This window comes from Bos indicus x Bos taurus, chromosome 3, assembly GCF_003369695.1.
Source record: "Bos indicus x Bos taurus breed Angus x Brahman F1 hybrid chromosome 3, Bos_hybrid_MaternalHap_v2.0, whole genome shotgun sequence".
In the NCBI taxonomy this organism is placed as follows: domain Eukaryota; kingdom Metazoa; phylum Chordata; class Mammalia; order Artiodactyla; family Bovidae; genus Bos; species Bos indicus x Bos taurus.
In genome coordinates, this window is record NC_040078.1 from 15,659,566 (window position 1) to 15,935,107 (window position 275,542).

Here is a 275,542-nt window from a genome sequence, read left to right on the forward strand (position 1 = left end):
TTCATGGGCTCTGGGAGGGAAGCACTCCTTTGGGGAGCACATGGGCAAGTGACCTTGGAGGGTAGGGTGGATGGGTGTGGGGATTTGCAGGTTGAATGGTTTCTGGTGATGACAAGGCCCAGGGTGTGCCCATGAGAGCTGGTATCCTGAGGAGGAGAGGAAGAAAAAGCCTTTGGATGTCTGAGGCCAAGGCTTTGAGCTGTTGGGGTGTTGGTTGGGCTGACCAACAGTGAGGTCACCAAGAATGATGATGGGAAGCCAGTGGAAAAGAAGACAGGCAGCCAATGGCTGAGACTCAGGATGTGAGAATGATCACCAGCATTGGTGGTTGTCAACAATGAGGAGGGGAAGAGGGCAGTTCAGGCAGGTAGTATGAATCTTAGAGGAGCCACAGTTTTCTAAGAAGCAGGGGAGGAATGGCCTGGAAGCTGAAATGAAGTGGGAGGAAGGCCACAGACACCGAGTTTACGGAAGCTTAGCTCTGAGGCTGCCCCTGGGAGGGTAGTAGGGGACAGCGAGGTTCCGCCAAGGCAGGGAGCAGGAGGGAGCTACTGAGAAGAGACTGGGGCATGGGGGATATTTTCTATTCACTGGGCCTTCCAGGGAGCTTCATTCTAGGAAGGGTTGGGGAGAAGGGGCAGGGGTGTGGTTGGGTCAGGTGAGGGAAGAGACTATGGGAGAAGATCTGATTTCTCATTGGTGACTCAGGACGGCAGGAGTATGAGTGCAGTTAATCCTTTTTAGTCTCTGCTGGCAGAGGTGGGCTTGGTGCTTTCGGTGAACTCCCAAAGAAACTTGTTGAAGGTGACCTGAGAAATCTGATCCTGCATTGGATTGTAAACTCTGAAACTGAGACTTCCCTGGTGGTCCAGAGACTAAGACTCAGCTCCCAATGCAGGGGCCCAGGTTCGATCCCTGGTCAGGGAACTATACCCCACAGGCCACAACAAAGACCCAGTGCAGCCAAATAAGTAAATAAATATTAAAAAGAAAAATGAACTCTTGGAATCACACATCAGAATAAATAACAACTCCATATTTGAAATCTTTCTTATTTACTTATTTATTTTTGGCTGCTCTGGGTCATTGCTGTGCCAGGGCTTTCAGTAGCTGCAGCAGCAAGCAGGGTGGGCTACTCTGTTGCCATGCACAGGCTCCTCACTGTGGTGGTTTCTCTGGTTGCAGAGCACAGGCTCTAGGTGTGAGGGCTTGTAGTTGCAGCACTCTGCCTCAGCAGTTGTGGAGTGCAGGCTCTAGGGCTTTTAAAGGTTGTGGCACACAAGCTCAGTAGTTGTGGCTTGCAGGCACAAGAGCCTGGTTGCTGTGTGGCATGTGGAATCTTCCTGGTCCAGGGATTGAACCTATGTCCCCAGAATTGGCAGGCAGACTCTTATGCACTGCACCACCAGGGAAGTCCAACAATTCCATATTTAGATTGTTGTTCAGTCGCTCAGTTGTGTCCGACTCTTTGCGAACCCATGGACTGCAGCATACCAGGTTTCCCTGTCCTTCACCATCTCCTGGAGCTTGCTCAAACTCACGTCCATCCAACCATCTCTTCCTCTGTCGTCCTCTTCTCCTCCTGACTTCAGTCTTTCCCAGCATCAGGGTCTTTTCCAATGAGTCGGCTCTTCGCATCTGGCACTTAATAATAAATGAAGCGCATTTTGTCATATATTTTCCTCATTTCCTTCTTAATACAACCCTGTGAGATGGGAACTCAGAGTGACTTGCTGAAGGTCACATTCCTGCCAAGTGCTGGGATGCCAAAGCTGGGATTACAATTCCACTGTAGGCTTCCTTCGAAGTGCATGCAAAGGTGCAGTGCTTTCAGAGTTGCTTACAAGAAAAAAAACCCTTCCCAAAGTCCATTCTTTTTGTATCTGACCACTCATCATTCTATTTTCCTTAGCTGCTTCTGTGCCATCTTTTCCATGTTCAGAGAATTAACGGTTTCTCCCAAAGGAGATTTGCACACCTCACTTCTCTTTACATGACAGCATGTAAAACAGAAGCAGTAATGGGTTGCAGGCTGTTTTGACAAATTCAGAGAGATACAGGGCAGCGAGCCATAGCTAAAGACAACTCCACTTCCTTAACTGGGGCTGGCTGGAAGCGGCTGTGGGCAGAGTCAGAGCTGGGAATTCAGGGTAGAGACAGGTCACTGCCCCTTATTTTGCCCCTTGAACTCCTAGTTGAGAGCTATACTTCAGATAAAACTAGATAATCTAGTCCAGGAGTGGCTTCAAAGAGTCTTTTAAACTTATTTTATTCTAAGCTCTCTGGCTTCAGAAAACTTTTGGAGAGGAAGCCGCGGCTAGAAAACCAACGTGAGTTTTCTTTCCTAGCTTAAAGGTTCGAACTGCAGTAGCCTCACTGACTATAAAACCTATTTAACAATAAAATACAGCATGTTTGACTAAGCCCCGCCCACCATGACATCACAAAGACACGCCCCTCGAGTCCTCGCCTTATTTCGCATCCAGAAACACCTATTTTCACTGTGGGGGGCATATATGGATTTGCTTTAGCACATGCATTAAAATGAACAGATAAACAGGGAGTACTGAAAGCTTTCGCAATATGAACAAGTTTATTCTTTTTTGGGTGTGTTTGTAGGATTATGTGGCAGGCAGTGTGAGGTTCAGTTAGGAAATTTTAAGACGTCACCACCCCGGGAAGAGAATAGTTGCGTTCAACTCCCTCCTCCCCACGTGTCACGCGTGTCAGCTAAGAAGGCGGGGCCGTGACGTCAGGTTGTGGGCGGGTTGGACGATTCCAAATGAGTTCTGGTAGGGGAGCTTCTTTAAGGGAGAAGGCTGCCCTAGGAATTAACATTCTTTCTCTCCATATTCCACTTGCGCAGGCTTTAATTTAAAACCACGGAAGCACGTGTGCTGGCTGACTGTCGTCTCCACGGCTATGAAGAAGACGGCGGCGGGGGCGGAACCCCTCCTTGTTGCCGCTCCACCGAGTGGCCGCGTCCATTCTGGGCCGGTGGTCGGATTTAAGGGGTAGGGAAAAGTTAGCTTTAGGGATCGCAAAGCGTGGTGACCCCATGGCCCCGCTGGGAGGCGTACCGGGGCTGGTGCTGCTGTTCAGCGGGAAGAGGAAATCCGGGAAGGACTTCGTGACCGAGGCGCTTCAGAGCAGGTGTCCGTGGGGTGGGGAAGGAGGAGGACCGGGAGACCCCGAATCATGTGACACGAAGGGTGTGTTGGGGTGTGATGGAGTGAGCTTTGGAGTTGGGGTCCTCAGGTTGCAGGGCAGAAGGAGCACTGGGTGGACAGAAGTGGAGGATTGTCACCGTCAGGAAAAACAGCAGTCTACACACACCCACCTCAAAGAAGCAGGCGGGCTATAGATCTTTCAAGAAGTATTAGTAACAGTTGCTACCAAGGCGCTTTTTATACACCATTCCTAATCCTCCAGAGAGTATTTTGAGGTAATGTACAGAAGAAGAAACTGAGTCACAAAGGATTTGCCTCAGACCACACCCCAGGTGTACCTGACTCCACAGACAAATCCTTAGCTAGCACTCCACCTAGTTGATGGGATTTATTGAGCCTTTATTGTCTGCCAGATACTGTTGTTAGGTACTGTGTGGTATTTTCAGTCAGTATCTTCATTTTGCACATGCAGAAAAGGAGACTCTGAAAAGTTCAAATGACAAACCACCCAAATCTGCCAGGAACACAAAGTAATTGGTAGATCCAGGACTCAAATTCAGCTTTCATCTAGCTTGAAGGAATGAGTTCTTTTTGCTTTTCCCCATTGCTTCTTTAATACTTTTTTGTTTAAGTGTCTTTTTTTTTTTTTGGCCTCTGCTTGCATGCTTTTGAGACTTAGTTCCCCAATCAGGGATGGAATCCCAGCCCTTAGCAGTGAAAGCGTGGAGTCTTAACCCCTGGGCCACCAGGGAATTTTAGCAGGTTTTCTCCCAAAGGAAGATGTTCTGTGTAGGAGCATTTTTTTCTGGGTAAGGAGAGCACAGAAGCCAGAGAAGGTGGAGTGGGGCTTCTCTCCTGTTGAAGGCCAGTGTGTTGAGGGTGCTAGGAGGCTGCTTTTGGGAACCATGGGGAGTCTAAGAGGTTGTGGAAAATCCAAGGCAGAGTTTGCCACCTGAATCTTTCACTACTAAGTATCTGCCACCTTTTTCCAAGTTACATTTCTCCACCCAGCACATCAATCAATTTGTGGTCAGAAGCACAGACTCGGGAAGTAGACTGCTGGAATTCAAATCCTGACTCACGACTTTATTCAAGTATGATCTTGTCCAAGTTTCTTATGCATTCTGTTCCTCAGTTTTGTCATCCATGAGTTGGAGATAATAGGGTGATTGTAAGGATTAAATGAGATAATGTGCACAACTCTTAGCACCTAGTTACAGGTATGGCTTCCCAGGTGGCTCAGTGATAAAGAATCCGTCTGCCAATTCAGGAGACACAGGACATGTTGGGCTTTGATCCCTGGGTCTGGAAGATCCCTGGAGTAGAAAATGGCAACCCACTCCAGTATTCTTGCTTGGAAAATGCCAAAGACAGAGGAGCCTGTTGGGCTACAGTATTTGGGGTCACAAAGAATTAGACATGACTTAGCAACTGAACACACCTGCACAGGCACTGGGACTAAACATTGGCTTGTATTTTTATTTTACCAATGTGTGCGTGTGTGTGCTCAGTCGTGTCCGACTCTCCAGCACTCTGAACTGTAGCCTGACAGGCTCCTCTGTCCATGGAATTTTCCAGACAAGAATACTGGAGTGGGTGCCATTTCCTACTCTAGGGGATCTTCCTGATCCAGTGATTGAACCTGTGTCTCCTGCTTTGACAGGCGGATTCTTTACCACTGCACCACCTAGGGTGCATTTTACAATACTGGCTTTGTTACTAGTACTTGACTTGCAGTGGCCCTTGGGGTGAGTCTGTTTTCCTCCCTCAACCTCAGTTTCCTCACCTGAAACATGGAAATAAGAACACCCACCTCACCATGTCAGTGTTTAAGTGAATCTGTGAGCATCTCACAGTCAGGGCAGAAGTCATGTATCTTTTTTTTTGGCCATGTGCAGGCAGGATCTTAGTTCTCTGGCCAGGAATTGAACCCCCTACCCCCTGCAGTGGAAGCATGGAGTCTTAACCACTGGACCAATAATGAAGTCCCCAAAATCGCATAGCTTATTCACATTTGTATCACCTGGATCCAAATACAATATCCAACAGATGGCTGGTTGAGTAAATTGAGCAAGTGAATGAATGAGTTGTTATGTGTGCAGACCAAGTCCTTTAAGACTGAGATAGCCCTGGCTATGAGAGAACAAGTTCGGGAGCCCAGCAGTAACCTAATCCACCCTGAATATTCCTGGGGTCTTCCCACTGTAATTATACGTTTATTTGTCTTACTTGTTAGTTTCAGGGCTTTTTCACATTTGAGTTTCATGTTAATCCTGTGGGAGACAGAACAGACATTGTTACCCCATTTTACAGATGAGGAGATCAGGGAAGTTGAGACCTGACAAGGTTATATGGGTACTGACATCTGACATGGGGCTTCACTCCTCTGGGGCCTGGAAGCCTTAGGTTAATGGGGTCCGGCTCTCCCTGTCTCACAGGCTAGGGGCTGATGTGTGTGCTATCCTCCGGCTCTCCGGTCCACTCAAGGAGCAGTACGCTCAGGTAGGTGGCAGCTCTGTGGCACCTGGTGGGTTGGAAGGAGCCAACTCCCAAGCTTTGTTTACTGTGCTGTCGCTTGAGTCACTAGCAGGGTCCCTATGACCCTGTGCTGCAGGGTGACACACAGCTCTCCGCTTTCTATAGGTGGACCTATAGGGTGGCGTTTTCCATTTAAGTTTCTTTCCCATTGGCCTTACTCACTTCAGGCCACCTTCCCTAGAGGATGTTCAGGAAAATGTGTCCAGAAAAGGCTGTAGATGTGAGTTGGCAGCTCTGATGCAGTGTTATTGGTAACAGTCTGTACCCTTGTTCAAAAAATATGACACAGATCACCTCCCTCGCCCCCTCTAAAGTTGGCCCGCCACAACCCATGGAATTCTCCCCTTAGAAATTTAATCACATGACTTGTCAAGTTATATTGTTACGTGAAAAAAAGCAAGATGTAGAACAGTGTATAGAGAACACTGCTGTTGCTAAGTCGCTTCAGTCATGTCCAACTCTTTGTGACCCAATGGACTGTAGCCTGCGAGGCTCCCCTGTCTATGGGATTTTCCAGGCAAGGATGCTGGAGTGGATTGCCATGCCCTCCTTCAGGGGATCTTCTAGACCTAGGAATGGAATCCACGTCTCTTACATCTCCTGCATTGGCAGACAGGTTCTTGACCACTAGTGCCACCTGGGAATACCGTAGAGAATGCTGCATTTATATAAAAATGGGGAAAATTGTAAACATATTTGCTCATATATTCAGCCATTCAACAGATACATACGGAGCGCATTCAGCACCATTCTGGATGCTTGGGTTGTGTAAGAGCCTGGGCAGGATACATAAGAGACTGGACTACTGGCTGCCTCCAGGAGGGGAGCTGTGTGGCTGGGGAACAGAGAACGGAGATGCTTCACTGTAAACAATATTTATTTTTTGAGTTTTGAACCACGTAGATTAAAAAAAAAATAGGACTGTAAAAAATAAACAGGAATCTCAGAACCTTAGATTTTAAAAAGGGAGCCTGGAAGTTGGGATCAGCTGCCCACACCATGGAGAGCCTGCGCTTGGCTTTCGCTTGCATTTCTGCCCTTGACCTCTAGGTGTGTCCTTGTACTTACGGTTCCTTGGTCAGCTGGCCCGTGTCTGGGCGGCTGAGTCCACGCAAAATGAATCTGTTCCCTCTGCCATTGGTCTTCTCCCACCAGCACAACAGACGCATTTGTAGGGTGGCAGCCTGGGGGGTCCTGGGGTAACAGAGTCAGTGGTTTTCAAAATCTTTTCCTCATTGAAACCTTTCCCAAATGAAATTGGATGCAGAGATTCTTTGTATCCAGTAGACAGACTGGGAGCAATTTTGAGTGAGGGGGAGGTACTCAGCCTTCCCCAGTGGGGCTTGACACTTCCAAATCCCAGGGCTCAGAGGAACAGTTTAAATACCACTGGTCTGCTTCCAGACTTCCCGAATGAGGCCCCAGTCCAGACTGCCGAGCCAGGCTGGAGGGTGGGGTAGGGCCAGTGGGCAGGAACTGGCGTTTCTAAAACCTCAGTAGGAGACTCTGATAGGCCAGCCTGCCCCTGCTGTTTTTAAGTCCAGCACCACTTCGTGCCTTACACCCATTACAAAACAGATTCAAAATGAAACGTTAACGCATTGATTTCTTCAGTTGCAGTGGGGACTGTAAGTGACAGGCCGACCATAATGCCCCTGGCAGCTAACCTTCTCCCATGGTAGAGTTCGTGGGAAACTAGTTTATAAATGGGAGATGGCTGTTGGCCTCACCTTGGGACTAGGTGGTAGTAGTGATTTGACTGGCTGGGCCACGGCCCCCGCAGTTTGCCCATGAAGAGACTGAGTGGGGAGAGGGTCTTGCTGCATTGAATGCCAGGGGAGCTGAAACCTGAACCCTCCCATTCTGGGGCCCTCTGATGGACCCCGTTGCTTGCAGTGTCCCTGGAGAAAGGGAGGCCTGCCTGGAAGCAGCTGCCCAGGGCGTCAGAGCTGCCCCTCCTGCCTCAGGGTTCCAGGAGTGCCCGGAGCCAAACATAGGCTGACTCAGCAAAGGTGCCCGGAATTGGGAGTGAGGAAGGGGATGGGGGGATGGGAGAGAGACAGGGAAGCCGGGTCTCCTGGGCTTTGGGATGGGGACAGACAGTGCCAGAAGGCGTAGTGGAAGGACACGGAGTGCAGTGTTTTAAGACTTCCCACTTCTGGGTGAAGGCTGAGCCTGTGTGCCCAAGGGAGGCAGACTAATTCCAGGACTAGTTTAAGCCAGAAATAATTGGGAAGGTAAAACCGTTGCAGAAGAGAAAACCACATCACCCATTTAAAGGCAAGCCAAGACAGTTTCTGGATGACCTCAAGACTTTTCTTCCATCTATCTGCCAGTGCTCGGGATTTCTCAGTTTCTAGGCTGCTTTCCCTTGCAGGCCTCTGTCCTGGCGGCAACCTCATGAGTCCTTGCAGCAGCCCTCAGGGAGGGCGGGTCAAGGTGGGGGTGGTGGGGCACCCTCTTTCTGTTTTAGGGGAGACCAGCGAGGTTGAGAGGCTGGTGGCATAAACAGAATGTGCATTGGGCAGGAGCACGGCTTGGACTTCCAGAGACTTATGGATGCCAGCACCTACAAAGAGGCCTATCGGAGCGACATGATCCGCTGGGGCGAGGAGAAGCGCCAGGCTGACCCAGGCTTCTTCTGCAGGAAGATTGTGGAGGGTGTCTGCCAGCCTGTCTGGGTGAGTGGGCTCTATGGTGGCACTGAGAAAATCTGTTTCCCCAGCCCTCCGTCCCTCCCCAGGTATGTCCGTTTCTCTCTCTCCACGGCCACCTCCCTGGCCCAAGGCCCCGCTCTCTCTCACCCAGACAACTGGAGTAGCCCCCACACTGGCCCCTGCTTCGGCTCTTGTCCCTTGTGATCCATTCATCACACAGCAGCCAGAGTGACCTTTTAAAAACACAAACCAAGTCATGTTTGGAACCCTTTGTCCTGCCGTTCTGATGGAGGATTGAAATCCTTAACATGAACTTCTGGGCCTTGATTGATCGGCTCCTGCTGCCCTTCGAGCCTCCTTGTTCCTTCAGCTGCAGCAACATGGGCTTTCTCTCTGTTCCTGAAATAAATCAACCTCCTTCTGGAATCAGGGCCTCCACCCGTGTCCTTCTACCTGCCTGGAGCGCTCTTCCTTTCTCTCTTCACCTGGTTCGGTCCAGCTCAGCGTCCGTGGCGCCTCCATCGGGAAGCCTTCCGTGATGCCCAGGTCCTAACTGGTGCTCCCTCTCAGGTGCTCCTGTAGCTCCTTACCCTTTCCCTTCCTCATTCTTTCAGGCAGCCAGTGGCACCTTCTTGTACCAGGACTGGTTCCAGGTGATGTGGGGATACATCATGTGAAAATCTGAAGTCCATACTCTCAGGATACATACATTGTGGCTGGGGGTAGAGGGAGTTAGGCCCTAAATAAATATAGAATATGTGGAGATAGCTACTAAGGGGCAAAAGAAAGCAGGCCACAGCTATGAGGAGGCCCTGGTTGCTGCTTTGTTAAGGGTATTAGGGAATGCCTCACTGACATGATAACATTTGAGCAGGACCTGCAGGAAGTAAGGGGTGACCTAGATGGAGTTTTGCAGGTGAGAGTTGAGTGGCAGGAGGTGAGGTCAAGTCATGCAGGTTCTCTGGAAGAGCCTGGAGTTTGCTCTGAGTGAGATGGGGACTCACTGGAGGCTTTTGAGCAGTGGAGAGGCATAATCTGATCGTAAGTTATTTTAAAGATGATCTAAGATTTAAGAGGTACTTCCTGGCTGTTGGGAGGAGGGCAAGAGTGGAAGCAGAGAGGCCAGGCCAAGGATCTTTCCACAGGACAGCAAAGTGGCCATGGCTTGACTCGGAGTGGCAGGGGAGTGGAGAGAGGGGTAAATTCTGTACAGGTTTTGAACATAGAACCAGTAGGATTTCCTGATATGATGGCTCTAGGGTGGAAGGACAGGCGACAACTCCAGGGATTTTGTTCTGAGCAGTTGGGCAGCTGGAGTTGTCATTTTCTGAGACAGGGATGATGTGGCAGAACAAGTTTGGGGAGAAAACCAGGAGTTTGGTTTCACAGTGTTAAGGTCCAGGTGCAAGCTGATACGTGCTGTGATTGCCCGGTAATTAGTGAGGCTGCTGGCTTAGAGTGTCTCTCCCACTGGACTGTGAGCTCCCTGAGGGCAAGTACCAGGTCTGCCTACAACTCTACTCCAAGAGTCTAACACAGTGCCAGGCACACAGCAGGCGTTTGACAGGTGTGTGTTAGTCGCTCAGTCGTGTCTGACTCTTTGCGACCCCAAGTACTGTTGCCTGCTAGGCTCTTCTGTCTATGGGTTTCTTCAGGCAAGAATGCTGGAGTGAGTATTCTTCCCTTCGTAGTATTTGTTTAATAGTTGGCTGAGTGACCATGCCCGCAGCTTGGACAAGAACATCTGGTCTCTTTATTCACTGATCATTCATTCATTGACTGTGTGCTCCTGAATGCTCCCTGTGGGTCAGGCGGTGCTATGGGCCAGGGACAGAGTAGTGAGTAAGACACAGTCCTTCCCCTCATGGAGCTACTCTACAGAGCAGGGATCAGACAATCAACCCACAGAGAGAGAATGATGGTTTAATGAATACTTAGTGGTCAGAGAATAAACAGCGTATCAGAATTGAGAGGGACAGGAAGGGAGCCAGGATGGTAGGGTCAGCTTGTCCCAGAAGGTGACATTTGAGCAGAAACCTCTCTGAAGTGAGGGAGCCAGGCAGAAGGAGCAGGAAGGGCAAAGGCCCTGAGGAGGAGACCTGGTTGGGATGTTTAAGAAAGGGCAAGGTTGTCAGCTGGACGCAGCAGAATGAATGAAGGGAAGGTGACAGGAAATAGGTGTCAGATCTTAAAGGGCCTTGTGAGCTGGGGTGAGAGTTTTGGATTTTATTAAAATGATGGGAAGTCTTAGAGGGACTTAGGGCAGGGGACTGACAAGGTCATATATCCATTTTGAAAGGTGTTGGGGGCAGGGACTGATTAAGGTATCTTTGTTTCTGGCCTGGGTTTGTTCATCTGTAAAATGACTGGCCGATCTGATTTCAGAGCCTGAGGCCTCTTCACCTCACAGCACACAGGGTGGGAAGAGCAGGGCTCAGGCTGCATTGATCAGGGAGGGATGCCTCAAGGGAGGAGTGGCTGTCCCTTCCAGCTGGTTGGGTGATCACAGGGAATGGGGCTACACTTGTCTGGGCTCTGAGGTCTGGGCTCCTGCTTACTGGGAGTGGGGCCTGGTCTCCCTCGCTCCCCTTTGGCTCCAGCGTCCGGTCCTGCTGCTTCCTGTTGGTCACTGGTTCATGTTCTTTTCCTGTAGCTGGTGAGTGATACACGGAGGGTGTCTGACATCCAGTGGTTTCAGGAGGCCTATGGGGCTGTGACACAGACGGTCCGTGTGGTGGCCACGGAGGAGAGCCGGCAGCAGCGGGGCTGGGTGTTCACGCCAGGTGAGCTGCTCACAGCCTCTGCCCCAGGGCTTAGCATGCGGGCTGGCTGGCCCCCTTTGACCGGGCTACCCACCCCTACATTCCCGGTCTTCCGCTGTCTCCCTGGCAGGCTGGGGAGTGTGAGCAGGGGGTTATAAAAAGGAGTCTGAGGTCTGGGCTCAGGAGTGCCTCCAGATTAATAAGTGGAGTTGAGTAGAGGATGGTGTCCTTGGGGTAAGGGTTTCCCTGTGACCTTGGCCTGGTTCCCTTACCTGGGTTGTCTTCTCTAGGCCAGTGGGCTTCTGGAGGTCTGGCTGGGACCCTCTGCTGCCCCTGGTCCTTCACCTTTGTGTTCCAGCCTGGAGGGGGCACTGACAGTGGGTCAGAGGGCAGGCCTGACAAACCTCACTCCTGTTTGATTAACACAGTGGGGGATGGGGAGAGGAAGCTCTCTAGATGGCCCTAGTGGTGCCAGCCCAGGACCTGCTCTGTGGCAGTTGAGGGACATAGCTCAGGTGTCTTCCCTGCCCCGGGTCACTGTGACTTGAGGGATCAGTGGGTCTGACTCTTCCTAAACAAGGTGAATAGCTTCCTAATGGCAACCCACTCCAATATTCTTGCCTGGAGAATCCCATGGACAGAGAAGCCTGGTGGGCTACAGTCCATGGGGTTGCACAGAGTCACGACTGAGTGTCTAAGCACACTCATCTCCTGGGCACTCACTCTGGCCTGGGCTAAGCGTTTTGAACACATTATCTCACTTTATAGTCACAGCGGACCCACCAGGTAGATGCCCTTGTTACCAGCCTCACTGAGAATGGCACATGCTGCCTCCTGAGGGGCCTGAATTGGAGATGTCGGGATAGAAACTGACACGACCGGCTTTACATAAAATGAAAACAAAATTGCCATTTGGATTGTCTGTGGTTTGAGATGGCAGTGACAAGTGAAGATGTCAGTGGGCCCCTCTGCGGGACTCAGGTGCTGTGGGCCGCTGAATCTGATGTCCCGGTATTTCAGGAGTGTGGGAGTGCCCTCTGGGGTGAGTGGTGCTTAGCTCTGAGGGGCTGAGGAGCATTCAAGAGAGGATGGCTCCTTGTGGGGCCCGCAGGCCTCGATGCCCTGTGTTTGTTGGGAGGGACGGGCCTGACCTTGCCATACCTCTCTGCAGGGGTGGACGACGCTGAGTCAGAGTGTGGCCTGGACAACTTCAGGACCTTCGATTGGGTCATTGAGAACCACGGGGATGAACAGCACCTGGAGGAGCAGTTGGAGCACCTAATAGAATTTATCCGCTCCAGACTTTAGCCGGCAGCTTCTAGGAGCAGGCCAGGGGCCGCTGGGCTGAGGGTCGGCTGACTGTGTTGGACATGCGGTTGCTGATGCTGGCCAAGGTTGGAGAGCAGACAGAGGGCCTGGGTCAAGCTTTCTGGGGGCTGATAGGTGTCAGACAGGAAACCGCCAGGGACCTCATTTTGTCATGAAAAGGACAGCCCTGCCTCTTTACGAGGAGACTTAAAGGGCAGAGGGAGGGAGTTGGCTGTGTTTGAAGCAGAAGCATCACCATCTCCACAGGCGCCAGGCCTGTCAGCCTGGGGTGGCCGTGATTCCCTGACTGGATGTTCTCAGCCCCTTGTTCTGAGCAGGAGTCTGGGGCTCCCCAGTGTGGATATAATAAACCTCTTTGGAGCACCTGCTCAGAACTGGACATCTCTCTTCCCAGATGACAGCTCAGCTTGCGTGGGGCTCCATAGTGTCTGGGTTGACCTGGTGGCTCTGGGTTCCTGCTCTGTCTCCCCCCTGGGCTGCAGCATATCCTGCAGAGGCCGACCTTGATCTGGGCCACTCGGGTAACAGGCCTGTGTATGTCTGAGGCAGGATTGGAGTCTAAGGGTCTCATCTGCTGGGATGGCCCCAAGAGAGGCTCAGTGTTCCACAGAAAGTGCCACCAGCAGGTACCCAGAAGGGCTGGGGTGTCATAGAAAGCCAGAGGCACCAGATGGCCAATGGATGGCCCTTGGTAACCATTGAGAGGCCCTGGGCAAGTCATGTAACCTCAGCTTTCCCATAGAAGTCCTTGGACTTGACCCCGCTTATTTATAGAACCTTATGTGTGTGTGTGTGTGTGTACCAAGTCACTTCAGGCATGTCCAACTCCTTGCGACCCCTTGGACTGTCACCTGCCAGGCTTCTCTGTCCATGGGATTCTCTAGGCAAGAATACTAGAGTGGGTTGCCGTGCCCTCCTCTAGGGGATCTTCCCACCCAGGGATCAGACCCGCATGTCTTATGTCTCCTGCATTGGCAGGCAGGTTCTTTACCACTGGTGCCACCTGGGAAGCCCATAGAGCCTTATGCTGCTGCTGCTGCTAAGTCGCTTCAGTCGTGTCCGACTCTGTGCGACCCCATAGACGGCAGCCCACCAGGCTCCCCAGTCCCTGGGATTCTCCAGGCAAGAACACTGGAGTGGGTTGCCATTGCCTTCTCCAATAGAGCCTTATACAATATCTAAATTTCTTCCAGATTCTTCACAGCCACTCTGTGAAATAGTCAAGGAGGACATTTTTATTTGCATTTAGCAGATGCCAAGGACTCAAGAGAAGTAAACAACCTGTCCAGGGTAGAGGATTAGTAAATGTTGGCACTCTGGCCAGGACACAGGCCACCTGACCCCTGACCGGGGCCCTCGGCCATGTACCTTTGGGGTTTGGTGCAAAGCCGCAGGGCCATCCTGGCCATCCTACTGCGTAGCCTGGGCCCGCCACCTCTCTGGCACTGACTTTGTTCTCCTATAAATTCTGATGGTTCACGCTGATAAGGGGACAACCAAGGAGATTCCATCAATTTCACTGTGACCCACAGTGAACTCTACACATTCCTGCCCACATCTCCTTGCTAGATCACCTCTTCCTGAGACTAGTCCCCTGGCTCCCCCACAGGCCTGAAAGCCGTGGACTCCTCTGTGTCCCCTAACCCCCGGCTGATTGGTCTCCAGGTTATGTTAATCTGCCTTGCCTGTGTCCGTTACTGAATGCCAGTCTGTGCCTGACACACAGTGAGGCCAGACAAGACTGAAATGTCAGAGTTTGGAGCAGAGAGAGGTTCACTGCAGGGCCACGCAAGGAGTCGGGTGGCTTCTGCCTTAAAAGACCCCCAACTCCCGGAAAGCTTTCAGCAAAGCTCTTTTATAGGAAAGGAGGGTGGCGTGGTTAGTTGTTGCAAGCTTCTTGGCATCAGATCCTTTGTTCTTAAGGTCAGGTCAAGGTCCGGTCACAAGGTTGCTGGAAGCCTCCACCAAAACAAATGTTATTTTCTGTTCTGACAAAGAAGGGCAAAGTCCCAAGGCTCAACTTTTGCTCTCTGAGGCCCAGGCTAAGAGGAGGAGTCCCTGGGCTGGCTGGTTACTCTGCCCCAGAGCGTTGGTCGAGTTCCCAGTCTGTGTCCTTCCACCAGTGTCCAGGCCCTGCTGAAGAGGCAGATCTCAGCGGGTGGCGCACTCAGGGGCAGGTCCCCATAGCCTGCCCAGCCCTCATCACTGAGGGAGCCAGGCGCCCAGCACACAGCCAGCCCTTGGGCTTTTCATTTAAACTGGAGCGAATCATTTGGGTGGGATCAGTAGGGATACATGTTGTAGCAAATGCCCATCGGGTTAGTTCCCAGCTCACAGCAGCTGCCGTTCTATGAGAACAGCTCCACCCATAAAGATAGACCTGAAGTCATGATGAGCAGTGACCTTGCAACCTAAACTTGACCTCTGGCCACCTCCTAGGGGGTAGACAGCTGATCTCAGCTATATCAATTTTTGAAATGTGAATGGAGACACTGAAGCTGGTTGAAGCTGTGACCTTAATGGCAGTGTCCGTGCACTCCAGTGCTGAGGGAAGCCTCTGTGGCTGGTGACCTGTGGAGACCAGCACCACCATTAGGCCGCAGAGGGGGAATGGAGGAGAGGACGCAGCTGCTGCAAGGCCTGGGCCTGGCCAGCAAGTGGCCGTGGCGAGGGCTTTGGAGCTCTGTGAGAGACAGCTCTCCGCCTGTCCCCGGGCCCCCCAGCTCACCCACCAGCTCTGAGGCTAGAGAGCCTGGATAGCCCCAGGGAGAAGGCCGAGATAGCCTCTCACCTACTCTGCCGTGAGGACCACTGCCCGGCTGACTGTTGGTGAAGTGGCACCTCTAACCACAGCACTAAGGGTCTGGAACTCATCACTGAGCACCTGCCCCGCCCCATCACATGTCTTCCCTCTGGGATTCTCACTGGAAGGTAAACTCCCTGATGCTCGGGCCGTGTAGTCCTGTCTCCTAGAGCTGTGGGTCCACAGTGGGCATCAGACAGTGGATGTGATTGGAGGCAGGGTGAGGCAGGACTGAGGGAGTCACGCTGGGTGGAATCCTGGGGGTGGTCATTTCATGCGTTGGATGTTTCTTCACCTCCCAGCAGAGGCTCTGATCCAGGCCCCCTACCACTCCCCCTGGGCCTGGAACCTCTGCTTCCTGCTGGTATTGAGGCTGCTGGGGTCCTTTCCAACAGAGACTCTGGCTCCTTGGGCCTCCCCTTAGTTCTGCTCTTTGTGAGGGCTTCCCTGATAGCTAACTTAGTAAAGAATCTGCCTGCAATGCAGGAGACCCTGGTTCGATTCCTGGGTAGGGAAGATCTGCTGTAGAAGGGATAGGCTACCCACTTCAGTATTCTTGGGCTTCCCTTGTGCCCCAGCTGGTAAAGAATCTGCTTGTAATACGGGAGACCTGGGTTCGATCCCTGGGTTGGGAACGTTCTCTGGAAAAGGGAAGGGCTACCCACTTCAGTATTCCATGGAGAATTCCATGGACTATACAGTTGCAAAGAGTCAGACAAGACTGAGCAACTTTCACATCACTTGTGAGGTCACTTCCGCCTCAGCATTGTACCGGACTCAGAGATGACTGATTTGTTTTTCTTTCTTCCTAGCTTTAGTGAGCTGTAATTGACATATAATATTTATAAGTTTAAGGTGTACACATGATATTTTGATATATATTATCTATTATGAAATAATTACCACAAAATTGGTGAAGAGCCGACTCACTGGAAAAAGATCCTGCTTCTGGGAAAGATTGCAGGCAGGAAGAGAATGGGGCAGGGGATGAGATGGTTGGATGTCATCACTGGCTCAGTGGACATGAATTTGAGCAAACTCCAGGAGATGGTGAAGGACAGGGAAGCCTGGCGTGCTGTAGTTCACGGGGTCACAAAGAGTCAGACATGACTGAACAACACCACCTCTGTCACCTCACATAACAGTCATTTGTTTTGGGTGATGGTGAGGACGTGTAGCAACTTCCAAGTATATAATACAGTATTGCTAAGTACAGTGACTATGTGGTACGTTAGATCTCCAGAACTTGCTCATCTCGTAACTGAAAGTTTGTAACCTCTCACCAACATCTCTCCATTTCTCTAACTCCCAGCCCCTGGCAGCCAACATTTTACTCTTGTTTCTGAGTTCAGTTTTTTTTAGATCCTACATGTAAGTGAGATCATGCAGTATTTATCTTTCTTTGTCTGACTCTTTCACTTAGCATAATGCCCTCAAAGTTCATCCATGTTGCTGCCAAAGGTGGGTTTTCCTCTTTTTTTTTTTGGTTGAAAATATTCCATTCTGTGTAAACCTAGCACATTTTCTTAATCCATTCACTCATTGATGGACAGTTAGGCTGTTTCCAGGTCTTGGCTAGTGTGATTGATGCTACAGTAAACATGGGGGTGCGGATATCTCTGAAATAGTTGTTTTCTTTCCTTCAGATGTCTGCCCAGCAGTGGAATTGCCCTATGATCACTGATTGTTGTTAATTAAGTTTAAACACCAAGAAGGCAGGGATGAAGCAGAGAAGGGAACGTGGGGTTGGTGGTTCTCATATGTCCCTTGTAGGGGTGCTGACCTGGTTCCTGGCTCGGAGTGTTTGGAAGAGTCACAGGATGTGACTTGGGAAGCCAGTGAGTCTACTCCCCATCCTTCGACAGGTTGGCACTGATGCCTCTTAATGTGGGAGGACCCAGTGGCTAACTAGAATCACTTCTACTGGACTTGAAGATTCTCTGCACTTTAAAAGAAACCCTGAAATTTCTCTAAATATCAAAATCAGTAATAACCCTGAATTTTGATGCCCTATGTTAGGATGAGAGTTTTAACTCCTTTTGTTTCAAGACATTCTCCCCACCCTCCTGTTAATTTTGTATATGGTTATGATCTCAGAATATTGCTCTTAGGTTATTTTTAATCTTATATATATCACTAACATTCTCTTAAAATTTTACTATTCTGCTTTTAAACTGCTAAATGGAGGTATAATTGGTATTAATTGCACATATTTAAAGTACACAGTTTGGCAAGTTTTGATATTTGTAAATGCCCATGATCACAACTATGATGATCATACCCAGGACTTCCCTGGTGGTCCAGTGGCTAAGACTCCGAGCTCCCAACACAGGGGGCTTGGGTTTGATCCCTGGTCAGGGAAGTAGATCCCATATACCACAGCTGAGAGTTCTCATGCTGCAGCTAAAGATCCCAGATGCTATAACGAAGATCTGGGATCCTGTGTGCAACTGAAGACTGGTGCAGCCAAATAAATAAATATTTTAAAAAAAATGGACATATCCATCATCCTGAAAAACTTCACCATGTCTACCCTTCCTCTCCCAACCCTTGTTCCCAGGCGACTACTGCTTTGCTCTCTGTCTCTATAGATTAGTTGTCATTTTCAATAACTTTGTATAAATGAGCTATACACTGATAGTCTTTTTTGGTCTGATTTCTTTCACTCAGCGTAAGTTTTGAGATCCATCTACATCACTGCAGGTTCATGTGGGTAGTTTGCTTCTTTTTATGCTGTTGTGTGGTATGAATATATCACCGTCGTCTGTTCATTCACCTGTTGAACATTTGGGTTCTTTCCAGTGTTTGGATATAACAAATAAAGAAGCTATGAACACTCAGGTAACATTTTTGTGTGTGGATATGTATTTTCATTTCTCTTGGATAGATACATTCTTAACTTTTTAGGAAGCCATCACATTGTTTTCCAAAGTGGTGGTAGAACATGCCCCCCAGTACTGAATGAGAATTCCAGTTGCTTCATATCCTCACCAATGCTTGGTATGGTCAGTCTTTTTAATTTTATCTATTCTAGTAGGTATATAGTAGAATCTCATTAAGATTTTATTTGCATGTCTCTAAGATTAATTTGATACAAATCCTATGTTCAATTTTGATAAAAATCTCTCAGCAAACTGGGAATAAAATGGAGCATCCTCTACCTGAAAAAGAACATCTACAAAAGCCCTATAACTAACAGCATACTTCATAGTGAAATACTAAATGCTTTCACTCTAAGACTGGGAAATGAGGCAGGGTTGTCCACTCTTATTACCTATTCAACATCATATTGAAGAGTCTAGTCTGTAATAAGAAGAAGAAATAAAAGGCATCTGGATTGGGGTGGGGGGAAGTGTAAAAATGTCTTTATTCACATATGACATGATCATTTATATAGAAAATTTGATGGAGTCTCCAAAAAACTACTAGAATTGATAAGTGAGTTCAAGATTTCAAGATATAAGATCAATGGATAAAAATAAATTGTATTTCTATTTATAAGCAAGAATTAAAATAGGGTTTCACTGGTCCAGTGGTTAAGAATCTGTCTGCCAATTCAGGAGACAGAGATTTAATCCCTGGTTCAGGAAGATTCTACACGCCTCGGGGCAGCTAAACGTATGTGCCACAACTACTGAGCCTGAGCTCTGGAGCCTGTCTGTGCCCTCCGACAAGAGAAGCTACTGCAGTGTGAAGCCCTCACACCACAGTGAGAAGGAGCACCTCATCTCTGCAACTGGAGAAAGCCCACAAAGCCGCGAAGACCCAGCGTAGCCAAAAAATAAATAAAAATAAAAAACTAAATCTTAAAAAGTTTAAATAATGCAGATTAACTATAGCATAAAAAACATGGAATAGAGGTAAATCTGATAAAAGATAGCAAAATCTGTACACTGAATTCATTAAAGATGACCTAAAAAGCAGAGATTATACCATATTCATAGATTGTAAGAATCAAGATATTCAATTTTATTGAGACATCATTACATACAGTGAAATGTACTGGCTTTAAGTGTACAATTTGAGTTTTGACAAATGTGCATATCTGTTTAATAAAAGTCATTTATAAAATAGAAATGTTTTCTTCCCTCTAGGTTTCTTTTTCATCCTTCCTAGGAAGTCAACCCCTGTCCCCCCCAGAAACAACTGTTGTTGTAATTTCTTTCATATTAATTAATATGAATGAATTAATTCATTCATATTAATTCATATTAATTTCTTTCATATATTAATTTTGCCTGTTGTGGAATTTCATATAAATGGCTAACATCCAGTGTGAAAACACATTTACAACAATTATTTTTTATTTTTAAAATTAATTTTTATTGGAGTATATTTGCTTTACAATGTTGTGTTAGTTTCTGCTGTACAGCAAAGTGAGTCAGCTACATATATATCCATGTGTCCTCTCTTTTTTGGATTTCTTTCCCATTTAGTTCCTGAGCTATACGGTGGGTTCTCGTTAGTTATCTATGTTGTACATGATATCAATAGTATATATATGTTGATCCTAGTATTTATTATTTAGTGGCCATGCCATGCAGCGTGTGGGATCTTAGTTCCCTCGCCAGGGACTGAACCTGGGCTCTGGCAGTGCAAGTGGAGTCCTAACCACTGGACTGCCAGGGGAATTCCCCAACAATTTATTTTTTAGACTTAACTGGTTTACTGCACACTTTTGAGTTTTTCCATGTTACCTCAACTTCCTCATTTTTGAATTGTGTATTTTACTTCCTCTTCAGATGCCTTCAAATACTTTTTTCAAAAAGGGCATGTGGGTGGTATGATTTTCTGAGCCCCTGTGAACGCGAGAGTGACATTCTGTTGCCTCTACACGTGGACAGTGCCTTGGCTGGCTCAGGATTCATGACCTGGTTCCACTGTTAGTGTTCAATGTTGAGGAGTCCGAGGTCACCTTGAGTTTTGTTCCTTTGAAGGTAACCTCCTTTTGCTGTCTGGATGCTTTTATTTTTTTTTCCTTGGCCTTCACTTTTGAAATTCAAATTCTGGCATTCTCCAAGGCAGAACGTGGACATGTTTCAAGAGAAAAAAGTTGGTGCTCATTGTTCCCTGTAAAGCATTATGGAGAAATGAGATGGAAATTTAAACTGTCTCGTATATCCAAGAGCCAGCCTGAAGGATCCCCCTCAACAGAGAAGTTGTCTCTATCAGTGTCTTTACTTTGAGTGGCTGGACTCCACCGTGGCAAATTCTTGTCCCCTGAAAGAGGATTTTGGTTTTGGAAACAGCCAAAGGAAATTTGGTGCTAAATTCTGCTGAGAGAAGTGAGGTAAGAGATATACTTTTTTTTTTTTAAGAGATATACTTTTTGGCTAGAATAAATAATGCCTATAGTTCAGTTCAGTCAGTCATATCTGACTCTTTGTGACCCCATGGACTGCAGCACGCCAGGCCTCCCTGTCCATCACCAACTCCCGGAGTATACTTAAACTCATGTCCATTGAGTCGGTGATGCCATCCAACCATCTCATCCTCTGTTATCCCCTTCTCCTCCCGCCTTCAATCTTTCCCGGCATCAGGATCTTTTCAAATGAGTCAGTTCTTCACATCAGGTGGCCAAAGTATTGGAGTTTACTCCCGGAGTATACTTAAACTCATGTCCATTGAGTCGGTGATGCCATCCAACCATCTCATCCTCTGTTATCCCCTTCTCCTCCCGCCTTCAATCTTTCCCGGCATCAGGATCTTTTCAAATGAGTCAGTTCTTCACATCAGGTGGCCAAAGTATTGGAGTTTCCGCTTCAGCATCAGTCCTTCCAGTGAATATTCAGGACTAATTTCCTTTAGGATGAACTGGTTGGATCTCCTTGCAGTCCAAGGGACTCTCAAGAGTCTTCTCCAACACTACAGTTCAAAAGCATCAATTCTTCAGCTCTCAGCTTTCTGTATAGTTCAACTCTTGCACCATACATGACTACTAGAAAAACCATAGCTTTGACTAGACAGACCTTTGTTGGCTCTGCTTTTTAATAAGTAAATAAATAAAATATCTCTGCTTTTTACTGTGCTGTCTGGGTTGATCATAACTTTTCTTCCAAGCAGTAAACGTCTTTTAATTTCATGGCTGCAGTCAGCATCTGCAGTGATTTTGAAGCCCCCCAAAATAAAGTCTGTCACTGTTTCCACTGTTTCCCCATCTATTTGCCATGAAGTGATGGTACTAGCAGAGAAGGCAATGGCACCCCACTCCAGTACTCTTGCCTGGAAAATCCCATGGACGGAGGACCCTGGTGGGCTGCAGCCCATGGGGTCGCTAAGAGTTGGACACGACTGAGCGACTTCAATTTCACTTTTCACTTTCATGCACTGGAGAAGGAAATGGCAACCCATTCCAGTATTCTTGCCTGGAGAATCCCAGGGACGGGGGAGCCTGGTGGGCTGCCGTCTATGAGGTCTCACAGAGTCGGACACGACTGAAGCGACTTAGCAGCAGCAGCAGCAGCAGATGGTACTAGATGCCATGATCTTAGTTTTTTGAATGTTGAGTTTTAAGCCAACTTTTTCACTCTTCTCTTTCACTTTCATCAAGAGGCTCTTTAGTTCTTCTTAGCTTTCTGTCATAAGGGTGGTATCATCTGCATATCTGAGGTTATTGATATTTCTCCCGGCAATCTTGATTCCAGCTTGTGCTTCCTCCAGCCCAGAGTTTCTCATGATGTACTCTGCATATAAGTTAAATAAGCAGGGTGACAATATACAGCCTTGATGTACTCCTTTCCCAATTTGGAACCAGTCTGTTGTTCCATGTCCAGTTCCAGCTGTTGCTTCCTGATCTGCATACAGATTTCTGAAGAGGCAGGTCAGGTGGTCTGGTATTCCCATCTCTTTAAGAATTTTCCACAGTTTGTCGTGATCCACACAGTTAAAGGCTTTGGCCTAGTCAATAAAGCAGAAATAGATGTTTTTCTGGAACTCTCTTGCTTTTTCAATGATCCAATGGATGTTGGCAATTTGATCTCTGGTTCCTCTGCCTTTTCTAAATCTAGTCTGAACATCTGGAAGTTTACAGTTCATGTACTGCTGAAGCCTAGCTTGGAGAATTTTGAGCATTACTTTACTAGCGTGTGAGATGAGTGCAATTGTGCGGTAGTTTGAGCATTCTTTGGCATTGCCTTTCTTTGGGATTGGAATGAAAACTGACCTTTTCTGGTCCTGTGGCCACTGCTGAGTTTTCCAAATTTGCTGGCATATTGAGTGCAGCACTTTCACAGCATCATCTTTTAGGATTTGAAATAGCTCAACTGGAATTCCATCACTTCCACTAGCTTTGTTCGTAGTAATGCTTCCTAAGGCCCACTTGACTTCACATTCCAGGATGTCTGGCTCTAGGTGAGTGATCACACCATCGTCATTATCTGGGTCATGAAGATCTTTTTTGTTCAGTTCTGTGTATTCTTGCCACCTCTTCTTAATATCTACTGCTTCTGTCAGGTCCATACCATTTGTGTTCTTTATCGAGCCCATCTTTGCATGAAATGTTCCCATGGTATCTCTAATTTTCCTGAAGAGATCTCTGCTGCTGCTGCTGTCAAGTTGCTTCAGTCGTGTCTGATTCTGTGCGACCCCATAGACGGCAGCTCACCAGGCTCCCCCGTCCCTGGGATTCTCCAGGCAAGAACACTGGAATGGGTTGCCATTTCCTTCTCCAATGCATGAAAATGAAAAGTGCAAGTGAAGTCACTCAGTCGTGTCTGACTCTTAGCGACCGCATGGGCTGCAGCCTACCAGGCTCCTCCATCCATGGGATTTTCCAGGCAAGAATACTGGAGTGGGGTGCCATTGCCTTCTCCAGAAAAGATCTCTAGTCTTTCATCTATTTCTTTGCATTGATCACTGAAGAAGGCTTTCTTATCTCTTCTTGCTATTCTTTGGAACTCTGCATTCAAATGGGTATATCTTTCCTTTTCTCCTTTGCTTTTCGCTTCTCTTCTTTTCACAGCTATTTGTAAGGCCTCTTCAGACAACCATTTTGCTTTTTTGCATTTCTTTTCCATGGGGATGGTCTTGATCCCTGTCTCCTGTACAGTGTCACAAACCTCCATCCATAGTTCTTCAGGCATTCTGTCTATCAGATCTAATCCCTTGAATCTATTTCTTACTTCCACTGTATAATCGTAAGGGATTTGATTTAGGTCATACCTGAATGGTCTAGTGGTTTTCCCTACTTTCTTCAATTTAAGTCTGAATTTGCCAATAAGGAGTTCATGATCTGAGCCACAGTCAGCTTCTGGTCTTGTTTTTGCTGACTGTATAGAGCTTCTCCATCTTTGGTTGCGAAGAATATAATCAATCTGATTTTGGTGTTGACCATCTGGTGATGTCTATGTATAGAGTCTTCTCTTGTGATGTTGGAAGAGGGTGTTTGCTATGACCAGTACATTCTCTCGGCAAAACTCTATTAGCCTTTGCCCTGCCAATAGTAGATCAACTTTAAAACTTCCTCAAAGCCAATCCTAGAGACAAACTTAAAAAAATTGTCTTATCACCCATCCCTCTGTGCCTTTGCATATGCCATTCCCTCTGCCTACAGTGCCCTTCCCTGTGGCTTGCAACTAGCATTCAGGCCGCTCCACTCCCGGAGTGTCCTGTGGCATATGCTGTCTCACTCCTCTACACCTTGTGAGCAATTCAGGAAGTTTTTGTTTGATTTTGTTTTCTTTTGTTTTTGAATTTTTGGTGCCTGACATGTAGTAGATCTCAGTACATGTTTGTGGAAATGGAAAAGTTTTTTTTTTTTTTTGCCATACCATGTGACATGCAGGATCTTCCTTGACCAGGGACTTGAACTTGTGCCCTCCTACATTGGAAGCGCAGAGTCTTAACCACTAGACTGCCTTAGTCCTGAAAATGTTTCATAAGTGTTAGGAAAGAATATAACTTCCCAAGCTTACTGTCTTGAATTAGCCAGCAGTCATTTGGATGGATAACGTTATGGTAAGTGTGTTTGAAGCAACAGCATGCCAACTCCTGTTGCACTGCTTTTATTTATAAACAGTGGTGTGCTGGTAAATATTGAAAACTTGGCTCTCTGGGGGGAAAAGAAGCCCTCTTTGATGGGCTTTTACATTTCTGAGATGTAAATACTCCTGCTATAGCTGATTTCAAGCTGCTGCTGCTAAGTCGCGTCAGTCATGTCCAGCTCTGTGCTACCCCACAGATGGTAGCCCACCAGGCTCCACTGTCCCTGGGATTCTCCAGGCAAGAATACTGGAGTGGGTTGCCATTTCCTTCTCCAATGATTTCAAGCTACTAAACACAATATTAACTGGCTACCAAAATTCCCGAATATTTAAAAATGAGCTCTTGCAAGCTCACTCCAGTACACGGTACATCATGAAAATTCTATACCACTTTTGTTTTTTCACCATTACCCAGTTTGTTTGGGTGATTTTTTTGCTGTTTATACAGCACATGTCTCTGTATTGTATACTTTATCTCTTGCATCAATCCAATTATTACTCTTATCCTCAGAGACTAAGAGACTTCTCCAAGGTGGCAAAGCTTTCCTGTCTATTCCTGGGTTTGGGCTTTCTGTCTGGAGCTTGCTGCCAGCACCACGAGGGGCTAGAGAGATGTGTGCTTTGCCCAGTGTTCTGTTTGCTGGTGTTGCGGTGAGCTGCTGGAAGGACCCAGGGATCTGTTCTTGGCCCAGGATATACCTGTCAGTAACCAGACTGTGATGAAAGCTGGTCTTTGTTATGTTCCCTTGTGATCTGATGAACAGGTGACATGGAGGCAAATTTATTATATTTTGGATGAACAGCCGTCACTTTCATGACCTCATTCAGGATCTGGACGGTGCCTCATTGTCTGACAGGCGAATGAAGTGATGAGCTCCCCTTTACAGTTTAGAGTGTTAGCCTGTTTCTTTTAGGTGGGTTCAGGGAGAGTCCCGCCGGAAGCTGTGTTCCTCGGGAGCCTCAGCTGAGGGCGGTGAGGGCTCCCCCAGGAGGTGAGAGGCGGACCTGCTGCCTATTCCTGCTTGGCTTCCCTGGTGGCTCAGATGGTAAAGAATCTACCTGCAATGCAGGAGACCTGCGTTCGATCCCTGAGTTGGGAAGATCCCCTGGAGGAGGGCATGGCAACCCACTCCAGTATTCTTGCCTGGAGAATTCTGTGGACAGAGGAGCCCAGCGGGCTGCAGTCCATGGGGTTGCAAAGAGACAGACATGACTGAGTGAGTAACAATTTCTGACTCAAATGATGTCCAGTTTCAGGGTCTGTGAAGCGTCTGTGTTGGGGACTGTATGAGGCTTTATGAGGGTGACCATGATATGTGATGTCATAGAAAGCAAGTGTTATAATGGGTCTCAGTGATCTAGTTTCAGACCCTTGGCTTACAGATGAGGAGACAGGACCAGCAAGAGGAAGTGCTTTGCTCAAGGTCATACAGCAATCCTGGCAATGCCAGGCCCAGGCCCCGGGGCTCCTGACTCCCCACCCAGGGCTCATCCCCTACCCTTTGTGTCCCTGAGGGTGTGTGAACCTTGTGCCCTTTATCAGAGGCTGGCAGAGAAAGCCCAGCTTGAGCTCTTGGGAGCTCGGCCTGCTTCCTGGGTTTTTCCAGACTTCCCCGAGGAGGCTGGGCCACCTGTCTACACCACCTGGCATGTTCTGTTTAGATGAATCAAGCTGTACCAGGACGAGGAGGCCACAGAGGCCGCTTCCCAGGAGGGAACACTCGTGGCGTGCGAGGGACAAGGAGGGGAGAGATGGGTGTAGGCCCGGACCTGCCTTCCTCAGAGGCTGGGGCTGGGGTTCTGAAGGCAGAGGGCCCTGCCCAGCACCATGGCTGCTTTCCACCTGGGCGTAGACAGTGTCTCCCAGGTGGAGACATTCCCAGCAATGTCCCCGTGTCGTGACAACTCTGGTGAATTTCCAGGCACACCCAGTCCTGAGCCAGCAAGTACTGTTGGCACATCAGGTCTCCAGCTGCCGTGGCTGGCTGGTCCTACAAGACGGTTTGGAGGCTCCAGGACAGCTGGCCAGGGTTGGACATCCTTGTTCTAGCAGATCTGCAATGTTCCAGGAACTATGATAAATCCTGTTGAGTATTGGCCAAGCAAGCCAGGAAGGGCAGGGAGTCCAGACCCTGGCTCGGTTTGGCAGAGTCTTTCTCAACACCTGCCCTCTGAGAGGTGGGGAGGGGGAAGCAGCAGGGAGGGGAATGGCTCAGATTGTGCCCCAGCGCGGGGAGGGGCACGGGGAGGACAGTAACGGGGGCATCAGGCTTTACAGTTTACCATGTGTGTTTCTGCGTATTATTTCATTCCATTCTCGCAGTCGCTTTATTACTGTTCCCATTTTAAAATTGAAAAAATAGGGACACAGAAAGGTGAGTGACTTTGCTCAGCACGGTCTGTCATCAGGTTTGAACCCCACCTGTCATTATCCAGCTGTGGAACCTTGGGCTGGTTGGGTCACTTTCTGAGCTTTGATTCCCAGCTTTGCTACTCACTGCAGAGGTTGTGCAGGTAGCTGTGCTTGGCTTAGCCCTTGGGAGCTCAGTTCCTGAGACTGTTTCCTTTCCCAGCTCCCCGCAAACCACACAGCCGGCAGCCAGTGAGTTGGGCCTGGAATTGAGCTTCTATTCCATTTTTTAGGTAGTTTTTTTTTTTTCTCCCCTCTACCTTCCCCTTTGGTATGTGTAAGCCAAACTTTCCTTTTTTGGAAAGGGAATTCCTACTAAGAAATAAAGGAAAACACAGGACTTGCCCGGGTGGTCCAGTGGTTGAGACTCCACACTCCCAATGCAGGGGCCCAGGTTCAGCCCCTGGTTGGGGAACTAGATCCTGCATGCTGGAACTAAGAGCCTGCATGTGGCCACAAGGATGTGGCACAGACCAAAAAAAAGAAAAGAGAGAAAGAGAAAACTATCAGGCTGGCTTGCCTGGGGCTCACCACACCTACCTCTGGCCCTTTGTTCCTCTCTCCCTTCCCTCCCTCCCTCCCTTTGTTTCCTCTGCGAGTGCAGACACTGACTTGCAAGGGCCCCTGGCAGCTTCTCCAGGGCCCTTAGACCTTCCCAGAAGCTCCTCCCCCGTGCACTGGGACTGGGCCCTCAGGGTGGGCTCACTAGTGCGTGGTCTGAGCCCACCTTGAACCTGGAGGGAGGGCTCAACTCGAATCAGCCCTGGAGAAGACTCAGCTGTGCTCTTTGGTGTCTCTGGGGCCCTGAGCAGCTTCTCAGCACACCCCAGGATGCCGACCCCTTCCCACTCTGGCTCGGAAACTGTAGACGTTTTTCAATTGATAACCCACACATCTGGGAGGACCACTCTCAAGATGGTACTGGACATACAAGCAGAAGTCAGGTGCAGTTCAGGGCTTGTTCAGACCAGATTTCCCTCTGTCAATCCTTCTTCAGAGGCCTTGCTCCCATGACATCGATGGGACTAAAGCTGATCAGCTAAAAAAAAATGTCGGTTATTTTCAGCTTCCATTAAGCCAAGCTGGTACAGGCTCTCTCCTTCCTTCTTCCCTTCCTCTCTCCGTCCCTCTCTCCCTCCCTTTCTTTCACGTTTCTGATAGTCACTGATTTAATCACTGCAGCAATTCCCTCCCTCCCCACCACCCGCTGGCAAGGGTTATGGATTTTATTCAGTACACAATGTACACAGTTGTTTTGGTCCAAGGATATAGTGACCTGTGGAGGCTGTACTTGTAATTAGGTAATTATTTTATTCTGTTTTTTTTTTTTTTTTAAATATCTCAGGCAAGCCCTGTTCCTATGGCTTCAACCCCATCCCTTGAATGACTGTTCTATGCTCTGCTCTCCAGCCACCCTGACCTTTCCGATCCCGGTTCTTGGAATCACCAGGTCTTGCTCATTTCTGTGTCTTTGAGTGATCTATACCCTCTGCCTGGAACACCACCGCCCTTGCTGTTCTCTTGGCTCCTTCCTCCTCCGGCCTTGGTTCTTAGCTTATGTGTTGCTTTCTCCCCTCATGCTTCCTCCCTAAGGTGAGATGTCCTTGCTCTGGAATTCCATATCCCCTTCTGTCTAGCCTTACCACACCCTGTGAAGGTCAGCTTCATCTTGCTCCCTGCTGCTCTCTGAGCTCTGTGAGGGCAAATCCGGGTCCCTCTGACTTTTGTAACTCCCAGCATTCAGTGAGGTACCCATCACAGAGTAGGGGGTGGTGAAGAAAGTGAGTGTTGGTTGCTCGTGTCTGACTCTGTGTGACCCTATAGACTGTAGCCCGCCAGGCTCCTCTGTCCATGGAGTTCACCAGGCAAGAATACTGGTGTGGGTAGCCATTCCCTTCTCCAGGGGATCTGTCCGATCCAGGGATCGAACCTGGGTCCCCTGCATTTCAGGGCAGATTCTTTACAGTCTGAGCTGCCAGGGAAGCCCAATATTGTCAAATAAGTGAATGAGAGAGTGAATCATGGTTGGTCAGGAGGTATTTATTATGACCATGGAAGTGACTGGACTCTTGGGCATACGGGTCCTTTAGCTCAGATGCCAGACACACAGTGGTGGTTCGGCCATGCTGACCTTTGTTTCCAGGCTGGGGAGGTGACAGCAGCCGCAGTGGCTGAGCCCCAACCTGTGTCGTCTCCCCCCTCAACTCCATCCTCCTCCTGTCCCTCCTGCCTTGGGGGTGGGGGGCCTGCCCGGTTCTCGGCAGGGTTGTACTCCCACTAGTGATCCATCCCGCCATCGAGGACTTGGCTGCCTCAGTTAACTCCCTTCTGTTGGATTTCCCAGTTTCTCCACCTTCGCTTGTCCTAAAACAGCTTCCCTTCCGTCTACTGACCCCTCAATTACCATCTCAGTTTTCTCTTCCTTTTACTCCTTCACACCCTGCAATCGGATCTCCGCTCCCGTCTCTTCTGAAACGGCTTCTATAGGTCACCCACCGTGGACACATGTCTTCAGTGCTCACTCCTGGCCTGCCTGCATCCGCGGAGATGACCACCCACTCCCTCTCTCTTGAATTCACTTTTCTTGGTTCTCCTGCCTCTCTGCTCCTGCCTTTTCTATTTCTGACTCCTCCTCTCCTCTTGTCCTAGAAATACAGGTGTTCTTCAGGCCCTCGCCTTCTGTTCTCTCTCTTCCCCCCTCCCCTTGGTGAGCTCATCTTCATGTGGATGACTCCCAAATTTTATTGCTTCGCTACACATGCCACTAGTTATACTCAAACCAGCCTTGTCATATCCAAGTCTGCTCCTTCCCTTCCGTGTTCCGTTGCTCAAACTGTAGCAGGGTGCTCTGGCTGAGACCGATCTCTCAGACTTTTGAAACCTTGATGAAAAACTCTCTGGAAAGGTCACAAGAAGTTTTGGTCTTTAGAAGCGATGACTTCAATTCTTTTTGGAGCAGGCAGTTCCTTTGTTTCAGAAAAATTACTCAAAGCAGTCCCTTCATTATATGCGTGTAAAGTAAGCATTTACCCATTGTTCTCAGGGAGAAGTGAAGTCATGGGGTCCTTGAGTGCATTCCCAGCTGTCCAGTCATTCTGTTTGGTAATAGCAACTCTTGCATATAGTTGAGTCAGAGCTCTGCCTCTGAGACTTTCTTACTTTCAGGGGTGGTGGTTGGGGTGGGTGGTGGTTGGGGTGGGTGGTGGGGAGTTGCGGGAAGTGTTTCTTGAATCTTTGTGAATATGGGGGACCCTGAGCAGCACACTGCTGTTTGTTCTTCAGCGTTGGGTGTTCTTGTTGGGCCAGTAGTCCGTGGGCATCCAGAGCCGAGTGAAGACCAGCTGGCAGGATCCATGGTCCCCACAGCTCACCGGGAGGGGAGACTGAAGCCAGAGCAGTCTGGCCCTGGTGCATCCCACCTGGATTGGATGGGCTGCAGGGCCTCTATGTGTGTGACTGTGGTGTCACTCCCTCACGAGGCTGAAGGCAGCATGAGGGCGGGGACTCTGCATCCGTCAGGTGAGGTAATGAATGGATAAATAGTGTGTTCTGCTGTCTCTGGGGTCATAGAGCAGGAGCACCCTCTCTTGGTAGGCTGGGGTTTCTCCCAAGGGCCCATCGTCCCAGGAAGCGGATGCTCCTGGCTAAGGAAGGCAGATATCTGCCCAGCTACGGGGGAGTTATCTTTTTTCCCTCTGCAGGTGGGCCGGGAGTGCGTTATGGAGGGACTGTAGGCCCTGGGAGTGGCCCCTTCTCTGGTAGCTGGGGTGGTTTATCCTCTGTATGCTTGTCTTCCATCACCCTCAGAAAGAGTCTGAAGGCACAGCCAGTGGACCTGCCCATCGGGTTTGTGTTTGGCTGAGGGGAGAGGCCTACATAATATCACATGGCCAAATGTTTAAAAGTTATAAGGAAAACAAACTGTTTTCTTTATAAATAATAAAATACCTTCTAACCTTCTACTTTGGCAAATATAACTTTATAACAACAAAACTAGGAAATATGTAACTCAAAGTTGGCAACATAATCAAAACTGATTGAATTTAATTTTGTGCATGTCCGGGTGTTCTGTTAATGGGCCAGAGATGACTGGATAAGTAATAAAGACAAATATCATTCAGAAACTATTATATAATTTCCATAGAATTGATTTTTCTTGTCTTTATTTTAATAAAATCACTAATTATATTGATTTGGTTAAGATTTTCTGTAGTTTGTGTGCTTGTTGATAGCAATGAACTAAAGAATAAAAGTACAAAGAACACTTTCCAAAAAGTACAGACCTTGAATTGTTTCGTTAATTCAATGTAAATTGAAGCAAATGTAAAAACTATAAAGTGAAAATTAATTACCATATATTTTCAAAGAAATCCCTTTTCTTCCAAAAATCATTAAAGTGCACACTACTAATTTAAATAGAAAAATAAAAAAATGTAGAGCAAATATTTTGAATAAAGCTGATGACTTAAATTTTTATTTTATAAAAATTCAGTAAAATCTTTTTTTTTCTTTGGCTACACCTTGACTTGTGGGATCTTAGTGCCCTGACCTGGAATTGAACCCAGGCCACACAGTGAAAGCTTGGAATCCTAACCACTAGGCCATCAATTGAATCTTATTACATGCTTTTATAAGCATAAAACTATTTCCAGCTCTAGTAGTCAGCATTCTTCTGGTGGCCAATGTAAAGAATCAGTACCAAGCTGTATGCATTTCCATCTAGACCTCCACATTTACAAATTGAGGAGTAATACGAATGATTTATTACTGAAAATATTTCACAAAAATCACATGCAAGAGTTGAGAATACTCTGCTCATTCCTGAATACTTTATGATTGGAACGGGAAGAGAAGCAAGAACATCAACACCCCCTTCCTGGGAAGGATGTATTGTCACATGATCTAAAAGGAAGGATCTGGCAAGTGGATTGCTTTTTCTTTTCATCTGCTGAAGACTTCCTCAGGACTGTCTTCCTTGCCCTCTAAAGCAGGCCCATCTCCAGCACTGGCTGCGCCACGGCCACCCCTTGTCCTGACCCTGGGCTTAGGTGTCTTTGACAGGAAGCCATGGGGCGAGAGACATGAAGAACATGGGTCACAGCAGACGAGGCTGACGGTTGCACGCTGCACTGCGTGTGCCCTGAGCTATGCTTCTGAGAGAGGGAGGTGTCTGTGTGTGTGTTTATTATTAACAGCTGTATTCTAACAGTATTTACACACCATACCACTCGCCCATTTCAAATGAATAGGTCAGTGGTTTTTAGTGTGTTCACACAGTTGTGCAACCATTAGCACCAATTTCAGAGTGTCTTTTTTTTTCTTCTATCAACTAGAAAAGACATGCTGCACCCATGAGCTGTCGCCTCTCCTTCTCCCTTCTCCCAAGTCCCTGGCAACTACTAGTCTACTTCCTTCTGTATGAATTTGCCTATTTTGGACATTAAATATAAACAAAATCATAACATGTGCCTTTTTGTGGCTTTTTTTACTTAGCATAATGTTTTCAAGGCTTGTCCAAATTGAAGCATGTATCGGCACGTCATTCCTTTCTGTGACTGAATGAGATTCCAGTGTTTGGAGAGACCACATTCTGTTTACCCAGTTTCCTGTTGATGGACATTTGGACTGTTTCCACTTTTTGTGGCTATTGTGAATAATGCTGCAGTGAACATCCATGTGCAAGCTTTTGTGTGGATATATGTTTCTGTTCTCTTGGAGATGCACTTAAGGGGGAATGGAATTGCTGAGTCACTCGTGTTCTTTAACAATATTCTGTGTATGCGTGTGTGTTTGGGTATATGCATGTGTGTGTGTGTGTGTGTATGCGTGTGTGTGTGTGTGTGTGTGTGTGTGTGCATGCGCATGCAGGAGGTCCCAGGACAGGGCTCCTTGCCCTAGGTCTAAGAATGGCCCTGGCAGCCTAGTTTCTGCAGCTCAGTGGGGAATGAAAGCAAAGGCTTTTGTCACATTGGTGCTGGGCGGCTAGAAAGGCATATAGGACCAGAATCCTGGCAGTCAGTCAGTTGCAATTTGGGTAATTTACATGAAATGTGGTCGACCTTATTCTGCGGTCCTAGTGTGGTGAGGTGTTACCCCCCTGGTTTAGGGCCATTGCTCTCCTCATCACCTAGGTTAAAATCTGCAGCACAGCTTCTGTGACTCTTGTCTCATCAATAGCTCTCATGCCTGCCCTCTTCTCTGTACTCCCTCTGCCAGTGTCCTAGTTCAACTGCCTGCCATTTATTACGTCTTGTTTGCCTTCAGTATTTTCTGGTCACTGGCTTCCCTAGTGGCTCAGTGGTAAAGAATCTGGCTGCCAATGCAGGCAGATGTAAACACACGGGTTCAATCCCTGGGTCAGGAAGATCCCCTGGAGGCGGGCACAGCATTTTTGCTGGGAGAATCCCCATGGACAGAGGAGCCTGGAGGCTTGCAGTCCATAGGGTTGCACGGAGTGGGACACGACTGAAGTGGCTTAGCACGCATACATGTATGCCAGTGCAGGAGACGTGGGTTTGATCCCTGGTCTGGGAAGATCCCACATGCTGCGGAGCAAGTAAGCCTGTGCACCACAACTATTGAGCCTGTGCTCTAGAGTCTATGAGCTGCAGCTCCTGAGCCCAGGCGCGCTAGAGCCATATAGTGAAACGACTGAGCCCGAGTGTGGCAACCACTGAAGCCTGCGTTATCTAGAGGCTGTGCTCAGCAACGAGAGACGCCACAGCAATGAGAAGCCTGTGCGCCACAACTAGAGTATCCTGAGCAGCAGTGAAGATCCAGCACAGCCAAAAATAAAAAATAAATACATTAGAAAATTTCTGGTCACAGAAATAATGTATGGATATACAAACCCAACACATTGCAGAAATATAAAATCTAAAAAGTTGCACCTCCGTGCATACAGAATCCCCTCAAAATAACTGTCACAAACAGTTTAGTATATTCTCTTCCAACATTTTTATACACATATTAACATATTTTATTTCTTTTTAAAAACAAAAATAGGATAGTATTGTGTATATAGCTCATTCTGCAACTTGTTTTTCTCCCCATTGGACTATATTAGATGTCTTTTCTAGAAAATACAGATAAATCTGCCTCATTCTTTTAAGTCTATTGTGCAGTTATACAATAGTTTATGTAACCAGTCCCCTATTTATGGACATTTGAGTTATAGCCAAGTTTCTGCCGTGATAAATAGTGCTGCAGTGCTTTTGTATACATTTCTCTTTATGCATTTGTGGGAGTTTGTCTGCAGGATAAACACCCAGAAGTGAAAATGTTGGGTCAGAGAACACAGACATTTAATATTTTAAATAGATACCACCAAAGTTGCCTCCAGAAGCATTTGTTGATCAGTCACTCAGTCGTGTCCGACTCTTTGCGACCCCACAGACTGCAGCACACCAGGCTTCCCTGTCGTTCATGATCTCCCAGAGTTTGCTCAACCTCATGTCCGTTGAGTCGGTGATGCCATCCAACCATCTCATCATGTTGCTCCCTTCTCCGCCTGCCCTCAATCTTTTCCAAATCAGGGTCTTTTCTAATGAATTGGCTTTTTCGCATCAGGTGGCCAAAGTACTGGGGCTTCAGCTTCAGCATCAGTCCTCCCAGTGAATATTCAGGGTTGATTTCCTTTAGGATTGACAGGTTTGACCTCCTTGCAGCCCAAGGGACTCTCAAAAGTCTTTTCCAGCACCACAAGTCAAAGGCATCAATTCTTTGGTGCTCAGCCTTTTTTTATTGTCCAACTCTAACATCCATACATGACTGCTGGGAAAACCATAGCTTTCACTATATGGACCTTTGTAGGGAAAGTAATGTCTCTGCTTTTTAATACACTGTCTAGGTTTGTCATAGCTTTCTTTCCAAAGAGCTAGCGTCTTTTAATTTCATGGCTCCGGTCACCATCCACAGTGATTTTGAAGTCCAAGAAAATAAAGTCTGTCACTGTTTCCATTCTTTCCCCATCTATTTGCCATGAAGTGATGGGACCGATGCCATGATCTTTGTTTTTTGAAGCATTGCATAGTTTACAGTGTCATTATCAGTTCATGAGAATGCTGGTCTCCCTGCCCCTGCCAGCCCTGGATATCTTTGACTGTTGCCTTTGATCAGTCTCGGCAGCATGTCTTCTTGCTTCCCCTGTGGCATCAGTTTCCTAAAGCCCCCTCTATTCCCAGCTTCCCTCCTTTTGCATGTCTATCTTCCATTACCTAGTTTTAATAATGACCTTGACAACTTAAAAAACCCCTCTAAAAAATAGAAATAGGCTGGTCCAGGACACCTTTATTCAGCCAATCAACACGTAGTCATTGCCTATTAATCAGGTGCCAGGCACTGTCTAAGCGCAGTACTGAATGAGAATGATAAGGCCTCTGCCGTTGTGGAGTTTAATTCTTGTAGTGGGGGATGGATCACAAAGGAAGAAGCAGAAAATGATCGAGCAGTTAGTCTGCATGTGAGGTCACTTCAATCTTATGGACTGTAGCCCCACCAGGCTCCTCTGTCCATGCAATTCTCCAGGCAAGAATACTGGAGTGGGTAGACATTCCCTTCTTCAAGGGATCTTCCCAACCCAGGGATCGAACTCGTGTCTCTTATGTCTCTTGCATTGGCAGGTGGATTCCTTACCACTAGCACCGCCTGGGAAGCCCAACAGTCAGTTTACTTACTAGACAGTTAAGTGTTATCCTGAGAATTAATACAGGGAGACGTGATGGTTACTGGGAGGTTGGTTGAGGCTGAATGGTCAAGAAAAGAACTTCTGAGGGAAAAAACACATAACCCGAGCTCTGAAGGACAAGAGAAGATTGGGGAGGAGCATGCTAGGCAGTGGGAGCAGCATGTGCAAAGGCTGGAAAGTAGGAAGGAGCTTGGCTTCTTGGTGGGGGGCGTTGAGAGAGAACGATGGATGAGTGGGTGGAGTGTGGGTTGCTGCCACTGCCCGACAGTTTTGCTGTGGATGGGGAGGAAAGCTTGGGGCGAGCCCCTGGAAGGGGACATGAGACTGTGGGAAAATGTTTATGGACACGAGATGCTGAAGCATGCTTACGTGCTGATGGGTGGCTTTGGGAGAAGAGAAGCTCGTGATGCAGGTATGAGGGCCTGGGCAGGAGCCATGTCCTTGGGGAGCGGGGGAGTGTGGGATCAAAGCACCTGGATGGACCTAGGACGTTATCCCTCCTCACAGGAGGGAAGCGGACAGGCGGTCTTGATGTGAGTAGGCCAGTGGTTTGTGGTAAGGAGAGGAGCGGGTTCCTGTCAGATCGCCCTAGGTTTTTCCCCAGGAAGTAGAAAGCAAGGTCATTGGCGTGGTGGTGGTATGAAGTGGCAGGGGTGGGAGGAGAAAGTGGGAGGTGTGAAGAGTGAGAGGAGGAGCGTGTATATCACTTTGGAGTCTGGGGAAATGTCATTCTGAGGAGGCAGACGGGGCTCACTGAGCATGCGGGTGCCCATTTGAAATGAAAAAAAAATTATTTGGCTGCGCTGGGTCTTTTGTTGCAGCACGGGGAATCTTCCCGTCGCAGCATGCGAACTCTTAGTTGCCACACGGGGATGTGGAGCCTAGTTCCCTGATCAGGGATCGAACCCGGGGCCCCTGTCTTGGGAGTGTGGAGTCTTAGCCACTGGGCCACCAGGCAAGCCCCCCATCTGAGCTCGACTTACAGCTGTGCCCAGCTGTTGACTTGGAGGGAAGCCTCTGTTCTTCCAGGCCCAGCAGTCCCACTCCTAGCTTCGCTCGCTCACCACCTTAGTTGGGAGCATGAGGTAGGAACCCGGGTGAATTCTGCACCTGAGAGCTGGCAGGAGGAGGCAGCGAGGAGGGAGGGCGAGCAGTAGAAGAAAATGAAGCAGGCCCACGTCCCCAGCTCAGGAAGTCAGTGGCCCTGGGCAGCGGCAGGAGCCCTGGCATGCCCGGAGGCTAATTTTAGAAGGCCTCCAGGTTCCATTGTTCCGGGTGAAGCTGGGCAATAGAGGCGGTGGCTTGGGGCGGTGATACCAGTGTGGGAAAGGAAGCGAGGCTTCGTGTGAGAAGGATGGAAACTCTGAGGGTGGTGTGCAGGTTTCGGCCCTTGGGGACGTTCTGCCCCGGTTCCCACGGGCCAGGTAGGAAGCCACCCCTCCCCTGACTCCTTTCTAACGTGGGTAGCTTTTCCATCGTCCTGCTGAGCACGTGGTTGGCTAGAACCCTTGGCTCCCACGCCCGCTCCAGCACTGTTGACCCCGGCCAGCTCTCAGGCCGGGGGAGGGTAAATGCCAGTCCATCAGAGGAGCCCAGTGACCCTGTGCAATTGTCCCCACTGCTGATGAGGCAGCTAGGTCCACTTTATGTGGAGGGATTTGAGGCCCATATGCAACGAGTGACTGCCCAAGGTCTCACTTGGGTGGCTGCGCCCTGTCAAGATCCACCGGCTGGTGGTTTAGTTGCTGTTCTGTCCGACTCTTGCAACCCCATGGACTGTAGCCCGCCAGGCTCCTCTGTCCATGGGATTCTCCAGGCAAGAATACTGGAGTGGGTTGCCATTTCTTTCTCCAGGGGATCTTCACGACCCAGGAATTGAACCTGGGTCTCCTGCACTGCAGGCAGGTTCTTTACTGACTGAGCTATGAGGGAAGACATGATCTACCGGGGGATTCCTAGATTTCTGGAAGGATATAACACTTGTTGCCCTGGTAAGGTTGGCTGCTGTTCGCATAGCAGACTGTAGGCACAGTGGAGATGCTTTTCTGAGGATTCGTGTAAGAAGAGAGGCAGTGCAGGGGTCCAGGAATGGGCCCCCACCAGGTGCTAGCTGCGTGACCTTGAGCAAGCTATTTAATCTCTGGGTTTTAATCCCAGGTCCTCATCTGCTATGTGGGCCCCAGAATCCCTGGCTGGTTCTCAGCTTGGATGAGATAATGTGCTGGAAAGCACTGCGCAAGAAGGAACTCTTATCAACATGAAGCTCTAAGGCCACATCAAAGGCTGGATTTTTATCTCAGCCCAAGGGGAAAAAGTTTGCTTCTCAAAAGGGGAAAGGATTCTTTGTAAGTAGGTGAGTGCTTCATGGCTAGGTGGATCTTGTTGTTAAAGTCTCATGACTGAAGGGCACACAGGGGAGAGGGATGAGGCATGCCCAGGCTAGGAAAATTCCAGACCCCGTTGGTCTCCAAGGTCCTCTCAAGGTGGAGAGCTCTTACAGGCAGGGAAAGCCATTCAAGAAGGCCACTTGCATGATTTAGAATTCTGAAGATGACTTCATAGCTGGGTATGTTCTTTGTTGCTTAATGGGTTTTTTCCAGTTAATCCTCCTGGGTTCTTTCCATTTCCTGGGCAGAAGGAGTCAGCTTTAATATATTCCCACTGGCAATAAGCTGCGGCCTGATGAACGGAGGTGAGAAGGTGCAGATTCGAGGGGGAGAGAGGACTTAGGGAAAGGATCTCATCTCCAGGCTTGGAGGGAAGTCAGGCTGTCCTCAAAGTGACAGATTCAGCTGATCATTCTTACTTCTCTTGTTAGCTGGCGAAAGCCTACTTAGCCTATCAATCAAAGGTTGAATGGTGTCCCCTCTGGGAAGACTTCCCCAGTATTATCAGACAAAATTAATGAGCTCTCTTCTATGCTCCTTATCCATAAGGAGGCTTTTAGGTGCAAGTAAGAGGAAATTCCATTCAAATGGACTTAAATAATAAAGAGAATTTATTATCTCAGATGCCTAAGAATTTTTCATACTGTTCATACTGTTCATGGGGTTCTCAAGGCAAGAATACTGAAGTGGCTTGCCATTCCCTTCTCCAGTGGACCACATTCTGTCAAATCTCTCCACCATGACCCGCCCATCTTGGGTTGCCCCACGGGCATGGCTTAGTTTCACTGAGTTAGACAAGGCTGTGGTCCTAGTGTGATTAGATTGACTAGTTTTCTGTGAGTATGGTTTCAGTGTGTTCGCCCTCTGATGCCCTCTTGCAACACCTACTTTACAGCATTGGACCTTGCTTCTATCACCAGTCACATCCACAGCTGGGTATTCTTTTTGCTTTGGCTCCATCCAAAAGAGTCCGAAATGCAGTACTTGGATGCAATCTCAAAAACGACAGAATGATCTCTGTTCGTTTCCAAGGCAAACCATTCAATATCACAGTACTCCAAGTCTATGCCCCAACCAGTAATGCTGAAGAAGCTGAAGTTGAACGGTTCTATGAAGACCTACAAGACCTTTTAGAACTAATACCCAAAAAAGATGTCCTTTTCATTATAGGGGACTGGAATGCAAAAGTAGGAAGTCAAGAAACACCTGGAGTAACAGGCAAATTTGGCCTTGGAATACGGAATGAAGCAGGGCAAAGACTAATAGAGTTTTGCCAAGAAAATGCACTGGTCATAACAAACACCCTCTTCCAACAACACAAGAGAAGACTCTATACATGGACATCACCAGATGGTCAACACCAAAATCAGATTGATTATATTCTTTGCAGCCAAAGATGGAGAAGTTCTATACAGTCAGCAAAAACAAGACCAGGAGCTGACTGTGGCTCAGACCATGAACTCCTTATTGCCAAATTCAGACTTAAATTGAAGAAAGTAGGGAAAACCACTAGACCATTCAGGTATGACCTAAATCAAATCCCTTATGATTATACAGTGGAAATGAGAAATAGATTTAAGGGCCTAGATCTGATAAATAGAATGCCTGATGAGCTATGGAATGAGGTTTGTGACATTGTACAGGAGACAGGGATCAAGACCATTCCCATGGAAAAGAAATGCAGAAAAGCAAAATGGCTGTCTGGGGAGGCCTTACTCCCCAGCTGTGAAAAGAAGAGAAGCGAAAAGCAAAGGAGAAAAGGAAAGATATAAACATCTGAATGCAGAGTTCCAAAGAATAGCAAGAAGAGATAAGAAAGCCTTCTTCAGCGATCAATGCAAAGAAATAGAGGAAAACAACAGAATGGGAAAGACTAGGGATCTCTTCAAGAAAATCAGAGATACCAAAGGAACATTTCATGCAAAGATGAGCTCAATAAAGGACAGAAATGGTATGGACCTAACAGAAGCAGAAGATATTAAGAAGAGATTGCAAGAATACACAGAAGAACTGTACAAAAAAGATCTTCATGACCCAGATAATCACGATGGGTGTGATCAGTGACCTAGAGCCAGACATCCTGGAATGTGAAGTCAAGTGGGCCTTAGAAAGCATCACTACGAACAAAGCTAGTGGAGGTGATGGAATTCCAGTTGAGCTCTTTCAAATCCTGAAAGATGATGCTGTGAAAGTGCTGCACTCAATATGCCAGCAAATTTGGAAAACTCAGCAGTGGCCACAGGACTGGAAAAGGTCAGTTTTCATTCCAATCCCAAAGAAAGGCAATGCCAAAGAATGCTCAAACTACCGCACAATTGCACTCATCTCACACGCTAGTAAAGTAATGCTCAAAATTCTCCAAGCCAGGCTTCAGCAATATGTGAACCGTGAACTTCCTGATGTTCAAGCTGGTTTTAGAAAAGGCAGAGGAACCAGAGATCAAATTGCCAACAACTGCTGGATCATGGAAAAAGCAAGAGAGTTCCAGAAAAACATCTATTTCTGCTTTCTTGACTATGCCAAAGCCTTTGACTGTGTGGATCACAATAAACTGTGGAAAATTCTGAAAGAGATGGGAATACCAGACCACCTGATCTGCCTCTTGAGAAATTTGTATGCAGGTCAGGAAGCAACAGTTAGAACTGGACACGGCACAACAGACTGGTTCCAAATAGGAAAAGGAGTACATCAAGGCTGTATATTGTCACCCTGTTTATTTAACTTATATGCAGAGTACATCATGAGAAACGCTGGACTAGAAGAAGCACAAGCTGGAATCAAGATTGCTGGGAGAAATATCAATAACCTCAGATATGCAGATGATACCATTCTTATGGCAGAAATGAAGAGGAACTAAAAAGCCTCTTGATGAAAGTGAAAGAGGAGAGTGAAAAAGTTGGCTTAAAGCTCAACATTCAGAAAACGAAGATCATGGCATCCGGTCCCACCACTTCATGGGAAATAGATGGGGAAACAGTGGAAACAGTGTCAGACTTTATTTTTCTGGGCTCCAAAATCACTACAGATGGTGACTGCAGCCATGAAATTAAAAGACGCTTACTCCTTGGAAGGAAAGTTATGACCAACCTAGATAGCATATTCAAAAGCAGAGACATTACTTTGCCAACAAAGGTTCGTCTAGTCAAGGCTATGGTTTTTCTTGTGGTCATGTATGGATGTGAGAGTTGGACTGTGAAGAAGGCTGAGCGCCGAAGAATTGATGCTTTTGAACTGTGGTGTTGGAGAAGACTCTTGAGAGTCCCTTGGACTGCAAGGAGATCCAACCAGTCCATTCTGAAGGAGATCAGCCCTGGGATTTCTTTGGAAGGAATGATGCTAAAGCTGAAACTCCAGTACTTTGGCCACCTCATGCAAAGAGTTGACTCATTGAAAAAGACTCTGATGCGGGGAGGGATTGGGGGCAGGAGGAGAAGGGGACGACAGAGGATGAGATGGCTGGATGGCATCACTGACTCGATGGACGTGAGTCTGAGTGAATTCCGGGAGTTGGTGATGGACAGGGAGGCCTGGTGTGCTGAGATTCATGGGGTCGCAAAGAGTCGGACATGACTGAGCGACTGATCTGATCTGATCTAAGAATTTCAGAAGTAACAGCTTCAGGCATGGTTTGATCAGGACTCCGGCTCTTTTCGTCATTCGTTCTCTAGATTCTAGCCTCTTCAGACGTGTTGGCTTTGTTTTCAGATTGACTTCTCTCAAGGAGTCCAGGTGGCTGCCACCAGCGATAAAGACTACATTCATCCTTCTTGACTTAAGGGCAGAAAGACAGAATGTGTTCTTCCCCAGCCATAGGGCAAAAGCCTTAAACCCCACTGTGGTTAGACTGACATAAAGTGGACAAGAGAATCCATGCACCGGTTAATATTATAGCTTCTCTTCCTGAGTCAGTCAGTGTGTGGTACAAACAATGAAATTATGCCACGCAGATCACCTTGGAACTGGAGTGCGAGCAATCTCATCCAAGCACGTGGCTTCTACAAAGTAGGAGTGGGGTGGTTCCCAGAGGGAGAGTTTTTAGGACAGAGATGAGGGCAATTATTGCCGGGAATGTAACCAACTAATGCCCACTATACTCCCACGGCAGTTGGCATACTGTACTAAAATCGGGTGCATTTTGTTAGGCTCTCCAATTCCCCTCAATTGTGTTGAAGTTCAGTTTATCTTTTTTTTCTTTTATAGACTGTGCTTTTACTATTGTATCTGTTGATCTATAGATTCAGTACAATCCCAATCAAAACCTCAGTCTGACCCAAGGTCACAAAGATTTTCTCCTGTGTTCTCTTCTAGAAGTTTTATAAATTTAGGTTTTATAAATTTAAGTTTTATAAATTTAAGCCTATGATCCATTTTAAGTTGATTTCTGTATGTAGTGTGAGGTATAGATTGTTAGATTTTTTTTTTTTTTTTTGCCTATAGATATCCAGTCGTTCTGGCATAATTTATTGCAAAGACTATCTTTTCTCTACGGAATTGCCTTTCCACACTTGTTGAAAACCAGTAGTATGCATATGAGTGTGTGCTAAGTCACTTCAGTCGTGTCCGACTCTGTGTGACCATATGGATTGCAGCCCACTGGGCTCCTCTGTCCATAGGATTCTCCAAGCAAGAATACTGGAGTGGGTTGCGATGCCCTTCTCAAGGGGATCTTCCCCACCCAGGGATGGAACCTGAGTCTCTTAAGTCTCCTGCATTGGCAGGCAGGTTCTTTAACCACTAGCACCACTGGGGAAGCCCTGTGTACACATATGTCTAGGCCTGTGTCTGGACTCTCTATTCTTTTCTGTTGATCTAGTTGTCTACCTTTTAAAGCAAACTCCACACTGTCTTAATTATTTTAGCTAGATAATTAGTCTTCAAACGAGGTAGTGTAAATTCTCCAACTTTGTTTTTCAAGGTTTTTTTCCAGCTCCTCAACGTCCTTTGCGTTTCCAAATACATAAACTTTAGAACAAGTTCATAAATATCTATAAAAAAGCTGCCTGGGGTTTTGATTGGGATTGCATTGAATCCCATAGACACTTTGGCAGAATTGGCATTTTAACATCCTTGAGTCTCTGACCCATGACTATGGTATATATCTCTCTACTTGTTTAGTTCTTCTCAGCCGTGTTTTGTAATTTTTAGTGCACAGATGTTGCATGTCTTTGATCAGATCTACCCCTACGTCATAGTTATAAAACTATTATTTTGTTGTCATTACTTATTTATTGCTAATAAGTAGAAATACAATTGAGTTTTGTATATTGATCTTGTATCCTGCAACTTCATTGAATTCACTTATCATTTCCAGTAGCTCTTTTAGAGAACTTCATCAAATTTTCTGCATTGATGATTATGTCATCTCTGAATAGAGACAGTATTTTTGTTTTTTGTTTGCTTTGTTTTGTTTAGTCACTAAGTCATGTCTGACTGTTTTGAGACCCCCTGGACTGTGGCCTCAGACTCTTTTGTCCATGGGATTTTTCCCAGGAAAGAATGGTGGACTGTGTTGCCATTTCCTTCTCCAGGGGATCTGCCTGACCCAGGAATAGAACCCATATCTCCTGTGTCTCCTGCATTGCAGGTGGATTCTTTATCGCTGAGCCACCAGGGAAGCCTACAGGCAGTTTCACTTCTTTCTATTATGGATGTCTTTTATTTCTTATCTTGTTGTGCTGACTAGAAACTTCAGTACCATCATCAGAATAGGTGATGAATTTGGATGTCACTCATTCCCAGTCTTGGGCAGAAAGCCCTTAGACTTTAACCATTATGTATGCTGTTAACCATAGTTATTTTTGTAGATGCCTTTTATCAGACTGGGTAGGTTTGTTCTATTACTGGTTTGCTGAAGGTTTTTAATCAGGAATGTATGTTGGATTTCATCAAATACCTTTGCCACATCTAAAAATATCTTTTTCTTTTTACGTTTGTTATTAATAACATAGGGAATTATATTGATTGATTTTCAAGTGTTAGACCAACTTTGCCTTTGTTGGCTAAATCTCACTTGATCGTGGTATTTTATCCTTTATATACATATATATATATATATATATATACACATACACATACACATATATACATATATATATATATATATATATTCTTTTCATATATAGCAAAATTCAATTTGCTAAATTTTGGTGTAGAATTTTTGTATCCATGTTTGTGAGGAATTTTGGCCTTGTTTTCTTTTCTTATAATGCCTTTGTCTTATTTTGGTATCAGAGTAATTCTAGCCTCATAGAATAAGTTAGGGGTACTTCCGCCTCTTCAATTATCTGGAAGAGTTTGCGTAAAATTGGTATTATTTCTTCCTTGAATACTCGGCAGAATTCATCAGTCAAGACAAGCAGGGCTGGAGTTTTGTTGTGGGAAGATTTTAAACAAGGAAATTCCCTTAATAAATATAGGATTATTCACATTATCTATTTCTTTCTGTATGAACTTTGGTAGTTTGCGTCTTTCAAGCCATTTGTCCATTTCATTTAAGTTGTCATATTTATTGGCATAGAGTTGTTTTCAATATTTCTTCATTATCTTCTTAATACCTAAGACTATGGAGGTTTGTTACTTTCTCAGTCCTGATGTTGATGAATTTTTGTCTTTCCTCTTTTTCCTGATTGATTTGGCTAGAGATTCATCAATTTTTTAAAAAATATGTTACCAGTTTATTTAAGGATATACAGAGATACACGGGGCAAAGTCTGGGAGGGTCCCAAGCACAGGAGTCTTTGTCCCTGAGGAGCTGGGGACCATTGTTTTACCACAATATGGTGTGTTCACCAACCTGCAAGGTCCCCAAACCCCGTGCGATTGGGATTTTATGGAGGCTTCCTCATGTAGGCATGATCAATTTTAATTAACTCCATTTCCAGCCTCTCTCCCCTCTCTGGAGGATGAGGAGTAGGGCTCAAAACTTCAGGCTTCTAATCACAGCTTGGTATTTCTTGTGACCAGCTGTTATCCTGGAGTCAGAGATTCATCAATTTCATTAATGTTCTCAAAGATGCAGCTTTTGGTTTGATAGATTTTTTTCCCCTAATTTTTTAGGTTTTCTATTTCATTGATTTCCACTGATACTCCTTTCTTTCATTTGCTTAGGTTTTTAATTTTCTCTTTTTTCCTTAACTTTTTCTTTTAAAATATGGAATGCGTTCACCAGTTTGCCTGTCATCCTCACCCAGGGGCCATGCTAATCTTCCCTGTATTGTTCCTGCATTGGCAGGCGGATTCTTTTCCACTAGCGCCACCTGGGAAGCCCTGTATGGTTCCAATTTTAGTATATGTGCTGCTAAAGCGAGCACCCCAACTTCTTAACATTAAAGCTAAAGTCATTTGTTTGTGATTCTTATTCTTAAAAAAATTTTTTTTTGGCTGTACCTTGCGGGACCTTAGTTCTCTGACCAGGGATTGAATCCGCACACCCTGAAGCGGAAGTGCAAAATCTTAACCGCTGAACGATTCTTTATTCTTTTCTAATACACTATTTGGTGCTATAACTTTTAAGTATTGTTTCATGGCAAATTATAATTTGTGTGTTTTCTTTTCATCCAAAATACTTTCTGTTGTCCCCTTTGATTTCTTCTTTGACCCATGGATTATTTGGAGGTGTGTTATTTGGTTTCCAAATGGTTGCGGATATTGCTGAGATCTTTCTGTAATTTTTTTTGCACTTTGTACTGGGGTACAGCCGATTAACAATGTTGCGATAGTTTCAGATGAACAGCCAAGGGACTCAGCCATACATATACATGTATCCATTCTCCGCCAAACCCTGCTCCCATCGAGGCTGCCACATAACATTGAGCGGAGTTCCATGTGCTATACAGTAAGTCCTTGTTGGTTATCCATTCAGCGGTGTGTACATGACCATCCCAAGCTCTCTTACTATCCCTGCTGCTGCTGCTGCTAAGTCGCTTCAGTCGTGTCCAACTCTGTGCGACCCCATAGACGGCAGCCAACCAGGCTCTCCTATCCCTGGGATTCTCCAGGCAAGAACACTGGAGTGGGTTGCCATTTCCTTCTCCAATGCATGGAAGTGAAAAGTGAAAGTCAAGTTGCTCAGTCGTGTCCGACTCCTTGCGACCCCATGGACTGCAGCCTACCAGGCTCCTCCACCCATGGGATTTTCCAGGCAAGAGTACTGGAGTGGAGTGTCATTGCCTTCTCCACTTACTATCCCTACCAGCCCCCATCTCTTGCAACCGTAAGTTCATTTTCTAAGTCTGTGAGGGTTTTGTTTGTTTGTTTGTTTTGTAAGTAAGTTCATTTGTATCATTTCTTTTTAGATTCCACATATAAGGTATATCATATGATATTCCCCCTTCTCTGTCTGACTTCTGTTATTGATTTCTAAGTTAGTTTCATTATAGCCAGAGAATATTTTTATGTGACTTAAATTCTTTGAGACTTGCTTTAGGGCTCTGGATATAGTTTGTCTTGGTAAATGTCCTACGTGCACGTGAAAATAATGTGTTCTACTATTGTTGCCTGGAGGGTTCTGTAAATGTCAATCAGGTCAACTTGGTTGATTGTACTGTTTAAGGCATTTACATCCTAACTGATTTTTGTTTGTCCTCTTTATTTTTGTCTCTTTCCCCCTTTTTTTGTCTAGTTTTGGATTAATCAGTATTTTAAATAATTCCATTTTCTCTAATTTTTTTGCTTATTCACATAGTTACCAGTTTTGATGTTCTTCATTCCTTTGTGTGTGTGTATATATATATATATATATACATATATATATCTATACATGTTATCATTTTCCTTCTGTTTGATGGACTTCCTTTAACATATATAACTATAGTTCAGATCTCCTTTTGATGAAACATTTTAGGTTTTGTATGACTGAAAACGTCTTTATCTTCATTTTGAAGATTTTTCACTGGGTATAGAGTTCATAGTCTACGGTGCTTTTCTTCTTTTAAAAATATTTATCTATTCATTTTTATTCCCTTCGGCTGTGTAGGGCCTTAGCCGTGGCATGTGGGATCTGCGCTGCGTCACGTGGGGTCTCTTGTCCACGGATTCTCTAGCCGCGGCACGCGGGATCTGCGCTGCGTCACGTGGGGTCTCTTGTACACGGATTCTCTAGCCGTGGCACGCGGGATCTGCGCTGCGTCACGTGGGGTTTCTTGTACACGGATTCTCTAGCTTGGCGCTCAGCCTCAGTGGTTGCAGCCCGTGGGCTCAGTTGCTCCCCGGCATGTGGGATCTTAGTTTCCCCACCAGGGACTGGACTTGCGTCCCCACTAGGGAAGTCCGATAGTGCTTTTCTTTTAATACTTTAAAGATGTTGTTTAATAGTTCTCTGGCTTGAATTACTTATGACAGGAAGTCTGCTATTACACTATCCTCTTTCTTCTGGATATAACGTCTCTAAGTTCTCTGGCTTGAATTACTTATGACAGGAAGTCTGCTATTACACTATCCTCTTTCTTCTGGATATAACGTCTCTGGTTGCTTTTAAGGTTTTCTGTTTAGTCCTCTCTGATATTGACATCTCTGAGCATCAACCTTTCTTTCTTTTTTTTTTTTTTTAACAAATTATTTATTTATTTTGGCTCTGCTAGGTCTTCCTTGCTGTGCCCAGGCTTTCTTTAGTGGCATTCTTTAGTGGCAGTGGGCGGGGCTGTTCTTTGCTGCAGGGCTCAGGCTTCTCATCGCGGTGGCTTCTCCTGTTGGGGAGCACAGGCTCTAGGTGCATGGATTTCAGTAGTAGCAGCACACAAGCTCGGTGGTTGTGGTGCACTGGCTTTTCATTGCTCCGTGGCATGCGGAATTGTTCCAGACCAGGGATTGAACCCGTGTCTCCTGCACTGGCAGGCGGATTCCTATCCACTGTACCACCAGGGAAGTCTTCTGAGCATCAACCTTTCATTCCAAGTACTTGACAAATTGTTTCTGAACTGCATACCTGCTGGCTTCTCTCGAGCTCCGGGCCCATTTAACATGTGCATTTGGTTTGGCTCATAGACACCTGAATTTCAACATATCAAATAAGTGGTGTATCATCACCTTGCCCTGATCTCTTCTTCATCCTGCATTCCTTATCTTAGATAATTTGCCTTCACTGAGCTCCTCAAGACAGGAATTTGGGAATGACCCTCTTCTCCATCTTAATCTATTTTGTCACCAAAATAGATTACCAAAATTGTCACCTTGTCAATCCTATCTTCAACACCTCTCTAATTTTCCTCTTTCCCTCCTTTCTCTTCTTACTGCCTTAGCCCAGGCCCTTATCAGCTTCTTGGATTACTGCAGCAGCCTCCAAATTGATCTTCTTGCCTCCAACCTTGATACCATGCCATCCTTTCTCCATACTGGAGCCAAAGTGTACTTTTTTTTTTTTTAATAAGGTCACTCTCCTGTTTAAATCCTTTGATGCTCTCCATTTCCTTATCAAACTACCTCTCTTGGTTATAAAAATCCTTCAATCTATCTCCTGCTTAATTCTTTTTTTTTTTTTTTGTCTTCTGCCATCTCTCAAAGTGTCTTGCACTCAGGTGAATCCAAGCCATCTGGGATTATTTTCAGTTTCTACAAAACCATCCTCCAAAGCTTTATCTCTGCCTAAAGTGAGAATCTCTTCACTCTAGCCCCTGGTTGGCTCACCTCAGCCCCACCCATTTTTTAGGGATTGATCCAGGGGCCTCATCGGTGTCTACTGTCACAGCTCCTAGCTCTATACTATAATTGTCACTTAACAATTTAAAAAATTAATTAATTAATTTGGCCACATTGGGTCTTCGTTGTGGCATGTGAGATTTTTCTTTGTGGCGCGTGGGCTTCTCTAGTTGTGGCACACAGGCTCATTAGTTGTGGTGCCTGGGGCTTAATTGTTCCACGGGACATGGGATCTTATTTCCCTGACCAGGAAATGAACTCATGTCCCCTGCACTGGAAGGCAGATTCTTAACCCTTGGACCAGCAGGAAAGTGTCTTACTTAATTTTTGTAGAATTTCTGTGCTCCAGGCCCTAGATTACCCGGCACCCACTCTTTGGAGTTTCTGTTTTAGTGAGAGTTGGGGTAGAAGGCTCCAGCACTAAGTACATAGCCTCTGGTTAGAATTGAGCTAGTGCCAGGGAAGCTGCTGCTGCTGCTAAGTCACTTCAGTCGTGTCTGACTCTGTGCGACCCCATAGACGGCAGCCCACCAGGCTCCTCCGTCCCTGGGATTCTCCAGGCAAGAACACTGGAGTGGGTTGCCATTTCCTTCTCCAATACAAGAAAGTGAAAAGTGAAAGTGAAGTCGCTCAGTCACGTCTGACTCTTCACGACCCCATGGACTGCAGCCCACCAGGCTCCTCCGCCCATGGGATTTTCCAGGCAAGAGTACTGGAGTGGGGTGCCATTGCCTTCTCCGGCCAGGGAAGCTAGGACAGGGTATTAATGGAATGAATAACAGAGAACCAGCCTTAGCCTAGGGATCAGGGATGGCTTCCTTAAGGAAGCGATGGCTGCATGGGAGCTCTAGGGATGGGGAGGGGTTGGTGGTCAGGGAAGGAAGATGGTGGGAAGGGGTGTTGGTGGTATTCTAGGCAGAGGAACATCATGGGCACCCTGAGTGGTGAGGTCACCTGGCTCTCTGTAGAGCTGGAGGAAGCCAGTGAGGTGGGTGTGTGGGAGCAGGCGGGGAGAGATGAAGGGTGATGTAAGGGAGGAGAGTGAGGTCAGCCCCCCTGGGCCATGCTGCTGCACTGAAGAGGACTTTGGCTTTCATCCCAAGGGCCCTGGGAAGCCATTATGGGCTTTTAAGCAGAGGAGCAGGGCTTCCCTGGTGGTTTAGCAGTAAAGAATGCATCTGTAATGCAGGAGCCGCAAGAGATGTGGGTTCGATCCCTGGGTCGAGAAGGTCCCCTGGAGGAGGGCATGGCAACCTACTCCAGTATTCTTGCCTGGAGAATTCCAGGGACAGAGGAGCCTGGTGGGCTATAGTCCATGGGGTCTCAAAGAGTCAGACACGACTGAAGCGAATCAGCGTGCATGCAAGCAGTGGAGCAATATGATCAGATTCACATTTTCAAAGGATTTCTCTGCTGCCCTGTGCAGGTTGGGTGTGAAGGTGGGGGAGGTGACAGTCGGACCAATCAGGAGGTGTTGGGGTCATGGCTTGGACTAGAGAGGTGGAGAGGAAAAGAGGAAGATGTTGTAAGGCGTTTATGAGCCTGGGTCGGCAGGATCAGAAGCAGGAACTGAGAACGGCTCCCAGCATCTGGAGGGGCGTGTGGGTGGTGGTGACGGGGCTGTCTCTGCCTGAGATGAGGAATACGGGACAAGGGGATGGTTTTGGGATTGCAAAACAGGAGCCAGGTTGGGACAAAAGGGTGAGTTCCTTAAGGATGGACTCATCTATTGTTCACCTTGAATTCTCGGTATTAGGCTTAGCAGGGGCCCGAAGACTGTACATGGAGTGAACAGCAGAACAGCCGCTCTCAGGCCTGCTGACCTGCTTTGTCGGTTGAACGGCCAGCAGACAAGTGCTGCTCCTTGGATGACGGGGAAAGCCCTGTTATGTTCTTTCCCACCCAGCAGGTTATCTGCCCAAACAGACTGCTCCGGTGGTTACCCCAGATGAGAGCGGAGAGGCTCATGTGGGTAGGAGCGGGTGGGTGTGTGGGTGTGAGAACACGTGAGGGACACCGGGTGCCGGGGGAGCTTTGTACTCAGCATCTCATCACCATTCGTTCCCTTTGCTGCTCAGCTGGGGGTAGGGTCCGGCTGCCGCAGGGCGGCACTGCGGACCACAGACTTGGAACACTTCCCTGCTGCTAACACGTACCAGTCCCAGATTTCCCCAGAGGCTTGGGGCTCTGTTTTGCAGTCAGGGAGTATAACACACAGGAGGCTGAGATGCTGCCAAGGCATCTAAGCACAGTTCATCCACCCCCACCCCCATCTATGCACCATTCATGCATTCATTCATTTGCCCACTGTGTGCCAGGATCTGGGCTCCAGGTATATCATGGCAACCTGGCCCCAGCCCCCTGAGCTCATACACTTCACCTGCAAGCACACACCAGTGGTGCCACCATCACCACAGCCACCTTTAGGGTCAGTTAGCAGCTTCCAGAGCACATTGTCCTTGCTTCCATCTAAGCTGGCTGACATGCAGCACTTCCGGAATCCATCGATGATGCTGTTATTAGAAGCTTTACCTCTAACCACACATACGTGCTTGCTGGAGGTTCAGAGCAGTGATGCTGATAATGGTCAGAAACTGACAAGCACCCCAAAATAGTGAATGACTGAGCAAACTATAGACATAAGATGGGAGAGGAAGACTAACAAAAACACCGAGTAGGTAGGATTACGGAGAAGGCAATGGCAAGCCACTCCAGTACTCTTGCCTAGAAAATCCCATGGACGGAGGAGCCTGGTAGGCTGCATTCCATGGGGTCGGTTGTGACCGAGCGACTTCACTTTCACTTTTCACTTTCATGCACTGGAGAAGGAAATGGCAACCCACTCCAGTGTTCTTGCCTGGAGAATCCCAGGGATGGGGGAGCCTGGTGGGCTGCCGTCTATGGGGTCGCACAGAGTTGGACACGACTGAAGTGACTTAGCAGCAGCAGCAGCAGGTAGGATTATACTTATTTGTAGTACGATGGAATTTAATGTGTTGGTGAGATTTCCTTTTATGAAATAAACAGAACAGAAAGTCAGATACATACTAATTACAACTACTCTAAAACCTATGTACATACACCACGATCTCAATTTTATAAGGAAAACAGTCCATCGCAGAAGACTGGGATATGCCAAACATCAACAATGCCTGATTCAGATAGAGAGTATATACATGATTTTTTTGGCTTCTTTATTGTCTTCTATTCTTTCTAAACCTTTCATGATGAGGAAGCCTTTCCTATGAAAATTCAGAAAAGAAAATAAATGAAAACACTGGAACCTTCCTGTGTCTACACATTTACATAGATTAGTGATCTACTCCCAGGGATGTAAGAAGAGCTTGAATCTTAGGTGATTCCTAGATTCTATTGTTCATGTTTGTGATAAAACTGATATTTGAGAGCTGGACTCGGTGGGTGCTAAGTGCTCTTTGGCTCCAGTGTTCTGGGATTCAGTTTGATTCCACACAAGTTGAGCAGCTCACCATCTAGTCAGGGAAGCAGACTTATTTATTTATTCATTCATTAAGTCAACAAATATTTATGGCATTTCTGCTATGTTTGTGGCATTGCCCAGTTACTGGGGAACATAAATACATAATTACAATGCCATGTGAGAAGTGCCTCAAGAGAATTCCTTTTCAGAGTGTTAGGGGGCACCTAGCAGGGGATGCAGCTGACCCTTTGGGGGGTGTAAAGGGTCATGGAAGGAGGCTCATCTGAATAGGGTCTTGAGGGGTGAATAAGAGTTCTTTAGGCAGCAACTAGAGGGAAACAGAGCTTTTGCTAAGTTGACAGTTATTCCTGGAGAGGGTATGTGGGAAGATGGAATACACAGATTGCTTATAGACGCTTGTCCTCATCCCATCCACGGAAACCAGGATAAGAAGTGAGTTCAGATGTCAGAGCTCACAAAGTGAGAATAACTCTTTTGAGTCCCGGCTGTTTCTTCTTCCACCTTTAACTAGGAGTCAGGCGTATTCAAGGCCTCTTTGAGTAATGACCCCTTGACCCTTCAGTACAGCCTCGTTCAGGAACTGGAAACATCTGGATCCTGCTGGCTGGAAAAACATTGTGTGACCCCCGGATTTCTGTCCTCGTGCAGAAAGCAAAGCCAGCTATAAGAAGATTACCTAGGGCTGGAAATTCCAACCAGTAAACAAGAATCCTTGAAAAAGTGATCATTGGACATCTCCTGTCTGCCTAGTTCTGTGGCTTGTCTTTCTTCCCTTCTTTTCCCAGTTTCTCATCTCCTTTTCCTCCTTTCTCTCCCCTTTGTCACATCTACTTTCCTCCCTTTCTCTTTTCCATCTCTCTTTAGTCTCTTGTTCTCACTCTCTGCTTCCTGTTTCTCCGAGTGTTTTTGTCTCTCTTGCTTTGCATATTTTCTCTTTCTCTTTTCCCTTATCTCTTGCCTGTCTTCAGGTCAGGGTTTTCTGACCTGAAAGGGGTTTTCTCCATTGAAAGGGGCCCTGGCCTGCCTTTGAGGGGCTTTGGAGAGGGCAGAGTTGATGGGCTACTCTGAGTTTGTTTGGCCTTCTTAGACAAGCATCTCTCTTTAAGGAGTCTGAATTTAGAGCATGACCACATAAAGAGCCCTTTAATTCTGGCTCTCATATATCCCTACTTGAGCTGAGACATTTCCAGACAGATAATCATCAGGCTTCCTACAGGAAATTAAAGACCTTGATGCTGCGTAGCTGCTTGCCTCACCTGTGTGGCCTGTTAAGTTTCACAAAAGGCTTTGCTTCCCTGTTATGTGATAGAACACATCTCTGATAAGATTTCTTTTCCAAATCTCTCTAATGAAGGCGGTTGTGTGTGTCTTCTAGATAAGCAAGCTCACAATAAGGCCAGTGGTTTTCATTTTGGTGCAAGCTGGTGCCTCGCCCCTTTTTATCGGCGTTACAGGGATGCTGAGTTGGTGCATGTCCTCAGGTCCACACTCAGGGCAAGCATCCTTTTAATGACGTACATTTGGATCTTTGGCTAGCTTGCAGATACAGTACTTGACTCACGTCTTTCATGAATTCCCACTTTGTCCACACCCTCTGGTCAGCACCTTCCTTACAGGACAACAGGTCCCAATCTAGACAGCATGGTAATCCCACTCCCATGGGATTTCTCAGTGATTGGCTTAGGTCTGAGCATGCAACCCATTTTTAACCAGTGAGAAGTGAAGGAAGACTGAGGGACTGCTGGGACAGTTTTTCTCATTATTAAAAAGAGGTCCAAGGGACTTCCCTGGTGTTCCACTTTCCTAGTGGGCTCTGCTAAAACTCCTGGCTCCTAATGCAGGGGGCTCAGGTTCGATCCCTGGTCAGGAAACTAGATCCTACATGCTGCAACTGAGAATTCACACGCTGCAACAAAAGTCGAAGATACTGCATGCTGCAACTGAGCCCTGAAGCAGCCAAGGAAATAAATAAATGTTAAAAAAAAAAAGAGAGAGAGATCCAAGACAAGAGTGCTTCCTTTACTTGTCTTTGCGCTTTGAAGTGTAATGGTGGGACGCCTGGAGGGGCTGCAGCCATCGTGTGACCATGAGGGAGTGGCCAACATGCAGAAGACAGAGCAGAAAGTCAGAAAGAACATGTTCATGGTGACCCGCACCATCAAATTAATGGCCCTTGAAAGTGTCCTACCTTTGGAATTAGTGTGTGGGATACTAAATGTCCTTTTTTTTTTTTTTTGCCATGTGGCTTGTAGGACCTTAGTTCCCCAAGGAGGGACTGAATCTGGGCCATAGCAGTGAAACTGCCGAGTCCTAACCCCTCGGACAACCAGGGAACTCCCTAAATGTCTTTGTAAACTCTCTTGAGTTAGGGTTTCTTTACTGGCAACTGAAAGTATCTTAGCAAATACAGACAGGGAGGTCCAAGACGGGCCCACTGTGTCTTGTGAGGGAAGCGTGAGTTCGCTGAGAGAGGGGTGGGGTGGGGAAAGGAGCCTTGGGGTGAGCCTTGAGGCCCGCTGGCTCTGCGCTAGAGCACCAGCTTTGTTGCTTCTGCCTCTGACAAGTCACGGGCAAATCACTTAACCTCTCGGAGTTGTAGTTTCCTTGGCTCAGAATGAGTATTGAGTCCCACGTGGATGCTCAGTGATTGTCACTTCCCTTCCCACTAGGTATGTTTCTCTTCCAGTTATTTTTAAAGGGACCAGGAGGGGCCAGGCGCAGAGAGTTATTTCATGGCATTTCAGTGCTAGGGGGAGTTCATACAGAGACCGTTCTGAGTCCTTTCCCACAGTTGCTCCAAGTACAAATCACATCTCTAATGCCAGCAAGAGCGCTGAGGGGGAGGCAAATACACCCAATTCTCAATTCTCCATGGTGATGAGGGACGTGGATAATTGAAAACAGCAGATAATCCCCGAACCTGCTTTGAGTCACTGACTTCCACCACCTCCCCCACCATCACTTTTTCGGTACAGCTGACAAACTGCCGCAAGGATGCCCGTCTCTGCTCTCCTCTGGTGCATCACTCGGCAAAGCCGCTTCAGTACAGTCAAGGCCAGGGCGATGGGAGAAGCAAGGGGACTGACACCTCCCCCGCCCTCCGCCCCAGCCAAGAACAACTCAGAAGCTGCGTGACTAAGCTCGCCTTGGAGTTGGGCTCTGTCTACACTTGGGCTAGTTTCTCCAAGCTCCTCCAGGTGGAAATGAGCCCCATAGATGCAGGTTCTTCACCTCTGATGGGCCCTATTCAGGCCAGACAGGGCAAAACTACACGTATGCTCAGAGATCCTCCCCTTACGTCATCATTTCTTAGGGCCAAGGGTGACTTTCCCCCTCCCGAACAATGGCATGAACTAAAATGAATTAGATGCATTGAATTTAGAGCTTTTGGATTTTTCAAGAAAAATTTTGGCTGTGTTGGGTCTTAGCTGTGGCACGTGGGATCTTTCAGTGCAGCACGAGGGCTCTCTAGTTGTGGAGCACAGGCTTAACTGCCCCGAGGTCTTCCCTGGTGGCTCAGATGGTAAAGAATCCGCCTGCAATGCAGGAGACCCCGGGGTCCATCCCTGGGTCGGGAAGATCCCCTGGAGAAGGGAATACTCCCTAGAGAGGAGCCTACAGTTGCAAGGAGTTGGACACAACTGAGCGATAAAGCACACAGATGGGATATGAAACATTAAGTGCAACTGCAAAGTCACTCATTTCCCGTCTTCCACTACATGTAAGATCTTCATTCCCTGACTAGGGATCGAACCCACATCTCCGGCATTGGAAGGTGGATTCCTAACCACTGGACCACCAGGGAAGTCCCCTAGAGCTTTTGGATTCTTTAGCCAGGTGACAGAACCCTTTTATTTACCAAAGCCTCCTTTCCGTCAGTGAAACACCTTCATATGAAAAGGATGAAAAGTGAGGCAAGAAAGATGAACATTTGAGTACCTATCACATGCTGTCTCTGTGCTAAGCACTTTGCATCTTTTACTTCATGGGGAGACCAGATCTTTCCAGTGAAAACTTGTCTAGCCTGAAGTAGGAGATACTGGCTGCTTGCTTGTCTCTGGTAACCTATTCTGGAAAATTCCTGCTTTGGTACCAATAACACAAAAATAAATCTTCTCCAGTCCTAGACCTGGGGTTCAGGTCTCTCAGGCTCTCTTGCAATCTTGTTCTTCTTCTCTATTCTAAAAATTTGATCGGACGAGATCTGTGGGTCTAAAAGAACTGGGCAAACTGAAATTTCTTGGTTGGGGGGCGGGTGCTAACCTTCTTGGCTTTTATTGGGAGATGCAGAAGTGCCCCATTGGCCAGAATCAAGGTTCAGAGCACAGGAAGCAGCTATGATAAGATCTAGGGGGCCTTCAGGGTAGGCTCTCATCCCTCTTTCTCATCTTTCCCTTCTATGGCCCTTCTGGGTGGTTTAGAAGCTCTCTAATGGAAGTAACAAGAAGTAAGTAGGAAGCCACTGGCCTTTCTCACCCTCTGCGGCTCACATCTGCCAGTTCCTGGAGCCACCAGGAGGCTTAATCACTAGGTTTGCAGGAGGAAAAAGCTATTATGCTAAGAAAGACGATTAGTGCTCACCAGGCCTCCCCGGGGCTCCCACCATGGGCCACAGGGATTGCCAGAGACGGTATTTGTCATAAAATCAGTGCTGGGAACATAGTTTCAGAGCAATCAGAGGAGGCAAGGTTTCCTAAATTGTGGGAAAAACTCCCCAGTTAGAATAATGGATTATTTTTGGCACATACTCTTTCTGAGAGGGCTTCCCCAGAGGCTCAGCAGTAAAGAATCCACCTGCAGTACAGGAGACATAGGAGACAATGGGTTTGATTCCTGGGTCAGGAAGATCCCCTGGAGGAGGAAGTGGCAACCTGCTGCAGTATACTTGCCTAGAGAATCCTGTGGACAGAGGAGCCTGGTGGGCTGCAGTCCCTAGGGTCATAAAGAGTCGAACACAACAGAGGGACTGAGCAGCAGCAGCAGCAGCTTTCTGAGACGCACAGCCTCGTCTCATTTCCTTTCTGTGTGTGCCTTTCAACACCAGATGGGAAAACAGCCAAGATGAGCGTGCCGGGCCTTTAGAGTCTGCAACTCAGTTATTTGATCTTGGGCAGGTCCCCTAGGCCTCTTGTTTCTCTTTGTTTTACAAGTTTTATTTGTTTTATTTTTGGCTGCACTGGGTCTTCGTTGCTGCTTGTGGACTTTCCCTGGTTGCGGCGAGCAGGGGCCGCTCTCTAGTTGCTGTGCTCGGACCCCTCACGGCGGTGGCTTCTCTTGCAGAGCACAGGCTCTAGATCTGTGGGCTCAGTAGTTGTGGTGCACGGGCTTTGTTGCCCCAAGGCATGTGGGATCTTAGTTCCTGGAGGGATCAAAACGGTGTCCCCTGCATTGCCAGGCAGATTCTTAACCACGGGGGCACCGTCTTGTTATCTGTATGATGGGGATGACAGGAACTGCCTAACAGAGGATCACCAGCTCAGTGAGAAGTGGGTTGCACAATGCCTGGGGCTTGGTGAAAGTGAAAGTGTTAGTTGCTCAGTCACGTACGACTCTTTGTGACCCCATGGATTGTAGCCCACCAGGCTCCTCTGCTCATGGAATTCTCCAGGCAAGAATACTGTAGTGGGTAGCCATTTCTTCTCTAGGGGATCTTCCTCATCCAGGTCTCCCGCATTGCAGGCAGAATCTTTACCGCCTGAGCTACCAGGCTTGGTAGGTGCCCCCAAACTGTTGTTAGAATTGGTTTCTGAACTATGGCTCAGGCCTGGTATTGTGGCAATGGAAGGAGTATCCTTGTGCAGCCCACATGCCCTTTCTCCCCATCCAAACGATGGGCGGCCTGGAAATTCAGAAATAAATTGTTCTCTCTTCTCTTGACCCTCCTGAGAGTCAACCGAGCCCATTATCAGGAAGAGAAGATTTCCAAGGTGGAGGGCAGAGGCCAGGACTGAAATGACTAGGCTGGCAGCCCACCTGATCTCATGGGGGTGTCCTATATGAGGTCTCCCCCCTTCTTTGGTGTCTTTCCTTTTATTAGAAAAACCTACCAGAGGCTCTGGAGCAGAAAGAGGAGTCCAGGCTGGGCTGTGGTTCCCAGCAGTGGGGACTTTGTCACAGTACCAAGTGTCCAGCCAGCGGTGCTTGGGCCTCCGCCTGTCTGGCACTGTAGACCCTCAGCATTCTAGCTCCAGCGTCTGTGAGAAGGGTTATCTTTGAGTGACCCTTGCTCCAGGATGGGGGGTTATTTGTGGTTCTCCCGAGGTGTCAGATGGAGTTCCACTTGTCATGAAGTCAGCATTGGAGAGAGTCACTGCTGGTATGTGAGCCCAGCTGGTTGTCCTGCATCCATTTTCTGGGGTGACCTCGTGCTCTTGTTTTCAAGGTAAGTCTTGGAATTTCCATTACAGGTCTGGAGGATAAACAGCTTTTCTGTTCTGCTTCATTGTATTTAATGGCTGAAATTGAAAATGAGAGAAATAGTGTAAATGTGGGGATTTGGAAAAGTTTTTGATCCTTCCCTTAATCAATCTTTTTCAACCTTTAAAAAAATATATATGTATAGACACATATGTATGTGTATGTATGTGTGTAGATCTCTATCTGTATCGTCTATATCTATCTCAAGCATCTTTGGGGGTAGAGATGGGGCTTCCCTGGTTCATTCACAGGCTTCTTCCAGGATATGGGAAGGGTTTTTTTTTTAGTGGTGTTCAGGGCACAGCTTCTTCACTCTCCTCTTTCTCCCATTAGAGTGGTATTATTTGCATATCCGAGGTTGCTGATATTTCTCCTGGCAATCTTGATACCACTCTAATGGCAGAAAGCCAAGAGGAACTAAAGAACCTCTTGATGAGGGCGAAAGAGGAGAGTGGAAAAGCTGGCTTAAAACTCAACATTCAGAAACTAAGATCATGGCATCCAGTTCCATCACTTCATGGCAAATAGAAGGGGAAAAAGTGGAAGCAGTGACAGATTTTATTTTCTTGGGTTCCCAAATCACTGTGGACGGTGACTGCAGCCATGACATTAAAAGACACTTGCTCTTTGGGAGGAGAGCTATGACAAATATAGACAATGTATTAAAAAAAGCAGAGGCATCACTTTGCTGAAAAAGGTCCTTATAGTAAAACTATGTTTTTTTTTTTCCCAGTGGTCAAGTATGGATGTGAGATTTGGATCATAAAGAAGGCTAAGCACCGAAGAATTGATACTTTCAAATTGTGGTGCTGGAGAAGATTCTTGAGAATCCCTTGGAGAGCAACACCAAACCAGTCAACCCTAAAGGAAATCAGTACTGATATTCATCTAAAGGACTGAGGCTGAAGCTGAAGCTCCAATACTTTGGCCACTCAATGAGAAGAAATGACAGATTGGGAAAGACCCTAATACTGGAAAAGCTTGAAGGCAGGAGGAAAAGGGGACGACAGAGGATGATGGCTGGATAGCATCACTGACTCAGTGGACATGAATTTGAGCAAACTCTGGAAAAAAGTGAAGGACAGGGAAGCCTGGTGTGCTGCAGTCCATGGGCTCACAAAGAGTCAGACACAACTTATTGACTGAACAACAATCTTGATTCCAGCTTGTGATTCATTCACCCCAGCATTTTGCATGATGTACTCTGCATGTAAGTTAAATAAGCAAGGTGACAATATACAGCCTTGTCGTACTCCTTTCCCAATCTGGAACCAGTCAGTTGTTCCCTGTCCCCTTCTTTAAAGGTTCCTTGTGGCCACTGGGGGCGCTGGAGGATGAAACTGGCTGTCCTTCCAACCAAAAGCATGTGGCTTTTGGTTGAAAACAGAAAGGATGTTCCACTTTGAACTCTCCTGTTCAGTTGGACCTGAGTCCATAGCTGTATGTAATCTCGCTCATGGTCTTGGTGACCTGGTCTGATGTGTAGATGGGCAGCCGTGGGATGGACACGGATAGCGGAGACAATGTTCTGATGTCGTGGTGGAGAGCCCAACGCCGGAAGAGAGCACTAGTCTCAGGATGGGGACAGTAATAGCAGCGGTGGTATCCTGATCTCTCAGAGGGCATGTTCACAGAGGTGATATGCTCTGGTTCTCACGGCAGGGACAGGATTTGAGGTGACAGTGCTCCTGTCACCTGGTGGGATCCTAATGGGTGGGTGGCAGTGCAAGCTCTGTTCCCATGGTGGGGAAACCAGTATGGTGATGATGCTTTGATCTCTTGGGGAGGATAAATGAAGGGGCTTATGTGGCAGGAGGGAGTTGGGATGCCTCTGCCTACAGGGCAGCAGGGGGCCCAGGAGTTGAGCTCAGAGAAGCTCCTGGACTCATGTTTGTTCTTATGTAAGAGCAAGAAGCCTGTCAAGGTCTTTCCTGCAGACACGGCTCACGCACACAGCTGTGGGGCCTCGCCTCTCCCCCTCTTCCTTTCAGAATCCTGCTTGAGAGACGCTGGCCACAGTGATTAAGTGTCTGATTTGATGGGGATCCTGTTAAGACACTAATGCTTTTCTAATTCTGGCTAAATCGACATTGGTTTTGTCGATCTACCTACAAAGGTTGAGCTTGTTGCTTCCAATTTCAAGTGATTTCCATCTTGTCACTGTGTCCTTCCCCCTTAGCCTGTCTAATCCCTGGGTTCTTCCAGCTGCCTGGTACCTCCTGCGAGGCTTCCTCCTGCCTCTGAGGCTTGGCAATTAGAAACAGACTCCAGCAGGGAGGGCGGCTACGGGATTATTATTGAGGAGGGAGAGCCTGAGCGCAGTGTCCATAGCAACCCTCCCGTTTTCACCTTTACCGGGAGAGGAGGAAGGCAAGGGAAGGCAGGGAGGCAGCGAGATGCCTGCCCTTTTGCATTATTCATATCAAAGTGCTGGGTGCAGAGGCCTTGGCTGTTGACTTTGCCCTGCACAGGTGGTGTGGGGACAGGGGACTTTTCCCCATCTAGTCACAGCGACTTGGAGTGGAGCTTGGGTATGGGGTGGAGTCAGTAAGAAAGCCGGCTTCCCAGGTGGCGCTAGTGGTAAAGAACCTGCTTTAACAACGCAAAAGACGCAGGTTCGAGCTCTGTGGTTCCTTCCAGCCCTCTCAGTCAGCGATTTTATGCTGGCTTCCTTAGGAAGATAATAGTGGTAATATATTCTTTTCCGATGATGAAACAGCTCGAGGAAGCTGCCAAATAGGAGCTACTTCTTCAAAACGTTCACAGAGGTGAATCCTGGCACTGAATGTAGTTCCTGGGTCTCCAAGGAAGGAGGCAGAAGGTTAAGGGCGTGGTTCTGTTTGGGGATCTCCCTCCAGGCTTCCCAAGGGGCCTGGAGTGCAGTGCTATGTGTACATGCCACCAGCAGAGGTCTCCACACTCCTCACAAACCCGCCACTGGTTTCCGTGCCCCAGGTGGGTGACGGGTGAGCATAGGCTGTGGCCTCAATCTCAAAGCCAGAGCTGGGCTGGGAGACACCACGACCTTCCTGCTTGAGCCACCACTGGTCAACTGGAGTCTGGGGAAGGGCTGATGTCATCGGTTGGCTCAAAAGCCTGGGGCCCAAGTCACTAGCCAGCCTCTGGGGACCTGTTCTCCACTCTCGACCCGAACTATAGGAGGGCCATTCATCCAAGGCTACAGAGTGCCTGGGGCCCTGGGCTGCCCTGGTTCTTGGCCTTCTCTTTGGCAGCTCAGGTGCCAGTTCTGGGTTTGGGAAACTGTTAGAGGTAATTTTTTTTCTCCTCTGACCTTTTGGGACTGAGACCAGGAAATGGACTTAATCAGTAAATCTTAATTGAGAGCATGCACTGTGCTAGGTACGGGGGATTCAGCAGTGGATAAAATAGACAGAAATTCCACCCGCAGGAAGCTGAATGTCTAGTCGGGGACAGCGGGGAGGATGCCATCACCTACACTGCAGTGTGGGGCTGGGAGTGGACACATCTACCCCTCCACTGACTTAGCCCTCAGTAGACTGGCCTTTGGACCTGCCCTGACTCTAGGGATGAGGCTCAGATGCTGAACCCTGGCCAAATGGGTCTCCATGGGCTCCACCCCAGCCACCAAAGTCAACCAAGGCCCTTGCACTTTCCCAGTCGACCTATGTATCACTTTACAGTTTGCAAAGTGTGTGCCCTTATCCTAGCTCCCTGTGAGCCTGGCCAGGCAGCATGGTGATGAGATGCTGGTGCCCTGTACCCTTATCTCATGCATTCTTTCCAGAGATCATATCAGCACCTTTTGTTTGACCTCTGTGCATGCCAAGTTGCTTCAGTTGTGTCTGACTCTTTGACTGTAGCCCGCCAGGTTCCTCTGTCCATGGGATTCTCCAGGCAAGAAGACTGGAGGGGGTTGCCATGCCCTCCTCCAGGGAATCTTCCCGACCCAGGGATCAACCCGTGTCTCTTATGTCTCCTGCATTGGCAGACGGGTCCTTCACCACTAGCACCTCCTGGGAAGCCCCAGAGACCTTTAACTCCTCTAAAAAACAGACCCATCCAGACTGACTCATCTGGCCAGAACAGCGAGTTCTCACACCAAAGCCATGGAGAAAGGGTCAGGAGAAGCATTTAAAAATGTGTCTCGATTTTCACAAGACGACTGTGGAGGGAGGCATGACTGGGTCCAGCTTTATGGGCTCAGAGTGGTGCCGTGTGGTCACTGGCAGGAAGACGGTGGCTCTAAAGCAGACAGATTGGAGTCCCAGCCTGAGGCTCCTCTGGCTCCGCCACCTGCCTGCTCACTCTGTCTTCTCTTCGCATCCAGAACCAGCCCCGCCGGCCACACGGTTTTTGGAGCAGAATCGTCACCCTTCCTTCACCCTTCTCTGTGAAGCTGCTTTTATGAAACTTCCCCAGGTCCTTTTGTCAGAGGGGGTTTCACGGAGAACCTGGTTAGAAGTGGAGGGCGGGAGGAATTGTCTTCTGGAAGGGGACGAAGCCCGGTGGCGGTGACTGAGTGGAGAGGTGACTTGCAAGTGGATGGTCCAGTTTGGCTCAAAGCATGACCTCTTGCCTTCTTTGACAACAAGCGAAAGCCAGTTGACTTCCCTGGAACTTAACTCAGTTCCCCCATCTGTAGAATGGGGCTACTAATTCAACCTCACTGGCTTATGGGGACCACACAAGCACAGAGCAGGCTTTCAGTGAATGCACCAGGGCATGAGATGTTAAGCCGTACATCTCTTTTGTAGCGAGATCCATGCAAAGCACAGAAGTTTCAATTTTTCTTCGGCAAAGCAGGATCCTGGAGGAGATGGTATATGCTGCCGTAGATGGCTAAGAGCGGCTGGTGGGTGCCCTGGAAGCAGGTAGGGTGTGCTATGGTCTTGCCTCACTCTTTCTGCCATGGCTTGGGGGAGGCTGAGTAGGCTTGAGTTAGGAGAGCCCTTGTCCTGGGTCTGGATGTTCAGGGACTCAGAGAAAAGCACGGATGAGGGATCTACACCTACAGATGGGACCTCACAGTGGCCAGGGGTGCAGGTAAGAGGTAAGCACTGTTTCCAGGGTCACAGTGCCCTGGACTCTCACTCAGGCATCAGTTCACTCACTCACCTCCCAGTTCAACACACAGTCTGGGTGCGAGGTGCGGTGCGGTGTGGTGTTGTGTGTGTGTTTTACAATTCACACTACAGGCTCCTGTCACCGAGCTGCTTGTGGGTGTAAATTAAAAACAGGGGAGGAAAGACATGCATACAGAGGACTCCAATACAAGGCAAGGGGTGAAAAATATCCCCAGAGAGATACAAATAAAGTGCTAAGGGAATTCAGGAGAGGGAGATGGTGTCAAACTCGGGGGGAGAAGCTGAGGAGGGGGTGTCTGGGAAGGCTTTGGGTGGAGGCAGCACTGTGCTTTCCTTAAATTCCAGTGGGATTGGACACTGAGTGGGCTGGAGCGGCCTTCCAGGAAGCACGAATGGGGAGCGTGAAAGAGCATGAGTCTGGGGTCAGAAGGATCCAGGTTCAAATCCATGACTAACTTACGAACTTGAGCGAGTCACTTCAGCCTTTCTGCATTTTAGTTTATGGGGGTGAGAGTGTAAAGGCTGGAGCGATAAACCCTTCCTGGCTTACTTTCCAGGGCTGCCAGGAAGTGCAAATGGAGTACTTTATGTGAAAGCAGTTGGAAAACTATAAAGTGCTATGAAAACGCAGGGGCTGTTTTTATTTTTAAAGCATTAATTGATTCAGCAACAAAACTCCTAGGTAAGAACACAGTAATGACTGAACCTGGATGGGCTAGACAGCAGTTCAGCTCAAAGCTGTCTCTAACCCAATCATCCAGGGTCTGAGGAAGTGTGGTTGATCTTTGTACTTTCATCCCTGGAAGGTTACGGTTAGCCCTTAACCACCACAAACTTTCTCAAAAATCCCACCATTGTCTGTTGTTGTAGATCATCTGAACTCCATCCATCCACCTATTTGTCTGTTCAGCCAGCCAGCCAATTTACCAATCTATCCATTCACCCATTCACCTATCCATCCATCCATCCATACAACAAACCTATAATGAGGACATCCATGGCCAGATACCCTGCTCAGTGTTGGGGATACAGAAAAAAATTAGACCCCTTCTCTGGGCTCAAGAACTCTACAGCTTAGTGGGAAAGACAGCCATATAAATCATATATCATTACTCTTTCTAAACCCATTTTCAGTCAGTTCTACATTTTTGGGGGTAACAAATTCCAGAGACCACAGATTATAGGATTTTAAGGCTGAGTGATCTTTGAACTCTTTTTTATCACACTCATTTTACTGATGGGGAAATTGTGATTATTGTTTGTTGTAGAAAGCAATATGACTTCCTCTTATTTGCCTCCAAATGACCTCTCCAAGCTTTCAAGTTCAGTTCAGTTCAGTGAACCTTTATTAAACATCTATTGTGTGCCAGGCTCTGGGCAAGAGCTGCAGGTGTGGCAGTGAAGAAGATGCTGTTCCTGCCCTCAGGGATGCACAGTCTAGGGACAAAGGGACATGCAGAGAGATAATAGCTCTAGGGCTTGACAAAGACAGGGATAGAGGTGGGCACAGGCACTGAACACACAGGAGAAGGGTCCCTGCTCTGAATACGAGGAGCTTGGGAGAGGCTTCTCAGAAAGATGTCCTGTGAGCCATGTCTTGAAGGGCAAAAAGCAATGTGTTAGATGAAGATGTCCTGGAAAGGCATGCTGGGCAGAAGGCACAGCGTGGGCAAAGGCATGGAGGCTTATTGGAGGAGCTCCCCTGGAGTAGGAAATGGCATTCCACTCCGATTTTCTTGCCTACAAAATCCCGTGGACAGAGGAGCCTAGCAGACTAGAGTGCATAGGGGTGCAGAGAGTTGTACACGACTGAGTGACTGACTATAGACTGGAGGAACCATATATGGTGTTTGGACTTAAGGGAGGAAGTGGTGCAGGATGAATGTGGAGAGGAGGGCAGGGGGAAATGGCAGCACACCCGAGGTGGAGCTGCTATGGCCAAAGGCCACCTCTGCCTTACTGGGTTTGGTGAGCATGCCCTTGTTTACTTTCTCTGTCCTCTCTGGGCTAAGAAACTCCAGCACATTCCCTTGGCCTTCCTCTTTACAGTCTTGGTCACTCAGTTGTGCCCAGCTCTTTGTGACCCATTGGACTGTAGACCACCAGGTTCCTCTGTCCATGGGATTTCTCAGGCAAGAATACCAGAGTGGGTTGCCAGGGGATCTTCCTGACCCAGGAATGGAATCAGTGTCTCCTGCATTGCAGGTGGATTCTTTACCTGCTAAGCTGTCGGGGAAGCCCCTTTCAGTCTTAAGAGGCCTAATTCGTGTGAAGGACGAGCCTGTCCTTCAAGGTGTGGCTTTGGATGTTCAGGAAAAGTCAGCCTTGATTTGCAAGATTTGCCAATTACTATGGTGTAAACACTTCCAACAGCAAGGATTTCAAGCTATCAATGCAACATCACTGGTCATGGAGTTGGGAAGAGAAATACACTGTTGGGTTTTATAAGCCAGTACCAGCCAGCTGCAGCACAGCTTCTGGGCTGCATGTGTGGTCTGAAGAGGTAGCCTACTCCTACTGACTTGCATGATATAGGGACCCTATCACTCCCATTTTATAGACAGGGATCAGAAGGTGGTTGTCCTGCCTGTGATCACACAGCCACTGGCTGACAGAGAGGGGCAGCCTGGGCAGCCTGACTCCAGAGCCTGAGCTCTAACCATGATATTGTTCTCTTCCCATTCCAACAGGGTAGCTGTATCGAAGTGCGTGAGCTGCATCAGTGGCATTAGCCTTCAAGTTCTGGCCCATTTCCAGATGAATCTCCAGTTGACATTTGGCTCTGTATAGTCAGTTCTCCCATCTGCCAGGTGTTTCTCACCCCCATCCATGCTAGAAGGACATACTCTAACAGTCCCCATTCGATCCACATGGCACAGCCAGGGGACCTGGAAGCAGGAGGGGATCCAGAAAGGTCAACTGAGACAGAAGACAGATCATGGTGGTGGAGTGGGCACAGACATGCCTAGACCTGGAGTCTGTCCCTAAAAACTGGTTTTTCACAGCCCAGATGCTGTGTCTAGCACTGAGAAGCAATAGTAACAGCACATTTCTGCTACTCACAACTCAGTAATGGTAATTTGTTATGAAATCATTAAGCCTAAGTATATGATCTGGAGCCTTGAACAAAACAGGTGGCTCTGTTTGGGGATGGAAGGAGGGAAACCAAGAAGACAGAGGGAAAGGAGAGGGCAGGCCGGGCATGCTGGAGGGAGGGAGGTGTGGGAGGGGTACTGGTGGGCTGGCATGGTTGTGGGAAAACACATGAGACCCCAGGCTTGTGTCTGAGCCTGTGTTACGACTTGCAGTGGCAGGGGCGGGGCAGTGTTACCATGTCATCAATAATAATAACACTTACCAAGGTATTGTCTGTAGTTGTAATTATTGAGGTTTCAGGGGTTGTGGCTTACAAGTAACGCTTAACTGTCAATTGTTAGGGCTGATAGGGGATTGGAGAGGTGAGAACTGGCATAGGAAGGGTACTCCGGGCTCTTTTGATGGGAGCTCTGCCCCTTCCTGACCTGGCTACTTGCCGCTCACCATTCAGAACTGCTTTAAAACCTCACTGTGTGTGTGCACGTTTATGGACCACTGAGTGCACACCTATGTATATATGTGCACCTGCATATGTGTATCTGTGTGTGTGTATGTGTGCGTGGCTCTCCTACTCTTCCCCCTTCCTACCAGGAAAGCAGCTAGACAGAGGCCAAGGGGTGATGGGGAACCAAGAGCCAGGTAGGACGACATCGCCTTCCTAAAACCCCAGGTGTGCCTGGGGAATCCCAGGCCTCCTCTTCACTGATCTCTAAGTCAGTTGCAGTTAGAAATGGAAATGAATTCAGCAGGGTCCCATTTCTTTGGAACTCCCTTTGCACACAGTGGGAGCTTAATAAATACTTGATGATGGTTCTGAACCTGGGAAGCCAGCAGCTGTTCCCAGCTCTGACTCTCAGAGCTCCATGGAACAGATCAGGTGGGGAGCAACCACGGGGGTCTTCAGTCTTCCTGCCAGACCCTCCCGTGACTCCAGGTCCAGTGGCAGCCATCGTCCATTTCACACATCCTGCTTTGGGGAGGCCAGTTCTTCCTCCACAACTTCTATCTGGCTCTTTCCCACTCGTTATTTGAGCCACATTTATGGAGCCACCACTTTGCACTGAGCATCACAGTAGAAAGGCATCCTGGGAGATGGTATAGGGGCTGTGGGTTCAGACTGACCTGGGTTCAGATTCTACTACTCTTAATTACAAACGGGGTAACATCTGGCAAGTTACTTATCTGTGCTTGAGTGGTTTTTTTAAACAACGATTTTCATCTGCAGAAGGAGAATAATGACATCATTTTCATAGGGTTGTTGTGAGGCTTAGAAATAACAGATGCTCCTGCACACATATTGCAGGCAGTTCAGTGTCTACCTGGGGTCAGGAGGATGTGACCTTTGCTTCTGTGACCTTGAAGTTGTTACTCAATGTCTCTGAACATCAGTTTGTGAAATGGAAACTTCCCGCCTCCTTGGTATTTGGAGGCTGTAGCTGGATAATAGGTGTGAAATAAGCTATCGTAGACCCCGACCATTAATAACTTCCTGTTTCTTGCCGCCGCATCAGGGTGCACAGTTGCCCTCCGTACGAGGACCTCTGCTCCTCTTCGCCACCACCCCGCGTGCGCATACATCCCGTATCGCCGTGGGCTGACGGGTTTCTGCCATACCTGTCAGAGGAAAAGAGGGCAGCTGCTCAGCTCCCGGGTGGGGAGCCGAAACTACAGTTCCCAGCCCTCGCTGCGCCACCGCCGGGGCTGGGAACGGAGCGCGGCAGGCCCCTCCTCTGGGGAGGAGCCTATGCGGGGGGCGGAGTTAGGAGGTGGTTGGAGAGTTAAGCCAAGCCAATGAGACCAGCTGCTAATAAGTGGGCTTGGCTTACCCTATAACAGTGGCAGGAGGAGGAGAGCAAAGCTATTGAGCCAGCGAGGAGTGAAGCTGAGCCTGGCCTCACACGCTCCTAGAGGACCACCTCCTGAGACAGAGTTCTTTTTCCCCCTTCTTCTTCTTTCTCCAAGCTCCCCTCCTGCCCTCCCTCCCTGCCCAGTACCATGCATTCTTGAGTGGCAGCGTCTGGACTCCAGGCAGCCCCAGAGAACCGGAGCAAGCCAAAGAGAGAGGACTGGAGCCAAGACACTCTGGTGGGGGAGCTTGGATGCCTGGCTTTCTTTGAGGACATCTTTGGAACGAGGGTGGCTTTGGGGTGGGGGGTTGTGCTGCAGGCAATCCAGCCCGGCCCCAAGATGGACACTTCTGGGCACTTCCATGACTCTGGGGTGGGGGACCTGGATGAAGACCCCAAGTGCCCCTGTCCATCCTCCGGGGATGAGCAGCAGCAGCAGCAGCAGCAGCCGCCGCCACCACCGCCAGCACCACCAGCAGCCCCCCAGCAGCCCCCAGGACCCCCGTTGCAGCCTCAGCCTCCGCAGCTTCAGCAGCAGCAGCAGCAGCAGCCACAGCATCCCCTATCTCAGCTCACCCAACTCCAGAGCCAGCCTGTCCATCCCGGCCTGCTACACTCCTCTCCCACTGCTTTCAGGGGCCCCCCTTCATCCAACTCCACCGCCATCCTCCACCCTTCCTCCAGGCAAGGCAGCCAGCTCAATCTCAATGACCACTTGCTTGGCCACTCTCCAAGTTCCACAGCCACAAGTGGGCCTGGTGGAGGCGGCAGGCACCGGCAGGCCAGCCCCCTGGTGCACCGGCGGGACAGCAACCCCTTCACGGAGATCGCCATGAGTTCCTGCAAGTACAGCGGGGGGGTCATGAAGCCCCTTAGCCGCCTCAGCGCCTCCCGGAGGAACCTCATTGAGGCTGAGCCCGAGGGCCAACCCCTCCAGCTCTTCAGCCCCAGCAACCCCCCGGAGATCATCATCTCCTCCCGGGAGGACAACCATGCCCACCAGACCTTGCTCCATCACCCCAATGCCACCCACAACCACCAGCATGCCGGTACCACCTCCAGCAGCGCCACCTTCCCCAAAGCCAACAAGCGGAAAAACCAAAACATTGGCTATAAGCTGGGACACAGGAGGGCCCTGTTTGAAAAGAGGAAGCGACTGAGTGACTATGCTCTGATTTTTGGGATGTTTGGAATTGTTGTTATGGTGATAGAGACCGAGCTCTCTTGGGGTTTGTACTCAAAGGTAGGGGCTGCAGTTTCTCTTTATACCTTTGAACAAAAGGAATATGTAGGTAGCAAAAGAGAGAGAGAGTGGGGGGGAGAGAGAGAGATTGGGGGAGAGAGAGAGAGATGGTGGTGGTGGGGAGAGGCGTTTGCTCAATTATATCGAACACTTAACTTCCCATGGTTTTCCTGCTTAATCCCGGGAGAATTCATTCCTTGCTTCCCTTGGAGGGGGGACATCCCCACACACTGTGTCTAATTTGCAGACTCTGTGTTAGGGAGGATTAAAGAATCCCTTCTGAGAAATCATCTTTCCTCCTGGCTCACTCGTACTAAAGCATAGCCCAGCAGCTTAACGCACCAATTAATTACACTCTGCCTTGATGTGCTTGCCAGTTCCTGTGACTTCCCTCCTCTCCTCCCCTCCCTGCTCCACTCCATTTTCCTGAGGATAAAAAAGAAATAAATGTCTGGGTGGGGGGTGGGGATTCCATGCCAGTCCCTTCTCTGTCTTCTCCCTCTCTTCCTAAGTTTCCATTTCCCTCCTCCTCCCTGAGAGACTTAGGGCAAAATAGAAAAGCACCGGTGATTTGGCGTCTCCTGTGTGTGTGTTGGGGAGGGGGGGGCATGGGGTAAAAATATAGGGGGAGGAAATCAGCGGTCCTTTCCCTCAGGAAAGAGGACTCAGAATAAACCTGCTGCTGCCTCGTAAACACCCCCTGATAAAAATGGCTACAGGTGTTACCCGGGCAGAGCAGATGGGCGCCGCCTTGGCATCAGCGGCGGCGGTGGAGGGGGGTGGTGGTGGGGGGGAGTGCCTCTCCTTGGGATGGAATGACAGGGTTTCCCGGGCGTCCCCGAGAGCCCGCGCCCCCGGCTCAGCCCCAGTTCTCCCCTCCCACCCCAACTCCTTCTTCTCGGGGATAAATAAGGATGAGTGTGTGCGCGAGTGTGTGAGTGCGCGCCCCGATGGAGAACGGCGGCGGCGGCGGCGGCACGGGCTTTATCGAGGGAGCTGGCCCCGCTGCTCCAGCCTCTGTCCAGTCCCCATGCGGAGAAGGGGGCTTCCCTCCCCTAGCGGGCTTGGAAATCGCGTCCTCCAAGGGAGTGGGGCTTGAGGAAGGTGGATTTCTGTCAAAGCTCTGCTTGCTGGGAGCCCTCCTGCTGCGAGCTTGAAGGCTTGGAGACCTGGGGAGTCATTGGGCAAGTGGATTTTTTTCCCCCACTCTACCTTCACCCGCAGTTTACTTGTTGGTGTGTGTGTGTGTGTGTGTGCGCGTGCATGCTTGCTTGTTGCTTGGATTTCTCTACTTATTTGTCATTTTGGGCAGGGGGTGGCTAGGCTGGCCAGCGGGTAGCTGGGAGGGGCTCAGCTGTTGGGGGTTTCAAATAGAGCTTGTTTCAGGCTGGGCACAGCTGCTGCGAGACTGTCACATTCCTTGTTGAAATCCAGCCACAAAAACCTGGGAGGTGCTGATCGGATTTCCCCCATTCCCAGCCTCTCGCTCTCTGAGCAGGGGATGGGCAGATCGGCCTGCTCTAGAAAGGGGTGGGGCAGACCTGTCAGATGGCCTGAAGAGCCAGAATGAAGACTTCCAGGTGGAAGGTCCTGGCTGCTCAGAGGGCATTGCCCCAGCTCTGGGCAGCTCCCACTCTGGAGGTCTAGGATTGGAGCCCCTCAGTGAGCTGGAGCGAGCGGGGTTTCCCCTGGAATCGCAGCTTACTTAGTCATTCCCTGTAATGAGCCTCTGAGTCTGCAGGTCTTTCTGCTTGCTGCTTTCTCCCTCTGGGCGCTCCAGGAGAGGGGGCCACTGGCCTCGGCAGGCCTGACAGCCACTCTGGGCACAACCCCGGCCCCCTCCAGGCTCCCCCTGGGGACCAGGAGCCCTTGCTGGGGGAAACTGATGCAGGCCCAAGTGCTGAGGGGTGGGGAGAAGGGGCAAGACCAGTACCCTCTCTTTTAGTGAACCCTTGAGCTCTTAGGGGAATGGCTCTTCCTTGAGACAGCTCCCAGTGTGGGATCTGTCTGTGCACATTTGTCTTGATGGGGTGGGAGGGTTGCTGCTGGAGCAGGTGGCTCCCTGCTGGAGTATTCAGGGAATGGGGCTTTCCCAGAGCCTGAGAAAGCAGACTCTGGAGCAAAGGAAAGTTGAGGGGATCCAAGGGGCTGGGCTTTGCCTAATTTGAAGTTGATGACCCTCTGGCTGATGGATGCATGGAGGGCAGCAGCAACCCAGAAAGTCTTGCTTGCCTCAGCTAATGAAGTGGCCACTTCCTGTGCACCTTGGGGTTGGTCTTGGTGTGCTGAGCAGGGCTCACTTTCACCTGCTTACCAGCCCTCCCATCCTCTATCCACCAGGCACTGAGTCATTATGGAACAAGTATTTTCTGGGTGTCTGTGTCAGGCCTTATGGGCCTAGGGGTTAGGGGTTAGGGCAGCTATTGTCTCTCCTCTCCTGGAGGCAAATAGGGTTGTTTCAAAGAAGCAGAGCAGAGTCTGAGTCCCAGCTCTGCCATCTCCAGTGTGTGATCCTGGACAATCCATGTAGCTTCTTCGAGCCTGTCTCCCCAGCTGTCAAGTGGGGAGAGTGGGGTGGTCCAGGTAGGACCTATTGTTATTGTTATTGATGATAGGAGGAAAAAAGATGTCTTTTTCCTCTGTTATCTAGCTCTGGCTTTGGAATTAGTTGGGGCCTTGATAGGCTTGGAACCAAGACTTGTCAGTGGAGTGAGAAGTTGTCTTGAAGGCGAGAACTTCGGAGAATGGGCTGGATCTTCTGATTCACATACATGCATGTTAAGTCGCTTCAGTCGTGTCTGACTCTTGTGGCACTATGAACTGTAGCCCACCTACATCCTCTGTCCATGGATTCTCCAGGCAAGAATACTGGAGTGGGTTGCAAGAATACTTGTTCTCTTCCAGGGGATCTTCCTGACTGAGGGATCAAACCCTTGTGTCTTATGTCTCCTGCATTGGCAGACAGGTTCTTTAGCACTAGTGCAACCGGGGAAGCCTGGAAACCACCTATAACATGGGTCTGTTGCAGGGGAGGTGAACCTTTGTTCCCCAGCCTTGCAGAGAAAACAGATTCTGTTGTGATGAGAGGGTTTAGGTCAGAATGAAGAATCACCAGCTGGGGGAATTCAGAGACAGTCAGTGACCCTAGGGATGGATGGCTGACAGCCTCTTTTGCTGGAGAACTCTGGGTCTGGTTGGTTTGCTGACTGGTGTGGAAGCAGGAGGATGGACAGATTGGATTATTCTGTCCTGATGGTTACAGTTCCCACTCAAAGGCCCTAGGGAGAGGGACACACTTTCTTTTCCCTAAGTGATGAAGATTACTAACCTTGTGTTTGAGCTGCCACTTTCTGTAGTTTTCTGCTCTTTTTCATGGGGCTGTGGCCTTCCTGTTTGCCTGTTTCTGTCTGCTGTTACTGGGGGAGGAATTCACCACAGAGGCCTGGCTCTCTTAGAAGAAACAGCGTGACCCCGAGCATAGTCAGTTCATGCTAAAGGGTGACAGCCCAAGGAAGTAAAAGAAGTCAGGATGGAATGGTCCTTGGCCTCCTTCTCACAAGCCACAGGTGATGATGGGAAAGGAAGATGGGCTGAGGTAACAGGAGAGCTGTTTGTGATCACACCCAGGCCATGGCTCCTGATGGTTATTCCCGAGCCAAATGAGGGTGAGGTGTTTTCTTTACACGTGGATTCACCCTTGAGGACTTAGCCCACGGCAGGGCCAGGTCTAGATATCCTGTTGAGGAAGGAGTCTTAGTATACTGCATTAGTGCTGGTCAGGGTTAAGGAATGAGGATGTGGGGATCCTTCTTGGCATGCGTTATTTTCCTCCAGAGCCGGTCTGAGCCACACCTGCTCCGGCATCATACACTGACTGCTGTGCTCTTTCAGGGAGAGCTGGGGGCTTGGTGGCTGCCCCCTCCCCACCTTGCCATCCTGCTGGTGCCTGAGCTGGTGCTTCCGTCCAGCGGGGGAGTCATCATTGGCCTTGTGTCTCAGGGACCTCCGGTGTTGGGCGGTGGGGTCAGCCCCGGGGAGGCTGGAAAATGCTGGGGCAGCAGAGTGGGTGTTTTGCACAACCTCAAACCACTTCCCCACCCCCGGCCTCACAATCCAAATTTCACCTCACAGGCAGAGCCCATCCCCTATCCTCTGGTGCCCTACTCCCACCCTCCCCACCAGCTTCCTGCCTCTCTGCTCTTCCTCTCCCCTGGGGGCCTTGTTGCTGGGGTCACCCAGGCCACGGGTGGAGGCGTGGGTATGCTGGGCTTCCCCGGGCTGCCCTATCTACTCTCATGCGTGGCTTCCTTTCTTCAGGCCGCCTTGTGGGAGGCCAGCCTGAGAAAGGCAGGCTTCTCTGCACATCCTGGGGAGCTTGGTCCTTCCAAGAGAGTGGGGTCCTTTAGGGCCCACTGGTAGCTCTTTGGTGACCTCACAGAGGTCTGCCCCCAGCCTCCAGCTGGAATAATTGAGTGGGTTCACTGGTCCCAGCTCTTCTGTTCTCCTGCCCTCCCTGTCATGGAGGGCTTGTTTGCAGACCAGCAGCTGATGCTGGGTTCTGGGTGAATGGTCTACACCTCCTGCCAGACCCAGGAGCCGCTCTGGGATAGGAGGGTGACTGTGGGGCGATGTCCAGTGTTTGGGAGCAGATGCCGCAGGGTACTCAAGTCTGTGGTTTCCAGCATGTTGGGAAGGTAGGAAAAGGTCAGATTCCTCTCCCTGGAGCCTCCCTATGGGACAGGGAGCAGAAGGCAGGAGACTTTTTTTTTTTTTAATTATTTATTTGGCTGCGCCGGGTCTTAGTTGCAGCATGTGGGATCCAGTTCCCCGACCAGGGATTGAACCTGTGCCCTCTCCATTGGTAGCACAGAGTCTTAGCCACTGGACCACCACGGAAGTCCCAGGAGACTCTATAAGCGATTGGCTGAAAGCAGGCACCGGGGAGCCAGTCACCGAGGCCCGAGGCATATGTTTTACGATCACAGGTCACACCCAGTGTCTTGGCCCAAGGAGGTCAAGAGAGACTCTGGGAGTGTGAAAGCCAGCCTGTTCTCCCACCCAGGGTGGTGGTGACTCTATTTATAACCTTGGTGGACAGTCTGCAGACGAGTCAAACGTTTGCAACCCACAGAAGGGACAGCTAACTTTTATATATGCTTCTCCTTTGCATGTCATGACACTATTTATAACTGTCCCGGGGGAAAGACTTCATAACACATCCGGACTTCCTTTCCCCACAGGCAGCGCTCCCTGCTGCTCTGGCCCTGGCATCATCGCTGGGGCATTTATCGGCTGCATGGGCTCATTATAAGCCTGGTGCGTGGCCTTGTATTTCCCTTACTGAGCTTGCAGGAAGGGGGATTTGTGGGGCCAGGGTCCACAAAGATCTGCTCTAAAGCATAGAAGGTAAAGAAAAACAAAATGAAAAGAAATTGGAGTAACCTCTGTTGAAGCTGAGGCCCGGATGGAGATGTAAAATCAGAACTGAGAGCTTTGGCTTTGTTGCAGTTATTTGTAAAGCACATTTGGGGGAGAAAATGAGTATGTGAGAGGGAGAGAGAGGGAGCGAGAAGGAGAGAGAGAGAAGGGGTGGTGAGGGGCGGCTGTGTACTGATTAAATACTGCCTTCCTCAGCTCAGTGGCAGGCGGACCAGCACGTTCATTCATTCGTAGCTGTTTTTCTTCTCATTCTTTCAAAACCCCAAAGGGAGAGAGAGAAAGAAGAAAGCCTCCTAGTCTTCTTTAAATAATGAGGGTGGGGAATTCTAAGACTGCACTGTTCTTAGGAGCTTTGGGGAGGAAAATTCTCGTGCCTTTTTTTCTGGTGAGGAAAGTCCGGAGGAGGCTGTTGGGTTTTGGGGTGCCCCTCCTCCTCCCCTGTCATTCTACCCCCAGGAGCTCAGCTGGGATCCGAGAGAGCAAGGATGGAAGGGGGAGCTGGGGGCAGGGACCACCCTGCTTCATCTCTGGGGCTGGCCCTGCAGGGGCCATGAGTGCTGGGTGACAGGAGCAGGGAGGCAGGGAGCATCCGTGCCACACTGGGTCACCTTCCACTGGAGAGTCCTGGAGGTAGGGGGTGGTCGCAGCCCCCTTCGTAGGTGACGTCACGGGGCCAAGCTGACGCTGCTGGTGGTTAGCAGCACTGGATTAAGAACCCAGGGCCGTTAGAGTCCCAAGTTGAGGTCTTTCTGCTTGCCTGCCTGCTGCTGGAGAAATTGCTTATCATTCTTAAGAGACAAACCAAGGTTTATGGGCCTGAGAGCTGTGATGCAAAATGTGGGAATGGGAGGTTTTACCAAGGGGCGAGAAGGGGCTTGGTAGAAGGCGGGTACCAGTGCAGGTACCCAGAGGACACAGTGTGGGCAAGGGGGCAGGGACCCACAGGGCAAGGGGGCGGGGCCCTGGAGGCAGCCTCAGTCCAGGGTGACATGTGGACAGGTCCATGGTCTTTCCTCCGCTGCCTCCTCACTCGGAGGCCTGGTAATACTGCTCTGGGGAGATGCTGGCAAAGCTGAGAGGGCAGAGGGTGTGGGGATTACAGGAAGAATAGGAGTGTATCCTGCTGAGGCCTGGACCGGGTGGGCTCCTGCTGCGGCCCTGCAGAGCTCGCCCTCCACCCTCTGAGAGTCAGCAGGACGCTGCCGAGCAGGGCTCCCTGGCCTCCGGGCCCTCCTCTGTGCTCCCCGTCGCCTTCCTTCCCTCTTCTCCAGCTCTGACTTCAGGGCTCCTCGTTGGGGTGACCCGTGCAGGCTCAGCATCTTGCGTCTCACGAGGTATTTCCATGTTCGTTCCTCAGGATCCCCTCCTCAGCCCTGGGAGTCATTACAGTCTGCAGTAGCTCACAGATGAGCAAACTGAGCTGTGGGGGGTTAAGCGGCTAACTCCTGCTGCCCGTGTGAGGAGAGAGGGGTCTAGAATGAAAGCTCAGGTCCCCAGTATCCTACTCACCTCTCTGTTCCAAACCCCACCACAGACCTCTTCTGGGGATTTGAGTGAGGGAAACTTCAAGGGCTTCCCCATCCCTGCTTCTAGAACTTTCTTCTGCCTCTGTGAGTCCCAGTTTCCTACTTCTTATTTAGCTCTCGTCAGCAGCAGTTAGTGTTCAAGGAAGGCCTGTCTCTGCTTTAAAGGAGCCCTGTAGAGGTCCCTCTACCTCTTGCTTCTGGTGTGGCCTTTGTCCAGTCCTGTCACCTCTCTGGGTCTCTGATTTTCCAGCTTAAAAATGAGGGCTGAACTCGGATGCTGAGCTCCTTTCCTGCTCCAAAACTTTCCGATTCCACTGAACATACATTTGTCCCGGCATTATCACCAAGATGCCAAGCCATAGTCTTCCAGCTCCTGTCCTCAAGGGGTGCTGGGCCTGCACCCAGCTGCGATCCACCCAGGCTGGGCTGTGGTTTCTGCCAGTGGTGTTGGGAGTGCTGAGGAAAGAGGCAGTCATTCAAGATGTTGGGGGGCTCCCTGTAGGAGGTGGGATGTCCCCTGAAGGGTTAGACAGACCAAGATGGCAGGGTCGCAGACAGCGGGCCTTTCTGAGAGTGAGAACGTTGGCAGCCAGGGTAGAGGGTGCAGAGTGGGGAGGGGGAAGAGCAGGGGCAGCATGGAGTTATCCCCCATGTGCTGTCCACAGGGGCAGGTAGGGAGGAAAGGAAAATCTGGGATTTAGTATCTAGTTGATAACTATAATTGCCAGGGGCTCGAGTGCAGAATACCCGCAGCTCTTCGTAGAGGTGATACTGATTGGCAGAGGCGGGCTGGCATGGCAGTTGTGGCTGTGGGCTCTGGGCTCGCATCTAGACTCAGCAACCCCCTAGTGGTGGGTCCTCAGGGAGTTTCCTGAACCTGGGGCCGGTTTCGCAGACGTTCAGAGAGAACCATGCCTGCCTATAGCATACATGGAACCCAGGTCAGAGCTGGGCATACACTAAGCCCTGACGTCCATCAGTGGTTGCTTTTGTGAGAGCGGTGTTTAGAAGATGCTCCTGTTATCCCAGAGTCCCCACCACCCCGAGAGCCATGGGGGAGATGGGGACGTGGGGGCACATGTCACCCTCCACACAGGTGGCTGTAGAAAGGGGCTCTGGAAGGGGTGAACACATGTGGAAATGCTGCCTTCTCCTGAAATCAAATGGCTTCACCTTGCGTCCTGTTTCTGACTGGATCCGTGTGGGTAAGTCTGTAGAAGAGGGAAGCAGGCTGTCCCCTGGAAGGTGGGGCTGCGGCTGTGGCTCGGCTTGGGCTTTTGGAGCCTTCTACCCTCATGGGACCTAGTTACTCTACACTCAGCGTCAGCAGTCTGTGGCCTGGGCACAACTCGATGGGTGTGGACCTGCAAACCGGACAGGTGGAGAGAGATCAAAAATAAGCCCAGGGAGCCAGGCCAGAGGCTGAGAGGCCTGGAGGAAGGTCAGGGGGACACACGATGACCAGGCAGAATGAGGCTGAGAGCATGGGGTGACAGGGAGAGGGCCAGCCAGGAAGCCTTCCTGGGATAGAGCTGGGCAAGAAAAGAAAGGCTTGCCTGATGTGTCTTCAAGGGAACATAGCTTTTTTTCCTTCAACACTTGCAATGGGGTACCTTCTTGAATTCAAAAGGTCATAGGGGCTTGTGAATCAATCTCCCTAAAAAAAGTTCTCTCTAACCCTTTCTGCTCTGCATGTGTGCTAAATCACTTCAGTCATGTCTGACTCTTTACGACTATGGACTGTAGCCCGCTAGGGTTCTCTGTCCATGGGATTCTCTAGGCAAGAATACTGGAGTGGGTTGCCATGCTTTCCTCCAGAGGATCTTCCCGAACCAGGGATCAAACCTGCGTCTCTTACGTCTCCTGCATTGGGAGGTGGGTTCTTTACCACTAGCGCCACCTGGGAAGCCCCCTTTCTGCTTTGGCAGGTGGTAACTCTCCCACCCAGGCGTCAAGGAGCAGAAAGAGCAGCTGAGTCGGGGAGGGATGTACCAGGGGATTGGGGCTCGCCCCACATGGAAGCCATTTTTTTTTCAATAGGCCTGGTCGCAAGGTAACCAGAGTTGTATTCTGAGCAGAGCCGTGTTAACACTAAATGAACAACATGCAAATGATGTGTGAAATAATATGCAAATTGGCATCTGTTATTTTTGAGGCAGCGTGTTGGGCATTTTTCTTAAAGGACAGGCATTGTGCTCAGTGTCAAGTGAACAGGAAACTGTCTTATGGGACGCTCCCCAAGTAGCTGAATGGGCTGGTACCTGCCCCTCAGGGTTCATGAGCACCAGACCGGTCAGCCAGCATCTTCAGGAATCATTGGTGTTTAGCTTGAGCTGATAAATGGAAAAGCCCAGGAAGCTGGGGGTCTTGGCCAGGGCCCCCTGGCAGACAAGGAAGGGGAGGAGGCAGGTGATCTGGCTGATCGTGGGCAGCTGGGGAGAAACTGAACTGGGGGCTAATGCTGGCCCAGTTCCTTGCTGCTCCCAGTTCCTTGTTGGCCATAAGGTCAGTGACTCAAAGTCTCTGAGCCTCAGTTTCCCCATCTGTAAATGGAGAGAGTGGTGTTCGCCAGCCCAGTGAGAACTAAATGTGATAATGGTTGGGTAAGTGGCCAGCCCAGTGGCTGGCACACCCCGAGCTGCCAACAAATGGCAGTTCTTCCTAGCGCCTCTGCCTGAGTTGGCACCTGCCTGCATCCTCGCAAGGTTCCACCAGCAGGGATTTTTGCACAGCCTTTTCTCCCTTTTAAGAAGATTTCCGATTTTAACAAATTGGGGCTTAGCCATTTTCTTTCTCTTCTGGCTTCCATCGGGGAGGATGTTGGCTTGCTCAGCCGGTCCCCAAATAGCTCCCACAAGTGGGGATGCCCAGAGCCATGGACAGAGGTGATGTCACCTTCCTCTAGGACGAGGGCTTCGGCTGGGCCCGTTGCTGTAGGTTGAGTTACTGCCTGTGGAGGGGCTCAGAGCTGGATGGCATTGACGGGTTGACCCGGAGAGGCCTCCTCTGAGGACAGCCGCTGGCGTATCTGAGCTGGTGTGGTACCATAGCTCCCTCAAGGGCCAAGCTCCACGGACCCACCAGGTGTGCCAGCCTGCGTGCCATGGCCCCTGTACAGGCCTCCCACCTCTGTGAGGAAAGGGCAGAGACCATCTTCCTCTTTACAGGACCCCAAGGCCCAGAGAAGTCATGTAACTTGTCCGAGGCCACTCAGCATTGTGAGTGGAATCCAGGAGTTCTGTGGTTTAGTCCCACTGAACTCCTGCTGTATGGCAGGTCCTGTTCTAGTTTCCAGGAGAGCAAAGGTCTATGCCCTTAAGGATGCAAGTCAGTTACAGGGGTGACTCCTCAATGAAACGTGTTGCTGTCTGCATTCTCTTTCTAGAAGGGTTCAGACTTTCAACACAGACCTGGATTCAAATCCTGGTCATGTGCTATTGAACTGTGTGACCTTGAGCAGTGGTCGCTTTATCTGGAAAGAGGGATTATAATTCCTTTTGCTGAGGGTGGAGGTGGAGGATTCAACTTGGCACAGACCTGGCTACTGGGGGCTCTTTTGTCCACACTGCTCCATGGCCAGCTTTGCCATGCTGTTTCTTGTGAGAGTTCAGGGGCCATGGGATTGTAGAAACCCTTTAGAGTTGGGCCCATGACTCCCTACCCTTCCTGCTCTGGGCTGGACTGAGCATTCAGCTCTGTCAAGACGCTCTCCCCTGCTCCTGAGGGGCTAATGATGCTGAGCTGGGTGGGAGGACATTTTGGTACAAGACTGTGTGCCAGCGATGGAGAGATCCCTCAAGAGTGAAATGAAATTGATGTGAGTGGAGAGCAAGTCCAGGATGGAGCTTGAGTCATGAGGGTTTCCTCGAGGGTGGAGGGGACCATCTATAATGCATCTGTTCTCAGCAGCTCAGCAGAATGCCCCGCTCTTACAAAATGGAAACTTCTTTCCCCTTTCATAAAAAAGACTCCAAAGCAGAGCTCTTAGTCAGGAGTGTAAAAAGGAGCAGATGGAGGAGGAGAGGACGATGAACATACATCAGGGCCTACTCATCTGATCCTCACAACAATCCCTGTTTTACAGATGACTGACCCAAGGCCCAGAGAGGTTGGTGACTTGCTCAGGATCTTACAGCCAGGAAGTGGTGGTCTTGGAGCTCGAACCCCAAAGCAGCAAAATGCATGCCTTGTGTGGCAGACATGTTTTTGCAGATCACCTCCTGGCCTGGGGCTCCTTCAAGCCAAAAAGCCGTTCTTGTTCTGTCCTCCCTTGCCCACTGTCACTGTCTCTCCAGCCTCCTCGGAGCCTCAGTGGATGATTTGGGCTCTGGAGGAAGGGGTGGAGGGGAGGAGAGAGAAGGGGAGGATGTCAGCTTGGACACAGGGGTCTATTGAACCTTCAAGAGGCCTAGGCACATTGACAGGGAAGACTGGGCTCTGGGGCTGAGGACGGCCTCTGCGGGCTCTGGAGGGGTCAGCTGAGCAGTCAATAGTCGTGCCTTGGTGTTCTTGTAGCAGCTCTGCAGCTTCCTGGCTGTGCGACCTAGGTGACAAAGTTGACCTCTGTGAACCTCAGTCTTCAGATCTGTGAATAGGGATGATGATGTGGGCCATGAGGAGCCAATGAGATGAGACCCAGTGCCGAACTCATGGTAAAGGGCTGAAGCAATGCCAGCTGGTTTTTATCATTAATTTTCTCATTGTACAACCTGAAAACTCCAAACACAGCCTTAGTCTCCAAAACCCAGAGGACTAGATAGAGTCCCCGGCCTTGTGACCCTTCCTGGCTGGACCTTCTGGCCTGGCCTGGCCAGCAGGCATCTCCCTGGGCCCATTCCATGAACAGTCCAGTGACCCCTGCCCCCGACCCCATCTCCCCCACCGTTGGTCCCGCTCCCAGTTTATCCCAGGACCACCCCAGCCCCAGCGTCACAGGCCCTTGGTCTTTTGTGAGTAACTTGACTCATGAGGGTTGACAGGTGCCAGGCTGGCTCTGGGAGTTCAGCACTTAAGACATGGAGCTCCAGGCTAGTGGGGGAGGCAGATGGTGAGCAAACCATGACAGGTATGGCGGGAGTTTTGTAGGAGACAAGGCCACACACATTTGAATCCTCGATTTGACCCATAAAACTGAGACTGAGTCTCCCATTCCTTCTGCCTGTTCCCCTTCCCTCTCTTCCCGCAGGTCCATCTCACCTCACTTCTCCCATCTTCGCTTGTATCTGGCTCCCGGTCACCTCCTGCCTCCTCTCTGTGGCAGCATAGCCTGGTGTTAGGAGAGCAGGCTTTCACATGACAGATCTGCGTTTGAACTTCCTACTGCCTGTGTGGCTTTGGGCAAGTTGATCCAATGCTTTGATTCTCTCTCCTTGGAGGTTCAGCTTAACCCTATTTCTGGGGGCAGTTGTGAGGATTCAATGAGGCACCACTGTATGTAAAGCATGTGACATGGATTTTGGCCCTTGCTGAGCATCAGTGAAGACTGCGGGTGAAGAGAAAGGTCCTGGACTAGGAGGGAAAAAACTTAAAACTTGGTTTCTGGGCCTCTGTTTTGTCATCTGGAAAATGGGAGAAGTGAGGTTGATGATAATTTTTCATTTGGCCACTTAAGGGAGGAGGATCATGAGGACCAGATGGAATTAAGGAGTGAAGGGGAAGAAAGCTGTGATGCCCTGAGTGGAGTGGTGCTTGGCTGCTCACGGGTGTGTTTTAGGGGTGGGGGAGGTGTGCCGGGGAGGTTTTATCTGCCTACCGAGGAGTGAAAACCTGCGAAGGCATTGTGGCTAAGTGGATTTTCTCACTATCAGGAGACAGCTGAGAGACAGACCCTTCTGGCTAGCCTCCCTGCCTGCTGCCTCCTCCCTGCAGGCCAGCCCTTGGCATGAGGCCTGTTCGGCTCCTGAACCCTCCTAGCAGCAGGGATTTAATTACTATAATGTAAGTAGCCGTGGCTCAAGGCCTTCTGGCGGTGGGGAAACAGATTTGTCTTCTCACTGGGAGAATAAAAATCGATAGGAAGGAAAGGCAGTGTACCTTTCTCTGGAGTGTGGGGCTGATGGGCGGCTTTCTTGGAGGTGTGGGGAGAGCGGCCTGCACAGCAGTGGGCAGGAGACACAAGGTCCAGTTCAAGGATCTTTGCTTCTGGCTTTTGTCTTCAGTGTGTGACTCATCTGAGCTGCCTCTGTTTCCCCAGTCACATGTCAAGTACCTCCTGCGTGCCTTGCACCGCCCTTTAGAAATTTCTAGCCGAGTAGGGAGCCCAGGGAGAAAAATAAATAACTTTATTCATTCAGTAAATAGTTATTGAACACTTTAATAATTGTGCCAGGGTTGTTCTAGGTACCACAGCTATAGTAGAAAGAGGCCAAGGAGATAAAAACCCTGGCCTCTGAAACTGACAATACACTATATGTTAATTATACTTTATGTTAGATGGCAATAAATGATGTGAAGAAAAAGAAAGCTGAGATGGTAGGGCTGGGCGTTCTGAACGACTTGTAATCTTAAATACATTGGACGGTCTCACTGAGAAGGTGACAATTGATGGGAGATCTTTAGGAGGTGAGGGAGAGAGCCCTGGGGGAATAGGAAAGAGCAGTTTGAAGGCACTGGGTCAGCAGTCTGCCTGACATGGTCTGAGCAGCTCTGACCAGTACTAATATAGTACAAGCCACATCTGGAGTTTCAGATTGTCCAGTCGCTATATTAGAGCATGGAAAAAGAGAAATGTGAAATTAATGCTAATGGTATTTTCTGTTTATCCCAATGTAGTAAGAAGTGTTACCATTTCAATGTGTCATCAATGCAAAAGATGACTGAGATAGTTTAGATTCTGTTCTTCCTGCTAAGTCTCTGAAATCTGGAGTGTGGTGTATCTTACAGCACATTTCAACTGGACGTGAAATTTTCACTGGAAATACCTGATCTGTATTCAGAGTTCATAAAATTTACGGTTAGAAAAGTAGACTCACAGACTCAGATTGCAGCGAATATATTTAAAAGTTTTCCAATAAATGAATAGAGTGTCATTTTTAAAATATGTTATTGAAAATGAAATACAGTAAATTCTTCTGCACTCACCACACTGCAGGCTTGCAGTGGACACGTGCCCAGTTGCTGCTGTGTTAGACAGTGTGGGTCTTGTGCAGCAAGGCTGAGCTGGGGAGTGATGGGGACGTGGAAGAAGCTTGAAGGGAGTGAGGCCAGAGAGAAGGCGGGTCTGACTGCAGGGCTTTGCAGGCCATGGTGAGGAGTTTGATTTCCACCCTGGGTTAAATGGGGGCAGATGGAGGGCTTTGAGTGGAGAAGTAACGGACTCTGACTTACATTTAATAGGGTGGCTCTGACTGCAGTGATGGGAACAGATGGCGGGGGGCAAAGGTACCCAGTTAAGCTGCAGTCACAGTCCAGATGAGGGGTGGTGGTGCTTCAGAACCAGGCGGTAGCAGTGAGATGGTGAGAAGTGGTTAACTGCTTGGCATTTTTGGAAGGAAGCCTTTCCTGATGAACTGGATGCAGGGGTATGATAGAGGGGGAGGTGGTGGAGAAAGGGAAGGTCAAGGATGAGGCCAAGATTTTGGCCCAAGACTCAACAGACACGAATTTGAGCCAACTCCAGGAGATGGTGGAGGACAGAGCAGACTTTCATGCTGCAGTCCATGGGGTCGCAAAGAGTCGGACATGACTTTTAGCAACTGAACAGCAATACATAAGGATGGAATTTCCATTAATCAGAATGGAGAAGACTGTGAGAGAAGCAGTTTGGGGGAGAAGATGGGAGGTGGGGATTGGACTTGTTAGATTTGAGATGTATCAGTTTCAATATACTGTGGATAGCATGGGCCCTGAGGTTGTGGGAGGTCGGAGGCCTGGAGCATGAAAGTCTTCTGCTGCACCATGATAGATGACTCCCCTCCCATTCCCAGGGGCAGTTTGTGGCACAGCTGCATTTTAAAAACATTCAAATAAATTCTCCATGCCTCCAGCACCATCAATGCTAACTTCCTGAAGGTCACTGGAAGTTGCTAGGGTCTTCTGAGTCAGAGTCGTATTTCAAGGTCACATCTCCCTGCTCCTGGCTGATCCCAGAACAGTGTGATGAATAAAAAAGAGTCATACACGGTCAAGAGCTCTCCCAGCATGCTGGGAAGGCCAATTTTATGGGAAGTTACTAAAACAATACAAGACTCCGAAGCCACGCATTCCTAATTTCCCAGCACTTTAACTCTGCAGGAATGTGGGGGAAGGGATCAACCAGGGGTGGAGAGGAATGACACTCCAGGTCTCTCAGCCAGGGAGGAGGAGGAGGGGCCTGGCCTCTGGGGACCCCCAGCCTCGCGTTCACCAGCCGTGCCGCTGAGTGCCAAGGGCTCTTAGGGACCATGCCAGTGCGGTCACACCTGTTGCGTTTCCAGCTGGGAGGAGAGTTGGGAAAGGGGGCGAGAGTGACTTGCAAGGGCTTCTCCCAATCCTTGTGGTGTCCAGCCCTGCACCTGGGCCTGGAGAGTGAGGGTCCTGGGACCTGTGGACAGAGGCCACTCCATTCTGGCAGCCTAGGCCTGCGGGGCCTGGGTCTTATGACTTGGGTCCAAATCCAGAGACTGACCGTTATTTGGTGAAACTTCAGTGACTTGATCTTTGAGTCCATTAGTGCATCTGTTGAATGGGGATGATGATGCCTGCCTGGGCAGTTTTGTGAAGTGGTGTTAATGAATGACTTTAGTGCTGAGATGTGACACTTAGTAAATATTGACACTTAGTAAATGTTGATTCTCCTCTTCCTTCCAGGGATGTAAGAATTGCCTGTGGAGGGGCCAGCTCTGCGCTTGGAATGGAGGGAGGTGGTGCAGAGGGTCGTGGTGCTGGACTGAGGATGCCCAGTTAGCACTGAGAGTGAGTGAAAGAGAAGGAAGCGCCTGTCTGAATGGGAGAGAGTGAGGACGAGGAGCGGGGCACCTCCTCCCTCCATGAGGTTGGGACCTCACTCTGTGCCTTTGGCTCGAAGCTGCTGAGTGGGGTGGCTTTGCTCCCCAGAGGAATATTTGGCCACGTCTGCAGACGTTTTTGGTCATCATGACAAGGGGAAGGCTGTTACAGACGTCTCATGGGTAGAGGCCAGGGATGCTGGTAAACATCCTACAACACCCAGGGCAGTCCCCGCAAGAATTACCCGGCCCCAGTGTCAGGAGCAACGGGGCGGGGAACCCCTGCTGCAGATGACTCATTCGCACAGGCTTCTTGTGAGGAGGCATGAGCAAATGGATGAGACTGCTTTATCAGCTGGAGCCTGCCACTCCAGCCCCTCCCTCCCCACACCCTTTTCTCAGGGGCAGCCCTGTGTCGTGCAGGACTCTGGACTGGGACTCGGAAGACCTGAGTTCAAGGCCTGACTCGGTGGCGTGTGTCCTTCTGTTTGGTCTCTGTGTCCTTCGCCCTTGCAAGCCTCACGTGTAATCGGGACGGCGGGGGGTGGGGGGGGTGTCTCCACAACGGGGGGCTGTGGGGTGGACCCCGTGGGAGCCTGTATGGGGAAGGCGCTCCATCAGCTGGGCTGTGCTGGCAAACGAGGGCACCGGGATTGGAACCTTTCCACATTTGCCTTTCCGTGAGTGGGCCTTGAGGAGAGGGGAGTCCAGGAGCGCCTCTCTGCCCCTACAGGGCCACGTGGCTGTTCCTGCAAGGCCTGCTCCATCTTGCTTCTTGATTTGTGTGTTCCCGAACAGGTGGAGGAATTGGGAAGATGGAATCTGCAGGGAGATGCAGGGTTATTGTCTCTGTGCCGTGTGAGTGGGAGACAGAGCCGCTTGAGTGGCAGATTCCCTGGCAGGGGAGAGTCAGCTGAGTGTGCCAGCCTGGGCATGGCTAGAATCCCTTTGGGGTGAGTGGGCCAGGATCCCCTGGTAGCCCCCTTGGAAGACTGTTCTGAGCTCAAGACTGACCGCAGGGGAAGACAGGCCCTGCTGACCGGGAGGGTCCACATTGATGAGTGGACTCTCTGAGGGTGTTCTGACAGATTTTCCCCGAGGCCCGTTCTGTGCCAAGCATAGGCCCCAGAAATGCTGGGGGACAAAGAGATGGACAGAACGTGCTTGCGGTGGGTGGCTGGATGGCCAGGCTGCCACTGCTCTGAGGAGCGGCAGACTGTGACAAGGGCTCTGATGAGCTGGGGCTTTACATTGAGGGCACACCAGGAGCCCCTCACATCTGGGGGTGTCTTAGAGGAAGTGGGGGTGCACGCTTCATATGTAGGGAGGGCTTCATGAGGCAAAAGGGAAAGAGCGTTCCGAGCTGGTGTGGGCAGAGGCCCAAAGTGGGAGAGTGCCCGGTGTTCTCAGCGAGGGACAAAGGAGGTCGGTTTTCCTGGAAGTGCTGGGAAGAGAGCACTGGAGAGGGGTGTGGAAGCTGCCGATGGGGCTCACACACCAGGCCGAGCACCAGGCCGAAGAGGCTGCACTTCTCTCTGAAGACACGGGGAGCCATGGAAGGGGTCTGAGCAGAGAGGGGGCATGATCAAGCCCCAGGAGAGGATGGGTTGTTTCTAAAAGGAGGAAGCTTGAAACTGGGAGGCTGGTTAGAAGGTTATTGCAGTAGTTCTACAGAAGAGGAGGTGAGGGCTTGAACCAGGCTGAAGGCAAAGATGGGGAGGAGGCAGGGCTTTATAGAGGCCGAGGGCGTTCACAGAGTATCCTTAGTGTCAGTCGCTCAGTCGTGTCCAACTCTCTGGAACCCCCCAGACTGTAGCCCCCCAGGCTCCTCTGTCCATGGGATTCTCCAGGCAAGAATGCTGGAGTGGGTTGCCATTTCTTCTCCAAGGGATCTTCCCAACCCAGGGATTGAACCCAGGTTGCCCTCCTTGCAGGCAGATTCTTACCGTCTGAGCCACCAGGGCAGCTTCGCATTTCTCCACCCTGGATGTTGTGTGTGAGGGTCACGGTACCGCTCTGCTCAAAACCAGTGCCTTCTTGGAGGATGGGAAGCCGTGAGCCTTGAAGCAGAGTGCCAGTCCCAGGGGGCAGGGTGGCACAATGCCCACACCAGCCACCCTGGCTGGGGGGGCTTTCCTTCTGGAACCCGCGGGGCTCAGCCCTGGCCTCCTGCCAAGCCCAAGGGAGATGGAACACACCCTCTTCCTGCTCGTTTTCAAAGACAGGGGAGGAATCACGGCAGCGGGCTGCGGCCAGCTCTGCTTGGGCTCACATCACAGCGCGGGTGCTGACAGGCTGTGCTCGTGGGCAAGCTGCCCGGTCTCCCTGAACCTCAGCCCGTGCAAGTGTGAAATGGGGGTCACGGTTCTCAGCCCCCGGGGTGTTGTGAGAGAGGATTAATAAGGACGCAGGTGTAAAGTTCTTAGTACATGGCCACGATTTCAATTTACAAGACACAGTGACAGACTGTGACGGGGCGGGGAGAGCAGGGCCCTGTGGCCTGTGATGGAGATGGAGTCCTGGGAAGTGGTTGACACGGTGAGTTCTGTCTTGAGGGTGTCGCCTTTGGAGGGTTGGTCCGGGGGCATCCCAAGAGGGTATCCTGCAGGAATTGGGTGATGCTGGGGGTCTTCCAATAGGAACCACCCTTACTAGATGGCTTGGAATCAGCTTTTCAGAACCTCATTGTCATTGTAGGTGGTCCCAGTAGGAGGCTCAGGAGCTGGGTCAGCCTGGCCTCGGTCCTCAGCGCCTCCCTCCCAGAGACTGGCTCCACCTCTGCCCAGGGTCCTGCTGGGTCTTGGCCCAGCGCAGGCTCCAGAGAAGAGGAGCCCTGCGTTTGGGATCAGTGATCTGATACCTGCCCCGGCTTTGCCCCTTCCCTGTCAGGGTGACCTGGGCAGGAGTGTGGGCTTTCAGCGTGGGGGGTCAGCATCCTCATCCATGATGTGGGGGTGATTGTGGGAGGATCCATGAACTGAGGTCTGGGGAAACCTTCCGAGGTGCCTGGCTCATTGGAGCTCTCAGCAAACATTTGGTGAACGAATGAAGGCAAGCCTGTGCAGGAGGCAGGAAGGGATGTTGAGGGGTGGCCCTGAGGAGAGGCCAGGGAGTAGGGTGGATATCGAGGGGGGGCTCGATCCCAGCTCAACTCCTGGCTTTGCCACTTGCTTCCGGGATGTCTTTCTCATTACTGCCATGTGTGGGTGGTAGGGACAGGAGGTTGGGCTTGGGGGCCACCCTCTGCCCACCTCACCACGTGGCGATGGATCTATAGGGATAAATGGCACCAAGGAAGCATGTAGATTACCCAGGAGCGTGCATTCCTCCTTCAGGAAGCATGGTAGGCAGTTAGGGCAAAGTTGCCCCCAAAGCGTGCTCCCCAAATGCCTTTATTTCCCCAGCTGCGACAGTGCAGAGAGCAGGCGGCCTTCTGAAGGTGAGTGTTCTTGCTGCCCCGGCTGCAGGTCATGGATTCCTCTTCTGAAATGTGAGCCAGCTCTGTAGACACTGGCTGCAGCCACCTTAGGACAGTGGCGGACCACGGCCTGGGAGGGACTGCGGGAGAGCCATCTGCTCCTGTGCCCACGCTGAGGGGGTATGCTGTGTGGAGAATGTAAAAAAATAAGAATAAATAAAACCAACTAGAAGTCATTTTATTACCACCGCACGTGTGCTCTTAATAAGGTTGGTGATCAGCTCCTCCCCATCTAGGGCCAGAGGCTGTTCCCCGCTTCCCCCCACCACCCCCCTGGGACGCCCTGCCTAGTGGTCCTCCAGAAAAGAGCCTCAGAGCTGTGAGTGGCAGGAGAGGAGCTCACAGAGCCCTGGCGAGGAAGCAGAGGTGATCTGGGGAGTAAGGCGTTTATGGTGGCAGTGGCAGCGTGGATTTGGGGCCCAGGAGACCTCGCCAGGAAGTGAGAGGAGAAGCGGGTGGGGAGATGTGGGCAGTGGAGGTGCCCACTGTGAGCTCAGGCTGGGGAGGCATTGTCCAGGCCCTTTGGTTGTGGGCACGGAGAGGATGTGTTCCATCTCCCTCGGGCCCAGCAGGAGGCCAGCGCTGAGCCCCGTGGGCTCCAGAAGGAAAGGCTCCCAGCCAGGGCGGCTGGTGCTAGCTGGTGTGGGTGCTGTGCCATCCCGCTCTGTGGGACTGGCGAGCTGCTGCCCGTCCTCCAAGGAGGGACTGGTCCTTTAACTGGGGAGGGGAGGAGTCGGAGCTGCCCTGGGGGCTGGGGGAGCTGGAGGGGTTTGGAGAAGGCAGGAGACACACTGGGATTCATGGTTCTCCACCTGGCAGAACAAGGATGTGCATGAGAGTCAAAAATGAGCGCTTCTAGGGTTTAATGACCATGACTGAACAGGTTTCCTTGCAGGGTTGAGGGAGGGGCCCATGGGGAAGGATAGTGGGAGCATCTCTCCAGACTGCGGAGGCTCAGTGGATGTTCAAGGGGGGAAAGCTTGTTCCTGGGGCTGGCTGAGGCACAGGGTGTATGAGATTGAGGTCTGGCAGGGCTTGGCCGCCTTTCTCCCTGAACCCCTTCTGAGAGATCGGCAAGGCCCCGGTCTGTTTTGGAACGAGATACCTCCGGCCCCTGCTGCATCTGAAGCAGATGTGTGTTCCTCCACATGGGCCTCTGTGGTCCTGAGTTGGTGGGGCCCCTGCAGTGAGGAGAGCAGAGACCTTTGGGACTTGGGGGCATGAGGGTCCCTCTTTTGGATCTGCTTCCCAAAGCAGGTGCCTCTGGTTCCAGCTGGAGCCTGTTTGGAAGCCGTGAGTGGACTGACGTGTGGCTGTCTGGGGCTTGTGGGTCTGAGCAACCAAGCTAAGCCTAGCCCACAGGCATTTCCCAGAAACTCACGGCACCATCACAGTGTTGCCTGGGTGTTGAGGAGTTGGCAGGAGGTAGTGTAGGCACAGCAAACAGGTGTAATCTGGGTGTTGGCTCTGAACAGTTGGTCCCGGATGCCAGAAGGGCTGTGTTGAGGAGGATCCTGAGGTGCAGTCTGAGCTTGGTGGGAAGAGTCCGGTGATTGATTCATGATGTCTATACCGGGCAAGGAAGGATGACAAGGTGGCAAATGGTAAGCTATTTGCCCTCCCTGGTATGGTGGAAAGACAGCCTATGTTTGATTTTAGGTGAGTAACTTTTAGCTCTCTGGGTCCTTCGTCTCTGAAATGGGAGTGAAATGTGGCACTTCCAACCTGACACACGTATTGTGGGGACTGAGTGAGAGAGTGGAGTGCGGGTACTGCGTGAAATATAAGACAGCGACGCAGGTGCAGAGTGGGGGTTTTGTTGTTATTGAGTCACCCGGGACTCCCAAATGACCTAATAACAGTAGTGTCTGCAGTCACTGGACCAGAGCACGTCATGGTCTGTGCAAGAGCCGTGGCTGATGGGACAGGTGATCTGTACAGCACCTGGCACCCACGCCTTTCATCCCCTCTGGGTCAAAGTGTCAACAACGTGTTTGCTCATGTGTCCAGTTGGGGGTCACTCATTTCTCTCACTGATCCTCTCCCCAACTTAAGGTTTAGAGACTGTTTTCATGTTTAGTAAGAAAAGGAGAGAAAAATATCTCTCCCCTTGACTCTCACACTCCATTAAAGATGGCAAAATTGCTTTATAAAGTCTGAAAGCCTGACAAGAGCACATACTAATAACGCAGGAATTATGCAAATCTGTGTAGTCACTTGATTTGCATAATGGAGGGGCTGGAGGAGGGGTGGGGAGGCGAGAGGGTGGGGTGAAGGCACCAGCGAGATCTGTGTGTAGCGGGGGACACCATTCTCTCCTCCTTCCCCAGAGGGTGACTGTTCCTCAGCCTTCCCCTGCTGGCCCTGCGTCTGTCGCTCTCCCGCCTGGCTGCACAGCTGTCCCTCCCCTTCGCAGGGGTGTCACCGAGGCAGGGGCACACCGCCCTGTGCTCCCCTCTCATGTGGAACTGGCTTCATTAAATCTCACAGCAGCCCCTCCGTGTACAGACAGCTTTCCCCGGGAAGTCCCCCGGGTCATTATTTCTCCAAACTGTTCTGTCTCTCAGAGGTCATGGACTTCGTTAAGTGCCGTCTGGAATTGTAACCGCTGCCAAGTGCCTTTTTTTCCGGCTCTCTGGGAAGTGAGGGTGAGGAGGCGTCTGGAGAGGAGAGCTCACCTGGCCTCCTTGTTTTCTGATCATTGCTTGGAAGGGTTTGGTCCCCTGGCTGTCAAGCGGGCTCCATCTTCTGCTTTTCCCTCCGCCCGCCCCGAGCCCTTGCTAATCTTTGACTTCAGCTTTGATGAGGGCTGAGGTTGGGGCTGGGGGAACTGGAGGCCTGGCTCCTGTGGGTGCTGCCTTGGGAAGCCTGGGCAGCTGGGGCTGCCCAGACTGAAAGGGTGTAGGCACCAGCTGCGGAGGTGGAAAGGTGGGAGGGGCCGGGCTGTTGGCTTTTCCAGAAAGCACAGACACTTCCTGTTCTGGGTAAGGGGGATGTTCTGCGTGGTGGCTGCAGGGACCAGCCCTGGTTGAGGAAGGGGCAGGTGTATCTAGCTTTTGAAAAGGCTGAGCAGCCTGTGAAGGCTCCCAAAAAGGCTGGCGTTCAGCTCAGTTCAGCATACTTATTAGGTGTCTAGCTCTGTAGGCCAGGACTTGTGTTAAGTACTAGAACCATGGAGATAAAACAAGTACTTGCAGTTCTTACTGAGCGGATGAAGAAGCAGATCAACCCCTTGTTTTCGGGTCTGAGGACTTCCCAGGTCTCCCCTCACCTACTGGCTCCGCGGGGCTCCCACCCTCTCCTGGCTGCGCGTGCCCTGCTCAGCATCCGCCGTCCTGTGTGATGCACACACACATGTAACCCTTGCCATTTCCCCTCTCACCTGGCCATCCTCTTGGGATGCTCTTAGGCCAGGGCTTTGTTCTGGAGAGAGTCTAAGTGGAATTGTCAGCTGAAGAAGAAGCAGAACGTGCTAATCACATTACTCCCTGAGAGGTCCCTCACACACACTCAGCCCGCTCTCTCCAGCCCCGCCTGCCCCTGGTATCTTTGCTCCTGCCGGGGGCTGGGGGATACTCTTGAGCAGGAGAGCAGGACATGGTAGGTAGATCTGAAAGACTTGCTGCAGGAAGTCTGGACTCCGTGTTGGATCACAGGGGTGTGAGCTGGAATCCTGACTCCGTCACCTATAAGCTATATGATAAATTTTTTTGAGTGTCAATTTACCTCATTAAGAAAATGGGGGTTTCTGAACCATTTGGTTCAGAAAGGGAATTGATATTTTTGAGTGTCAATTTCCCTTGTTAAGAAATTAGGGGCTTCTGAACCAACAACATTCTGTTCAGCAATTATTCTTCAATTAAAACATTAATTTAAAATTAAAAAAAAGAAAATGGAGGTAATAGTACCTTCATGGTTCCTAAACTTTGCTGCATTTTGGAGTCACCTGGGGATCTTTGTCGTCGGTTAGTGACTACGTCATATCTAACTCTTGCGACCCCATGGATTGTAGCCCGCCAGGCTCCTCTGTCCATGGGATTTCCCAGGCGAGAATACTGTTTCCTTCTCTAGAGGGTCTTCCTGACCCAGGGATCAAACCTGTGTCTCTGGCATCTCAGGTGGATTTTTGCCACTGACCACCAGGGAAACCCTTGGGGATCTTTAAATAATGCTGTATGCTTTGCCGCTCAGTCGTGTCTGACTCTTAGTGACCCCATGGACTGTAGCTCACCATATCTGATTTCCAGCTTTGGACCTTCTGATTTTGTTGGTTTGGGGTGTCACCAACTACTGCTTTTGAAAATCAGTAGTTTCAAAAACTCCCCAGTTGATACTGGGCTGCAAAGTTGGAAACCACTCCTCGTAGAGAGGAGGATTAAAAGAGGTGATGAAAACACATGGGAAAGACTTGATAAATGGAGGTGATTATTTTTTAATTCCATCTCCTGCCTCTTACTCCATTTACCGTGGGATCTAAGGGAGAAGGAGGGTTCTCATTTCTACTCCATACTGAGTCTGCCCTGAGCGCTGGCCCTGCATGGCTGGCAGTGGCCCTTGGTTACTAGAAAAGCCCATCCCTTCCCCCCGTCACTGTCTCTGCAGCCCTGGGGCAGACCCCTGTCTCCCCGACAGTCTCCAGACAGTTCGTGATCAGACTAGGATGCCTGAGAGGGGATCCAGAAGGAGCTGGGGGTTGATAGTACCTGACCCGGCCTCCATGAACCTCCCTGGTGACTTAGGGGATGGAAAGGCTGGTCCCCACACAGGCCTCTGGGAGACAGAGGCCCAGGAAGCTGGCATGTGGGACACTTAAATCTGAATGTGGTGGTCTGCTGTGGGTGGGGGTGGGCTCAGGGGAGGGTGTCGGTGGGGACAGGGTCGGGGAGAGGCCTCTTCCTCGATCCCCTGACTCTGCCCCTGGGCACATTTGGAGGCTCAGCAGACCTGAGGTGGAGGCTGTGAAGGAAGACACATTTCCCTGGATTCCTCAGCTATTCTGACAGGAAGTTGTGCATCACCGGGGCTGACAGGAAGGAAATGGCTCTGCTATTTGGAGAGAAATAGAGAATTCTGACTGGGGCTGAGGAAAAAGGTGTTTGCTTGTAGAAGCTGTTTTTGTTCCAATATAGGAACTATTTTCTCCCCTCAGGCGATGGCTCCCTGTTTATTTTCCTCTAAATGACAAAGATTGAGTTTAGCTAATGAGAAGCTGAGACAGGGAAGTGAGAAGGGGTCCTGTGAAATTTCAGGAGGTGGCGAGCCTTCGCAGGACGTGCGCCCTTCTGCTTTTAATCAGCGTTTCTTACCCGGCTTCCTGCTTCGGAGCTGCAAGGCAACGAAGCGTTTTGTGATCACACACACACACCACTCTCTCCTCCATCCACAAACCGTACCTTGGCACACGGCTTTGATTTCTATTTCTTTTTACCACCCACAAAAAACACAGTGAGTCTTTTAATAGCACACGGCCTTTTGGATCGCTAACCAATCGGTCGCCAAATCTGTCCAAAGTGCGCTCAGAATAGACGCTTTTAATAAAAGAGATTCTCTTTAAGCCAGGGTAAACCTGTGAAATTTGTACATTTCTTTGAGAGCATCTCTACAAATTTTACAATATTGAAATTGCCACCCTGCGACCTTTTGGAAAGTACTAGATAAATTACAAGAGACAAATAGACCAGAAGAAGAAGTACAATTTCCAGCGCCTTGCCTACCAGGTTCCCAGGTGGAGTCTTAGAAATCCCTGGCTCCCTGGGCACCCTTCCCTCTGGCTTGTGGTGGCCTCTGCCTGCCCGTCTCTCTCCCTGCCCACCTGGATGTCCTTGGAGACATTTGCAGCTATTAAGGCAGCTCTGGTATGTGGCTCCCAGCACCTTGTCCCATCTGTGTTTGCCTTTGCGCTCCACCATTCAAAATGCTTCCACTGGTGACCAGAGCCCCCTGAGATGCTCTTTGGGGAGACTAGGGGCTGCTTTGAAAGGCTCGGATGTTCTCCTGGCTGGGTGTGCCCCAGCCACGTGGGAGGTGAGAACCGGGCTGCTGTTCAAGCCTGGCCACCCTCCCTGTGGAGCAGTCTCTGTGTCCGGCTCAGCCCTGGGGTCACCTGAGTGTGGACTGTCCACTCTGTGGATTTCCCTGCCCCTGGCCCCAGGCCAGGTCCCCACTGTCATCTCTCCACATTGGGCACCTTCCTTCCCTACCAGTTGGTGGTGCTCAGGAGATGTAAACCAGGTGTAGTATGCCGTTCATGCTCTGGGTAGGGACAATAGAATTTGGGAGGCAAATGGTTTATCAAGCCACATCACTTAGAGCCCCTGAGGGGTCTTCTGGGGACTCACTGCTCCTTTGGGCTCTGGGATCCATTCCACCTGCAGGGCAGGTACCCAGAGATTTGCAGCCAGGATGGGGGCGGTGCCACACAGCTGGGTCCTACTGCCAGGGGCTGCTAATTGCATAGTCCTTGACGACAGTGGCCGTATGTTGACATGCTCAGTTCATGGATAAGTGAACTCAGCAACCGGGCAGTTGCTTTGCCATCACTCTTCAGTGACTTTTGTTCACATCAGCTGGAAGCATCACTTGGGGCCCCTGGATCTCAGGGGCTGTGTTCCCCACAGAGATACAATCTCACATGACTTTTGGTTGTGGTGAGACCCCACCACCCTCCCACATGGGGAGAAAGGGAGATCAGAGAGAAAGCTGGGGGTTAATGAGTGTTCTGAGTGCGGCTGGCCCTTCTGGAAGTTAAGTAGCTTCACAAGGAGCATAAACAAGGCACTGTCAATGCTGCCCAGGGGTTCACTCACGCCTTAATTTGATAGTTAATTCTGCAAACATTAATGGAGCTTTTATCACATACTGGGCACTATGCTAGGTGCTGGGGGTCGGGGAGAAACTGGAGGATGAAAAAGACTTGGTTCCCACTCACAGCGTTCACAGCCTGGTAAGCAGATACTTAGTGCACTTAGATTGTCTCCCAGAGAGGCCTGGTGTCCAGCAGAGAACACAGAAGAGGCGGTGGCTCAGGAGAGTGGGGCAGTGAGTGGGAGTAGTGAGCGCGCCCTTGGGTCTGGGTTGACGAAGAATGAGACAGGCTGAGAGAGGAAGAGTCACTCCTGGTCCAGGAAGCGTGTGCAAAGGCCCAGAGATGTGAGAGTGCAGAACATTTTGAAGTGTAACTCGAGATTCAGTGTGGCTGGTGTCTCTGGTGTGATGGGACGGAGAGGTAGGCAATGATCAGATAGTCCAGGTGCCTTGCTTAAGGGGTTCATCTCTATCCTAGAGCCTGTGGGGAGCCACAGAAGGGATTTAGGCAGACGTGTGTCCCAATTTGTGTGTTTTTAAAAAATGTCCTTCTTTTAAAAAAATTTTTATTATTGAAGTATAGTTGATGTATAATGTTATGTAAGTTACAGGTGTGCAATAGAGTGATTCACAATTTTTAAAGGTTATGCCTCAGTTATAGTTATTATAACTATTGGCTATATCCTCCACTTTGTACAATGTATCTTTGTAGCTTATTTTATACATAGCAGCTTGTAACTTAATCCTCTTTCCCCATACTGCCCTTCCCTTTTCCCTCTCTCCACTGGTTACCACTAGTTTGTTCTCTATATTTGTGAATCTGCTTCTTTTATGCTGTATTCACTAGTTGTACTTTTTTAGATTCCACATGTAAGTGATATTATACAGTACTTGTTTTTTTCTGTCTGACTGATTTCACTGAGCATAATATCCTCCAAGTCCATCCATATTGCTGCAGATGGTGAAGTCTCACTTTTTTATGGCTGAGTAGTTGGAGAAGGCAATGGCACCCCACTCCAGTTCTCTTGCCTGGAGAACCCCATAGACGGAGGAGCCTGGTGGGCTGCAGTCCATGGGGTCACTAGGAGTCGGACACAACTGAGTGACTTCACTTTGACTTTTCATTTTCATGCATTGCAGAAGGAAAAGGCAACCCACTCCAGTGTTCTTGCCTGGAGAATCCCAGGGACAAGGGAGCCTGGTGGGCTGCTGTCTATAGGGTCGCACAGAGTCAGACACGACTGAAGCGACTTAGCAGTAGCAGCAGCAGCAGCATTCCATTATATATTTGTACCACATGTTCTTTATCCATTCATCTGATGATGGGCACTTAGGTTGCTACCATATCTTGGCTATTGTAAATAATGCTGCTGTGAACATTGGTTGCATGTGTCTTTCTGAATTAGTGTTTTTTTCAGACATACATACGCTCAGGAGTGGAGTTGCTGGGTCATATAGTAGTTCTATTTTTAGTTTTTTAAGAAAACTTCTTCATACTGTTCTTCACAGTGGCTGTACCAATTCACTTTCCTGCCAACAGTGTACAGAGTTTCCCTTTTCTCCACATCCTCACCAACATTTGTTATTTGCAGACCTTCTGCCATTCTGACAAGTATGAGGTGAAAATCTCATTGTGGTTTTGATTTGCTTTTCCCTGATGATTAGGGATGTCGGGCATATTTTCATGTATCTGTTGGCCATCTGCATTTCCTCTTTGGAAAAACGTCTACTCAGTTCTGCCCATTTTTTGATAGAATTGTTTTTTTGATGTTAAGTTGTATGAACTGTTTCTATATGTTGTATTTTAACTCTTTATCAGTCATATCATTTGAAATATTTTCTCCCATTGAGCACAATTTGTGTTTTATATTAACTGCTGTGGAATCTATATGGTGTAGCAAAAGGAGCCCTGGAGTAGGGAGTCTAGGGAGCTAAACTCTAGTTCACGACCTAGCAGCTGATTGACCTCAGCCAGGTCTGGCCTCAGTGTTCTGGTTTGTAAGATATTGTTGTTGTTCAGTCATTCAGTCGTGTCTGACTCTTTGTGACCCCATGGACTGCAGCACACCAGGCTTCCCTGTCCTTCACTATCTCCCGGAGCTTGCTCAAACTCGTGTCCGTTGAGTTGGTGATGCCATCCAGCCATCTCATCCTCTGTCGCCACCTTCTCCTCCTGCCCTCCATCTTTCCCAACGTCAGGGTCTTTTCCAGTGAGTCAGCTCTTCACATCAAGAGAAGACGCCAAGACCTGTCTGAACCCTGACGTTCTCTGCACCCAAGACCTTGTCTCGTTTTGGTGCTCGCACCTTCTGTTCTGGGCTTGTCCATCCAGCTCTGGCCGCCTGACCCATGTCTCCTGGCTGTCCCACCATGCTCAGCAGCTGGTGGCAGCTGGAGGGAGAGGGGCGAGTTCTTCAGGAAGAACATGTCCTCCTGACCCCCAGAGCTCACTGGCCGCCTGGCCTTTTCCACCCCTGCAGGAGCAGCTTCTCTCCCCCCGCCCTAGCCCACCTGGCTCCCCATGGCTCACAGTCCTGGGCCCAGCTGGGTTTCCTCAATGAAGCAATTCATTCCCCTGGGCCTAACCATCCCCCCTCCTCCCTCCTAACCTTCCCCTCCCGCCCCCCACCTCCCGCCGCCCGTCCACCTGGCCCTAAGTGACAAGAGGCAGCTGATTCAGAGTCCCCGCCCGGAAGCCAGGACATCTGCGTGGAGAGATGTCAGTGCCTTTGGCCTGTGTAATCTTTTCCCTTTGCTCTGACGGAGGTTTTAAAAGCTTAGCAAGTCATCAACCTCAGTGGTTGTCTGGGAGCACCAGCATTCGATCTTCCTGGCTAGGGACCCCTGAGCCACTTCTGCGCTGGAAAGACAGGTTTTCCTCACAAGCATCATTTGTTCCACTACGTTTGCAGGGTTATTACTCCTGGTCCTAGAACTTCTCCAGGGTGAGGAGCTGGGAGAAGAGCTTGGCTGGGGCTTCTGTTTTCTTAGGTCTCTGATCACAGCTGTTACATTTAAAGGTTTAAACCATGGGTTCTAAACAAATAAATATCTGTTTAGTTAGTGGAATGAGGAAATTAAAAGTGAGTCAGATTCCATCCCCCCGCCCCCCATTTCTAAGTGCTATTTACTACCTGAATGATCAGACCTGCAATGGCATCATTTTGCTTGATTCTGCTAGGGAATTTGACATGGTCTTTCATTCATTCTATTCATTCATTCACTCATTTGAGTATTTATTGAGCATCCATTACTATGTGCCAGGCCCTGTGTGAAGTAATGAGGACAGAGAGACAAATAGGACCCAGGCCCTGCCATGAAGCAGCCCAGAGTCTGGAGTGACCATTCAGTGAGAGCCTGGGGGCTCCAGCACAGTGAGTTCCATGCAGACCTAGAACTCTAGCCGACAGTCTTAAACCCTGTTTCTGGAAAACAGGGAAATAGAAATAGTGCAAGAGGAAAGAAATGTGAGTGAGGAGAGTGAGATGAGGGCAGAAGAAATAGAGAGATGGAAGAAAGGAAGCAGCAAACTTTCCCATGAGAGATGCTGCAGACAGCCCTCCAGTTCCTTGAGGCAGCTCATGGCCATGGGCAGCAAGAACCCAGCAAGGGGGAACCGCCCCCACCCCGCCCCCTCTCAGCTCAGCGCTGGCAAGCTGGGTCACAGGCAGGGATTTCCAGCTTGGGGCCTCAGTTCCCCTATCTGTAAAATGGGGCTTTGCACTGGGGTGGGGGGGTCTTAGAGATCATTGAACTAGCATGCTGTAACCAGTGCAGGGCAGAGTAGATTCCGGCAGGAGCCCAAATACACACCCTGGAAGTAGAAGGCAGTGTTTGTCTGGCTTCTCCCATCTCAACACTGAGATGCCCTTAGGTGTCTGAGGCCTGTGGGCGTCCTGCCATTCCCGTACTAGCAAGAGGTATCTTCCAGCAACTCCACCCGCTGCCTAGTGGAAGAAGGAAGGTTCTGGGTCTCCGTGTTTGGATATTTTTCTGATGTGGACATTTTTTTCTTGGCATTTCTTTTTCTTTCTGATGGTAAGGTCACTTGAATTGCTTCAGGTACAGTGTGAGTCTGCAGAGTGGGCCTGCAGCATGTGACTCGTTGGACAGGCTTCTTGGCAGGCCTGCTCCAGCTGCCTGCAGAGGCTGTCCCGAACGCCTCAGCGTGAGGCCAGGTCAGACTACTGAAGCCCAGGGGTCACATTCTGGAGGGCTCCGGTGCAGGTCACGCTCATTGATTGCTAAACAAAACAATGTTTTGGCAACACAAGGTTATTAGTAGGAGAATTGGGCTTCCTAGCTGGGTGACCTTGGGTAATTGCTTAAATACTCTGAGCCTCAGTTTTCCCATCTATGAGATGGGAGTGACTGTCCGTATCTCCCGGATATCCAATAGGAAACTGCAAGAACGTGCTTTGTAAATGGAGAAGCCCTAAACTGACACCCATGACACTATGATTCAATAGCAAATATATTCTGGTATTCAGCCTTCTCCATGGTTGTAGCCTCTTCTGTGCTGGTAATTCAAGCCACAGAGGGTTAAGGCAGCTAGGCTCATGATTGAGATTGGCCATAATTGATAGAATAGACCTGAAAGGAGTGACATATAATTGCAATTAATCCATGCACTGTGACACTGACACTGCCCTGCTGAAAACTATCTACGAATAATTGCTTTGATCTAGAAAAATGATGCCTGTCTATGAGCCTGGGAGCAGGGACCCTGGCCAAGGGTCTGCTAACAGCAGCACTGAGCCCAACTGCTGCCACTGGACAAGGTGGGTGGGGGAGCTGGGAGACATGGAAGCAGGACGGCAGGGAGGGGCCCCCAATTCTCTGAGACCCTGTGGCAGCAAGTGCTACGTATGTAATCGTGCAATTCACTAAATAGGGATGTTTTTGAGAGCAAGACATTAATAATTGCTATTCCTATCCATAACTATTCCAGACAATAGGCATAAACCGGCCTCCCCAGAGAAAACCTGCATATATATGGCCCCTGTGTGTGCAGACAGTTTCAAGCTTCGGGGAACTCTTAGGTGGCAGAGCATTTCCACAATCACGATTTGGTCTTCACAATAACTGTGGAAGGAAGAAAGGATTTTTTACTCATTTGATGGATACCAAAGATAGAATGAACGCACTTGAATATTCTTGCCTGGAAAATCCCACGGACAGAGGTGCCTGGTGGACGGACAGAGGTGCCTGGTTCATGGGGTCGCAGAGAGTTGGACATGACTGTGAGTGAGCACAAAGATAGTGCTGGAGCTAAAGCAGTCCAGTTGGGATCTTTGGCCTGGCCTGCCCGGTGGCTGAGCGCATGCGGGTAGAGGACAGCTGGCCAGGATCAGGAAGCTCTGGGGCTGGGGAGACACATGGTGCTCAGACGGAGAGACCTTGCAGCTTGGGCTTCAGAAGAGTAGAGTGACCACACCCATGGGGCGTGCAGGGCACTGATGCCAACAGGGACTTTGCTCAGGTCTTCTCCAGTCCTGAGCTCAGAATCAGAAGACTCCGCCCCTCACTAATCACACGATCTCAGATATTTGTGAGATCGCTGTGGACCCCAGTTTCCTCCTTTCTCAAATGGGGACAATAATTCCTTGTCATAAGGATTAAGTGAGACCCTGTATGAAAACGTGTGGCCTTGGAGACTGACATGCCATCGGTACTCAGTGAATCCTTGCGGAGTTAGAATCTGGAGAGAATTCCCAGCAGCAGTACCCTTTACAGCAGCAGTCCCCAACCTTTTCAGCACCAGGGACCAGTTTGACGGAAGACAGTTTCTTCCAGGGACCAGGGGTCGGGGGATGGTTTCGGGATGATTCAAGCACGTTACGTGTACTGTGCACTTGACCTCTATTATTACATCAGCTCCACCTCAGGTCACCAGGCAGTAGATCCTGGAGGTGGGGGACCCCTGCTTTAGGGCACCATCGGGATCCTTCTACCTTGAATCAGTTCTGACTTGGACCAGGTAGAATGGATGTACTCCAGCCTTGAAATCAGGGCTGCTTCAAGCTTTTGCAGGGAGGAGGTGGATAAGAGAAGTACAGAGGGGAATTGAGAGCTTCCTGACTCCCCTAAGCTCTGACTATCTCCTGTATCCACTGTGTGGGGCGGGGGCTCATCCAGGGAAGCTTCAGGGCCTTGTGGTTCCCTGGAAGTTCTGAACACACAAGCAGCCCATGTTGGCTGGCTGCCTTGGCCATTTAGGCTCAAGGATAAGCTTGCTCGGACATGAGTAGGAGTTACGGCTCCTAGGGTGCCCTGTTGCTGGAATTGATGGCAGCTCAGAGCCAAAGGTAGGCAGGTTGGCAACAGTTTGGTGCTGGTGAGCTAGTGAGTGTGATAAAAATGCCACATCCGGCCTATTAATAGCCCGTGTTTGGTCTCCACCACTTCTATCAACATCGTCCATCACATCCAAACAATTGAAAAGCCTGTGCCAAGCGCCTAGGAGTTAACAACTCATGGCTGTGCTGAATTTCTGAAAAACAGTATTTCCACTTCTTATGCAGCTCTGAAATGCCAATTGTTCCATGCCAACTGGTTATTTTTCCAGACCATTTCCCTTTATTTATGTTTAAGCTTTTCGAGTTTTAAGCAAGAAGATAGAGAACCTGGACTAGGTGATTATTATTTCTCCTGATTTGCCCTTGAATGAGCCATAGAAGAAATAAATGTCCCTTCCCCAAACATGAGCTGAGTATGTGCAGAGGGGTGGGAGAGGAATCAGAGAGGGGTCCCACCCCTTGCAGGGGTGTGTGGCTGATGGGCAAGCAGGATGGGGACGTGGCAAAAATACCAGCCCAGCCCTCAGAAGACTTAGGGCAAGATAAGCCTTTTCTGTTACCTGGTGTGGGGCCTTGACTGGGGACAGAGCCCCTCGCTGGACCCCCATTTCCTTGCCTATAAAGTGGGGCAGTTAGACTAGACAGCTGAGGGGGCCCCTTCCCGCTGAGTCTGTGCGTTGAGTGGAGGACTTGCTGTCTCACGTTTATTGGCAAGAGCTTGGGTGTGGAAGTGGAAGGAGGATGACGCTGTCCTTGGGCTGCTGCTCCGGGAAGCCTGGAAATGTGGCAGGGGAAACACGGGACAAGGCTGCTCCTTATCCGGGAAGCTCCAGCCTTCAGCGATGTCTGTGCAGCCTGCCAGGCGGTTGTTTTTCTCACCATATGTGATTTCTGGGCATCTTAAAAATTTCACTTGGCCCAAACATTGCCAGGCTCAGGGGTTGACTGTGCCGCGTGTGGGGATGGAAGTGGGCTTGCATCTGGGTACCAGGCTGGGAGTGGGCAGAGAATTGTGCTGCGGAAGCCTCTGATGAAGTTGGAAGGTGTCGGTGGGATCATGGTGTTGCTTCTGCTACTGCAGCAGCCTCTGGTTGCAGACAGAGGCAGGGGCTGAAGGGTGAAAAGAAGGAAGAGAACTGTCGGGGGTGATGAGGCTGAAAGATGAGGGTTGGGGTAGTCTGTGGCTGCAGGTGGTAGGAATTCTTATTTTAAAGACTACCCATCTGAAGAGGCGCTTACCCAGCTCATTGGGTAAACTGGTTGACCACAGCTCTTGCAGAGGCTCCAGGAGTCTGGTGCATGTCCTGGGGCTGGATGGGGAGAGAGAAGCCCAGGCCTGGGTCAGACCTGGCCTGGTCTGGTTTGATTCTTGCTGGGAACCCAGTATGTACTCACAAGCTTCTGCAGAGCAAAGTGATTCCTGTTGTTTTCTTGGTTTGGGGGCCACATAGGTTTTAATAAGAGGGAAAAAAAATTACTTCAAAGCAAGCCATCCAGAAAGCAGTTGTCTCCAACATTCTAGAACATTAAGAAAAGGGGTCTCCTGCCACCTGGAGGAACTGTGGGGATGATGGTCTCGGTGAGGGCGGCACTGGATACTTGCAAGGAGAAGCCCTCTCACAGTGATGGCAAACCAAGCAGGCTTCTGGTAGGGCTCTGCCACGGCTGCGGGAGTGAAGTGGTTGAAGTGGTTCTCTGTAGTGGGGGACTCCCAGCTGCCAGGATGCATGTTGGGACTAGGACAAGAGGCCTTCGGTGTGTGCTTCTCCCGAGATGAAGGCGGGGATCGGGGCCTTCAGAATGAGATGCGTAGTGACAGGTGTGCGTTCATCAAAGCTGGAGAAGGTTGTATGGGGCTTTGTGACACCATAAGAGTGATGTAATTGCTGACTGGCCAAGAGCACTCAGATTCCACAAGCAGAGGAGGATGAAAGGTAATCAGGAGCAGATTGTTTATGGGAGAAGGAAATAAAGTGGCTAGGTGAGAGGTTTGGAGGTGACTTCCAGGGTAGGAATCTAGGCTTTTGGAAGACAGATAAGTTTAGAGCTCTTATATCTTCAGAGATGGGGGAGGGTGGCAGGGATAGCTACCTTGTGAGCCTAAGCCTGGGAGTCCCCAAACCAGCTTCTAAGCTTTCCTTCAACACAGGCTGGTGTTTGATAGGGGCTGAGCTGACCTCACTGGGCCTCAGTGTCCTCATGTAAAATGAAGGTGGGGACAAGTTGATTTCCAGGGGTGCCTCCAGGTCTGGTACTTGTATTTTTATTGGTATTTGCCTTGGGGAGGGGCTCGCTTATTGAGGACTTTTGCATAGGCACAGATGATACCAAGATCAGAGTGAGGCTTTACAGAGGCATTTGTTTGTTTAGCTTTACTGGGGGCTAAGAACCTGAGAAAGCTGAAGCCAGGTCTGTGAAAAGGTCAGAGCCTTTCCGACAGAATAGGCTGCCTTGATAGGACGTGAGTTCCCCATTCCTGGAGGCAATCAAGCAGAGACTGAATGACTATATGCCAGGAATCTTACAGAGATTCATGAGCTGTTTAGGAGAGTCATGAGCCATTTAACTAGATGGCTTTTACATTTCCTTTTAACTCTAAGGAATGCCATTGCTTATGCATATGATTGTTCAACAGCATTTCCTCAAGACAGTGATGGCAGCCCCAGCCTTGTGGGCTTCTTTCTTGTGCCCCTAGAGGAGCAGTTCTCATCTCCGGCCTGCACATTTGAATCACTGAAATGTTCTTGGAAATATCAGTGTCCAGGCCTCACCTGCAGAGATTTGATTTAACTGTTCTGGGGTGGAGATCAAGGTCCCTCCGCACTGTTGGTGCCTGGTGGGCACCCTTCCCCCCGCTTTCTCCCTGATGGGAGGAGGAGACTCAATGCCACCCCCTACTCCTGGTTTCATTCTGCCTTGGTATTGAACTCAAAAGTCTAACCTTTCGACATTCATTCACCCAACAAACTTTTGTAAAGTGCTTACTTCCTGTTGGAAGTCCTAATGGGTCCGTTCTTGACTACTTCAGGAGCAACCAGCCGCAGACTGCCCTAAGAGAGACCTCATGATGTATATTGAATGTCCCACGCTTAGCACAGGGCCTGGCACATGGCAAGTATGTAATAAAAATTTTGATTGAATTGCATGGAATCTTTGCCAATATTGTAAGTGGGGCAGGAAGATAAATTATAAGCAGGCACGCAGTAGCGAATTCACGATAGGCCAGTTCCCCTCTGCTCAGACCTTGTAAAGGAAACCATCTCCTTAATTGGAATTATGTTTGTGGCCCTAGGGATGACCCATCTGACTTGATATTTTGGTAGTGTGGTCTTCCAAATGACCTTTTTGTCCTCTCTCGGGGCATTGCACGGCAGGAGAGCCGAGGCTGGTTTCCTCTTAATTGGTGTCCCGGTCATTGTGCTGGCTTCAGTAACCATTACCAAACCACCGTCTGCTCAGACCCGATGCCCTTGTATTAGCTGCACCGTGTCCCTCAGCCATTGGGTTTCATTTCCTTCTGGGAGTGACAGCTTGGAGGGCCGCAGAGAAATGCCCCAGGCCAATCTGACTTTATGAGTTTTATTTTGAGACCTTTGGGGTCCTTCTTTGCACAAGTGTTTTCTACCTGACCTCCCCACTGCAGGCCTGGTCTGGGCTGCACTTACAATGATGATGCAGACCCGCAGACCTGACCTCAGGTTGCTCATACTCTGTCATGGTAGTAAGTGACCGAGGTTTAGTGGTGACATGACTGGGGCCTCCTCAGAGAGCCATGAGGTGGGGGATTAGTCCCCCCTGGGAAGGCTGGGCTGGAAAGCGTGATGTTCTGATGATGGGTGGGCACCCTATATGTCATAAGACTGGGTGGAGAGAGCCCAGAACCTGAGGTCTGGCTTCTGCCTGGGTTAGAATCTGATCTCCACTTCATCCTCACTTGGGGATGGTGAGCAAGCCACAGAGCCTCCCTGGGATTGTCCTGAGATCTAAAGCCATCACACCAGTGCCTGGCCATGCTAAGCACACAGCAGATGCTGGCTGTTATTTTATCTTTTTATATGTAGATAGTTAATTACAGAATGATGTTCAATTGTATGGAGATACCAGTTTGTTTATGCATCTCTGATTGATAGACATCTGAAATGTTCTCTGATTGATAGACATTTGAAATGTTCCAGTTTGGGGCCATAAATTATGCTTTTTATTTATTTGTGTTTCGGCTGTTCTGTCGGGCATATGGGACCCTGATCAAGAATCGAACCTGTGCCCCCTGCAGTGGAAGCATGGTCTTAACCCCTGGACCACCAGGGAAATCCTATGGCTGTTATTTTGATTGTTTATTAGTTGTCATGTATTTGGAAGCTCAGGATGGAAGTGTCTACCTGCTTGACACATTTCAAAATTTTCCCCCCTTCCTTCAAATATTTAAGTTTCGACTAATACTTATTGACCTACTGTGTGTAGGACAATGCCCGAGGCACCAGGATGTAGAAGTGGACAAATGAGATTGAAAAATACTGCCCTAAAAAAAAAAAAAGAAAATACTGCCCTTCCGGGGCTTCCTTCTCGGTGGTGAGTGACAGCCCCTGGGGCCTGGTAAAGGCACACGCGCACCTCCGCAGAGGGCTCAGGAAGGTGGGAAGGTGCCTGCAGCTTGGTCTCTGCTACCCAGGCTGATGCCTAGCCCTGGTGGGCATCCAGCGGGGGACGGTCTCTTGTTCTCCTCGTCTGCACAGAGAGCCTGCATGCTCAGAAGAAAGCATCTTTGGGGAGAAGGCACTCTCTGAAGCCTCCTTTGGTCTCTGGTTACTCTGTAAGCCTCAGCTCACATTCAGGATGTAAGGAGCCACTTGTACGTCTTCTCTCTCAGCATTGGCCTTCTGCCCATTTCTTCCAGGCCCTACGCACCTGCCCTTCATCTGCCAGGTTGGCTTCAGGCTCAGCAGCCCGGGGGTGAATGGGGTTTTGCAAGTACCCAGCACGGGGCCTGGGCATAGTTTAGTGCTCAATAAATATTTATACTGTGAATGGATGAGTGTATGAATGTTTGCCCCACTGCAGACCACCAAAGCTGTCTTTCTGAAATGTCTGGGGGGCATCTTTGTATATTGTTGCAAACCTCAAATGCTGATGATATTGGAGGGGAATTCTGCAGCCCCTCCCTGACCCACAACTGAGACACAGCTGACTTTCCCCGCATTGACGTCTGTGTAGCGAGAGAAATGGTGCTTGGCTACAAGAGAATGTGAGCTTTTCTTTCTGTGAAGAAAGAATGAGTTTTTTTCATATGCATTATTTTACTGTATTCTCCAATACTAATCAGAGTTGATCCTGTTAGATCTGGCTTGCAGAGAAGGAAACAGAGGTGCAGAGAGGTTAAGTGACTGGTCCAGTGGCCCATAGCTAGTGAGCAGCAGAGATATGACTTGAATTCTGGCTTTTTGCTTTCAAATTCCATGTTATTTAGAAAAAGACAATGGTAATTTTCTTTGTTAGCCATCTTGTTCTATTTGAGGAGAAGTTGGCATGAGTGAGTTTTGTTGCTGACTGTTTCACAGTCACAATTTTATCATGTATAGAAATGCTTGAGAAAAGGGGAAGAAAGGAAAAACTGTTGGGAGTGTTCCTGTGACCTGTGTATGTTTCACAGCCAGTGTATGGCCAGTGCCATCAGCCAGTAGGCTTCAGGGACTATTTGGTCCAAGAGTCTCATTTTACTGGGGAGTATTGAGGTCTAGAAGAGTGATGCAGCCTGTCCAAAGCCAGGCATTTATCACGAAGGTAGCTGAGACCTCCTGGGTCCTCTGATGGCAAGCCCAGGGCCCAGCTCAAGACTTCTTGGTTATGAGACACCCTGGGTTCTTGACACTTCTCTCTTCTCAGGCTTGTCAGAGACCCAAGTGCCCTCCGAGACTCCCAGGGTCCACCTCCCATCCCATCATGCATCTTTGCCTGTTTTCCTTATTCTAAAATTATACAGCCAAGGATGCAGAGTGTCTGAGTAATTCCACTCTGGGCCATGAGTGACCAAAATCAGATTCTGGTGGGATCCAGGCTGGGCAGTTACTCTGCAGATGCCAGGAAGAGCCAGGGATGTATTTAAATCAGGCAGCTTAACCCAGGATGATGAGCCTGAGCTAAGAGATGAGCATCAGAGTGAAAGGTGTCGAGGGTGAATGAAAATAAGAGATCATGAGAAAGAGGCAGGATAAGAGCAGAGGAAGGAGGAAGTCAGGGGCTTGATTCTGGTAAGAAAGCACCAGGTTGAGGAAAGAAGCCGAGTCTCAGCAGAGAACATCAACCGAGAATACAGTCTTCCCGGCCAGTGGATGAGGGGCTGGATTTTAATTTGCATAGCATTAATTAGCAAGAGTGTCCAATTAGGACAACCATTATAGAGCCACAGTATTAAGCTGATGCTGAAATGTCAATCAGTTTTGGAGCCTCTCCATGAAATTGAAGGAAAAGTTGACCTTATTAAGCAGAAAAGAATTCGAAATCAATTATTTCCCAAATCGAATGCATAAAACATAGATCTTAATTCAGGAGATACAGACTTTAGATGGTATCACCTCTTCCCCTTTGAGGATTCCAGCCAGTGACAGAGATCATGAATGGGGCTCGTATGTACACATGCATACTCATTCTTGGGGGAAGGCACCTCCCCATTTTTTACCTGATATGTTTCACTTGTTTTCAGTGCCCCTCTAGGACTCTGCTTGCAAGTATGGTTTTCTGTTATTTTCAAATGTTCCAACAATAAAACACATTTAGGACTTCAAAGTCTCTGGGAAGGTCTACCATAATCATTACAATTCTGGCTTGTCTTTGGAAGTTACAAGGCAGGTGGGGAGAGCAGTTTATACGGCTGGCTCAGAAGCCAGGAGCACACTCCATCACACTCCGCACAGCCTCAGGGGAGGAAGGGCTGGAGCGGTTCTGAGAAGGCTCACTGCAGAAACTGGAGGCTGGAAAAGTCTGACCAGCAGGGCAGGTGGGATGTTGATGTATGGGCAGAGCACGGGACCTGAAAGCAGATTATCTGGAATAAGTCCTGCCTCCATTTTTTGGCCACATCCTTGTATAAATTAGGTGACTTCTCAAAGTCTCAGTTTCCTCCTCTGTAAAAGGGGGTTGACGATGCTCACCTTGCATGGCAGGCCCCTAGAGCAGTGCTTTACAACAGATTGTTGTCATCAGTGAGAAGTCGTAGATCTGTGAAGGGCTGGTTCTTGTCTTGGAGCAGAACAGGGACCACATGATGCGGGCATCTTGTAGGAATGTGGTTCGCCCTCCTTCCCTGCTAGGAATCCCCTCTATAGCACCCCGATGGCTGTAGCCAGCCTCTGCTAGGATGACACAAACTCAGCACCTCGCATGGGAGTCTAGTTCATTTTGAAGGCACAGGGCGGGGGGTGGGGGGGAGCATGGTATATAGAAAAATCTGATGTATAGCTAAAATCTGGGCTAGTTGTATGGCCTTGGAGAAGTCACATTGTCTCTATGACCTCAGTTTAAAAAACTTATTTATTTATATTTTTGGTTATGTTAGGTCTTTGTTGCTGCGTGTGGGATTTCTCTAGTGGTAGAGAGCAGAGTCTCCTCTTTGTTGCGATCCTGGGGCTTCTCATTGCCGTGGCCTCTACAATTGCAGAGCCTGGGCTCTAGGCATGTGGGCTTCAGTAGTTGTGGCGCACGGGCTTAGTTGCTCCACGGCATGTAGAAGCTTCCTGCACCAGGAATCCAAACTATGTCCCCTGCATTGGCAGGCAGATTCATATCCATTGCACCATCAGGGAAGTCCGTCAGTTTTCTTTTTAATCAGTAAAATGGAGACATTATGACCTCATCTGTAGGGTGAGGATGCAAAGTAATTTGTGTAGAAGGCATAGTCTGGGACCTGGTATATAGTTGACACTTAATAAACATTAGGTCAAAATAAAAGTACTATTATTAAGAAGCTTCAAGAAGCACTCATTAAGTACCTGTTGTACTCAGAGCATCAGAGGTAATATAGTTGAGTACCCTGACACTTAATAGAATCATACTATATATTTTCTCATTTTTACATTAAAAATAATTGGAAATATATATATATAGTTTTGGGGTCCGGATTGATCACTTGGTATTGAATCATGAGCCTTTCCTGATGTCTTCAAATATTCTTTTTTTTTTTCTTCTTCTTCAAATATTCTTGACAGAAGTGGCTTTGAGTGACAACATAGTGTTCCATCACTGGCTAGAATCCCATTTGCTTACCCACTCTAATATTTGGGAGCGTTTAGGAATAAATGGCTTTGAAAAAACTCTCATCTGTTGAGATATGACTCGTAAGCATTCTTGTGTATTAAGGATTGTTACTCTATTGTTTAAAAGTTCTGAGTTGCAGGGGAGAAGGGTTGATCGGTTGGGGTGATCACAGGGCTTGTGTATGTATGTACACACACCTGTTCGGCTCCCCACTCACTGCCATCCAAGGGCCAAAGGGACTCATAGGGCTGGGAGGGAGTGCTGTGATCAACTCAACCCAGTCCCGCAGGCCCTCAAGCCCTACAGGTGCTTGGATTTGCTTCCAGAGTTATTTCGCTTCCGTGAGAGGAATCTTCCACATGCCCAGCATAAGCTGCCAGGCCTGAGCTACTGGAAGGGGGCCTTCTAGCTCCCTGTCCACGGACTTTGATTTAGTTTTTGGCCCCTTTTTTATCTCTTTATGGCGTGCGGCAGCTAGCCAGCCCTGATGGCTGCCATCATCCGAAGAACCATGTCAGTTTCAAGCTTAGTTGGAGATCAGACGGCAAAGAAAAGATAATTCAGCATTTTAACAAATAGAAAACATTTCTAGTCCAGCTGACTTCTTTGACATATTTTTGGCTATTAAAAATGGTTGACGGTTTATTTTTTATTGACATGTGCTAGAGACTGCAAGGAAATCTGTAAAGTAGCGAGCATTCCCGTTGATCGAGTACACATTCGTCTCCCCATGGGGCTGGAGCTGGCCAACAAGGTTTCACTGGCCAAAACCAAGAAGAGGGTGGAGTTGCCTTTTACGTAAAGGCTTTGAGTTTTAGAGCAAAAGGAAGAGGCTTGAAGGAGAGGAGACAGCATCTGGCCCCTTTCCCTTTATTTCTTCCTCTAAAAATGATGGAAATAGAGTTGGATTCTGATTTCAGTTCATTTCTGCCAAAAGAAATTAATTAGAGTTTGAAATACGCAGCTGGTCCCAAATCCTTCCCTGGGGAGGCGTGATGCTCCCCAGATGTCTTCAGACCCCTTTGAGAAGAAAGTGATGGTCATTTCTGGCTCGAAAGCATTATGATCTGTCCCCAGTTGATTTCTGAAGGGGAAGTGGCCTTATCCTCAAAGTCTGAGTGTCCCTGAATTCACCACCTGCTCTTCAGCCCCGCTAGGTCTTGTGGTTCGGATGGTGTTTCAGGCACCCAATAGTGCTTTCAAAGATCGGAACCTTCCCAAGGGCTGAAACCGTGTTCTGTTTTGTCCTGGGCCCTTAATTGGAGCAGCATAGTACTCCTCGAGACATTTCTGTGCGTGTGTGCCGAGTAAATGATTCCAGGCTGCTCTTCATTAAGTGTAGAACATACAAGAGGCTAAATGAAACATGGCTTATAATTAGACCATCGTCTAGGAAGAGCAAAATGGACATCTTTCCCTGCAGCTGGATGGTCCTACATAGTATAGAAAGTTGGGTTCTGTATATAAGCCAGTTTGGAAGCTTCTGGTAGGCAGAGGATCTCTGTAAATATCCTGTAGTGTCTACCACACTGTTGGACACCTAGGAGATGCTCAAGAAATGAGAAGAGGTTGAAATCGTCATGAAAGAAAGAAAGAATGAGCTCCTGCATGGGTTCTCCCTTGGGTTCCCAGCACTAAGTGGGGACTAACTGTATCACATAGATGAAGGGTAGATTGGCAGACACCAGGGAGAGCTGCTCTCTTTCCATCTCAGCCTGCAAAGGGGATTGAGAACACAAACTTGGGCATCTGGGAACCCTGGGCTCAAATCCAAGCCCTCCACTGATTCCAGTGGCTGCCCCATATTGGATCCCTTGCCCTCTAATGCTGGAGATCTCAGGTACCCCTCCCTCTGTCTCCGAAAGCTTGCTTTCTTGGACAGTGATGTCTCCCCCCTCTCTACTGGAGGTTGCACGTGGTGATTAATTATATCCCACCTTTGGGACCTGGAGGAGGAAATGGGGACTCACTCCAGTATTCTTGCCTGGAGAATCCCATGGACTGAGGAGCCTGGTGGGCTATATAGTCCATAGAGTTGCAAAGAATCGGACATGACTGAAGTGACTTAGCATGCACTCACGCACCTTTGAGACACCTTGCATTATTATCTTGGCATTTGGGTCTGTGTAAATGGACACTTCTCACATTTTTACTCTGTTTCCCACCGAAGAGCGGGCTGAGGACTTGTGGGCAGTGAGTCAGAGGCCTTGGCTTTGGATCCTGGCCCGAGCCACTCACCCCTCTGAGCCTTCACCTGTGGTATCTATAAAGTTGGGTGAAAGGCCTGGGGCTGTCTTGAGAATGGTTGAGAACAAGGTATGAAACCACCTTGTAAACAGTAAGTTGCTTTGTAGACACCAGGCATTTTATGATTCTGGAGCACAGGGACTGTTTCTGGAGTGGCAGGCGTCTCTCAGGATGCATGGGGCTACAGCACCGTGCTTGGAAGTACTGCCGGCTCTCTGCTGCCTTTGTTCAGGGCTGTGTTCCCGCCTTCCTCCGGGACTGGGAGCCGCCTCTGCTCCCTGGCTTCCAAATGCCCAGGCGGTACCAGCCCTGCAGAGAAGGTGAGGGAAATGACGGTAGCCATCCCTCACAGGGCCGGGTACTGGGCTAGGCACCTTACATATTGTTAGTTGCTCAGTTGTGTCTGACTCTGCGACCCCATGGATTTGCAGCATGCCAGGCTTCTCTGTCTTTCACTGTCTCCTGGAGTTTGCTCGAGCTCATGTCCATTGAGTCGGTGATGCCATCCAACCATCTCATCCTCTGTCATCCCCTTCTCCTTCTGCCTTCAATCTTATAGACTGCCTTTATCTTTCACAGCAGCCCTGAGAGGTAGGTACTGCTATTATCCCCATCTGATGCCAGAAGCCACTGAGTGCAGAGATAGAGTGAGCGGCCTGAGATCACATGGCTAGTAAGTGGCTGTATCAGGGGTTGGATGCAGTGGGCTGGTCTGGAGCTCTTGCTGCTAACCATGTGGGTCCCGTAAGCGGCCCTGGGGCTGGAGGACTGCAGCAGAGGCCAAATGACCCACCCTGCCTCCCCCAGCCTCAGCTGAAGGGACCCTCAGAGCCCTTTTCCTGCCCAGGAACTTTGCTGTTCTGTGCTCGCCCCCCTTCCTTCTCCAGGGATTCCTCCATTGCCCTTGCTTCCTTCCGTGTGCCCTTGGCCTAAAATGGGAGAGCCACGACCAGGACATTCTCATTCATTCCTGAAAGAACTCTGCATTGTCAGGATGGAGGGGACCTTGGAATCCTTTGTTAAGAGGAAAGAAAGGCCGAAGCTGGCACAGTATTGATGCCCAAACCAGATAATAGCAGCACAGAAAAGAATTATGTTCATATGACTTATGAGTATGGAGGCAAAAATTCTAAACAACACATCAGCAAACTGGATCTAGCCATGTATAACAAACATAATACATCACGCCCAAGCAGGGTTCATCCCAGGAATGCAAATACGATTTAACCCTAGAAAACAGAGGCTCAGAGGCAGCTGCGGAGACTGAGCCAGCCCAGGGCCCAGCCCAAGGTGCTTTCGGGGATCTGGCTACCTTTGTGCTGTATTCTGCTCCTGGGAGGTGCTGGTGACAGTCTTTCCTTTGCTGTCGCTGCCCCTCACCCCTTAACGTAGCCTCAGAGTGAAATGTTCTGTCCTGGATCTTTTCTAATCCTCTCTTTCCGTTTCTCCTGCAGGATTCCATGTTTTCACTGGCCCTGAAATGCCTTATCAGTCTGTCTACCATCATCCTTTTGGGTTTGATCATCGCCTATCACACACGTGAAGTCCAGGTAGGTGCCCTTGCCCACATCCCTTCATGCAGGGCCGTTCCTCTCCCCCAGGCTGAGCCCACCCCTCGCCCCCTCAGGAACTAGTTGGGGGATCTCACCAGACAGTATCCGAGACTGTGGCTCTTCTCTTTCGTTTTGGGCTCTCATGGGAGAGGTAACCGTGACACTGCTCTGGGGCTTTAGAACCATGGTGATTATCCCAGAGGCAAACATGGCTTCATGTTTTGGGGACAGTCCTGCTCAGAGTCTTCATTTTGCACTGTTTTACTGTAGGACTGACTTTGCTCTTTCTATCTCTTGCTGGATCTTTTCTGAGTGTGAGCCACTGAATCTCCCAAGTGAAGCAGACCTTCCTCCTATGCCCTTGCATGCATGTGCCTGCGTGCGCGCACACACACACACACACACACTGCACTAGATAATACTAGGAGTCTGATGGTGTGTTTACCACTTCCTGGACTGTGCCAGGAAGGAGTCGTTTTCTAGAAAGAATAGAATCTGCTGTGGTCGAGGAGGCCTCTGTTTCTTGCTGCCCAGGAGTCACTTGGCACCCAGAGAAATATTGGCCTGGCGTCTGGGGTGTACTCCAGTTTGGCCGCTATAAGGAGGATGGTTTGACCTGGGCTGGGAAGGGCAGGCAGGAGTGAGCAGGTCGGAGGCATCTTCTCCTGACAATGGGTCTCCTGCGTCACCTGGCCCTTGGGCTGACCTGCTGTGCTGGGGCCCTGGAGGGTTCTATGGTATCCAGATGTTTTTTCTCACTTGCATGCACATCTGAATACAACCCTGTTCTTTGGCTGGAAGAGCACAGATAGATCTACATCTGGGCAGCAGGCGAGAAATTGACAAAGACCAGAACTCAGAGTTGGGAAAGCTGGGGCTGAGACTCAGCCATGACCTCTTCTCACAGCAGGTCTCTGGCCAGCCCTGTGACCTCTCTGGACTGGAACGTGTGAACTTTTCTGTCTGGAACATGGGGCTTTTCATTCCACTGTTTACAGGTTGTTGTGAGGATGAATGGGTAGTGTGAGAGGGCTCTGTGAACTGTAAAACACTTCAAATATCGTATCTCTTGTCACCCAGCATTTCTGGGCTGAGTGGCCGCACAGGCAGAGATGGGTGAGCATCTTCTGCTCCTGGGAGGGTGGTCTGCTCTCCCATTGCGTGCCGGGGGCCACTGCAGCCAGCCTGGGGGAGGGAGCCTTGGCTGCAGGCCACCTCGGCTCCACTCTGTTGATGACCAGAGGACACTCATTGAGAAGGTGGGGACTCTTTAGTCTCTGGAGGGGTCACAGGTGCAGGGACAGAGCTTGTGCTGTGAAGGCTGAGAGTCCCAGACACCACCAAGCATGTTCCTTTGTGGGGCCGACCTGGACAACATGGTGGGCTTTAACCCCAGGAAGGAGCCAGGAGTACAGGCAGGAGAAATGGGCAGGAATGGGAGACGGGACCGGGAGTCACAGTCGGGGCTCCCAGCCAGGTTCACCCCACCCCAAACCAGCTGTGGGACCCAGGTGTTTCCTTAGTTCCTCTGAGCCCCTGCACCCTCATTGGGAGGCATCGTACTACACTATATCACCTTGATGAAAGTGAAGGAGGAGAGTGAAAAAGTTGGCTTAAAGCTCAACATTCAGAATACTAAGATCATGGCATCTGGTCCCATCACTTCATGGGAAATAGATGGGGAAACAGTGGAAACAGTATCAGACTTTATTTTTTTGGGCTCCAAAATCACTGCAGATGGTGATTGCAGCCATGAAATTAAAAGACTCTTACTCCTTGGAGGGAAAGTTATGACCAACCTAGATAGCATATTCAAAAGCAGAGACATTACTTTGCCAACAAAGGTCCGTCTAGTCAAGGCTATGGTTTTTCCAGTGGTCATGTATGGATGTGAGAGTTGGACTGTGAAGAAAGCTGAGCGCCGAAGAATTGAAGCTTTTGAACTGTGGTGTTGGAGAAGACTCTTGAGAGTCCCTTGGACTGAAAGGAGATCCAACCAGTCCATTCTGAAGGAGATCAGTCCTGGGTGTTCATTGAAAGGACTGATGTTGAAGCTGAAACTCCAATACTTTGGCCACCTCATGCGAAGAGTTGACTCACTGGAAAAGACTCTGATGCTGGGAGGGATTGGGGGCAGGAGGGGAAGGGGACAACAGAGGATGAGATGGCTGGATGGCATCACCGACTTGATGGACATGGGTTTGGGTAGACTCCGGGAGTTGGTGATGGACAGGGAGGCCTGGCGTGGTGCGATTCATGGGGTCGCAAAGAATCGGACACGACTGAGCGACTGAACTGAATTGATACCACCTTGACCTGTGCAGAGGGGTCACACAGGCCAGAGAAAAAGGCAGAGTAGTGAAGCTCAGCTGTGATCCAGGCTTGGGGAAGAGGGAAAGGAGCTGGTCCAAGCCTGACGCCTGGGTCCACTCGGCTTGGCTGCTGCTATTTCTATTCCAGGCCTTGGAATTGGAAGAGCCAGGTGTCCCTTCTCTGATTCTTTTGGGGTCCTGCCCTGCTGGATCCCAGGGCTGGCAGCCTTAGCTCTCAGACCTGACCCCACCCAACTGCAGTTGTGACCTCGTTCTTTCCAGGTGGTGGGGCTGGCACCTAGCTGGGCACACTTTGTCCTTTCTCACCTCACAGCTAGTCTCTGCTTCACCCTCATTATGGGCACCAGAGGATGCTATGTCAGTTACTTGTCTTGGCCTGACACAGTTCAGAGCAACGAAGTGAAGTCAGTGAAGGCATTGAATCCTGGCTCAGACACTTCAGTCTGAATGCCCTTGGGCCAAGAACAACTTATAACAACTTCTCTGGGCCTTGGTTTCCCCATGTGAAGTGTGGAAGTCATACCATCCACCTTGCTGAACTTGTAAGAGGGTGGGTCCATTTCCTGTGACCTCTGTCCCACTGCTTCCAGCTGGGCCTCATCTCACAAGCTGTGCCCACCAGGCAGTCACTGTCAGGACCACTCGGTACTGGAAAGTGGTTGGACTTCTCTCTACCCTGCCTGCATGCTCAGCTCCCACCACCCAGTCCGTCATCCTACCTGGCCCACCAACATGTTCGTTGTCACCAGAACGTGGCTCCCTCTGTGCCTCTTACCTGTCCAGTGAAGTTCTTTCTTCTGGAAAGTTCTAATGGGACCTTCTTTGGCCAGAGGGAATCTGGAATGGTTTGGGCCCAGACAGCAGAGCCTTCATACGTACTTACCTGACCATACTGTAGTTTTCTGTGCCGGTCCTTTTCCCCAGCCTCAGGGACAATGATGTTGTGAATCTTTGTATTTCCAGGGACCCACAGCGTGTGACAGGGAGCTGGTTTTCTGCAGGGGATGTTTGGAACGAAAGGGTGCTGGATTTGAGATGTCTGATTTCCAAAGTCATTTTGACCATTTCTCAGCCCTGTGGTCTTGGGCCTCAGTTTCCACATCTGTTCATTGAAGATCCTAAGCCTGCCACACCCCATTCTGTAATTCTCTGACTGAGGTCTGGTGCTAGCCAGCTAGGGAACCTGCCTCCTGAGAGTGAGTGGAGGGAGGGTAATCCCAGGCATGATTGCTTATCCAGAGGGGCTGCTTGGATAACCTCTTCTGTAGGGAGAGCCCAGCCGCCGCTCATCTGTTGGGAAGCCCGGCAGGGACAGGGTAGGGTGAGGTCAGGGGCTTGTGTCAACGATATGCTTGCCACTTCCTTATCCACACCAGTTGCTGGCCACTTGGCTCAATTATAGCAGGAACCGGATGGCCGTGTTTCCACCTCCCCCCAGCCCTGCCCCAGCTGCTCACACCCAGGCCCCTGGCCCCCGCCCAGCACACACAGGAGGCCAGGAGTGTTCTGGAATAGGATTCCTCTTTGTTATATGGACAACTTGCATTTTTGAGAAAGAAGAATTCTGAAACATTATTGGGAACCTCTCAACCAAACTCTGGCTTCAAGTCCTGCCCTGAGGCTTAGAAGCTTCTTGGAGGCGATGGAGTGTACCCCCAACCAGTGCAGGAGGCCCCACTCTGTGGGCCGGCCTGTCCCAGGGCGTCACGGCCTCTTGGGGGAGGCTGTCCCTGACTGGGCATCGTGAGTTTTAGAAAGTCTGCCCCTCCAACTGAGAAGAAACGGGCCTCTCTGGAATGTCCACTCAGCCCGGCTCTGTTCTGGGACAGGGAAAAAAGGTCCCTAAGCTTCCCACGAGGCAGCGCCCGTCATCTGAGGATGATATCTTGGAACCCAGAGGCTCAAAGACCCAGGCATCTGTTCTCCTTAGGCTAATGTGTCCCGAAAAGAAATGAAAAGCCAAATACTTTGGGTTTTGTGTTGTGTATCAAAACTTTGAAAACTGAACTCTCCTGTGGGGAGTCCATGTATTCCTGTGGTTTGGTGATCACCAGCACCTCCCAGATTGGCTGCCAGCCTCCTCTCCCCGCATTGCACAATCACACTTTAGGGGCCATTGACATGTCCCTGACTCGACCTGTTGTAAAGCACTGAACTCCTCTCTCCCTCCCTTTCTCTCTCTTTCTTTTTTCTTTCATTTGAAGTATAGTTGATTTCCAATATTGTGTTAATTTCCGCAAAGTGATTCATTTATATATATATATATATATATATTCTTTTTAAGATTCTTTTCCTTTGTGATTTATTACAGGAAATTGAATACATTTCCCTATATAGCTATATAGTAGGTCTTTATTATCTATTTTATTGTGGGTGGTGTGTATCTGTTAATTCCAAACTCCTAATTTATTCCCCCTTTGATAAGCATAAGTTTGTTTTCTATGTCTGTGAGTCTGTTTCTGCTTTGTAAATAAGTTCTTCTTCTTTTTTACTGTGCTCGGGCATGTTCAACTGTTTGTGACCCCACTGACTATAACCTGCTAGGCTCCTCTGTGCAGGGGGAGGTTTTCCAGGCAAGAACGCTGGCGTGGGTTGCCATTTCCTACTCCGTGGGATCTTCCTGACCCAGGGATGGAAACTGCGTCTCTTGCATCTCCTGCATTGGCAGGCGGCTTCTTTACCACTAGCCTCCCGTAAGTTCGTGTCGTATTTTAGATTCGGCGTGTAAATGATATCATATTTTATTTGTCTTTCTCTTTCTGACTTACTTCATATGATAATCTCTAGGTCCATTTATGTTGCTGCAATGGCATTATTTCATTCTTTTTAATGGCGAATTAGTATTCCCTCGTGTATACACATAATACAATATCTTCTTTATCCATTCACTTGTTAACTGACACTTAGGTTGCTTCCATGTCTTGGCTATTTTAAATAGTGCCACTATGAACATTGGGGTGCACATATCTTTTTGAATTAGTTTTCATCTTTTCTGGATAGATGCCCAGGAGTACAATTGCTGGATCATATGGCAACTCTATTTTTAGTTTTCGGAGGAACCTCCTTTCTGTTTTCCATAGTGGCTGCACCAATTTACATTCCCACCAACAATGTGGGAGGCTTCCCTTTTCTCCACACTGTCTCCAGCATTTATTATTTGTAGACTTTTCGATGATGGCCATTCTGACTAGTGAAACACCGAATGCTTTATCGCTCCCCTGGATCCTCCCTCCTCTCCCCTTCTTATCCATCTAGCTCGTCCATTCATGCAGTGTGTACCTAACGAGGGCCTACTCTGTGCAGACCCTGAGACAGGCACCCAGTCCTCTGTGCTGGAAATCTTGAAATCACTTTTGCTTCTGCAAGGAGTTGTCACTGTGGCCCTAATTAATGTCTTTAGTGACATCCTGAAAGGCAGGATAGCAGGAGGCTGAGAACACAGATTTTTTAGTAGTTCAACGTGGGTTCTGGAAAATGATATTAACAATACCCACCACAGGGTTGTTGTACAGATCAAATTAGATAATATGTGCAAAACAGCTTAGCTTCAGTGAGGATGCGTTTGTGTGCTGACAGCAAGGAAAGGATATCCCAGGCAGAGGCCTCAAGATATACAGAGGCTCTGAGACGGGAAACTGCAGAGTACAGTCAGAATGCCTCGAGGACAACATCCTGGGCAGAGGGCGGGTCCACTCTGGAGCATGGCAGGACCAGCGGGAACTCCTCTGTCTTGCTGAAGGGCTTTAGAAGTGTCCTGTGGGCAGCAGGGAGAACCATGGAAGGGGTTTAAGTTAGGGAGACAGATGATCAGATTTGCATTTTTGCTGCAGCATGGCAAATGTTGCAAGGGCCAATTTCAGAGGCAGAGAGCCTAATTGGAAGCATGTTTCCATGGTCGAAATGAGGGATGGTGACACCCTGAATCAGGGCAAGACCAGAGCTGGGACAGGAGAGACTGTGCCTAAGAGATGTCGAGCAAGTAGAATTGATCAGACTTGGTCACCTGTTAGGTTGGAGGTACTGTCTGTGGGAAATGAGGAGCCCAGCCGTTGCTTGGGTAACTCAGTGGCTGGCAGTGCCATTCATTATGGTTGAAACCACAGAAGGAGGTTGAGGTGGGAAATGACGACCAGGTTAGTTTGGACATGTCCAAGTTCAGGTTGGGGGGAGGGTGGGCATCCAGCTGCCTCCAGGATAGTGATAAAGAGGATAGGCCTGGTGGGAAGGGGGCAGTGGGATGAGAGGAGGAAGGGGACAGACCCCCAGAAGGACATCATCGAGTGAGAAGTGGGAGGAGGCAGATAGACCCACAAAGGAGAAGAAAAGAGTTAGGGAGGTCAGAGGAGACCCCAGGGGAGGGAGTCAGGAAGCCGGGACAGGGAAGGAAGTGCCAGTTCTGTCACAAGGGGCCAAGGAGTCGGACTATACTGGCCCTTTGCATTTGGCTGTGGGCAGGTCATTGTGCCCTTTATCAGCCCTGTCACTGGGAGTGGCAGTCACGGGGGGGTGGAAGGGGAACGGAGGACCAAGTAGGAGGTGAGAAAGTGGAGACTGCATACTGGTCAGTCTTCTGGGAAGTTTGGCTGTGAATCAAGGAAGGCAGAGTGGCCACTGGGCAGGACGCAGTGAGGAGGGAGAGCTGTTGGTCTGCATGTGTGACCTGGAGAGACGGCGCTGTCTGTCAGCTCTGCAGGAAGGAGCCAGTGGAGAGGGAGGAAATACCCAGCAGCCAGCTTCTGGTCTGGGTGCCCCAGGGAGGAAGTGCCCTGGCTTAGGGCCTGGGGGGGCGGGTGGAAAGTGAAGGTACGTCTACATCTGGAGATGTGGAGCCGAGCTTTGGTGTCCTCAAGGAAGCCATAGGGGCGGGAAGCTGCAGGACAGTGCCTGGCACATAGCGGGGCTCAGATAACGTCTGTCAAACTAAAATGGGGAGACTGCTGTGAATCTAGCCTGGGACATAGGCAGTGGCAGATTTCCCATCATCCAGTGTGGACGGAAACTTGAGAGATCATTAATTTCAGTCTGTGATTACTGGCCATATTCAATGTGAAAAGCATCAATCAGATCACAATCTGCTGTTGGCCTCCAGAGCCTTCTAGTCCACTTCAGATCTGACAGAAACAGAATAGTGACAAGATACTTCAACCTCATGCATCTGAAACACAGGAGACCAATAAAAGGAGACTTTAAGTTATGTGTAAATATGGATATTTTTATGAAGTAGCCGTAGAATTCTCAGCTTACAGGGAGATTACTTCAGATTGTAAGACATATGAAATTATATTCAAGAGACAGCTCATGTTACGGAAAGGCTCACATGCCCTGGCACGATGGTCCCGTAGGTTGGAGTACCCTCCCGGGCACGTGAAACCTGCTGTCACAGGGACGTGGGCCTCTGGAACACAGGAGGTGTCACTGGTTCACATGCTTTGGGCCTGTGTGTGCTCAGTCACTCAGTCACGTCCGACTCTGTGACTCCACGGACTGTAGCCCACCAGGCTCCTCTGTCCGTGGGATTTTCCAGGCAAGAATACCAGAGCTGATTGCTATTTCCTTCTCCAGGGGATCTTCCCGACCCAGGGATCGAACCTGAATCTCCTGTGAATCCTGTATGGTCAGGCAGATTCTTTACCGCTGAGTCACTGGGAATTCTGATGCTTTAGGGGTCCGCTGCTAAATGAGTTAGTAGAAAAAAAAAAATAAATAAATGAGTTAGTAGGAGTGTCTTCCCTTCAGGGAATGGACTGAAGGTTCAGGCTGAGTCTTGCTCTATTCCCTTACTCTCCCTTCTCCTTCTAGAAGAAGCCGGGCTCAAGTCACATCTTACCTGTTAGGTGAGGACTACTGTATGTCAGACATGGAGGATCCAGAACTAATTGAGACCTGGTCCCTGCCTTTGGAAGCTGCTTGTCCTAGACGTCGATCCACTGGGACTCAGGCTGATAAGCTTTGAGGTGTGAGGTGTGTGTGTGTGAAACATTAGGTGGCCACAGAGGGCTGGGAACCTCTCACAGGGAGATGACATTTTACCCAAGCAGTGTATTCACCAGGAGCAGAGTCCTGTGCTTGTTTGGGATGAAACTGGCCTGGAGCGCTTCAGGGGCATTAAAGAGGAGAGAAAGGAACGTCTGTCTGTCTTCCAGGGGAGAAGGGAGCTGCCTCACCCTGGTGGGGCTGGGATCTCTGTCCTTGCGAGCCCCTGATAGACATTTCCTAATGGTGTCTCTAGCTGGTTGACTGATGGGTTTGAATGGCCTTCACTGGGGATCGTGGATGGGCCAGTGGCCAAGGTCCTCCTTTAGAGCTGAACAGATAGATTGGGGACCCCTGAGATCCTGAAGCCCCTGGATAGCCCCTCAGCCTGCTTGGTCCGAGGACATGAGCTCCTTCAGAACCTTAGGACTTGACTGGAATGTTCTGGATAGTGGCCTCCTCTGCCGAGCTCATGTCCATTTCTTGCCCTGTGCCAACAACCACTCCCCGGACAGATGGCCGCACACGAAGGAGACTGGAAACGGGGAATGTGTCCAGAGGACGGTGCCGGGCCTCCCAACGACCTGCCTGCACCTGGATGGCTGAAAGGGAAGGAGGAAAGAGGGGCCAGTGCTGCTCAGTTCGAATACCACGAGTCCTTGTCAGACTACCCTTCAAAGACAGAAAGCTGAGAGGATGACGCATCGGCAGCCCCCTCGGTGACGACGGTGTCACCTCTCATCTTATCTAGTGCTGTGTATTTTTTGGAGCGTTGTCGGGTATATTGTCAGACCTCTTGCCTGCCTGACTTTACCCCTTTGACTTTTAGGTTTTTACCTCCTCCAGGAAGCTTTCTGGCCGCCCCCACTCCCTGGGCAAGGTGCCCCTTCTAGAAGTTGGCTGTGTTCTGACCTGGACACTGTTTCTCACCTGTGTCTGCTCTGGCCACAGGTCCGTGGTGGTGGGGACTGACTCGGACTCTCTGCTCTGTGCCACAGCCAAGAGCAGCCAGCACACGGCAGGGATTCGATAACTGGAACCAAATGAATGAACAACGAGCCCAGGGGTCAGACGGGTAGATTGATTCTTTCCTCGGTCCATAGAAGACCAAACGGAGTCTCTTTAAGACTGACAGACTGGCCTGAAGCCCTGGCTTGTGCATCATAAGGGGTCCAGGGTCTTGGCAGGCTGCCCTCTGTGAGCTGGGCTGGCCAGGCCCACTGTGACCCTCTGCATCGCCCTCTTGTCCCTTCTTGTCCCCTCTCATCACAGGCCTTGGTCCCAGAGCCTCTTCACACTCAGATCTGCAGCTGGCCATGGATTGCCATGGTTACCACTCCAGCCTTGGCAGTCTCTGTGTGACATTTTGGTTTTATTTGCTAAATATTTGAACACTTGGCTTTAACCCTTTCTGTCCCAGAGAGGGCTTTCCTGCCATGTTGCCCTTCCTTAGGGGTGGTGGTCTCCTGCTGCCATCTCGGGGCCCCCCAGAGCCCAAGGGCGGCATGCCTAGGGAGCAGCAAGGCTGTTTCTCAGCTGCCTGTGTTGACTTTCTGTTTTGGCAGTTGGAAATGTCATCCTGTGTCATGCTTCTTGACAGGGCGTCTGTTAACAGGTGTGAAAACCATTGCCCTGGGCGTGTTCAGACTTGCCCCAGCCTCGAGGGCCAGTCCCAGACTTCCGGAGTCAGCTGCCTGGAGCTCCATTGACTTCCAGGCAGTCACCTCTTGCCAAGTCCTCCAGAAGCTTCCTCAGCTCCAGGACTCCAGGATGTCAGAGGTGTCCTCTTCCCTTGACCTTGGCAGGGGGACAGAAGGGAAACTGGTTTCGGAAGGAGTCACTGTTTGTAAATGGGGAGGTGGTGTCACCTCACCTCCCACTCCTCTTCCCCTGCTGGTTCAAGATGAGGTGGTGCCTGCGAGGCTGAATCCACCCAGCTGTGCGTTACCTTGGAAACCACACACGTAGCCTTGGGAAACGAGGAGGGCCGAGGCATACTTCTCAAGAAGCTTCCGCTATAATTCAGGGATACAAGAGATCATTGTCCCAACACAGACAGCTAATGAGTGACCGGAGTGGGAAAAGTAGCCCAAGTGCCTGCCCCATCCAAGGCACTTCCTCCCAACAAGCCTCTGCCCTCTTTGCACGGTGCGAGGGGCCTGGTCTGTCTGGGGTACTGATCACAGTGTGAGCTTGGGTAGGCCACTTCTCTCTCTACCTGAGTTTTGTCACCTGTAAAGTAAGCAGATTAGATCAGACGATCTCTGGGGCCTCTGATTGTATCCAGTATTCCATGTTGGAAGGATGCTCATGATAAGGAGAGAAAAATGTAGACAGAGTGGGTATGAATGTTTTTTAAAAAAATGTTTATCTTTATTTATTTATTTGGCTGCACCAGGTCTTAGCTGTGGAATGGGAGGTCTTCGGTCTTCACTGCCACACGCAAGCTCTTAATTGTGGTGTGCAGAATCTAGTTTCCCCCGCTAGGGATTGAGTCTGGGTCCCCTGCATTGGGAGCCCAGAGTCTTAGCCACTGGACCACCAGGGAAGTCCCTGAATGATTTTTGATAGCAAGAACGGATGAAGTTTGCATTCAGGAGGCCCTTGTGTGGGACTGTCCAAGCAACCTGTCCCTTCTCCTAACTGCCTCCCTTTTCTGTCCGCAAAGGGAGCTGGCTATCCCCTTAGTATAGCCTTGAACTTGAAATAGCAAACCATCAAAAGGACAGTTCCTTGGCTCCAACATACTTAAGTTTAAAGGTGACTCCTCTTAAGTCTCTTACAAATATAATCTGGTCAGACATCTTAAAGCTTTTAGGATAATTAAAGTCAGTGACCAAATTCCCTTCCTCAGCACTCAGTTCCAACCTCCTTTCCATGAATACAAACTCCCACTTCTTCAAAGTCACTGGGGAGCACATGTTCAACTTAATAGAATATTCTGTTTCCCTGTGAGTGCAGATGTGCACTGTCCATGACTTTTTCAGTTAATTCATTCCGTTTTGTATTGTTCTTTTCAAAATATTTTTGTATGTATTTGACTGTGCTGGGTCTTAGTTGCAGCATGCAGGATCCTTTAGTTGTGGCACATGGGATCCAGTTCCCTCACCAGGGATAGAACCCTGGGCCCACTGTACTGGGAGCGTGGAGTCTTAGCCGCTGGACCATGCTGCTTTTGTACTGTGGTCGGTAGTTTTCAGATGATGATCTCTTCATCCCTGCTCTACATTAGGGATGGGCGTCAGATCCCCTGTGCCACGTTCTGGACCCTGCAGGCTAGGGAACCCCACTGCCTGGGGATGTGTGTTTGGAAAGCACCACAGGGTCCCAGGGCTTCCTCCTGATTAGGACACGTCTTGCTCGGTTATGAGCTCCACGAGGGCCATGCTTCCTCGTAACCGTCTCAGTGGCTGTCCCTGCTGTGCTTGTAAGGGGGGCTGTATGTAGTAGGACTGCAGTGATTCTAAATCTGAGCTAAAGATAATAGACTCTCTGAGGGTTTGGGAAATTGGAAGGCATGGTAGAATTTTTACTGTTTGGAGACTTCATTGCATTATACGACCAAGAAAATGCTGATAATTCTAGTCTCTCTGTTCAGCAGGAACCTGGTAAAATGACATCTTTTGTTTTTAAGAGAATGGATGGCAAAATCACCACGGCTCAAATTCTCCCAAACCTAATAATTGGAAAAGAGATGAAATGTGCCGAGTTTATCTTGGAATTAAAGAATTCAATACGATTCAATCCAGCAGAATTCCATTTCCTCTGAACACATCACTGGTACAAAGCTGGTGGCTGTGTGGGAGGGACCCTGGGCCCCGGTTGTAACTTTGTCACTAATTTTTTTTTAATTGTTGTAAATGGATATGTAAAACTTACCATGTTAGCCATTTCTAAGTGTACAGTTCAGTCAGTGGGAGTAAGTTCAGGTATATTGTTGCGTAGCCATCACCACCGTGCATCTTCAGAACTGACTTTGTCAGTTTTTTTTAAGATTTTTTTTTTTTTACATAGACCATTTTTAAAGTCTTTATCGAATTTGTTAAACTTTTTTTTCTGTTTTAGGTTTTGGTTTGTTGGCCATGAGGCACGTGGGATCTTAGCTCTCAGACGAGGGTTTGAACCTGTACCCGTTGCATTGGAAGGCAAAGTCTTGACCACTGGCCTACTACGGAAGTCCTGACTTTGTCACCTTTATGTAACCTTCAGGCACCCGATGGCTCATGGGTGTGTGGGCTCCCCCTCTGAGTCTGGGGGCTTTTTTCACACATGGATCTCCTACCAGCATACCCCCCTCACTGTGTCAGTCCCTGAAATTACCTTCACCCCGTCTTGACACCCTTATATCACATGCCCAGGTTCTGCTTCCAAGTTTAGATTTGAAAAAAGGTTTGTAAGCCCACAAAAGACAAGAAGGCCAAGGCTCTGTTTGTTGATCTCTTATGTGCCAGAAATTGTGTCCTGTATGATCTCGGTGGATCCTCAGGTCAGTCCTGTGAAGTGAATTCTGTTATTATCCCTGCTTTACAGATAGGACAACTGAGGTCTAGGAAGGTAAGTGACATGGCCAAAGTCATGTGGCGGCTGAGAGGCAGAGCTGACTCGAGTGGACTATCTCCAGGCCCGTTAAGCTCTCGTTAGGTGAGAGCTCCATCCTCGGTCTGTCTCTCCTGCCCCTAGTTCCTGCAGGATAAGAAGGCAGCTTGAAATTTGGGCTCACCCACTGGGCACTCCTCTCCAAAAAAGGGCAAGAGGGGACATGACAAAGCCCAGGGCAGAACAACAACCCAGACGCTATTGGTTCAACCCTGCGGCAGCACCCCAGGCCCTTAGCCCCAGTTCCAGGAGGGAGCCCCAGCCTCTGCTCTGCCCTATGGTGGCCCCTCTGCCTGTTAGAAACCTTTTCCCTTGGCAGGGAAATTTGGGGGAGAATGGATACATCTATGAGGCTTCCCAGATGGCGTTAGTGGTAAATAACCTGCCTGCCAATGCAGGAGACATAAGACCTGGGTTTGATCCCTGGGATGGGAAGATCCCCTGGAGGAGGGCTTGGCAACCCACCCCAGTATTCTTGCCTGGAGAATCCCATGGACAGAGGAGCCTGGCGGGCTACAGTCCATAGGGTTGCAAAGAGCCCGACACAACTGAAGCAACTTTGCATGCACACACAGACACATGTATATGTAAGGCAAGTCCCTTCACTGTTCATCTGAAACTATACCCCAATACCAAATAAAGAGTTAAAGAAAGAAATCCCTTCCTTATGCTAATTGCCCTCTTGTCCTCCCCTTGGGTCCCAGGCCTACCCCAGGGATGAGGTCCAGCACCCTCAGGGAGCTAGGGGCTGCCAATTCTAAGTGGCTTTCCATCAAGACTGGATGATCCTTTGGTTTCCCTGCTTTCCCTCCTGATCCCTGCTTGGCTAGACCCTTCTTTGAAGCTCTGGCTGCCTGGCTGGGTGCCCTATTGAGTCTTGCTCTTTTTTGTCCTCCTCCAACTCCCACCCTCTAAGAGACTGGCTCCTACTTCTCTGCTAGCCGCTTGGCCCTCAGGGCTTCCTTGATGGCTCAGCTGGTAAAGAATCTGCCTTCAATGTGGGAGACCTGGGATCAATCTCTGGGTTGGGAAGCTCTCCTGGAGAAGGGGATGGCTACCTACTCCAGTGTTCTGGCCTGGAGAATTCCATGGACTGTATACTCCATGGGGTCCGCAAAGAGTCGGACACGACTGAGTGACTTTCACTTTCACTTTCTGGCCCTCAGGACTAGTCAGCGCCTATCTGGGCTGCGCCTGGCCTTCCCTTTGGACATGGCGCCTTTGGCTGCCAGTGTCCTGGGTGCATCAGGTGTCAGCAGCCTGCTCAGTTTCCCCAGCCCTCCTTCCTCCTCCTTCCAACTGTCCCTGTGGTAAGGGGTCAACAGTTTCACACTGAAGCCCCCTTGGATCGGACACAGGACTTCCCATTGTCTTCTGCTGCCTATATGAGACATTCCCTGCTTCCCTGGCAGTCATCAGAGCCCTGTCTCCATCCTGCCCACTGCTCTGCGCAGTGCCCTCCCTCTGCACCTGCCTGGGGGTGTGAGCTGCTCAGGACAGAGGACCGCTGCTCATTCCATTTCTACAGCCAAGGACAGCTAGTGCCCCGACTCGGACGGTAACCCCTTAGCCCACGTTGAATGGAATGTTTGCTAAAACCCTCTGTCCTCTACACAGAGCTGCCAAGCCAAGCTGCAGGCCTCCACCCCCTTGTCCCCAAGCTCCCACCCTTGCTTGTCTAGTTGGCTTTTGGGGACGACAGTGGCGCCTGTCGTTTGCATCTGTGCCTTTTCCCCACGTTCATTTGGTTTAGCCCTATCTGGGTCTTTTAGCATCTCGCTCAGCAGCCTGTGTTTGGGCTCTCCTGGCTTCATGTCTTCTCACATTTGATAAGCTTGACTGTGACAGCTTCATGCAAGCCATTGATACAAATGTGGCACCAGAAATGGAATCTGGGGAAGTAAACTTCCTTTTGTTGAGTTAAAGGCAGGAGATGTAGAGAAGAAGAAATTCAAGGCTTTGCAGATCTTTCTCATTCTAAACATTTCGTGGCCTCCCCCTAGGCTGTGGCGTTATGCGCCCTCCTACCCACCTTCCCTCACGAGCCCAACCGTGTGTGCACACCACGTCAGCGCTCACTGAGCGGTGGTCCGGTGTGGGACAGGAGTCGTGAGCTGCCCAGTGGACCCCGTCTCTGTGCTCCTCACCATCTGTGAATGAAAGGGCGAGGTAGGTGTTTGGCCACTGGCAGGATTGGGTCGTCACAACGCTGTCCCAGCAGCCTGCGTCATAGGAGAGTGCTGCCCGGACTCCAACATTCCTGAAGCCACTCTCGGCTGCAGCAGCTGGACTTGGCCATGACTGCTGACCAGTGGCTGTGTTGGCCGCAGGCACAACCAGAGATCAGCGAGCAGCCACGGTGGAGCCACCCGCTAGGTGCAGAGTGGCCGCGGCCTCTGAGCTCAACACCCCTCGGCTGCTCCGTGGGGGAGGTGGGTGAGCCCCTGACGCTGGTCCTCTGTGTGTGCCCACACACCCTGCCTCTCTCAACCCTCAGGTCCTCCATTTGTGTAACCAGGGTGGGGAGCTACGTGCTCTCCAAGGCGCCTCTCGGCTCTCTCTTGTGCCTCTTGCCAGAATGTACTAGAATCCTTGTTGATTTGAGATCAGAGAGAAATGACCACTTTCGGGTGTGTGTGTGTGGAATGAGGGGGAGTAGGGGGAGGGCAGGGCCATATTTGCCTTCCTGCTGCTGTTAGAAATAGCAACCGCTCTCCGCCTCCCCTGAGGACTGGACAAAAGGTGATTAATTTATCTGACACAGAGCTATTGAAGGTCTGTTATGAGCCTGGCACCACGTGGACGGCAAGGCCCCTGCCCTAAGCAGGCGTGTGATCCAATGGGTAGATAAGCACTCAGATACTCACCGCCTGGGGTGCCAAGTGCTGGGGGCTGAGCTACGAGTTCGGGTGTGGGTACACCAGGGCCTTCCCCGGGGGTGGAAATGAGGCCGCTGCCTCCGGGGACTTTGAGTTGGGCCTTGAAGGCTGGGTGCAGTTTCTGCAGATGTGGGCGGGGTAAGGGGCTTGAGGGAAAGAGACCTGCTGGAGAAGATGAGGTGGTGGGTGGGGGGAAACTCAGGGCTTCTAGGAAAGGGGAGGGATACATCTGGCCATAAAGGCAGTGGTTGGAAGCGAGAACAAATGGAAAGGCTGAGGGGCTTCCCTGGAGGCTCAGGGGTGAAGGGTCCACCTGCCAGTGCAGGAGATGCGGGTTTGATCACTGGGCCGGGAAGACCCTACATGCCTCTGAGCCCGTGTGCCACAGCTCCTGAGCCTGTGTTCTGGAGCCCGGGAGCTGCAACTACTCAGTCTGCATGCCACAACTACTGAAGCCCGAGCACGCCAGAACCAGTGCTCCGCAAAAAGAGTGGTCACCGCAATGAGAAGCCTTTGCGTTTCAGCCAGAGTGGCCACTGCTTGCTGCAACTAGAGAAAAGCCTGCACAGCAATGAAGAAAAAATAAATAAGATTATTAAGAAAAAAAAAAAAAAGGCTGGACCCAGTACCTGGCAAGCAAGATCAGGAGAGATGAGGCATCCTTGTCTACAGAGGCACCAATCCTTAACTGTTTATCAGAAAGGGCTCACAGATCTGGTGGGGGGCTGGGGAAGGAAGCCAGCAATTGATCCCCAAGTTGCATCAGCAAAGCATTTTATGTAAGATTGAGAAAGCATCAGTAGTCAGCGTTAAGACCAGAGGTGGGGGTGGGGATGGGAGGACTGGTGGAGGGGGGACTAGTGGAGATTTTGGTGGAAAGCCACCCCCCCACCCCTTCTGCAAGCTTAAGCACCTGCTCTGACTTTAAAGCACACCATTGAGCTTGAGGAAACGATGAAGAGCTCCTTCCTTGGGGGATCTTTAGACATAAAGATGACAGCTACCTGGTAAGCTCTTGTTCGAGATGGAGAGGAATGGAAAAATACCCCTCCAGAACCTGGGGTTCTGTGATCTCATTGACGGAACACGACCCCACCAGGAGCCAGGGCCTCTTGGGGAGCCCGGTTTGTCTTGTTCTGTCAGATCTTTTTAGATGCTTAACTGCACTGATGAGATTTACAAGAACCTCAGGATTTTACAGTTTCGCTCTTATTGTTCCCTAATCCAGCCTCTACCTAAATATACACAGCTCCCCAGCAGCCTCCCTCAGGCAGGGAGTTCTCGGCCTTCCTCTGCCTGCGGCATTGGGGAGGGGGTGTGGCGGGAATGGCCACCCTCCTGGAGTGTTGGCAGGGCGGGCTCCTGTCCCCAAGGCCCAACTTGTCACCTGCAGGAGCAGTGATATCACCTGAGGCTGATGTGGGAGCGTCTCAGTTTGTAGTGAGTTTGAAAAGTCCGAACGCCAGGGAAATGGAGGAGGAGACATGCTGCCTGAGGCTTGAAAAGGAGCCACTGACTTCAGACAGGCACCTCTCGTGCCCCTGTTAGCTTATCCTGGAAGAGCCTGTCACAGTCACCCTGCGTCTGTGCCATTTATTCCCCCTCTTCTCAGTGTCTTTTCAAACCTCTTATCAGCATCATCTAGGCCTGCCTCATTCCACCTTCTCTTCCGTCTTCTCTGCTCTCCTTTCTTGCTCGTTTCAACCTTTCCTGCCCTTTGTATCTACACGTGGGATGCCTGTCACTGTGGGCTGGCCTCATGGATGTGTGTGGCTTTCAGAATGAGTGGACGGGGCTGAATTGACAGCCGATACTGCCTGGCTCTGGAAAAAGAGAGGAGGACAATGAGGGACAGGATCTCTTCTAGCCGAGAACATTCTGATCTGGGTGTCGTTTCAGGATAAATTTAGTTCCCAGGGCTGGTGCAACATTCTAATTTGGTGGGAGTCCTTGGGCGCCCATGGTGGGGAGGGAATGGGCCTCTTCTCACCGGTCTGGTCCATTTCAGGGGGCCACGTGAAATCCAGGTTTGTGATCATTATGTAGAATTGCAATTGTGGCCATGCCACGCTAACACGAGATTGATTCATCTGGGGTGAAATTTCTTTGAAGCGCCTTCTAGTTTGTGGTTTCTGGAGCGTCTACATTTTCATGGCTGGCCCCCTTCAGGGTGTGGATACCGATCAACAGTGTGCACTGGTTGTGTTCTCATGCTCCCTGGATTAAATCAATAATGACTAAAGTATTAATTGGACCTTTATGAAAGGAAAATGAGATATGGTACAGAGTGGAGACTTCTAGAGTTGGAATCAAAAGTTTGAATCTCATGATGTTCTGATGCTAGCTCTGATGCTAATGGGTGACCTCAGGTGACGCACTGAACTGCCCCAGTACGTTTTCTCCTCTGTAGGATGAGATCATAGTGGCCACAAGGAGGGTAGTGAGCATCAGCTACAAGAATTGGGGAAAGGGCCCATGCGAGCCTGGCTCAAACAAGGGGCTTGACAGAGATTTAATTTTAGACCCTGCCTGTCAAACCCAACCCTCTGCTCTTGGCCTGGTGGTCCAGCTCTTGCCTGCTGTTGGCAACTGTTGAGGTGCTGGACACCTTTAGTCCTTTAGAGTAAGTCTCTGAGGCCCTTGCTGACCATTCCCATGATGCTTTCTTAGCTGGTGGTCAGGAAGACTCCCTGGGGGCCTCTCTTCGCCAGCCTCTCCCCTTCTCCCCTCCCTCGCCCCATTTCCTGTTAATTCTCAAGAACAGAGTCAGGAAGCAAAACACTGGTCCGTGCTGTGTTAATGGGCACTACAGGCCTCCGGGGAGCCTCTTGCTCTGTCCAAGAAAGACAGGCTGGTTCCTACCAGTGTGGGCCCAAGGTCACAGAGCCTCCTACTGACAGCCAGGGACTGAAGCCACTCAGCCATCTCAGGAGCTAGGAGTGGATCCAGGGATGATGGGTAGAGAGTGGGCAGCCCTGTGACAGGTGCATGGAATGCAGGAGGTAGCAACTCCCTGATAGGATGGTGATGGTTAAAGTGATCATGCACGCATGCAAGCATGCTCGGTCGTGTCCGACTCTTTGCAGCCCCATGGACTGTAGCCCGCCAGGCTCCTCTGTCCATGGAAGTTTCCAGGCAAGAATATTGGAGTGGCTTGCCATTTCCTACTCCAGGGGATCTTCCCCACCCAGGAATCGAACTCTTGTCTCCTGTGTCTCCTGCTTACTTAGTAAGGATTCTTACTACTGAGCCACCTGGGCTGCCCATAAAAGTGATCATAGCAACTAAAAATTACAAAGTGCTAAGAGTCGGGCTACAAGTTTTTCAGCATTTATCTTATTTAAATCTTCATATTCTTCCCAATTTACTCCCATTCATCCTGTATTAGTTTCTGATTGCTGCTGTAACAAATTACCACAAACTTAGTGGCGTAAAACAGCACCAATTTATCATCTTATAGTGCTGGAGTCTAAAATGAGTCTTATTAAGCTAAAATCAAGGTGTCAGCAAATCTGCATTTCCCAGAGGCTCTGGGGAGAACTCATTTCCTGTCTTTTCCAGCTTCTAGAAGCTGTCTGCCCTTCCATCTTCAAAGCCAGCAACAACTGACCAAGGTTTTCTCACATGGCATCGCTCTAACACTGACTCTTCTGGTCTCCCTCTTTCACTTTTAAGGACCCTTCTGATGACACTGTATCCACCGGATAATCCAGGATAATCTCCATATTTAAAGTCAAGTGATTAGCCATCCTAATCCATCTGCTTCCCTAATTCTGCTTTGCCGTGTACCGTACTCACAGGTTCTGGCGTTCAGGATGTGGACATTTGGGGGAGACACTCTGCCTGCCACAATCCCCTATTTGTAGATGAGGAAACTGAGGCTTGGCTGTTACATAACATTCCCAAAGTCATGCAGCCAGGAAGTGGCAAGGTTGGAATTTGAGTTGGAGCTGCATGATCTAAAACCTGTTTTCATTTTAAAGGGCTCCCGAGGAAAACAGAGAGAACACACATCCCCAGAATGGCCCCAAACAGTCAACCACAGTGAGGGACGGGCAGATGGAAGGAACATGCCCAGTTTAAAGCCCCCAACATGTTTTTAGCTCAGGATGGAAGAACAGACTGCTCTGTGAATAACACTGCATAAACGGAACCAGCGGTCCTCAAACTTGGCTGAGTGTTGGAATCACCCAGGGAACTTTAGAACGATACTGGTGCCTTAGTCCCACCCCCAGAGATTGGGATTTAATGCTCTGGGGAGGCACTGAGTGTAGGGGTTTTTCCAAGCTCCCCAGGTGATTCTAGAACACAACAGGGTGTGGGAATCATTGCTTTGGGCTACTTCACCATGCCCTCCATAATTATGTCAGTCTTTTGTGACCACGCCCAGGGCACACCCCTCCCACCCCCAGCACTTTGCTCTGGGGCCCTTGCCCAGAATAGCCACGTCTCCCTTATTTCTTCCTGGCAGCCTCCCTTGCACCCTGGCTATGTATAAAGCTACATATTCTGTGCACAGAGGAGCTTCCGCTTGGGAACAAGGAATACTTTCCTTCTGCGTCTCTTGTATGGCTCTTGTATGGCTCTGCATCTCCTTCTGTATGGCTGTCTGCAGAATTGAATTTTATTAATTTCCCCATTGCACATGTTATACTTCTCTAAAGGGTCCCTCCAAGAAAATACAATAAACTGTTTCTTAGGGAGTCTGCATCTGTTCAATTTGAGAGGTGGGGATTAGAGATCAGACTCTGAAACCAGGCTTCCCTGGTGGCTCAGATGGTAAAGTGCCTGTCTGCAATGCGGAAGACCTGGGTTCGATCCCTGGGTTGGGAAGATCCCCAGGAGAAGGAAATGGTAGCCCACTCCAGTACCTTCGCCTGGAAATCCCATGGACAGAGGAGCCTGGTAGGCTACAGTCCCATGGGGTTGCTTAAGAGTCAGACATGACTGAGAGACTTCACTTTCACTTTTAAACCAGACTGCCTGGGTTCAAATCCCAGCCCTGCCAGTTCCTGCTGTGAACTTGGAGTGAGTTATTCTGTCTCTCTTTGCCTCAATTTCCTCTGTTTAAAAAAATAAGGATAACAATAGTACTTATCTATACCTGGGATTGGAGTGCAAATTAATGGTTTTATCTATATAAAAGCGATTAGCAAGAAGGGGGTCGGGCACGTAGGAAGACTGTATAGGTATTTGCTAGTATTACTACCCCTGATCCTTCTGTCACTACTATTCTCTTAACCTGGCTCTGTGGAATTCAGTTACAGTCAACAAACACTGATGACCTCGTCTGTGCCAGAACAGGAAAGAAGAAGTATTCCTGACCCTCAAATAGTTCCTGGTCTTGGGAGGGAGTGAGGAGAAGGAGTCAAACAGGTGGGCAACTCGTAATTCAGTGTGAAAAGTTTGAACCAAATTGCTAAGGGATGATAAAGACAGGGATGTCCCTGATATGGGGATTCAATGGGGGCCACAGATGGGAAGGTGCGTTGTGAATTCTAAGCACTGAAACATCTCCATGGGCTTTTGTCCCTACCAGCTACACTTGCAGAGTTGTGGTCTGTAACAACTTTCTGTGAACTATTTTGTGAATAGTCAATTCAAATAAATCATGCTAGTGCTTGCTGCTGCTGCTGCTAAGTCGCTTCAGTCGTGTCCGACTCTGTGCGACCCCGGAGACAGCAACCCACCAGGCTCCCCCATCCCTGGGATTCTCCAGGCAAGAACACTGGAGTCGGTTGCCATTTCCTTCTCCAATGCATGAAAGTGAAAAGTGAAAGTGAAGTCGCTCAGTCGTGTCCGACTCTTCGCGACCCCATGGACTGCAGCCCACCAGGCTCCTCCGTCCATGGGATTTGCCAGGCAAGAGTGCTGGAGTGAATGCATTAATATGTCCCAATTCCTGCTGAGGATGCCCCTTGACAGGAGAACCTGCCCCTGAAGGAAGGGTTACCATCCCAGGTTGCAGGTGGTGGTCCAAGGAGGGTTGTCATGCAAGGGGTTGGGGGTGGGGAGGGGGTGTGGGGGTAAGGGTGGGGAGGGCAATAGCAGAAATTAATGTGGAGTTCAGAATTGCTTGGAAAACCCTGGACTTGGACCTTAACACCCCAAGGAGAGGGACAGCAAGTGCCCAGATGGGAAGCTGGGTTAGTGGGGAAGGAGAGGGTAAAGCCGGGCTCTTTAGAGAGGAGCCCTCCCATCCCTTCGGAGCCAAGTGGCAGGTGGCTCCACCCACACCCTCTCCTGGCTCAGGGCCCCCTTGCTGGGTGCTGGCCCTTGTTGCTGGCAGGCAGCTGCAGCACATCTGCCAGCTGTGGGAACAGCTGTGCATGGACAAGTGTCCGAGTTGTCCCCAGCACGTTCCCATTCCCGCCTGGGTGAACAAACATGCTTAGAAACAGGACTCAACACTCCTTGGGTTCGAGCTGTAAAATAGGCACTCAGAGGCCTGTCTGCCTGTTGAGGACAGTGGGGTGAATGCTTGATAGGCTTGTGAGTTTTCTGGTTTTGAAAAAAAGTCACTTGTCTTGGGCAGACAGATGTTCATGAGTATGTTTATGGGGGCTTTACCCGAGCCAATCATGATACTAGATCCTTACCAAAATGACAGGCATCAATTCGGACCCACAACTCAGGATGTTACTGTCAGAAAATTTTGACCCCACCTCTGTTGGGGCAGCCTGCTCCACACTGCCAACCTTTAACCTTTCAGCTACAGCCCTGGTGTGACTTGTGGCAAAATGTTTGCAGTAGTCTGGGGTGCTCTCCTAATCCACCCGTGTGCCTTACAGTTGTCAGATGTGTCCCTTGTTCCTTGGCCACTGGAGTCTCTAGGAATCTGTGTAGGGAAGAAGAGCCCTCGGGCTCATTGGTGGGGAGACCCAGGGGGATTTCAGAGCCACTTCCCAGGGCCTGGCCAGGGCCCAAAGCCCAGTGCAGTACAGCCAGGCAGAGGCCATGAGACAGGAGGGCTCCACCCCAGCAAGAGGCATTTCACGCCCTTGGTGAGACGGGACAGAGGGCAGAGTCGTGACTCATCTTGTGCAACATGATAAGGACCCTCACAAAGACAGGCAGTCTCTCCCTCCCATCCGGTCAGAGCGAATACTTGAAGAGGTTAGAGAATAAGGCCGCGGAAGAAGCCTCCAAGTGACCCCAGAAGACACTGGTGGGGCCGCTGGGATGGTCATGGTGCCCATGTGAACCTGAGGCAGCAGATGGGGCCGTGCAGGCCAATACAGGTTTCCTGGGGTTGAGTCTGATAACCTAGCAGTGGCTGGAGTGTTGCAACAGATGGATCCTATTTTTTTCTGTAATATTCTAAATATTTTGTTTTGCCCCATCTTCTAGGGTTATGAATGGTAGTATGCACTGGTAGTCTTCCTAAAACCTGCCTCTGAACAGATCCTCCTCTCTTCACACATTCTTACCCTTTGGTGACTTCTAGATGAATCTGAACCCCTAAACCTGGGTCTCAAGGCCCCAGTGTGGCTGGGCTCCCTGCTGCCTGGGTCCTGCCCCAGGCTGGCTGCCCGTGGTTACTGAACGTGGCTCAGATCTCAGCTGCCCCCATCGCTGCATTTATGCAGACGCTGCTCCTTCCTGGCTGGAGAATGAACTCCTGGCATGGAGCAGTGTCCTGTGCTTCTCCGTGCAGGTTTGGGTGAGCACTGCCTGTTCACACGGACCAGATCAGGATACGCATCGATGGTCAGTGCCTCTCCTGCTGAGACACAAGTGGGTCTGGTATGGACCCAGCTCTGCCTCTTATTAGCTACATAGTCTTGGGCTGGAGGTTTAGCTCTCTGCCTCAATTTCCTCGTCTACAGGCAGAACCGTATTATTATCTTCCTTAAGGGGCTGCTGTGACCATCAGATGAAGTAATGCACAGAAAGTCCTTGGCAGAGTGTCTGGTACAGGGTACAAGTCCAGTGTGGTTGACTGCTATTAGTTTTGTTGCTATTTTAACTTCAGCCTTCCTGCAGGGTGAGCCTCTGGTAACAGTAGGTGCTAATAATTGGAGGATTAATGAACAAGTGAGTGAATGTTGAGCTATGTTCTTATTTTTTGAAAAATGTTATTTATTTATTAGTTTTGGCTGCGCTGGGTCTTTGTTGCTACGCACAGGCTTTCTCTAGTTGCGGTGAGCGGGGGTTACCCTCTAATTGCAGTGCGCCGGCTTCTCACTGCGGTGGCTTTTCTTGTTGCAAAGCGTGGGCTCTAGGTTCACAGGCATCAGTAGTTGCAGCGCACAGGCATGTGGGATCTTCCTGGACCAGGGATCGAACCTGTGTCCCCTGCATTGGCAGGTAGATTCTCAACCACTGGGCCACCAGGGAAGTCCCGAGCTCTGTTCTTATTCCCCTGCTCTTGGGGCTGTAGCTCCCTCCCGTTTTGGTGCCCATGTGCCCTCCCCTTGCACCCAGCCATCATGAGCATTCTCAGAGCACCCGGGTGCTGATGGAAGCAAACGGAGAACTAGCGGTCAAGTTCTTCCCACTTGGATTGCACATCCCCTTGGGGTGTCAGCTCTTCAGTCTCTTCTCAGGGACCTTTTCCCGGTCCTGCAGCTGTTGGCTTTGAGATGCCAACTCTGCAAGCAGCTGTACCTTCACCATCGTTCCTTGTCCTCCCCTTGGATTTTTTGCTCTCACTTTAGCAGGCAAGTGCACTTAAAAATAAGTGGCGAGAGCTACGTTTGTTTCAAGTGTAAGATATGCCACTCTCAGAAAGAGATTTTGTTCTTGCTGTATAAAAGATAAGAAATAGCTATCTAGTTAAGGAACTTTTTGGGTCAGTTCTTCTTTCGGGGGGTGGGAACGAGCGTCCTTTGTCCTTTTGGCATGGGCTCCCGGGAAGAATGAGTGTACCCGCTTCAGAGCTGTCAGCGCAGCCACACGGTGCTCGGCTTTTCTCATTGATCTATTTCCCTCCAGTGAATGGGTTTTACAGAAGCAGCAGAGAGATTTTCCCCTAATGATTGTGGATAGAAAAGAATAAAAAGTGACTCTGGGGGTATCTTGGGACCTTAACTGTCATTGCATGCTGACACTTCATTTCAGAATGTAAAGGGCCTTCTCCCATTTTGCCAAGATAAATGGTTCTCTTTGGTCAGGGATAGCGAGCAAAGAAGCAGGGCTTTCCAGGTAAAGTTGAAGGGCTTCCTCTGTGAGGGGTGAGGGTCTTCCCCGCCCCTTCTCCTGGTATCCCCCAGAATCTCAAATAAAGGACGCTGGAGGCTGGAATCCAGTGACCAGGTTGGGCCCAGGACAGCTCTGTGGATAGTATTTTTTGAAAAATGATTTTATTATTTATTTATTTTTGGCCATGCTGGGTCTTTGTTGCTGCAAGGGCTTTTCTCTGGTTGTGGTTCGTGGGGTTCTCATTGCGGTGGCTTCTCTTGTTGCGGGGCACAGGCTGTAGGGCATAGGGGCTTCAGTAGTTGTGGTGTGTGGGCTCTGTAGTTGCAGTTCCCAGGCTCTAGAGCACAGGCTCAATTGTTGCGGTGCACGTTCCGAGGCATGTGGGATCTTCCCAGATCAGGGATTTAACCCATGTCTCCTGGCAGGTGGATTCTTTACCACTGAGCCACCAGAGAAGCCTGAGTCTTTTTTAAAAAATTAATTAATTTGGTTGCGTCTGGTTCTTAGGCCGGGTAGTTGTGGCATGCGCTTAGTTGCCCTGAGGCACGTGGGATCTTAGTTCCCCGACCAGGAATCAAACCTGTGTCCCAGCGTTGTGAGGCGGATTCTTAACCACTAGACCACGAGGGAAGTTCCAATAGAATCTTACTGTGTTTCTTCCTCACAGGTGTCTCTTGGTGAAGCCTGGAGTCTAGGGGAGGAATAATTGCTTACAGGGCCCTTGGGAAGGGCCCTTCTCAGACTGACTGGCATTGCAGTTGGTGTCCAGGAAGGAGGTTCCAGGCTTGGTCTGCCCAGGGCTGGGTGATGTCTGCTTTCCCCATGAGTCCCGTGTCCCAGTTAGTTATAACAAGGCCAGCTCTGGAGCTCTGCCCCGGGCAGAACAGTCCCCAGCCCTGAGTGCTCATCTCCTGGGTCAGGGTTTGGGTCCGCTGAGCCAACTCTGACTTCCTTGTCTGTGTCCTGTATTAGAGCAGCAGCTCTGTAAGGACAGGGAGTTGAGCTGTGCTGCACCAACACCACAAAGGGCCCCGCGCTAGAGGGAATTCCAGTAATACCCACCTGTGGTTGAATGGATGGACAAATAAGAGCTGACAGCTTTTTCTCTGGCAGGCGAGATGGTCACTCATGATTCCAGGCAGTGGTGTGATCTGCTCTGGGCAGGGTCAGGGGACAGGGAAGGGGAAAGGGCCCTCCTTTCATTTCGAGTGAGCTGTTTATATGGTCCGTTCTGTACAAACACAACCAATGAAGCCGTCCAAAATAGGAGGATGACAATGATGACTTTGACCCATCTAGTGAAGTCAAGGTCCCTTACATTACTCTGCAAAGCTGTTTCCCACATAGAGTTCACATGCCTAGACTGGCATTTAGCCTCTGTTTACAGATGAGGCAGCTAAAGGGCCAACATGTCAAGGAATGTGCCCAGGACTGTCCGGACTGTAAAAGCAGGACTACCATCTCCTGATCTGGGGTGCCGAGCCCTGGATACCCCAGCACTCAAACCCATTTTACATCCTGCTGCAGAAGTAATTTCATGACCCTTCCCAGGTCCTGCATTCTGCCTGATCCATTGAGGGGTGAGGGCACCAGGCCGACTGGAAACTCCAGGTCAGGACCCATTCATTGTCCTCCACAAGTCTCCCTGCTCCCGGGGCACTTGTATGTTTCAGAGGGAAGCAGTGGAGGCTCTCGTTGCCCTCAGTAGGATCCAAGCCCTTCCACCTGCCACTCTTTACAGCATTTACAGCTGAATTCCTACATGACCCTATGCAGGGATGGGGACATGACCCAGGACAGCATCACTTTATGAGCTTGGAATATGTGGGTTCCAAAAGCAGATCAACCTGTTAATAGTCTCTAGAGACCCTGGCTGCACTGTCTGGATGGTTCACAGGGGTTGTCCTCAGAAGCCCCCAACCAGCACACAGTAAATGCCTGACACTAATGTGTATTCACTCCTTGGGTGACCATGATCTTGAACCTTTGACCTAATCCCAGAGATTGACCTGATCTGTTTGGTGTCAGTGCTGGCTGAGACTGGAGAGCACTCACCTCTTTTCATCTCAGTTTGATCATATTCTAAGTACTGTATTGGGATGAATCGTTGTATACAGTATGCTCTGGATATGTGTATGTGATTTGTCGTTATTCAGTTGCCAAGTCATGTCCAACTCTTCGCAACCCCTTGCCAGGCTTCCCTCTCATGTGTGTGTGATTAATAGTATATTAATACAATAAATGTCAGTGTCATATAATTAAATGTTAATTTATCCCAGTAATCTCACCAGGGTATGGCGAGGTGGTGAGGCTGGATGCCTAGAGAGACCAGGATGGGAATTTTATCTCCACCTCTTCTTAGCTTTGTGACCTCAGACAAGTACATTGCGTCTCTAAGCCCCAGGCTCCTCATCTGCAGAGTGGGTACGGTATCAGTTCCTGCTCGTTGAGTTTTCGTGAGGATAAACCTGGAGAGTGCTTGTGATGTGCTTAGCGCTGCGTCTACTTCACCCTTAGGAAATGCTCTGTAAGTGTTAGCACTTTTCAGTGCTCTTATTATTCCATTAGTGTAAACAATGTTTCCTCTAGAGGCTGCTCTTGAATTAGTGCTATCTTCTTGCCATAAATTATACTTGGGGTATATCCTGAGTAACAGTCACAGAAAAGAGGACCAAGGTTTAAACTCCACCAGGTTCTTCAGTGTGGGATACTTGGAATCAGAAAGCTTAACTTTGTTACTTTCTGCTTCCCAGGGGGTGTTACTAGCATGCTCTCCTGGTCTGTGAGTGGGGATAATGGTATCAGTTCATCCTGTGGTGAGGACCAGAGAAGCTTGCGATGCCAAAGCCCCTGGCTTAGGATCTGGTGCATTTCCATGCCTGGCTGCCTTCCTTCCTATGTTTTCAAACCAGGCCTGAGACCAAGAGATGAGTCTTGGTGAGTCCTCTGGGCCTGATGCTTGGCAGCAAAGGAGTGGGCTTAGGGTGGCTGTTGGCTGGTGCCAATGCTCATTCCTACCTAGGAATTGCCCCTGGGCCTCTCAGGGTCGTTTTGTGTGGCATTTGTAGAGCTGAGGATCCAGTGATGGAGCTGGCTCTTCCCTCGGTCCTTTTCAGTTCAGAGCCCATGTGGAGAATCAGACACAGCTAGGACTGGGCATACTGGAGAGGGCCTTAGTGAACGTCTTTAGACCATCATTTCCTCATCAGACAGAGGAAGAATCTGAGGGCCTAGAGGCAAAGAGACTCACCTCTTCCTCACAGCAAGTTGCAGAGATTTGTTCTGGGTCACAGGTGGGCTCACAGCTCCATGCCTCTGAGCTTTCCAGGTGTCTGGGTCATGCTGACCACTATTCCTCGAACGTCTACCATGGGCCAGGCACCATGTCCCCCAGTTAAACTCATTTACCCAAAAGTTAAAGAATGTCTACATTTTTCCAGGCATGGGGGATATCATGAGTGATAAAATGAATGAGACAGGTACAGTCCCCACCCTCATAGAACTTCCAGTCTAGTGGGCAGGAGCAGGGTCAGGCAATCACAGATGAGGCCTCAGATAGGTGAGTGTGAATGCAGGTGAGTGTCACGCACAAAACAGGCAATGATGGAGAATGATGCAAAGGGACATTACTTATTGTTGGGGTTTCAAGAAAGACTTCTTTGAGATGATGATTTGGTGCTGTTTCTGTTGTATTTGATTTATTTGAACAGAAATATGATTTATTTCTGTTCATATCATCTCTTTTCTGTTTGCGCTACAATATTATCTCCCTAGGAAAGCGAGGCTTAGATGGATTAATTAACTTACCCAGGATGATACACCTGGTCAGTGGAGGAGCCAGAATTTGAATCCTACTCTGCCAGACTCCAGAGTCCAAGTTCTTTCCACCATCTGTGCTAGTCTCCAGGAATTAGGATAACCCTGCCCTACAAGTTCTTAGAAATATGAAGATCATCGATATGAGCATTAAACCCCATCACCCTGCCAAGGCCAGGCCCTCTCTGCCTCCTGTTCCAGGTGAAGGATGAGGTAGACTATCTGGGTGGCCTTTCCCAGGACTGGCCTCATTGAAGTGATATGACACTGTCCCTGGGCCAGCCTTTTTAGGTCACAATTTGTCCCAGGCTCTTTATGAAGTCAGGCATAGCATTCCTTGGTTCCACAGGCAAACCAGGCTGATGCACTTGTGTCCCAGCTCCCAAATGCCTTTTTCATTTCCCCGTTACTGATTGTTTCAATTCCACCAGCCTTGCTGGAAAAAACGCTTTCATTCATCACAAAAGCAAACCACACAGTCAAAAGCCACATCCTGTCCCCTGGGCAAAGCCTCTTTTCCTGCCGCATGATTGACAAGTACCCAGCAGCACTCTGCACACCTGTGATTGCTGTGCACTTCAACCACTGGGGCCGTGATGCTGGGCTGGGGATGGTGGGGGCGCTAGGTCCTCCCCTAGTGCTCCTGGCTTCAGACAATTCTGAGCCTGCGCTTTATGGACATAATCGGTGCTTGAATCATGACTTGTCTCCCAAACTGCAACTGGCTCAGAACAATCCATGCACCTAAATCTTTCATTCAGTTAAAAATTACATTGAGACATCTATGTCTGCATGAAAGCTTATCTGTCTGTCATCTATTTAACTATTCATCCATCCATCCATGCATGGTCGGGTGTCAACTGTATGTCAGGCACTGCGCTGGGCTGATGGGAAATACAGAAATGTGTGATTTGCCAACTCTGTGGACTGTAATTCAAGGAAGACAGACTAATAACTAAGAGCTGTGCAGACTAGGGAAAGGGCAAAGGAATCAGATATGGAGTGGAGACCAGGATAAGGCTGGGCTTTCATGGGTTTATGATCTCTTTCTCTGTCTTTGCTGTTTATTGTCTGAGATAAAATGCTGTTTTAAAAAAAAAAAAAAAAACTTTTAATTTTGTGTTGAGGTATAACTGATTAACAATGTTGAGAGAGTCTCAGGTGAACAGCAAAGGAACTCATCAATACATATACATGTATCCATTCTCCCCCAAACTCCCCTCCCATCCGGGCTGGCACATAACTTTGAGCAAGTGTTCCACATGTTGTACAGGGTCCTTGTTGGTTATCCAGATAAAATGCCTTTTGGTTGCACTGTTCACTGTCTCCACTCATCTCCCCACACTGGTCTCTGGTGGAGTGTTAGGGCAGCCTCCAGCTGGTACCCCTGTCTCCTTGCCCGCCCTCCCTCACCCCTCCCCACCCACATTGCTGCTGAGGAATCCTGTAGCCACGTCTGACCTTGCCCTTGTCTGAACGCCTTCAGAAGCTCCTCGCTGTCCTTTGAGTGCAGTCTAGACTCCCCAGCCTGGCATACAGGGTGCTCTGGGAGTGGCCCTGTCCTCTCTGCGGCCACGTCTGTGCCATTTCTTCCTCAGATGCTGTGCCAGTTCCCCTGGGTTGTTCTGTACCCAACTCTTCCACATCTCTGGGCCCTTGCACATGCCACCCCTCCTCCTGAGGGCCCTTCTCTACCTTGGCTGATAGGGGAATATCTACTCGTCTCTGTAGCCTGAGCTGCCCCAGGCTGGGGGGGCCTCCCTGACCTCCCTGATAGGAGCTGCTGTGCCCCTTTCAGTGACCCTTTCTCAACCCCAGGCACACAGACCTCTCTTATTGTGCCTCTTGTGCCAACTAGTCCTCTATTTTTAAAATTATTTACTTTTGGCTGTGTCAGGTCTTAGTGACAGCACGTGGGACCTTTTTGCAACATGCAGGATTTTTCACTGCAGTCTTCTCTCTAGTTGCAGGACGAGGGCTCAGTAGTTGCCGTGCATAGACTTAGCTGCCCCACGGCACGTGGGATCTTAGTTCCTAGATCAGGGGTCAAACTGGAGTCCCCTACATTGCAAGGCGTATTCTTAACCGCTGGACCATCAGGGAAGTCCCCACCCAGTCCTCTGGTTACATGATGGTCTCTCTTAGTGAGTTCTTAAGAGTATCCGGGCCCAGCTGCTCTGAGTTCTCTAGGCCTTATACAGTGTCTGACAGAAGACATGTCTCATGAAGTGTTTGGTAAATGAGTGAATTATCTACAGTTTCCCCTGACCTGTCAGATGTGAACTGGAGAGGTCACCATCAAAGAAGCCTTCTCTTCAGGCTGCGGTCAGCAGGCAGGGACCTATCTCTGTCCCAGCAGAGGCACCTCTGCTGTCTGCTCTATTTTGTCCTCCTATGTTTAACAAATGCTTTCTTTCAGGTGGCCAGCCTACTAAGGGTGGCCGGGTTCTTTCCTCAGAAGCCAGTCAAAGGAGGACATGGCTTCTCGGACCACAGCCTAGTGCTGGAACTTCCATTTTTGTTTGACTAATAGCTGCACAGGTAGCCTGAGACCACAAAGACTGGGACCTGGGCATTGCAGGTCCCCTGTGATCTAGGATGCCATTTTCTCACAAGACTCCATTAGCAGTATTTTAGAGAACATTCTTGGAGAAGGCAATGGCACCCCACTCCAGTACTCCTGCCTGGAAAATCCCATGGATGGAGGGGCCTGGTAGGCTGCAGTCCATAGGGTCGCCAAGAGTCGGACACGACTGAGCGACTTCACTTTCACTTTTCACTTTCATGCATTGGAGAAGGAAATGGCAACCCACTCCAGTGTTCTTGCCTGGAGAATCCCAGGGACGGCGGAGCCTGGTGGGCTGCTGTCTATGGGGTCACACAGAGTCGGACACGACTGAAGTGACTTAGCAGCAGCAGCAGCAGAGAACATTCTGGAAAAATGTGAATGACCAAAGGTGACACCTGCCTCAGTAACTTAGATATAGGCTTATGGAAATATCTAGCTGTGGAAAGTCCAGCCACGACCACTAACTGGGAAGAAATGGCCTCCTTTATTCCACAGAGTACTTGGCCTCACAGACTGGGCAGGGAACAGTTGTCTAGCAAGTCAATGAACAAGCCCGCCTGCCTCCTCAGAGCAGAGCTGGCCAGCACGTGACAGGCATGCCACTGGGATCCCATCTACACCCAGGGCAGACATGATTAATGGATCCCAGGACCCTTTCTAGATGAGCTCAAATGTCTGCCCAGAGTTCTTCTCACTGAGCACTCCAGGCAGGCATCTCCAGTCTTCGGGAGCTGGCCTGAGAGAAGAGCCTCACCCTCCCTGCACTGTGCTTCCTGCCGCCTGCTGCTCCCTGACGCTTGATGGCCAGGTTCCCGTGTACGGTGCTCCTGTGACTCTGCGATTCAACCATGGACCATGTGCCTGTCCTTACTGGGCCTAACAATTGTTTCTTCTCCACACTCCAAGTCTTTTCTCCTCTTAGAGAGTCTCTGACCTTGTCAAGAGGACCCAGTTCCTCCCCCTAAAAACTGGTCTTTCAGGAAAGGCCTGTGGAACCACTTACATGGAGGACCAAAGAGAGTCTCTTCCACCTGGTGTGAGCTCTCTTAAGGTATACTTCAGTTTTTCATCCTTCAAGTGTTTATTGAATACCTAGTATCAATAAATGGGGTAAACAATGGAGATAGAAACAAGTATGACCTCTGCCCTCAGGCAGCTTACAGTCTTATAACAGATCAGACTTTAGTAAGACAGTTGCACAAAGAAGTAAAATTGCAGCTATAGTAAGAGTTGAGTGCCTAGGACTGACTCAGTCGATGGGAGGATGAATAGGTTCTAACTTGGCAGAGAGAAGAAAAGAGCATTCCATGCGAAGGGAACAGCATTGCCCAAAGGTCCTATGCCGGGTAGAAGAAGAGCATGAACTCCTGAAAGATGACTTGAAGTGGAGACAGCAAGGGGCCTGAAATGCAAAGAGATCTGCATTTGCAAATGGTTGAAGTAGAGACAGCAAGGTGGTTGAAGTGGAGTGAAGTGCAGATGGGGGTTGTGGAGGAGGGACCCAATCCCTTGGGTCCTGCAGGCCCTGAGAAGATGACTTGTCTTCATTTCACACAATAGGAAACTGGTGGGCGGAACCACTGGCTCTGTGTCTTTAGCGCCTGGGACAGTGCCATGCACTAGTCTGAGGAATGGATAGATCCCGTCAGTGAGGGATGAAGGGATCCACGGGTGGAAGGATTGAGCATGGTGAGGGCATGAGGGATGCCCTGTGGGGTACTCACAAACCCTGGAATCCATGCATCCACGCATTACCCTCCCCCCACCTCAATGCTGATCCTGGGAGTCTGGTGTAGGCTAGGCTTTTAGCTTTTAACTTCTGGTCTTTGGCATCTCTTGACCAAGTCAGCTAAGTTACTACTCTGCCATTCTCATAGGTCACCGTAGGCATTTTGTGTTCTATTTCTGCCTTTTAACAAAACAGTTGAATAATAGTCCCTGGAAAATCCCATGGACAGAGGAGCCTGGTAGGCTGCAGTCCATGGGGTCTCATAGAGTTGGACACGACTGAAGCGACGCAGCAGCAGCAGCAGCATCCAGAATAAGTTAATATTGATTTGTTGTTTTCCTTTTTATTAAAAGTATTATTAATGATCTATTGAGAATTTGAGGCTTACAGTAATAACCATCATTAATGATAGTTCTTTTATGTGGTCTTTAACTTGCAAATAGGGTTCCCAAGCTTGGTGGCTTTCATAGGCTGGATTGGGATCTGCCCCCTTAATCTCCCAACCATGCTCCCCATCCTCCCCCTTTGCTTTAATGTACAGAGAGGGAAATCCAGGTGCAAGCTTTTTTCATGTTAGTCTCTCTCCGAGGACATGTGCCCGAGAAACAGGGCCAGTGTTTCTGGCCCTGAGCCTTGGCCATGGGCAGGAAGAACCAGGCAGTTGCAAATTCAACACACCCCTCCCTTTGCAACTTGCCAACTTTTCGCTCACTGGTTTGCATGTCTGACACCTCACTTGGCACATGATTTATTACAGCTTTTAAATATCCCTTTCTTTCTGGATTGAACTGTCGATATCCATTTGGAATGGGAAGGCTGGCTTCTAAGTGTTTGTGGTGAGAATGTTTCTGGATGTGATGGTTTTAAGTTAGGGGCTTCCTGTTCTTAGTGCTGAACCAAGGATCATGGCCCAGGAACCACTCTTGATCTGGCTGGAAATCAAGGAGATGGGGAGGGACACCCCAGCAGCCTCCTGAGACCTGGCTAAAGGAGGGAGCACACGCAGAGAAAACCCTTTAGTCTTGCCAATACCTTTGAGGATAGAAAAACATCACACATCTACCTGGATCTCAGACAGGGGAAGATAGTTCCATCTCAACAGACTGGAAAGAGCTGCAGAATCCACACAGGACTTTCTCTCCTGGATGGATAGGTTGGATTCCATTTTGAAAGCACTTCCCTGGGGAGGGAGGGGAGGTTTTCTCTAACATAATGTCTGTCTCTCTTCTTCTGCAAGGTTTGACAGTCTCCCTAACCAAATTTCCTCTTGCTAGAGTTAAAGCCTCTTAGGGACCAGTTAAGCTGGAGTAAAGGATGGCTATAACAAGCAAATTCCTTTTCCTTTTAGAGAGGACTCTGTCTCGTGGATATTACCTGAAGAAACTCATCAGTTTGTTATTACAATACCATTCTGGAATTATAACTGGGAAGGGCTGCAGAAATCCCTGTGAAAATCTTCCATGCTCTGTGTGGCGAGGGCAAGCCCTACCGGTTTCCTGTGGAACATTCTGGTCCCTATTGTTACCCTGTATTTATAGATCAGGCTCCACTAAGAGCCCATCGCCTTCTGTCGCTGGTTGAAAGGCTGTTTAATACAATCCCAACTCAAGGAGGAGGATTTTCCGTGGTTGTAGGAGCTTGGCAGAGAGAGGGACACAGAGGGAGCAGAGCACCCTGGGGTGCTGCATGAGTCACCTGACCTCTGCAAAGGGACACCCATTAGCAACATCAGGGCCTTTTGTTTCCTTTCAAGATTCCCACAATGAGCGCCACCCATTTTTACCACAACGGTGGCCAGATTTATTCTCCAGCTCATCTGCCTCCACCCACTCTCAGTTCTGAAGCCTCAATGGTTTCACCCTCCACTGATCATGACACAGGTGCCATGCGCTATTCTGGCTTGGATTTTCTTGCAATCACGTTGTTTTCTGTGTTGTCCCTCTAGCTCAGTGGAAGGATGCTTTTACGAACCAGATATCATCAGCAGGTTGGCAGGTGAGGTGATTTCTGAGGGGCTGGCAGGATGCCCCAAAGGGGTGCAGGTCAGCTCTTGGAGTTTGGTTCTTACCCCTGAATTTATGCAAACAGTAGAGAAGTTTTTTTTAAAAATCCTCAATATCTTACCCATTCATTTGGCAGCAGAGGGATATAACAGTCAAAAAGCCTGGATACTTTAAGCCAAGGGAGCGGCATGGAGTCACTCTCGAGTTAGAGGGGGCTCAACTTATTTGTAACATTGACATCGGAGCCCCTGGATCCCTTTTGAGATTCCTTTCAAATGGGTGAGAGACCCTCAGTCTTCACCACAATGCGTCTGGGTTTATGCTCATCCTATCTGCCTCCATTCATTCCCAATTCTCAGGGCTTTTACTGCTTTTGTTTTTAACCAAGCTTGGGGTAGTTGTTTAACCATCATTGTGGGGCTTGTGGAAATACCAGCTCACAGCTGGGGAGGGTAGTAGCATCATCCGCTCAACCCACAGGCAGTCTTGTGTTGAGCCCATTCTGTGCACAGATATGATCCCTACCCTGCAAGGACTCTCAGCTTAGAGGAAGGATCATTAAAAAAAAATTAGTAAAGTACACATGGGCTTCCCAGGTGGCTCAGGGGTAAGGAATCTGCCTGCCAATGCAGAAGACTCGGGTTGACTCCCTGGGTGGGGAAGATTCCTTAGAGAAGGAAATGACAACCCACTCCAGTAGTCTTGCCTGGGAAATCCCATGGACAGAGGAGCCTGGCGGGCTATAGTTCATGGGATCGCCAAAAGTTGGACACAACTTAGCTGCTAAACAAATAAAAAATACACATGGCTTAAAGTCTGCCATCCCACCACTTCTAAGAGAACAGTTCAGTAGTGTTTTAAGTGCATTTGCATTGGTGTGCCGCCAGCCTCCTGAGTGCTCTTTGTCTTGCAGAACGGAAACTCTGTACCCACTGAACAGGACCTCCCCCCTCCACCACTAGCCCCTGGAAACCACCATCCTACTTTTAGTCTGTATGAATTTCACTATTCTGGAATTGTACAGTATTTATCTTTTTACAACTGGCTTATTTCACTTAGCATAATGTCCTCAAATTGCATCCATGTTGTAGCATATATCAAAATTTCCTTCCTTTTCAAGGCTGAATAATATTCCACTGTATAATATGTTGCTTGTCTATAGACACTCTTGGTTATGATGAACAATGCTGCTACGAACATGGGTGTGCAAATACTTCTGTGAGACCTTGCTTTGAAGAGCAAGCATTCTTAACCTGGAGCTCATAAACTCCCAGAGACTATCTGCAAAATTTGATGTGTAAATGCATCTTGTTCTGGGAAAGGCAACTCCATAGCTGTCATCAGGTTTACAGTGGGGTTAAGATGTCAAAAGGGTTCAATCTAGAAGGGAACAAGAGCACCCCCTGCTTCAAAAACCCCTGAGCTCACAATATACCAGATCACTTTGCCACTCACCTGAAATCACTTTACTCTACACCTGAATCACTTTGCTATACGTCTGCGGAGAAGGCAATGGCGCCCCACTCCAGTACTCTTGCCTGGACAATCCCATGGACGGAGGAGCCTGGTAGGCTGCAGTTCATGGGGTCTCAAAGAGTTGGACAGGACTGAGCAACTTCACTTTCACTTTTCACTTTCATGCATTGGAGAAGGAAATGGCAACCCACTCCAGTGTTCTTGCCTGGAGAATCCCAGGGACGGGGGAGCCTGGTGGGCTGCCGTCTATGGGGTCGCACAGAGTCAAACACGACTGAAGTGACTTAGCGTAGCGAGCGTATATGTCTGAATTTCTTTGCTATACACATGAAACTAATACAATATTATAAACCAAATATACTTCAATAAAAATACATATTAAAAAAAGCTTTAAAAATCCCCTGTGCTCTCTAGAAGTAGGTACAGGAGTGCAGGAGCGAGTCGTCCACATCTAGCATGTGCTGTGCCATTTCCTACCTGAGCGAACCTTGGCAGCTCATTTGACTTCTTGGAGCCTAGTCTTAGAATCTGTAAAAGAGGAATAATGACAACAGCCTCCAGAAATTGTTAGATAGTTAGATGAACACAGTGCAGCGGTTACAAGCATGGAGTGATAGGCTGAGTTGTTGTTGTTGAGTCTCTACATCGTGTCAGACTCTCTGTGACCCCATGGACTGCAGCACACCAGGCTCCCCTGTCCTCCACTATCTCCCAGTGTTTGCTCAAACTCACGTCCATTGAGTCACTGATGCTATGTAACTGTCTCTTCCTCTGCTGCCCCCTTCTCCTTTTGCCTTCAGTCTTTCCCAGCATCGGGGTCTTTTCCAATGAGTTGGCTCTTTGCATCAGGTGGCCAAAGTGTTGGAGCTTCAGCTTCCGCAGCAGTCCTTCTGTTAGGTAGTTAGAATAGGAAAAAGGAGTCCAGAATGGCGGTGGCTAAAAGGCAGGGAAGGGAAAAGCCCACGGAAATAGAACAAAGGAAGGTCTGGAGACTGTGGTGAGGCCCTCAGGTAAAACAAACAGCACTCCTGGCTAGCCCAGTTTACACAGGGCAGGCCCAGGGGGAGGAGGAAAAAACATATAAAAAGAGGAGCCAAAGTTGGGCTGGGGGGCCTCTCTTCTCTTTGAGTGTTTTGCGTCAGCATGCCCTCAGCCTCGAGGATGTATTTTCCTTTACTTTCAAAATAAAACTGAGCTGTAACATGGAGCTGTAACACTGGTCAGTCCAAGGACTGTAACACTGGTCTGTCGCTTCAAATTTTTTTGTGACGAGACAGAACCGAGGAAGTGACAACCTCCCCTGACACTTTCAGTGAATATTCAGGCTTGATTTCCTTTAGGATTGACTGGTTTGATCTCTTTTAGGACTGACTGGTTTGATCTCCTTGATAGGCTGAATAATGGTTCCCTAAAATATCCAGGCCATAGTCCCTGGAATCGGTGTTTTTTTTGCCATGTATTACCTTACATGGCAAAAGGGACTTTGCAGATGTGATCAAATTTGGGATCTTAAGATGAGGCGATAACCCCAGATTTTCTTTTGGAATACTAAATATATATAAAATCACAAGTGTGTTTATAAAAGAGAGGCAGAGGGAAATTTGACTACAAAAGAGGAAGTGACAACTGAAGCCAGAGGTTGGAGACCTGGAGGGAAGAATCTGTGAGATGCAAAGAAATGGGCTCTCCCCTAGGGCCCCCAAAAGGAGCCAGCCTTGCTCAATGACCTTGACTTTCATCCACTGAGACTGATTTCAGACTTCTGGCTTCCAGAACCGGAAGAGAATAAATTTGTGTTGTTTTAAAGTCACTAACTTTGTGGTAATTTGTTACAGTGGCAATAAAAACTAGTATGTATGGACTCTGGAGCCAGACTGTGTGAGTCCCTCCAAGCTTCACCATTTCCCAGCTATGTGACCTTAGGCTGATCTCTTTGATTTCGGATGGTAGCTTGCAAAACCTTAGTTCCCTGGGAGGAAATTGAACTCCTGTCACCTGGGTAGCAACAAGGAATTCTGTCTTCTAGACCATGGGGGCTGTTGACTAGAATCTAAATCCCCAGTCCTTGTCTACCTTGAAAGGAAGAATAAGACAAGAAGAATGTATAGGGGAAAGAAAAGCCTATATTAGGAAAGCAGAGTATATACAGAAAGACCATGAGGGAACTCAAAGAGAGAGTCATGAGAGTCACCCCTTTGGGAAGTTTAAATCCTTTATAAGGGACAGTCTTCCAGGTCTTTGTCTTCTCCTTGGCCAATGGTCTTCTGTTGACCCCGTGGCTACTCTGGCTCAGGATACTCCCTAGGTGTACACACACCCCTCCATCAAGATGGGTTTCATTCCAATGGCATCTGGGAGGGACAGTGGCAAGACTTACTATGGTTTGGCATGCCCTGCCTTTTTGACCCTGTGAAATCTATTTGTGCATGTATAGTGTCTCCCTTGCCCTAAGGATGGGAAATATGTGACCTCTTGATCTCTTAACAGAGTTTAGCCCTTCTCTGTTCCTGCCATAAAAGTGTCCAGTGTCCGGTTATCCACCCTATTCCTGTTGTTGTTTCTTATATCGAAGTGCAGATCTCAAAATGTAGACAGCAGTCTGGTCATAAATATGTAGCCCGGAGCCCATCTGTCTCTTGCCTCAGGAAATGTAGACAGGGGGCTGGTAGTAAATGTCCAGCCTGGAGCCCATCTTTTTCTCGCCCCCGGAAGTGTGAACAGGAGGCCAGTTGTAAATGTCTAGCCTGGAGCCCATCTACTTCCCTCCTCAACTTAATCTCATCAGGCCTCAACTTCCTCATCTTTGCATGGGGATAATAATAGGGCTCACCACATAGGGTTGTTATGAGGCTAAAGGAAGTCAATACTGTATAGCATTGAGAACAGTGCTTGGAGCCTGGTAAGTAACGTACATGCATTTGTTAAATAAAATACCTACAAAGCCTGTAGGTGCCCCTGGCTGACAGGTCATCTGACAGTGCCGACTGACACCGGTTTGGCGGGTTTGGTGTGCTCTGCAGAGCCCATTGAAGAAAACCAGGGAGTGTGTGGTGCCTTTCGGAAAGACCGTCAGCCGTTTTGGTTCACGGACAGCATGGATGCCTGCAGGGTGAACGAGAGTTCTCTGCTATAGTGACGGCCCCACCCACTGTCTTCCTTGAAGCATTAATAGTTGTTCCTCTAATAGCTGGTCAAATAAGTTGGAGAAACAGCATTTCAAGGCTGACTGGCTTTCTTTTCTTTGGAAATTCTTGAACATTTAATATTCAGATGAACCCAGTGAATCTCCATGAGGCATTTCCCAAACATGGGCCACTGGACCCCTTTTCATGGCACTTCCTACAGAACTAGGGTCTTACAGAACTCATTTCAGATCAAGTCTAGAAGCCTGGGGCTGCCATAGAAGGTGAGAGAGCGGAGGACAGACAACCTGAGATGGAGTATCAGGTCCTATTTGCCTGACCTCAGAACAATCTAGAAAATATAGGTGCTGCTGTAGCTGTACAGACATACACCAGATGTCAGAAAGTATTACAGACAGACCCACTCCTGTCACTTTCAGGGCCTGGGGCTAGCCTTGAATGGGGGCACCCATTCACCTAGCACCCCATCCCTAGCATGTCCCCTCCCCCTACTCCCTGGACTCATCAGTACCCTAAGGACTCATGTAGACACCTTAGCACTCAGGTCCAGGCTCCATCCCACCCCACTCTCAACTGCCCCTTGGCTACCTCTCAGGCCTCAGGCCACATCTATAAGCAGCTGTGGCCTGCCTGCCAGAGGGCAGATGGGGAAAGAGGCAGTGGGGGCCCTAGAAGCCAGCTCAGAGAGAGAATTCAGATGCCTGGACATCTGAAGTGTGGTTGACAAGGTGGGGGTAGATGGGGCACTTGGCATCTGTGGGTTCCTGTCTCCGTGGGATGCGGTGTGACCAGAGGAGGCATGGGCTATGCCCTCTCTTTGGGGTGGCCTGGAGCAGGAGCCAGCGGGAGTCTAGGTACAGGGCGACAGGTGTGGGCACCGACATGGCAGTGTCACAAGGTCTGAGCTGCAGGTAGGGCTCTTCCTCTGCTCCCGTCACCAAGCTGAGCCCCTCCATAGCCTTGTCCTTGGTGATGTCTGGTGACTTCTGAGCTCCCAGCTGGGCAGACACTTGCATCCTAATCTGTGCTGTAACCCAGGGGGCCCATCTCTGCACCTGGCACCCTGTGGGCACATCCCCAGTGACTCTGCCACGAGCAGTCACCCATGGCCCCTACCCGCCATAAGTGGAGGAAAAACAGTGTAGCTCAATTTACGCTATGAATTGTGGGCGGAGGGCCACTTCTTCTCACAGGAAGCCCGGGCCTCTGCCCACGGTGGGCGCTCAGGGCAGGCTGCTGACTAACAAGGCTTTCAAGGCCTGCAATGTTAACGTGCCTAACAGGTGGGCCTTGAGATAAGTGCCTTTGCTAATTTTTGTACATGAGAAATATTTTTCACAGGGTGGTTTAGTCAGAAGAGCTATGGAACAGGTAATGAAATTGGCCTTGTATTAACACTGTTCAGTAGGTCTTGTTCACAGTGTCCTAGTAGGGTGGGAGGTTCCTAGGGGCCTCGAAGCTCTATGCGGAAAATTACAAAGCAGCCAAGGCTCAGGGATTGTTGTCCCTCCAAGAATGGCCATGCTTAAAACATCCCTACTAGGCTCAGCTAGTGGCTTCCCCCAGGCCAGTTCTTTTTAAGAAAACACTTTATTGGGTTTTCAAAATTACCAAAGCTTGTTTTAACACAGAAGAATGTTATAATTATTAAAGGGAAAAAAGATCAATAGTTTCCCTGACTCCCACCCCCTTACCTCGTCGGAGGTGCTGGCGTTAACAATTAGGCAATTAATTAGTGGGCTTTTACCATGTTTTCGTGTGTGTCTCCATATACAAAAATATATCAATATGTATAAAAGAATAGAATATAGGGGGATTTTTGTTTTCATATGTTGGTGTTCGCTTTTTTTTTTTAAAAAGAGGAATCACATTCACCCATTATGCTGCAATTTTCTCTTTTGACTTAATATCACAAATGTTTTCTAAGTCCATACAAATAGATCTACTTCATTAAAAAAAAAAAAAAACAGCTACATAATGTTCCACAGTGTGAGTATAATAATTCATTCAGCTGTTTCTCTGTTGTGTACTCAGGCCGTTTCCAGGTTTGGTTTTTAATTATTAGTAGGTCTAATAGCAGTTCTTATTAGCAGTTTTCTTATAAATATTCTTTAGTTTCTCTATCTTGCACATATGTTGCAAAAGACTATTTTACCATGGGAGAATTATAGAAATGGTGGGCAGTGAAAATGGTTTTCTTTACCATCACACTGATAAGAGCTTTGAAACCTTAACTTGTCACACTTTCAGAGTATTTGCCCCCAATCACACTTTCATTTGGACAGCCTGCATCTCCTGAGCTCTGTGCGTGGCCCGGGGGTGGCGCAGTGCCCAAGAAGACAGTCTGTCCTCAAAGAGCCATGTGTCGGGATAAGTGCAGTGTAGACAGGCAGATAGACCAGAGCATCTGTGATGCAGCTCGCCGGGAGGGCTAGAGGATTAACAGAAGACACTGTGGGCTCTGGGTTCAAATCCTGCCACTACCACTCACTTGATATTGTGGTCTTGGGGAAGTTGGCTCATCTGTAAACCAGGGAAGATAGTAGGACTTTCTTATTTATTTATGGTGGCCCTGGGTCTTTGTTGCTGTGCTCGGGCTTTCTCTGCTTGCAGTGAGCTGGGGCTACTCTCTAGTTGCGGTGCATGGCCTTACTGCAGTGGCTTCTCTGATCGCAAAGCACAGGCTCTAGGCATGCTGGTTTCAGTAGATGCCCCACAGCAAGTGAAATCTTCTAGGACCAGGGATCGAAGCCATGTCTCCTGCATTGGCAGGCAGATTCTTAACCACTGGACCAGTGGGGAAGTCTCAGACTTTTCTCATGGGGCTGTTGTGAAGACAAAGAGGGTTAACGTAAAGAAAAGTACTTTGGACCAAGCCAGCAAGTCAGAAGCTCTGAGGGACTGCAGTTGCTGTTTGCAGCAGCCTGCCTCTCTGTGGGGAGACTGGGAAAGCTCCTGTGAGGGTGGACATTTCAGTTGATTTTGGAGATGAGCTGAAGGGTATTTTTGTCTGTTGGGGAAAACAAGCACTCCCCACCCACCACTAACACCTGGTCCTGACCTGGTTCTTCTGCACCCCAGGTGGTTGAAAGATTCAGAAACCTCTTCATTTTTAGTTTCAAAAACGCCCTCTGGGCCAGGGTTAGAGAGTTTAATCCCCAGTGGTAAACAAGTTTGTGTTACAATGGAGCTGGGTCTGGCAGCCCCAGTGATCATGCCGTTACCCCGAAAACATTCAGCAGGATCGATTCATGTGTCAAAACGAAATGGAAACTTATCAGAAACTTCCTGTTGAGAAAACGATTCTTCTTACCCCAGACTTAGCAGATATTCAGAAACCTTCTAACTCCCCAATCTGCTAAGGCAGGTAGAGACCCAGAAATACCCTCCAGCCTGGTCTGAGTGGGCAAGTACCTGGGGCTGGCCCCCCTCACATAGCCCAGAACCAGGATATAGTGGTTAAGATTACAGCCTTTGGAACCTGTCTTCCTGGCTCTAGAGCCTATGTATGCATGCTCTTTATTAACTGTATGCGTGCATGCTCAGTTGCTTAGGTTGTATCCAACTCTTTGCAGACCCTATGGACTGTAGCCTGCTGGGCTCCTCGGTCCTCTTGCCGGGGGATTTCCAGGCAAGAATACTGAGTGGGTTGCCATGCTCTCCTCCAGGGGATCTTCCCCACCCAGAGAGCGAACCCACATCTCCTGTGTCTCCTACATTGCAGGCAGATTCTTTACCCACTGAACCACCCTGGGCTCCTTGGTCCTCTTGCCGGGGGATTTCCAGGCAAGAATACTGAGTGGGTTGCCATGCTCTCCTCCAGGGGATCTTCCCCACCCAGAGAGCGAACCCACATCTCCTGTGTCTCCTACATTGCAGGCAGATTCTTTACCCACTGAACCACCCTGGGCTCCTTGGTCCTCTTGCTGGGGGATTTCCAGGCAAGAATACTGAGTGGGTTGCCATGCTCTCCTCCAGGGGATCTTCCCCACCCAGAGAGTGAACCCACATCTCCTGTGTCTCCTACATTGCAGGCAGATTCTTTACCCACTGAATCACCCAGGAAGCCCCTATTAACTGTTTGGCCTTCAACAAATTAGTTAATCTCTTTTAGCCTCAATTTCCCTTTCTGTGTAATCGGAATAGTAATACCTATCCCAGAGCCCTAACAAAGACTCAGGCATGATCTGAGTGAGATCGTGCCTGTAAAACATACAGCATAGGGCCTGGTACACAATGAGGCTGCAAGATCTGATGTCTGGTATTATGGTTGTCGACGGAGATGGCCACCCTGCCTCTCTCCACCTCCCCTGAAATTGGGGCTAGCATGCCAGACCTTCTGACCATCCTTCCCAGATGCTATTTGAGAACTGGTTCTGTGATGGCATAGGGCACATGGACTGGGAGATTCCCAAGGGATGCACCTAACGCTGCCTGGGGTTGGGAAGAGGCCAGCTAAGATGTGTGGAAAAGAGAGATGCTTGATCTGGGCTTTTGAGAATGAGAAGGAAGGAGTTCTTTGGCGATCCAGTGAAGACTCTGTGCTCCCAATACCAGGGGCCTGGGTTCTATCCCTGGTCAGGGAACTAGATCCCACATGCTGTAACTAACAGTTCGCATTCCACGACTGAAGACTCCACATGCTGCAACTAAAAAAAAAAAAGCTCCTGCACGGGTCACAGTGAAGATTGGAGATCCCACGTGTGGCAACTAAGACCCGGTGCAGCCAAATAAATATTTTTTTAAGTTATATTTTAAAAAGAATGAGAAGGAGCTCCCTAGTGAAGAGGTTGAGAAGAAGGAACAGCTTGTACAGAACTTCCAGGAACAGAAGTTTGAAGATCATGAGTAACTTGGTTTGGCTGGAATGAGATGCTGGGTTTTTGGGGGGCAACACCTGGGACCATGTGGGGAAGGGCCCTTTTGCCAAGTACAACTGGGAGGTTGAACTTGATTCTGAATACTCTGGGGAGCCATTGAAAGACTCCAAGAAGAGAAATAACACACTTTGGTTTGCATTTTAAACCATTTGCTCTGGTAGTAGGGTGGAGGATGGATGGGGTAGGCCATGGTCAATCTAACCCAAGCATTATCTAGGGTCATCTTGTCCTTACTGCTTCTAATTGAATTGGACATGAACTCCCACCCCAAACAAGGAGGGGACCAGTGTTTCTCCACAGGTCTCTGGGGATTCTTGGGAACTTTCATTTCTCTTACCAGCTCCTTTGATGCCACACTCCTGGCTTCTGCTGAATTTTTCAGTTCCATCCTGCACATAGTGACCCCTGTAGGCACTGAGTCACCTCCTGGTCGGTCCCTTCATTCCTACAGGACCCATGATCAAGGTCAGATGTCTCTTTGGGTAGGGGGGAAGGGGGAGGGTCTGATGCTGCTGGTGGCACAAACCCCATGGCATTGAACTTTGCATAGTGTTGTATTGGGAAGTCTCATGACTGTTCCTGCTTCAGGGGGGAGTGGTCAGCGGCAGCTGCTGCTCAGCACGCTCTGCTCTCCCTGCTGGGCTCAGGACTGGCTGCCAGGAAATGAACACAATTGTCTTACTTCCACAGAGACCAGTGTGGACTGCTAATCACAGTGTGGGTTTCCCAAGGTGGTGCAGACCTAGCCTGTTTTCATTGTGTATTGATCCTGTGGTCAGTGAAGGTTCTTATGAGAAATGACTATTTCAAACAGTGAGCCTGAGTTTTCTTTAGAATAAAATCAACTAAAGCCCAAACTGCTAGTCCCCAACACAGAGGGTCCTGCTTGGTGGATGGGCAGGTGAAAGGCACATGGAATGCAGGGCCCTGGGCAGTTGATTTAACCTTACCGGGTTAGTCTCTCCATCTGTAAAATGGGCATGATATTACTTCTTTACAGAAAGATCGTGAAGTTGCAATGAGGTAGTGTGTGCAAAATCACTTGACTTGTCCTGTGGTTGGGCTTTAGGGTAATTTGGACACATGAGGACACTACTGTGAACTGAATTGTGTCCCCCCAAAATGCATATGTTGAAGCCGTAACCCCCAATGTAACTATATTTGGGGAAAGGGTCTTCAGGAGGAATAACAGTAGCCTGATCATATAGGACTGTGGCCTTATAAGAAGGAGATCTCTCTCTTGCACACACTCTCTCTGCCATGTGAGAACACAATGAGAAGGAGACTGTCTACAAGCCAGGAAGAGAGCCCTCACCAGAACCCAGCTATGCTGACTACTTGGATCTCAGACTTCCGGCCCCCAGAACTATGAGAAATGGACAGTTCTGTTGCTTAAGCCATCCAGTCTGTGGCACTTTATTATGGCGGCCCAAGCTGACTGGATGAAAGAAGACTGAAACAACTCAGTGGATCTGGGGAAAATTCCATGCCTGTGCATCTATCATCTCTTGCAGTAGACCCAAAGCACCTTGATATCCAGTATCACACGTTATTCCTCATTGTAACTGGAGGCCAACTGGTCCAGCCAAAGGTTTTCCAACTGAAGTGTTCTATGGAGGGGTGTGGGCCACCACACAGAGCTAGGTGGAGGAAGAGGTGAATGAGTTGGCTTTGAATGCTCTTTCCTACCCTTTCAGCCAGAAGAGTTGTGAGTTTATCTGTTTCCCATATTGGGCTTTTATGAAAAATCTTATTAGAAAAAAGCAGCTCCACAGCTAGGAGAAGAGGGGAAACCACAAATTGGATCCAACCCTTCATGTTACAGATGAAGAATTTGAGGACCAGAGAGGGAAAGGGCCTTGCCCATGCACAGATGGTCGGTGGCAGAACACTCTATCCCCAGGGGTGCTATGGTCAGGTACCATTCTTGTTAACAATTCTTGTTATGTGAGTGAAAAACACTGGCTTTCTCAAACGCTATAATTTGGCTTTCACTGTCTAAGAAATGGGGATAAGAAAGGGCTTATAGGGGACTTCTCTGGTGGCTTAGTGGTTAAGAATCCACCTTGCATGCAGGGGATGCAAGTTCGGTCCCTGGTTGGGGAACCAAGATCCCACATGCATGCATGCTGAGTCGCTTCAGTCACATCCAACTCTTTGTGACTGTATGGATTATAGCCTGTCAGGCTCCTCTGTCCATAGGATTCTCCAGGCAAGAATACTGGAGTGGGTTACCATGCCCTCCTCCAGGGAATCTTCCTGACCCACGTCTTCTGTGTCTCCTGCCTTGCAGGCTGATTCTTTACCACTAGACCCACCTGGGAAGCCTAAGATTCCACATGTGGTAGAGAAAGTAAGCCTGTGCGCCACAATTAGAGAGTCTGTGAAGTGAAAAGTGAAAGTCATTCAGTCGTGTCTGACTCTTTGCAACCACATGAACTGTAGCCCGCCAGGCTCCTCTGTCCATGGGATTCTCCAGGCCACAATACTGGAGTGGGTAGTTGTTCCCTTCTCCAGGGGATCTTCCCAACCCAGGGATTGAACCCAGGTCTCCTGCATTGCAGGCGGATTCTTTACTGTCTGAGCCACCAGGAAAGTCCAAAAACACTAGAGTGGGTAGCCTATCCCTTTTCCAGGGGATCTTTCTGACCCAGGAATCGAACCAGGATCTCCCACATTGCAGGTGGATTCTTCAGTGCACCACAACAAAAGATCCCACGTGACACAAGATCCTGTGTGCCTCAACTAGGACCCAGTACAGCCGAATAAATAAAGATTTACAAAAGACAAGTATAATTACCAAAAAAAGAAGAAAAAGGCTCAAAAGTCCCTGTGGGGTCTCATGCCCACTGCAGGAGGCCAACGGTGAACTCTTCCAGGGATACGCAGGAGAACCCTGGCCAGGCCATAGAGTCACCAAAGGACATTACACATGAGCCAGTAAGTCACAGCAGCTTCTGAGGGAGAAGGTTTCTTCTTAGAAAGACACAGAGCTGGTGAGCATGGACCCTGACCCTCTGAGAGTCTTGGTGGTAGAATGATGGACTTTTGTGACAGGCCCCTCACTTGCTGACTTCTTTTCTACCTTCCCTTCTTTTCCTTCCTCCTTTTCTTCAGCCACTAAATTTATGTTAACCATTACTGCAAACCCAGGCGTTCATTTCATCACTGGCAATCAGTTCTTGTCCTTGGGGAAACCTAATTAGGTATTACAGGACTTTTGATGTCGTTTCCATGGAAACCTCCATAGTAATGGTGTACATGCAGAATATATGCTCCAGGGAGTTTGGAAAAAATACATATATATTATTACTGGTTTTTAAGAAAATCTTTAATTTTTTTCCTCTTGCTTTTTTCCTGCATATATATTTTTTAAATCATGGAAATTTTCCCTGGAGTTTTTCTCCCACAGAGAAAACAGTAGAGAACACAAAGGGCCTTTTCCATCTTCTCTCCTTTAATTAAAAAAAACTGATAGTTGTACAAGAATGAAAGTTTTTTGGATCGGTCCGAAAATGTCTAAGCAGGATCTCCCCTAACAGCTGAGAACATTTTGAGAAAAGATATTGCTTAAATAACTTGAAAGGCTTCAAGTCTTTCAAAATAGAATGGGGAAACGAGCAAATTCAGTGAATCTATTCCAGACGTATTTACACTAAAAAAATAAAAGGCGGGTTCCCTGATGCAGTCTCCTCTGTTAGGTTGATAGTGGGGGCTTCAGGACAGTCTCCTTGTCTCCCCGTCAAGACAGCCTGTTCCCAGCCCTGCAGCTAACACACGATGGGCTCCAGAGCTTGTACGTGAACCGACCTCTCCAGAGGTGACCAGATGGCCCTTCAGGGTTGACTCCCATGAGGAGCTAGTGAATCATATGATTGCTCTGTGAGAAACTCCAGTGAGGGAAGTGTGCAGACCTGGTCCAACTGAGGTGGGGATGCAGATGGAAGGTGAAGAGAGAGAGAGAGCTTGTTAAGCACTCTCATGCCACAGCTAAATTCAAAGGTTCTGGAGAACCCGTCAATTACTGGACTGTTTTCTTTGAAACCTCTAATTGACCACTCAAGGATGGAATGTCCACAGTGACCTCTTTGGTAGCTGCCAGCTGATCAATTTACCCCCCAAATTTGCCAAGAAGATTCACTGCTCCTAAGAGTCCCTGCAGTTTTTCTCTTCCACACCTGATAAATTCTGTTTTGCTTTTGTTCCTTGATTCAGTCTACCAGTTGACTTCCACACGTATGAGAAACATGTTGCATGCAAAATAATTCAAATGCTTGCAAATTAATTTTTTAAATGCTTTGAGTTTTCTTTGATATATGAAATATGTGTCCCCTATGTGGTGTAGGGGTCAGGGAAGCTGGCATGGCCTTTGATCATGATCCCCTCTTCATCCAGTTGCCCAGTTATTGAGATAGACTGGCCAGCCCTGTCTGATTAACCATGCTGGCTGGGAGGGTGGGAGTGGAAGTTCCTTCTACGGGCTGTGGCCTGAGAAGCTGAAAGGGAAATGTTAGACATGGCAGGCACATCACCCAACGTGTAACATGTGTGTTAAGTGAAGGCGTGAGTTAGATTTGTTTATGTATTGGTTTTGTTGCATGACAAAGCACACCCCATATTAATGACTTAATAATCATGTAGTTCACGTTGGTGTGGGTCAGCAGTCGGGGCAGGGCTCAGCATGGTAGTTCTTCTGCTGGTCTCACCTGGGGTGAGCTTCTGTCATGCAGCTTGTCGAGGAAAGCCTCACTCTTATGTCTGGCAGCTGTGTTGGCATAGGTTGGAGTGACAGGAAATGTGGGGCCCAGTATTACAGCAAGCCCTGCTGCACTGACCTCCTTCAAAGGTCACATTCTGTGTCGTATTCTCTAAGACCCCGCTGGCCAAAGGAAGGCAAATGGCCAGCTTCAGATTCAAGGGCTTGAGAAACGGACTGTACTTCTTGCTGGAAAGCAAAGCAAAGTCACACACGAAGAAGCAGATGAAAGGAATGGGAGGAATCAGTGGTATTGTGTTAGCACAACACCAGGTTTGTCTGATACAGGCCTTCGAAGCACTACTAAATCCCTGTCTTGCCCAAGAAGCTTTCCATGACAGTCCCTTATCGTGTCTCTTGTATGCTGGAGTTAACTGAGATCATGAGCTGATTCATGGGAATATGTCTGATTCATATTTATATCACCACAGTTTTCTCACCTAGTTGATTCTAAAAAGAATCTTAAAAGGATTGAGGTATAACTGACAAATAAAATTGTATATATTTAAAGTGTACAATGAGATGATTTGATATAGGTATACATTGTGAAATGATTACCACAGTCAAGTTAATTAACATCTACTACCTCACATTGTTACCTTTTTTTTTTTTTTTAAAGAACACTTAAGACCTGTTCTCTTAGCAAATTTCAAGTACTAGTTGGTTCTTCCTAATTATTTTATTGGATTGAGGTGAGTTGAATTGAATTGGTTCTCCTTTCTAATTACAAGCTCCTTGAAGGCAAGTTTGGAATTGCTCTGTCACATAAAATCTCCCTCCCATAGCTCTTGGAATTACACCAACTGGCTGAAAAATCCCACAGGCTCTTAGAACCAGTTAAGTGGCAGAGGATCAAGTCTGGAGCCAGCTTTGTTCAGGATAGTATCTGGTGTAAGAGCAGCACTTGCAGATGACCCCAGGTCCTGGCACCAAAGCATTCCGTTTTCAGGCTGGCCAAACCCCAAAGGAGTGGAGTCACTGTTGGAGGCTAAGGAGGCAGTAAGACTCAGCAGTTTGGAGAACGTGGCATTCCTTCCCCACTCAGGAGAAACCTGGGCAAGGTCAGGAAGGAAGAGTGTTTGTCACAGAGCTGAGTCTTCTGCTCTGTGACAGCTCAGAGCAGACTTTCCCCTGCTCCCCACAGGGCCCCGTGGCACCCCATGCCAGATCCTGTCCATGTCACATCAGAACTCTTCCAGAACTTATCAGGGCGACCATCAGACTACTTTAGAACTAGATCTGGGTGACTGAGACCTAACGAGAGGGGAGGACAGTCCTGTGCCAGAGTCACCTTCCCCTCTCTGGGCCAGCACTGCTCCAGTACTTTCTAAGGCTTGGAGATCACCTGGGACCCTTTATTCCAGATTGGACCACCCCCTGGGAATAGGAGGGTGTCCTTCTCATGGCATAGGATAACTCGTCAGGTACTCCATTAGTCACAGGCTTAGCAATGAGTTTCCTACATGAGTTTCCTTTCTGGGTGGTTAACAAGGGCCACTGTCCACCTGTCCTTTTCTTCACGTGACATAGTCATTCACTCACACACCTCTTTATTCAGTAAAATTCTGTTGACTGTACCAGGACCATCCTGGCCCTTGGAGAAAGTTGAGATGAGCCAGGCATGAGTCCTGTCCCCAAGGAGCTCACATGCCTCGAGACCACACATGAGGTCTGCATAGAACAAGGGCTCTGAATAGAGCACAGAAGGACTTCCCTGGTGGTCCAGTGGTGAAGAGTCTGCCTGCCAATGCAGGGGACACGGGTTCGATCCCTCGCCTGGGAAGCTTTCCACACGCTGCAGAGCCACAAAACCCACGTGCCACAACTAACTGCAGCCAGTGTGCCCAGAGCCTGTGCCCTGAAACAAGAGAAGCCACCACAATAAGCCTGCACGCCACAATGAGAGTAGCCCTCACGTGCTGCAACTAGGGAAAAGCCTGTGTGACGACCCAGCACAGCCAAGAATAAATAATAAATTTTAAAAAAACAGGGCACAGAATAAGGGATCTTCAGAGTGGAAGGCACTTCAGGGCTCATCCAACCTATCCACCTATTCCTCAGAGGAGGAAATCAAACCCAAGATGGAGGAGTCTAATCATCCAGGGTCACACAGCCAACAGGAATTATTCATTCACTACACAAGAATTTACCCAACACCTATAGTGCTAAGAGCTGGGCTGGCACCAGAGATTCCACAGCAAACAAGGCAGCTATGACCCCCCCATCCCTTTTTGGGTCACAATTCGGGTTACATTTTGGGATCACCCAAGGAAACTTAAGAAAATTCCCAATGCCAGAGCCTCATGCCTAGAGTTTCAGATTTACTTGGTCTAGGGTGGGCCAGAATGTGGGTCTTTTAAATAAGCTTTCCAAGTGATTCTTGCAGACAGATCAAGAAACACTGCTCTGGGCGGTGGGTGGAGAGGTGGGAAAGAGATAGATAAAAACCAAGCTGTTGTTCAATAGCTAAGTTGCATCCAACTTTTTGCAACCCCATGCACTACAGCATTCTAGGCTCCCCTGTCCTTCACTGTCTCTTGGAGTTTGCTCAGATTCCTGTCCATTAAGTTTGTGATGCTATCTAACCATCTTATCCTCTGCCGCCCCCTTCTCCTTTTGCCCTCAATCTTTCCCAGCATGAGGGTCTTTTCTAATGAGTTGGCTCTTGGCATCAGGTGGCCCAAGTATTGGAGCTTCAGCTTTAGTCCTTCCAATGAATACTCAGGGTTCCAAGTAAAGATGAATACGTAACTGAGACTTGTGACTTGTAAGGAATGAACAGGATGCTGAGTGAGGATGTGGCAGGATAGGGTACTGTTATCTGCTTGAGTCTGAAAGGAGGGAGGCTACACTTACAGAGCTGTGGTTCCAGGGGTCAGATGGGAGCAGGAACAAGGGTGTCCTCCTATGGGACAGCAAAGGAATCTTCTGGGCTGTACTGCCCACCCTGCTGACTGACAGACCCCTGCACTGGAGCCCTGTCTAGCAGAGGCTCTTGGTCTTCAGCCTGGACTATATCCCCATGGGCCCCCATACATACTGTCTCTCAGTGCCTCACAAGGATTAATAATCCCTCACATTTTGAGAGTACAGGTATCCCTTGATATCCACAGGGGATTGGTTCCAGTAAACTCTGTGGACACCAAAATATGAGGAGCAAGCTCAGTAAACTCTGTAGACACCAAAATCCAAGTCCCTTATATAAAATGGTATAGAACCCTCAGCCCTCTGCATCCACAATTCCTCATCTGTGGATATCGATGGCCGACTGTAGTTCGTAAAGAACGTTCTCTTGTATTATCTGTATTACTGGATCCTAATGCTAATCCCAAGAGATGGACAGGGTCAAGGTTAATAGTCTTATGACAGAGTAATGGAAATAGGCATAGAGAAGTGAGGGGCTTGCCTACGATCACACAGCTAGTGTCTGGATGTGTGAGACTTCAGTCCAGCTCACCAGCCTCCAACTCCACTACTGCATGTTGTCCCCCTCCCCAACCTTGTGCCAGGAAACTGTAGCAGAAGCAGGTCATGTGGGAGGCAGGTGGGGACACCACCCTGGTGCCAGCCCCTTCTCATCAAGCCGGGCAGAACTGCCGACCTGCTGCCACTTGAACATGCCGTACACTCTCATTCTTCATCAGGGAATCCAAGGAACCTGCGACTCTGCCCAGAGTGAACCCCGTTACTATAGTAACCTGATGCCGTTCTTTCTTATAGGGCGGATGGTTTTCATTTTGTATTTGAAGAGTTTGGCCAGGCAGTCACGTTGCCATAGCTCAGCCTGTCGGTGGCAGTTAGGAGCAGAGGGAACCCTTTGAGCAGCCTCTAGGTCCCCCTAACTGATGGTGGAAACCTGTGTCTGGAAAAACCCCAGCTCAGCTGCCCTGGGGAAGGAGGGGGAGTCTCAGCTGGTGCTGGGCTGGTCCTCTCTCCCGTTTAGAGATCATGCCTTTCCAATTACAGCTGCCTGGGCTGAGGTTGGCCCCTCAGCCCCTTGCTTCCATAGTACCTTCTGTTAATAGTTCCCCTCCATGGCCTCATCTCAGGAGCCATGCTCAGAGCTGTTTCACTGCATCTTGAATGCCCAGCCCCCAGCAGATAGAGGGCCTCCAGCGTGTGTTTGTTGAATGCATGAATGAATGACCTTTTGTAGTTTATGAAGCCCTTTTATACCCATTATCTCCTCTATTCCACATCATAGTTGTATGAGATCCCAGGGCAGGAGGCAGGGTAAATTATGGTCCAGCAAGGTGAGAGCGCATCTTGCACAGGCTGCCTCCCCTCCGTGAGCTCTCCTGCAGCTGCACCTGCCTCTTCACAGCCGGCTGAGTAGCCCAGTGCTTGCTCCTTGTGGCAGGGAAGATGGCACAGGCAGAACCTAAATGCAGGGCAGCCAGGAGACCCCTTACCCAAGTCATATGACTACACTGATTCACCTTGAATTTGTGTCACAGATCCCTTGATGGGCCCTTTTTACCCTCAGAGGTCCCAGGCATGGGTGTCACGGTTTTCTTTCCTGCATCCTCGGTTGTTAGGATGGCCTGTCAGGGTGGCAGTGAAGGAAGAAGAGAAAAGTACATGGTGACTAACTTCAAAATACAGCAGTTTTTAACAAAATCACCACCACCACCAACAAAAGACAGCAGAAGGCTCCTTTGGCTCCAGCTGTAGAGGAAACAGCAGGACAGACAGAGGAAAGGGCCTCTACATCCCTAAACAACCTGTGAAGTGGAGCAAAGAGATGGGGGTTGGTGAGGAAGTCTCAGCTCAGCCTTTGACCAGCACGCTGACCCAACCTCTCTGTTACTCCCATCATGCTGAAGGTTAAATCAAACTTTTCCAGGTTAAATCAAACTTCTGCCTCCCAACCCTGGCCCCAACATTCATTTCTTTCTAAGGCAGCTGAATTTCTTTCTGGCCACGAATCTTTCCCACGAGGGCTGCTCCTCTGGCCAGGCTATTCCAGTGCATGTGGAGCCGGGCTCGTGCTAAGCTGGGGGACCCTGCCCCTGCCCCCTACCTTATGGTCCAGCCCAAGCAGCCATGCGAAGAATTGCTCTGCGCGGCCCTGGAGCCGGCAATGTGTGGGGCTGTGTGATGGGCAAACCAGGACAGAGCAAGCTGGAGAGGCAAGGGCCCAGCACAGAGAGGGCATGGCATGGCATAAACACTTCCATCACTTCTCAGAACTGAGGTACATGCCTGTCCAGGAGGCCCCCATGTCCAACACAGGCCCCTGGTCTCAGGCCTCACCCTCTAAGAATCAGGACCTTCGAATGTCCAAACTGGATCTCAGAGCCTCTCATTTTGCAGCAGAGACTGGGGCCACGGAGGGGAAGGACATGAGGCCCCCTTGCATGGGGAACTCCACAGTGAGACCTCCTTGAGAATAAGCCAGGGCTTTCCTGGTGTGTGAACCAGCGCTGAGCCCAGGCTGGGCGCACAGCAGGCGCTCAGTGAAGGCTTGTTTCAGCTGCTTTGACCGTCTTCCCTGGTACGACAGCGAGAATCTCAGTGTTGTGGAAAGAAGGTGCGGGCTGAAAGGGAGCTTAGACATCCCTGAGCCCAACCCTCATTTCCAGAAAGAGACCCCATGGATTAATAATGCTAAAAATAGCAATAACTAATACTTACAGAGCTGGTGCTAGGCAGGATTCCCCACACTTCATATATACTAGCCCATTGCAGCTTCATGGCCACCTCTATGCAGCAGATATTACTCTCACTGTCCCCAGAGGAGGGAACTGAGGCACAGAGAGGCTCAGTAACTGGGTCGAGGTCACAGAGCTAGTTAGTGTAGGGATCAGGATCCAGATCCAGGCAGTTTGGCTCCAGGGCCCTCAGCACTAACACCCCGGCAGCGACTGAGAGCAGTGTGCCACCAGCAGACACTGTTCTCCCCGTGGGGAGAGGAGTCTGTGCTAGCCCCCATGAGTTCACTCACTGAGGAAACAGAACCTTTTCATCTCCACATCCCCCTCAGGGCTCAGCTCAGGGCCTGGCAGGGGCCCAGGGACCTGTGTTCAATATAGTGAGCTGTGCGTCTTCTTAGTCATGGCACAGCTGGTTTAGGGGCCCCTCAGAGCTGGAAGGAACATTGGGGAGCAATTTACAGAAACAGAGGCCCAGAGATTGATGTGTCTTAGCCAGGTCTCCTGACTCCCCGTCCAGGGCTGTCTTCACCCAAGCGAGGTCTCCAAAGAGGTTCCCCAGGGTGCATCAGCTGCCCCGTCCTCCTTCACCCCCACTGTGTGCTTTCCTCCAGGCTGTGCTCACAGGCTTTCTGCTCCCACAGCTCTTCGTGATTGACAATGGTGCAGATGACTGGCGGATAGCCATGACCTATGAGCGCATCCTCTACATCAGCCTGGAGATGCTGGTGTGTGCCATCCACCCCATTCCTGGCGAGTACAAGTTCTTCTGGACGGCACGCCTGGCCTTCTCCTACACGCCCTCACGGGCGGAGGCCGACGTGGACATCATCCTGTCCATCCCCATGTTCCTGCGCCTGTACCTGATCGCCCGCGTCATGCTACTGCATAGCAAGCTCTTCACCGACGCCTCGTCCCGCAGCATTGGGGCCCTCAACAAGATCAATTTCAACACGCGCTTCGTCATGAAGACCCTCATGACCATCTGCCCAGGCACTGTGCTGCTAGTGTTCAGCATCTCACTGTGGATCATTGCTGCCTGGACCGTCCGTGTCTGTGAAAGGTATTCCGTGGGTCCAGTTCTGCACTCACCTGGGGCCTCCCAGCACACTGCTTATGCTAGGATGAGGGCAGGGGGAGGGGCAGGGAGGCCCAGATGTATGTGGTCTGATGGAAGAAGCAGGCATGTTACCCACACACCTCAGGAGAAAATGGGAAAGGGGAGGACCAAGTTGGGGCTGAATATGAGCTGCAGCGTTGAAACACTGGAACCAAGGTAAGCTGGGAAAAATGCATATATAATCTGCCTCATTTCTTGTTCTTTGTAAACCAATATATCTCAAAGCATCCTGGGTATATCGTTACCCCTTTTGCACGTATAACTTTATAATTTCTGTGTTAACTCTCCCTCTTGGAGTTAAAGAATGCTCGCTAGCATTTTAAAGGCTCTGAGAAGTCCTGCAGTAATGAAACTAGTTTAATTTTGTCAACTCCAGATTTTCTCAAGCATATTCACCCATAAGTCCTTTTCCTTGTACATTACTATTGATGCCTCACTACTCAAAAATTTGGTCCACAGACCCATCAGCATCACTGGCAACTTGTTAAAAAGAAGAATCTCAGGCCTCACACCAGAACTACTGAATAGAATTTTCACTTTAACAAATTCACTTGTGATTGTATGCTCCTTGACATTTAAGAAGTACTGCACAACCCACTCCAGTCTCTTGCCTGGAAAATCCCATGGACGGAGGAGCCTGGTAGGCTGCAGTCCATGGGGTCGCACAGAGTTGGACACGACTGAAGCGACTTAGCAGCAGCAGCAGCAGCAGCAGCACTGATGAACTGTACTTTGGGAACCATTGTTTAGGAGGCTGGTGGCGGGGCCATGACTCAGAAATGACTGGTAGGAGAGGAGTGGGTCGTAGCCTAATAGAGATTGGGGGCTCTAGGGCATCATGCCAGCGCCTCAGAACTGCCATCGTTGAGGCTCAAGGTTCGTCTGTGGCTACCCCCTTCCACAGCCATCGCCAAGCTGCCCTTTCTGGCTCCTCTCCCTTTCAAGCTGGTTCTGGACATTCATTTTTCTCTTATTTTGTATGTGGAGTCTGAACATGAAGGTTAAAAACCTGGATTCTGCCCCTATGTAGCCATGAGAGCTTGAGCAAGTCACTTCACATGTCTGAGCCTCGGTGTCCTCATTTTAAAATAAGGATCACTTGAGATAGAAGGGAAGATCTATATTCACTTGAGAGAGGTAATTTTTAGTACGCTGGGAGGGCTGGTCATGCATCCTGTGTAATTTACTCAGATCCTGTAGTCATCCTTCATTCATCATCACTTAAAATTGTATTATCGAATATTCCATGCACCAGAGAAAACACGCAAGAGCATTCTGGAGGAGAGTTGGTCTAAAAACATCTCAGGTATGCACTGAACCACATTTCCCACCTATTTTGAAAATATTCTGTATGCAGACAGTTCCTTCAGATGTTTGGTCAGCAGACACACAGTCAAACAAAGAGCCCATTCTGCTACAGCCGGACAGGGACCCCTCCATACGGCAGGGTCAGTTTCTTAGAGCCAGTACCAAGCTGGGACACATTTCTTACATATAAAGCCCGAAGGACACACAATACCCATGTATTCAGAACCCCATCATTACTCAACAGCTGACATTATAACATCTGTTCTAAGTAGGACCATACCTCGCCAGGCTTCATGAACCTTCTCTGGTAAGCAGACACTCTTTCTACATTGCAGAAAACATATGTTTGGGTTCCAAGCCCAAAGTCCTGTTAGTTGAGCAATATGGTGCCAGTCACTTTACCTCTCTGGGCCTCAGGTTTCTCATCTGCAAGCTGGAATTAATAATACCAACTTTTTAGGATTTGTTGTTGGAGCCAGATAACACATGTGAAATGTATACCATAATAGTGATAGTAACAATTAATAACAGAGATCTCTTGATAACTCTTGGGAATCTTGTGGCTGCTTTTTAATAATTAGAACAAGCCTGCTATAGGTTGACCTATGCTCTTCTTGTTTTCCTTTGTAATTGATCAAAGCTGAGTCTTCCAGCAACAATAATAATCGAATTTACATAGCCCTTTAAGGTGTTTGAAATCTTCCATGTTCTCAAAATGATCCTGTTTGGTGTGTATCATCACCTCATTGTCTCAGATGAGCAAATGTGGAACGAAGTACCAGCAAGTGAGTTCCATTGTTTATTGAACCTGTCAGAAGTATGGGTGATGATTTTTTATTGGAAGGTAAGCCTGCTTCAAAATGTGTAGCTTGCAAAGTACTCTGTTGCGCTGAATGACCCTCCATGGCCTCCACGCTGGGACTGGGTTGACCTGGCCCCATCAGCCCGTGGGCCTCTGTCTGCAGAGATGACTGACATGCCCAGCTGAAGCCCAAGGCAAAGGCACAGAGGAGCAATGAGCAAATCAAAGGTTCTCCTAAAGTTTCCCCTTCTCTTGTGAAAAGGCCCTTTGACCAGGAGGCATCTGCTTAGATCTCACATGAGGTATATTAAAACACATGTTGCTGTCACCCCTGTTTCTTGGGCAGTTTCCCTGTGCCAGTTCTGTGTGAACTAATTCACCGGCAGCTCCATTTGCCCTCACAGGGGGCCTGTGAGAGTGCACTGTGGCTGTCCTCATTTTAGAGTGGAGGAAACTGATGTCAAGTGACTGGCCTGAGGAGCCAGGACACACAGAGCCAGAATTTGAACTTGCTTCTGACTCTGAACTTTATATTTGTCTCACCAGCCCAGGCCAAATGCTGCACTTACAAGGAAACTGTGGCCTAAACTCTCCTGGCGACGTTCCCTCTCCGAGTGCCTTAAAGCCACTGAGACTGATGCTTACATCCCAGTCTGGCTGTTTGGCCTGCCTCCGATGTCTGTGCTCTTAACCATTTTGTCACCCTGTTCTCGGGGCCACCTTCGTGTTAATTTCCAACTTATCCGAGTGTAGGTAGTGGATGCTGTGGCGGGCCACCCAGGGGTCCCCTCCCCACCCAGGCTCTCATTCCCTCAGCTGGGGTTGTTGGCCATGGCAGAATTGCTCTGGATGAAGGGAGCTGCCTTAGCCAGGATCAGGCCTCCTGCCCAGGGCAGCAAGCATCCAGCAACTTGTCAGTGTAGGAGTTTAAAGGCCCAGCCCCTCCATCCCCTGCAGGATAGCTCTGCAGGGCCTTCCTGGTTTCCGGACTCCTGTGGGATCACGGGATACTGGACCCTCTCCCCCTCCCCTGTCCTCCAGGCCCCACTCACCTTGATCCTGAACGCGGGCCCAGCAAACCTTCCACGCTCACATCTCAGCGGCTTTCCTAGGCATCTGACCTATGGAACTGTGAAAGCAAACACGAATAAGTATATTTTTTCCTAATCAGGCAAAGCACTGCTGTTACAAAGACCAAGCAATTTCTTTTAGAACCAAGCCCAAATGAGCATTGTCTTTCCTCAATGTCAAATAATAAGCAAGACTGGCAGAGACGGGAATTAGTCAGCCAGAGACTGGACAGAAACTGGAGGCAGGGGCTGCTGTGGAGGCCCGGAGCCTCGACCAGGGTGGGAGGACAGTGTGGGCAAGATGGTCTTGATTGCTCTCAGCCTGATGGAATGACAATTCTGTCACCTGAGACAGCAGAGAGGGTAAAGGACTTGCCCAAGGTCACATAGCAGCGTGACAGGTTCTCGAAAAAACTCTCCTCTGCTGATACCCCGAGCGGGGCTGTTCACATTCCAGGTGGGTTTCATCAGCCCGGGTGCATCTCTAGCTGTGTACATACACTTCTGAAGTTGCTATGGAAATCCCTCCTCAGCAAGCCTCATTTGAAAAGACATTTCTCATAGCTGGGGTTGGCTTTTATGTGACAATAAAGGTTTTTCACATTTCCTCCTCCCAAGGAGGGAGAGGGAATTGGTAATTACCCAGAACAGCCTGCTATCAGGAGGGCAGTGCCTGGTTGCTGGGAGGGCAGCGTCAACAGCAGGCTTGTTTTCCCTGGACCCCGCTGAGGCATTACATCATGGGTTCCGAGCCCTGACAGTTGTGGCACTCGGCATTCTCTGGGATTCTCCTGGCCGTGTGCCTGCCTCCCACAGGCCTCCCAGAGCCCATCCGAGGAACCTCCTCATTAAGCACTGTCACACGCCGAGCAGCCTAGCTGGTGGAGAGACCGTCGGAGGCCCCAGGCCTAAAGGCCACCAGGAGGGGCAGGGGGCTTCATTTTCAGGGGGCACACCCCAAAAGAAGTCTACCAGCTCACATATGGGTGCTTATCTTCCTAGGAGAAGCAACAGGGTCTCCCATGACACTGACAGAGTGAGCCGAGGCTTGTGATCCCTAGCCAGGCTTTGTAAATGACCTCCTAGCCTCTTGGATGGAATCCCTTTGGTCTCCTCTCTCCTGAGGCCCCAGGCTGTGTCAGTATCTCAGGGCTTCCAGCCTATCCACAGGTCCTTGGTGATGATGGTGTGAATTTCCAGCTATGTCTGCACATTGGTATTTTTATGAGAAATTTAATTCTGGAGACCTGGCTGCTAGAACAGGAGAAATACCATGAATGGCCATTCTTTCTCTCATTAAAACAGAGCCACCCCTCCCATCACAAGGAAGATAAGAAGAGGCTTCCAAGCTATAGAACAATTTATAATAAATATCCATAGAGAAGAGGGAGGGTAATGCTCAGAAAAATTGCACTATCAGGGGTCCATGATTTAGACGTTGCAAACCACTGGTTTGGAGAGTGAGAAGACTAGTTAGTAAGGATAGGAAATTATCTGTCATATTGGACGAAGCTTGCTAGACCCAAAACCCTGCCCTCTAGCTGGAGAAAGGGGAAATCAGCCTCCTTTAGGGTAGAGGAGCAGCCCGGGGCCATCCTGCTGCTGGTGCCAAGTCTGGATAGATCACTCCTCATTCAAAGTTGGATTCCTGGCAATGGGCAGTGGAGTGGGGAGGAGTAAGGAGGGGAAGGAAGGTAGGGAGAAGGGAAGGGAGAAGGGAAGGGGAATCTATAGGAGGCCTTTGAAGCAAATCTGCAGCATTAAGAAAGAGGAAAATAATTCTCAAGATGCAAAAGACTGCTTATGAGGAACAAAAAGCAACATTTGAAGATTCTTGGGTATCCCTTATAGCCTGCAAGAAGGTGATCATCATAGAGAAGAGTGGGCAGACAGGAAATGAAAATTTATCGAGTTCACATAAGCCTAGAGTTCACAGAGAAGGACAACTGTTTTAGCAAAAAGAAAATCTACATCAGGCCGCTGAGTTTTTTTTTTTTTTAATGCAGAATGTGAAGGACAAAGTTAAAGGTTCTCTCTGAATGTAGAAGACAAGAACAAAGAGATGAGAGAAGAGGGTGAACAGGACAGAATTAGAAGCTGCAGAGTCAAGGCTGAATCCTAGCACTCGAGTTATTTTGGAGGAAGAAACCATAATAAATTAGATAAAAGAATAATCAAGGACATACATGAAGAAAACTTTTCCAGAATTGGCTGGCCAGAGGGGTGGTGAGGAGGTTAAGATTAGTCAGATCAAAAACGTTCCTGTTTTCCAGCTAGAATAGGGGAAAAAATTTTTTTTCTGGAAAATTTACTGAATCGTAGGGTTAAACATAAGGAAATCAACCCTGAATATTCATTGGAGGGACTGATGCTGAAGCTGAAGTTCCAATACTTTGGCCACCTGATGCAAAGAACTGATTCAGTGGAAAAGACCCTGATGCTGGGAAAGATTGAGGGCAGGAGAAGGGGACGACAGAGGATGAGATAGTTGGGTAGCACCACCGACTCAATGGACATGAACTTGAGGAAAGTCCAGGAGATAGTCAAGGACAGGGAAGTCTGGTGTGCTGTAGTCGATGAGGTCCCAAAGAGTCGGACACAACTTAGCGACTGAACAACAGCAAGGTTAAGCGATCCGAGGTGTACATTGGCAACACAGAGCAGACTTTTCCTTAGGAACCCTAAATTCTAGGAGACGTTGGGGCCTTAGTGTCATTTACATGAGGGAACACAAGGGTCATTCTTGGAGTTTTGTGGGCTTAGACGGTTACAACCTACATTTTGCGGGGAGCTTGGATATTAGTTGACCTGGGGTGAATCATATTTAGGATCTTAACAATGGAACAGTATGAAAGAAAGACAGGAGGACATATCTGAAGCCAGGTAAACATGTGATCCCGACTGCATTTAAACATGACCGTGCAACCAAAGTCTGATGTCAAAGAAAGAGTAGATTCTGGAAAGAGTAAATGTATGCAATAAAATAATTCAATCATAGTGAGAAGGTTGCTAACCCACAGATTAAAAAGGTGAGGGAAGTCTAGAGAGGATTAATAAATACATGCTAAATTCATCATCTTAAGTAGAACAGAATTTTAAAAGCCTTATCTCTCAATTTTAATAATTAGAGAAATATAGTTTAAATCATTTTTAAAGCTAAAGGTAACCACAGGTAGAATTTTATAAGTCTAATGATGATAACAATAGTGTCAGCCGGGTATTGTTTCGCTTCATCCAGACCACAGCTCCATGAGGCATGGGGACTGTTGTTATCTTCATCCTGCATGGGAGGAAATTGAGGCACAGGGAAGTTACGGTTTTGCAATGTGCCTTGGGTCATGGAACAAGGGGTCTGTAGACCTGAGACCCCCCCAACCTCCTGTCTGAAAATCTCGCTTTTTCCTACCCGGAGAAGGTGCATTTTCCACATTCCTGGATGAGAAACACAAACATCATCAGAGACAGAAAAATAAAGGAACCAGGAAGGAAAAACTGAAAAGCAGAAAGCATGAAAAAAGATGAGAGGAAACCAAACTTAAAATGTGTCACAATCAACAGAATTGAATTTACCTCCCCAATTAGAAGACAGTGTCGCTTACTAGATAGGATTTAAAAGCAGAACTTAATGTTATGCTGTTTACAAAAGAGGTACCTTAAATAGAAAGGTCCAGAAAAATAAATGAATAGCAAAGATGTATTAGGTGAGTACAAACCAAAGGGCAATTGAATAGAAATCTTCATTTTAAACCAAGTTGAATTCAAAGCCCAAATCATTAAATGGTCCAAAGGAACCATTTAATCTGGATAAATGCATTATACACAGTAATACTGTAAACTTTTTATGAATAGAGAATCTGAGTTTTTAATATTTTAATTGACTGATAAATTTTGAACTTTGTAGCCTATAAACAAATAATACATTTTTAAAGCATCCATTGAATACATTTACAAAAATCGATCAACTTCTTGGCCACACATTTCAAAACATCAGAAAAAAAATTTCAGGCACATTCTCTAACTTCAAGACCATAAAACTTCAACTAAAAGGAAACTTTGGGGTAGCGGGATTTTGAAAGCAATCTCCTCAATTACAACTTGTTCAAAGGAGAATTATTCAAAACTACCATTGAAGACTATTTTAAAAATTACAACTCTGTAAATCAAAACTCAGGATGTACCCAAAGTTGTGCTCAGATGAAAAATATCCTTAAAGTTTTACACTGAGAAAAAGAAGCATGAAAATAAATTGAATTCATTAGGAGAACAAAAAGGCTCAGGAGAACGAATCAGTTTTATAACAAAGACAGGAATTAATTAATTTAAAAACAGAATTAGTAAATCTCAAAGGGATCAATGTTTAGCAAGTCTAATCAAGAAAAAAAGAAAACACAAAAATATAAATTTTAAAGCAGAATACCTACTGATTCTGAGGATAATTTAACAAATAAAAGAGAATAGCTTTAACTTTTTTTGAAAGCAAAGACCTTTGAGAAAGACCTTCTCCACCAGATATCATTAATAAAATGTATTATAAAACTAAGATAATTAAGTCTCTTTGGCATTGCTGAAAAATCAGTAATGACAGATCAATGAAACCTAAGGGAAACCTTAAAAATAAATCCTAGTATGTGAGAAAATATTTGAGGGAAAAAACCAATTAGGAAGCAATATATTATACCATACATGTTAATGGAAGGATTGGATGCTTAGATTAAAAATCAAATTAGAATCCCACCTCTCACCAAAATAAATTCCAGGTGGATCAAAGAGTCAGATACAAAAAGAAACCATGAACAAACTCCAGAAAACAAAGTGAATATTCAATCAATCCTGAGATGGGAGAGAATTGTTAAGCATAAAATCTTAGAAGAAAAGAAATGTGAAGGAAAACACTGGAGTATCTGATTACATTATACATACAATTTTGGATTTCTGTTCTTCAAAAAAAATAAACTTATTTAAAAGGCAAATGTTACACTAGGAAAAATATTGGCAGCAAACATGCAAGAGGTAAATATTTCTATTGTGCAAAGCAATCCTAGTTACCAATCAGAAAAACTCATCTTCTCAGTTAAAAAAAAAAAAAAAGCTAAAAATAAAAACACAGCCACAAAGAAAGAAATACAAATAGCCAATAAAATGAAAAACACAGCCTCTCAAATCAAAGAACTGCAAATTGAAACTACAAGGAGAATTGCTTTTTCTCCTCTGGAACTGACAAAATTTTAAATAAATATAATTCAATCCTGAAGAAAGTTGTTATTGGTGGTGGTGGAGTGGGTGGGTTGTTTCTCTCATACTGATGGCAAGAAGGAAAATTAGCACTGCCTTTCTGGAAAACAATTTAGCAGTATGTCAAGGGAGCCTTTACAAGTTCATAACTTTAGCCCAGGAATTCTCCTTCTAGGAAGCTATTCTAATGAAATAATCAATTTATGTCAAGGTCCTTCATATGCATTCTACAATAGTGGAGAATCAGAAACCAAGTAAGTGTCCAGGATTTAAACAGTTAAATAAATCATAGCACATCCATATGATGGGTAATCAAGCAACAATTTTTTTTTTAAACCCATCCTTTGAAGACTATAATAAAGTAGGAAAAAGTCATGATGTAATGTTTTTTGAAAGGATCACACAAAAGTATTATATAGGATGTTACCAATTAAAAATAGATATCTAACACGCATAGAAAATGCTTGGGAAATACATATATTGTTTTCTGTGGGATGTTACATGTGATTTTTTTGGTTACATTTTACTTGCCCTGAGAATGCATGACAATATGTGTGTGTGTGTTTTCATGTAAAGAGGGATCATTTTGTTTTTCCTCCCTCCACAAAGCCCCTCTTCTCATCTTCCACAGACACTCACATTTTCTATCAACAGGGCTTCAAAGTAAAGTTGAATGGCTCACTCATTTTTTACACGTAATTTTCTCAGAGAAGCACAATAAAAGTTCCTTCCTAAAGGGTTCCCCTTCAGATCTAGCAGGCACTGGCCTCAGTGGACGTAAGCCTAGGCTGGGGTCCTCCCTCCCCCAGGCAGGCGTGACACTTAGAGCCCCCCTGTGGCCGTGGGATGATTACGGGAGGACCTAGAACCAGTGTCCAAGCAGGTGGAGTTCTGCTTGTTAGGTGTGATCCGACGCCCGGCTGGCATTAGCTCTTCAGCACCGGCTCTGGGTGGGTCAGGCTCTGGGGGCCCAGCGATGACGCGGGAGCGCCCCATCCAGTCGAGAGAAACTGCCAGCCCGCAGGTGCTTCCTGCAAGGTCAAGGCCTTTGGAGCAGGCTGGTGCAGGGGGCGCGGGGCGGGAGGGGCAGGGGCGGTGGGCGGGGTCTCAGGGCAGGGGCGGGCTTCGGGGAGGAGCCAGAGTTCAGGTTCAACCCTGCTGTGGCGCCCGCGTCCAGAGACACAAGAATACACTTGAGGACTGGTCCTCTGTCCCAGCGCTGCCCCTCACTCCTGCTTCTTGCCGAGCCCCATTCTTATTTCACGCGCATGGTTTGCACTGATCCTTACTCACTCAAAGACCACTTGCTCTTTCTCTGTTATTTTTGATTCAAAACTTCTTTCCTCTTTCTTCTTGGAAGTATTTCTGTGCTCTTTTGTAATTTGGCATGGCAATTGTTAATTTGTGACTGGTTTATTTGTACTTTTATTTACATTAAATAACATTCACAAATTATAAGTAACGAATGACACCTCTTAGAAAGGGGAATCAAGAAATGAGGAAAATGCCCCCCAAAATTAGCATTCTGAAGCACTAAGTTTGAGACATTGTGGGTGCAAAGTGAACTCTGTTGTACAGAGAAACCATTCTATTTTAACAGTCAAGTCAATCTCCAAATTCCTCCTCCCTCTGTTACGCTAAACACTAGGTTTCCCTAAACTCTCTCTCGCTGGGAGGTGCTGTGCTCAGTTGCTTCAGTTGTGTCTGAATCTTTGCGATCCTATGGGCTGTAGTCCACCCGACTCCTCTGTCCATGGGCTTCTCCAGGCAAGAATACTGGAGTGGGTTGCCATGCCCTCCTCCAAGGGATCTTCCCCACCCAGGGATTGAACCAACATCTTCTTCATCTCCTGCGTTGCAGGTGGATTCTTTACTGCTGAGCCACTGGGGAAGCCTGGTGCTAAGAGGTGGCCAGTGCCTTTTTGCCTCCAGGATTTTTGCCTTAGGGTAGATCCAGATGCGGACAGGGCTCTTTCTCCAGCTGGAAAGAATCATTCAACCTTTCTCAGCCAGGATCTGAGAATTAAGCCCTACAGAAAAGACCTGGAATGACCATCTTTCCGATACCACCCGGAATGGTACACAGTTACCATCCTTGATGTATAAGAGGGAAGTTGCTTGTTTTTTATCATAGATGCCTAAGGGGACCCAGGCTTCTCTTCCCCAGGACCAAATGAAAAACGCTGCAACACTAGGAGGAGACAATGCCAAAAATCTTACAGGGGTGGGAATCCTTGGAGGGAGCCAAGGTGAGGAAAAGGGAGGGGTTCCTGTAAGCTGCGTCAGCCACATCTATTTGTGGGCTGACATTTGTCAAGACAGGAAAGCTACATTCTGTCAACTTTTCCATTTTTCAACTTTGGGGTGGTTTTGTTTGCCCCTGGCGATCCCATGGTGCCCTGCATTTCAGTGCAGGCCCCCACCAGCAAGGGATGGGACCCTCATCCCACAGACCTTCTCCATGTGTTCAGTGGCCTGGCACATGTCATGCGCACTCCTTGCCACCCTGGGCTTTCCTCCCCCCTCCACTGTGGGTGCGGCTGCCGCCGCCCAGGCTAGTGTGAAACCCTGCACTCCTGCTCTCATAGCATAGCTGCTGGGGGATTTTTTTTTCATAAGATATTCTCCTTCCACTTAATTAGAGTCTCCTCCATCCCCTGAGACTTGGCTCCAGCCTCCCAGAGGCTGAGCTGGAAGGGAATATGGGTGAGATAGGACTTCCCTGGTGGCTCAGACGGTAAAGTGTCTATTTACAATGCGGGAGACCTGGGTTCGATCCTTGGGTCGGGAAGATTCCCTGGAGAAGGAAATGGCAACCCACTCCAGTACTCTTGCTAGAAAATCCCATGGATGGAGGAGCCTGGTGTCCATGGGGTCACAAAGAATCGGACACGACTGAGAGACTTCACTTTCTTTCTTTCTTTCTATGCTACACTCCAAGTGGCACCTCATTGAGCATCCCCAGCCCCACTCTACCTCCCACCCCACTTGGATGCCTACTTCCTGGCTCTGTGTGCTGCCCAAGAGTTTCCCTGGCAACCACCATCCCCTGGTGGCTTGGGAATAGTGGCCCTGGGAACCCACCAACCCTACCACACCTGGTTCTTTTGTTTTCCCAAGAAGTTCATGGGATCTGCCTGCCAATAAAGCCCCCAGACAGGCACGGACATGCTGAGAAGGGCCAGATGGGCTCAACACCCCCACAATAGAGGGGGCACAGAGTCTAGTGAGTAAACCTCCTTTTGAAAATGTTAAACATGTTTCAGCTGAGCCAATACATGCAGTGACACAGTGGTGACGGTGCTCAGAGGCTGGGTACAGCCTGAACTCAGGGTTAAAAGACAGTTTGGCTTCTGGTTCCACCATAGACCTTGGACACTGTACATGTACTTAATCTCTCTAGAGTCATGCTGCTTCTACTGACCATGCTCTGGGACAGGGAACTCATCACTCTAAAAGACCATTCATTCAACAAACTCATGGTTGCTGGGGCAGGGGGAAGGATGAGGGGGAAGAGATAGTTAGGGAGCTTGGGATGGACATGTACACACTGCTCTATTTACAATGGATAACCAACAAGGTCCTACTGTCTTGCAGGGAACTCTGCTCAATGTTCTGTAGCAGCCTGGATGAGAGGGAGTTTGGAGGAGAATGGATACATGTATATGTATTCCACCTGAAACTAACACAACATTGTCAATTGGCTATATTCCAATATAAAATAAAAGTTAAAAAAAAATAATGATTCAACCCAATCTGCAGACAACTCTGACTTAGAACTATCTTCCTAATCTTTGTTCAAATTAAATTCCTTGTAGTTTCTGACCTGGGTCCTAACACTGTCTTCTGTAGCCACACAAAAATTCAAGCAACATAGGCTAGTGGTTAAACCATTGCCTTCTAGGCAGATACAGGCTTGGGGTCTTGCTCCACCTCTTAAGCACCCTGACCTTGGGCAAGCTAGCCTCAGGACATCCAGGAAATGGGATAATTCACAAAAAGCCCTTAGCACAAAGCAAAGCATTTAGCACATGCGGAGGACCCAGTGAAGCAGGCTTGTCTTCCCTCTTCCACCGTGCCTGTGTGTGTTTAGTTACTTTGGTCGTGTCTGACTCTATATGACCCCATGGACTGTAGCCCTCCAGGATCCTCTGTCTCTAACATTCTCCAGGCAAGAATACTGGAGTGGGTTGCCTATGCCCTCCTCCAGGGGAATCTTCCCCACCCAGGGATCGAAACTGAGTCTCCTTTCTCTCTTGCATTGCAGGCAGATTCTTTACCGCTGAGCCACTGGGGAAGCCCCTTAAATATTTGAGAATTCAGGTTTCATCTTCTTCAATCTAAAGGTCTCTGATCCTTCAACACAGGACTCTGTCCCGATCAGACTCCACTCTCTTGCTTACCCTCCTCCTTGTTCATCAATGTCTCCACCAGTTGGAGGTCCCAGACTGAACACTGTGCCCCAAGGATTAGGCAACCTCTCATTTTCTCACCATTAGTTTTTAATGCAGCTTGAGAGTGGCCCATAGCAAGGGCAAGCATCTCCCAGAACAAGCAAAATGACCTGGAATTAGGGAGTGAGAGTCAGAGCACGTCTCTGTTTAGGTATAGCACTTTGGACAATCCTATCCTCTAGCCCCATAGCCTATTTTGTTAATATCCCCTGAATTCAACTGCACGGGTCCTTCCTAATCTGTGCCTGGTGACCAGCACCCCCACACCACTCGGCCCGCCACCTGACTGAGCCACAGCTGAGTTCAGGCCAGGGGCTGTTAAGCCAAGTGGGGAACCAGGTAGGACTCCTAAGTGTCAAGAGGCTCATGTCCTGTTTCCAGGACATGACTCGTTTATTCCCATCCTTCAGATCTCAGCTGAAATATAACTTATCTGGAGAGACCTTCCAAGCAGGACCCACCTGAGTAGGTTTCCTCTCCAACCCCATTACTTTAAAAAAAATCATTGCAACCTTGTTTCTTTCAACACGTCAACAGTAAGTGCCATGTGCCGTAGATTTGTAAGTATATGCCTGGGCTTGAGTTGTTATTGGTCTCCATGGACATCCCTAGCAAGGTGCTGGGGATCTGGCCTGGGAGCCCATTTCTCTGCCTTTGTTTTCCTGCTGATAAAAGCAGTGGTTTATCAGACCCATGCAGATCTTGAAACAGAGAATGCCCAAATGTTGAGCTCACTCCCTCCACCCTCTGCTCTCTGGACCATTTCATACTGGTCTTCCCCACTCCCTTTTTTCTTCCATCAGATCTGCTTCCTAAATGACATTCTCCACCCCAGAGAATGCATCTACTTTCTCAAGAATGCATCCTCACCTCCTAAGTCTAAACATTGAGCCAAGTCTGTCCCCTGAGCTGTAACGTTCAATTATGAATCACTTGCTGAGTAACAATAACATTAATGGTTATTGAGCCCTACTACAGTTCACCAGGCATTGTGTTAGCCATTAAATATACCTTAGATAGTAAAACACACATATAACCCCTCATGGGATTTATAGTCTACCAGGGAAGACTGTGTAGAACAATAACAACTCAAGACACATGTATGTACTTTCAGATCTACGGTACATACTGTTGAAGGTGTTAAGATAAACAAGGTTGCAATGATTTTTAAGTAATGGGGTTGAAGAGGAATCCTACTCAGCTGGGACCTGCTTGGAAGGTCTCTCCACAGAGAGGTTATGTTTCAGCTAAGATCTGAAGGATGGGAAGGAACGAGTCATTTACAGACCAAGGGGGTGAGCTTTTCAAGAAGAGGGAACAGCATGTACAAAGATCCTGAGCTGGCAAAGAGCATGGTTGTGGAGTGGCTGGAAGGAGAGTGATATGGATGGGCATGTGACTGTGCAAGGCCTGAGCTGCAGAGGGGACTCCAGGGGCCATGTTAAGGGGTCAAAGGCAAGTGCAGTGAGAGGCCTCTGAAAGTTTTAAGTCAGAAAGTAATACGACCTCGTTCATTCTAAGACTATCACTCTGCATCTTGTGGAGAATAAATTGGAAATGGGCAAGAAAACTACTAGGAGGATGAGTTAGAAGGCCATTGCACAGACCAGGCAAAAGAAAATGGTGACTTAGAAGGGTGGTGGCAGCAGAGTGGAGTCCTTGAGTGCCTCCTGTGTGCCCGACCAAGACTGAGTGTCCCGAGTATTAAGCCTCTTTCAGAGTCATCGTTGTTGCTGTTCAGTCACTAAGTTGCATCCGACTCTTTGCAACTCCCTACTGCAGCACACAGGCTTCCCAGTCCTTCACCATCTCCCAGAGCTTGCTCAAATTCATGTCCATTGAGTCGGTGATGCCAGCCAAGCATCTCATCCTCTGTCACCCCCTTCTCCTCCTGCCTTCGATCTTTCCCAGCATCAGGGTCTTTTCTAGTGAGTCAGTTCTTCACATCAGGTGGCCACAGTATTGGAGCTGCAGCTCCAGCATCAGTCTCTCCACACTCGTCCCTCTGCCCCTCATTTCCCTCTGCTTTTCTGTTTCTATCTTCTTTTTCTTAAGAACCTTTCCAGTTAGTACTAGTTTTGGGCTGCAAATCACAGGGAATCCAAACAAACAGCAGCTTGAACAAAATAGAAGTTTCTGTCTTATGCGAAAGAAGACTGGGAAAGGGTCAGTAAGAAGCAGGGGTGGCGCTTCATGGCGTTAGGAACCCAGGCTGCTTCCGCCTCGTCCTGCCAGCCTTGGTATATGGCTTCTTCCTCGTAGTTCAAGAAGGCTGCCAGAGTTCTAGCTATCCCATCTACATTCTAGCCAGCAGGAGGGAGGAAGAGACAGAATAATGTGTGCTTTTTTTTCCTCTAAAGACATTTCTTAAAAGTAACACATGTCATTTCCATTCACATTCATTGGTCATTCACATGGCTAGGAAAATGTAGTCTTTATTATTGGCGGCCATTACTCATTGCTGGGCTCTTTTACCAGTGAAGAAGGGGAGAAGGACTACTGGCTGGGGCATAGCTATCTTACAGCCTCAAAACTGTTCACTATCTCTGTGCCTGCCCACCCCATTCAGCCCTTATGCAGACCTTAAGCCCCATGGTTCTTACACTGTAATGTCTCTTAGATTTAGCTCTTCCTGCTGCCTCCCGGACACAGATCCCTGTCATCTTACACTGGATTGGAGACGTAGCTTCTCTGACCTCAAATTACACTATCACTAGGTACATTCTGTTTCCCCTAAAAGTCCTGCAGTTGCTCCCTTTAGAAGCTTATGTCATATTCCTTGTTTTAGAGTTCAAGGCCTTCTATAGTTGGACTTCCCTGGTGGCTCAGACGGTAAAGTGTCTGTCTACAATGTGAGAGACCTGGGTTCGATCCCTGGGTTGGGAAGATTCCCTGGAGAAGGAAATGGCAACCCACTCCAGTACTCTTGCCTTGAAAATCCCATGGACGGAGGAGCTTGGTGCAGGCTATGCTCCATGGGGTCACAAAGAGTCGGGCACGACTGAGTGACTTCATAGTTAACCTACACTAGAACCCACTTGGTTCAATTTCAGTAACATTAGCAATGATTGTAATGCGTGGGTGCTAAGTCACTTCAGTCGTGTCTGACTCTTTGCAACCCTATGGACCTAACCCTCCAGGCTCCTCTGTCCATGGGATTCTCTAGGTAAGAATACTGAAGTGGGTTGCCATTTCCTTCTCTAGGGGATCTTCCCAACCTAGGGATCTAACCCGGGTCTCTTAGGTCTCCTGCGTTGGCAGATGGGTTTTCTACCACTAGCACCCAGGAAGCCAATGATTATAAGAACACCTTATATTTCTAAATGTAAGCTTTCATTGTCTATGAAATTGAAAGCAGTGACACCTGAAGTCAGAAAACCCTGGCTCACAGCCTAACACAGAGCACCAGCTGCGTGACCTTGGGCAAGTCACGTGTGTGTGTGTGTGTGTGTGCGCACACGCTCAGTCGTGTCTGACTCTTTGGGACCCCATGGACTGTAGCCTACCAGGCTCCTCTGTCCATGGACTTTTCCAAGCAAGAATACTGGAGTGGGTTGCCTTTTCCTACTCCAGTGGATCTACCCAACCCAGGGATCAAACTCATGTCTCTTGTATTTCCTGCATTGGCAGGCAGATTCTTTACCACTAGCACCATCTGGGAAGCCAGGCAAGTCATTTACCCTCTATTAAATAAGACAAGTGCCTATGAGTGTATATGGCTCATGGTTCTTGGGGAACACTGGATCTTTTCCTTTGCTGAATCTCATTCTTCTGATCTGTAGGTTGGAGATATAAGCCTGTCTCACCTACTTCCTATATATAAGCATGAAATCCAAATAAGAGAAGCCACAAAAAGCTGGGGAACACAAAATCCAGGACTCATGCTCTTCTGCTTCTCCCAATGACCCAGAGAAGCAAGCAGGCAGAATAGAGTCCAGAGACCCTGTTTAGTGGATTAGAACATGGCAACTCAATGAGGCTTGGTGATTTGTCCTGTCCCCGACTCATAGGGCAGAAGCGGCCTGGGACCCCGGGATCCTGACTGCCTGCTGTCACGTACTTGGGTTATTTGTTGAATTAGGGAGTCGTCTTCTGTGGTTGTGTTGGGGCCAAAGGAGAAAAAGCAAACTGTGCAAAGTGAATTAACTTTTATTTTCAGTTGGGACTCTGAGGTCAACTTATCATTTGTTTAAGGGCATGCTATCTGCTACCTAGATGGAAATTGTGATTGGTGCTGTAGAAAAACAAACAGCAACTTTTAGTGGGAAGCCACTTCCTGTTAGCAGGTACAGGTGGAAATGGCCCATCATCTTTGAATGCCGTGATGTCAGATTTTAGGGGGTGGCGCAGGCGGGGTTGGAGACTGGCTAGACGTTTTCTGAGAAAGTTCATGTCAAAATTAATAAAGTAAACAGCTGTATTGTCAAACTTACAGAGTTAAGTAAATGTGAATACAGTTAACTGGGTAGTAGCTTTGTAATTATTTTGTCAAGTTTAACATATGAAATTGCTCCCACTTAGTTACCAGCATTCTTAATTTGTTTTGTTCTTGTTTATAATTTAAACTGTGGATTTTATTTAGGGAGTAAATGTGTCTTGAGGCTTTTCATTATTGCAGAAATTAGACTATATCCTCCTGAGTTTGCCAGACTGTTGCTGTGGCCAAATTAGGCAAAGCCGGAGGGCTCGTGAGACTGAGCCAGGGTCTCGGAAGTCTAGTTAAGGATGACCTCAAGCCTGAGGAAGGAGGAGAGCCGTCATTTGTTGAGTACTGGATTCTTGCATTCGTCATCCCATTTAACCATCCCAAGAATCTTTAATGGTGTTATCTCCATTGCATTGGTGGAAAAACTGAAGCCAAGCGCAGTGGGGGTAACCTACCACCATTGAGGATTATTATTAATTGTGGATAACCCACCACCATTGAGGGTGCTTATTAATTGCCTCTCACCTAGCAGATGGTAAGTGTTTAAGAGAGTGTTTTCTAGAATGCCAGCACTTGTAGGAGGTTAGGCTTTATTATTTGCTTTTTTGGCCGTGCCATACAGAATATGAGATCTTAGTTCCCTAACCAGTGATTGAACCCACCCCCAGTGCAGTGGAAGTGCGGTGTCTTAACTACTGGACTGCCAGGGAAGTCCTGGTTAGGTATTATTATTATTTTTTTTTGGTAGGCATTATTTTTGAATAAGTCAGGGACACTATCCTCTTGTACATGGCTTTTCATTCTATGCACTTTCTCCTTGTGCCCTGCACTCTGTGAGGTAGGTGGGGCAGGAGTAATTTTTCCATCTTAGAAGCGAAGGAATGGAGGCTTTGAGAGGTATGTGAGGCAAAATCTCACTGCTGGCCCAGGGATCCTGCCTGGAGAGGGAGGATCCTCTGCATGGGACACGTCCGTGCTGATGGCCCAGCATCTCCTCTGAGGTCCCCTCAGCAGCCGGGGAGCTATCCAGCCTGGGCATCCCCTAGGCTTGGCTCTCCTTGATCCACTCAGTGCTTGAGATTTCAGAGCCCAAGGTCACTTAAGCTAACAAGCGCATGACCTTGTATTTGGGTTGAGGGGATGATGATGATGCCTGTGGAGATCTTTGTTTTAGGAAATAATCATATTTCCTGGAAAGTCTGCGCAAAATCTTGCCATTGCTTGAGGGTGTTTCATAAAATCACTCATCAAAGTAGAAGCTAACAGATAAGTGTTTGCCTAAGGAATCATCATCATTATCATTACCACCATCCTCCTTATCAACAACCTCAGCTCTAATCAAGACAGATTTTACCAAAAATAAAATAAAGGAGGCCTTTTGAGGACCTGACTTGCGGAGGGCTCTCCTCCATGGCGCCTTCTCTGTCTCTCTCATTTCAGTGAGTCAGTTTTTCCTCCCCATCTGTTTGCTGTTTGGCACTTTATACAACTGTCTGGGCTCTTTCATTTTGCTTCTGCGGTTGCTCAGCTCCAACGTGTTCCCTCCTGACGCTTCCCCTTTGTTCTGGCAGGCTCCTCTCATCTGCCGGTTTCCAGCCCTATGAAGTGTCAGAGGTGGGTTGTAGTTTTCAGGCAGCATTTTGTTGCCTGGCAACATGTAACAAGCATCTTCTGTGATGGCTGCATCCTGTAAAATAGAGCCAGGGCTGGGCTGCTGGGATGGAGCAGGCTCCGGGGGCCTCTCCAGGGTAGTTGGGGAGGAGGAGAGGGGAGAAGACAGACAGGCAGGCTCAGGTGACTCTGAGTGTAACGTTCTGACTCTTCTGTAACAGCGGGGGCGCCAGCTCACCCTCTCCTGTTCTGTTTCAGGAATCACAGGTGTTCAGTGGTCAGAAGTCCTGGGTAGGAGCCATCAGAGGTTCTGTTTGATTTGGTGGCCACCTGCTATGGCTGCCCGAGGGGTGGCCAGCTGTATCCGGGTGGAGGTTGCTGGATGCTTTCCACTTGAGCCAAGCTCTTAGTTCATCTTGTTCCCCATGGGATGTAAAAGGCCTCCTGTCTGTGAAGATAACTGGCTTCTATATCTGCAGTCAGCCCAGCCACACGCTCCCCAGAGACTGGGTGGAGGTTGAGTGGGGGTAGAGTGTCATCAGAGAAACACCTATCTTAGAACTGGAAAAATCCTCACGTTTTACATGAAGAAATCGAGGTCCAGAGAAGGGAAGTGACTTGTCTGGATCACACAAGTTGGAGAGCATCCAAACTCCCTGTTGAGTGGCTCTCTCCTGGGGCTGACTGTCGGGTGAATGACAGGCTGAATGATGAGTACCTTGTGGAGGAGGAAGAGGCAGCACCGTGAGGAGAAGCCTAGTGTACTTGGGCCTGCATGCTCCCCTCCAGCCTCCATTTCCTTACCTGGAAAGAATGATGTTTGTGGGGCTAGAGGCAGCCCCAAGTCTCAGTGACTCCCAGAGACAAAGCCTACCCAACAGGCAAAGCACCTCCTGCCCAGGTGTTTGGTAGTATGACCATGGTTGTTTTCTCCCTTCCTTAGAAAGGCCCAGAGGTTGGGAGCCCTGGGCCTCTGGTTAATGCTCCCTAGGAGAATCCCATTCTGCCAGGAAAACCCCTCAGCACAGCCACATCGTGTTCCTGAGGACACCCTCAGGCCCATTTAGGAAATCTGTGTCTTTCCAAAATGGCCCCATAAGGCATCAGAGAGGCGAGCTGCAGCTGCCCACTCCTCTACCTGGCCAGCTCTCCAACCTGTGTTGGGGGTTGCAGCTGCATGGGGCTGGGGCCCCCTGCTGTCTCAATGGAGTAGATGGAGCTCCAAAGGGGGCTGCTGATGGCACATGGGATTTAATACCACCCTCTCCAGGTCCTGCAAAGAGAATAAACTCCAGGTGGGTCATCTCTCTTCTGCCTTGCTCCTTCTCTTTCTCCAGCAAGAATCTCTCAGTTCAGGAGGCAGAAAAAAGAATTTGGGATGCTCTGGGCTCTTCTTCTCCAGCTGGATCGCTTCATTCTGTTCCTGGGGCCACAGAGATGAGCAAGGAGGCTCCAGCACAGGAGCCTTTCCTTCCAGCTGCTGCTCTTGTAGACCTTGGGGGCGTGCCAGCTCTGAAGATTTAGAAGTTCCTCTAGCAAGAAAGCCCCCCTTGGGGCATGGGCTGGGGTGTGCGGGTGCTGACTGTCTCCATTCCCTTTTCCACATAAGTCCTGAGCTTCAGAACTCGACGTCTTTCTAATGTGTTCTAGGATCTTCCAGTTAATCATATGAGCCAAGGTCTGGGTGCTTTGGCTGTGGCACTGGCAGGCCTGGACCAGCCCCTGAGAGCCTGCCCGAGACTTTGTCACTCTTCACGTGGCCAGAGCCCGCCCCCGGAAGTCCAAGGATGTGTGCCATCTGGACGCCCAAGCTTGTGGAAAGAGGTTAGAGGTTAGAGGCAGCTCCCTCCACAGCCAGGGCCCAAAGCCCCACAGCCAGGCTCCCCAGATGGGTTTGGTTGCCTCTGCCGAGTTAGAATTGTTCCCACTCACCTCCTTGGCATCCCCTCTTCTCCGTGGCAGGGGAAGCTGCCCAACTGGAGCTCCCACGGCCTGCCCTGGAATCCCCACTGCTCTGGGAAACAGTAACAAGAAAACGCCCTCCCAGGGTATTTATTCCATCCGGCTTCTCTTTGTTCTTGGTTACAGAGCAGCCCCCACCTCCCACCCACTCTAACGCTGCCCAGGTGAGACTGCAGCTCCGGGCCCTCCTCAACATTGCCTCGCCTAGGGAGCTGCCTGCCTTGAATTCTCTTGGAAGGCAGAACGGAGAGGAGAAAGAACACCCTTCTTCCCTTTGAGGCTCTAGCTGGGACCACTGCCTATGCGGCACTGCACTCCAGGGGGCGCCATTCACATTGACTGCTGTGTGAATGGCACTCCCCGCAGTTCCTGCGCTGCTGTAACAGGGCAGTCCTGGCTCTGGTTCACTCCCTCGTGAAGGTGGCTCCTTGTAATATAGATCCAGGCTCAGATACCCAAGAAAGGGCGCATCCCCAGCAATCTCTCCTATCAACCTTACTGGGCCTTCACTTCAGAGGCATGTGTGTGCTAAGTTTCTTCCGTGTCCTAAGCATCCTAGACTCTTCCATGCTAAGAGTAGTGTCCGACTCCGTGAGACCCTATGGAGTGTAGCCCACCAGACTCCTCTGTCCATGGAATTCTCCATACAAGAATTTAGAATGGGTTGCCATGCCCTCCTCCAGGGGATCTGCCCAACCCAGGGATCGAACCTGCTTCTCGCAGGCGAGTTCTTTACCACTTAGCGCCACCTAAAGGCGTAATAGTGTCAAAGATGGGGCTGAGGAATCCGCCAGACCCAAGCTCACACTTAGATGTTTTTATTTTGTGCAAGTTCCCTCATCTGGCTGAGCCTGAGTTTCCAACTCAGGAAAACAGGAAATGACAATTGCAAACCTTGTTATTGTGAGGATTAAGTGAGATGATACACAGAAAGGTTTGGCCCACATGGTACATGGCTGTCATTTGACAAATGATGATGACTGTTACCTTTTAAAATAAGATTATATACCCAGTCCTACCCACTTCATAGAGTTAGCCCCAGAAATAAAAGATGAGAAATAGATCATCACTAAGGTCTTTGATGAAATATCTTGCAAGAATCCCAACCACTGTTATTCTTGTCTCCGTATATAAAACACTAAGATCCATGAAGCCTCTTTGCTTCCGAACGACACTCTGTGATTGATGTTGGGAAAAGGTTCAACTAGGAGAGAAAAAAACTCCCAGGTGGAAGACCATGGTCCAGGAGGGTGGAACTGAATGAAAACCAAAGACAGAAGCTGTGAGAAACCAGAGGCTCACGGAGGGGAGTGAGATGAGATCAGGTTTAAGCATCACCTCCCCGGACCGTTGTTTACCCACTGCCTCCTTCCACCGATTCTCAGAGCTTCCTCCTAGTGCCTGACCACTGGGGCTGGCTCCGGACCGTGGAAAAGGGCGAGCCCCAGGAGCAAGCACACGATTAGATCCTGCAGTGGGAGGGACAGAGAGGACCATGGGGCTAAGGGTGCGCTGCAGCGGGGGCTCGATCCAGGAAGGCTTTCCGGAGGAGGTAATTTTCTGGGCCTGAGGGTACTCCAGCCAGGGGGACCAGCACAAGCAGAGCTTAGAGGTGGGGAGCACAGGGTAGGAGAGGAAGTAAGTAGTTGCTTGCCAGGGGATCAGTGAGGCTGCAGCTGTACTCAAGGTTAGAGTGGTGGGCAGGGGCCAGGCCAGTCTAAGGAGTTTGGATTTACTACTCTATCATAGACAACAGTAACCAACCTTACTTATTTACTTTTTTCTTTTATTCCCGTAATGCAGGGACGATGGTTTTGAGATACCCGACTTCTGCTGTGGGTGTGCCATGGGTTGTAAATCATTTCTGCCAGCCTAGCTGGAGTCCCAGCCTGTCTTTTCTGTTGGAGAAAGCAAATCAGAGTATAAGACAGCGAGAGTGATGTTATGATAGTGATAACCTTGAAACTACCTTGTAAATCCTTCTCAAATGTCAACTCTTCAACTACTGTTAGTCCTGGAGAGGTTGTTGGTGTGTCAAAGTGTATCTCCACACTGAGAATGCCTGAGGTATTCTCCATACTGAGGCTGAAGAATAGCCTACCACCCCCCATTCTAGACTAGTGGGGAGCCACTGGTGGGTTTTGAGTGGGGGAGAGTCCTTTGTCTTGGAAAGACTTCCCTGGCTCCAATGTGTGAGGGGAGCACAGGATGACTGTGAGTCAAGGAGACTAGTTGGGAGATTGCTGCCATGATGGACATGGGACAGGATGCCACCTCTATAGCGGTGGCGGAGGTGGTGGCGGGGATGGGAGTGAGGAACAGATTTGAAAGAAGTAGAGGAGGCACTTCCCTGTTGGTCCAGTGGTTAAGACTCTGTGCTCCCAAGAGCAGGGAGCACGGGCTCCATCCCTGGTTGGGGAACTAAAATCCTGAATACTGCATGTTGTGGCCAAAAAGGAGGAAGAACTAAAGGAGCCCAAATTGACACTACAACTCACTGTATGTGGGGTGATGGTGGAAGAACTCTGCGAACACTCCAGCGTCCTGGAGTAGCCGGGCGGTGTTATTGCCCACAGATAGGAAATGCAGGAGGAAGAGGATGGATCTGGAAGGATCTGGGCACAGGGAGGGGCAGGTGATGAGCAGGGTTCAGATAAGCTGAATTAATTTACCTGCTGTCCCCTGGATATGTCCCATGTTGGAAGCTGGGTCCACGGGTTGGATGGTCAGAGGGCAGGTTTGCTTTGGTTTCAGAGGCCTAGGAGAGCTTCCTAGGTGGTGCTAGTGGTAAAGAATCCACCTGCTGGTGCAGGAGACACAGGAGATGTGGATTCGATGCCTGGGTTGGAAGATGCCCTGGAGTGGGGAATGGCAACCCACTCCAGTATTTTTACCTGGGAAATTCCATGGACAGAGAAGCCTGGTGTGCTACAGTCCATGGGGTTGCACAGAGCTGGACACGACTAAGCAACTGAGCACACACACAGACACACAGAGAGGCCTGGGGGTGGCAGCTGAAACCTCCGCTGGAAGAGCAGAGGGCAGAGGTCTCCGGGCCCTGGGAGGACACGCACATGTGGTCTTATTCTGGTGCAGTCCTCCCCACTTCATCCCAGGAGTCTGACTCTGGGGGGGCTTCCCAGAGCAGGGACTCCGAGCTGTCTTATCTCCTGATGTTGGTATCTGACCACCCAGTAGGTACAGGATATAAGCTTGCTGGATAAGCAAAACCAAGCTGAGGCGAAGAAAGACTGGTGGCCCCACAGAGACTGTCAGCTCATTGGAGGCAGGAGCCCCTCCCTTTGTGGGGAGGCTCTCCTCATAGGAGAGGGTGAGGAAGAGATTGAGCCAGGGAGAGGAGCAGAGAGGGGAGAGACAGAGGGATGTGAGGGGGCTGTTTCAAAGGAGGGAGGGGAGAAAGCGGGTGAGAGAGAAGACAGACAAATAGGCAATGGAGAGGAAGACAGAGAAGGGGGAAGAAGGGAAACAAGGGCCCAGGCAGCCGGTGGCGGTGTGGCCAGTGGAGCCAGCCTGTCCATGCTGCTCTGCTCGACAAGGCCCAGCGCTGGTGCTTGGAGAGAGCACCTTTTACTCGCCCTGCCTCTCCCTCCATGTCCTCCCATCTCCTCACCTGGCACATCCCCTCCCTCCCTGCACTCCAGCCTCACCCCTGCTCATCCTGGGGGGCTCTGTGTAAAGGTTGCGACCTCAGAGGGTGTCCCCGCTTAGCGCTGCATGCTGCCTGTCAGCATGTGTCAGGCAGCGTTCTCTAGCTTTTGTGTTGCTGGGTGTCAGCCTCCTTCACTGGACTGTAAGTGCCCTGAAATCGGTGCCAAGGCACGTAGTAAGGGCTCACTGACAGTTGTTGACCGAATGAAGTCTCCTGGTGAGCCCCAGTGCCTGCCAGATGCTGCTCAGGCTCTTATATTTGTTATCTCACCTAACCATCAGCATGATCCCATGGGAGATGTTTTACATTTTGTTTTATGGAAGGAAAGCCCAAGGCGTGGAGAGACGAGCTCCTTACCCAGGTCATACAGAGAACAGATGGCAGGGCTGGGGTCTGAACGCTCATCCCGTCTCCTCCACGCCACCTCCAAAGAGCGTGGAAGACACGCTTCCCATGGGAACAGTGCTTCTTCCAAGCATATTGTTTTTCTCCATTTTCATGCATTTTATTAAACATTTCCAAATCAGGAAACATGGAAATATTTTTTAATAAGAAGAAAGAAAACATTGCAAATAGAGAAACTGACTCAGAAGGCTTTGCCAGATGAACCATCTGGTTTTTAATTTAATAACCATTCAAAGAGGTTGACAGTACTCCCCTTTGCGAAGAAAATGGACTGTGGAAGGAATGGCAGCTGGCCTCCCTCAAGTGCTGCAACCATTTGCAAAGTAGGGAAGTTGAACAAAACTTCTCAGCCAAACACGGGGAGGGAGAGACCCCAGGGAAGACAAACACACCCCAAGAAAAGCTGAGCTGATGTTCTTGTTCAGACTTCCCCGTAGAGAGGCTGCACCCAGATGTATGACACCAGCCAGATGTCCCGAGTCTCCCAATTTGGCGAAAGTCTCTGAAGAAAGCTACCAGAGAGACATGCAGGCCACCACCTCTGAGACAGAAAGCCATGCCCGCTATGTTCACAGAAAAACCACAAGCCGCTTCTGTTTGGTGACACTCCACAACTTGTTTGTTGGAGTTGTCTGTTTTGGTGGTGATGGTTTTCTTCCCTTTTAAAAATAACCAGAGGCTTTGCACCCATGCTGGGAGTTCTTGGGGCTGGAAATAAAAGACTGGATTTAGATTTGCCTTGGAAAGATTCAGGGCTGTCGCCTTGAATTACCTGGTGGAGGGAAACATCCTTACTTCCCTAAATTCAAAGCCAACTCTTTAAAAAATAGGGCATCGACTACAGAAATGAGACCGATGAGCGAGTGACTTCACAGATGCTTGTGTCGTCAGACACGTGGTCCAGGAGGCTGATGATTAGCCCTGGGCCTCCAGGGCCATTTATTTCATATTATAAGATGTTTAGAAGGGAAATTGTTTTTAAGAAAAGAAAAAACTTTTTTTGGTTTGGTCTTGATGTGAATTCACCTGTAGCTAGAATAATGGAGTAACCCTAAAGTCACCATAATAAGCCATTTACTGAGCAGCTGACTTTGAATTTCAGTGACACTCTTTCATGTACCTCAAGCATTTCTCAAATCCTCCTAAACAAAGGCTCATAAGATACTTAAAAATGGCAGTTTTCTCCCCAAGGTTGGAATCAAATGCCCTTGCATGCTGAGGGCACTTGGTAATTAGGGCTTGATTATATTGGCAACCAACATAAAGGCGGAGGTAGGGATGGGAGTAAAACCCAGGACTCCATGAAAATGTCTTCTGTTAGGTAGAACTTCTCAAGCCCCCTGATCCAAGCCGGTACTTACTCGCCAGTCCCCTGGCAAACTGTCCTGCTGGTAGGGACTAAGCAGGGGCTCCAGTGAGCTAGGACAGGCTGGCATCCACAGACACTGTCGCCACGCCCCTCCCCATGCCCTGCTCACTGCAGCCACCCTTTCTCGAATCAAAAAACAGATAGGTTTCTGGCCCAGCTTATTTACTCACTTGCTGTGAGACGTTAGGGAGGTTGCCTAGTCTCCTGATCTTCTCATTGTTTTATTATAAAATTGGAGTAACAGCTCCTACCCCACTGACCTTATCCTGCTGGCTTGTAATTAAAACAACATAGGATCACTAATTCATTCATTCAGCAAATATTTCTTTGTCTACTTTGTAGTAGACAAAGTAGAAAAAGTCTTTTTCTTCATGAAGCTTGTATTCTTTTTTTTCTTTAAAATAAATAAATATATATATATATATATATATTTTTTTTTTTTTTTTATCTGGATGTGCCAGGTCTTAGTTGCAGCATGTGGAATCTAGTTCCCTTACCAGGGATCGAACCCTGGCCTCCTGCATTGGGAACACAGCATCTTGGCAACTGGACCATAAGGGATATCCCTGAAGCTGTTATTCTAACAGGTATCGACAGTCAATTCACACAAAAATAAGCCAAATGTATATTATGTCGGGGGTGATATTCACATGGAGAAAAGTGGCGCAGGAGAGGAAGGTGGGGTGTGGTGGGGTTAGGGCAGCAGTATTTGTAATAGATTAGGCAGGGAGCACCTTCCTGAGAAGTTGACTTTGAGCAAAAGCCTGCAATTAATTGAGGTGAGAGCCTTCCAGATACAAGGAATGGCAGGGATCCAAACTCTGAGATGGAGTGAAGCTGGGCTACAGAAGGAGCTGTACAGACAGCAGACGGCAGGAACAGTGGGTGAGGGGCAGCTCCTAGGACATGGGGTCAGAGAGGTCCCAGTGCCGTGGGGGAGGGTTCTTGAGACACATGCCGACTTTGGCTTTGGTCTGAGGGACACAGGTGACATGGTCTGTCATACTGTCTTGCAAGCACCGTTCTAGTTGCTGTTAGTGGGCGGGGAGTGGGGGTTGTATAGGCAGAAGCAGGGACATCAGTTAGGTGACTGCTGCAGTGGTCCAGGTGGGGAGGTAGGCCTGCACCAGATGGTGGCAGCAGCGGTGGGGGCCTGGCCGTATTCTGGACGTGACTGAAGATGAGGCAGACAGGATTTGATAGTGATAAGGGATTGACACACACATCACCAGGCAGAAGGGCTGTGGTCAGCCCACAGCAGGGGGTCAAGGATGAGTGAAAGGAGAACCTGGGAGCAATGAATGACTGTTTTCCTATGGGGCGGCGTCTGCTGCCTCTTCTCCCTCCATGTCCCCTTGGGGCTGCCCTTGTCGCGGGGACAAAACTCCAGGTGGGGATGCTCCAGGTGGGAGGCTCTCCAAGAAGCAGTCACATACCTTTATGTGTATCATATGTTCCAGTGGACAAAGCCCTTCTACATTCACTCCTCGCCACAATCTTGTGAGATAGTCAGGGCAGACATTATTACACCCTGATTCCCTAAAGAAGAAACAGATTCTGAGACAGTAATTTGTTCAAGGTCACAAAGCCATTAGGGCATGAAAGGTAGCCCTTCAGCTCCAGATGCTACATTCTTTCAGCTATGGAAAGGCCAGACTTATCACACAAGAGGGCACAATAATAGCCAACATTTTTAGTGCAGCTATGTGCCAGGCACTATTCTAATGGTTTAGAAATATCAGCTCATTTAACCCTAAAGGTAGCTCTGTGCCAGTTGCTACAAGTATTGTTATTGTTGTTCAGTTGCTAAGTCATGTCTGACTCTTTGCCACCCCATGAATTACAGCAGGCCAGGCTTTCTATCCATCAGTATCTCCCTGAGTTTGCTCAAACTCATGTCCATTGAGTCAGTGATGCCATCCAACCATCTCATCCTCTGTCACCCCCTTCCCCTCTTGCCCTCAGTCTTTCCCAGCATCAGGGTCTTTTCCACTGAATCAGCTCTTTGCATCAGGTGACCAAAGTATTGGAGCTTCAGCTTCAGCATCAGTCCCTCCAATGAATATTCAGGGTTGATTTCCTTTAGGATGGACTGGTTAGATCTCCTTCCTGTCCAAGGGACTCTCAAGAGTCCTCTCCAATGCCACAGTCTGAAAGCGTCAATTCTTCTATGCTCAGCCTCCCAGATAGCTCAGTTGTTAAAGATTCCACCTGCAATGCAGGAGACCCCAGTTTGATCCCTGGGTTGGGAAAATCCACTGGAGAAGGGAAAGGCTACCCACTCCAGTATTCTTGGGCTTCCCTTGTGGGTCAGCTGGTAAAGAATCCACCTGCAATGCGGGAGACCTGGGTTTGATCCCTGAGTTGGGAAGATCCCCTGGAGAAGGGAAAGGCTACCCACTCCAGTATTCTGGCCTGGAGAATTTCATGGACTGTATAGACCATGGGGTCGCAAAGAGTCGGATACGACTGAGCGACTTTTCACTTTCACTTTCAGCCTTCTTTATGGTCCAACTATCACATCCATACATGACTGCTGGAAACACCATAGCTTTGACTATATGGACCTTTGTTGGCAAAGTGATGTCTCTGTATTTTAATACACTGTCTAGGTTTGTCATAGCTATGCTTCCAGGAAGCACGTGTCTTTTATCCCCTTTTATAGATAAGGAAAGTGAGGACAAGGTCATGCAGATACTACAGAGTAAAACCCAGACTCAAACATAGGTAATTCACCACGACACCTAACAATGGTCCACACCAGTCGTCTCCTACCAGAGATAGTGTGTGGGCAGCAAATGGAGGGTGCAGAAGCTGAGTGGTGTGGGGTTAGAGACAGAGGGCCCACATTGACTTGGATGGGTTTTGAGCTGCTTCTTTAAAGGTCACTTAGAAGGGATCAGTGAAGACATGGCAGGCAATACAGAAGCAGGAAAGGTATGAGGCGAGCTTGGAGCCCAGCAACATTGAAGAGGAGGCCAGAAGAAGCAGCCAAGAAGGATGGTCAGAACAGGAGGAAAGCAGAACAAGTCACTGAAGATGCCAAGAGGACTGTTCTGAGGAGGGAAGTGCCAACAGGCTCCAAGGCCGCCAAAGGGTTGAGTCAGGTACATGTTGGGTTTTCACTGGAGAACTGAATAAGCACAGGGGCTTGGGGCTAGGGCCTAACTGTACAAAGGTGGGGAATACTAGAAGATGAAGACAAAGAATCTTGTCTTCAAGATTTGATTTGATTCCTGAAAATTTTCCAACAAGCAAACCAGATCCAGGATAAATGACTAGAGCCATCAAATCACTAAGATCCATGTGAAAAGAGCGAGGTCACAGCTACTGTCAAAAAGCTGAGTTCTTATGAATAGTGAGAACCAACCCAAGACCAGGGAACTTGGCAGCCACTTTCACAAAAGATTTTCTGCCAGAGAGAACAGCTGAAGTCACTTTAACATGCGTCACTGAATTACTAAAGCAACTTAACTTTCACAAGGGGACAGGAAAAGCAAGAAGCAGGCCATATTCATTCCACAAGTATTTACTAAGCACCTTTTATGTGTTAGGCTCTGAGAAGGTACCTAGAAAAGGCTACAAAGAGCTAACTCCAGGGTTGGACAAAAAGGCCAATGGAACAGAGTAGAGAACCCAGAAATAGCTTCACTTTCACATATAATCTATATGACAGAGGTAGCATTCTCAGTGGAGAAAGGATGAACTGCTCATTAAGTGGATTTGGGATAGTCGGACATGACTGAAGCAACTTAGCAGCAGCAGCAGCAGCATATAAAAAAATGAAGTTGTATCCCTATCTCACACCATACATAAAATCAATTCTAGCTGAACTGAAGACAAATATGAAAAGCAACATTTAGAAAAATTTAAAAGAAAGTCTTAAAACTGCAGATAGGAAAGGATTTCTTTAACAAATTATACAAGTCACCAATTATAAATTTTTTTTTGTTTTGTTTTGTTTTTGTTTTTTTTTACCAATTATAAATTAAAATGATAAATTCAGCTACAGTAAAATTTAAAACGTCTGTTCATCAAAAATACTATAAAGAAAAATAATACTATAAAGAAAGTAAAAAGACCTGGCATAAACTGGGAGAACATATTTACAACATATAAACTGACAAAGTTTTTATCTAAAATATATAAAGAACTCTTATAATGAATTAGAAAAAAGACAAAAATAAACCAATAGAAAAATGAAAAAAAGTCATGACTAGTACTTTACAGAAGAGGAAATATGAGTGACCAATAAACATATAAATCGACACTCAGATTTCATCAGGAAAATGTAAAGTAAAAGCATGATGCAATACCAATTTGCCCATTAGTTTGGCAACAATTAAAGTCAGATGACAGTGTGTTGGTAAAGACATGGAGTTACAGGAACATGTGTCCATTACTGGTAGAAACCTAATTTTTACTGTGTTTTGGAAAAGAACATGACATTTTCAAATGACATTAAATATGTACAAACCAGTAAATCCACTCTTAAGTAAGTGTCCCAGAGAAACTCTTAAACAACCAGGAGCCGTGATTAAGAATGTTTGTAGCGGTATTGCCCATTAGAGGCAAACCCTGGAAACCACCCACGTGGCCATCGATAGGTGAATGGATAAGGGATGGTGTAGTAATATGATGGAACGCAGTACAGTAAGGAGAATACATTATGGTCACAAATATCAACATATATGTTGAATGGCAAAAAGCAATTCAGAGAAAAGTTCATTGTATTAGTTATCTGCATGCATGAAATTGCTTCAGTCATGTCTGACTCTTTGCGACTCTGTGAATGGTTGCCTGCCAGGCTCCTCTGTCCGTGAGATTCTCTAGGCAAGAATACTGGAGTGGGTTGCCATGCCCTCCTCCAGGGGATTTTCCCGACCCCGGGATTGAACCTGCATCTCTTACGTCTCCTGCATGGGCAGGTGCGTTCTTTATCATTAGTGCCACCTGGAAGCCCCATTTGTTATCTACCGCTGTGTAACAAGTTGTCCTGTAACTTACCAGCTTAACACAGCAAACATTTTCACCCTCATAGTCGCTCCGTGTCAGGAATTCAGGGACTTCTTAAATGGGTACCTCCGGCTCAAGGTCTCTCATGAGATTATGGTAGCCTGTCGTCTCACCTCAAGGCTTGACTTAAGGGGTTTCTGTTTCCAAGCTCACTCATGTGGTTGTGGGTAGGCTGAGGTCCCCCACCACATGTGTGGCTTCTCCCAGGGGAGAGTATTCAAAAGAGATCAAAGTAGAGATCTCTGAGACAGAAGCCACAGTCTTCTCATAAGCAAACCTTAGACATGACAGCCGTATTCTGCCATGTTCTATTCCTTAGAAACAAGTTGCTAGGTCCAGCCCACACTTAAAAGGAGGGGATTACAAAAATGTGTGAATACCCCAGGAGAAGGAATGCTGCTGCAGCTACTGCAGTCGTGTCTGACTCTGTGAGACCCCATAGACGACAGCCCTTTAGGCTCCTCTGTCCCTGGGATTCTCCAGGCAAGAACACTGGAGTTACTGGGGGTCATTTTAGAGGTTGCCTATCCCACTCTTACAGTATGATTTCATTTTATGAAATTCAGAGATAAGCGAAACTAAATTATATATTGTTTAGGTAGGTATACATACCTAAGTAAAAGCAGTGAGGAGTTTGGGATTAACATATACACACTTCTATATATAAAATAGATAACAAGCAAGGATCTACTGTATAGCACAGGGAACTATACTAAATATTTTATAATAACCTATAAGGGAAAAGTAACTGAAAAAGAACATACATAATATGAATATATATGTATATGACTGAATCAGTTTGCTGTACACCTGAAATGAACACAACATTGTAAATCTATACTTCAATTAAATTAAAAAAATTTAAAGGAAAACCACTGTAAAGAAAAGCAAGAACATGGTAAACGTGAAATTCAGGATGTCGGTGATCTCTGGGGAGATTTGGGAGGCTGAAGGTGGTCAGAACGCGCAAGCAGGGGCAATAGGACAGTGAGTTCCAGGGTGCTTATTTTATTGTCAGGCTTCATAACAATTTTACGTTATGTATATTTATGTTGTTTTTTCCTTAGGTTTAGTTTCATTTTGATATTATGGAAGTTACAGCTGCATACACTTAGACTCAGTTGTTCTGTGGTATTTGCTATCCACCACCCGTTTTTCCCATTTATGCTTCTCCAGGAGTAGCTACATTTACCTCCTTTTGCTAACTAATTGTAAAATTTACCTCCACGTTTCTTCATGACATGCTCATATTGCTGTTTTTCGGTGCTGCAGTTTCAGCATCATCTGTCCCCTTCCTTATCTTATCCTAAGATAAGGATTTAGCTCCCTTTCCTTCCCTCCAACTCTTCCTGTCACTCCAGTGCTCTTGCCTGGAAAATCCCATGGACGGAGGAGCCTGGTGGGCTGCAGTCCATGGGGTCGCAAAGAGTGAGACACGACTAAGTGACTTCACTTTCACTTTTCACTTTCATGCATTGGAGAAGGAAATGGCAACCCACTCCAGTGTTCTTGCCTGGAGAATCCCAGGGATGGGGGAGCCTGGTGGGCTGCCATCTATGGGGTCGCACGGAGTCGGACATGACTGAAGCGTCTTAGCAGCAGCAGCAGCAACTCTTCCTGTATCCCACCCCCATTCCCCTTTCATCATTATATCACTATGTTGGTTAGATCAGTAATCAGTGTTTACATTACTCAGCCAACGCTAATTTGACTCTATTCAGAGCTAAGCCTTGTAGTAAAGGACAACTTTTCCTTTCCTGCAGAACTTTTTTGTTTTTCCTGGTTAATTATCATGTTTGCTCATTTGCTTAGTTTGCTGTGTATTTATCACTAATTTTACTTGAGACTCTGGTGGTTGTTTACATTTCTTCTCAGTGTGTTCGGGCCCTGCAGGTTTTCTATCAATTACGTCTTCTTGGAGAAATACCTCCCAGAGTCATCTGAGCTGCTCCTGTCTGGACAGGTTGTTCTCCATGCCTGCGTGACCGTCACGCAGGGCCTCCAGGTACCGTCGCCCTGGGCCTGTCTCCTCTGCGGATCCCCACTTTTCTCCACCTCAGGGCTTCCTCCTGGGTTTACTCCTTTGTTTGGGTGATGCTTGCCCTCCTGTAGCTTCAGAAGAAAGGGGGCTGAGGACGCACGTCTTTGAAAGCCTTGGCTGGTTTGGAGATCATTTTCCTTCAGAATTTTGAAACCTTTATTCCATGGCCTTCTGGCTTCCAGTGTTTCTGTGAAAAAGTCCAAAGTCACTCTGACATCTGATTCTTTGTTTGACCTCTCTTTCTCTGGAAGCACCATAGCATCTTTCCTCTTCCCACTGGTGTTCTGAAATTTCACATAATGTGTCTTGCTGTGAGTCTATTTCCATCCACTATGCTGGGAACAGTGGGCCCTTGATCTAGAAACGTGTGTCCTTCAGCTCTGGGAAATCTTTTAATGATATCTTCAATGATTACTTCTTGCCCTCTTTTCCTTCTTTCACCTCCTCCTTTTTTTTTTTGCCAGTTCTCTGTTTCTGAAACAGTGTTTGAATTGGTAGACTAATTCACTAATTTTCTCCTATTTTCCTCTCTTTCTCTTTTTCTGCCTTTTGGGAGACTCCCTCTATTTATCTTCCAGCCCTGTGGGAGGACTTTCTTGGTATATGCCATCCTTGTCTCATGGTTCAATATCTCATTTATCTCTCTTAAGATATTAATTACAGAATTTGTTTTAAGAGTTCTTCTCTGTTAATTGTCTGTGATCCAGAGTCCTTTTTCTTTGTTTGTTTAATTGACTGATTTGGTCTGTGTGTTTAATATTTGAGACTTTCCTCAGATGTCTGGGGATTCCTGGTTGTCCACTTATTTTTAAAAGCAGGAAACTAAAACTGAGAGTTGTAGAGGGATAAGCTGTGCTGTGCTTAGACACTCAGTCATGTCTGACTCTTTGCAACCCCATGGACCATAGCCCACCAGGCTCCTCTGTCCATGGGATTCTCCAGGCAAGAATACTAGAGTGGGTTCCCATGCCCTTCTCCAGGGGCTCTTCCCAACCCAGGAATCAAAACCAGATCTCCCGCATTGCAGGCAGATTCTTTACCATCTGAGCCACTGGGGAAGCCCAAGAATACTGGAGTGGGTAGCCTATCCCTCCTCCAGGGGACCTTCCCAACCCAGGAATCGAACTGAGGTCTTCTGCATTGCAGGTGGGTTCTTCACCAGCTGAGGGAAGCCCAGACGGATATGAGGAGGAAGCAAAAATAGCATCTACCATTTTTACCCAGTCATACAATCTTCCATACCTATCATTTATTTCAAAAATATTAAAAGCAAAAAAAACCATAGTCCACACTCTAATGATAAATTAATAACTATACTAACCCTAAAAACATGCCCACAGCTTTTCCTCTTTAGCTCTTAAGGAAAAACTTGGGATTTCTTTTCTCAAAAAAATTCTGTATCGCAAAAAATATGAGATTAGTACGTGAATTTGTGGCAAGTGTAAACCACTCTAAAATTGTGAGTAGATTTGGAAACAATTTCTCCCTCCTCTCCACTCCCACAGTCCTGAATCAGCCACCCGGCTCTCTCACTCATCACTTCCTGCTTGGTGAGTTGCCTGTGTGTTTTATCTCCATGACAATGCTCCAAGCCACGGGAAAGTAGGGTGCATGTCCGGTTCATCCCGTATCTTCTATAGCCCCTGTCAGGAGGGAGATCTTCAAAGTTGGACAAACAATGAATGAATAACATCCTCAAGATCCCCTTTTCCTCTTCTCAGCACGCATAATTAACACCAGAGGATTTTAAATGGTGAATGAAAAAGAAACCCACAAGATCATAAGGAGAATTTAGAGAAAAATAAAGCAGGAAATCACACCTCAACTTTAAGAAGAGAGACAGATGACTGGTTGCTGTTATTTAATCCACTCTGAGGTCTAATCTCTTTACCTCGGAGTCCACCCACATATGAGTAGGATGGGCCAAGGTCCTGAGGGCAGCCGAGCAGTTTGGGAACACAAGTTTAAGCAAGGAAAGAAGGACTTTGGAAACCTACATGCACAGCCAATAAGTCAATCAGCCAATTAAATCCACAAAGGACAGGCTGCAAATTAAGTCCAAACCCCATGGTTTGGCATTCAGGTTTCTCCATTGCCTCTCCCTGGACACCTGCAAACTCCCTGTCTGGGGCCTGCCTTCTTTAATCAGCCTTGCATGTAGCTGCTAGAATCATTCTCAGATACCAAGTGTCCCATATCCCTTCTTTGTCCTGGAAATGACAGATTTCTCTCATCCCTGCATCAGATAGTTCTCCAGCCCAAATACCAAGACATCTTCATCCTTCCCTTCATCTTCGTCCTTCCCTTCATCTTCGTCCTTCCCTTCATCTTTGTCCTTTCCTTCATCTACTTCTCTCCCTTACTGGGACCCTCCACCCACTGCACTTGTAAATTTCTGCCACCGTATTTTTCTGTACATTTTTTCCTCAGACTGGTAACACTTACCACTCTCAGCAATAACAGTAATTGCTGACATTTAGTGTGCACTTACTCTGGGCTGGGCACTGTGCTAATATTGCTGGTGGATTATTTTCCTTAATCCTCCTATCAGCAGATAAAGAAACTAGGTCACAGAGAGGTTAAGTCATTTGCCCACAGCCATTGAGCTACTTAAGGTAGAGCTGGGGCTTGAAGCCAGGCGAGCTAAGCTCAAGATCACAGGTTCACCTCCTGTCTAGGCACTGCCTTGAAGTCACCGTCCTCAGATCTGACCCCTTCCAGGAAACGTCTGATGAACTGAAGACCCTGACTTTGCAACATGTGTTTACGCGTTGCTGGCTTGTGGCATGGAGCCATCTTTAAGTCTTCACCCTTCTGTGCCCCTACATTCAGTCTGTCACTGAGTCTTGCCACTTCAGTCTCCGAAGTGCATCCCTGGATGGAAGGAGTCCCCACCAACACCTCAGCACAGGCCCTGAGAGGCGGGGTTGTTGCAGGAAGGCAGACCCCTTCCAGGGCCTGAAACTGGGCTCTTGTCTAACACTCGGAAATGAATTATCCGAGACACATGTGCTGACAAAGCAAGAGATTTTACTGGGAAAGGGCACCCGGGTGGAGAGCAGTAGGGTAAGGGAACCCAGGAGAACTGCTCTGCCACGTGGCTCGCAGTCTCGGGTTTTATGGTGATGGGATTAGTTTCCAGGTGGTCTTTGGCCAATCATTCTAATTCAGAGTCTTTCCTGGTGGTGCACGCATCGCTCAGCCAAGATGGATGCTAGCGAGAGGGATTCTGGGAAGTGGACGGACACGCGATGTTTCCTTTAGACCTTTCTCGAACTCTTCCGGTTGGTGGTGGCTTATTGGTTCCATATTCCTTATCAGGATCTCCTGTCATAAAACAACTCACGCAAATGGTTACTGTGGTGCCTGGCCAGGGTGGGCGGTTTCAATCAGTGTGCTTCCCCTAACAGGGTCCCCACCGTTCTTCCCAGCCAAAGAGCAGCAGGCTGTGAGTGGAGGGGACTACATCAGCCCGAGGGCCTGGCAGAGCCCCAGGGCTCTGGGGAATGGGAAGGGAAGAGTGGCTGCCTGTCCAAGGCCACGTCAGACCTGGGATGGGGCTGGAGCACCAGGGCAGGCCACACTCCATCTTGGGGATCAGATTTGGACATCATCAGCCTATGCTACTCCAGGATAGCCAGGTGAGCAGACACAGGCCCAGCCCTGGGGAGATGAGGGCAACTGGGCAGAGTAGGCAGCCAGGGTGCCCTTAGGGTAGCAACAGAGTGTTACTGGGGAGCCAGCAGAGCAGGTAGGGGAGGGGAGGGAAAGCATCTTCTCAGCTGAGCTTTGGGAGGGGATGTCTGCTCTTCAGGCGCCCCCTGGAGTTCCGGGCATGCTCCCATGTGCACAGCTATGAAAGGCTAAAATCACCCTCCTCTGACTGCTGGCGGAGCCTCAAGTTGCAGCTGAATAGCCCCCTAATGATGTGCTTACTGGGGTCTGCTCAGGCCAGGCTCAGATGTGCGGTGAAGGCTGCCTCTTGCACCTCCATCCTGGCTTTGCCATTTGCTCCCCACCTGGCTACCCCACCCCAGGGCTGCATTTTTTAAACCTCCCGTTCACCACCCAACAGACCACTCATCCCAGTGGGCCATGTCATCTTGTCATTTGGCTGCTCAAGGACCTGGAATCATTTCCAAGGCCTCTAAGACCAAATCCAAGCCTCTTACCCTGGAATTCAAGGCCTTCCCAAATCAGACCCTTTGTCTCCACGGCTCCCTCATCACCTGCTCCTGGAGCCCAGGTGTCCTCATGTTGCTAAATCTTCCTTACCATTCCCCCATGCACACAGCAGTCGTCTCCACCTCTCTGGTGCTGAGGGAAGAGTGAAAAGAGCATGGGCTTTACTTTGGTTACGTCCTGTGTGTTTTGGGGCAAGTCGCTCAATGTCTCTGTGCTTCCAGTTGCTTACCTGTAAAAATACATTACAAGATGTTGTGAGAATTAAAGTGTTTGTATACAAAGTACTAGCCACAGGGTAGGTTGTACTGTGTGGCTCCAACTAATATAGTGCGAGTCAATAAATATACTAAGCAGCTTCAACCAAGTCTTTGCAACCTCATGGCCTGTAGCCTGCCAGGTCCCTCTGTCCACAGAATTTTCTAGGCAAGGTTACTGAAATGGGTTGCCATGCCTTCCTCCAGAGGATCTTCCCGACCCTGGGACTGAACGTGCATCTCCTGCTTCTCCTGCATTGGGAGGCGGGTTCTTTACCACTAGCACCACCTGGGAAGCCCCATGAGTTAATAAATGAAATCCATATTACTGTGCCCTTGGCTTTCACCACTCACACGCCCTCCACCTCCTTTCTCACCGTCAGGCTTCTCCCGGCTTTTAGGCTCCTCTCCAGATGCATCTGTATCTGCAGCCTTTCCAGCACACCTGACTTGGGGTGGGGGTAAGGGAAAGAAGAACAACATTGGCCAGTTGCCCACGGGGCGCCAGGCCGTGTGGGGGACGTGGAGAGCGCTGACAGTAGCAGCGAATACTTTCTGAGGGTGTCCTGTACTCAGCCCTGTCCCAAGCATGCATGTAAGCCTTGTTGGTAACTCAGTTCTATGGATTAAGGCTCCTAAATGACTTTCTGCTCTATCCAACCAGGGTGGTTTGGTCCCCCTGGCCGTAAATCATTTTTCCCATCCAGTGGCCTCCAAGAGGCTGATGGTAAGAGTTTATCCAGGAGTGATGTCCGTGTCGTTCAGGCTTATCCTGTGAGAGAACATTTTGAGAAAAACACCCACCTTCATTCATCTGCCCTGCCACCCCAGGTGCCGCCAGGCCCACCTGCTGTACTCACGCTGGGCCCTAGCTTTTCACAAAGCTATTTCCTCTGCCCAGAACACCCTTCCCCTGGTCCGCCTGGAAAACTCCAGCCTCTGACCAACCCTCCTACATTGGGGTCAAGATCATTGTCTTTTCCCTCCTGCCCTCCAGGTGCCTTGTCCTTACTCTTCCTCAAATGTCTACATGCTTAAAATGGGCCCTTCCCCTGGGCTGAGAAGCCTAAGGGCAGAGCTGGTATCCTGTTCATCCTTCTATTTCAGTATTTGACACAGAGCCTGGCACACAGCGAGCCTTGGTGTTTGGGGATGAAGGGAGGGACGTGAGGGATGGGGTAGAATGAGTATCGGGCAGAGGGAATGGTGGGGATATGTTTCCAGCTAGTTTCTCCCAGGGCAGGACAGCCACGAGCCTCCGTCCAGCTCAGAAGAGGAGGCCATGCCCCCACGAAGACTCTGGAAACTTCCCTGGAAACAGGTTCAAAAGAACCCCAGCTGCCGCAGCCTCCCTCCAGACACCAGGGAGGTGCCAGTCTTTGGGCTCCATCAACCTTCTTACGGGAAATTGCTAAATGTGTTTGGTGATTTTTTTTGACATTTTCCCTGTTCAGGAGCTTGTGATTTCAGATTAATCACATCCACATACATTTAGACTGTCAGCTTGAAAGGGAAAAATCTAAATTTTATTACTGCATGATTTCATCCAAAGCCATTTTACCAAAAAGGACGTCTGCAATATGGCAATATGGTGCAAATCATGACAAAACATTTTACCGCCGGGACCAAGCTTGTGGGGAGGCGGGGGGGTTGGGGGGGATGGACAGAGAGCTGCAGGCAGGACCTGGGTGGGCAGAGCCTCAACAGCTTCCGTCTCCTGGAGAGCTCTGTGTGCCGCTATCGCTGCTCTCTCTGCCTCAGCAAATTGTCCTTCTTTGTCCAGGTATGCCCAGAACCCAGAATGGCAGCTGCACTGACTAACTCCTGTCTTCCCCCCCCTCCCCCGGCAGGTACCATGACCAGCAGGACGTAACTAGTAACTTTCTGGGTGCCATGTGGCTCATCTCTATCACATTCCTTTCCATTGGTTATGGGGACATGGTGCCCCACACGTACTGTGGGAAAGGTGTCTGTCTTCTCACGGGCATCATGGTGAGTATCTGCCGCCGCCCATTACCCTTCCCCACCCGTAGGATGCCGCTAGGAGCGATCCCTTTACAGCAGGTTCGGGGGGCCTTCCTTGTCTGGGCGCGGGACCAGCTGCTAGTTAACGGGCCAGTGTGTGTGTCTGTGTACGTAAAAAGACAGATGTGACGTCTGTACAGCTTCTCGCTTTTTCATTTCCTTGTCTGAGATAGGAAGAGGTCCTGGTTCCCGAACAGTTCACGGTCTCCTCACAGACCCCTAGGAATGGGCTGATCGAAGCTGGCCATGGGTCTTACCCTCCACTCCCATCAGGGCCTGCAGTTAATTGTCCTCTTTCCTGTGCCCTGGGCCCCACAGACCTTGGCGCCACATCTCAAAGTGTAGCTAGAACTCACGGGGGCCAGTGCTCTGAGCCGACCATGAGAGACCTAGGTCCTAGCCTGGGTTGGCCACGGGTTTGGTCCCGGTTTGATGAGCTGGCCCTGGGCCAGCTCTTGGCTTCTGCATCCAAATGTTGGGGTGCTGAGCTCCAAGTGCCAGTTCCCTCCCCGTGCTGGCAGCCGGCTAGCCTGTGACAGCGTCCCCATCCCTCCCCAGATGCCCAGCAGCTGTGCTGCCTCCTTCCAAGGTGTACTTTTCCTGCCCCATCACCCTGCCATCCCTAGCCTGACACACACTCGTGCCCATCACATGGCCACACAGTATGGAGTATGGGAGGGCAGTGGGTAGGGAGTTTCAGACCAGAGTCTGAATGCCCATAGCTGGACCTCAGTGTGGACCCAGGCAGGGCACTTAGCCTGCTGGACCTCAGCATTCTCCAGTACGAAGTGCAGACGGGAGGCTGCTCTGCCCTCCTCCCTGGCTGCTGATGAGGGTAGACTGCAGTGCTTATGTTAACGCGCTCTGTCAGCAACAGGGAGCTGCACCCGCCTTCAGGGCTGGCAAGTCCTCAGCGTGCCTACCCCCACTGCTCCTTCACCGGTCGGTCGGGATGAGGGCTTCTTGCCCCTCTCCTTGCTTTCTGACCAGGACAGACAACCGGGCCCTTTGACCTCTTTGACCTCCTTCCCAGAGCAGAGTAAACACGCAGGGTCCTCTTTTCAAAAGAGGAAACTGAGGGTCAGAGAAGACGCAGGAATCTAAGGCTGTGTGTTGGAGCGGGGTGGGGAGGTGTGGGTGGAGATGGAGGGGTACAGGAGGCCCGAAGCTTATTCCTACATCTCATTGGTGGGTCACGGCAGCCCACCCCGAGGAGCCCTCTCTGCACCCCTGTCAAAAGCCTTCCAGGGCTCCCTCAGATCTCAGCCATCATCCCCATTTCTCTAGGAGGAAACAAAAGACCCTCCTTCTGGAAGGGAAATGACTCCATCCCGCAGTGGGCAGGGGTTTAGCTCCTCACTAGCATGGAGGCCTCCTGGGACTGACAGCAGCCAGTTGCTCAGAGCAGCGGAGGCCGTGGGGTCAGAGGCCTGGGCTGTGGGGCAGGAGGGCTCTGGCGCTGCCGTGTCATGACTGGACACCGTCCTCTCCCTTTTTGACTGAAACCCAGGGCAGGCACTTATTAGTGGGTCCTGGGCAGGAGTTAATGACAGGCGGCTTAGCACCGGGCTTGGGATAAACCATGGGTAAGTGTAAGGGCTCAGAACAAATACCTCCCGTTGGTTGGTAGGAGTCTGCCTGGCACAGCTCCAGCTGTCACCAGGAAACCAGGGAATGAGTCTTCCTTCCAGAAAAGAATGAAATGCCGCCCGAAGGCCAAAGCTTTCCTGTCTCAGAGATGCTCCTGGGGCGCCAGCTATGTGCCTCAGAACCAGCTCTCAGTCTGGCCTGCACGGAGCCCAGCTGCGGATAGGTGAACGGCCCTGCTGGGAGCCTCCGTTATTTTTAAATACTAGCCATTCTCCCTCTCAGCATGGCGCTATGCCCCGGCCAAGAAGCCAGAGCCTGGGAGCCATCATTTCCCTGGTTTCCTCACTCCCGCATCTCTGGGCTTCTGCTCTGGCAGAGCTGGGCGGTGGGCCAGCCAGACCCTGGCCCCTCCCTGCCTTCTCCTGGGGTGTGGTCTTCACACCTGCTTTTGCTCCAGGGGCTTCAGCAGCTGCTTGGAAGAAAGCGTTTGTTCCTTGAGCAGAAAGGTGTGATCAAAGTGGAGAGAATAAACGAGTGAGGAGGAACTGATACCCACCCCCTGTATTAAAAATACAGGACCTGCCTTTCATCTTCTCTTTCTGCATCAGCCCTGCTGCATAAATACCTATCTATACACAGGGACAGGGAGCTTCCCTCCACTTGTGTTTTTACCCAAATTAAAATCAGCTGCCTCCCTCTGGGGTCAGACACAGTGAGGAACCCTGGTGGCATTTTTTTTTTTTTCTTACAAATGGGACTTTTCTAGCTGAGTCACTTCTTTCCAGGGTTTCACATGGCTGAGAATCCCTTCCTCCCATCCCCCAGTCTCCCAACACTTTGTACCTCTCCTGATTATTATTGCAAGTGCCTTTACCAAAAGGTAGGGCTTCCTGTTTGGTTACCATGGACACCATGCAGGCCAAGGCAAGGCCTAGTGGGAAGGGAAAGGAAGAATTTGTGTGTGCAGGCTGTAAATAGTCTTAATCATTGTTTTCTCTTGGCAATCCCAGTAACGGTGTAATTATCAACCATTAAGCAGGGTATATAATTGTCTGAACAACTTGACATTGTTGGCACAGGCCTGGTGTGTTTGAGAGATTTCACCCACTAAGCAGATATATCAAAGTCCAGCATCTTTCCATAAAGAATTTTATGATGACAGTTACAAGGCAGAGAGAAAGCTGACAATATTTAGTACCCAGAATGGGCCTCGGAAGGCTTTCTGGTTCTGCAGGCATCTGAAAGACTTTTGGGACCCCAAGACTGATTAGTAGGAATCCCATTTCAATATACAATTTCTAAAGCTGGACTCATTAGGAAAGACCCTGATGCAGGGAAAGATTGAAGGCAAGAGGAGAAGGGGACAACAGAGGATGAGGTGTTTAGATGGCATCACTGACTCAATGGATGTGAGTTTGAGCAATCTCTGAGTGATGGTGCAGGACCCAGAAACCTGGCATGCTGCAGTTCATGGGGCTGCAAAGCATTGGACACAACTGAGCGACTGAACCACAGCAGAGCTGGACCCACTCTGTGGACCCTTCAGGAGTTAGGGACAAATGGACAAAAGATTCCAGGATATGTGCTGGGCTGAGCTTTTCCCCTAAGATTTCATGCAAGAGGCTTCTTTGAACTGCAAAAGGAAAGGGATGATGAAGTAAAAGGTGGCACAAATTGAGTCATTTGGGGAGGAGGTAAAGAAGAGGGCTCAGCAAGACATCTGCTTAATGTCAGTTTTAGAAGATGAGCTTCTCCCTGAAACACCTTGGTTTCAAACCAATTGATGTTATTTTAGTTGTTACATGGAATCTGTTGCAGAAACAGAATCCAACTGTAAATCCTCCAGGCTTCCCTCCTCCATTTGTCACTTTCATTTATGTTTTATTTTATTTTATGCTTCTTTAGTTAAGAACACCTCATACTCTTCCCCTTGGGATACTTATTTTTCGAGAGTCTAAGGTTTTCCAGCTGGAAAATGTTTCTTGGAAACAAGAAGTAGGAGGACCAGTGTGAAGGAGACTGGGCCTCTGATTTGGGGCCAAATCCATGGATGAGTTAGGCGTGTTGACCCCAGGCCAGCCACTCCTTTCTCTGTTCACTCCTGCGCTCCCGCTCACTATGTACCTTGGAAAGTACGACCTCATTAGAGGACCCTGTCCCCTCCCACCTCTCTCCCATGGAAATAGTGCTGGATAGAGAAGATCCAGGGAATCCAGTTGGTGTCGACTGGGACTCAGGACTTGGCACATCTGAAGGCAAAAATCTGAGTCATGGATCTGCTCCACAGTCTGATCCAGTGCAGCTGCTTACCCTCTTCAGTCCCACTCTGTCCTCTCCTCGAATTCCCCCTCTGCCCACCAGCGATTTCTGAGGTTCTGTGTGAGGACAGCTGGGGCAGCAGGAGTGCTCACATGCCCAAACTAGCCAAGGCCTTGGCACTCTGTCTCTTAAAACCAACCCACATCCTGCCACATCACATGAGCCTTCTTAAACTGTAAACGTGGCCCTACCGGGGTGATAAACTCACCTAAGTAAAAAGGCCCGTTGTCCCCAAAAAAGCAGAAGTAATCATTGGAAGTGAAGTGAAGTGAAAGTGAAAGTCACCGCTCAGTCGTATCCGACTCTTTGTGACCCCATGGACTATATAGTCTATGGAATTCTCCAGGCCAGAATACTGGAGTGGGTAGCCTTTCCCTTCTCCAGGGGATCTTCCCAACCCAGGGATCGAACCCAGGTCTCCCGCATTGCAGGTGGATTCTTTACTAGCTGAGCCACAAGGGAAGCCCGAGAATACTAGAGTGAGCTATCAGGGAAGCCCGAAGTAATCATTATACCACTTAAAAGTAAAGACAGCAGGAGGTGGGAGGGGATCCTGCTGACTTTATTTCCTTCATTTCCTCTAAGGAGCCAAAGTTGGCCATTAACTTCTGACCCAAGTCTGAGGCTCCTTGTTCTTCCTGCCTTCCACCCAATTCCCATGAGCCCATCCCTCTTCCCTATTCCTTTCTATTTTCTTTCCTATTTTCACTTCTTCCTTTCCTCTTCTGCTCTCTGTCCCATGCTGTTGAGGAGGCGGCACAACTTGTTGCCTATCTCAGTCTCTGCTCCAACTCTCTCTCTCTCTACATCTTCCCTCTTCCCTTCCTTCCTTCCTTCTTCCTTCTCTCTCTGCCTTCCTCCCTCCCTCTCTTTCTTTGTCTCTCACACACACAGGAGAGGACCAGTCTGGATTTCAGCACCTCGCACCCCACTTTCTGAAGGTTGCTGGTGTCTGACCCCATCTTTGCAAGGTTGCCTGTTAATGGGAATGACCAGATTATGTTTCATTATTGGCTACTTCCCTAACCCATCCAGATGATGGATTTTTCTAAAAGAAAAGTGAAGTTGAAAGTATCCACTGCTATCTATTCGAGTTAGAATTACGGGTTAAGAACAAAGCATCCTTCTGGGAAATATCCACAAGGAAGTCTTGACCTCTTTAAGTTGAAGGAAACTGAGAAATGTCATCTAGTCCAACCTCCTGCCTCCATGCAGAAATGTGTCTTAATCATATAAGATAGGTGGTTCCTTAATTAGAACACTCTAGTTGGACAGGACTGAGCGACTTCACTTTCACTTTTCGCTTTCATGCATTGGAGAAGGAAATGGCAACCCACTCCAGTGTTCTTGCCTGGAGAATCCCAGGGACGGGGGAGCTTGGTGGGCTGCCGTCTCTGGGGTCACACAGAGTCGGACACGACTGAAGCGACTTAGCAGCAGCAGCAGCTTCTCTTTAGAACCCCTCTGCATTTAGCAGGCTCGGTTGTAAGCCATGGCAGGAACCATGGAGCAATCCATCTAGCACCTGAAACTTCGGGATTGTGGGTGGTTGATTGCTTTAATGAATTTCCCCAAGTGGCATGACAAGCAAGGAGACTCCTTCAGGCTAATTCTGCCCCCAGCTCTCAGGGATGATTTAAGTAGAGTTTCCCTGGACCCAGGGAGATGAGGGAGCCTGGAGTCAGGGAAGAACCCTCTACATCTGATGTTCTGTTTTTAACACTATGATATACCCCGCTTTTTGGGCGTTTAGCCCAAAGTACTTTTGGAACTCCATACAAAAGAGTGGGATTATATACTCGGTCTGGTTGAGGGGAAATGGATCACACATCTTCCCGCTAGAAGAGCTTTTTAAGCTATTTTTTGCCTTTAGAGGCCTGGCTCAATTGATGACACCTACAGACCAGGCTGTCCAACTGCCCATACCTATCCTTTGAAAACTGGGCACAGAGTCTCCTGCAAGTCACAAATGCCAAGAAAACAGGGCTGTCCCTGAACAAGAAAGGAAAATGAGGTCAGAAAAAGGAAGGTTCATACAGACTTGGTTCTTTTCAGTTTGTTGTTCTAGAAATGGGTCGCTGACCAAATGTACCGAGAAATAGGAGATTGTTTTCATGAGAACCCTTCTAAAAAAGCTAGGGAAAAACATTGCCAACTTCAGCTTTGCCAAAACCTCACACCAGCTAGCCTTTGCCGATCTGTGGCAAAGGAAAAAAAGTGATTATGAGGGAGAGAGTAGGGGACTGATCTGTTATATGCATGTTGCCCAACTCTGATACAGATGATAGTACTTTTGAAAACAGTCTTTATGACTTCCTACACTTTCTACTAGACTGCATGAGTCCCAAAGTTCTTGGTGGATTCCTTGAATCCTGGGACCTCAATTGCTAAACTGAGCTCTGTGGCACCTATAATTACTGTTTGGCATCCAGAACATCAGACTGCTGACTTTCCTGAACTCATCATCTTTCCATGAGTAGAGGTCAGGGCAGTGCAGGCCCCACGTGCAGGAGAGAGGCAAAGGTCCCCAAGAGGCATGCGCTCTCTTCCAAGAACCAGGCGAAGGCAGGGCTATCACTGCTGCCTGCAGGAGAAGCAGGGCAGGAGTGGTTCTCTCTTGCCGTCCCCGGCACCCCCCACCCTGTCCCCCAACTCAAGATGCACAGCAAAGAGGACTTCAAAGTCCTTCAGGAGAATATTAGGAGGAGTCCCTTTCTGCTCATTTCTCAGACAGTCAAGCATGTGCCCAGAGGATTAGGAGAGAGAAACTCAGTCTTCAGGAAACTGCCTGTTTTATTCACCCTCCCTGGGCTCCCCTGGAATAGACCTTCCAGAGCAGAGTAGGAACACTGCTCTGGAAAATACTGAGCGCCTTCTGCGCATTCCTTTAAAATCCCGGGTTGAGGCAGATATATTGTTGTCATCTTTAAAATCCCTGCAAGATGGTGAATTCTGGAGCCTCCTGGTGAAAGCAAGAAGGAACTGATATCTTGTGCTGAGTCATAGGCTAGAACTCCTGTGAAAAGACCCAACTGAGGAGCAAGCACAGTCATTGAGCACACAGACTCTATCCAACTGGGGTTTCCCTGGAAAGCAGTCTCGGGGGGAGGGGAGATGCTTTGCCTCTTCATTAGATCATTTTCAGGAAAACTGTCCACCACCAGCAGATGATCCATCCAGACTGTATGGCTGGTTGTCTTTCCTCCTGCCCTCCCCAGCCCACCCTGCTCTAGACTGGCAGTGGGGCTGGGGTATGGGTGAGGAAGAGGGCGCACATGTGCTGGATTTTCTGTCTTCCCTGCTTAGCCTGGCAGGTGACCGAGCGATTGTCCGGTATTTTATATGACCCCAAGCCTCAGTCCCATCGAGTACCCTGATCCATGAGGAAGTGGCCAGCTCTAGGAAGGCTCGTGTCCCAGAGGTCATCACCTTCGTGGGTGTGGGGATCAGGGTCCTGCTGGGTTTTGTGACTTGGCCTTGACTAGCCAGAGCTCAGGCCTCCACCCCACTCCCAGAACCCCTCGGTGGGCCCGGGGCACATGGAGTCTTTCGCATGAGCCCTGCTTCATTAACGATGTGCTCTCTCCCCGGTCCTCTTGCCCCCCACAGGGTGCCGGCTGCACTGCCCTGGTGGTGGCCGTGGTGGCCCGGAAGCTGGAACTCACCAAAGCGGAGAAGCACGTTCACAACTTCATGATGGACACTCAGCTCACCAAACGGGTAAAACACCACTGCCCGTGTCTTAAAGGGGGACCTAAGACCCACCTGGGAGCTGGTCAGAAAGTAGCCACAACAGGGTAGGGCTGCACCGTTCAGTGGAGGTTGAGGGAGCCCCAGACACATGCAAACGGCGGGTGCAGAGTGGCCGCATGCCTCAGCGCTGCAGGCTCCTGTCTTCTTAAATCACCGTGCATGGTTCAGGCAACCAAATAATTTCCCTGATAATTAAATCTATAGCCTACAATGATGTAACCTACTCTCTTGCCTAATGGTACCAAGTAAATCACCCAGCATGAGATGTTTTGGTTTCTGCTTAAATATTTTCATGATTCTCATTAGCAAGGGCAGTAGAAAGTCTTTAAAATGATATTGGAAATGTATCTAAATTCAACCCCTAAAAAAAAATCATTACAATCACTCGTAAATAATGTTCATCAAAATATCATCATCCAATTTTTCCCTTTTGGGTTTTCCAAATAGTGTTTCTCCCTTGTGCCCTTAGGGAAATGGGTAAGGAGGGTTAAAAACTGATTAAGCAGGAATGGGAGAGATCATTTAGCTGCTAAAAATCTGACATCCCACTGAATTGTCAGAAAAGAGAAGGCCCCTTTAGAAGAGACAGAAGCAAGCCCTCCAGGATAAGAGCAGGCCAAATGAGCAAGGCAGGAGCTGTTTATTTAATGACAGCTTTTATGGAAAATTCTTTAGAGCCTGCAGGCTGAACGAAGGTCAGGAATATGATTTCCTGCAAAAACTCTCCTCTTTCCGAAGTGAGAGAGAAGCAAAAACCTGAGCTGGGGTCTTGGCCACCCTAGTAAGTCTTTCTCATATAGGATTAAAATGGGGCTGGGAGACCCATGAGCAGCCAGATTTTGATTGGGGTTTTTGAAAGCTGGAGAAAATATTCAGTGATGAATGTTGTGGCACAGTGAAAATGTGTTCGAAATAGAGACAAAGGCAGGAAGGGAGGGAAAAAAAAAGTGAGGGAGAGTGACAGAGGGTGAGCGTGCTCGGGAGGGAGGCAGTGCGGGAAGGGGGAGTTGCCAAGGCTTCTCCAGTTTCTCAGCAGAAGTCTTTATGGTGTTTGATTGTTTGGTCTTTGATTACATGTATTGGATTCTTTAACAAGCCTTTTTAAAGATGTTAAGAAGAAAACGTACAGGCAGATATTCTTCTGTGGTTGACATACAGATGGTTATGTATGCACATTACGGCACTGAGCTGTCCGTGGTACAAAAGAAAACACGATTTGTAGCATCAAGATGGCAGCGTTGAGGGCTGTACCCGTGGTAGGCCAGCCGGGTTCCATCCAGGGCCCTGCAACCCAGCTGCTTTCCTTCAGCCCCCTACTATGCATGTAGAAGTCAGGCTAGGAATTGGGCAAATTATCAAAGTTACTGGGGAAAAAAAAAATTGCTCAGTTGTGTCTGACTCTTTGCTACCCCAGGGACTGTGACCTGCCAGACTCCTCTGTCTATGGGGATTCTCCAGGCAAGCATACTGGAGTGGGTAGCTATTCCCTTCTCCAGGGGAACTTCCCGACCCAGGGATCGAACCCAGGTCTTCTGCACTGCAGGCAGATTCTTTACCGTCTGAGCCGCAAATATACTTCCCTCTATTCTCCTGGAACAATGTAGTACAGGAGTCAAGGACAAGGGTATTTGGCCCCCAAAACCTTCTCAGAAGCTGTTTCTTAGAGCACAGACATTAACAGCCTCTCTGTTTATTCTATTTGCTTTTGAAACCACGGATATACTTTGTATTTCATGTTATTCCTTTGTCCTCTCCATTTTTCACTGTTTGGATCAGACACTAGAGGAAAATAAAGTTGAAGAAAGCCAGCTCCCTCCTATGACAAGAAAATAAACAATTTTTCTGCACTATGATTGTAGAAGATGAGGTTGTAGTAGCTAATTTCAGTCTTTCTTTCAAACATAGTCTCTAAAATCCTCTTCAAATCTACTTACTTTTTAAAAACTAGGACTGAAAATCTAATCAACAAATATTTATTGCCCATCCACGAGTACAAGGCACCTTTTTAATCGAATAACATCTCACTTGTCTGAGAACACTTAAATCTGTTGAAATGTTCCTTTAATGTCTAATCTCTCTTTCCCAGAGAAACAACCAACACGAAAGGGATGGTTCTCGCACAGAGAGGATTCTCAAAGCTGGCAAGACTGGAAAGGTTCTTTTATATAACCTTGATTGAAAGGACACTGGCTGTGAGCTTGGCCTGCTCTGGCTTCAGCTCCCCTTCACCTGATCTCAGAGAAGCCCACCTTCCTTCCCCTGGTGATGCCTCCCTCATCCATCCTCCGTCTTCTCCAAATGGCCCACTGTGTCCAGACGGAGTGGCTCATGGGTCAAACAGATGCTAAGCTTAGTCTACTCATAAGATCTCAGTGAATTCACAAAGATCCAATCGTGGGAGGAGCTCATTGGGGCATAATTGCAAACCTCCCAGGAGTGGACAGTTAGCAGATTTAACTGATAAAAGCCATCTCTTACAAGTACACGCAGCCTTAATTCTTCAAACATCTAAGCAAAAAACAAAAAAGAGGAATTCTAACCTATTAATCATTAAAATATTCAAATTGTTCTAGTCTTTATTGGTAATAAAGCCTTCAGCCCAGCCTTTTTACCATTAGAGTCACACAATTTTTATTCATTTATTTCCCAGGGAGGCAGGGGCAGGTAGGGTGGTGGTCTGATAGCACAGGGTCCAAACTCATTTTCTGGTTTTCGGAGTCACATGACTTTTCTTCTCTCACTTGTATAACTTGTCAACCCTGGCCGCAACATCATTTCTGTATTTAATGCAGTCGGATCTTCCCACGTGGACTTTGCAGTGTTACTGCCATTGTTAATCTCGAATTACAATTTACTGCTAACTTCTGGGCTACTAGATAATATATATGTAAATTACACACAGAGAGACTATAAAGAAGATCCTAGATCCTCATCTTTTCTCCCTCGCAACACTGCACATCCCCGTGTCTCTGTTTTATGCAATGAAACACATCCATTGCAGCTGGACACCACACCCTGTGTTCTGAGGACACCGAGATGAATAGGAGATAGTCCCTGCCCTCAGACTTACTGCCTGTCCTCTGAGAGCACCTCTCCTTTCTAAAGAGCAAGGTAGCTGCCCATGTACACACTTGGCTTAAGAGGTACCAGGAGATGTTCTGTTTGCCACTCCCACTCTCCACATCAAATCTGCAGACACCTCCATGGTGTGGTGGCACCAGCTGAGGACTGTTATCTCTTCATTCTTTCCATGAAGGGTTCCTGCCTCAAATACTTCATCCAAGTACGTTTCCCCCTGAAGTCAATGGGTAAGACAAAAACCAAACCTATATCTTCCTAACACTAGTGTCTTCTCCTGACTTCCTTATTAATGACATCATCATTCTTCCAGTCTCCAGGTCTGAAATTTTAGCAGCATCTCTGACTCCTCTCTGCTCTGGTACCCACAGGGGTCCAAACAGCTTCGGAATCTGATTCCACCTGGCTAAATCAGCCTCTCCAGGTCCTCTGGGCACCATACTTCAAGCCACCATCTCAGCCTTGTGCCATTTCAGTTGCTTGCTACCTTCTCATCTCACCTGGACCTCCCTTGCCCAAGTCATCCTGTACTTTATCCTGGTGACTCTTCTTAGATGCTGAGACTTAGCTCTGCACATGCCACCAACCTGCTCAAAAACCTTTCTTAGCCCCCCAGAACCTACTGATCAGTGCTAAAGGAAATTTTTCTTTAATTACAAGCATGTGTCAAAGTTTTATCACAATCCTGCTGGGTAAAAAAAAAATTTTTTTCCAGGAGGCTAATTCAAAGGTTTACTCAGAGAAGGGGTCTTTTATCGGAAGAAACAATTGTAGTCATTATTATACTGGGTACAGAAAATCTGGCAAAGGACACTAGATTCCTGGCTGACAGCCGGTAGGACCCACAAGTGGATTCCCAGAACAGGTCTTAATCTTTTAAGAATTAGTCAGATAATCAATTGAGCAGTTATCAGGAATGCTAATTGTCCCCAGAAGGGAATTATAAATTATATCACCCACTAAAGTTCTGTCTCAGACAGATTGGGTACAGTTTTTCTTTAACAATAGTCATAGGAACATTGAGTTTTTGAGCTGGAAGGTTCTCAGGGATGAGCCTCTCAGGCCCAGAGATAGGCGAGGGGGCCCCCCAGCCATATGCCGTGAGCTGGGTCCCAGCCAGGGCTGCTGTTTGTTCTCAGGCTGGTAGGCAGCTCTCCAGCCATAACCCAGTGGGTTTCCCAGAACAGTTAGTTCCTTGGAATTCAGAATAGTGGTGAGGGTCCCAGGTCTGCTGGAAGAAAAAGCCAGTTTACCTCCAAACAAGCTGAGCATCACATTAATAGCATTATGGAACTAGCCTGCTGAATCCACAGATTCAGGACCGTGTTGCTCTGGGGAGAGACCAGACTCCAGCTTTGAACATGGAAGCACAGTCCTGCCTGCTCCCAGCCCCAGTGTCCTGCCAGCAACAGGAGCCCCCATTTCTTAGTGTTCCGTGAGGGCTTCTGGGCGAGGCAGACAGAGGAGCCTGAAAAGGGAATGTGGAGTAAGATGGGGAGGAAGGAGAGTGAGTGTAAGCAGGGAAAGGAAAGAGATGGCAGCCGCAGGAAGCCAGCAGGCAGTGTTGGGTGGGGTGGAGAGTCAGGGTGGCGGATGCAGAAGAGGGGATGTTGGGGCATAATGGACAACTTCAGTGGAGCATCTGAAGACAGGCCTGACCTGAGGGCTCTCAGATTGGGATGTTACCATCCATTCAGATTTATTCATCTACGTTCAACCTCTAGAACCTCTTGAAGTCCAAGTCACAGCTTCTTGCCAGGCCTGATCTGCCCTCCTGCCTTCTTCCTTTCCCGCTTATCCATCTGCCAGGTGCAAACACCCTCTCCCTGGGATGGAGTGCTGGCAGCCTTGTGGGCATGCTAATATTTCTTCTCTGAGGGCCCCACCAATAGGGCTCCTGGAATTACTCTCCCAGGACTCCCTGTGGCTGCTGGAAGCATGGGGAGGCAGGCAAGAAGGGTGCTTTTCCTCCCGCCTCACACGTTCCTCCTGCAACAACCAGCCCCTCTCCCACATAACACAGAGGAGCAGATTACCCTGCAGAGAGGCGGCCAGAGCAAGTTATGGACATGTATAATACAGCCAAGAGCTCAAGGAACAGACATATGTGTTCTGTGTTTTCTTTCACTGGAGGTGGAGGAAGAAGCTGACATTTGTTGCAGGGGAAGAGCATCAGTAAGGCACCAGGTACGAAGGTGCCGGGCAGCCAGGCTCTGTGCTAAGTGTTTGAAGTGCATTCTCGTTGAATCAACCCTGCAATCCCGTTTCACAGGTCAGAACTTACATCACTCTGTAGCACCCTTCTGTGCTGCAGCTACAGGGCATGCTGGCCCCACAGGATTAGAAGCTCCCTGAGGGCAGAAAGGCTATTGGTTTGTGCCTCCCAGGATTCTTACTTCCTAGAACAGTGTGAGCCCCGTCTTTGGGGTGTGGTAAATGATTTGGGAAGGAATGAATAAGAAAATTGAGTCTCAGAGAGCTTTCCCAACTGGTCCAAAGTGAAGGTGATCATTCATTCATCCCCTTGTGAGGTTTTTCTGAGGGCCAGTGGAGCAACATAAACATAAAGTGTTGAGCACAGAGCCGGGCACATAGTAAGCACTCAGTGGATGTTAGCTGTCGGTGCTGTATGCAGGATCTTAGTTGGACGACTTTCTTGCCCAGGCCCATGAATCTTTGAGCCCTCCCTGCAGTATATAAGTCACTGAGCCTTTTCTCTGGCTACCATCAGAGTGAAAACACACAGTTTTGGGGAGAGAATGAATGGACCCACAGAAACAATTAGCTCACGTACTACGGATTTGGGGGATGGACTAGCCAGTCTTCATGCACAAACAACCCTCTTCTAACTATTCCTGAGTCCATCAGATCATGGCCAAGCTTACCCAGACCTTCCCAGTTCCCTGACCCACCCAGTCTCACCCCCAGAGTATCTTTGGGCCCTGATGCCCCTGCCCATCAGGAGCGCTCAGTAGGTACCCAAACCCCCATCATGAAACAGTGCTTGGGAACCCTGGGAAGCTCAGGGAATCCCAGGAGGTGCACACGACCTCTGCCGCTTCCCACCTCAGTGATGCCCAAAGCAATCAGCCAGGGGAATTGGAGGGAGAACCTGGTCACAATAGCATTTACTGTCGACTCGGGAAAGCACAGTGCAGTTAAAAGCCTATTTCTTTTTCTCTTGCAGATATTGATCTACTTAGCTTTGTGCCAGGCTGTTTGCTGACAATTAATTCAGAGTCAGCACCAAGGCTCGCATTTAACATCGCCTTCCCGAATACGCGGGGGCCTCCTGTTCAAACCCATAAAGACGCTGTGACTGCTTCGCTCAGCTACCCAGGCTGTGCTGTGGGTTTAGTACCTTATATTTGGGCTGAAGTTAAGTGCAGGACCTGGACTCCCTGTGCTGTCATATGCTAAGTGAGGGCCGGGATGATTAAAAACAAATCTAATGTCCTTTCCAGTTCCTTGATCCTGGAAAACAGGAAATAATTTTGTTTGCGTAGAGATGACATCTCGTCAGGTCTTTCTTCAGACCACGTGAAAACCTTATGTTCTTTTTGGACCTGGCTCTTGTTTTGACTCTGCCATTAGCTAGCTGTGGGATTCTGATCCTCACATCCTATCTATCTCTGGAACTGCCATTTCCTCATATTCTCAGTGGGAATTTGGGCCAGATGATGATAACTAACATCTTTCCGGTACTTTACAGTTTCTATAACACTTAAATTCACATTGACTCAGTTTGCCATTTATAACTTTATGGTCTTCGTCTGTGCCTCCGTTTCTTCATCTGTAAAATGGGGATAATATGAGTACCTGCCTGAGAGGGTTGTTGTGAGATTAAATGCATTTGCACATAAGTGCCCAGTAAATGTTCACTCTTAGCACCATCAGCACCATGGTAATTGCCTCCTAGGGGCCTCAAAACAACCCTTAAGGTAAGGATTTACTTTTCCCATCTTATGGATAATTAAGCACTTACTCCTAAACTGGCAGAACAAGGATTTACCTGCAGGTTTTCCACTTTCCAGTACTGGTGCCCCACCATCACAGAGACCGATGTCAGGGGCTCATCCACGCTGATGGTCCGTGCCTTTATTAGTGTTCCAGGGATGAGACTTGAATAAGTGGGGCTCTGCCAGTCACCCTGAATGCTGCGGCAGGCTTTTCCCTCCTATTCTTCTGGGAGGCTCTCCTAGGATGCTACACGCCTCGGAAAACTGAAGAAACCACCTGTCAAGTTGCCCTCTCCCTACAGACGGGCGGCGAGAGGAGGCCCTCCACAAAGAGGCCCTCCCTTCTATGCTTCCTCTTTTGCCAGGAGGCTGACGTCCACTCTAGCCCCTGAAGAGAACCCCCGTGATGACCCCCACCTCTTCTTCCCCCCTCCTCACCTGGACACTCACCGTTTCCAGCTTCCACTTACCACCACCTGCTTCCTCTCAGGCAAGAAAGTGCCAGAGGTGGGCAATTAAGTCATTTAAAACCATTTTCATGGGAGATTTTTACTGAGCAGAAAAGCAGTATTTATGTCACTTAGACATTTCTGAGAAGACCTAGCTGTTCTTTTAGAACATCACTTCAGCGCCAATGAAAAATATGATCCAGCCTTCGTAATAAATTTTTTAAACACACACACAAAAGTTATCAGCCTACAAAACAATGTTTCCTAAGCCTTCCCACACGTCTCAGTATTTTAACAACGTCCCATCTGTTGATGTCAGTCTGAAGAAGCAGGCCTGTACTCTCCAATTTTATTAAAATCTTTTCTGGCTAGTAACCTGATTTCTACTAGGCTGGCCTACTTACTTCCAGGCCCTGGGCCTGTGGGCCTGTGCCAGTGTGCATGGCTGATGGAAATGGGAACAGTTCATCAAAAATCTGTTTAGCGTGTGCTTAATAAGAAATGTTTCCTCTTGCTCTTGTTACTAATTGCTGAAGATGTCTGTGTTTGGATTAAAACTTTGTCCCCTGCCATCTGGATGCCATTGATATGTCTCAGTTCCATCGTGAGCTGGATGAGATCAGTGGTTTCCATGTCAACAGATGACAGCGTCATATGTGGAAACGTGTGACTGCAGTACAGAGAAGGAGCCAGCCTGCGGAAGGAAGCAGCTCTGGTTTCACACCAAAATATCTTCACTGATTTGCAGACCCTTCTTGGAAATGATGTCAGTTTTATGCCAATTATATGTAAAGTTGCAGTGTAACTGATTTGGGCCATTTGGGAAAGGAAACAATGGACTTGTTGATACCTAGAGCTCCATTTGGTGGGAAAGATTTCCTCAAAGAGGCCTTGTAAAATCTGCAGCTGAAGGGTAATCAGTCAGACAGAGAAAGACAAACACCGTATGATATCACTTACACGTGGAATCTGAAAAAGACAACAAACTAGTGAATATAACAAAAAAACGCAGACTCACAGATAAAGAGAACAAATTAGTGGTTCCCAGTGGGGAGGCAGGAGGGGTGACGTAGCAGCCGGGGAGTGGGAGATACAAACTCCTGAGTGTAAGATAGGCTCAGGGACATAGAGGACAGCGTGGGGAGTGGAGCTGATGTTCTGTAATAACTGCAAGTGGAAAGTAACCTTTACATTTTTAAAAATAAATTTTAGTTACATTTTAAATGATTTTTAAAGAAATACAATCTCTAGCTGATAGGAAATCTGTTTACTCTCAGAATCCAAGAGATGTGCCGTGTGCACTAAATAAAAATCCCGTGTAGAGCATGGGACTCTGCATCCAAGGGCAGCAGTGGTACATATTTATCTATTCAAAGTGTACCCCAGGCCTCCAGGCCTCGGTAAGGCAGCCTATCTAAATATAGCAACAGCAGAGGAGAGGCAGTCCCAAAATAATTAAGAGAAAAAGGCACTCCTTAACTTCAGCCTCCAGTCTACTGTGTCCAATACAGGATTAATGAGAGATGAATTTTCATCATCCTTTCTGAGAGTTCATGCTTTGATTAAGGAAAAAGATCATTGCAGACTCATTTCCTTGCCAAATCGACTCTCTCGGCAGACCGCCCCCCCAACACGTGTCATGTGAAGCTAGGAACACTCACCTGATAGTCACCTGCTTATTTGCTTTTCCTTAGATCAAGAATGCTGCAGCCAATGTCCTTCGGGAAACGTGGCTAATCTACAAACACACAAAGCTGCTAAAGAAGATTGACCACGCCAAAGTCAGGAAGCACCAGAGGAAGTTCCTGCAGGCTATCCACCAGTGAGTGTGCCCGGGCGGCCAGGCCGCCAGCTGACCAATGGAGGAGCGGCGGGCCCCATGCCCCGCCGGTGTCCGCTCACACGCTTAGAGGAGCGGGAGAGAGCTATTCTGTTCCACTTAACAAGCACAGTGGGTGGTGAACTGGATCCAGATCAGTCTGTTTATTCATTTATTGCACCTGCCCCTGCCAGACATTGGACAGGCTGCCATGGAAGGTAAAAACTAGATAAGAGCCTCAGGGAGCTCTCACAGTGTACATATGCACACATACATCACATTACAACTGGAAGCAGAGCAAATTGTGATCAGTGCTTTCTATAAGCTAAGTACTTTAAAAAGTATAGTGGAGTTTTAAAAGTAGAGGATGAAAACGTTTAGTCTGACCTGGAAGTTTCGGGAAACCCTGAAAGGCTGAGCATAAGACCTTCAAGGTGGAAGGCACAGCCTTGATAAAGGCATGGAAGCTGGGACATGATCTGAGAGTGGTGGGCAAACTATAGTGACTAGAGGCAAGCATCCATGGAGATGAGTTTGCTTCCTTGGGGACCTGCCAAGCCCTTGATTCTGGTCAGTTGTCACCCATGTTTAAGGTCCTGGGCTGGGTTCCAAAACCAGATGAATTGACATGGATGTGGAATCAGCCGGTGGGGTGAACCCAGCATGCACTTAAAGAGTATGGCTCTTACGACTGTTTCCCACAGACTGAGGAGCGTCAAGATGGAGCAGAGGAAGCTGAGTGACCAAGCCAACACCCTGGTGGACCTTTCCAAGGTGAGTGGAAGAATCCAAAGACCTCATAAAGGGTTCTCAGACGCTGGCCTTTCATCTGCTCAGGTGTGGCTGTGAGGAAGTGGCCATGGCTAAACTGGACAGACCAGGAAAGTTAAGGCCACTTCCTCCTTCCTTAAAAAATAATCTAGGTTCAAGTTCTTGACATTTGCAAGCTACTAGTGTGTGTTATCAGAGAAGGCAATGGCAAGCCACTCCAGTACTCTCACCTAGAAAATCCCATGGATGGAGGAACCTGGTAGGCTGCAGTCCATGGGGTCGCTACAAGTCGGACGCGACTGAGCGACTTCACTTTCACTTTTCACTTTCACACAATGGAGAAGGCAATGACAACCCACTCCAGTGTTCTTGCCTGGAGAATCCCAGGGACGGCAGAGCCTGGTGGGCTGCCGTCTATGGGGTTGCACAGAGTCGGACACGACTGAAGCGACTTAGCAGCAGCAGCAGCAGTGTGTGTTATTGACTTTGAAAACCTGGCGTGTGTTCCTTCAATTCTATAGCTTAGGTCAGGCTTTGCTGGGAATTGATGGACTGTGCTAAGAGTTGACTCATTGGAAAAGACTCTGATGCTGGGAGGGATTGGGGGCGGGAGGAGAAGGGGACGACAGAGGATGAGATGGCTGGATGGCATCACCGACTCGATGGACGTGAGTTTGATCTCCGAAAGTTGGTGATGGACAGGGAGGCCTGGCGTGCTGTGATTCATGGGGTTGCAAAGAGTCAGACACGACTGAGCGACTGATCTGAACTGAAGTCCGTTCAGTGCATTGCTTGATTAGCTGTACACTGAGTCTGCACAGGGTGAAGCTCACTGATAAGACCAAATGGTGATGATGGCGATGCTGCTGGTCTAGGTCACACCTAGAAGGATCCTTCTGATTTGTGGTTATAATCGTAAGCTCATTTTCCTGCATCCTTCAGTCCTCACAGCTCAAGCTTTTCTGGCCCCCAGTCAGGAACGGGGGGAGGTGCATTTCTTTCTACCTCATGAAGATGCCAAAGAAGAGAGCCCTCCTTTCAGAGCCCTACAGTCGTTCTGCATTTCTGGCCCTGAATTGCCACAAATACTGTAAAGAAACTCGCTCCTTTTGCGAATCTCTGGACTGAAAGAATCGGAGGCTGCACCGCTGGCAGAGCTGAGTGTAGGCGCCACTGAAGAAAGGACCTCCCCTCCTCAGCTCCTCCTCCTCATTGCCTCTTGATAGAAATTGTATGTCAAGCGTATAGCCCAGGGCCAGGCTGGCAGAACATTCCAGCAGATGTCAATTATCATCACGGAACACGTTCCTTGAGTAAGCAAGAGAAACTCCCTCAGGCAAATTAAACCCCCTTTGAAAAGAGGGTGTAATCAGAGAAATTGCCGGTTCCTGGGCCACGTGCAGTGCCTTGTTCAATGAAGGGATCAGGCCAGAGAAAGGATCTCCCAAGCTTGGGAGGACTTTAATCAGGGAATGTGTGGCTGGCATGGGTTGGGAGAAGCCCACAGGCCTGTTTGTCTTTGCAGGGGGTGCTGAGGTAGACTGAGGTTTCCTGCGAGCCTGGAGGAGGCAAGAATGTGAATGGAATGCCCGAATGCAGAAGGGAACCCCTCACCAGGGTCTAGCGTGCGTTGCTCAGCACTCTTGGCTCCTAGTGTCAGAAACCCTTTGGAAGTAGGTTTAAAAATGTAGGTGTTTAAGAATACAAGGAAGTCTCATTCCAGGCAGAACCTTAGGGCAGGCATGTGGTTAGACTTCAGGAAAGAACTAACCAGAAGTGGACCTCACCCCAGGAAATAGGTGCCCACACTCTCTTCTCTCTCGTGTTCAAGTGCCTGCATCAGTTCTCTCTTTCTTCCTCTCCCCCATTTCCTGACAACTTTCTATGCCCCTTGTCTCCCTGGCAGGCCCCTATCCAGAGAGTCCATGTTCTAGTTCTAGCCACAGGCAAAGACAAATTGACTGGCCTCCTATTGGTCTTAATTCTAAATTCTCAGAAGGGATGAGATTGCTGGCCAATCTGGGTCACATGTTCACCCTCAGACCAATCACCTGAGGCCAGGAGGAGGGTCAGGTAAGGCAAACATGGCTGGGGAACCCACGCTGGGGGATGCAGGAATGGTCACCAAGCCCCAAGGTATTTCTTTAACAAGTAGCCGTATTTCTGCCTCTGTCACCTGGTAGGACACTCTGTGGCTGGAGTTCTCCTGGAAATAGTGGACACCCTGGACTTTCAAGCCTGCATTTCTTCATTGTCAGCCACTGCCTATTACAGAGATGGGGCTCCTGCAGAGCAGACTGGGTGAAGCAAACTCCATTAATTGGAAAGAGGCTCACAGAAACTGGGTGGGAAAACTAAACCATCGATAACTGGAAAGAAAGGCTGTGGAGGAAAGGGTTAAGGGAAGGTGTCTGCTGGGCTGCAGGGGTGGTGTGAACTCTGCCACGCTTCATCTTTCCTCCCAGGAGGCTCAGCCAAGGTCCTGGCAGCAGCCTAGCATCTTTCACACTGGTCCACATTCCCCCCTGGCATCTTGTCGCCAAGCAACAAAACAGGGGAGACAATAATAACACGGTGTTCTCTCCTTTCCTCTCTGCGCTTTGTCCGCCCAGCTCACCACTTCCCACCCCTGTCCTGTGGTCCTCTCGAGATTCAGAAAAGAGCATGTGGCCTCCAAATATCACTTGCTCTATGGAAGAGCTCTCTTGTAAGGTGGCAGAGTTGGGGGGCCGGGGAGGGGTGTGTGTGCTGGGGCTCTTTATACCTAGCTTCAGTGTCTTCCATTGAGATGTAAAACTCCTTCCCCACATCTGAGGCTCAACTGATCAGATAAGGTGATATCTGTGAAAATGCTCCAAAAATTATAATGGTTCTGCACCCGGTAGTTCTGATTAGAAATCTAGATGAGGAAACCAAGATCCCAAGGAACAAAGAGACCATCCCAAGTTCGGTCTGTTGGCGAGCTGCCATGCTGGGGCTGGGACCCAGGGGCCCAGACTCAGTCCAGAGCTCGCCAGGGTGCCCCTGCAGGCAAATCCATTTGTGGTTTTGTACATTCCAGGAAGAACATGCACCTTGAGGAGCTTCTGTGAATGTTAATTAATAAAGGAAGCACTGCCACCCCTAAACACCCTCTCCTCCGAGAGGGCCACAGTAGAGTCCTGCCCTGGAGAAGTCACAGCTGCCTCATTCCTTCTGAGGCTGCAGCCAGTTTCCTGGTGGGAAGGTATCGCGCGTGCGTGCTTAGTTGCTCAGTCATGTCCGACTCTGTGCAACTCCATGGACTGTAGCCTGCCAGGCTCTTCTGTTCATGAGGTCTCCCATGCAAGAATACTGGAAGGGGTTGCCATTTCCTCCTCCAGGGGATCTTCCCGACCCAGGGCTTGAGCCCACGTCTCCTGCACCTCCTGCATTGGCAGGTGGGTTCTTTACCACGTGCCACCAGGGAAACTCTGGGAAGGTATCACTACACTCTCAATGCCCCTTCTCCTATCTCCCCTCTGGCTTCTCACATTTTGCCACCTCTAACTCTTTTTTCATTCGCCTCACTTCCTATTCCCTTGGCCCCTGCCTGCACCCATGGTTTCTGCATCTTCCTAGAGTAACTTGAAATTTCAGGTGAAATAGGATCAGAGTGTCACTGGCAAATGACCAGAGCCACAGTACCTGCAGGTGAGGCTTGGAGGGTACAAAGCAACTGCAAACCCAGCTCTGCCCTTGCAGCCACTGCTGCTGCTGCTAAGTCGCTTCAGTCGTGTCCGACTCTGTGAGACCCCATAGACGGCAGCCCACCAGGCTCCCCCATCCCTGGGATTCTCCAGGCAAGAACACTGGAGTGGGTTGCCATTTACTTCTCCAATGCATGAAAGTGAAAAGGGAAAGTGAAGTCGCTCAGTCGTGTCCGACTCTTAGCAACCCCATGGATTGCAGCCCACCAGGCTCCTCCGTCCATGGGATTTTCCAGGCAAGAGTACTGGAGTGGGTGCCATTGCCTTCTCTATGCAGCCACAGAAACACCCAACAATGTGTTCCTGAAGTCTCCCAAGAATCTTGCTCCCAAGTCTAATGCCACTTGTTAATTTCCAAGGAGAAATGTGACTGTCATGTTGATAAAGTCCCTACAGACCAAACCAGGAAGCCAAATTATAACCAAAAAGTTGCCTGATAAGAGTAGAGTCAGAACCATGGTGGTAGTGAATGGAACAAAAGTGGTTTCATTTCAATTGAATGAATTGCATTTGCGGGATCATTAGATGTGCAGTGGGCAGGACTTTGTACTGGTGAGAGGGGGGGCCAGGAGAGGACGGTGCCCGGGTTTCAGGTGGGAACAGCGTGAGTGAACGGCCTCTCCTAGGGATAAGGAGCACTGGCAGAGAACAGAGGTAGAACGGAAGATGGCGCACTTGGAGTGAGTTGCATTTGTTTAGTATTCCGCTGACCTGGTTTATACTTCAGGCCCAGAAGACGAGTTTATTACTCTCAAGTTGTATTTTATTTGCAGTTCCCTGGAGGTACTCCATGTCTGCTCTCCTGCTCTCACGACCTCGTTCAGGGTTCATTCACAAAAACTTCCTGAGCACCTGCTCTCCAGAGGTGGGCCCTGGGCTGGGCACCCACGGGACTCTTCTCTCCTTTCCTTCAGCCACTCAGGTCTCAGCGGGAAACACTGGGAAATCTTCTAGTTATATGGAAATAACCTGTGGTACAAGAGGTCTTCTCCCATCAGTTAAACTTTTACATTGGCTGAAGAATGGAAGGGCAGAGGTTTCCCCCTGAGACAGCACTTCATTCATTCAGTAGTTCTACCAACAGCTTTTGGTGCTGACCATGTGCAACAGACCCCCTTGCTAGGCACATCTATGAATATTTATTCATCAAAAAATGTTAGCTGAGCATCTCTTATGTGCCAGATACTATTTTAAGTCCTTGGGACATGTCAGTGAACACAATAGGCAAAGGTCCCCACCCTGGAGGGGATTTCATTCTAGTGGGAGAGGGCAGACAATATGCAAAAGAAACAGCAGATAGTTAGTGTATTAGAAGACAGCATCAAAGAAAGGAAAGCATTGAGCAGGGTTAGCGGGTCAGGAGTGGAGTGGGGAGAAGGTGCCTTATTAACAGGGGCGTGGGGGAGGGGAGGGGATTTTTTTTTTAATTGGAGTCTACTTGCTTTACAATGTTGTGTTAATTTCTGCTGTATAGCAACGTGAATCAGTCATATGCATACATATATCCCCTCCCTTTAGAGCCTCCCCCCTGCCCCCATCCCACCCCTCTGCTGCTGCTGCGTTGCTTCAGTCGTGTCCGACCCTGTGCGACCCCATAGACGGCAGCCCACCAGGCTCCCCCATCCCTGGGATTCTCCAGGCAAGAACACTGGAGTGGGTTGCCATTTCCTTCTCCAATGCATGAAAGTGGAAAGTGAAAGTGAAGCCGCTCAATCGTGTCCGACTCTCAACGACCCCATGGACTTCAGCCTACCAGGCTCCTCCGTCCATGGGATTTTCCAAGCAAGAGTACTGGAGTGGGGTGCCATTGCCTTCTCCATCCCACCCCTCTAGGTTATCACAAAGCACCGCTATGAGCTCTGTATGCTATACAGAGCTTCCCACTAGTATCTGCTTTAAACATGGAAGTATATATATGTCAGTGCTACTCTCTCAATTTGTCCCACCCTTTCCTCCTGTGGGGAGGTGATTTTTAAGGGAGGTTTAGAGGAGGTGAGGCTGTCGGCCATGGGATGTGTATGGGGTGAGTACTGGTGATGGGCGGGTCCCAGGACACTGGGAGATGGCACGAGAGCAGGATGTTTACTGGGGGGCAGTGTCAGGACCATACCTGTCAGAGAGAGAGGCGGGTAGAACGTGGCAGAAAGAAAGTCTGAGCCATGATACGATAGACAAAGTCTTCGACTGGCCCACGGCAGTTCCTAAGGTGGACTGGCCCTTCAGAGGTGTCCCAAATTGAGGCAATGTCTGTTCTTGACCAGGCAGGAGAGGCGCTATAATCTCTGCAAGGCGGCTCCCTTTCACTGCAACTCAGGCCAGAGTGAGTTTCTTCAGATAATCGTATATTCTGGCGGCGGTGTTGAAAGTGAGCAGGGGGCGGAGCAATGACTTCATTACTATGTGTAGTTATTATTAACTTCTATTTTGTAAGGAAACCAAGGTTCAGAGTGTTTAAGGGACCTGAGGGAGGGTGCACTGTTAGTGAGCAGCATACATGTACTTGAACCCTGGCCTACCGATGATGAGTCTGTTACATTGTCCACTCCCTGCCTCAGAGCCCTCTCTTTTTAATCAGTAGGTGTCATTGCTGTATTAGCTGAGAGGTTGGATGCAGTTAGAAACGGAGGACACATTAGGGACTTGTTCTATTTCAGAAGTGCTGCTGCTTTTCCATCCTACCTATTTTCTAATATATTTTTAAAGGTAATATGCATTCTTTTTGTAATAAAACAATAACAACATAAAAATCACTGTGCCAGGAGCCTCCATGTCTTTAAGAAAGTAAACGGCTTCTCCATCCTTGGCCAGAGCAGACACAGCCGATGTGGAAGCTGGTCCCTGGAGAGTGGTCTTTCCATTGTCATCTGGCAGAGCATCTCATTTTTCTCATCACAGATTCCCTGTGATGACCTGTTGTCTTCCCACCTCTCACCTCTCCATCTCCCCAAACAGATGCAGAATGTCATGTATGACTTGATCACAGAACTCAATGATCGGAGCGAAGACCTGGAGAAACAGATCGGCAGCCTGGAGTCTAAGCTGGAGCACCTCACCGCCAGCTTCAATTCCCTGCCCCTGCTCATTGCCGACACTTTGCGCCAGCAGCAGCAGCAGCTCCTGTCTGCCCTCATGGAGGCCCGGGGCGTCAGCGTGGCGGTGGGCACCACCCACACCCCACTCTCCGACAGCCCGATCGGGGTCAGCTCCACCTCCTTCCCGACCCCATACACAAGTTCAAGCAGTTGCTAAATAAAACTCCCCACTCCAGAAGCATTACCCATAGGTCTTAAGATGCAAATCAACTCTCTCCTGGTCACTTTGCCATCAAGGAACATTTCAGACCAGGGATCGTAAAGAAGAGACACCGAGCTAATTAACTAACTCATGTTCATTCAGCGTGCTTGGTTTGATATGCCTTGAAACCAGAAATCTAATCTCTGTTTAGGTGCCTCTACTTGGGAGCAGGAAGAGGAGATGACAGGAAGCGACGCCTCTGGCAGGGCCCTTGCTGCAGAGTTGGTGGAGAACAGAAATCCACGTTCAATCTCAGGTCTTCACGTGGGGAGGGGTGGGGGGTCAGATGCACTGAAGTAGCCAACAGTGAAGCCAGCCTGGAGGTGGGTCCCGCTGGGGGGAGGGTGTGGTATCAGGCTTGGGAGATGGGTTCCTCACCCCTGGGGTCCTCCAGCCCACTGCTTTCCTTTCCTTTTGTCTAAGGAAGCCCCCAGAGGACAAAAGTATGAGAGAGCTGTCCACAGCTTGCCAAAATAGATGTTCTTTCCTCCCATCCCTTACACAGTCATAAAATTTAGACTGAAAGAAAATTTGATGAATAAAAAGCCAGACTCTCCATTCAATATTAATACTCATATAAACCCATGTATTTGCAAGCGTGTGCATGCACACACACACACACACACACACACACACACACATCCCACATTCAACCCAGGTCTTCTCTTGTTTGCACTTGACCCAAGTAAAGAGGGACCTGGTACCTTACTCTGCACACAATAGGCACTCTCTAAATGCACGTTGAGTTGGTCTGAATCTGGATGTGGGTGCTGTCAGTTCAGTGGGTTTGCCAGTGTTGCCACATTCTGAGCCTCACTGAAGACGCAGGTCCCTTCAAATACAAAACAGGGCACACCATGCTTGCTTTGAGACGAATGACAAGCCAAAATTGGCATTCTGGAGAGATAAGCAGCCTTCTAAAAATAACAGCTTCTGCAGAGTTTTTATCTCGTATCCAAACAAGCTGTGTTCCACAGGAGTGCATGATCAGGTGTGTGGATATGAGAGCAGGGGAAGAGGATCTGTGCACGCATGCACACACATGTGTGAATAGGTGCAACTCCAGGACACCTTCATGAATAGAAGTATTGTCTGGGGGTTTGTTCAGTGATGTTTATCCAGTAACAGTTTTCCAGCCCCCGATGTTAAGAGCACAAAGGTGTCAAGGGCCTCACATGAGAGCTGGGAGGAGAAGTGAGGATGAGTGACCCAGGTGGTCCCTTCTATGTGACCTAAAACCACACCAAAGTGGAAGGTTCTGAAGATAAAGGGAGCCCTTAGGGAACACTGTGGGTAAGATAAGGTGACAGAGATTTGTCAGTAGCCTATTCCTATTGTGCCACGTTTATCTCGGTGCAAAAATTATTGTAATACTTCTCCAACTTCAAGAGGCTCCAGAAACATCCAGATCCAGTGTATGACAGGCATTGTGAGGACAGGGCATCCGGATGCAAGATATTTTTCTCATACCATCATGTAACTATACATAATGCTTGTGATGTGAAAACCATCCAACTAGTCATCACATTTCTCATTCCAAGGTCTCTGACTTCTGCTTGTGGGGACTTAAATGATACTGTAGGGAACATTTCATCTGTTTAGGGTAAAATGAAGGATGTCATCTGTGGTGTGGATGATGGTCCTGTGGGGTATCCCAGGACAGCATCAGCTTTCTGAGAGCAGAGTCTAGCTGTGTACAGCTCTGGGCCTGGTCTTCTAAGGACAAGAGAATAATCAGACAGCAAAAGGTAGACGACCTAGGAAGGCCACTCTTTCAAGAAGACCTGGTCTCTTGTTAAATTTCTTCTTTTATCTTTTTGTATTGCTATTGCTCTTCCCTCGATGGCCTCACTTTTATCTCAATAACTCCTTTGAGCATTTTCCTTGGTGGTTCTGTATACCATAGATGCCACACTTACTGCTGGCTTTTCTTTTTACTTGTTATTTTTACCTATCGATTATCTAAAAGATCCGTATCCTTTTTTATGTCCCAAGAATGGTGCTCCTGTTTTCAGTGACAGCTGAAAGTGTAAACAGACAGATAAGCAGAAGAAATAACCATGTGTTTTCTTTGTGGCATTAGTTCATTTCACAGGTCAACCTGAGCGTGCCAATTGCGATCATCTAAACTGCAGCCCTCAACTCTTAATTCCTACTCACTCTTCCCATTCCCCAGGTAGCCCCATGATGTGTGTGTGTGTGTGCACACGTGCACATGTAGGGATTTAATTTGAATTTCAAACAAATGGCATGCAAGATTCCACCGCTACGCCTCCTGCCAAAAAGTATGTGCAGACTGTCACTGACCCATTGTTGTCCGTGGGTGGCTCTTCTTTAACCCATCACTAATGCTGTTCACTTGGGTAAATCCTAATGACCAAGCTAGCAACACTAGCAAAGAGAGTGTCTGGAGATACTTTCAGCAACAGCAGTCACTGGTATCCTAGAAACACACAGGTGTTTGTAGTGTGACTAGACCTATTGGTAGTGCAATAGCTAAGTAAGGTTTTTCTCCTTGGGAAAAGAGTACTTACTCTTCAAAAAAAGAAAATGATCTAATTCGCATTTTGACCCTCCAGTGGTAAATGGGACGCTGCTCCTCTGCACTATTTCAGCTTTAGGTGGGGAAGTTACCTATTCTCCTGCAAGTACAATCAACCTTTGATGACTTAGGTATTGATTATCCAGGATGTCACCCACCCGTTTCCTTCCTACAGCCCTTCTTTTGGCTAAGTCCACTGAGCCTCAGCATCACAGTCAGATGGGAAAGGGGGCCGGCTGGGTTTTCGTGTTACACCTTCTTGTCCTGTAATTTCAAGTTTGGTGGTAGAGGAGATTTAATTACCTACTCAAGAGTTGGCTATATGAAAAAAAAACAATTAATTATGGTAACCTCACTCCAGTACTGAACTGATTGAGTTCTTCCCCCTTCTGGAAGTCAGACCCAGTGGCCAAGCCCCTCCTATAATCTTTCTGTTAACTCAATGTCAGATCAAAGTATACTCTGATATTCCCTAAAATATCTAGACACTTGAATTAAAAATACAGAGCCACCCTCTCATTGCTTAAGCCATATTATAGCTTCATGTACTGTAAAGGCAGGGATGTATATGATTACTTAAGACCACTAATCTCAGTGGGATTTCAGGACAGAACATCAGTTGGTAAGTTATACCAGACTAGGGGCTCACCCCTCCTTAGATTGAAGTCCAAATAAAAATCTGCATCATTGGATCAAAGGCCACATATGTGTGATCATCATCAATAAATGATCATAAAGTGTGTATGAACTGCTCTTGCCATCCTCATAATATGTAACTTCATGACATCATATCTCTAGAAAGGTATAATACAATGCAAAAGAGCAAGAGGGGTAAGGCCTTGAATCACCACTAACTTCTGACCTCAGCAAGTACCAGTGGTGTAACAATAATCTTGTAAGTGAGAAGGTATAGAAAATGTATTCACAAGTAAATTCTAAAGTGTGGAGCAAGTGCAAACTGTTGTTGTATATTAAAGGCTGGGAAGAAACAATATTGAAGAAATAATGATTTTAATACATTTAGGGCTTTCCCCTTTGATATTTTATAATTTCTTATGAATAAATCATGATGGAAGAGAATAAATCTAGAGATACAGAATCAGAATAAATAAAAATCTAACACTGGATCCACATCTTTGGCCAATGAATATAACCACCTCAGACCTCAATTTCTCTATACTTAAAATGAAGACAACAATTAATATTCTTAAGTGTGAAGTATTCAATAGATTTTAAAATGGAATCACTATTGTCAACAACAGCAGCCCAAACCAACTCTGTCTAGTCCACACTTTGGTGTTGCCTCAGAATGTACTCAGTAGTTACCAAAAAGTAATTCTTACATATTGACCTATGTGAAATTAGCAGGGAGAGAAGCATGGGATTAGCACATAGTCCCAAGACCTCTCTCCTCCTTCAGAGTGCACCTCATCAAACAATGCACCCCAAATTAAGAATCAGTGTTTCATTCCAGAACCCATGATGTTGCTACCATCACAGTACCAAATTGAGATGCTATGAAGTCATTGCACTACCAGTAGGTTACTGCTCTTTTAAAGTTACTGCTTTTAAATCGTAAAATATATCCCCCGTTCTGCAGTCATCCCACTTCCCTAGATGTTGCTTAGAAGCAGATGAAGGCTCGGACGTCATCATTTTGCTGCCCCTATTGACTCTGCACGCATTCAATTTCAGTACCTTAGACAGCTACCTGATGGCTTCCTGGTAGGCGGGAGCAGCCTCTTCCCTTCCCATCCTTCCGCTGCAGTCGGTCGGCTTAATGACACCCTGGACAGCATCCCTTCCTTCTCTACTGCCGCCAAAGTAAACGTTGTGGGAACGGGATCACTGATACCACTCAGAAAGGAATGTTACAGGGATAGCAATATTAAGTGTCTGCCTCTGGTAGTAGAATATAGGTGAGTTGCTCTTCATCCTGAAAGCTTGTGCCAAGCTGCATGAATAGAAATTAACACTAAACTCCTGTCAGACAAGTAATATGTAGATTTTTCCTAAAATAGACTGAAGCTTATTAAAAAGTTCTCAGTGGAATGGTATAGAAATATATACAGATAGATAAAGAAAAAAAATAACTGTGATCTTTTTCCTTACGCCATTACTGGAAATGCCCAAATATGAACTGGAGTTCCCTCTGAACAAAACCATTATCAAATCGTCAACGTATGACCTCCAAATCTAGGTGCCAAGTGCCCTGCCACAGTTGTTTACACACCTGAGGAACGTGTTCTGGAAGCTGTACTCTTGGGCTTCGACCATGTGTTGAGACAAAACAGACGTTGTGACCAACCAAGCTGATGGAGGAAAAGCACAAAATCCAATACCAACCTATAGTTCAGATCCCAAAGAGATGCTGAATTTATAGCCAAAAAATTTTTTTTGACAAATCAAATGTCAATCTGATCGGAACAGCCAACATCAAAGTTCACAGAAGAAGGACAGGGAATAAACAACATTCTCTAGCTGTATCATATTGTCTCAGTTTTTGAACCTCAACCAGGACTGATCTACCTTCATCAGACACACTTTTTAATGGCGCAACAACTCAGTATTGGTCCCAGACTCTCCATTCTGCACTGACCAGAAGAGAACAACAAGAGGGAGCAGCAGGATGTCAATGGAGGAAATATATCCATGGCGAACTCAGAGACTGATGTGTTTATATTCAGAATCAGATGAGCTTCAATATGAATTTGCATCTTGCCTCTGTACTGCTTGCTATTTTTTAATGATAGGAGAAAGTATAACAGTTTATTTTAAATATGAAATATATTGCTATATTATAAAATATATTGTAACTTTCAATTAACATTTTGTATCAAATTAGTCTTTAGCAGGTACAGTGTCAACCTGCCCTCCCAACGACTGTTTCTGGGTACACATCACTGTTGGTGACTGCCTGACACCCAGACCAAGAGTCCTCAGCCTCCTGAACTGCCATATTCTAATTCTCTGAGACCTAATAGAGATAAAAGAACGTTATACCCCACTTAGAAGACTAATTCTACCCTAAATTCTTTCAAGCCATTTCAGAAGAGATTTTAAAAGCCATCACTCCTTTAGTAGCTGTGCAAAGCCAGTTTAATTAAAGGGCAGGCTCTTTCTATCTAAATGCAAAGGCCCTGTTACATAAATGATTTGTCTCAAACTCAGCCAATCCGTTTTTCCTTTGGCAATGGCAGAATGGGGCATAAGGAAGGGTCTTGTTCTCCTGTGACACAAAAGAGTCAGAATCCTAGGCATTGTAAGTTTCTCTGTGTCAGAGTATAACTGGGATTGGAATTCCATTTCCCTGGGGGCCCAGTGAGAGCCCAGCGGGCAGTTATGCTTTTCCGAGTTGGCTCCTTGAGGGATCCAGGTTTCCACACATTTAACCACAACATGGAGGACAGCTCCTAAGGGAATGAAGGGAGGAGGCAGGACATGCAAAGAGCTGGGCTTCCTTTTCTGCTAGTTTAGCTGGGAGGAAAGAAAGAGTTTCCATCAAGATGTTTTTCTTTATTGGCAAAACTGTGACAAATTTTCTACTTCAGCAACTACGATATCGATGTCCTTCCTTCTCTGATAGAGCAGTTGAGACACATGTGTAAACTTTCTCACTTCCCTCCTTTGGCCATGGGACTATTTGTAGATGAAAACAGGATGCATTTGGTCATGGAATGAAGGTTTCCTGGAATCAGTGGCCTCCTCCCGAGGAGGACCCTTGCTTGTTGTCACATTGGTAAAATATTGCACAGGTGCACACCAAGTAGCATCAGGATAGATTCTTCAACCGAGCGTATCTCTTCCCTTCACAATCTCTGAAAATTCACACAGATGTACTGAGAGTGCAAAACAGTAGGTTTTCTCCTGGGAGAAAGGCTGGAATCCTCTCACACTTCCATTTTATTTGAGCTTAAATATAGGTAAGGCTGGGGCCTCCGTGATGTTATTCATGCCATCCGAAAGAGGAATATCTAAATGCCTAGCTTCAATCTGCTCATGTGGCTGAGAGCTAACTTGGAGACACTTTTTATTTCGTTTTTATTCATTGAGCCTTTTATTTTGTATTGGAGTAGAGCCGATTAACAATGTGGTGATAGTTTCAGATGGACAGCAAAGGGCCTCGGCCATACATATACATGTATCCCTTCTCCCCCAAACTCGCTCCCATCCAGTTTCCCACATAACATTGAGCGGAGTTCCCTGTGCTATACAGTTTATCCTTGTTAGTTATCCATGTGAAATACAGCCGTGTGTACCTGAGCACACATTGTATTTTTATTGAGCTGAATTCTCTCAGTCTCTATACTGGTCCTCAGTTACATGTTTGGCTGAGCTCCATTAAAGCCATCAGAACTCCTGGGCACCTGTTTTTAGCAAGTTACTCACTTGGTAATGGAAATTAGTTTATTCTCAATTTTATAATTGACTGATGATTGTACTGGTGGTAATTTATTTGTCTCATAATACTTTTCTGCTACTAAATAGAACTGTCTCTTTTGGCTTTTCCTTCTAGCTGTTCTCAGACGAAGACTTCTACGTTTATAGAGAGTGTTCTGATTTTTCTACTCAAAGTTATTATTCCATCTAGAATTAAGAAAACCAATACAAATTCCTGATTTGGGGAAAATGGGACCTTTGGACAGTAATTCAGGCATATAGCTATGTGCTGACAGTTGTTAAGTCAAAGTGTGGTCCACAGATCGGCAGCATTAGCATCACTTGGGAACTTGTTAGCAATGCAGAATCTCGGGCCGCATCCCAGACCTACTTAACATATTAGGCATTTTAACAAGGTCCCCATGTGGTGTACATATTAATTGTAAGCACTGTCCTGACCACACAGCAATGGTAAATAACATTATTACTATTCAGAAAATCAAACTATTTCTTCCTTGACCCTCATGTATAGAATTCTTTGATGAAGTAAAGGTCCCATATGATGATAAAAACAAATGCACCTTAAAATTCCTCTTGAGGTCAGATAGCTCAAGTGGTATATACAAAGAAGCAGTCTTTTCCCAGTCTTATTTTAAAAATACTCGCTTCCTAGCCTTGAGCCATCTCAAAGCACTTAGCAAAAGCTGGCAGGGCCATCAGAATATCAGGTGGTTCCTCGGGTCAGGTCCCCGGGAAGGCCACCTGGCTCCCTGCTCAGCATAATGCAGAAATAGCTGCATCTGTGTTCCTCCCTTGAGAAACTCAGCATCCCATCAGTGGGAACTCTCCTCCCTAGGGGAAACCAGCAAGAGAAGTTAGTTTAACCATCTAGAAACATTCCTAATCTCTCTTTAAACCAAGTCTCTTATTCGTTACACCAACCAGACACTCTGAGGTAAGCAAGGAAAGGTGTGAACTGTGATATTGGCGCCATAAATTGATATGTACCCAGAAACAGTTATGTTCTGAATTAATGGCTTTAACCTGTTCATTGTAAAAAGTGCCTTGGACTTCAATCTAAAGAGGTCAGTATAAATATATGTGTGTGTGTGTGACATATGTAGGCAAATATTTACATATTTATACATACATAGGTGCACACACATATACCCTGCACATTCATATATAACATATACATACATATATAAGTGCTTCGTAAGATATCATATTGCTATTTGCAGCTCCATTTCTTTTGTCTGGTCCTATGCTTATTTGTTCAGTGAGACCTTTACATAGAGAGGTTCTATCCAGGACATTGATGTATTTTTTTGTTTGTTTTTTACTTTTTATTAAAAAGGTAAAGGATATAAAAAGTCAAGTGCCTGAAGGTTTTGAATGGAACTGTGGTCAACTTTCTCAGGTCGCCAAAAAGGAAACTGAATTTGCTTGCGGGAACCATTTTTCTGTTTCAGTGGCTTTGTTCTCCCTCTGCAGGACTGCCTAAGTAAAAGTGGTTACAGTGATTTTGTAATTTCATTATAATCCATTTTAACAGCAAACCTTTTGTTCACTGTAGTGCCAAGTTCTCTTCACACAGCAGCATCAGAAGGCTCTGGTCCTTATGAGCTAGGCATGGTTTTGTTGTCATCTGAAAGACTAAATTGTAGGAGATGGGGTTCAAATACTGCTTGGGTTTCCCAGGTACCTCAGAGGTAAAAATTCTGCCTGCCAACCAAGGCATGGGCTCGATCCCTGGGTCAGGAAGAGCTCCTAGAGAAGGAAATGGTAACCCACTCCAGTATTCTTGCCTGGGAAGTCCCATCGACAGAGGAGCCTGGCGGGCTACAGTCCATGGGTCACAAAAAAGAGTTGGACATGACTTAGAGACTAGCCAAACAAATATTGCTTCTGTTTAGTAGCACTCACAGAAGGACAAGTAGAAATTTCTCTCCCTGAACCAGGTGAGACTCTAAGATGGCCAGCCAAGGGACCCCAGTGAATGTTCTAGAGCTCCTGCTCCCTGCCTTTCTATAATAACACAATCATCTCTATTGATCAGCCTGTCTACCAAAGGTCATCTCGTTCTATGGTGGACAGCTTTTAAGGGACCCGCCTCTCTGGTTAGAAGCTCTCCAGAGTCCCAGGCAGAGTCCCAGGCAGAGTCCCATGGTTCCCATGGCTCTGTTCATGAGCTCAAGGAAACACTTTACTTCTTCACATCAGCTAAGTCTTCTCTCCATTTCCCTGCCCAAGTGGCAATGCCCTCATGACAGCCAGGGCCAGGCCAGAGAGGCAATGCCCACTCACGGTGTCAATCAGAAGAGACACTTTGAAATAGCAGAGGGGCCCAGAAGGACAACCAGTCTCTCCAGCTGTCCCACTACTACAGCCTCATTTGTGGAACGGTCATTAAGAAGGCTTGGCAGGACTTCCCTGGTGGCTCAGTGGTAAAGAATCCGCCTTGTAGTCTGGGGGACGTGGGTTTTATCCCTGGAAGATTCCACTTGCATGTGCTGCAACTCAGACCCGATGCATGCAGTCAAGTTAATTAATTTTTTTAAAAGGCTTGGCAAACCAAGTTCCCCAAATTGAAACCCCCATACCATACTGTTCTCCCCATGAACTCTCCTGTAGTTCTAGATAAAAAAGAAGAAGAAAAAGAAAAACGCAATTTAGGTACTTTCAAAACCAGTATCTAATATTTGAGGGTTTTTTCTCAGTTAAAATATTTTCAAAAAAATCTAGCTATATTTCTGTAGCCATTCATTACTTAAAGCTCTTTCCAAAATCCCTTATTGAATGAATGCATATACCAACCCAGTGATTACAAAACAACAATACTTCATACTTAAAAACAATAATAACTTTCATCCAAGGACCTCAAATGTCAATAATTCAATTATCACCCTGTGAGGTAGATGACAGATATTATTCCCATTCTTCAGATGGGAAAATTGAGCTAGAGAAAAGCAAGCAGCAAATAACTTATCAAAGTCAGGAGTTAAGCTGAAAATACAACCTAAGACTTTTCAGCACATTTGGGAAAGAACGGAAATTAATGGCTCAAATTCTATTGCTGGCCACCGTTGTGAAGAAGACCAAGAATATATGTCAACCACATGCCTAGACCCAGGCTTGGAATGTAAATGGTGGGTGGGTTTGGAGGTCTGGGTGGGAAACGATATCTCTTTCTTTGTGCAAAGTGTGAGAGTTGTGCCCCTGAGGGTGAGCTGAGTCTATGGCCTTTGCCACTTCCTCTTGAACTGAAGCTGGAGAGAAGGGGCATTATAAAAATGTTCTGGTAAATGCTGATACGATGGCATTAAATAAAAACAAGAAGGGAACTGACTCAAACAGAAAACCAAAAATGCAAGCGGCTGATTTCCTTTAATTTTATCTTCTTCCTTCCCTATGTCTGCAGTTGTGAAAACAGAAGTTTTTAAAGGAGGAAATCTTAATTTAGGTTGGAAACAGAGCCCCCTGGAAAAAGTTGCCCCTTTTCTTTAATCAAGGTCAGCATTGCCTTAGTGTTGATGGCGGTGCCTGACTCAAGAGATTGGCCCTGCCAAGAAGCGAACATGAGTTTAGTATCTAACCCAGTTTTAACAACGTGGGGGAGAAAGTGAGAACTGTGCCAGAGGTAAGTGACTGTTATCAATGAGGATGCATAGACACATTGATGTGTGATCAAGTACGCTTGCAGCTATGTTCAAATAAAGGATCAGGCAGTTACACAGTATGGTGAGTCCATTTATCTGAGCAGAGGTTCTCAGTCTTGGTTTCACACTAGAAGCACCTCAGAAGCTTTTGAAAACATTCAAGCCAGTGCCCCTGAGACCTGAGATTCAGAAGGCAGAGTCTGGGGTGGTGCCCAGGGAATTTCCCTGAAGCCCCCAGGGGGTCTAAAGGGCTCTCAGAGTTGAAGGCTGATCCAGAGCTTGCTGAAATGAGACCCCCACAGGTGTCCAGCCTGGCCAGTGGCCCCCCGGGGATCACTGCAAGGAGCCCATTGGGGAGGGGGCAGAAAGGGCGAGATTTGTATTAAGATGGGAACTTGCTTGAAGCTCCATTCCTTTCAGCCTGCCCTCGTTTCTTTCCAGTTCTGGACCCATGAACCTGTGCTAATTTGCATTCAACTCAACACATATTGGCAAACAATGCTGCCAGGTTATTATTCGCTCAGTATTTCTCTGCCTGGCTGCTGCAGCCTTCTGCTTTCTCCTGACACACAGTCTGTCTGGGGCATATCTTTCTTTGGCCTTAGGTCTCTACGAGAATTCGGGGAGGGCCATCCCAACATTTTTCATTAGGCAAAAAAGATTAAACTTGAAAATAACACGTTGCCCTTGCTAGCAGATGTCTCACTAAACCTAACACAAAAACAGGGTAAGCTGCTGTGTGACATTCATGGATCCTTTCCTAACTATATTTAACCATTAAATAAAATGACTCTTATCTTAAAGAAAACTTGACCCGTTATTACATTATGTATAGCTATGAAAACTGGGGGAAAGGGACCTTAGAACCCCAAAGTGGGCCCAGTTCTCAGAACGGGGCAATCCTGCTAAATACGGGGCCCTCTGAGTAAGACTGCCCCCTGCAGGTAAGACAGAAATACAGCAACCAAGGGAATAGAAAAACTACACAGGCATCCGGGAAATTTGTGTCCTGTCCCTTACCTGACACAGAGGAAATGGAGGGGCAAGAGAAGTGATTGGCTCAAAATCAGAGAACTTCTGCCTAATTGGGCAGAAACTGAACTGGAACGCTGCCACCCCATGTTGAGAATGCCTTCTGTGCCGGTGTGGAAAGCTGAGGCCTGCCCAGAGCCTCACCACATTCTTCCCAGATTCAGCCTCCTAGTCCGTTATCAATTTTGCAAATGTTAGCTAAAGATAAAATGCCCTGCTTCCCCCTACACATACATGTTCACATACACACACATACACACACACCATATTATCAGTCTCTCATTGAAAACAAAGATATGCATACTGTGACTGGCTAAATTAATTCATCATGTATTTCATATTCCAGAGACGTTGATCATTTTCAATGTTATCTGCCTTTAGTTTAGAGAATTTCGAGCTAATACTTGCAAATCTACAAGAACCCCCACTGGTTAGGAGACATTAAGTTAGATTATTAAAATGATGCAATTTTATATCCAGAATCACAGTGGATTATGCTAATGGTGGTCAAGGTTATTAATCTTTATTCCAGTCACTGCTGCAAATAGTACATGAATATTAGCCAAAATTAGCTTAATCTTTTTTTTGTAGTGTGAATTTGAAATTTACACTGTTTTTTTCCGGGGACAAGTCACACTTAATAGCATCTCTTAAAATGCAATCCTGTCCCCTAGAAAACCAAAGGTGGAAAACATGAATGCAATACGTTACTGCTGCCTACAGGCCATTTCCTCTCTGCTTAGGTAAAGCTTCTTTCCAAATCTGTTCTACCTCCTACTTTGCAACACTGGGGTATCACTTAAAAGCCATCAAGTATTTCTCAAGAAAGAATACATATAGCAGTGGGGCACCCACACCCCAGTCACTCATCAAGGGAAATGTCAGGTCTTCTGTAAGAGCCTGTACACCGTGATTCAATTGCCCTTTCTTCTAACACCCTCCTCACCTCCCACCTCTTGGAATGAGAAGGTAGATACATAGCTCTGCCTGAGCACCAGAAATTAGGAATCCTAACAGATTTATACTTAAGATTTCCTAGGGAATTTTTTCCCTCAGGATGACAATGCAATGTTTACTTGACTCAGAAACTCGGGAACCTAAGATCCTGTTTGGTTTTGGTTCAGATGAGAAAATAATCATCTAGTATTGCCTGAACATCCACAAGAGGGGCTGACATCTTCAGTTCTCTTTGAGAAAAGCGTGAAAGAAAGCTACGGAGGACAGTATTCATTACCTCCAGGACATCCATTCCCTCCAATTCTCCAGCCCATGGTACTGGATTTTAATTTGGTGAATACACCCTTCCCTATCTCCACGATGCATTTGGGTAGAAGTAATTCTTTTTCCAGACCCATGGAAGACCAAGGCAGGCTAGGGCAATCAGAGGAACTCATCACCCTCCCCAAAGGATGGGCACATGGCCCAAATTAAGCCAACATGAGCAAATGACTCTCAGAGTGAGGGCTTAAGCAGAAGCTATCAGGAAAAACAAACAAACAGTCTTCCCCAGGAAGGTGTGGTGTACAGATTTCGTCAGGAACTGATGCCCCCTTTTGTTTCATGAGGGAAGAGGGTGGGGTTGTCGGGGACCAACACATGGAACGTGAAGCCAAAACCCCAGAAGGCAGAGAGGAGAGGAAGAGAGAAATGGGGGTCTTGGAGCCACTGACTCTTCTAATTACCTGAGCTGGTAACTTTGCTTTATGATGAAGTTTTCAGGTTTATGATGAAGTTTGAGGGATTTTCAGCCACATTCAGCATAAAAAAAAAAAAAAAAAAGAGTCCTTGTGGAGAAGAACCAATCTTCAGTGCACGTCTGATTCCCCAGAGGAATAACCAGAATGAGAATTAAATGGAAATGCTTATTCAGTAATTCTGACATTTAAAAAGTTTAAAACACAAAAACTAAACAGGGTAACAAGAACATTGGAAATGCCAAAACTGACTCTAGAGTGTGTCTTGACCACCAGGGTCTAAGGGTGATGGAAGAAGGAGAGATACAGAATGAGATCCTGTTACACGAATCAGCCAGGTATTCACAGACAGCAGAGACTAAAGCAGACTGACTCTTCAGTCAGGTAGGGGAGAGGAGTGCAGTAAACGGGACCTGGGGTATCCCTTGGAAGGAAGATAAGTATCGATAACTTCAGAGTTAGACAATTAAAATTATAATCAATTATATAGTTGAAACGGAGTCTGTAACTTCCAAATTAGTAGAGGTTGAAAAGCTGAGGGGGAAAAATCAATTCAAAAGGAGGAAAAACACAGAAACAATGGAACAAGTTGAAATTACAAGGGGCTTCCCCGGTGGTCCGGAGGCTAAGACTGCACTCCCAGTACAGGGAGCCCCGGTCCAATCCCTGGTCGGAGAACTAGCTCCCACCAGCTGCAAATAAGAGCTTGCATGCTGCAACTAAGAGGTCCTGCCTGCCACAACGAAGATCGAAGATCCCACAACTAAGACCTGGCTCCGCCAAATGGATAAATAAATACTTTTAAAAGGACAAAACAAAATGGAATGAATACATCCAACTATTTCCATAATCACGACGAAATAACAGACTAAATGCTCTAGGCAACAGAAAAGGATTGTCAGACCCAATGTTTTTAATTACCCAGATATCAATAAATGCTATTTATAAGGGATGCATCAAAAACATAAAGACAAATTGAACATACAAATTTTAAGAGCTACACCAAGTATGTTCTAACCAAAACAAAGTGGTGTAACTATATAAATATCATGGGGAAATATAATTTAATGTAAAAAGCATTGAGTTCACCAAGAAACTATAACAATTCTGAATTTATATATTTAGTCATTGGCCCCAAAATACATAAAGCAAACATTTATGGAACTAGAGCAAAACACCGACAAGCCCACAATTATAGAGAGAAAATTTAACACATCTCTCTGAGTAAGGGTAGATCAAACATGCAAAAAAACTCTGAAAGAATATTGAAAATGTGAATGACCTAATAATCATAAAATTACACCTTTTCCTAGTACATGGAACATTAATGAAAATCAACCATTTAATGAGCCATAAACACATTTTAAGGGACTGGTACCAAACAAACAGGGGCTTTCCCACTGGCTCAGCAGTAAAGAATCTGCCTTTAATGCAGGAGATACGGGTTCAATCCCTGGATCGGGAAGATCCCCCGGAGGAGGGCATGGCAACTCACTCCTGGTGAGTCCCATGGAGAGAGGAGCCTGGCAGACTGCAATCCGTAGGGTGGCAAAGACTTGAACATGACTGAGGTGGCTGAACATGCACACGTGCACCATACAAACATTCTCTGAGTACAATGTAATATATACTAAAAATCAGTAAAAAATAAATAAATAAATAACCAAAAGAATGTCCTTTGGAAAGTAAGAAGCATACTTATGAATAATTCATGAGTCAAAAAATAAATCATAATAGAAATTTTCAAATATGTAAAACAGAACTGTAATGAAAATACATTTCAAAATTAGTTGAGTGCCATTTTATTAAAGGCAGAATGAGCAAATAGAGACAGGAGCGGAAATTAAGTAGAAAATAAATATATATTAGATAAGACTTTTAAGAATTCAAAAGTTGATCCTGCGAAAAAACAATTAAAATTGATAAACCTCTAGCAAGATTGAACAAAAAGAGTCAGAGAAGGAAGGGAGGAGCAGGAGAGAGAGAAAAAGCAAAGCAATCTTAGGAATGATGCTATAATCACTGAAAAGATAATAGGAGGCTATTTGGAAATAAATGGAAAAATAGATTTCTATAAAAAAAAAATCTACTTACCAAACTTGACTCAAAAAAATAGTTAAAAAATAGAATCATAAAATCATTAAAAGTAAGTAAGTAAATGGTTCCGTTTTTCCCACAAAGAAAATGCCTAGCCTGGATGATTTTAGTAGCAAATTCTATCTATATTCAAGGAGCAAAATAATTCCAATCTTAATACACTTTTCCCAAAGCATAACAAAAAAAAAAGGGCTGTTTCCCAATTCATTTTATGAGACTAGCACAGCATTGATATCAGAACCATAAGGACAGTACAGGAATGGAAAACTATAGACCAGTTTTATTTATGACTTTAGATGCAAACATCCTGAACATGTACTGGTGGCTCAGAGGTAAAGTATCTGCCTGCAATGCGGGAGTCCAGGGTTTGATCCCTGAGTCGGGAAGATCCCCTGCAGAAGGAAATGGCAACCCACTCCAGTATTCTTGTCTGGAGAATCCCATGGATGGAGGAGCCTGGTAGGCTACATAGTCCATGGGGTCGCAAAGAGTCGGACACGACTGAGCAACTTAACTAACTAGCTTTTAGATGCAAACATCGTGAACATACTATTATCAAACTAAATCTAGAAATAAATGGGGGAAAATACATCATAATTAAATTGTTTGTCCCCAAAATGTTTAATATTAGAAAAATAATGAAATTTGCCATATTAGTAGATCAAAGGATAAAGATCATTTAATTATAATAGATTTTAAAAGAAATTAATTAGGGACTTTCCTGGTGGTCCAGTGGCCAAGACTCTACCCTTCCGACGCAGAGGGGTCCCAGGTTTGATCCTTGGTCAGGGAGCTAGATCCCACCTGCTGCAACTAAGACTTCACACGCCACAGCTAAGAGTTCGTGTTGCTTATTGTTGTTTTATTCACTAAGTTGTGTCCTACTTTTCTGAGACCCCATGGACTGTAGCCTACCAGGCTTCTCTGTCCATGAGATTTCCTGGGCAGGAATACTAGAGTGAGTTGCCAGGTCCTTCTCCAGGGGATCTTTCTGAACCTGCATCTCCTGCATATGGCAGACAGATTCTTTACCACTGAGGCACCAGGGAAGCCCTAAGGATTTGCATGCCACAACTAAAAAGATCCTGCATGCTGCTGCTAAAAGATCCCAAGGCCCCGGGCGCAGCCAAGTAAATAAATAAACATTTTTAAATAAATAGTACCTTTAAAAGTAATTAATTAATATCAACATTGGTTAATTAAAAACAAAACACTGAGAAAATTAGGCATGAGTTTGAGCAAACTCCGGGAGATAGTGAAGGACAGGGGAGCCTGGTGTGCTGTACTCCGTTGGGTCACAAAGAGTCAGACATCATTTAGCAACTGAACAGCAGCAATCACTCCATGATTCATGCCTTTGTATATCCTTCACCTCTTGAGTGTGGGTGGGACTTGTGACTTACTTGTAGCCAATAGAAGATGGCAAAGGTGATAAGATGTCCCTCCTGTGATTATGTCCACCCCATCCTAGTGGACGGAGAGGTTCTCCTGCTGACTTTGAAGAGGCAGACAGACATGTTGTCAACTGCCCTTGGAAAGGCTTCTGTGGCAAGGAGCAAGTGGCCTGTCAGACCTGAGGGCAGCCAACAGCGGGTAAAAAGCCAGAACCCTCAGTCATGTAAAGGAATGAATTGTGTCAACAGTCTGAATGAGCTTTGAAAAACGATCCTGCCCTAGTTGAGCCTCCAGATGAGACTGCAGGCTAGCCAGCAGGATGATTTACCCTGTGTGACTCTGTACAAATGACCCAGCTAAGCTGGGTACCCTTGGCCCATGGAAACCGAGATAATAGATATGTGTTGTTTTGAACAAATTGTTGTACAGCAATAGAAAACTAATACAAAGGGAACTTTCTTAACCCAATAAATGATATCTATAAATGATCTCTTCCTAAAGCACACACCACACTTAAGGGTGAAATCAAGATGCCTGTTATTACCACTTCTGCAGTGAAATTCCTAGCAGTGCAATATCTGTAGAAAAGAGGGAAAGGAGCAGAAAGTAAAAAAATTTTGTTGTTATTTGCAGCTGATATGATTGTCTGCTTGTCTGCCCCCCAAATATCTGAAGATAAACTATTACAGATAAATTAACAAATCATTAGAGATAAGTTAATCAGACAGCATGGTTGCTGGATATAAATTCAATCAATAAAAATTAATTATTCTTATTGATACCCTATCAATAAGAAGCTAGGAAATGAAATTTTACAAAAGCAACCATTTATAATAGCATCCGAAAATATTAAAAATCTAGCAATAAACCAACAATATATATTAGAGTTTTAGAGAGACAATTATGAAACGTTATTAAAGGACAATTAAAAAAAAAACTTAAATGGGAAAATATTCAAGTTCAGGATTGTAAATATGTTTATTCTCCCCCAAATTAATCTACAGGTTTTTGGGTGTATGTGAAACATGACAAATTGAATGTTAAATTGATACAGATACAAAGAGGTCCTGATATCTCTGAAGGAGAGCAGGTAGGAGAACTTGCCATATATCAAGAATGTTTGTCATAAAGCTCTCTTAATTAAGGTAATGTGGCCTTTCTGTAGGGAGAGAAAGACAAACAACGAAACACAACGGAGAGCTGAAAACATACATACATTTTTGGAAATCTGCTCTATTATCGAGATGGCCTTGTAAATCAGTTGGAAAAAATGGACTATTCATGGAACAGCACTGAAACAATGACTATCTAAATTCATACACAAAAATTAATGCTGTTGAAATAAAAACATAAAGAAAAATGTGACACTTTCAGAAGACAGTAGATATCACTCCTTAAGCAAGACTCCCAAAGCTCAAACCAAGAGAAAATGACTGACAAATTTGAGTATATTAAGGCTTTCTATCCCATATTTTTTTTAAAGTGAGAAGGGAGTTACAACCTGTATGACAAAGTCACATAAACCAAAGTGGCAGGGGTGGCAGGGGGAGGAAGAAGAAAGAGACATGAATTTCACAGAAAAAGGAGCCACAAATGTCCATAAACATATTGAAAATGTGGTCAGCTTCCAGTGATCAAGGAGATGCAAACAAAACCAGAAGTTACTATCATACCTACTAGAGTGAAATTGAACATCAATTCCAAAGGTTCTAAGTGTGTGGGGCAACAGGAACTGTCACCCACCACTGGTGGGAGTATAAATTGGTGTAACCACTTTGGAAAACAATTTGTCGTTGCTTAGATTGGTTGAGAATCTGCATATCCAATGACCCAGTATTATTTGCAAAACAAACAAGCAAATGAAATGCCACTGGCATCAACCTCAAACAAGAATAGAATGAGCAGAAACATTATGGAGAGTCAGTCATGTGAGGGAATATTATGCAGCAGTGAAAATGAAATCAGTGACCTACAACCAGGTAACACCAGCAAAAATGACTCCTGGTCACATAATATTAAGAGGGAAAGCAGCCCAGGAAGAATACACATTGCATGTGCCTGTGATACGACAGTCAAAACCAAGCAGAACTAAATGATATCCTTCTTAAAGACACAGACATTGGTGTGTCATGGGGAAGAAAGGAGGATGGGGGATGGGACTGAAGAGGGGTGTCAGGGAATTCTACGCTTCTAAATAATATTTCAACCCAGGTAGTTAAGATACAGACGTTCATTTTATTATTCTTCTTTCACCTGTACAAAATGTATTCTTTTGTATACCTGTTATGCCTCATAGTTTTTCAGAGTTGTTAATAAAGCAGCACCCAACATATGTCAGCTTTTTCCTCTGATCTAGTACAGCTGGCTGGCATTATAGGCAGTAGTACCACCTAAAGTGGGCTTCCCAGGCGGCGCTACTGGTTAAGAACATGTTTGCCAATTCAGGAGACATAAGGGATGTGGGTTTGATCCTTGGATGGGAAGATCCCCTGGAGGAGGGCATGGCAACCCATTCCAGTATATTTGACTGAAGAATCCCATGGACAGAGGGTTAGTCCATAGGATTGACTGCAAAGAGTCGGACACAACTGAAGCAACTCGGCATGCATGCATGCACCATCTAAGGTAAGTAGAAGGAATGACCCAACATTCAGGAAAGCAAGACAAAGCTTAAGGTACACCCTGGAAGCCTCAAATGTGGTTTCAGACTTCAGGAAACAAAAGAGATGCCCATAAATGACATCCCTGCTTCTTCAGTTACCAACAGAACTTTTATCCAGAGAACTTTGACCTTGAGCATGTGACAGACACTCCTAAACACTAAGGAGGAAGGAGAAAGCGGTCCTTACAGGTTTTCCAAGAGGAAGAGAAGCCCTGCCAAAGGATGTCTTATTTGGTCAAGAACAGCTTAAGTACCCAACAGCTGGATTTAGAGTCAGCTAGCCTGGGTTTCTTATGCTGACTTTGGTGCTTATAGCTGGTGACCTTCTGTGAGATGACAGAGCTCCAAGCTTCAGTTTCCTCATCTGTAAAATGGGCACAGTAATAGTACTCCTGCAGAAGAGCTGCTATGAAAATTAAATGCGGTAACCTATGTGAGGTCACCTCCCACACCACACAGGGCTAGCCCAGTCTCCTGCTGCTTGTGTGGAGTCGCTGATTTTCAAGCTTGATGTTTTACCCAGAGGGAGCTGACTTACACAACCATTGCTTCTATCCATCTAACGATGGTGCTTTCTATCCTCCCCCATGCCTAGATTCAACCGACTCTATCAGCATAAAATAAAGAGGGCTGGAAATCCCGACAGAGTGTCCCAGGGGCGGCAAATCAAGGATGCAGCTCACACGACTCTTATTACACCCGGGAGTCTAAAGCACATTATGCGCTGTGATTAAAAAGAGGCTTGACTGCCTCCGCCGCGCAATCTTGTCAATCCTCCCAATCATCAAGAAATCGTAAGGACTGACAAATATCTCCTCCCAATCTCATTTCACAGAGGTCTGTAATTCTTAAGGGCATGCAGAGGGAGGCATGGATCATTCGGGAAACCCAGGGGCCATGGGAGGCAGCAGCTTCGAGTTCCTGCGGAGGAGGATGCCCCCGGAACCTCTTCCTGCTGCATCTCATTCCCCTTGTCCCCACGCCCGTTCCTGCCCCGACTCCCCTGCCCCGTTCCCGCCGCAGCTGAGTGCCCTTCTGCCTCCCTTTTGCCACCTTCCACTTGGTAAGGCGCAGCGATCGATTCAAACCCTTATCCAGCCTCCATGTCCTCTGCTGTGAAAATACTCTCTCTTCCTCCTTTTACTTCCAAATGAGGTAAGTCAGTGAAATAATAGCCACTTCACAGTGCATTCAATTTTCAACAATCTACTCTCTTGTCTCACCAAAAGCGCTAAGATGCTTCTAGCTAAATTAATTATAAATTGTGATCTTCCTTTTCCTGCTTATGTTTATTTTCCTTCAATATGTCAAAATTCTTGGAATCAGAAAGGCGAGCTTTTAAATAAAGACCATGTGGAGAGCAAATTAGGTTCTACCCTGCATGGAAATTCTTCAGTCTCTCCCTGTCTGTGAGATCAAGTCTACATCCCTTTCTAATCCTTGGCCCACTGTGACCCCAAGCCACCTTCCCTCTCTCCCTGTCTTGTCCTTTCCCCATCCTCATTTCCTCCCTCCTCCTTCTGTTCTCCTCACACTCATGCACACACAGCTGGATTTCATAAACCTGAGTTTCACATACTTGTGTTCCCTAAGGGTTTACACGTGCTCTCCTCCTGCTGGAGAGCCCTTACCTCCATTTTGCCAAGAAAATTCTACCGCATGCTTCAAGATTTGCTTCGCTAAAGCCCTCTCCATCTCCCTCTCTCTAAGGATAACAGCCCTCATTTGTCTAAACACCTATTGGTTTTCAACCTGCACATCAAGATCACCTGGAGAGCTCTCTAAAAATACATATTCCTGGACCTCATCCCAGACCTTCTAAGTCAGATTCTCCCTGGTTGGAACAAAGCATTTCAAAGCCTCACAGGTGATGCTAACGCACGGCCATGGCTGAGAAGCTGCGCTGTGTAACAGCTGAGATCCTGGGCTCTGGAGCCAAATGATGTAAAGCCTGGCTCTGCTACTAACTGGCTGCCTGACCTTGAGCAAGTCACTCAGCTTCTCTGCTGCTGCTGCTGCTAAGTCGCTTCAGTTGTGTCCGATTCTGTGCAACCCCATAGACGGCAGCCCACCAGGCTCTCCGGTCGCTGGGATTCTCCAGGCAAGAACACCGGAGTGGGTTGCCATTTCCTTCTCCAATGCATGAAAGTGAAAAGTGAAAGTGAAGTCACTCAGTCATGTCTGACTCTTCGCGACCCCATGGACTGCAGCCTACCAGGCTCCTCCATCCATGGGATTTTCCAAGCAAGAGTACTGGAGTGGGGTGCCATTGCCTTCTCCGCTCAGCTTCTCTATGTTCCATAAAATAGGCACAACAGTAATAATGGTGTCTACTTCACAGAGTTGTGAGTTTTTAGTGAGCTAATACAGGACAACCACCTGGCACCGAGTCAGTGTTTAATTGGTGTTAACTATTATTGTGTGTTTCTGGCACACACTTCGTGTAATCTTCACAATGGTCCTGAAGGATAGTAATGATTAATCACAGTTTACAATGTGGGATCTGCAGCTTAGAGCAAAAAAGAAACCTAGGGTTCATAGCCAGATCTAGGATCTAGGACCAAGCCCGCCCTTGGATCCTAGGTCAGTTCCCATGAACCACGTGGCACTTTATGTGTGTGGAGAGCAAGTCACATTGAAATGGCCTTACCATTTGGATGGGCCACTTAACATTGGCTGTTAAACACTGTGCAGCTGGGATCCATGTCTTGGGCATCTGTGTATCCCCAACACCTAGCACAATAAATGCCATCTAGTCGGCCCTCCGTAAATATTGGCTGAAATGTGAATTAATAAAGAAGAAAAGAAAGCAGGGAGGGAGAGAATCCGTCAAGAACAGTGGTCCGAGTCTCTGAGCAGCTCCCCAGGCTGGCAATGGGCCACACACCACCCTTGGGAGAATGTCTTCACAAAGATTATCTCCTTCACAAGGAATCCGGTGGCAAGGATACTAGTCTCCCTATTTTACAGATAAGAAAATGGAGGCAAAGAGGAGTAATGAATCATGAATCTCTTGATTTCTTACCTTTTGTTTACTGTCTTCTCTGTATTTTAATGTAGTAAGTCATTTCCAAATCATCTATGAAAACAGTACATAACTCAACAAAGCTTTGTTATTGATGAATTTACCCAAGTTTACTTCCTTGAGAGAAGGGGTAGAAGTCTGAAATTCTTATTTGTTGATGTTCTTTAATTAACGGTAACATTTGTGATGCATTTGCCATGGGGTCTACCTCTGGGAAAGCTTGAAGAATATATGTGTGTTTTTTTAAAGCACACGTGTCAAATGGAGGAGGCACATGGGTGAACTGTGGGTCCTCCACTCACCCAGGGGGTCCCAGAGGAGTAATTGGTCAAGGGAGCAGCAGCAGAAACCGAATTTAACAAAGAAGTTAAAGTCATGTGGAAGCCATTTGGCCTGAGCTCCCTCTCGCCAGGAGAGCAGCAGTAGCCTTCGCCTGGATCTGGAAACAGAGCCTGGGATACCCGCCCCAACCAGCAGAGCTGGAGCAAGGTGATGTGCCCCAGGGACCTGTGTTGGAACTTGGTAGCAAAGAATGACGGAGCAGGAGTCAAGACCACAGCCCCCACCATCAGCGCCTGTGAAAGCCATGGTTCCCAATCCCCAGAAGGTGTGCTCAGTTGCTTCAGTCATGTCCACCTCTTTACGACCCCATGGCCTGTAGCCCACCAGGCTCCTCTGTCCATGGGATTTCCCAGGCAAGAATACGGAGTGGGTTGCCATTTCCTTCTCTAGGGGATCTTTCCGACCTAGGGATCGAACCCAAGTCTCCTGCATTGGCAGGTGGATTCTTTACCACTAGTGCCACCTGGGAAGCCCTCCCAATCTTCAGACCATCAGGTAGTATTTCTGCTTTGTCTGGGATAAGCTTCTCGGTTTACAGTCTTTCGTTTATAGCATTCTGTTCCTCAGAAGCCTTACGTTCCACCTGTGGGCTCACACTCCCTGAGAAGTTCAGTGCGTCAGGGTGAAGGGGCTGAAGGTCAGCCCTGGACCTGTGACCCCCCGGCGGGCTGCAGTGGCTGGGGCAGGCTGGGAGGATAGGTGATTCTCCTCGGGACACACAGGCTGTCTCCAGTCCCACTGTTCCCAGCACCCTGCCAGCTGACCCCACTGCTCAGGGAGCCACTCGGTGCCCCAGACAGAGGCACCTCTCTTTCCCAGGTGCCTGGTTCTGATGTTTTTGGGGGAAGGCGATAGAAGGAAACACTGAGGAACCCTCAGGTCTGGAGCAGGCTCTGAAAGTTCCTATCACACAGATTCTAGTAACCAAGTTTCCCCTTAGAAATGGGGACTCCAGGCAGCAGGTGAGATTCACCCGGGACTGGAGGGGGTCAGCATGGCAGGATTGCACCACCCAGCTTGCCCACCTCTGCCCCTCCATGGCCTATTCCTAAGGCCTTTGGTGCAGCATTTTAAAGGCCAGGTTGAACAAGACTGTTCAGTTTGAACCAGACAAGTGAGACCTGACTGTCGAGGAGAAGCAGGAGCCAAGAAGGAGCCTGGCCAATGGAAGAGACCATTTTGTTTGGCCAGACTGGCAGCTGGGGTCATCTCTCACTTTCCATCCTCCTCCTCCATGTCCCACTCCTTCTCCACAAACATTTAGAATAAACTCCACCCCTGCCTCTGAGAGATCAGGTTTAATTTTTTTCTATAAAATTGGGGGGAGTGTGTTGGAGGCAAGCTATGTCTGAGTAATAAATACAGAACAGATTCTCAATACATCATACACTGACACATCAGGGACACAGCAATGGCTGGAACCTGTAGCCGAGTCATTAATTTGCTGATTCAATTCTGGAAAAAGCCCACCAGCTTTGACTTCCTCATTAATTTCCATAGACAAACTGCATCTTCTATCTCCATGAGTGAGCTAATGGATTTGATAATTACTTACTTCTGCCTTATTTTCCCATCCTAGTCTAGTCTCAAAGTTGGGAGTTTGGTGATTAAAATATCTCTAACATCAATATTTTGTTTCCAAAGACATTTAAATTTTAAATGAATAGTGCAAAACTTCCGGGACCTTCATGCACAAATGCACCTGTTTATTTCAGTTTGGCAGTTTTCCTGATTACTTTTCTACCAGAGGAATTGCAAAGATTGTTACTGCTAAACTCTTAAAAATTAAAAGTATTACACTGGTAATGGTATTGTTTCATATTTTTTGGAGCCTTATTATTCTGAGAAGGGCTTCCCTGTTAGCTCAGCTGGTGAGGAATCCGCCTGCAACACAGGAGACCTGGGTTCAATCCCTGGGTTGGGAAGATCCCCTGGAGGAGGGCATGGCAGCCCACTCCAGTATTCTTGCCTGAAGAATCCTCATGGACAGAGAAGCCTGGCGGGCTACAGTCCATGGTGTCACAGAGTCAAACATGACTGAGCGACTAAGCACAGCACAGCACATGATTCTGAGAAGCCCCCAAAGTACAGATTCATTCCCTTTCTCTTATAGATGGTTCCGTGAGGAGAGCAAGGGTTTGGAGTTAGAATGGCCAGGGTTCATATCCCAGGCCTCCACTTCCTAGGACGTATCAGTTATTTCAACTTTTGGACCTCAGTTTTCTCATCTGCAAAATGGAGAGAGCGTGTGAAACAGCTGCTGAGGATCAAGTGTGATTGTTTAAAGCAATGATTTCCTGGGCCACTGGTATCAACACGACCTGGGAGTTTGTTAAAATGCAAATTCTCCGGCCCCATCCCAGACCTACTGAACCAGAAAGTCTGGGAGTAAGGTCCAGCAATCTGTGTTTTAACCAGTCCTCCAGGTGATTCTGATGCCTGCACAGGAAAGAGAGCCCCTGGTTTAAAGCACAAAGCATACAGCAGGCACCCAAGAGTTCCTTTTTCCTTTTTCCTCTTTAAATAGCAACAGTTCTTTGCATCTAATGACTGTATGTGAAATGAGCTAGTGATTTCAGCCTACCCGCTCAGTTTTAACTAACACAAACCCTAGACCTAAATAGTCCTTCGAGGATGGATGCCCACAGTCCAATAATATCCTGTAATTCACCTCAAAGAGGTCATCTTCCAGAAAGCCCACTGGGGAGAGGCTGGGCAGATAACATTGTGCATTATTTTGTGGAGAGTTTCTTCATAGGAGCAGACCCGAAGACTGTTTTCATTTCAAAAAGAAACCAGGTACTTTCAAATTCCCAGACAGCCAGGCCACTGGTGGGGCTGGAGCCTTGACTAAATGCTGCCATCCTGTGGGCAGAAGCAAGACACAGTATATGACCACCTGGCCATCCCACCAGCACTGGCTGGGCATCTGTAACATACCAGGCCTGGACATGGGTCCAGACAGTACAAAGGGGTAGACACTGAGGCCCCTGCCCTGAGGAGATTGCAAAAGACTAGTGAATAAGATGAGAGTGTAGACAGATAAGTAGGTAGCCGGCGCAGGAGCCCATAGGAGGGAGACACTCACACATAAGTGCCTGGAAAGACTTATTTAAATACACAATCTGTTCCCTAAGGGCAGCAGAGAATTTGCAGAACTATTAATAAATTTTCACAGAACAACAAATATAAGAGTTTTTTAATGAGAAACTAAAAATTAAGAGTGACTTAAAAAATTGCTATTCAAAGGCTCCATTTCTAATTATAGTCTCCTAATGGAGAAAACATGGAACGGCTTCATTTCTCCTGATACAGCAGACGCTCAGTGAGAGCTCCCATTGATAAACTGGTACTCTCGTTTGTATCTGTTCACACTGCATGATTTAAAACTCTGGGAGGATATTTCATTTTAGCACAAAATACCATCTTTTGAGCAAATGCAATTAAATTCTATATATACCTAATTCAGTCTTTCAGATAAGTAAAAAGTACTATCTACCAAAACAAGAAATTGTCAAAAAGATTTGGAAGGCAGCTTGAAAGCGCTCCCCATGGACAAATCCAGAAAAATTAGGGCATCAAAATAAATAATGAAGTGACAAATTACAACCTAGTGAATAAAATAGGAAATATGACCCTGTACTGCTGTACATAAATGAATAAATATAAAATTTGATGAAGAATAGGATATTTACATAGTTTTATAGTGTCACCCTAGTTTTATAATATCACCCTATAGAATGTAAATTGGTACACAGTACAAGAAAATAGTATGGAGGTTCATCAGAAAATTAAAAATAGAACTATCATATGATCCAGCAGTCCTTCCCACTTTTGGGTACATATCCAAACGAAACAAAAGCAGCGTCTTAAAGAGATGTCTGTACTCCCATGCTCATTGTAGCATTATTCACAGTAGCCAAGATGTGGAAACCACCAGTTTCTGTTGACAGATGAATAGATAGAGAAAACGTGAATAATATACATATTATTCACAATTATATATATGTATAGAAAATGTGAATATACATATATATATATAGGCTTCCCTGATGGCTCAGTGAATCCACGTGCCAGTGCAGAAGATGTGGGTTCGATCCCTGGGTCGGGAAGATCTCCTGGAGAGGGAAATGGCAACCCAGTCCAGTATTCTTGCCTGGAGAATCCCATGGACAGAGGAGCCTGGTGGGCTACAGTCCCAGGGGTTGCAAGAGACAGGATTTAGCAACAAAACAGCAACAAATACTGTTCTCCATCGTGGCTGCACCAATTTACATTCCCGCAAAAGAGTCAGGCATGACTTAGTGACTAAACAACCACACGTATATATGCACACACACGATGGAATATTACTCAGCCTTTTTTTTTTTTTTCAGAGAAAGAAAGGAATCTTGTTATATATCAGTATGGGTCATGGATGAACCTGAAAAGCATCATGCTAAGTAAAAAAGGCCAGACACAAAAAGACAAATACCGCACGATCTGATTTATATATAGAATCTAAAATAGCAGATCTCTTAGAAGCAGAGAGTAAACTGATGTTTGCATGGGGCTAAGGGGTATGGGTGGAGAAGGCAATGGCACCCCGCTCCAGTACTCTTGCCTGGAAAATCCCATGGATGGAGGAGCCTGGTGGGCTGCATGCAGTCCATGGGGTCGTGAAGAGTCGGACATGACTCAGCGACTTCCCTTTCACTTTTCACTTTCATGCATTGGAGAAGGAAATGGCAGCCCACTCCAGTGTTCTTGCCTGGAGAATCCCAGGGACGGGGGAGCCTGGTGGGCTGCCGTCTATGGGGTCGCACAGAGTCGGACACGACTGAAGTGACTTAGCAGCAAGGGGCATGGGGAAGTGAGATATTGGTTCAAAGGGTACAAAGATTTAGTTATTCACAATAAAGAAGTTCTGGAGATCGGAAGTTAAGATACTGACTATAGTTAATAACACTGTTCTAACTGCTATCTCCATCAGCCTTATCCTGTGTGGCTTGTGAAGAAGAGGATCCTTCTTACCAGCAACCCATGTTTCATGTAAACTCCTAGAAGAAATGAATCTTGTTTTATTAAACTCTTAAAAATAATAATAATAATACTATTCTATTTACAGTCCTTGAAATTTGTTGACAAGTAGATTTTTTAAAGCCTGCAAATATATAGTTTATTTTGTTTTTTTTCTTCCAGTTTTACTGAGACGTAACTGGCATACAGCACTATACCTGTTTAAGGTGTACAGCATGATGACTGGACTTACATGCAACATGAAATGATTATCACAATCAGTTTAGTAAACATCCATTGTCTCATAAAGGCACAAACTTAAACATTTTTTTCTTTGTGATGAGAACTCTTACGATTTGATCTCAACAATTTTCATATATAGCACACATCAGTGTTAATTACATTTATCATAGTATACATTACATCCCTAGTATTTATTTATCTTATAACTGGAAGTTTGTACCTTTTGACTACCTTCATCCACTTCCATCCATTTCCCCCCGCCCCCCTGCCTCTGGTCACCACAAATCTGATCTCTTTTTCTATGAATTTGTTTCTTTGCTTTGTTTTTGAAGTGTAATTGACCTATAATATGTTAGTCCTTGTTGCATGATTCAGTATTTCTATACATTTCAAAATGGGCTTTACTGCAAATCTAGTTATATCACCACGCAAGGATATAGGTATTGACGCTACTCCCCACACTGTGTATTTCATACCCAGGACGCATTTATTTTGCAACTGGATGTTTCTACCTTATAATTTCCCTCACCTATTTCCTTCCTATTTCTACCCCTCCCCTTGGGCAACCACCTGTTTTCCTCTGTGTCTGTTTCTGTCTTATGTTTGTTCATTTGTTTTGTTTTTCAGATTTCACATATAAGTGAAATGATACAGTATTTATCCTTTTCTGTTTGATTTATTTCCCTTGGCATAATAGACCCTCTAGGTCTATCCATGTTGTCACAAATGGCAAGATTTCATTATTTTTGTGCCTGAGTAATATTCCATTGTCTCTATATGCCATATCTTCTTTATCCATTCATCTGTTTGGGGGCATTAAGTTTCCCTCCATATCTTGGCTATTAAAAATGATGCTGCAACAAAAAGAGAGGTGCAGAAAAATTTCTAATTATAGTATTTTCATTTTCTTCAGATAAATACCCAGGAGTGGAATTGCTGGATCATATGGTAGTTTTATTTTTAATTTTTTGAGGCATCTCTTTCCTGTTTTCCACAGTGGCAGTCCAATTTTTGTACTGAGGTATAGTTTATTTACAACATCATATGTTTTATGTGTATAGCATAATGATTCACAATTTTTAAAGGTCATATTCCATTTATAGTATTAGAAGATATTGGCTGTATTCTCTCCACTGTGCAATGTATCCTTGTAGCTTAATTATTCCATATATAGTAGTTTGTACCTCTTAATCCTCTCTCCCTGTGTTGCCCCTTCCCCTTCCCTCTCCAACCGCAGCTGCTAGTTTGTTCTCTATATCTGTGAGTCAATTTCCACCATTTGCTACATTCACTAGATCGTTTAACTTTTTAGGTTCCACATATACAGCATATGTCTTTCTCTGACTTATTTCACTAAGTATAACACACTCCCAGTCCATCCATGTTGTTGCAAATGGCAAAATTTCATTGTTTTATAATAAGTAGTATTCCATTGTATATGTATACAATATTCCATTGTATATTCCATATACATTGTATGTGGAATAAGTAGTGTTAGATATGTATATATAAAGTAATATATCCGTTGTATATGATATCTTCTTTATCCATTCATCTGCTTATGGATACTTACATTGCTTCTATTTCCTGGCTATTGCAGATAATGCTGCTATGAACACTGGGGTGCATGTATCTTTTCAAATTAGTGTTTTCACTTTCTTCAAGTGTATACCCAGGAGTGGAACTGCTGGATCATACAGTAGTTCTAAGTGGCTGCCGTATTTACATCCCCACCAGCAACGCAAAAGAACTTCCATTTCACCACACCCTTGCCAATACTTCTTGCTTGTTGTCTTTTTGATAATAGACATTCTGACATGTGTAAGGTGATATCTCATTATGGTTTTGATGTAGTTTTAAATGAGATTTTTTTTTACTTTTCTTTCTGATATTTCGTTGTTAGTGTAAAGAAATAAAACATATTTCTGTATATTAATCTGATATCCTGCTAGCTTGCTCAATTCATTTGAATCATCCTTGTGAATGGTTCAAAACTCAACATTCAAAAAACTAAGACCATAGCATCTTGTCCCATCACTTCATGGCAAATACATGGGGAAAAAAAATGGAAACAGTGACAGACCTTATTTTCTTGGGCTCCAAAATCACTGTGGATGGTGACTGCAGATGTGAAATTAAAAGACACTTGCTTCTTGGAAGAAAAGCTATGACAAACCTAGGACAGCATATTAAAAAGCAGAGTCATCTCTTTGCTGACAAAGGTCCATATAGTCAAAGCTCTGGTTTTTCTAGTAGTCTTGTACAGATGTGAGAGTTGAACCATAAAGAAGGCTGAGCGCTGAAGAATTGATGCTTTTGAACTGTGGTTTGGAGAAGACTCTTGAGAGTCCCTTGGATTGCAAGGAGATCAAACCAGTCAATCCCAAAGGAAATCAGTCCTGAATATTCATTGGAAGGACTGATGCTGAAGCTGAAGCTTCAACACTTTGGCCACCTGATGCAAAGAGCCAAATTACTGGAAAAGACCCAATTTAATCGGAAAAGACCCTGACGCTGGCAAAGATTGAAGGCAGGAGGAGAAGGGGACAACTCGATAGATGTGAGTTCGAGCAAGCTCCAGAAGTTGGTGGTGGATAGGGAAGCCTGGCGGGCTGCAGTCCATGGGGTCACAATGAGTCAGATAGGACTGAATGACTGAGCAACAACATCCTTGTGACCCTGGAATGAATCCAGTTTGATCATGGTGTATTATCATTTTTATGTGTTGAATTCAGCTTGCTAATGTTTTGTTGAGGATTTTTTACCTATATTCATCAAAGATATTGGCCTATTTTTTTTTTGGTATTTTTTGGTAGTGTCTTTGTCTAGTTTTGGTATCAGGGTGATGGTGGCTTCTTAAAATTACTTTAGGAGTGTTTAGGAGTGAGGCTAAAATTCTTGTAATCTTCAAGAGTGTCAAGGTCATGAAAATTAAGGAAAGCCTGGGGAACTGTTCCAAACTGAACGAAAGTCAGGAGACTTAAGAACCAAATATAAGATGTTCTGAACTGGATTCTTCTGCTACAAAGGTTATTATAGGGACAATCGGCAAGCCTGGGCTCTGAGGGTTATATGGTTGTTATATATCTGTTAAATTTCTGATTTTGATGATGTGTTGTGGTTATCAAGGAAAATGTCCTTATTTGTAGAACAAATACTAAATACAGAGACTAAAATATTGGAAGGTAATGGGACATTGCATAAGTTCACAACTTACTCTCCAGTGATTTGAAGGGAAGGGGCAGTTCTTTGCATTATACTTGTAACTTTTCTGTAACTTTGTGATTTTAAAATTATATGGAAGACTGCTTTTTTTTTTTTTTTTAAGAATATCAGTTCTGGAGTCTGAGTCCATGGGTGTAGTTGCAGGATCTTGAACAAATTACTGAATTTCCCTGTGCCTTCATTTTCACGTCTGTACAGCAGTAGAATCATAATACATACCTTGTGGAGCTGTAGGGATTAAATGAAAGCAATAGATGTTACAGATTAATAGGGTAACAATTTAAAATAGGAATCATTTAATATGTCATCCAAACTGGGATTCTTTTCAGAGTAAAAGGGTGTCAACTGCTGATTCCTCAAAGAGATCAGCTAAATCACCTGCTTCTCAGCAAAGTTAGGTTTCTTACTTAATGCAGCAAGGGAGACCATTACCTTAGTAGTGTCTCCTAAGGAGGCGGTTGGGGTTCAGCAGGTTTGAAGAGTTGGGCCTAAATGGGGTCTTTCAATACAGGGGCCTGAGAGGATGACTGGAACTGACCAAAACCCTGATCTCATAGTTTAGAATTGGTGGATACAGGGAGGAGAGGGTTTCAAGGGAACATGGAGAAGTATACAGGTATTTCACAAGCCAACTGAGTGATCTACTGCTGAGTGAGAAGGGGACTATTACTCTGATGAGGACTAGCTGAGTAGTCTATGTTCAAATAAGTAGATTTTTCTAGATGTGCCTGAGATAAGCAACAATGATATTTACAGATTCCTAAGCTGGAGTTTCCTGAAGTTCAAGTATTGTTAATGAAGTGTTTGTTCCTACCCCTATTAAACTACGTGTAGATGGTTTCCATTCTCAGGGACGCTAACTAGACATGACTTAGGAACAACAGGCATAAACCAGGATATCTGGTTACCCTACCTACCACTAGACCAATACCAAACCCATATAACATAGGAATTATTATCCCCACTCGGCAGATGAGGAAATTGAGGCTTGTGGCCATTGGGAAAGACAGATTGTTGAGCCTTGACAGATGAAGGAAAGCTTCCCAGAGGACGTTAGAGTCAAGCTTAGTTCTGAATAATTAGCAGGAGCTCATTAGGTGACACAAGGAAGAGAGGGAGAGGGTGCTGATTGGGGGGCAGGAGGAAGTGGACCCAGCCGAAGGAGCCGGGGCCGCATGGGGAACTACAAACACCAAGCCCTGGAATGCCTTGCTATGGAGTTTGGGCTCTATTCTAGGGATGATAAGCCATTGGAGGGTGGTAAGCAGGAGTGGCATGCTTCCATGAGCACTTTAGGAAGTTAAACTTAATTGCAGTCGTAGAAAGATGGATTGGAAAGGAGCAACAGTTATGAGGTTGCTTCAGTAATTCAGGAGAAGAATAAGGAGGACTTGAAATAAATTTGAATTAGTGAGAGCGGGGGAGAAGTGGGCAGATGAAAGAGAAGGACTTTCTCTTTCATCTGCCCAACCAGAACCAACAGGACTTAGTGTTTTGGGTAGCAGGAGGGGGCCAAGAAGAGGGAGAAGAGGAATTGCAACTGACATTATAGTGAATCATCCTATCCGGGAACATGTTTCATCCTGTTTTTTAAATTGTCACTCAGTAATTTTTTTTAATTTTATTTAATTTTTAAACTTTACATAATTGTATTAGTTTTGCCAAATATCAAAATGAATCTACCACAGGTATACATGTGTTCCCCATCCTGAACCCTCCTCCCTCCTCCCTCCCCATACCATCCCTCTGGGTTGTCCCAGTGCACTAGCCCCAAGCATCCAGTATCGTGCATCGAACCTGGACTGGCATCTCGTAATGTTTTATAATTTTCTTCATAGAGAGATTACATTTGTTTATTCCTATATATAACTGGTCACTGCTGCTAAGTCACTTCAGTCATGTCCGACTCTGTGCGACCCCATAGACGGCAGCCCACCAGGCTCCCCCGTCCCTGGGATTCTCCAGGCAAGAACACTGGAGTGGGTTGCCATTTCCTTCTCCAATGCATGAAAGTGAAAAGTGAAAGTGAAGTCGCTCAGTCGTGTCCGACTCTTAGTGACCCCATGGACTGCAGCCTGCCAGGCTCCTCAGTCCATGGGATTTTCCAGGCAAGAATACTGGAGTGGAGTGCCATTGCCTTCTCTGATATATAACTAGTACTGATTTGCTATTACAAATGGCATTTTAAAGCCCCAATTCTCCTTCTTGAGCTTATGAGCCAGAAGGCAACTGTTAACAAAATGACCTGTTTTATCATTCGGCCAAATGCCCAGCCACTTTGGGATGCCCACATTTAAAGGAAGAATTATACCATCCTGGGTGGCAGCCAAGTGGCCAAATAGCAAATGGAGCAGCTTCCCGGTTCCTGTCCTCAGAGAGGACAGGGCCACAGTTCCAACCCTGCAGCAGGTGTCAGAGCTGTAGTCACCCGCAGGGGGAGCCCTGATCACAACTCCAAGGTGGGTGAGAAAATCTGCCAACACCTGGCAAAGAGCAGAGCCCTGAGCAAGTCTCTCCAGGAAGCAGTGTGCCACTGGCTGAAATGTAGTTTATCATTACTGGCAGGCAAAGAGGAAGGCCTTTGGCTTATACAAGGTTCCAAATCCATAAAGGAAACACGTTACCCTTGCCTATCTGAAACTGCACATTTTCACATTTCACCAGTTGCATTTTTATTTGTTATTTACCCAGGAATGGAGAAGGCAGTGGCACCCCACTCCAGTACTCTTGCCTGGAAAATCCCATGGACAGAGGAGCCTGGTAGGCTGCAGTCCATGGGGTCACTAAGAGTCGGACACGACTGAGCAACTTCACTTTCACTTTTCACCTTCACGTATTGGAGAAGGAAATGGCAACCCACACTCCAGTGGTCTTGCCTGGAGAATCCCAGGGACGGGGGAGCCTGGTGGGCTGCCGTCTATGGGGTCGCACAGAGTTGGACACGACTGAAGCAACGTAGCAGCAGCAGCAGCAGGAACTAAGTAAAGAAATAAATCTACTGAATTTGCATAGAAGTGATTGGGTATACAAACAAATGGTATTTTGGTAATTGGATGTATAAGTTCTAACAAATGAAGAAATTTTTCAGAAATATTTCAGAATACTATGTGGGTGATAAAGCAACATTTTGATATCGCCCTTTTTCATTTCCAAAGCTCTTTTCTATCCATTGTATCATTTGATCCTTACAACAATCGTAGGAAATAAGCAAGAAGACTGTTACTTTCCTGAATTTATAGATGCAGAAACTGAGGCACTAGTGATTTCAGGACTTGCCCAAGGAGGGTTGTCATGCTGGCACCCAGCAGAGCGGGGACTCAAAGACCGGATTTTAGGCCACCACTACAATGACCTTCGGGCTTCCCTGGTAGCTCAGTGGTAAGGAATCCTCCTGCAATGAACGTATCACAGATGTGGGTTCAGTCCCTGGGTAGGGAAGATCCCCTGGAGGAGGAGGGCATGGCAGCCCACTCCAGTATTCTTGCCAGGAGAATCCCAAGGACAGAGGAGCCTGGCGGGCTGCAGTTCACTAGGTCACAAAGAGTCGGACACGACTGAAGCAACTAAGCACAACACAGCACACGCTGCCGTTTACCTTTGCCTGTCATGTAGAAATGTATCCTCAGCTATTCCAGGGCCCTGGCCAGCTTGAAAATTCAACATAAATATTTATTGGCGTAGAAAACAAGAAATAAACCAAAGAAAGACATAACTATAAATTTATGCTAACCCACTCCAGTATTCTCGCCTGGAGAATCCCCAAGAACAGAGGAGCCTGGCAGGCTATAGTCCATGGGATCGCAGAGAGTTGGATATGGCTGAGCACAGCAGTTACAGCTTACAGTTACATGGGAAAGCTTATGGTGAAAGAGATTCTCTGGATAGCTAACCTGCCACAGGGATATGAGCATGCACAAATTTATCCTCACCTGGCATTGTCGATCAATAGCATTCACTAAGCAGGGACCCTGAGCTGGCCTCTCCAAGGCCATGGACAGCTGCCCAGGTTGAGGTTGACCGTTTCTAAATTGATGCAACTTGAACAGGTCACACTTCCACTGCAGACCATTCTTCATTCTTGGGCTGGGAAGACAGTTATATTGTCTTCCTATATATGCTTTTATTAAATATGCCATTAGACAAGATGGGTTCTTCCACATGATAACCATATTACTTCCAGTAGAATATAAACTAAATGGTTCTTCCTGAAGTAAAATACACTGGAGGATATTTGGTGCCAGTATCCAAATTAGCTTAAATCTTCTTTCCGAAATATTCTGAAGATTCTCTAAGAAGAATTGTGGGTTTTTTAAGCCATTGGAACATTAAAAGAAATTTAACACAATAACAACTGGCTTTAATCTACACTGACTAAGAACAGAGAGCATGAGGGAATCATTTGAATGATGCATTGGAACCATTTGGATTAAGTGAGTTCACTTCAGATCTATAATAGGCAATAACCATCATTATTTCTCCTGTTTTTGGTATTTTTATTTTTCTTGAAAAGTGGAGATTTCTTTACACAAAAGAATATTGTGCTTATCGATCAATCTATCTGTATTAATTTCCTCCCTAATAATTTTTTATATAATTTTATTTCTTTTACTTTCTGTTTGGCTGTGCTGGGTCTGTGCTGCTCTTTGGGCTTTTCTCTAGTGGCAGAGAGTGGGGGCTACTCTGTAGCTGTGGTGCGGGGCCCTCTCATTGCGGTGGCTTCTCTTGTGAAGCATAGGCTCAAGGGTGCGTGGGCTTCCGTAGCTACGTCACACAGGCTCCTTAGCTGTGGCTCCCGGGCTCTGGAGCACAGGCTCAATAGTTATGGCACACAGACTTAGTTTCTCTGCTCCAACTTCCCAGATCAGGGATCAAACCTGTGTCTCCTGCATTGGCAGGCGGATTCTTTACCACTGAGCCACCATGGAAGCCTCACGTCCCCTAATAATTTAAACAATGACCCTAGAGGTAGGCTTAGGACTTATATTTTACAAGATATTTGTTTTAACTAGTGGTTACCTGTGAAGAGGGGGTTGGGGGCAAGATAGAGATAGGGAATTAAGAGATACAAACTAGCTTATTGAGTTGGCCAAAAAGTTTGTTCAGGCTTTTCCATAACAGCTTACAGGAAAATTTGAACAAACATTTTGGCCAATTCAATACATAAAATAAATAAGCTACAAGGACATATTATATAGCACAGGGAATATAACCAATATTTTATAGCTACTATAAATGGAATATAACCTTTAAAAATTGTCATCAGTATATTGTACACCTATCACATAAAATATTGAACATCAACTATATTTCAATTTAAAAAATGCAGAAAACCCCATGACATTTCTGCATAAAATATTTGCATTCAAAATTATTCATGTGTACATATTATAGTGAAAGTGAAAGTTGCTCAGTCGTGTCTGATTCTTTGCTACCCCATGGACTATACAGTCCATGGAATTCTCCAGACCAGAATACTGGAGTGGGTAGTCATTCCTTTCTCCAGGGGATCTTCCCAACCCAGGGATCAAGCCCAGGTCTCCTGCATTGCAGGCGGATTCTTTACCAGCTTAGCCACCAGGCAAGCCCATACATATTATATACAGATATAAAATATAATTTGTTTTGCTTTTTAAAAAATTAAAGGGATATGTTTGGTTAATTAGTTGACTGGTTAGACATCAAGAAATAGCTTTTAGTTTTTGAGACAATTGACTAAGTTATTCTAGATATTTAAACTTTGAAAGTGCTGCACTCAATATGCCAGCAAATTTGGAAAACTCAGCAGTGGCCACAGGACTGGAAAAGGTCAGTATTCATTCCAATCCCAAAGAAAGGCAATGCCAAAGAATGCTCAAACTACCGCACAATTGCACTCATCTCACACGCTAGTAAAGTAATGCTCAAAATTCTCCAAGCCAGGCTTCAGCAATATGTGAACCGTGAACTTCCTGATGTTCAAGCTGGTTTTAGAAAGGCAGAAGAACCAGAGATCAAATTGCCAACATCCGCTGGATCATTGAAAAAGCAAGAGAGTTCCAGAAAAACATCTATTTCTGCTTTATTGACTATGCCAAAGCCTTTGACTGTGTGCATCACAATCAACTGTGGAAAACTCTGAAAGAGATGGGAATACCAGACCACCTGACCTGCCTCTTGAGAAATTTGTATGCAGGTCAGGAAGCAACAGTTAGAACTGGACATGGAACAACAGACTGGTTCCAAATAGGAAAAGGAGTTCATCAAGGCTGTATATTGTCACCCTGTTTATTTAACTTCTATGCAGAGTACATCATGAGAAACGCTGGACTGAAAGAAGCACAAGCTGGAATCAAGATTGCTGGGAGAAATATCAATAACCTCAGATATGCAGATGACACCACCCTTATGGCAGAAAGTGAAGAGGAACTCAAAAGCCTCTTGATGAAAATGAAAGTAGAGAGTGAAAAAGTTGGCTTAAAGCTCAACATTCAGAAAACGAAGATCGTGGCATCCGGTCCCATCACTTCATGGGAAATAGATGGGGAAACAGTGGAAACAGTGTCAGACTTTATTTTTCTGGGCTCCAAAATCACTGCAGATGGTGACTGCAGCCATGAAATTAAAAGACGCTTACTCCTTGGAAGGAAAGTTATGACCAACCTAGATAGCATATTCAAAAGCAGAGACATTACTTTGCCAAGAAAGGTTCGTCTAGTCAAGGCTATGGTTTTTCCTGTGGTCATGTATGGATGTGAGAGTTGGACTGTGAAGAAGGCTGAGTGCCGAAGAAGTGATGCTTTGGAACTGTGGTGTTGGAGAAGACTCTTGAGAGTCCCTTGGACTGCAAGGAGATCCAACCAGTCCATTCTGAAGGAGATTAGCCCTGGGATTTCTTTGGAGGGAATGATGCTAAAGCGGAAACTCCAGTACTTTGGCCACCTCATGTGAAGAGTTGACTCATTGGAAAAGACTCTGATGCTGGGAGGGATTGGGGGCAGGAGGAGAAGGGGACGACAGAGGATGAGATGGCTGGATGGCATGAGTGACTCGATGGACATGAGTCTGGGTGAACTCCGGGAGTTAGTGATGGACAGGGAGGTCTGGCGTGCTGCGATTCATGCGGTCACAAAGAGTCGGACACGACTGAGCGACTGAACTGAACTGAAACATATTCATTATGAAACCTCAAGTTAAACTATAAAGCACAAAACACAATACTTCAACCTTTAAATGTTTTCAAAACATGTTTTGTTTAACTTTAAAGGGCCTTTAAGAAACGATCTATTGTCATCATTTCTTTCATTTTCATTTAAATTTTGCTTTGTTTCTATTAAATTCAAACAAAGGTCAGCATAATGCTTCTATTAGGTAAGGCTCCCTTGGATACAGGGATGATGAAAAGATGAAAGGGAATTTGCTGATATCAAAAATTGAGATAACGAAGGGTTTACCTGAATTCCAGTCAATTTAGACATGCATGGATCAAAGATGTCCTCAGGGAGCCACTCTCTTCATCTTTCAGTTTTATTTATCCCTCCTTGGCTATGAAGCCAGATATCCACTCTCCAAATGACAGTGAGACGGCCTCTGGAAGGCCTCATATCACACAATCCTAGTTTAACAACCTGGAAAAAGAAGCCATTGTTATTTCCCCCATACCCCGCTGCAAAAGCTTAGAAAGATCGTTTGTTCTCCTGCTTGGTTGAGTTGCATGCCCAACTATGTACCGCTCTAGAAGGCAGAAGAGTAGAGAAGGGTTAAGAACCACACCTAGAGAGGGAAGATAGGCCCAAACGGGTTGTATCAGATGGATTCCTCACAAGAAAGGAGTTCTTTCTGTACAAGAAGAGAGCCAGAAGAGACTTGAGACAGACCACAAGAGACATTCAGTTCCATACTTTATCTCTGGATGGTAGGAAGAGAGGAAAATTAATTTTTTATGTTTTTATGTATATGTCAGATTTTCATCTAAGACTATGTACTATTTTTCATAAACAGGGAAAATGCAATGAATATAGTTTATATTTCTAAAAGTCCTATCAGTACAGTTCAGTCGCTCAGTCATGTCCGACTCTTTGCAATCCCATGAACTGCAGCACGCTATGCCTCCCTGTCCATTATCAACTCCCGGAGCCCACCCAAACCCATGTCCATTGAGTTGGTGATGCCATCCAACCATCTCATCCTCTGTCGTCCCCTTCTCCTCCTGCCCTCAATCTTTCCCAGCATCAGGGTCTTTTCAAATGAGTCAGCTCTTCTCATCAGGTGGCCAAAGTATTGGAGTTTCAGCTTCAGCATCAGTCCTTCCAATGAATATTCAGGACTGATCTCCTTTAGGATAGACTGGTTGGATCTCCTTGCAGTCCAAGGGACTCTCAAGAGTCTTCTCCAACACCACAGTTCAAAAGCATCAATTCTTCGGCGCTCAGCCTTCTTCACAGTCCAAGTCTCACATCCATGCATGACCACAGGAAAAACTATAGCCTTGACTAGATGGACCTTTCTTGGCAAAGTAATGTCTCTGCTTTTGAATACGCTATCTAGGTTGGTCATAACTTTCCTTCCAAGGAGTAAGCGTCTTTTAATTTCATGGCTGCAGTCACCATCTGCAGTGATTTTGGAGCCCAGAAAAATAAAGTCTGACACTGTTTCCACTGTTTCCCCATCTATTTCCCATGAAGTGATGGGACCGGATGCCACGATCTTCGTTTTCTGAATGTTGAGCTTTAAGCCAACTCTTTCACTCTCTACTTTTACTTTCATCAAGAGGCTTTTGAGTTCCTCTTTCTGCCATAAGGGTGGTGTCATCTGCATATCTGAGGTTATTGATATTTCTCCCGGCAATCTTGATTCCAACTTGTGTATCTCCCAGTCCAGCGTTTCTCATGATGTACTCTGCATAGAAGTTAAATAAACAGGGTGACAATATACAGCCTTGATGAACTCCTTTTCCTATTTGGAACCAGTCTGTTGTTCCATGTCCAGTTCTAACTGTTGCTTCCTGACCTGCATACAAATTTCTCAAGAGGCAGGTCAGGTGGTCTGGTATTCCCATCTCTTTCAGAGTTTTCCACAGTTGATTGTGATGCACACAGTCAAAGGCTTTGGCATAGTCAATAAAGCAGAAATAGGTGTTTTTCTGGAGCTCTCTTGCTTTTTCCATGATCCAGTGGATGTTGGCAATTTGATCTCTGGTTCCTCTGCCTTTTCTAAAACCAGCTTGAACATCAGGAAGTTCACGGTTCACATATTGCTGAAGCCTGGCTTGGAGAATTTTGAGCATTACTTTACTAGCATTTGAGATGAGTGCAATTGTGCGGTAGTTTGAGCATTCTTTGGCATTGCCTTTCTTTGGGATTGGAATGAATACTGACCTTTTCCAGTCCTGTGGCCACTGCTGAGTTTTCCAAATTTGCTGGCATATTGAGTGCAGCACTTTCACAGCATCATCTTTCAGGATTTGGAATAGCTCAATTGGAATTCCTTTACCTCCACCTGCTTTGTTCATAGTGATGCTTTCTAAGGACATTTATACTGTTGCATTTTTTCATCATGCACATGTATGTCTTTTATAATAAATTACAAACTGTGGATAATAGATACTTTG

The 275,542-nt window shown here is 47.9% G+C and overlaps 2 protein-coding genes, 1 long non-coding RNA gene and 1 other non-coding gene across 11 annotated transcripts; 2 read left to right on the forward strand and 2 right to left on the reverse strand.

Moving 5' to 3' along the window:
* The first annotated feature begins 2,789 nt into the window (after positions 1-2,789).
* PMVK (phosphomevalonate kinase) lies at positions 2,790-12,835 on the forward strand. 4 transcript variants are annotated; one of them, XM_027531859.1, is made up of 5 exons: positions 2,790-3,153; positions 5,609-5,672; positions 8,237-8,389; positions 11,019-11,148; positions 12,299-12,835. In XM_027531859.1, the coding sequence occupies exons 1-5, from the start codon at positions 3,059-3,061 to the stop codon at positions 12,433-12,435; spliced, it is 579 nt and encodes a 192-aa protein (XP_027387660.1). In that variant the 5' UTR covers positions 2,790-3,058; the 3' UTR covers positions 12,436-12,835. The 4 variants fall into 4 exon arrangements, with proteins under 4 accessions (XP_027387660.1, XP_027387680.1, XP_027387670.1 ...); XM_027531869.1 differs by lacking the exon at positions 2,790-3,153 and adding an exon at positions 3,888-4,264; XM_027531879.1 differs by lacking the exon at positions 5,609-5,672 and having other exon boundaries at positions 2,804-3,153.
* Positions 12,836-44,867: 32,032 nt separating this feature from the next.
* Positions 44,868-44,970, reverse strand: LOC113890582. Its single transcript, XR_003510545.1, has one exon. It is a non-coding gene; the product is annotated as a U6 spliceosomal RNA (small nuclear RNA).
* A 23,182-nt stretch (positions 44,971-68,152) lies between these two features.
* On the forward strand, positions 68,153-243,107 carry KCNN3 (potassium calcium-activated channel subfamily N member 3). 5 transcript variants are annotated; one of them, XM_027531915.1, is made up of 9 exons: positions 68,159-69,484; positions 113,903-113,998; positions 169,597-170,015; positions 209,728-209,869; positions 217,421-217,531; positions 226,745-226,872; positions 227,574-227,643; positions 234,321-234,566; positions 234,814-243,107. In XM_027531915.1, exons 1-9 carry the CDS (start codon positions 68,582-68,584, stop codon positions 234,844-234,846), a joined length of 2,148 nt encoding a protein of 715 aa, XP_027387716.1. In that variant the 5' UTR covers positions 68,159-68,581; the 3' UTR covers positions 234,847-243,107. The 5 variants fall into 5 exon arrangements, with proteins under 5 accessions (XP_027387724.1, XP_027387716.1, XP_027387705.1 ...); XM_027531904.1 differs by having other exon boundaries at positions 234,321-243,107; XM_027531941.1 differs by lacking the exon at positions 68,159-69,484 and adding an exon at positions 90,390-90,510 and having other exon boundaries at positions 234,321-243,107.
* On the reverse strand, positions 225,131-226,793 carry LOC113885995. Its single transcript, XR_003509358.1, has 2 exons — positions 226,712-226,793; positions 225,131-226,019 (listed from the first exon to the last, which is right to left on the reverse strand). It is a non-coding gene; the product is annotated as an uncharacterized LOC113885995 (long non-coding RNA).
* Positions 243,108-275,542: the final 32,435 nt, after the last annotated feature.

Bases quoted from the DNA above. Each gene is read 5' to 3' on its own strand.
- PMVK (XM_027531859.1), top strand. From the start codon at position 3,059: ATGGCCCCGCTGGGAGGCGTACCGGGGCTGGTGCTGCTGTTCAGCGGG. The intron at 8,390-11,018 runs GTGAGTGGGCTC...CTTTTCCTGTAG, and splicing joins GTGTCTGCCAGCCTGTCTGG to CTGGTGAGTGATACACGGAG. The intron at 11,149-12,298 runs GTGAGCTGCTCA...ACCTCTCTGCAG, and splicing joins GGGCTGGGTGTTCACGCCAG to GGGTGGACGACGCTGAGTCA.
- KCNN3 (XM_027531904.1), top strand. From the start codon at position 68,582: ATGGACACTTCTGGGCACTTCCATGACTCTGGGGTGGGGGACCTGGAT. The intron at 113,999-169,596 runs GTAGGTGCCCTT...CTGCTCCCACAG, and splicing joins ATCACACACGTGAAGTCCAG to CTCTTCGTGATTGACAATGG. The intron at 217,532-226,744 runs GTAAAACACCAC...GCTTTTCCTTAG, and splicing joins ACACTCAGCTCACCAAACGG to ATCAAGAATGCTGCAGCCAA.